Source organism: Rhineura floridana, chromosome 1 (assembly GCF_030035675.1).
Source record: "Rhineura floridana isolate rRhiFlo1 chromosome 1, rRhiFlo1.hap2, whole genome shotgun sequence".
NCBI lineage: Eukaryota > Metazoa > Chordata > Lepidosauria > Squamata > Rhineuridae > Rhineura > Rhineura floridana.
Genome location: NC_084480.1, coordinates 171,419,255 through 171,707,612, shown reverse-complemented (window position 1 = coordinate 171,707,612; position 288,358 = coordinate 171,419,255). Strand labels below are relative to the sequence as shown.

Below are 288,358 nucleotides of genomic sequence, written 5' to 3'. Positions count from 1 at the left end.
AGCTTGGAAGAATTTGGTAACATGTGCCTCTGAGCATATGGTGAGTAGTGGCAACACCTGCCATCTCCAAAGATGGAGAATTATATTTTTGTATGTTTGTTGGTGTTCTTACTTTGCTTCTTTACTATGTTAGTAACGTTTCTACAGAGAATCTAATCTAGAAAATTTTATTACCCTCATTATTCATCCTAGAAATCTGTGTCAAATTTATTTTTATTAATTTCAAAGCCTTTTTATTGGTCAATGTCATATGATGGTGAAGACAGCTTTTTATATTTTGAATTGTTTGTTATGTTCTATTTCTATTTTGAGTGCATTAACTGTTGAATCTGAAACTGCAGTTTGATGTAAAATCAGACTGATTACAATACGTTGCTACTTCAGCAATGACTCTAGCTGTTGGAAAAAAGAGAATGCATGTTTTCAGCCTGCTGTGTTTAAACCACTTCATTTAAGGCAAGGTGGGCACGGTCAATTAAAAACATAAGGCACAACTAGAATTTTGCTAGAATATATTTCATTTCCCACTGTTTTATCTTGTGCAAATTGAGACACTCCTGATGTCCACTGGAGACTATTCTGCAGAACAGTCAGTGCCATTATTCCACAATTATTTTTGGAGATTTTAGTGTGAATTTTGCAAAGTGTTGCTGTACTTCACATATTCACAGAAACAGAAACAAAAGAAAATGATTTCCTATAGGAAACTTCACTAAAATTGCAAAGGAAATCAGACGTATTCAAAGTGACCATCTGAACTATATCCACTGTCTTAATAATGTTGCTTCCTCCCTGCTAAAACAAGATCAGCACAGCACATGTCTTCTTTCTATTATTTGGGCTGATTGCAGGTGTTGCCACCACTCACCGGGAGGTAAGAAATGGGATCTTGTGCAAGTTTGCTGAGAATGAATTGATCATTTGCATGCTTTTTGATTCAGTGGGATTTACTCCCCTGCAATCATGCTTAGGACAAGTGAAACTGACCACTGGGGATGGGGAGGAGGAGGAGGGAGGAGAGGGGGAGCAGAGGGCAGGAGGGGGAGGGGAGGAGAAAGACAGGTTTTATCATTTGCATGTTTTTTGAGTTCAGTGGGACTTACTCCCATGCAATCATGCTTAAGATAGGTAAAACTGACTGGGGAGAAGGAGGAAGGGCTGGAGTGGGCAGGGGAGGAGGAAGAAGGAAGAGGGGTGGGGAGGAGGAAGGGAGAGAAGAGGGGAAGGAGGGGAAAGGCAGGTCTGACCATTTGCATGAGTTCAATGGGATTTACTTCTATGCAATCATGGTTAGGATAGGTAAAACTGACCTTGGGGAAGGAGAGGGAGGGGGAAAGCGAAGGAGTGTATTGGTGGGGGGCAAAGGAAGGGGCGGGGAGGGCAGGTTTGATCATTTGCATGCTTATAGAGTTTAATGGTATTTACTCCCATGCAATCATGCTTAAGACCATGGGGAGGAGGAAGGGGAGGGGAGGAAGGGGAGGGGGCAGGAGGGGGTGGATGGGGATGGAGAGGGAGCGGCAAAGGAAGGGGGAGGGAAGGGGCAAAAGGGAGGGGATAGGAGGGAGGAGAAGGGAGGGTGGGTTTGATCATTTGCATACTTTTTAAGTTCAATGGGATTTATTTCTGTGTAATCATGTTTGGAAATGGACTGCCTTCAAATTGATCATGACTTATGGCGACTCTATGAATACTGTTTTCATGGTAAATGGTATTCAGAAGTGATTTTACCATTGCCTTCCTCTGAGGCTGAGAGGCAATAACTGGCCCAAAGTCACCCAGTGAGCTTCATGGCTGTGTGGGGATTCAAACCCTGGTCTCCCAGGTTGTAGTCCAACACTGACCTGGGGGAGGGGCAGAGAGGGTAGGAGGAGACCGAGGGGAGGAGATTGGGTGGGTGGGCACTGGGCAAAGGGGAAGCCCCTTTCATTTCCAAAAGGAAAACATGTTGAACAGTATCATTGCTTTTCAGCCTTTCCCCCACCTTTATATTCTACAGCAGGCACAAATTTAAACCAAACCTGTCCCTGCCCACATCCACAACAGGCCTTTATTTCACTTTGGACAGTCATGGCTTCTCTCAAAGAAAGCTGGGAAGTGTAGTTAGTGAAGGGTGCTGAGAGTTGCTAGGAGATGCCCTGTTCCCCTCACAGACCTTCAATCAGAGTGGCTGACTGTTAAACCATTCTGGCCACTGGAGCTCTGTCAGGGGAATAGGAGTCTCCTCCCTGCACCCTTCACAAACTACACTTCCCAGGATTCTCTGGGGGGAGTCATGACTGTCTCAAGTGAAATCAAAGTCTGGTTTGGGTGTGGTCCCCTGATTAGCCAAGCCAAGCAGCTGTGATTCTGGCTTTTAGAACACTGACAGTTGGTTCTTATTGAGCATGCCCAAAACTATCATTAAGTTCAATGCAAAATTTCTTAAATTAATTAAAAATCAGCCATGCATTTTTTTAACTTTCAAACTACAGAAGATGGTCAGAGTATGGGGCAAGGTCAGCAACAGAATTACAGGTACTCTGTGAATATGGCTGATTTTTAATTAATTTCAACAGATTATGAGAACCCTGACAGAAAAAAATCCAAAAGGGATCTGGGTTTTTTTCTCTCTTTTTAGACTTTGAACTCTATTCTCTCTGACTGTTTTGTGTATTGCCATAAAAATTTAGAGGGTTGTTAAGCAAGCATTTCTGAGTTCAGGACTATAGGTTTTGTAAGGTTTTGTTTTGAAATGAGTTTATGGGAAGCATCAGAATGGCATGGGGGTATTTTCAGTTTAACATTGCGGAATGTGAAAAATCCACGCTGGCTATAGTATACAGCCACTCTCATTGCTGTATAATAATTGACAGAGAGAAAACACACATGGTTTGATCTATCTTCACAGGCAGTAGATTGGGAACAACAGCAATTGAAGCCACACTTCCCCGGATGTGGATTCTCTTTACCACTATTGGGCAAGAAACAAACCATCATGCTGTTATTTACACCTTGTTACATACACCTTGTTATTTAACAAGGTGTATCATCAGTGGGTTGAAGGGAGTTGAGCTGACCACATGGAACCACTGTTGTTGCTTCTATGGATATAAGGGAGCAAGGTCAGAGGTGAAATGCAAATAGAAAAAGAAAAAGAAAATACAGTGATTATTTCCTCAATGCAATACCTACTCAATGCAATACTCAATGCAATGTCATACCAACCACAACAAGATTCCTATGAGTAAGACAGAAAACTGAGCATCCCACAACCAGTCAGGGTTCCTAACCAAAACTAAAAAATCCTGGCATCCAGTCAACCAATGTCACAGAGATCCCTTTGCAGCACAACTTGAACCAGGGGCTGCAGTTAGTCCAGAATGCTGTGGCACAATTGCTGACATGAGTGAGACCCTCTCAGCACATGACATCTCTGCTCTGAAATCTGCACTAGTTGCTGATTTGCTACCAGGCCAGGTGTGCTTTCCATGTTATGGGTGCCACATTGTACTTGTTCTGCTCTTGTAAGAAATCGATCCTTTAGTGTGGCAGTACCTACGCTTTGGAACTCCCTGCCTATTGACATTAGGCAGGCGCCTTCATTGTACTCATTTTGGCACCTGCTAAACACGTTTGCTTAGGCAAGCCTACCCAGAAGCTATTACGTTTTTTTCTGTTTTTAACTCATGGTTAATTATTTTTAATGTTTTTAAATACCTGTCTTTAACTGTTTTTTGCCACTAATTTTGTTTTAACTCCTTCTATAAACCACTTTGAAGTTTTTTTTACAATAAAGCTGTATATAAATGTTGTAAATAACATATATAAATAAATTTCTGAGTCGCTGTGGCCCTTGGGTCTCTTTCCTCTTTTATACCGAGTCAGACCATTCGGTACCATCTAGCTCAGTACTGCTGATATGGATTAGCATTAGCTCTCCAGGATTCTAGGCAATAGTCTCTTCCAGAGATTGAATTTTGGACCTTTTCATTCAAAGCATGTGCCCTGCCACTAAGCTACAGCCCTGTTTAAAAACATATATTTTAAAATTGTTATTTTCATTTCACTAATGAATGCACAGCATGCTAGGACAGATCCACATAATACATTTAAAGCACATGAATCCCACCACAGAATCCTGGGAATTGTAGTTTGTTAAGGGTGGTGGGAACTATAACTGTAAGGAGGAAAATACACTTCCCAGGATTCTTTGGGGGAAGTCATGCATTTTATATGTGGATTGGATGTGCTTTAAATGTATTTTGTGGATCTGCATTACTTCGTAAACTTTGTGTGCATATAGATCATTTCTATCATAGCCATGGGCTCCTATGGGGAGGGAGGGAGGGAGGGAGGGTAAAATAGAAATAAGATAGAAAGTTTACTTGGTGACCACACCATCTCTCACCCTAATCTGCCCCTCAGGGTGAAAACAACAGAGGGGGACCATGACCACCCCAAGGTGCAATTCTATGCATGTTTACTCAGAAGCAAGTCCTAATGTATTCAATGGGGCTTACTCAAACAGGGAAGCATGCACAGGATTGCAATTCAATGATAAGGAACTTTACTCACCCAATCCAAAATTCAGAATCATGCCACATTCAGCTGTTTTGCAACTGTTTTATATTTGTTTTATGGTCATTGGATTTTAAATGGCTTTATTTCTTGTTGTGAGTTGCCTTGGTTTCCAACCCTACCTCACAGGGTTGTTGGAAAGACTACATATACACACACACACACATACACTGGAGATGTAAAAATACTATATAATAGTTTATTGTCAAAACCAGTTGGCCATTGCAGAACATTTTTTTAAAAGAAAATAAGTATTCGTTTCCTGCCAAATAAAAGCAGTGGCACCTAAGTAAGCCCTGCCTAACTGCCTAAAAAAAAAGGATCGGAGGGAGAAAGGTTTACAACACAATCCTTTTCTATGTTCCCATTGATTTTCAGCACAATCCTAACCATGTCTACTCAAAAGTAAGTCCTACTGAATTCAGTGGGGTTACATCCCAGGTATGTGGAATTAGCATTGCAGCTTTACCCCCAGAAAAGCTTCATATTGGGAAAGTTTTCAAAACAAGTTATGAATAAGACAAATAAACTGCCCTCTTCAACAGTCCAGTAAAATTTAAACTTGTTTCACTCCTTAATTAGAAAAGTATAACACTACAGCATGTACACTTTTTAAAACTTCTGTTCCAAAATTATTTGAAAGATGATATATATAATATGCTATTTTTGCCAGTAATTAAAAAACCCCTGCATGTACACTTTTATGCCTATCAAGATCCTGCTTTGATCTTCTGTTGTAGTGCAATCCTATGCATGTTTGATAAGGAGCAAGTCCCAATCCTGTACAGAGAAAGTACTCTTTATGCTGCTGAAAGCTATATAATTCCTGAATTCCTGATGTGAGACAAGCAGGAAAAGGAAACTGTGAGTTTAGTTGTTGCCTGGGGCAACAAATCTTATCAATCACAACTCTGACTTCACTTATTGGCTAAAAATCTGAAAGGGCAGGGATTAGAGCAGCCAGTAGTAACAGAAGTTGGGGGCGGTGGCTGGCATTTTGGTTTATATCTTTTGAACCAGATCACCTAGAAACTTAATTTTTAAAAAAATGAAAGGTAAGAGTCTGGAGATTAAGGTGAGTCACCTGGAGACCCGGAGAGGTCCCCCCAAAACCAGAATTTCCAGGTGAAAACCAGACACCTGGCAACCCTAAGTGGCAGTGTGGGGCTGCTAGGGGCTTAAATAGGCCTGGCCATGTCAGCATGTTAGCACACTGTATGCACATGCCCACCATCACCCAAGATTGCAACAGGGCCGTGTTAATGACCACATCACCCTCTTGGATAATGGCAAATATGCATGCTGACATGGCCAGGTCTATTTAAACCCCATGTGGTGGCAGTGCAACATGGAAAGTGGTGCAGCCAGCTTGCAGTGAGGGGGGGTTGCCTGAGAGCTACACCCACCCAGCCCCAGCTGCAGGGACCCCTCTCAACTGCTGGGAAGAAAAGGTGCCAAATTCAAAAAGCACCACATTCAAGGTGAGGCTACAAAGGAAGAAATGGGAGTGATAGACAGGTGGGTGTGGCTTACCCAAATGACTTCATGGGCCAAATGAGGAGGCCATGAACTGGAGGTTCCTCACCACTGACCTAGGTGAATAGGTGCATCTTGAATTGGTGACAAAGATTCAACAATGAGGCTGATTGGCATATGTTCAAAAGGAGGAGATAGGACCCTATTTCAACTCACTGCACAATGAGCCATGGGCGTCTGCCAAATCACCAGCATCAACCCATTGAATTGGGCCCCATAGTGTATAGGCAGCCTAGAGAAATGGTGTTATAACTCCAGCTTGCAGCACTCTAGTGGCCACATTCTTCACTAACTTAGCTTCTAGACCATTATCAAAGGTAGCCCACTGTTAGCAGTACCCTTAACAAAACTGTAGAAGTTGTCTGTGAATCTTTATCATTTTGAATACAAACGTTGCAACTGATTGGTTATGTAAGAAAGTGTATGTATGACCAGGAAAGCTGTATACCTCTCTAAACACCTTCCTGGGAAGAGAGCGATCCAGGGACAAATACATCTGGTTCTCTCATGTTTATGAAAATTATACAATAGTAACGTTTAGTACAGTCACAGACACACACAGTTCACATGTGGAAATATCATTGAATTTTCCTTCCAAAATAAGCAGCGGGAAGAATATTGAAGTGAATTAGTGTAAATACTTTGGGACAAAAAAACCTCAAGTAATTAGCACTGTCTCTTTGTCAACTTCACATATACAGTGATGTGATCTGAATTGGCAGTCACAGGTTGCATTGGATAGCTCAATAATAACATCAACCCAATCACAACTACGGATGGGTGAGAATATCCAACAAAATCGAACCTGGTACTGGATCCTGACAGAGTTTGCTAGTTCGCTATCCCTTCAGAGCAGCACCAATCTCTTGTGGCAGGCTGTGGCTGTAATCAGCACGGATTTTGCAGCCGCGAATGCAATGGGCAAGATTTTTTTAAAAAAAATCCTCCCCCTATTTTATGTAATTTTTTTCATAATTATTTTTTGCAATATTTTTCCCTCTGCCAAAAAACCATGTGGAACACTGTGATCATTCACATAAGCAACCTAAAAATTGTGCAATTTTTCTCAGGCGCCAAAAAACTATGTGAAATGCTGTCATTTACGTAAATATCTATGAAAACAATTACTTAATTTTTGCAACCTGAAAAAAAAAACCTGCAGATCGAATCACCCCAAAACGTGTGCAGCAGATTAATCGGCAAGCGACAGAGAAAGCAGAAACAAAAAAAAGACAGACCGGTAAAGAAATGATGGACTATCAAAATACACGCAGATCAGCACCATGCAGCGAACCCCATCCCTAATTACAACCCAAGTTGTGAAAAATTGCATTGTTCTGGACTTCTGGGAAGGGTGACTTCGCTTGTGCCTGCTTTTGAGACGGGCTCCCGCCTCAAAAGAAGCTTATTCAGATATAAATCAGTCAGAACATTTTTTTTTTGACTGATGAAATTTCTCCCGGGCAGGGAGAAACGTAGAGATCAACCTCAAAAGCCTGTTTTTGTTGGGAGGACTGGATTTCATTAATTTATGAGAAAAGGTCCAGCCAGCAATGCCGGACGGACTTCCGAACAAGCTCTATCTGATTAATGCGATACGTTTATCTTTTCTTCAAAGAGAAAACGGACTAACAGGCAAGCACCCTTCTTTCTATTATTTTTTTTACTTGGTTTAAATTGTTGCAGCAAAAAGAGATTTGTCAAATGAATCAGCTTTAAAGAACTTCTGGGTGAGCTATAACTCTTCTCTGTTATCCACGAAATTAACAGCTTAACTCTGTTTCTATTGCAAAAAGCTGTCCTGGAAGTGCATTCTAAAGATATAAACAGAAGAGGGATTTCTATTCCGAGGAACATTATATTGTCTGGGACTATTCTCTTTTTGGTCTATTTTATTTTGACGAATCTGCTTCTTCACGACGCCACTAACTGTTTTGATGCTGGGAACTAAATTTGTTTTGTATTCTTGAACATAGAGAGATAAGGCAGGCTGCTCTGTTTATACTGTGATGTCATCAAGCCTGGAATATTAACTCAATTGTTGCTGAAATAAGAAGTGGTTCTTCTTTATTTTTGTTTTGTTTTGTTTTCGTGGTTTTAAAAATGGCAATCAAGAAAGTGGCTGAGAATCTGGAAGTAATTATGTTTCAGAAAATAATGGATGAGATTGAGATAACGAAACAAACCCTGCGACAGGGCAGTAAGGAGCTGAAAATTGAACTGAGCAAAATGACGCAGGAGCTTAAAGAAATAGGGGATCCTGTGAGAGAGGAGAATGAGATCAGAGATGAGAAAAGAAAAAATAAAGGGAAGATACAAGCCCTGGAGATTGGAACAAATGTGGAATTGGAAAAAGATCTGGAGTTTATGGATATTAGAAATAAAATCTACTGTTTGGAATTTAACGTTATCTCTGAAGAAATTAATGAAGATATTAGAGATAAAGTTATCAATGGCTTGGATAATCTTCTGGACTGGAATGACGTGATGGAGCTTGATATAGAGAAAATCTATGGAATTAACTGCAGCCATGTGACGATGGAAAAACTCTCAAGAGATGAGCCAGTGCATTTTGTAAAAAAGAAGAACACAGATATGACTTTACAACAATATTTCAGCAACTTATTCAGAATTGATGGCAAGAAAATATTTGGGATAGAGGAAATTCCCATCAGACTCTTATTATATGACTATGGCTATGACAGCAAGATTATTATGGAATACTGATAATGGAAGATTGGACACTGAAATTACTGGACTTAACAGGACTATTGAAGATGGAAGATGGAATTAATATGGATAATGGAATAATGGCTATTGAAATTATTGGACCTAACAGATTTTGATGAGATGGATTAATCGATATGTTTATTTGGACTATGGTTATGACAATAAGATTATTATTATTATTAACGAGATGGATTAATCGACATGTTTATTTGGAGAAAAATTGATAGATATATTTCTTAAAGAATTGAAACCTCTCTTTGACTTTTTGTGGAAAGAATAAAGTAATGTTTATGAGATTTGATGATTAATTAAGATAACTACTGGAGGAAAGTGATCTTATAATATAATTTAAGAGACAGGATTGTTATATATTGTAGACCTATAACTGATTTGATCTGCGACAAATGGGAAGTCAACATTTTATTTTTTTGTTTAATCATTTTTGTTTTGTTTTGTTTTTTGTCTTTGAATGTTTTATGATTTTGTTTTGTATGTTTTATGAAAATTTGAATAAAAATTATTGTAAAAAAAAAATTGCATTGTTCTGGTCACTACATCTCAAGGATATTGGAGAGCTGCAAAAGGTGTAGAAAAGGGGACCAAAACAATCAAGGGGCTGGGACACCTTTGCCACAAGGAAAAGTTACAATTTTGAGGCCCTTTGTTAAGGGGGAGAGGAAGAGGGGACATAAGAGGCATTTATAAAATTTTGCATGATATAGAGAGCTCAAGGACACCCAATGAAGCTGAATGAGATTTGGGATACACAAAAGTAAGTGCTTCTTCACAAAGTGCACAGTTAAAAACTATGCAATTTGTTACCACAAGATGTAGTAATGACCGCCAGTGTATGGTGTTAAAAATGGGGGTTAGGCAAAATCAAGGAGGATAAAACTATCAATGGATAATAGTCATAATGGCTGAAATAACCTACAGGTTCATTGATGATATGCCACTGAAACCAGCTGCTACATAGCAACAACTGTACAGGATGGTTGCCTTCATGCCCTGCTTGTGGACGCCCAAGAGGCATGTGGTTGGCCAATGTGAGTAACAGGATGCTGGACTAGATAAAGGCTTTGGTGTAATCTAGCAGGATTCTTCTTACATTCTTTGTTGTTGTTATGTGCCTTCAAGTCAATTACGATTTATGGCGACCCTATGAATCAGCGACCTCCAAGAGCATCTGTCATGAACCACCCTGTTCAGATCTTGTAAGTTCAGGTCTGTGGCTTCCTTTAAGGAATCAATCCATCTCTTGTTTGGCCTTCCTCTTTTTCTACTCCCTTCTGTTTTTCCCAGCTATATATTTCCCAGCTTATATTCTTAAAATGCTATTAATCTGCATTTTGTTTTAGGGATTGGATGGGCTTCACATCTAAATATCAAATGAATTCAAGATGTTCCATGTTGGAAAGAGATACCTTGGAGCAGCCCCCTAAACTGTTCCGGAAGCATCTAAAAAGGCTCAAGGTGCTCTGGCTAGGAAACTGGTGTTTCTAAAATGAGGGAAACATATGAAAGAAAGCACAAAAATTCCTTAAAGTCATGACTAGGGGTGTGTCCAGACTGTCACTATCTTATGAGTGGAATTTAATGGCATACTGGTAAATTCAGGATGCATAATTAAAGTAGATTTGGTACTCCTGTACAACAAAACTGCTTTAAAAATACACACACACACACTTTCTGCAGTAAGGAAAGTGGCAGGAAAATGCACTGGTGAGTGTGCGATAAATTGCTTGACGTGACATACAACCTCCCTGCAAACAAATCACGATGAATACTGAATAAACAGGTCTGGAAGCAACCCAAGATTCCCTTAGCCAGAACATTTCGGTGAATTTACAAACTGTGAGTTTTCCAGATTAGCAAAATAAAAGGGAAAAGTGAGGAGGGGGGAGAAAGATCTGTTGACCAAGCAAGATCATTTGAACAATTCATACAGCTGGTTGCCAGAGGCAAGAAGCCCTCCAGGTAGGCCTGGATGCTGGCTTAACATAAGGACATAAGAAGAGCCCTGCTGGGTCAGGCCAAAGGCTCATCTAGTCCAACATCCTGTTCTCACAGTGGCCAACCAGATGCCGATGGGAAGCCCACAAGCAGGACATGAGTGCGACAGCACTCTCCCCTCTTGTGATGCCCAGCAACTGGTAATCAGAAGCATGACAGCGGAGGTAGAACAAAGCCATCTTGGCTAGTAGCCATTGATAGCTTTATGCTTCGTGAATTTGTCTAGTCTTCTTTGAAAGCTATCCAAGTTGGTGAGCATGACTACATCTTGTGGGAGCAAATTCCATAGTTTAAATATATATTATTGATGTGTGAAGGACTTTCTTTTATCAGTCCGAAACCTTCCAACATTCAGCTTCATTGGATGTCTCCGAGTTCTAGTATTATGAGAGAGGAGAAAAACTTTCGCTATTCACTTTCTCCACACTAAGCATAACCTTAGTCATCTCTATCATGGCCCCCTCACTCTCTAAACTAAAAGTCCCAAATGCGTGGAATCTTTCTCACAGCTCCCACACACTGGATCAGCAAATTCATGAAACTTTCCATTATGGCCCTAAAGTCTTCTTCCTGGTCAACTACTGTCAGTTCAGACTCCATGACAGCATATACAAAATTGTGGGAGGGAAATTGCCCCAATGTGCATCATGTTACACTGACTTATATTTAAGTGCATTTGTCATTTTCCTGCCCATTCACCCACTTCAGAGAGATCCTTTTGGAGCACCTCACAATCACTTTTTGTTTTAACCATCCTGAACAATTTTGTATCATCAGCAAACGTGGCTAGCTCACTGCTCATCCCTAACTCTAGATTGTTTATGAACAAGTTAAAAAGCACAGGTCCCAATATCGATCCTTGGGGGACTCCAGTTTCTACATTGGGGAGCTGTCCATTTATTCCTACTCTCTGCTTTCTGTTTCTTAACCAGCTACTGGTACATAAGAGGACTTCTCTTAATCCATGACTGATAAGCTTACTTGGAAGTCTTTTGTAAGGTACTTAATCAAAAGCTTTTTGAAAGTCTCGGTACACAATGTCAGCTGGGTCACCCCTACCCATATGCTCATTGACACTCTCACAGAACTCTAAAAGCTTAATGAGACAGGACACCCGTGCAAAAGCCATGCTGATTCTGCTTCAGCAACACCTTTTCTTCTATACGCTTGGTAATTTCTTGGTAATTTCTTTAACCATGCTTTCCACCAGTTTTCCCAGAACAAATATTAAGCTAACCAGCCTGTAATTTCCAGGATCCCCCCAGATCCCTTTTTAAAAATTTTCAGTCCTCAGGTATAGGGACCGATTTTAGGGAGAAGTTATATTTTTGTTAGAAAATCAGCAATTTCACATTGTTCTTTAAGAACACTCAGGTTTATGCCATCTTTTTCTGTCAATAAGACCTAAAACTTTAGCTCTTTAATATCCTTTTGCAGTGCTCTGAAATAAACTGTTTCCTCCTTCCTTAAAGCCAGACAAAATAAGTTATATTAATTCTCCTGATAAGAGACAAGAAGGGGAGGAGTGCCCTGTTTGGTCAAGCATTAGCAAAAGTCAGCACTCATTCATTGAGTTACATGTTTCCTTGTCTTGTATTTACCTTTAATGTAAAACAAAGCATAATTGTCTGCTAGTATATATGTGGAAAAGGCTGTTCAATTATATATTCAGTGGTTCCCTGAGGACAAAGTGTGCTGTTAAATTCAGTCAGCACAGTCTTGACACCATCGCTCATAAATTTATACCGTGTTTGCTAATTCTGATAAGTTCTTACGTGAAGATAATAGATAATCATAAAGCCTTCCTTTATAGTTATATTTTGTCCTGTTTTTATTCCTAGTCACTGGGTTGCCATCTCGCTCTCCCTCTCATTCGCTCTCCCTCCCTCTTGGATTAAAATCCGTTTTAAAAAATCCCTCTCAGTTCAGGCTCCAGCAAACCTTTAACCTACTTCTTGGATTGATTCTCCATGAATTTTTCTAGCCTTTAAAAAAGTAATCTGAGCCAGATTAGATGATACTATTTGCCATTAAGATCAGCATTCCCAAGGTGAAATTTTCACTCCACAGCCATATTGTTTCGTAAAACTCATGTAACTTGAGGCCATCGTGTTGTGTCTTTATCCACACTTGCTTGTGAATGCTATTGATGTGGATTATACATGAGGAACCTTTCAGCATGATGGCCATGATTCATGCCATGATTTGTTCTAAACACAATACAACAGGGACGGCCATGCAAGGGAGTTGCAAACCCAGCTGGGATAGAACAGGGCAAGAGGTGCTGGCTGGATCTGCCCTATGACCAGGGCTTCCTCGCATCCTTGACCAAAAGGAGTGCTACACTCAGTAGTGGCCAATAGTCAGGGCAAACAGAGCCCAGTGGCCAGTGTGGTTTAACAGTCAGCCCCTCTTCTGCTGATTGTAGCTCTATGTGGGGAATAGGGTGTCTCCTAACAACTCTCAACACCATTCACAAACTACACTTCCCAGGATTCTTTGTGGGAAGCCATGACTGTTTAAAGTGGTATAAATGTCTGGTGTGGATGTGGCCAGGAACAGCTTTGGTTTAAATTTGGGTGGGAGGCTACATTTGCCTGCTGTAGAATAAAAAGGTGAGGGAAACCCTGAAAAATAATTATACTGTTAATGTTTCCCATTTGGAATGGAAAGGGGCTTTCCCTCTGCCCAGTGCCCACCCACCCAATCTCCTTCCTTCCCTCCCTGCCCCTCTTCCCTTTACCTTCCTCCCTACCCCTACCCCTTCATCCCCTCCCCTTCCCTCCCCCTCCTCCATGCCCCTCCCCTAGTTTCACCTATCCTAAGCATAATTGCACACAAGTAAATCCCACTGAACTCAGTAAGCATGCAAATGATCAAACATCCCCTCCCTCATGCCTCTCCCCTTCCTTCCCCCTCCCGCTCCCTCACCCCTCCTTTTTCATATGCTCATCATATGCTCAGAGGCACATGTTACCAAATTCTTCCAAGCTACACAAGAAATGGATTGGACTGTGAAAGACCAACCCAAATTGTGTTTGCATTTTAACAAATTTGTAGGGCAGTCCAATATCTCAGAGAGGAGGTCAGGTCTCCTGCTCCCCTGGTGCATTCACTATAGCTGCCCAATTTCCCTGCTTCTTAAAGTTTGATAGAAATAGCTGATGGCTATAGGTACGTTCTTAAACTGCAAGATGTTTTTTCCTATTTGTGAACATAAATAAAAGATATTGATGAGCCTGCATTTCCTGAACATGTGAAACTTTCCATGGGACATAGGGATGGGAACAAATCATGTCTCTAGTCCTAAGCCAACAGGTGTTTGATTGCTTTCCTGGGGCAATGCTCCATTACTGTCAGGAATTTATCATCTTCCCCATGACAGTATGCTTAGGAGGATCATAATTCCATGTTATACTTGATTTCCATAAGGCCTGTGGTACTTTGGATGGGATTTTTGTCCCTATTCTCACCCCCCCCTGCACCTTCGCCCACCTGTACCACATCAGCAGCATTCACTCAGCATCCTTGCTCTCCTATGACACTGACAGGGCCTCTTCATGAAGGCTGGTAACATTAATGGGCTCTGGGAAGAGACAGTAGGTCCTTCTTTCTTTCTGTGGTTATATAGACTAGTGCTTCCCCACATTTATGAGTATGAGCCCCCCCTTGTAAGTCCCCCCCACTAATTGTAATTTTAGCCTCTGTTAATTGAAAAAAATGGTGTGTGGCAAAATTACATCTCCAAATATCCCTTTCCATTAAAAGCTCCCTGCAGACAGGAAGGTGTTGCTTTCTTAATGCAAAGGTCTAATCAAATTGGTATACCCCTCCCCCCACAACAGTCTGAAGATGTACAGTCCTGTCTCCCAACACTAGTGGGTGACAGTGTTGGACTAAGATCCAGGTTCAAATCCCCACCCAGCCATGAAGCCCAATGGGTGACCTTGGGCCAGACACAGTCTCTCAGCCTGACCTATCTCACAGGGTTGGTGTAAGGATAAAATGGAAAGGGGGGTAACCATGTGCACCACCTTGAGCAGCTTGGAGGAAAGGTGGGATAAATGCAATAATAATTAAATAAATACATACATTTCAGCTACAATATGTGGACCCCAGGTGCTACGTTGTGAAGACAAAAGGGTGGACAGATTGAGGAAGGGGGTTAGTGCTTTTAGGCCTTGGGATGATCATCAGAACTGATTACTTGGCTGCTTTCACACTGCACTTTATTCTGTTATTCTGACGATTTCTTACCTGATAGTTTGTACATTATATTTGATCTTTCACACTATGTACAAGCTAGGTCCAGAATTCAAGTGGAATGTAGTGCAAGTTTAGCGCAAATTTCCATAATAAATGATACCAGAAATAATCCTTTAGCAAAGCTGGGAACCTGGAAAATCGCAGTTTTCACTAGCTGCAGCTGCTCACATGACAGACATCAAAGCATGCAGTGTGTTCCCACCCTTTAGTTGCACAGGGGTTTTTTTGCCTGATGAAAATTGTACCGGTATTCCTGCATCAGCGCAGATAGCAGCAGCATTTCCAGCATACGCACCTGTGTCGATACAACGAAAACAATTTAAAAAATCAGATCCTAAATGGAGAGGGGTTGCATGGTGACGGGACGAGATCTTAGACCTCCTACACAGTGGGCAACAGCGCGCATGTGTATAATGGGTGAGGGACAAAAACAAGCTGACAGTAGTGTGAAATGCTAGTATATCAAATGAAAAAGCTGCTGTTCCTTAACTCAAAAGGTATTGCAGTGTGAAAGGGATTTTAGAAATCGGGACAGAAACACTACCTTTTTAATCCGTTAATCTAACGCAATCAGCCCCATATTGGAAAGCAGCTCCTGTTTAGCATGCTCTTGGGGAGTGAGAGCAGAGCAGAAGACAGATCAGTGCACACACACACACAAACACAACTGCCTCAAGCATCTGCAGGTGTGCATGCATTCAGGCACACAGGGGGGGAAGCCCTCAACTGCTGCAGCGTCTTGGAGAGAGAGATTGGGGAAGTGGAATGTTTGTGGAAGAAAGGGGGGTCACTGGCACACACACTTAGCCTCAGAGATGGGGGTGAGCAAGTCCTGAGGATCCTCACTGCTCTTTGACTCCATCTGGGCCAAACATGAGATCTGGGTGGCCTCGCAAATAAGAATAAATTTTGAAAGGAGGTGGCAGTGAATCAGGAGCCAAGAAAGGCAGGCTGGCTGGCTGCCAGGAAGGGGGAAAGTGGCCTTTCCTTTCAGCATTGCTTCTTGTGCTTCATGAAAAGCCCTCTCCTCTCGTTCTGAGCAAGGGTGTCATCAGCAGCGAGGAGACGGGAGTACGAGGAGATGGGAGTCAGCAAGAGTAATCCCCTCTTCTTCCTGGGAGCTCTACCCTCAGTCTCCTTTGGCATCTGCCACATATTTTATAGGCAGACGCCTGCCCTCAGCATGCCTGAAATAAGGTTTGCCACTTCAGCAAAAGTCCTTCCCTCTTATTGGAGCAAAGGAGAGGTGTAGTCTGCAGCGGCAGTGGGGAGCAGGCAGCATCCAGGGAATGAAGACTTTTTAATAAATAAATAAATAAATTCTTTACTGTTTGCAGCTCCCCGGATTACTTTGTGCGCTCCCCTGGGGGTCATGGCTCCCAGGTTGGGAATCACTGATCTAGACTATTGGCCAATATCTGTGGGAATCTCTACCCAGTGTAAAATACTGCTAATTAAAAGAACAGCAGACAATAGTTTATCAAGCATTTGATGCTACTGAAGTTAACACAATTGGCAGAACAGCCTTTTTTATGTTGCTCGATATTAAGAGCAGTTAGCACACTTACGGTGTAATCATATGACCTTGGGTGGGTGTCCCAGAGGCCATAGGACAGATCAGACCCCTCTGATATCAGCGTGGTTACAGTGATGGGCTACAACTTGGGAGGCCACAGTACAAATCCCCACTCAGCCATGGAGCTCACTGGGTGATCTTGGGCCAGTTACTGTCTCTCAGTTTAACCTACTTCAGGAGCACCATGCATGCCACTTTGAGCTCCTTGAAGGAAAGGTGGGATATTAATGTAATAGTAACTAAATAAAACATCAGAGAGAGATATACAATGTTGGATCCATACTGGCTCCTCCAATGCCCTGACCCAACTGATATTGTTGCTCTAAAAGATCCAAAGCTGTTCTAAACCCCCAACAAGACACAAAATTGAAGAGGGAGAATATAGACATACTTCTGAGAGTTACTACATCTCTCCCATTATTTCCATTAGGAATTGGGTTTAAAGTAAAAACTAATTTAGACAGAAAACAGACACAGGAATACAAAAGCATTTCTCTACCTTCATTTCTGCCCTGCTGACTCAGGCCCAAAGGAGTATAGGATATGGCAGTTCAACTACCTTTGTTTCATGTGTGCACCTCTCCCTTTAGTATTGCAGCCTTAAAGGCATTTCACAAGTGACACAATGCTTTTTTGTCTCAGTGCCTTAGTGTCATTTGAGAATGGTATCCAACAGGTCATAAGGAAATTGAAAAAAGAACAATAATGTGCATTCTGTTTAATATGGTGCTTATATTCAATTTACAAAAACAGGCTATTCAAAAATTGTTCCTGAACTATGTTCATGTTTATTTCAGTTCCTATTTATTTTAGTAGGGCTTGCATAAGAGAACTTACTGGCAAATGCTGCCTGCAGTAAATTGGGTTGTGAACACATAGATTTACCTGATTAGAGAAATCCCATGTTACTAGATCTCAACAAGAATATTCCTTTTTTCCCCATGCTATCCCCTCAAACAAAAAAAATGTACTGTGATGCTTATGATTCCCACTACAAGGAATCCTATGGGAACCCTTTGGTAGAGCACCCTTAATCCTGTAACCATCTTTTTTTTTGCTAGATATGTGTCTCAGTGGCCACTAGGCTACCCTTTGTTTTTCCTCTCCCCATCTAGCTGTGTCAGAGATTGTATTCCTGGAATTGAGCTTAACACAATTATAAAGAAACAACAAATAAAATTGTTTTTCTTCTTCCTCATCCCCTTTTAAAGCTTAGCTTCAACCTCTGTATTCAGGTTAGCAGTGGCCAGAAACTACACAAGTTAGATTTTTCTTTTTAAAATGCAGGGTTTTTAAAACTTTGTTTATGGTTATAACAAAAGCCAGAAAGATTTCTGAGTGGAAGTGTTGTAACATATATTGGAGCAAAGACAGAAATAAAGATATTTAATTGCATCCCCTCTACCTAATATTTGCTCTCTAAGTGTTATATGTAGAGCAAGCACCATTACCTTGAATTACAATTCCAATGGCAATTCTATTCAGAGGCAGAAAAATAACCATAAATCAGTTCTGAAAAAACATGGGCGGACAACACAGAAAACTGCAATGGATTGGAACACTTTACAAGTGACATCATCTGGGTTCTCTGCATAAAAATTGAGAGATCTAATTGTGTCCATTCTGGAGAAAAACAGCTAGTATGGAAGTAACCTTTTTAGGTTGAGAAGAAATAAATAAATAAGATTATATCATGAATTATAATATGTGCCTGATGAAGCAGATGCAACTTGTTATGATTCAGATTCTTGTTTTTGTGCACCACAGAGATATTTGGCTTATTGTTAAAGCCACAAAGACTACATCAGTCTCAGCCTTATAGGACTAAAGGCAGTGGGGTCAGTATGCCATGATATCTGTGTTCAAGTCAGGAAGACAGGGAGAAAATACCTCTGCCGGAGAAGAACCCAAATGTGGAGGACCATAAAAGGACTTCAGCTGGAGCTAAAGGTGGAGGTCTCAAGACATACCAACAAAGGAGTGGATTCAGGAAGCAGAGCAAAGGGAAGAATGAAGGAAACACAGAGCGAGAGAGAGCCAAGAAGTGAGAGGAGAGTGAAAGGTGAAGTCCGAGAGAAGGCAGAGAAAGCATGGGAGTGTGAGCAACAAGAAAGAATGTGAGAGAAAGAAATGAAAGAGAAGGAAGATGGCCATGTGAAGGGAGAGCTGAGAGAGAGTAGAATCATAGAATCATAGAGTTGGAAGGGGCCTTGTAGGCCATCGAGTCCAAACCCCTGCTCACAGCAGGAAATCCACAGCTAGAGCATCTCCCGCAGATAGCTGTCCAGCCTCTGCTTGAAGACATCCAGCAAAGGGGATCCCACCACCTCCCTAGGCAGTCGGTTCCATTGCCGAACTGCCCTTACTGTCAAGAAGTTTCTTCTAATGTCCAATCTGAATCTACGCTCCTGCAACTTAAAACCATTAGACCTAGTCCTACCCTCTGGGGCAGCAGAGAACAAATCTGTACCCTCCTCTGTGTGACAGCCCTTCAGGTACTTAAAGAGTGCAATCATGTCACCCCTCAGCCTTCTCTTCACCAGACTGAACATGCCAAGTTCCTTCAACCTTTCCTCATAAGACTTGTTCTCCATACCGGCTATCATCCTCATCGCCCTCTTCTGAACCTGCTCCAACTTGTCTATATCTTTCTTAAAATGAGGCACCCAGAACTGAATGCAGTATTCCAGATGAGGCCTGACTAATGCAGAATATAGTGGGACTATTACTTCCCTCGACCTGGAAACTATAGCTCTGTTTATGCAGCCCAAAACCACGTATGCCTTTTTTGCCACAACATCACACTGCTGGGTCATGTTCAACTTGCGATCCACTACAATTCCAAGGTCCTTCTCACACGCACTACTGCTAAGCCGGATATTTCCCATCCTGTACCCGTGCATTTTGTTTTTGTGGCCTAAATGCAGAATCTTGCATTTGTCTTTATTGAATGTCATTTTATTAATTTCAGCCCAATTTTCTAGTCTATCCAGGTCCCTTTGGATTTTATTCCTGTCTTCCTTTGTGTTAGCTATCCCTCTCAGTTTCGTAGGCAGTTGTGACTGCGAAACCAAAAAGACGCAGGCTAGCAGGACACTGGGAAGGTGTAGAAGCGAAGGTCTGAGTGACGCTGGCAGTAAGAACCTCAATGGGAGGGAAGCAGAGCAAACTGAGGATAGACACAAGACTGAAGGGGGGCAGGGGGAGATTAAAAAATCAAAAAGGAATTAAAGGGACAAAAAAGCAAATCCTGATAGGAGGGGAATAGTGAAAGAACTGCCTGAGGAGATCCTAATCTGGAAAAAGATTCACTGGATGTTCTCTCACAGTGTAAGAAAAGGTGTGGATGCAGGAAAGTTTTGAGGGTTTCTGGGGATAAAGATCTCAGTGGCAGGCCAGAGTGTGAGGAAGGGTGAGAGTATTTCGGCAGAGTGTGGCCTGGGATGGTAAGAGATACCAGTGCAGAATATAGTGGGACTATTACTTCCCTCGACCTGGAAACTATAGCTCTGTTTATGCAGCCCAAAGCCACGTTTGCCTTTTTTGCCGCAGCATCTCACTGCTGGGTCATGTTCAACTTGCGATCCACTACAATTCCAAGGTCCTTCTCACACGCACTACTGCTAAGCTGGGTATTTCCCATCCTGTACCCGTGCATTTTGTTTTTGTGGCCTAAGTGCAGAATCTTGCATTTGTCTTCATTGAATTTCATTTTATTAATTTCAGCCCAATTTTCTAGTCTATCCAGGTCCCTTTGGATTTTATTCCTGTCTTCCATTGTGTTAGCTATCCCTCCCAGTTTGTATCATCATCCGCAAACTTCATAAGGCTTCCCTCCACCCCATCATCTAAGTCATTGATAAAAATGTTGAAGAGTATCGGCCCCAGGACAGAACCCTGTGGCACTCCACTCGAAACCTCCTTCCAGTCCGAAGCAGAGCCACCGACGACCACTCTTTGAGTACGGTTTTCCAACCAGTTGTGAATCCACCTGACATTATTTCCATCTAGTCCGCATTTGACCAGTTTGCTAATCAAAAGGTCGTGGGGGACTTTGTCAAATGCTTTGCTGAAATCTAGATAGATGACATCTACAGCATTTCCACCATCTACTAAGCTAGTGACCCGATCAAAAAAAGAGATGAGATTAGTTTGACAGGATTTTTTCTTGACAAACCCATGCTGGCTCCTACTAATCACAGCATTGTCATCTAGATAGTTGCCAATGGACTCTTTTATTATCTGTTCTAATATCTTTCCCGGTATTGAAGTCAGACTGACCGGCCTGTAATTCCCCGGATCTTCTTTTTTACCCTTTTTAAATAACGGGACGACGTTTGCCCGTCTCCAATCCTCCGGCACCTCTCCCGTTCTCCAGGATTTCTCAAAGATGATGGCAAGAGGTTCCAAGAGTACATCCGCAAGTTCCTTCAATACTCTGGGATGCAGTTCATCAGGCCCTGGAGATTTGAACTCATTTAGGTTAACTAGGTATTTCCTGACTATCTCCTTATCAATCTTGAACTGCAATCCCGACCCCTTCCTGAGATTGCTACCGATGCAAGGTTGCACACTGTTCCCTTTTTGGGAGAAAACGGAGGCAAAATAGGTGTTGAGCAGTGTGACGCCCTTCCCTGGTTCTCCCTGTCAGGTTCCCACCTGCTTGTGGCTACTGCCTTTCACTAGGCACCACCAGGGATACCACCAGTCCGGACCGTCCTTTATATGGTTTCTCACTCCGCTCTAGCACAGATCTCACTAGATCCCCCTGCTAGGCAGCACCACCAGTCACGTCCTATAACCAATACTCCCAGAGACTTTGCCTGAGTCTCTCTCTAGCTGGTTACTTTTGTGACTGCGTGCTTATGCTGTTCCCAAACCCCTTGTATCTTTATAGATAACGCATACAACTCTGGGTTGCTCTGGATACTTGAATTGTTATTATTCCTCCCTTCACCGCTGCCACCATTAGATACTGTTTCTGTTCAGCCTTGGTAATTACCTTGCCCTCCCTTCTGGTATGTATATCCCCCAGCCAAGGATCAGGCCTTTGGTAAACCAAATAAGTATTTATTAAATATCAGAAATAACAAGATTAGTTTTAGAATGTTTCACAAGCGTATGGTTTCATCTGTTCCTGTTTTGTACTTGACTTATTATTAATCAGAACTCCAACTCCCTCTTTCTCCACACTCCTGACCTCCACCCTCAAACACCTCTTTCTCCACACTCCCAACATCCACCACCCAGATTCAACTGTCATCCTTCCATTTATACTCCCAGCCATTCAAACGCTCAGCCAATCATCCAGCATTCTACTGCTCATGTACTCCCCCCTCCTGTTTCACTCCACTTACCATATGTCTTCTATATAAACAGCACTTACCATATTTACACTATAAGCAGGAACATCACAAGCAGTTCTGCCTTTTCCTTGTTATCTGTCAACATTTTGCCATCCTCATTGAGCAACCCTCCCTCAGAACTCTGCCAACCAACTCCAATCCACACTCCACAACCAACCAACCACAACTCCCCCACCAAAACAGAACCCTGAATCAACTGTCATCCTCTCATTTATACCTTCAGCCATTCAGACGCTCAGCCAATCATCATACAGCATTCTCCAGCATTCTAACCCATGTACTCCCTCCTCTAACTCAATCCACTTACCATATATACCTTACTAAACCTGCACTTACCATATTTACAGTCATAAAAATACAGGGGCATCACAGCCACAGCCACACCAGACCTTTATTTCATTTTAGACAGTCATGTCTAAAGAATCCTGGGAAATGTAGTTTGTGAATGATGCTGAGAGTTTATAGGAGACGTGCTATTCCCCACAGAGCTCCAATCTCCAGAACAGAGGCTAACTATTATATCACTCCAGTCACTGGAGCTCTGTCAGGGGAATAGGAATCTCCTCTCAGCACCCTTCACGAACTATACTTCCCAGGATTCTTTGGGGAAGCTATGACTGTCTAAAGTGGAATCAATGTCTGGGGTGGGTGTGGCCCCCTGATTAGCCAAGCCAAACAGCTGTGAGTCTGGCTTTTAGAACACTGACAGTTGGTTGTTACTGAGCATATCCGTGCTTATCATTGACTTCAATGTTAAATTTCTTAAATTAATTAAAACTCAACCAGGCATTTTTTTAAAAAACTGCAGAAGATGAAGGTGAGAGTATGGGGCAAGATCAGTAATATGATTACAGATACTCTGTGAACATGGCTGATTTTTAATGAATTTCAACAGATTATGAGACCACTAACAGAAGAAAGTCCAACAGCAGTCTGGATTTTTTTGTTTGTTTTACACTTTGAACTCTTGATTCTCTCTAAGTGTTTTGTGTATTACCATGAAAATTTAGAGGGTTGTTAAGCAAGTGTTTCTGAGTTCAGGACTATATGTTTTGAAATGAGCTTATGGGCAGCATCAGAATGGTGTGGGGGTATTTTCAATTTAACATTGTGGAATGCAAAAAATCCATGCTTGACTATAGTATATAGCCACTCTTGTGGCTGTATAATCCTCTTTGATCATTTGCTAATGCAGTTTCTTTTCTTATTAATGAATATTGTTGTTATTATAATGTAAATGGACTGCCTTCAAGTCAATTCCGACTTATGGCGACCCTACGAATAGGGTTTTCATGGTAAGCAGTATTCAGAGGGGGTTTACCATTGCCTCCCTCTGAGACTGAGAGGCAGTGACTGTCGGAAGGCAGAGCTGGGGTCCCAATCCCGGGGAGCTGGATCCCGGAGAGTTGGGAGAAGAGTATTCGGATGGATGGCAGAGGGAAGGGGGAGGAACTTCCCCCCTTTGGAGCGAAGACGAAACAGATGAACTGCCAGTGATAAGGTCGCTTAGCAACGGGGAGCCTGAGCCCTCCCTGGACATTCTCACGCCTCCCCCTCTTTCAGGCTCAGAGCAAGAGGGGGAAGAGGGAGGGCTGCTCACAGCCGAAAAGTGGGGAGGCAGTTTACCATCAGCCCCTCCCCTATCCCCCATCCTGGAATTGGAAACTTCAGAAGAGGAGGGGGTGATGCTTCCCCCCTCACCGCGCACACGCAGACAGCTGAAAAGACAGGAGAGAAGGGGGGGAAGGCGGGCAGTACCTGAGGGGCAGTTAAGGAGGAGCGAAAGATTGCGCGCCCGTTTGGCCCCTTCTTAAAGAACAGGCGGGAAGAAGTCCCTTGCTCTGTCAACTTTCTCCCAATGCCGCAGGACCTGTATTCCTGTATTGATTCATGAGAAAACGCAGTCTTTGTTTGGACATTACCCTAATAAAACACAAATTAACTACAATCGTTGGTCTGGTTCCTGAGTCACATCCTGGGCCTGACAGTGACTGGCCCAAGGACACCCAGTGAGCTTCATGGCTGTGTGGGGATTCGAACCCTGGTCTCCCAGGTTGTAGTCCAACACCTCTACCACTACACCACACTGGCCCTCTGATGTTTAATAATAATAATAATAATCCACCTTTCCTCCCAGTAGGAACCCAGAGCAGCAAACAAAAACACTAAAAACACTCTAAAACATCTTTAAAAATATTAGTCTTTAAAATATGTTAAAGGAAAAGATCTCTTAAAAAAGCTTTAAAAACATCTTTAAAAGCAACTCCAACACAGACATAGACTGGGATAAGGTCTCTTCTTAAAAGAGGATGGTGTTCAGTAGGCGCTGAAAAGATGGTGCCTATCTAATATTTAAGGGGAGGGAATTCCAAAGGGTAGGTGCCACAGCACTAATGGTCCGCTTCCTATATTATGTGGAACAGACCTCCTGATAAGGCTCACACTTGCAGTACACAGTGTTCGACTGGGTATATAAGGGGTAAGATGATCTTTCAGGTACAAAATGAAGGTTGAAATTTTATGCATAGCATGACCAAATAGTGACAAGCAGAGCTACCTTCAAAGAGGAAACACAATGCTATGTGTCCCCTTAAGCTCCTGACTAAAGCAAAGAAAATAACAAATGCAGAGAAGAGGCAAGTGTACAAGGAAGAGGAGGGGCAGGGAAGGAAAACTGATTAGATAGAGCAATCCTGGAGAGGGGATTCTCATGAAGATGGGACCCAAAAAGACGGAAAGACTTGGGGAAAGAACTCTAAGTTCTCTGTTTCCAAAATGAAGGATTACTTAGAACACAAGAAGAGTGTTCTAAAGAAAAAGGAGAATGAGCCTGAATTATTCTAGTTTTCCCATCAGAGAGCATTTGGGAAGCAGGCTGGGTGCATGCCTCTTGGCTATTAGAACTGAGAGACTAGTTTGGAGGTAGGTATTGCATGGACAACTGAATTGCGAATCCAGGGCAATAGTAGGAACATAAGAAATTGCTTTATACCGAGTCAGACCACTGGTCCATCTAACTCAGTATTGTCTCAGTATTGCAGGCAGAAGTCTCTTCTAGTCCTACCTGGAGATGCCAGGGATTGAACCTGGGACCTTCTGCATGCAAGGCAGATGCTCTACCACTGATAGATATGGCCCTTGCATAGTGTCCATCCAAGGATTATTACCAGAGTTTGATGTGCAAACCCTGGGCATGGTGTTCCTTACCAAGTTACTATGCAGCCCACCTGCTGTTCATGAGGATAACCAGTGTCTGCTGCTGTTTACTTCCTCTACTATGCTGGCACAAGCAAGAACGGTTGCCTTGAGGTGCTAGCTCTCAATAATGTGACAGGCATAGACAGGCAAAATGGAAGCACGCAGGCAACATGTACATTACATTGATCTACTCTTCTGCAGGGGTGACTTCAGAAAAATGCTTGTTTGGGGGAGCAAAGGAGTGGCAAACACCATTATTATTGCAGCAATGATCAATCCACGTTAAATATAACCTTATATTCTGTCACTCATAGCTGGGAGAGTGAGCAGCAGGAAATATTTGGGGGGAATGTCCACTATCCTTTATTGCATCTTGCAGACGTAAAAACCAAGGTAATGTTTATTCTTTGGGTTAAAAATAAACTTGTGTTAGCTTTCATATGTGCCCAGACTTTGTATTTTTCTCTTTTAAGGAGAACAATATGTGGACCCTAGGAGTTATTGAACAGGGCTTTCTTCCCTGTTTTTTTTTTTAAACCTTATATTATTTAGGATTAACACAAGTACTATAAGTAAGTATAACAGAAATGGTAAGGACTATAAATCAAACACCTCTGTCAGTTTCTTCAATGGCACAGGGAGAAGAAAAAATAAATCATTCTGGCTGCCTGTCTGGCAGTTCACACAGCAGGTCCTTCCACTAGAGCAGTGGTGCCTGGTGGCTCCCATGTCAATGGGGCAGTGGAATCCACTCCGGGTTTTAGTTTGAACTTTCAAGGAACTGTCCTTGAAAGTTTGGACTAAAACCCGGAGTGGATTCCACTGCCCCACTGATGTGGTAGCCACCAGTCACCACTGCACCAAAGAGAGGAAGATCTGCTTAGAGGAAGGTAGGAGTGACACTGCTGCTTAAGAACATAAGAACATAAGAAGAGCCTGCTGGATCAGGCCAGTGGCCCATCTAGTCCAGCATCCTGTTCTCACAGTGGCCAACCAGGTGCCTGGGGGAAGCCCGCAAGCAGGACCCGAGTGCAAGAACACTCTCCCCTCCTGAGGCTTCCGGCAACTGGTTTTCAGAAGCATGCTGCCTCTGACTAGGGTGGCAGAACACAGCCATCAAGGCTAGTAGCCATTGATAGCCCTGTCCTCCATGAATTTGTCTAATCTTCTTTTAAAGCTGTCCAAGCTGGTGGCCATTACTGCATCTTGTGGGAGCAAATTCCATAGTTTAACTATGCGCTGAGTAAAGAAGTACTTCCTTTTGTCTGTCCTGAATCTTCCAACATTCAGCTTCTTTGAATGTCCACGAGTTCTAGTATTATGAGAGAGGGAGAAGAACTTTTCTCTATCCACTTTCTCAATGCCATGCATAATTTTATACACTTCTATCATGTCTCCTCTGACCCGCCTTTTCTCTAAACTAAAAAGCCCCAAATGCTGCAACCTTTCCTCGTAAGGGAGTCGCTCCATCCCCTTGATCATTCTGGTTGCCCTCTTCTGAACCTTTTCCAACTCTAGAATATCCTTTTTGAGATGAGGCGACCAGAACTGTACACAGTATTCCAAATGCGGCCGCACCATAGATTTATACAATGGCATTATGACATTGACTGTTTTATTTTCAATACCTTTCCTAATTATCGCTAGCATGGAATTTGCCTTTTCCACAGCTGCCGCACACTGGGTCGACATTTTCATCATGCTGTCCACTACAACCCCGAGGTCTCTCTCCTGGTCGGTCACCGCCAGTTCAGACCCCATGAGCGTATATGTGAAATTAAGATTTTTTGCTCCAATATGCATAATTTTACACTTGTTTATATTGAATTGCATTTGCCATTTTTCCGCCCATTCACTCAGTTTGGAGAGGTCTTTTTGGAGCTCTTCGCAATCCCTTTTTGTTTTAACAACCCTGAACAATTTAGTGTCGTCAGCAAACTTGGCCAGTTCACTGCTCACTCCTAATTCTAGGTCATTAATGAACAAGTTGAAAAGTACAGGTCCCAATACCGATCCTTGAGGGACTCCACTTTCTACAGCCCTCCATTGGGAGAACTGTCCGTTTATTCCTACTCTCTGCTTTCTGCTTCTTAACCAGTTCCTTACCCACAAGAGGACCTCTCCTCTTATTCCATGACTGCTAAGCTTCCTCAGAAGTCTTTGGTGAGGTACCTTGTCAAACGCTTTTTGAAAGTCTAAGTACACTATGTCCACTGGATCACCTCTATCTATATGCTTGTTGTAACTCACCCTGGGACCTCTGGGTGAAGAGTGGGTAATAAATATTAATATTACGAAGACCTTCCTCTTTCAACAAGCCTTTTCAACAAGCCTTTTAAGCAGAGACCTTATCCCAGTCTGCATCTGTGTTGGAATTGCTTTAAAATATGTTATTAAACCTTTTACAAAAAGATGTTTTAAAAGCTTTTTCAAAAAGGCTTTTAAAGGTGTTTTCTTTTAATATATTTTTAATGGTTGTTTTGTTTTAATATATTTTAAAGTCTGTTTTTATGATGTTTTAAAATGTTTTAATGCTTTTGTCTGCTGTCCTGGGCTCCTACTGGGAGAAAAGGTGGGATATAAATCTAATAATTAATTATTATAAAAATTATTATCATAATTGTTACTATTATTAAGGAAGAGCAATGTTGGGCCAGGCCCAAATGGTCCACCCAGCCCAGCTGGCCACAGGAAACTCAAAGGCAGGACACACCCCACTCTGCTTATTTACCGTCAGCACTCAAAGGTAGACTGCCCCTGAACCTGGGGACTCCACTTAACTGTCGCGTCTCACGACTAGAGTCAGGAGGGCGAAGGGTCCTTTCCAGTTAAACCTCTGGCTCACCTGTAGATCCTCCAACGCCTAAATTTTTATACCGCCCCACTAGCATAGCTCTCTGGGCGGTGTACAACAACAAATACAGATATATACAATAAGATCCCATAATGTAATACAACAAGAACATATATAACAGAATGAAAAATCTAAAATCAGTTACAGCAAATTTTAAAACTAAATTAAAATTAGATTAAAATGCCTTAGAAAAGAGGAAGGTTTTAACTTGGCACCGAAAAGATGACAATGTCGGTGCCAAGTGCACCTCATCGGGGAGACTATTCCACAGTTCGGGGGCCACCACTGAGAAGGCCCTAGTTCTTGTTACCGCCCTCCGAGCTTCTGTATAAGTCAGAACTCGGAGGAGGGCCTTCGATGTAGATGCCTCTAAGGAGGCATATAAGAGATGCCTTAATTGGGGAGGGCCTCTTTAACCCTACCCCCTCTCTAACCCTACCCCTAACTCCTATCGTTGTTTGGGGCATTCCCAGCTGCCTCCCTATTTGCTTCATTATGGTGGGACCAGTTCCTTCATCAATGCAGTCAGTTTTAAGTGGCTCCCCAATCCTCACCCTGACTCATGGTTAAGTCCGGGAGTGGTGCTGTTACAACTTGAAATACCCCATTGCCCTAAAACACATTATCAGCAGTTCAAGAATATACCTCAGCTGATGAAAAGAGTGAATAGATATGAACCTTAGTGTCCATGTGCAGACAGCCGTGTGCCCTAGACACAGGAATGCAGATAACCCATTGATTGCAAGGGATTCCCCATCTGCCATTTTACTTTCCCCATCCCATCCCAAACTTAATAACCCACATCACTAGTCCTGATTATCTAGTTGCTCCCTGAAATGTGGTGCTGGAGGAGAGTTCTGCGCATACCATGGACTGTGAAAAAGACAAATAATTGGGTGTTAGAACAAGTTAAACCAGAACCACCATTAGAAGCTAAAATGATGAAACTGAGGTTATCCTACTTTGAATACGTAATGAGAAGACATGATTCACTAGAAAAGACAATAATGCTGGGAAAAACAGAAGGGAGTAGAAAAAGAGGAAGGCCAAACAAGAGATGGATTGATTCCATAAAGGAAGCCACAGACCTGAACTTACAAGATCTGAACAGGGTGGTTCATGACAGATGCTCTTGGAGGTCACTGATTCATAGGGTCGCCATAAGTCGTAATCGACTTGAAGGCAAATAACTACAACAACAAACCCTGGAAGGGAAATTTTACACCCCCCAAAAAAATGTGATATGTTTTTATTTGAAACAATAAATGTTGCTTTTAATGTGTAAAAAGTGGGAAAATAAATAACAAGCTGCACCTATAGATAGGGTCATAGGGTCATAGGGTCGCCATAAGTCGTAATCGACTTGAAGGCAAATAACTACAACAACAAACCCTGGAAGGGAAATTTTACACACCCCCCCAAAAAATGTGATATGTTTTTATTTGAAACAATAAATGTTGCTTTTAATGTGTAAAAAGTGGGAAAATAAATAACAAGCTGCACCTATAGATAGTGTAAAAATGCACTGTTATTATTTACTCATATTTATAAAAGTATGTTATTAGGGCTGTGCATGTCTCCCTTTCCAATCTGATTTGGGGGTCTGATTTGGCATCCACATCAGACTCAGTCCCCAAATCCAGATCACAATTCGGAAAAAACAGATACTCAGAAATCCCATTAACTTGCATTGGCAAACCAAAAGAGCCATAACTTTGGGGGTTTTTTTGTTTCTTCACATAGATGCATGAAATCTGAGATGTGGTAGCCCTTACAGAGGGGATTGACCCTGCCAGTTTTCAGATAGGTAGCTCCAGGGGTTTTTATGTTAGCCACCTTTAAAGTTTTAAATGTTTTAATAGTAAAACAGCCATAACGTTTTGGTTTGTTTACACAGGTGTGTTAAATTTGGAGACATTTGGCTCCAGTCTTTCAACTCCAGGCTCTGTAAGACAGAGGACAGTAATGTTGCCAGTAGTATATTCAGTGGAATCTTTTGACAGGAGGCCCTGTAAAAAAAAAGGGAATAGATAGACTTGGCACGCAGGCTATGCACCAAGGAGGGAATTATATAACAGCCTAGATAGTATTAGTGCAGCAGAGGTGGTGGGCAGGAGCAGCAGACACTTGTGCCAGGTAACTATTGAACTGATCATGAAAAGGGTCAGATTAGTAGCAGTGGAAAGAGAGTTTACTGGTCAAGCATAAACCTTTGACTGGAGCACCAATGAGAAACTGGTAAATAAATTGCACCATGCATGATCACAGTGATGTTGTGGTCAAGTCCATCATTCAGGAAGGCAGTTGATGTTTCCAGTGACAGACCAGATCACCGAATGGCTGCATTAGGGGGAGCCTGGCTAGGACCAGCATCCTTCAGAACCTCCATGCTACAGAGATGCTGATACCAGTGGCAAGTGTGATGAACTCAGTGAGCTCCTCCAACTTCATGGACTGAAACTTGCCAAAGCCCTGAAGATCCTACTTGCCCCAAAGGCTGTTCCCATCCCAGTGGAGGGGATTGATGTTTTCAATGTCCTCATTGTCAGGCTTCACGATGTCTGTTACCCAGATGTCTGTTACTGAGAATGCCCTAGGAACTGCCACAACTCCTCTTGAATCTACGCATACAGTAGCACTTCCTGAGAAATATCGAGACCTCTGATGTATTCAAGAAAAGGAGTGTGGGAGGAATGCCTCCCCATCAATCCTATGACTGCCCTATTGATCTTGAGCCTGGAGCAGACAACCCTCTTGGGCACATTTATTCCCTTTCTCCCCTGAGCTTAATGTTCTGCAGAAGTACCTCCAGGATAATCTAAAAGGGTGCGTGTCCAACCATCTATATCCCCAGCTAGGGCTCTGTTAAAATGTTTGATGGAACATTTAATCTTAGAACAGATCTAATTATAAAATGGCTTCCAACTTTACTACCTCAATAATAGTATAGTTTGGGGATGCATTTTGAAAATTCATTCCCAAAAGGCAAAATAGAGACTGTGTTTTATCAGGGACGGGCAAGAGAAAATAGGGACTGCCCTGGTAAATAGGAACAGGGAACATATAAAAGAAATGTGTTAGTTGTGTATAATTCAAACATATACATGCCATTCTGCCACATCTGCCTGTAATCAGGCAGCCAGACACACAAGGAGTTGAAAATAAAGGAAACTAAAAAACACTAAAGGACACAAATCAATCTTTCCAATTTAAAAAATAACACAGGTCCTTTCTTGTCAAATTGTTCATAACAGATCGGGAATCGGGGCAGGAGGACTATGTTACAAGGTGGGATGGAAATATCTTTCAGTGTTGGTTCTCTTAGTTTCTCATGTTTCCAGTGTTAAATTCAGTTCTCGACACTTCTGCAGTGATTCGCAATTATAGAAAAAAATCCTCATAAACATTCTTCAGCATTGTTATATGAATTTCTCCTAATAAACACTTTTTGTATGCAGTTTTGACTAAACCAAAGGATTGGTTCAAGGTTCTTGTACAAAGCCCTGAATAAGCCAAGTTGTGTTTTCAGTGTTGTGAGCTCAACTCTATAGAACTCCTTCCCCCTAGAAGTCCGACAGGCACTGTCCCCGCTGAGTTTCAGGTGCCTGATTAAAACCATTTTTTTAAGGAGGCCTTTGCACCATGCATGTTTCTCTGATGTGTATGTGTGTGTTTAATTTTTTTACATTCTTTGTTTTAAATTTTTTGCAGTTTAATTAATGTTTTAAATTTTGTACATTGAATATTTTTATTGTTGTATGCCACTTTGAGACCTACATGGTGAAATGCAGGATAGATAGATAGATATTTGAAAAATAAAAATAATGTACACATTTTTGCAAGCAATTTCTCATAATGCATTTTTGTATGTTATTTTTACTAATTTATTCATTGTATGCACATTTCCCCCAATACATGCATTTTTATAAATATTATTTGGTTGGAGAACTGCACTGCAAAATTCAGATAAGTGCAAATTGTGAAGGGTGACTCAGGTTTGGTTCTCATATTGTTTTGGAAGTGTGGATTTGATAAATTCAGCTTTAAAATGGGACCTGAATTGAATTTCTCCCTCATCGCTAGTTACAAGCTTATATATGAAATGATGCTTGCCCCATCTGCACTATACATGTAAAGCAGCATTATACCACTTTAAACCAATCCTGAGAACTGTAGTTTAAGGGTACCGAGAATTGTTAGGAGATCCCTGTTAAACCACTCTGGTACTGAAGCTCTGTAAGGGGAATAGGAGTTTCTCAACACCCTTAAGACACTACAGTTCTCAGGATTCTTTGGGGAAAGCCATGACTGTTTAAAGTGGTATGACGCTGCTTTAAAGGTATAAGGGCTTCTATATATGAGAGACTAGCACAATGGGCAGAGGCGTCAGACTTTACTGTGCTTCCCTCACACATGCCTTGAACAGAGGGAGAGATAGACCGGTGTAGTGTAATGTCTGGAGTGGTGGGCTTACAGCATAACTTGATATGACAGAAAATTCATATCACAGTGTTTTCTGCTGCAAAACAAACACAACTTTTATTGGGAAAGTAGCACAGGGAGAAAGGATTACCCCTATCAGTGTCATCACCCCAATCCAACTGCCCACCTCCCATGGTTGCTATTCAGTTTTCTTTTTAAAAAGAAATCTGCAGGAGATCCTGTTCATGAAAATCTGCATCATTATTTGCACCCTTACATAATGGAGAACGAGGCTGAAGTCCCTACTCAGCCAGTAATTCTATTGGGCCACTACAGCCAGTGTGGTATAGTGGTTAGAGTGTTGGACTAGGACAGCCCTTCCCAACTAGTGGGTCACCAGATGTTGTTGGACCACAATTCCCATCTTTCCTGACCATTGGCAATGCTGGCTGAGGCTGATGGGAGTTGTGGTCCAACAACATCTGGTGGCCCACTAGTTGGGAAAGGCTGGACTAGGACCTGAGAGACTAGGGTTCAAATCCCCAGTCAGCCATGAAGCTCACTGGATGACCTAGGGCCAGCCACAGTCTCTCACCCTAATCTACCTCACAGGATTGTTGTGAGGATGAAATCGGGTGGGAGAGAACCATGATTGTATGCCACCTTGTGGTCCTTGGAGGAAAAGTGTGATATAAATGTAACCATAAATAAATAAATCCTAACTTGTGTCACAAACATGGTGAGGATAAAAAGATGAGAGGAAACACGTATACCATTCTAAGTCCTCTGGGGAAAAATGGAATAAAATATAATAATAAATATATTTCTGTTTTAGTCTATAGCACTTGTTATTCTTCAACTAGGGATGGGGGAGAAACTTGATTTAGTTGCATTTAAAGATGAATCTATCAAATTTGCACTTTCCAAAACAATGTGTGAACCGAAACACAGCCATCCTTCGAAATTTGCACTCATTCGAATGTTGGGATGCAGTTCTCAACCAAACAAAAAATGGAAACGGACTGCCTTCCAGTCAGTCCTGACTTATGGCGACCCTACGAATAGGGTTTTCATGGTAAGTGGTATTCAGATGGGGTTTACCATTGCCTCCCTCTGAGGCTGAGAGGCAGTGACTAGCCTAAGGTCACCCAGTGATACGGTTGCCAGGCTCAGGGCTTGAGAATGATTCTGTATCTTTAAGAGAAGAGAAAATTCAGCCAAGTGCAGGTTTTCTTGCAACACTGTAATGGGGAAAACCACAAGGTGACATTCTCCCTTCCCCCTGCACAACTTTTACAGATACAGAAGACCTCTTGGTTGCCAGGCCCAGCCTCCAAGAGGTCTTCTGTATCTTTAAAAGTTATGCAGGGGGAAGGGAGAATGTCACCTTGTGGTTTTCCCTATTACACTGTTGCAAGAAAACCTGCACTTGGCTGAATTTTCTCTTCTCTTAAAGATACAGAATCATTCTCAGTCCCTGAGCCTGGCAACCCTACCCAGTGAGCTTCATGGCTGTGTGGGGATTCGAATCCTGAATCCAGGTCATAGTCCAGCACCTTAACCACTACACCAGCCTTTCCCAACCAGTGTGCCTCCAGATGTTGTTGGACCACAACTCCCATCAGCCTCAGCCAGCATTGCCAATGGTCAGGAAAGATGGGAATTGTGGTCCAACAACATTTGGAGGCACACTGGTTGGGAAAGGCTGCACTACACCATACAAACAAGGTTTACAAAAATGCATATATTCAAGGAAAGTGCACATAAAATGAATATATTAGTGAAGATAACATATAAAAATGCATTATGCTAGGAGAAATTGCTTGCAAAACTATGCACATTAGTCAAAACTGCACACAACAATGAGTTTATTAGGAGAAATTTGCACTAAAATGCTGAAGGGTTTTCATGAGGATAAAAAATAAATAAATTGCAAATTGCTGCAGAAATGTGGAGAACTGAATTTATTATTGGAAAAATGAGAAACTAAGAGAATTGAAATTGAGAGAGCTTCCCATTCCTAGCCCCTTACCATAATGTGCTAATTTATTACATGGAAACAAACTTAATCTAAGGAAAATTCAAAAATACAAATCCACCCACAGCTGAGTCTGATCCACTAGGTTTACTGGGGCTTAGCCCTGGTAAGCAGAACTGAAAGGGAAAAATTTAAAGCTTTCCTCAAAATCATCATCATTTCAAAGCCACACTCTTTCCTGTACTCCAAGACTCCTTCTATTTGAACTTAAAAAGACTCCTGGAAATATTTCTGTCACTCTTCCTTTTCTTTGGCCATTCAGCTTTCTGCACCACTCAGCCAAATCCCAATTTTTGTAAAACCTGGGCTGGAGCTCCTCTAGACTCTGGAGAACTGAATTACTTAAAACATGGACTGGATCACCTTAATATTACAGTGATTGTTATTTGTTGCTGCTAGATCTACTTGTCATTTTTCCTGCCCTAGTAAATAACAGCAGTGATTCCCTGCATCATGTGGCTGACTGACAAAGAAGGGTTTATTTTTCAGGCTGAAGTTACTGTTGTGAATCATGTTATTAAATACAAACAGAGATACCTTATTGGTGAGGCAGGTGCATTCTGTGCATCTTCATGCCATCTTTTTCTGACGCTCATAATTCTTAATCATGCCTCCCATACTCATATAAAACCCTTTAGGCTGCAACATTGGGTAAAATATGGATTGCACATTTTCCTTCTCAGTAAGCCAATAGAGAACATCCTTGTGTCTTTACACTTAAAAAAGAACAGCCCAGCAGAAGAGCTGGAGACCTAATTTAAAACTTGTGCTAGAGGCTCACTGTAAGGTATTGGATACATTACTTCGGTGCCTTTTCATTCAAAGGTTTAGCCAACTAGCTATGTCTCACAGCAGAAATGAAACAATCATCCAATAACACTTCAAAGTAGGATTGCCAGGCTCAGGGCCTGAGAACGATTCTGTATCTTTATGAGAAGAGAAAATTCAGCCAAGTGCAGGTTTTCTTGCAACACTGTAAGGGGAAAACCACAAGGTGGAACTATCCCTTCCCCCTGCACAACTTTTAAAGATACAGAAGGCCTCTTGGTTGCCAGGCCCAGCCTTGTGGTTTTTCTCATTACAGTGCTGCAAGAAAACCTGCACTTGGCTGGATTTTCTCTTCTCAAAGATACAGAATCATTCTCAGGCCCAGAGCCTGGCAACCGTACTTCAAAGGCTAGCAAACATATTGTTCCATAAGCTTTCATGGATGATCAAGAATTATGCATGTACTGAAGCCGACTGTAGCCCAAGAAAATGTATGCCATAATAAATGTGTTAGCCATGAAGTTGCTAGTACTTTTATGGATTATGTTCTACTTTACAGGGTTGTTGTGAGGATATACAACACTTTAGCAAATTTAAAATGCTGTTACAAAAATTAGGATGATGCAGGGGATTAATATGCTGAACCTATATTTAGTACAGAAGCATGGATTGCACCCTGCCTGCATACTCCAGCCAGGCAAACTTGTCCCAGTAGACAGCCCCACATTGCGTTTGCTAAGGATGTACATGAAAAGTCCAGTGTTTGTAGGCCTAAATATCCTGTCTGAGTCCATTTTCTGTTCCAAATGGATCCCTCCCAAAGCTAATCTGCCTGGAAGAAGCAACCATAATTTCCATGTGCTATGCAGTTTGAACCATCCATAGGTGCAGTCCTTATCCAGAAGACTTACTAAGTTGTGTTCAGGCATTTGCCTGAACACAGGAATGTTGTATCTGTAAAGGGGGGCAGGCCTGGGCAGACATACAAGTCCTGCCCTCAATATCTCTGTGCACATTGCCCTGCCTGCTGTGCCCCTGACCTTCCCCACGCTGAGAAGGGCAAGAAAAGAAGCACAGTTTAAAGCGACAAGCTGTTTCAAGCAGAGGAAGTGGTATAGGGAAGACCCAGAGACAGGAGGGAAAGAAGGAGGGAAAGGAGAAACAGCCTTATCACAAAGGTGTGATTTGGGGTGCTCAACACAGCCTATTAGCCAAGTGCATGAGGCAGGCTTCAAAAGCAGGAGGGCCGGGCATCCACAGGCGGGGAGGGGCAAGAGGGCCCTGTCCCGTCTCCTTCTCAGATGAGCCATCATTCCCAAATTCCCAGCTTTCATTTTTTTTAAAAAAAGTTTATAACATTTGTAGACCTCAGAATACACGAGGCAAAACATGCAGCCGCTGTTTCCATTTGTTTTGTGAGAAACTAGCCTGCTCCCACTTGTCTGTGTTTTTAGCTAATGAATGAAGTCAAAGCAAGGATTGACACTTAGGAAAGCACATCTAGCCAATTAGACAAAGAGAAGACTAGAAAGAAACATCCATTGTCTAGAGAAGAAACCTCTTGGTTTGTTTTTAAGCTTTTTCTTCTGGTCTTCTCTGGTGAAGAAGTGATTGCTGCCGCGCAGCTCAGGTATCCAGAATTTTAGTGTAACTACACTCAAAAACAAAAGGTAGCAGCCAGCACCAGTGTTCATTATCTTTCTAGCTCAGGTCCTATTTCATACCGATTTTTTTTTGTGATTTTCTTCTGAGTTTGTAAGCATTTTAAAAAAAATTCTGCTAATGCCAATGCCGATAAAATCCATCATTTTAAGCCATCCTGCAATACCCATATTGCAGGAGCTGTGGCTGTGGTTCAGGGAGTGTGGATCACACCAACCCTGCAAAGTAACCCAGCAATGCTGGGGGGGAGGGAGTATTTATTTATTTGCAAAAAAAAATCTGCACTGCCAACATTAAGAAAAAACTTACACAGTGGTGAACAGCATTAAAATCAACAAATTTCAAAGAGAATCTACTTGGCCTCATCACCGCTTAGTCACCATATCAAACCCAAATGGTATACCTGTTCTCTGATAGTAGCTAGCGCTATGAGTTGTCACAGAAACTAAATAGCCAGAGTTCCTTCTGGAAAGAGGTCTCTCTCTCTCTCTTTCTCTTTTCCCTCCCCTCGCTGGAGGTGATTATCCTAAAGGTATCCATGAGTGTGAAAGTGAACAAAGGAAATAGTAGTCTTTGGACTGGGGCTAGAAAAAAGACACATACTTGTCTGACTTACTCTCTGGGCAGAATTCAAAGTGATGTCTTGGGTGGCCTCCCTAGAAACCTAATGGCAGGATCTTTTGGAGTGTTAATGTTGTGAACCTTTCATCTTATGCTCAGCCTAGTTATTATGTGTATAAATACACTTTATATCACAGAAATACCATTAGCCTCCACCAGTGACCTTCATTCCAAGGAAACAAATCCAAGGGACATGGTGGGACCCTGGGAAACCACTGATCACTCAGGGAATGGGGTGTGGATAACATTATATTTGTTTATTTGTAGTATTTCCTCCTCCCCCCCCCCGAAAAATTGCTGTATATGCCCACGTTCATGACAGCCTGTAGTGGACAGAGTTTGCCTTGTGGTTCTCGAGTTGTACAGGTCTGCTTTAAGATCAGCAGCAAGGAAACAAAACAGATTGGACAATTCACTGGGAAGTTCTCCTGTACAAGCCTCCATTGGAATGAATGGGAACTATGTAATATCTTCTGTAGGAAAGGGGACCAAATGGAAAATAGTAATACTTTGTAGAAGTTATAGCTCAGTGGTAGAGCAGACGCTTTGCATACAGAATGCCCTAGTTCTCATACTTTCTCAAACAGGGGCTCACAAACTTTCTACCCCTCCAGGGCCCATTTGAGACACCTGAAAATTGGTGAGGCCCACCAATCACAAAATGGTGCTGCAGGGGCAGAGCCAATCACAAAATGGTGCTGCAGGGGCAGAGCCAATCACAAAATGGTGGCAGATGGAGGCAGAGTTTGGCATAATCAGATGACAATTACTGACATAATTTTCTACTGATATCTAATCCATCTTTTGCTAAATTCTTTGCCACATCATTTCCCTTGTGACAAGGGTGCTTTCCTCAAACTAAGCACAAACATTTGCTCTGCAGGTATTGTGGTTCAAGGCCTTTTCTTTTATATTTTTCCCTTCCCACCCCCACATGCCTCCCAAACTATTTTTACCCCTCTCCTGTAATTTCTTCTCCCATTCTCCGTTCACACTCAACTTGTACTTTATTCACCCTCCCCAAACTGCCTTTCATCCCTCCCAGGTCCTTTTACATTCACTTATTTCTCCTATAACAGTGGTCCTCTGTTATTCCCTTCCTTTCTATTCATCATAATCTTTCATCTTATTCTCTAATCTCCTTCAACACCTCCTCTGGCCCTTTCCCCTCAGCAGAGGGAGACCTACCTTCTCACCTCCCCACCTGAACTCCTGTCTCCCAGCCACCTTTACTCAGCATGCAAGGAGTTGCTGGTGCTGACACTGGTCCAGCCAAAAGGCTATGAGTGGGCTGATAAGTGAGGGAGGACACGGCAGGCTGTGGCACGGAGGCATACCTGAAAGTGGCCCAAGGCCCACTGGTGGGTTCCAGCTAGGGTTGCCAGGTTCTTGGCCTGAGACTGATCCTGTATCTTTAGGAGAAGAGAAAGTCAGCCAAGTGCAGGTGTTCTTGCAACCCTGTAATGGGAATAACCACAAGGTGGAATTCTTCCTTCCCCCTGCACAACTTTTAAAGATACAGAAGACCTTTTGGAGGCTGGGCCTGGCAACCCAGAGGTCTTCTGTATCTTTAAAAGTTGTGCAGGGGGGAGGGAGAATTCCACCTTGTGGTTTTTCCCTTTATAGAGTTGCAAGAACACCTGCACTTGGCTGACTTTCTCTTCTCCTAAAGATACAGGATCAGTCTCAGGCCAAGAACCTGGCAACCCTAGTTCCAGCCCACAGTCAGAGAAACTAGGTTCTATGTTCAACCCTTGTTATCTTTAATTTAAAAAAATGGATCGTAGATACAGGCGGGCCCCGCTTATACGGCAGGTTCTGTTCTGGACCCCCGCCATAAAGTGAAACCCCATTGAGTATAATGGGGCGCGTCGCATGAAAATGACACGAAAATGCTGCAAAATGCTGCAAAATCAGCTTTAAAACGGGGAATGAAAGCCGCCGCATTAGTGGAATGCCGGCAAGCAACGCGCTGGTAAGGGGGGCCCTCCTGTAGTAGACTGGGAAAGAGCCTCTGCTCTGGAGAGCCACTGCTAGTCTGAGCAGACAATAGTAGGCTAGATGGACCAATACTCGGACTCTGTGTAAGGAAGGTTCATGTTAAGAAGATACAATTGTGAGCAGAGATGTGATAGTGTCCCATTGTAAACTTGTGACAACAAAGCATCCTTGGAAGGTTTGACAAGGTGGCAGAGGTGGTATTGCGGAGGAGGAGGCAGTCAACAGACTTTTATTTTCCTTTTTAAAGAAATATTCAGTAACTAAAAATGCAAGGATTTGCATTTGGTGAGATTTATTAGAAGCTTCATTACAGAGGCACTCCCATTGTGCTGCCACAGCAGCCATTCCAATGCTCTTTGAGGTGGCTACACATTTACACATCAAAAGGAGGAAGCTGAAAACATTTTGCAGGGGAAATCTACTGAAGATCTGTCTCTGTACTGAGCTCACTTCCCAAGTGATCATCCTTGCTGTTAGGGATATGGTCGGATGACATCTGCTTACACCATTGCCATGCTTAGGTAGCAAACTAGGAGAATGCAAAAATAAGGTACAGAAGCCTTATTTTATTGGTATAGAGTAGATGCCACTCAAAAAGCCCCACTTCATTGTGGGGGAGACCCATGCTACAGTGATAATATCTGTATATAGGGACTACATTGTTTGGGTGAATCACATGAGATATCTCCAGGCTGATACCAGCACTGCTGCCATCATTGTTCCCAAGAGGTGCAACACTGGCATGAGGGGCATCCCACATGATTGCCCCCAAAGAATGTGAATCCTGGATACAGCTGTTGCCATGGCAGCATGGTTTTCTGTCAAGCTATTTTTTTTTCATTGGCATCAGTGCTCCACTGGCGAGAATGTGGTCTTTGTCCTTCGATACTGCCAGAATCTGGCTATCCAGCAGGCAGTTCTTTTACTCGTACTTGGAGGTGTTCTGCTTAGTGACCAGAAAGGCCATGGCATCAAAGATGTTAAGCCCAGTGCACTTCATACATCACAGTACTGCTATACTATTTGACACAGTACTGACATAACGTGCTTTCTGCCATGTACCTATAAAAGAGAGACATTGTTCAAGCAAGCGTGTGCCGAAGTCCCTTACATGGCAAATGTGTCTTGGTTTTCATAGCTGGTGCAGTCCTGATCAATGCAGCCTTGTGGGTGAATGGTGTACTGCATAATTATAATCCTTCAAGCTTTCTGTGGGGAGTGTAATTTGGCCCCCTGCCACCCTAGCCTAACATTCAGCTGTAAGCTCTTTGCAGCACAGCTTCTATGCCTTACTGTCTGTATAAAATACCTAGCACACACTTCAGGGTGTTGCAAAATGATAAACCATAATAATAAAAGCAAGAGGGGAGCTCTCCAGGCATGTGGTTTGCTAGATACATGTTAATGTGCCACAGGATCCCACAGGAGGGCCATTACATACTTTTCTTTGGTTTTAAATACAGTCCCTACTTAGAACAAGATTTCTTTCCAGGGCCAGGCTTTACTAGGGAATTCTGGTTTAGGCAAAATGAAAAAAAAATCCTGGCAGATATGTTATGCTGACATAAATTAATTGTGGAAGTCACTGTAGGAGGACTCCAATTGTTTGGGCGTTCTGTCATGTTTTAATTTCCAGAGGGGGTAACCAGTAACAAATGAAACAAACAAAGAATAACTTTAGTTTGTCAAAGAGCTACAATTCCCAGCACCCTTAACAAATGACAGTTCCCAGGATTCTTTGGGAAAAGCCATGACTGTTAAAGTGGTATGAAAGTACTTTAAATGTATAGTGTGGATGTGACCAAAGAATCTTGTGGCATCTTAAAGATGATTAGATCTATTATGGCATAAGCCAAGGTTGGCTAACCTTTTATTAATTGATTTTATTACATTCATATCCTGCCTTTTCTCATGGAACCCAAGGCAGCACACATGTGGTTCCCACACATCACCTATTCAGCCACTGACCAGACCAGACCTTCTTAGCTTCTTCAAGGTAGTAACCTCAAGTGTCTTTAGATGAGACCCTGAGACTTGAGAGCCACATTAGCTGTTGGCCAACCCTCTGAGGGCTGCATGCCATTGGTGGGCATAACCAAAGGAAAAGTAGGCATGGCCACCTCACAGTCACACATAGATCACACATACAGCATATACATTCACTACACATACAGCTCACCTCACCCCACGCATACAGTATACACGTGCGCACGCACATGACGTTAGGGATGAACTGCCCATTTTGGTTCTCTCAATTTCTCATCTTTCCAATCTTAAATTCAGTTCTCCACATTTCTGCAGCAATTTGCTAACTTTTTTTAAAAAACTCATGAAAATTCTTCAGTATTTAATATGGATTTATCCTGATAAATACATTTTTGTATACAGATTTGACTAATGAACAATTCTTGTAAGCGGTTTCTCCCAATATAATGCATTTTTAAAATATTTTCAGTAATATGTTCATTTTTATGCACCCTTCCCCCAATATATGCATTTCTGTAAACATTGTTTGATTGGAGAACTGCATCACAAAGTCAGATACGTAAACATTTCAAAAGATAGCTGTGTTTAGATTCTCATATTGTTTCGGAAAGTGTGACTTCGATAGAGTCACCTTTAAATGAGAACTGAGTCAAATTTCTCACCCATCCCTACATACAGTACACATATGTACTACACATACAGCTCAATCCATGCATACAGCACACACATATACACATACAGTACAGATACTCACCCATACAGCTCACACCACCTTCACCCCACATACATGCATCACACATACCTATTGTCCTCTCCCTGCTTCATCCCTATCACCTCTCACTGCTGGAGCAGAGAGGAATGGGGAGGAAACCTGCTGCATTCTCGGCCTGGAAAGAAGAAGAGAAAAGGACAGGAGCAGGTGGAGTCCTCTGAAAACAGGAAGGAATTTTTCAATCTGCTCTGATGTTTTCCAATTGCTTCCTGTTTCTGGAGTGCTCCAACCTGCTAGCAATGGTAGCGTGCAAAGGCACCTTGTTCAGCATCATTGCGTTGCCACAGGCAGTAACTTGGGTCTGGGGGCTAACAAGTCATGGGAAATGGTTTGGTGGCCAGATCCAGCCCACAGTCCATTGATTTGCCACCCGGGCAAAAGCTTTCATGGATCAGAGTCCATAATAAACATGCTAGTCTGTAAGGTGCCATAAGACTTTCGTGTTGTTTTTTCTTGTAGTTATCCATCTCATTAAGAACATAAGAACATAAGAACATAAGAAGAGCCTGCTGGATCAGGCCAGTGGCCCATCTAGTCCAGCATCCTGTTCTCACAGTGGCCAACCAGGTGCCTGGGGGAAGCCCGCAAGCAGGACCTGAGTGCAAGAACACTCTCCCCTCCTGAGGCTTCCGGCAACAGGTTTTCAGAAGCATGCTGCCTCTGACTAGGGTGGCAGAGCACAGCCATCATGGCTAGTAGCCATTGATAGCCCTGTCCTCCATGAATTTGTCTAATCTTCTTTTAAAGCCGTCCAAGCTGGTGGCCATTACTGCATCTTGTGGGAGCAAATTCCATAGTTTCACTATGCGCTGAGTAAAGAAGTACTTCCTTTTGTCTGTCCTGAATCTTCCAACATTCAGCTTCTTTGAATGTCCACGAGTTCTAGTATTATGAGAGAGGGAGAAGAACTTTTCTCTGTCCACTTTCTCAATGCCATGCATTAATTTTATACACTTCTATCATGTCTCCTCTGACCCGCCTTTTCTCTAAACTAAAAAGCCCCAAATGCTGCAACCTTTCCTCGTAAGGGAGTCGCTCCATCCCCTTGATCATTCTGGTTGCCCTCTTCTGAACCTTTTCCAACTCTAGAATATCCTTTTTGAGATGAGGTGACCAGAACTGTACACAGTATTCCAAATGCGGCCGCACCATAGATTTATACAATGGCATTATGATATCGGCTGTTTTATTTTCAATACCTTTCCTAATTATCACTAGCATGGAATTTGCCTTTTTCACAGCTGCTGCACACTGGGTCGACATTTTCATCGTGCTGTCCACTACAACCCTGAGGTCTCTCTCCTGGTCGGTCACCGCCAGTTCAGACCCCATGAGCGTATATGTGAAATTAAGATTTTTTGCTCCAATATGCATAATTTTACACTTGTTTATATTGAATTGCATTTGCCATTTTTCTGCCCATTCACTCAGTTTGGAGAGGTCTTTTTGGAGCTCTTCGCAATCCCTTTTTGTTTTAACAACCCTGAACAATTTAGTGTCATCAGCAAACTTGGCCAGTTCACTGCTCACTCCTAATTCTAGGTCATTAATGAACAAGTTGAAAAGTACAGGTCCCAATACCGATCCTTGAGGGACTCCACTTTCTACAGCCCTCCATTGGGAGAACTGTCCGTTTATTCCTAATCTCTGCTTTCTGCTTCTTAACCAATTTCTTATCCACAAGAGGACCTCTCCTCTTCTTCCATGACTGCTAAGCTTCCTCAGAAGCCTTTGGTGAGGTACCTTGTCAAACGCTTTTTGAAAGTCTAAGTACACTATGTCCACTGGATCACCTCTATCTATATGCTTGTTGACACTCTCAAAGAATTCTAATAGGTTACTGAGACAGGACTTTCCCTTGCAGAAGCCATGCTGGCTCTGCTTCAGCAAGGCTTGTTCTTCTATGTGCTTAGTTAATCTAGCTTTAATAATACTTTCTACCAGTTTTCCAGGGACAGAAGTTAAGCTAACTAGCCTGTAATTTCCGGGATCCCCTCTGGATCCCTTTTTGAAGATTGGCGTTACATTTGCCACTTTCCAGTCCTCAGGCACGGAGGAGGACCCAAGGGACAAGTTACATATTTTAGTTAGCAGATCAGCAATTTCACATTTGAGTTCTTTGAGAACTCTTGGGTGGATGCCATCCGGGCCCAGTGATTTGTCAGTTTTTATATTGTCCATTAAGCTTAGAACTTCCTCTCTCATTACCACTATTTGTCTCAGTTCCTCAGAATCCCTTCCTGCAAATGTTAGTTCAGGTTCAGGGATCTGCCCTATATCTTCCACTGTGAAGACAGATGCAAAGAATTCATTTAGCTTCTCTGCAATCTCCTTATCGTTCTTTAGTACACCTTTGACTCCCTTATCATCCAAGGGTCCAATTGTCTCCCTAGATGGTCTCCTGCTTTGAATGTATTTATAGAATTTTTTGTTGTTGGTTTTTATGTTCTTAGCAATGTGCTCCTCAAATTCTTTTTTAGCATCCCTTATTGTCTTCTTGTATTTCTTTTGCCAGAGTTTGTGTTCTTTTTTATTTTCTTCATTTGGACAAGACTTCCATTTTTTGAAGGAAGACTTTTTGCCTCTAAGAGCTTCCTTGACTTTGCTCGTTAACCATGCTGGCATCTTCTTAGCCCTGGCGGTACCTTTTCTGGTCTGCGGTATGCACTCCAGTTGAGCTTCTAATATAGTGTTTTTAAACAACTTCCAAGCATTTTCGAGTGATGTGACCCTCTGGACTTTGTTTTTCAGCTTTCTTTTTACCAATCCCCTCATTTTTGTGAAGTTTCCTCTTTTGAAGTCAAATGTGACCGTGTTGGATTTTCTTGGCAATTGGCCAGTTACATGTATGTTTAATTTAATAGCACTGTGGTCACTGCTCCCAATCGGTTCAACAACACTTACATCTCGCACCAGGTCCCGGTCCCCACTGAGGATTAAGTCCAGGGTTGCCGTCCCTCTGGTCGGTTCCATGACCAACTGGTCTAGGGAATAGTCATTTAGAATATCTAGAAACTTTGCTTCTTTGTCATGACTGGAACACATATGCAGCCAGTCTATGTCCGGGTAGTTGAAGTCACCCATTACTACCACATTTCCTAGTTTGGATGCTTCCTCAATTTCATATCTCATCTCCAGGTCTCCCTGAGCATTTTGATCAGGGGGACGATAGATCGTTCCCAGTATTAAGTCCCTCCTGGGGCATGGTATCACCACCCACAACGATTCTGTGGAGGAGTCTGCCTCTTTTGGGGTTTCGAGCTTGCTGGATTCAATGCCTTCTTTCACGTATAGAGCGACTCCGCCACCAATACGTCCTTCCCTGTCCTTCCGATATAGTTTATATCCAGGGATAACCGTATCCCACTGGTTTTCTCCATTCCACCAGGTCTCCATTATGCTCACTATATCAATGCTCTCCTCTAAGACCAAGCACTCCAGTTCTCCCATCTTGGTTCGCAGGCTCCTAGCATTAGCGTACAGGCACTTGTAAGCAGTGTCTCTCTTCAAGTGTCTTTGGCACTTGTGGTTAGGCCTGTGGTAATTTTGCTCTTCTGAATTTATATGCTGTGCCCCTGCTCTCACAATGCCTACTTCTAGGCCTACCCCTTTTAAAATTTCATCATTTCTTTGGTTTTTATCCCAGGGGGGAGGTTTATTCCGAACCGGACCTTTCTCAGCTCCTGTCGGGTTTCCCCCCTCAGTCAGTTTAAAAGCTGCTCTGCCACCTTTTTAATTTTAAGTGCCAGCAGTCTGGTTCCATTCTGGTTCAAGTGGAGCCCGTCCCTTTTGTACAGGCCCGGCTTGTCCCAAAAAGTTCCCCAGTGCCTAACAAATCCAAACCCTTCCACCCGACACCATCGTCTCATCCACGCATTGAGACTACGAAGCTGGGCCTGTCTGGCTGGTCCTGCGTGTGGAACCGGTAGCATTTCAGAGAAAGCCACCTTGGAGGTCCTGGCTTTCAGCATCCTACCTAGCAACCTAAATTTTGCTTCCAGGACCTCACGGCTGCATTTCCCCATGTCGTTGGTGCCAACGTGCACCACGACCACTGACTCCTTCCCAGCACTGTCTACCAAACTATCTAAACAACGGGCGATATCCGCAACCTTCGCACCAGGCAGGCAAAACACCTTGCGGTCTACACGCCCATCACACACCCCACTGTCTATGTTCCTAATGATCGAATCACCCACTACAAGGATCCCTCCAGCCCCTGGAGATATATCCTCGGCACGAGAGGATAGCTGCTCATCCCCCAAGGAATGGGTCCCTTCTAAGGGATCGTTTCCCTCTTCCTCAGCTGGATGCTCTCCTTCCCTGAGACCATCATTGTCCATGATAGCAGGAGAGCTATCATCGTTGGAGTGGGACACAGCTATAACGTCCCTGAAGGCCTCCTCCACACACCTCTCTGCCTCTCTCAGCTTTTCCAGGTCCGCCACCTTGGCCTCAAGGAAATGAAGTCGTTCCCAGAGAGCCAGGAGCTCATTGCACCGAGAGCACACCCACGACTTCTGTCCAACAGGCAGATAGTCGTACATGCTGCAGGTGGTGCAAAACACTGGAAAGCCCCCACACCCCTGCTGGCTTCTTACCTGCATAGTTTTGTTTAAGGTTTATTACGTCAATGGGTTGGAGACTGCGGTTTAGTTGAGGTCAGACGGGCAGAGTGGGGGGCCCTGGCCTCCTCGCCCTGCTGCCGAACTCGCTCTGCTGCTTAACTCGCCTTGATGCTTTGTTATCTGGGGCTCCCTCTAGCTCGTGGAGCAGGCTCCCTCGCTAGGGTGCTCTGACTTTATATGTGTGGCTGGTTCCTCCCAGCTACTGCTGCCAGCCAATGATGTGTTACTTGAGGCTGATGGCTCAACTATCAGCTGGGGCTTAACTCTTTAGGATTATCTCAGGCTTCCTTCATTAATTAACCAGTCATTTCCCTTTGTATCCAAGCCTGCTGTGAAGGCTCAGATTGCATAACCAAACCATAGCACACTGCCAGAATTGGGGGCCACATACACCCCACCACACATTCTACAGGATTCATTTAATCATTATTAAAATGTCTGCTCACAGTATATTCACAGCTATGTTGGACTTCAGTAATTTGTTGGATGTTGTCATAGCAACAACAGCACTTTCCTGTTGCATGTTGGATTTCTGCATTTTTTTCTACAAGGCATGCTGTGGAATCTGTTTCCTATAAAATCTTGCTTTTTCCCAGCCCTTGTTAGATACAGTTTGTCATACATTGATGATCTATGGGCATATGGAGTATAAATGGATATATGATATATGTGTAGGTTAGATGTGCTGTATGGGTATCAGCTGACATGTGAAAGATCTAATTTTATGTCAGGGCATTAGATTTTTCCTTCTAGCAATTAGATGTTGGCTTCATGTCCTGCTTGTGAACTTCCCATGTGGCCGCTGTTGGAAACAGAATGCAGGACTAGTTGGATCCACCTTGGTTTAATCCAGCAGCGCTCTTCAGCAGTGTCTGAGTTGAGGATGCAGGATCCTGATACATCCACACCATAACCCATTCTAAGCCCACTTGTCTCTTTAAGAATCCCTCTACCTGGTCCCAGTGACAATGATCTCCACTCCATGAGTCCCTCTAAGCATACCTCTATCTACATACATCCTGTCTAACAGGAAGGGATAAGAAAGATACCCTTGGTGATTCCCTGCTAATTGTAAATGAGCTAATTGCAGATCTGCTGTTTAAATCCTGGGTGACCATGCAGTCAGAAATAATCCAAAGGTCACTCTGGTCCATCATGATTCCTAGATTTGTTTTCCCCGGCCAATCCCATCTCCTAAATCTCCAGAGATTAAATAATCAGATTTCGCCTGTGTTCCTTGTCACACCTTTGAACATGCCATCTTGCAATCCCTTCCTGATCTGTAGGGTCACGCATGAGATGGAAACCTCTCAGAGAACATTTAGAGAGTATGTTACCTACTTTTCCCAACCTCTCTTGTCTTTCCTCTTAATATGTTTTATTGGAACCTCAAGAGTTGACTGGATGTTTTATCTGGTCCAAAGGATCTGTCCCATCTATATGCCAAATTGCCCATGGCAGAGCTGAGGGCCTGCTAAGAGTTTTTTTCTCTCCCCTGAGGTAAATACCTGGGGTTCCCCTTGACCCAGCTCTAGGGTATACAGAAGAGTGACCAAGGCAATCCTTGAAAAAGTCAAGGTGGCATGTTCCATCCAGGTCTGGTACTGCAAGGACTTTCTGGAAATCTTTTTCACAGGGACATTTCTGATAAAAGGGCAAAAATTGCCATTATCACCTAGAGGAAAAATTGCTTCCACTGAAAATGGTTGGGTTAATTAGCAATGAAAAGAATGTTTCCTTTGGTCGTTTCTATAGTGAAGATAGCAAGATTGCTGAAGGGATATTGAAAGCAGTTCCACTTGACCTTACTACACCAGAAGCTCCCACCCCACTGCATTCCTGTTGAAATGAGAGAAGGTGCAGTTGGCAAAGTGAGTTAAAAGGAAACTCTTGTACAGGAAAACAACTGAGCCATGGCATGTCAGTCATAGGGTACTGAAGCTCCCTGTACATGAAAAGGGACCATAAAAGGAATGCTATCAGTGATGGACCAGGGTTATAACTTCTTTGCAGAGCAGATGCCAACAATCATAGTCTGAGATTCACATAGGGTTAGGGTAGCAGAAGTCCTCTATTCCCAGACCTGGTTCAAGGGTATCTGAATGGCACAGTTGTTGTCACCATCTTCTACTTGCTCTGATGAACTATAACACTTGTGCCTCATTCGGTTAGAACTGAGATGTGGTTATATGTTCCATGTTCACAGTGCTCACTTGGTCTGGTGAGGTATAATTAAAGAAGTGTGGGACTAACTTGACAGCGCCAGAGCGAAAATTGTGCTGCTCAGGTAATATATAAACAACCAGGTCTCAGGTCAGCAAAGGGAACAAATACTGAATGTGAAGCACACTCCTAGCCCATATAATCCAGTAATGGTGGGTTATGACGTGTCTCAGATCTCCAGCGGTTTTGCCGCTGGTAAGAAAAAAAATATATTGGAGGCAGTTTTCCCAGCCACCTATCATCTTGTTTCCAACAGGTGTCCCTGTGACCTGGAAGCTGTAGAGAATGACATGATGGATGTGCATCTACTTTGAAAGAAGGAAGTCCAAATACTGAACTAAGGCCGCTTCAGAGATATTCACATGTTGTCCAAAGTAAAGTGGGTTTTCTCTGAAGCAATCCAAAGCAAAGCAGGTTACTAGAATCATAGAATAGTAGAGTTGAAAGGGGCCTATAAGGCCATTGAGTCCAACCCCTGCTCAGTGCAGATGTCTGAATTAAAGCAGGTTGCTGTCCAGCTGCCTCTTGAATGTCTCCAGTGTTGGAGAGCCCACCACCTCCTTAAATAATTGGTTCCATTGTCATACCACTCTAACAGTTAAGACGTTTTTCCTGATGTTCACCTGAAATCTGGCTTCCCATAACTTGAGCCCATTATTCCATGTTCTGCACTCGGGGATGATGGAGAAGAGATCCCGGCTCTCCTCTGTGTGACTACCTTTCAAGTACTTGAAGAGTGCTATCATATCTCCCCTCAGTCTTCTCTTCTCAAGGCTTAACATGCCCAGTTCTTTCAGTCTCTCCTCATAGGGCTTTGTTTCCAGTCACCTGATCACCCTCGTTGCCCTCCTCTGAACCTGTCCCTGTTTGTCTGCATCCTTCTAAAAGTGTGGTGTCCAGAACTGGTTGCAGTGCCAAACAGCACTGCCGAATAGAGGGGAACTAGTATTTCACAGAAACCATACTTCTGTTAATGCAGCCTAAAATAGGATTTGCCTTTCTTGCAGCCACACCACGCTGTTGGCTCATACTCAGCATGTGATCAACAACAATTCCAATATTCTCCTTGCATATAGTATTTCTGAGCCAAGTATCCCTATCTTATAACTGTGCACTTGGTTTCTTTTTTCTAGAGGTAGAACTTTGCACTTATCCCAGTTAAATTTCATTCTGTTCTTTTCAGCCCAATGCTCCAGGCTCCAGCCTGTCAGGATCACTTTGAATTTTGTTTCTGTCTTCCAAGGTATTAGCAATCCCTCCCAATTTTGTATCATCTGCACATTTGATAAGCATTCCCTGCACCTCCATATCCAAGTCATTAATAAAAATGTTGAACAGCACCGAGCCCAGGACTGAGCCCTGCAATATCCCACTTGTTACCCCCCCACCCAAATTTTGAGAAGGACCCATTGATAAGCACACTTCATGATTCTGTAGCCAACTATAGATCCACCTTATAGTGGATAATATTCCACCTTATAGTGGAACACCTTAAATGTGTTCCATCCAGCCCACATTTAGCTATCTTGCTAGCTAATGAGCATATCATGGTGCACTTTGTCAAAAGCTTTGCTGAAGTCAAGATATATTATGTCCACAGCATTCCCACAGTCTACCAGGGAGATTACCCAATCAAAAATGAGATAAGATTAGTCTGACACGATTTGTTCTTGACCAATCCATGTTGGCTTCTAGGAATCACTGCATTGTTTTCAAGGTGCTTACAGATTGACTGCTTTATAATCTGCTCCAGAATTTTCCCAGGGATTGATGTCAGGCTGAGTGGTCTGTAGTTCCCAGGTTCCTCCTTGTTACCCTTTCTGAAGATAGGGATGTTAACTTTCCTCCAGTCATCCAGCACTTCATCCATCCTCCATGATTTTGCAAAGATGATAGACAGTGGTTCCGAGAGTTCTTTAGCCAGTTCCTTCATTACTCTAGGATGCAGTTAATCAGGCTCTGGAAATTTGTACTTGTTCAAAGTGATTAAGTATTTCTAGACCATTTGTCAATCAATCTCAAGCTGCAATCCTGCCCCTTCAACTTCACATTTGCCAGGAGGGACCTTTTGGGAGAAGACTAAGCCAAAGTAGGAATTGAGGACTTCTGCCTTTTCTTTGTCATATGTTATCATTTTGTCATCCTCATTGAGTAGCTGAACCACTATATGTTTTCTCTGTCTTTTAGTATGGATGTACCTGAAGAAAGCTTCTTCAGGCGCTATTAACATGAAAGTATATTTGAGGCATGTGACCATGCACACTGCTCTTCCACTGCTGATTTGCTGTTTTCATAGGAAAGGTCTGAAGGAGAACTGAATACCCTTAAAATTCTCCCCATGACTAGGAACTCTGTGATCAGGGTTTATAAACATGGGGAGGCCTGTAAGCATGTTCACAAGCCTTCTTGAACATGGCAGGGTTGAGAATAGAGGGGCCTGGACTAACATGCATGGCTCCATACCTCAAACATGCTTTTGTGATGGAGGAGTAGTTGATGGGTCCTTTGCTTGTGTGACCTCAGCCTTTCTTTATACCAGTCTATACCAGACCAGACCTTTCCTAAAAAAATCTAACTCTTGTATCCTAGTTCTAAGAATGTATTCTTGCTGTTGTTTGTGCCTATTCCATCCTCCCTCCCCCATTTTAGTCCTATGTGTAGTTGTATGTTCAACATTTTCTGAAGGTTTCTGAGAGTAGTACTGTAATCGGACTCTCCAGGTGTGTCCAGGCATTTACCTAACCATGCAAATGCTCAACGTGTGGCTGGGAGTATGGCTGCACGCACAAGCCTGTCCCAATGTTCTCATCTCCATCCAATGGAGGTTGGCCCATTAAGGCAAACCAGGGCATTGCACTACTAAGTGAAATGTTAGACACTTTTTAAAAACAATCTCCCCCAAATCTCAAAGTTACACACGTTCATGTTCCAAACACACTCATATCCTTCCATTGGAACTTAGAGGGACTCCTGGAGATATTTCTGTCAATCTCCCTTTCTATGGCCAATCAATGCTCTGCACCACTCAGTCAATCCCAATGCAAAAGTGTTACTATGGCCATGAGGTCCCTCCCATCTGTCTCCAGGCAGGAAAAAAAATGAGATAAATTTGTATTTTACTAGGACTACAGGGTAATTAGTCCCAGTTGTACAGGTCCTGTTGTCATGATGGCAATCCAGCCATATTATATAGCACTGGAAGGGCTACTGCCATGGTAGACCTACTAGCCCTTCTGAGAATGCTCAGAACTGTTTTCTTGAAGGCCATACCTTCACACAGTGGATCAGCTTTTTCTTTTAAAGTTAAAACCTTTGTTTAAGGTTTTTTTTAAAAAAAAATGCTATGTTGCTCTGCTTAAATAACCAACCAACCAAAACTGAGATCACTTCAGAACTTCACAGGCAGTGTTCTAGGCAGCATCATGTTATAGCCGTTCCCCCATGTAGTCAAAGGGGAGACACACAAACCTAGGTTTTTCCAAAGCAAGGCTCTGCTTCAGATCTGAAGTGAGACAACAGTCAGAACTGCTAAACTGAAGTGAGACATTATCCAAAGTTCTGAAGCAGGTTCCAAAGCAAAAGCTTTTTTTCTAATATTGATATCTGCAATGAATAGGTTCTTTTGACCATTCCTAAAGGAAAAAGAACCCAGCCTGCAAGTTGTAGATGGGGGTCTCCTGCTGCTGTAAGAGATTTGTTTATAAGAGATCTTGAATAGCAGGATTGCTATTTTTGCCACTGCTTTAGGATCTCCTCATTTTCATGGCCCATAACAAGTTCTCTAGTTCCTTGCTCTGTGGCTCTATTTTCTATTCTTCCATGGAGACGTTTCAGCAAATCATACCAGAAATCAAGCAGAAAATACCCTTTCAGAGCACAGCTTTGATTTTTATTTGATGATAGATATAAACTGGGAAAGTTTGGTCCATTGGAAAGGGGTTAGCACTCTCACTCTGAAAGAAATCACATTGTTGCAACATCATTCTATGAAGAAAAGCTGGCAGGCAGGTAATTTTAAAGAAGCATATTTTGTAACATGTTATGATCACTCTAAACTCCTGCTCTGAGGTTCCTGATACAGAAGGTTCCAGAGGCCAGACCAGACCACCGAACGGCCAATCTTACAATTCTCTCTAACATGTTAAAAATAGATGTTTCCCACCCTCTTGCAGAATAGATGACTCCAGTTATTTTGTAATTACAACAGGTAGGGCAATGCTGTTACAGATGGATCTTTAGTGCCCATCTGCGTGTCTGTGTTTAGACTGGCCTAACTTGTTCATGGCTTTGATCCTTAGGCAAATGCAGCTATCCCAAGCACAAACCATCCAGCCTCTGAGGCCTCATTATCATGAGCTCCTTTTGCAGCCAGTGAAAGTGCAGGAATGTGCATACTGCACGGTCAACTGAGGCTACCCATACAATGATTATGTAAAATTACTGCCAATCAAGTTCTTAAGTCAGTCCAAGTGCAGGTGGGAAAGTATGCAATTGGGAAATGAATATGCCATTATGGAGCCACAACTCCCCTCCCTGCATCCTGTAATTCCGTTTAACTAACAGGCTGTGGCTTTGTAAAGACATTTGATTATGGTGCTTAACCCTGCAGCCAGCAAAGTGAAACACCTACATATTTAAATAACCTGAATAAACACACAGGCAGTGGGGATTACTCACTCCAGTAAAGTTGTTGCCACATTTGATCTGTACAGTGCAAAGATGTACAAAAAAAATCCTCTCCTGCTTCCAGCTTCCCCTTTGATACCCACCCTGGAAGGGACTGAACCTCCAGTGCCCAGTAATCAGAGTGTCTGTTCCGCTTCCCCCCAGAGGCAAATTAGAGGACTCTCTATGCAACACAGGGCATCCTCCCCTACTGATAGCACATTTCTGAGCAGCCATTCTGTGTTTATCACCAGGGGAAAGCTTTTGCCTTTTGAAAATGGCCCTTTCTTTTGCGGTTTAATCATCACCGCTGTTATTTCTTTTGTTTACTCAGCTAAGAATGAAAATACAGTCGCCTCCTATGGTGCCATTAAAATGTAGATGGGAAGAAGAACTTGGTATTTCTTTTAGTGACAAACAATGGGCAAAAGCATATCTGAGAAATTACAACCATTCTTGAAGCAGCAGCATTTGGATGGATGTGACCAAAATAGCACAACTGGAGAGCTTCACTTTTATAGGAATTAGATAATGCAATAAATAAATAAATAAATAAAAATCTTATACTAACTGGAACCCTTGCTTTACCTTCTCTAGAGAGAATACTGAAAAGCCTAATGTGTTGGACAACTAATAGGGGGGGAAAACTTGTTTGCTTGTTTTATACAGCCACGAGAGTAGCTGTATACTATAGCCAGCGTGGATATTTCACATTCCGCAATGTTAAATTGAAAATATCCCCATGCCATTCTGATGCTTCCCATAAGCTCATTTTAAAACAAAACCTTACAAAACGTATAGTCCTGAACTCAGAAATGCTTGCTTAACAACCCTGTAAATCTTCATGGCAATACACAAAACAGTCAGAGAGAATCAAGAGTGCAAAGTGTAAAAAGAGAGAGAGAAAACCAGACTTTTGGACTTTTTTCTGTCAGAGTTCTCATAATTTGTTGAAATTAATTAAAGATCAGCCACGTTCACAGAGTACCTGTAATCCTATTACTGACCTTGCCCCATACTCTGACCTTCATCGTCTGCAGTTTAAAAGTTTAAAAAATGCCTGGCTGAGTTTTAATTAATTTAAAAATCTTTAGCTTGAACTCAATGATAACATTGGCCATGCTCAGTAAGAAGCGTCAGTGTTCTAAAAGCCAGGCTCACAGATGCTTCGCTTGGCTAATCAGGGGGCCACACCCACACCAGACCTTTATTTCACTTGAGACAGTCATGGCTTCCCCCAAAGAATCCTGGGAAGTGTAGTTTGTGAAGGGTGCTGAGAGGAGACTCCTATTCCCCTGACAGAGTTCTAGTGGCCAGAGGGGTTTAACAGTCAACCACTCTGACTTGAGCTCTGTGAGGGGAACAGGGCATCTCCTAGCAACTCTCAGCACCCTTCACTAACTACAATTCCCAGGATTCTTTGGGGGAAGCCGTGACTGTCTAAAGTGGAATAAAAGTCTGGTGTGAATGTGCCCAGTGACAGCTTTGGTTTAAATTTGGGTAGGAGACTACATGTGCCTGCTGTAGAATAAAAACGTGGGGGAAACGCTGAAAAAGAATGATACTGTTCACAGTGTTTTTCTTCTGGAAAGGAAAGGGGGTTCCCCTCTGCCCAGTGCCCACCCAATCTCCCCCCTCTTCCTCCCCTATCCTCCCTCCCCTTCCTGCCCTCCCCCCTCCTTGCCCCTCCCCCCGGTCAGTTTCAACTGTGCTACGCACAGGAATAAGTCCCATCGAACTGAAAAAGCATGCAAGTGATCAAGCCTGCCCTCTCCTCCTCCTCCCCCTTCCTCTTGCCCCTCCCCTACCTCTTCCTTTGCCCCTCCTTCCCCCTCCCCTTCCCTCTCCCCTTCCAATCCCCTTTCCCCTCCTCCTCCTCCCCCTCTTCCCTCCCCCTCCTCCTCCCCCATGGTCAGTTTGACCTATCCTAAGCATGATTGCACAAGAGTAAATCCCACTGATCTCAATAAACATGCAAATGATCAAACCTGCCCTCCTCCTCCTGCTTGCTCCCATCCCCCTCCTCCCCTCTGCCCTTCGTCTTCCTCCCCTTCCCATCACCTGTGGTCAGTTTTACCAAGCCTAAGCATGATTGCACGGGAGTAAATCCCACTGAACTCAATAATAAGCATGAAAATGATCAGTCCATTCTCACCAAACTTGCACGGATCCCATTTCTTACCTCCCGGATTAAAAAGCAGAGAAATTCACTAATAGGCAAAAAAACCTTGCAGTTTAAGAATGTACCTATACCAACAAATATTTATATCAAACTTTAATAAGCAGGGAAAGTTGGGCAGCTATAGTGAATGCCCCAGGGGAGCAGGAGACCTGACCTCCTCTCTGACATGTTGTACTGCCCTACAAATTTATAAAAATGCAAACACAATTTGGGTTGGTCTTTCACAGCCCAACCCACCTCCTGTGTAGCTTGGAAGAATTTGGTAACATGTACCTCTGAGCATATGGTGAGTGGTGGCAATACCTGCTATCAGCCCAAACAACAGAAACAAGACATGTGCTGTGCTGATCTTGTTTTAGCAGGGAGGAAGCAACAATATTAAAACAGTTGATATAGTTCAGATATTAACTTTAAATATATTTGATTTACTTTGCAATTTTAGTGAAGTTTCCTATAGTAAATCATTTTCTTTTTCTTCTGTTTCTTTGAATATGTGAAGTATACCAACACTTTGCAACACTAAAAAAACTCCAAAAACAATTGTGGAATAATGGCACTAACTATTCTGTAGAATAGTTTCCAATGGACATGAGGAGTGTCTCAGTTTGCACAAGATAAAACACTGGGAGATGAAATATATTCTTGCAAAACTTTAGGTGTGCTCCATGTTTTTAATTGACCATGCCTACCTTTCCTTAAGTGAAGTGGTTTAAGCATAGCAGGCTGAAAACATGCATCTTAGGCAGGCCAAGTTTGTTTTTTCCAACAGCTAGAGTCATTGCTTAAGTAGCAGCATATAGTAATCAGTCTGATTTTATCTCAAACTGCAGTTTCAGATTCAACTGTTAATGCGCCCTAAACATAGCAGGCTGAAAACATGCATCCTCTTTTTCCCCACAGCTAAGAGTCATTGCTGAAGTAGCAACATATTGTAATCAGTCTGATTTTATATCAAACTGCGGTTTCAGATTCAACTGTTAATGCACCCAAAATAGAAATAGAACATAACCTCCAATTTGAAACACAAAAGGCTGTCTTCACCATCATATGACACTGACCAATAAAAAGGCTTTGAAATTAATAAAAATAAATTTGACACAGATTTCTGGGATGAACAGTGAGGGAAATAAAATTTTCTAGTTCACATTCTCTGTAGAAACATTAGTAACACAGGAAAGAAGCAATGTAAGAAGAACACCAACAAACATACAAAAATATAATTCTCTATCTTTGGAGATGGCAGGTGTTGCCACCACTCACCATATGCTCAGAGGCACATGTTACCAAATTATTCCAAGCTACACAGCAAGTGGATTGGACTGTGAAAGACCAACCCAAATGGTGTTTGCATTTTGACCAATTTGTAGGGCAGTCCAATATCTCAGAGAGGAGGTCAGGTTTCCTGCTCCCCTGGTGCATTCACTATAGCTGCCCAATTTCCCTGCTTTTTAAAGTTTGATAGAATAGCTGCGGGCTATAGGTATGTTCTTAAACCGCAAGGTTTTTTGCCTATTCGTGAATATAAGATTTATTATCCTTCTCATGAGGTTCCAGGGCAGATTACAGCTAGGGATAGTCAAATCTGTCAGTTTTGGTTCTCTCAGTTTCTCATTTTTCTAATCTTAAATTCAGGTCTCCACATTTCTGTAGCAATTTGCAATTTTTTTAAAAAAAAAACCTCATGAAAATCTGCCAGTATTTTCGTGCAAATTTTCCTGATAAACCCATTTTTGTAAGTAGCTTTGACAAATATGCACATTTTTATAAGCAATATTCTCTAATACAATACTTTTTGTTTGTTATTTTCCTTAATATGTGCATCTATATGCACACCTAACCCTTATATATTCTTCTCTGTTTTTACACATTGCTTGGTGGAGACCTATCCTTCAAAATTCAGAGAAATGTGAATTTCAAAGGAAGGCTGTGCTTTGGTTTGCATATTGTTTCAGAAAGTGTGAATTAGATATGAAAATGGAAATGGACCACCTTCAAGTTGATTCTGACTTATGACGACCCTATCAATAGGAATTACATGGTAAGCGGTGTTCAGAGGAGGTTTACCATTGCCTCCCTCTGAGGCTAGTCCTCCCCAGCTGGCTAGGGCCTGCCACAGCTGCAGACGCCAGCCCCTTACTTGTCCACAACTGCCAGCTGGGGGGCAACTGGGCTCTTTGGGACTCCGCAGCTTGCCCACGGCTGCACAGGTGGCAGGGTACGTAATCCCCGAGCCACTCCCTGTGGGGGTCATCTTTATATTTGCCTTTTAATGTGACATAAACTGAATTTTTCCCCCATCCATAGTTACAACAAATAGAAAATACAATTTTAAAACAGATAAAAATTACAACAATTTTTAAACGCATAGTTATGTGCCTTCAAGTCAATTATGACTTATGACAACCCTATGAATCACTGACCTCCAATAGCATCATAAACCACCCTGTTCAGATCTTGTAAGTTCAGGTCTCTGGCTTCCATTTTGGAATCAATCCATCTCTGGTTTGGCCTTCTTCTTTTTCTACTCCCTTCTGTTTTTCCCAACATTATTGTCTTTTCTAATGAATCATGTCTTCTCATTATGTGTCCGAAGTATGATAACCTCAGTTTCATCATTTTATCTTCTAGTGATAGTTCTGGTTTAATTTGTTCTAACACCCAATTATTTGTCTTTTTCGCAGTCCATGGTATGCACAAAGCTCTCCTCCAATATCACGTTTCAGATGTGTTGATTTTTCTCTTATCCGCTTTTTTCACTGCCCAACTTTCACATCCGTACACAGAGATCGGGAATACCATTGTCTGAATGATCCTGACTTTAGTGTTCAGTGATACATCTTTGCATATGAGGACCTTTTCTAGTTCTCTCATAGCTGCCCTTCCCAGTCCTAGCCTTCTTCTGATTTTTTGACTGTTGTCTCCATTGTGGTTAATGATTGTGTCAAGGTATTGATAATCCTTGACAAATTCAATGTCCTTGTTGTCAACTTTAAAGTTACATAAATCTTCTGTTGTCATTACTTTAGTCTTTTTGACGTTCAGCTGTAGTCCTGCTTTTGTGCTTTCCTCTTTAACTTTCATCAGCATTTGTTTCAAATCATTACTGGTTTCTGCTAGTAGTATGGTATCATCTGCATATTTTAAATTATTGATATTTCTCCCTCCAATTTTCACAGCTCCTTCATCTTGGTCCAATCCTGCTTTCCGTATGATATGCTCTGCATAAAGATTAAACAAATAGGGTGATAAAATACACCCCTGTCTCACACCCTTTCCGATGGGGAACCAGTTGGTTTCTCCATATTCTGTCCTTACAGTAGCCTCTTGTCCAGAGTATAGGTTGCACATCAGGACAATCAGATGCAGTGGCACCCCCATTTCTTTTAACACACTTTTCTCTGAAACACATAAAACCATTCTAAAATGGAACACATCAATATAAATTCAGCAAAGGAGGCAAAAAACAAACATATCTTAACTGTCAAAGGCCAAGGTAAAGAAGTGTGTCATCAGCATATGGCAAAAACTGTATAGTGCAGATGCTAGATGTACTTCTGTGGGGAGGGAGTTGCAATTTAGGGACTGCCACAGAGAAAGCCCTCTCCAGGGGCCACCATTCCTTGCACTTCCGAGGGTGGTGTGAATACCAAGAGGGCCCCTTCTGCAGATCTTAACATCCAAGAAGGTTGGTATAGATGGACGTAGTCTTTCGGTTATTTGGGGTCTAAACCATTTAGAGAGTTAAACACGAATGTGACACCTTGAACTGGGCCCGGAAACGAACTGGCTGGGGCAGTGTCTCTGTAACAAGTGTGCAAGTTTACAGAATCTCCTAGGGGTTTTTAGATCATACCACTAAGCTGCAGGTGTGTGGGGGTGTAGGTCTGAATACTTTTTCATCTACAGTCTAGAGTCCTGCTAGATCAGACAAACAGTCTATCTATTTCAGCATCATATTTCTAACACTGGCAAGCCAAATGTCTCTAGAAATTCACAAGTGGGGCACTGAAGGCAATGTTCCTCCCCTGCCTATATTCCACAGTTTGCATTCAGAGTTACACTGCCTTTGAACTTGTAGGTTCCATTTAGCTATCATGGTTTATAGCTACAAATTGACTAATCTCCATGAATTTGTGTAATACCTTTTTAAAGTCATTTTAGCCTGAGGGCATCACATTTTGTGGCAGTGATTTCACCATACAAAAAAATCCTTCCTGTGGACAAGTAGCTTTTCAGAGAGAAGGTTTAAGCCTCACCTTCTCTCTGATGTGCTAATTTTGTTCACATGTGGATTGTTTTTCAGCCTTGCAGGGATAGCATTATCAAATAAACAGCCCCACATCTGCAGTCAAAGTAATAAAACTCAAGAAAAGCTTTACTACTTGATTCGCTGATTGTACAAAGTAGCTCTAGGGTCAAACTATGCATCACACTAGGAGCCAGTCCATACGACTGTATAATCTGCAATCCTGTTGCTTTGCATCCTCATTAATTCACCATCGTCCATATGACATTGCAAGCTAGTATGGATTTTCGTATCCACAGATCCGCATTGGAAATACCACTGAAAAACCAACATGCTTTCCTACAATCACATTAACGTCCATGCGCTCGTATGCAATGCAATAGGTGGTCCATGGGCATTCCTCCATCATAGGCCAAGTTTCCTGTCTCCTTCTCCCCTAATAGCCAGTTGCATTTCTGGTACTGAAGTTTGATCTACCCTCCGTCCACGCCTCCTCCTTCTTTCTTACAGTTCATTCCTGCTTCTGGTACTGAACTGGGGTACTTCCTCCTTCTGGCTTCTGTAACTGTATCACACTGTGTGTGTGTGTGTGTGTGTTTTTTAACTACTATTTTGTGATCAAACATAAAATCAAATGTTTAAGGAACAACATTTCCACTTCAAAGCTATTTTGCGATATTACACAAACAATTCATTAAAAACACAGAGTTTAAAGGAGGAGGAGGTGCCTTGGGCTGACAGGGCGAAATGGGGACAGAGAGAAAGGAGAAAGCTCTAGTACTTTAATGGAGAATTGATCTTGCAGCCGCTCCAGCAGCAGACAAAGGCTCTATTTTCCTGCCCCACAGTTGATAGGGATGGGAGGGTGTCCTGCCCAGAGCGAGACTCACAAGACGGAGACGAGGATGGAATCAATTCCTGTTTTATTAAAGTAACATCGAAGGCAATACATTTCATAGGCACACTATGATAGCTCACTGCGACCCCTAACTAGGCTACCTAAGTAAACTCTGCAGCGTGTGAAGGAAGTTGAGTCAGCACCCCAGTCAGGGGGGAGCAGGCTTAAGTAGGAAAGGTCTTCCCCATAATCTCTGACTCCTTCGAAGAACCTCCCTCTGACCAAAGCACTTCTCCTGGCGTCTGGCGCGGGGCGAAAGGCTTGCCTCCGCTGGCTCATCCGGCAATACAGCCTCGATAAGTGCCGCCTCGGCATCAGGAGGTAAGGAAGTGCTTGACATGCCAAGGGGGGAGCTCGGGGGGGTGGAGTTGGCGCATCTGGAAGCTGAGCACGGTCTTCAGCTGGAGAACTGTCCGTGGGAACTGGCACAGTGTCAAACACCCCCCCTCCCGCCTCATCCTTGGAAGTCTCAACACCCTCTGATCCTTCCCCTTGCTCTAGCAGCCAGCACTAACTCTCATCCAGCCCCCCTCCTTGATCCTCCTGAGAGAGCTGGGACTGGACAGAGGGTGAGCGAAATAGACCAAAGAGCCAGGCAAACAGATCTCTTTCTCTCTCTCTGTAAGCACATGCACTGTAAGTTGTGTTCTTTTCCTCTGAGCCTGAAACTGACTAATCTGAGTCCCCAGTGAAGTATTGGTTCCCCCCTATTCTGCACCCATTAGGCCTCATCTTGAGTACTGCATCCAGTTCTGGACACCACACTTTAAGAAGGATGCAGACAAACAGGGACAGGTTCAGAGGAGGGCAACAAGGATCATCAGGGGACTGGAAACTAAGCCATATGAGGAGAGACTGAAGGAACTGGACATGTATAGCCTTGAGAAGAGAAGACTGAGGGGAGATGTGATAGCACTCTTCAAGTACTTGAAAGGTTGCCACACAGAGGAGGGTCAGGATCACTTCTCCATCATTCCAGAGTGCAGGACACGGAATAATGGGCTCGAGTTACAGGAAGCCAGATTCCGACTGAACATCAGGAATAACTCCCTGACTGTTAGAGCGATACTACAATGGAATCAATTATGCAGGGAGGTGGTGGGCTCCCCAACACTGGCGGCATTCAAGAGGTAGCTGGCCAGCCACCTGTTGGGTATGCTTTAATCTGGATTCCTGCATTAAGCAGGGAGTTGGACACGATGGCCTTATAAGGCCCCTTTAAACGTGACAATTCTATGATTCTTGTTTTCTCCCATGGTGGGTGGTGGAGGATCTAATACAGTAGGGCCGCACTTATACAGCGGGTTAGGGACCAGGCCCCCGCCATAAAGCAGAAATTGCCATAAAGCAGAACCCATTGACTATAATGGGTCACATCGCACGAAAATACCGCAAAATGCCGCAAAAGCGCAAAATCGGCTTTAAAACGGGGAATTTCCCCTAATTGAAAGCCGCCGCATAAGTGGAACGCCGGAAAACGGAACGCCGTAAAGCAGGGCCCTTCTGTACAATTTGGGAGGAGGAATGAAGAGGAGATTTGGTGGGTGCACTGGGCAGAAGGAAAGCTCTTTCAAAACAGTGTCAGCAGGAGATAGTGGGAAACAATTGAACACAGAAAGGGATTTGCCTCCCAGTTCGACAAATTCAATCGAATCAGAAGTAACCAGCGGCACCCATCCTTAGTATGCACTACAGTAGGGTCCAGCATCTCGGTGCCCCACCTTTTGGCATTCCATTAATATGGCTCCAGCGGGGCAATCAGCTGGAGGGGGTTGGAGCTCCCCGCACTCCAGCTGATCGCGCCGGAGGAGGGGAAGATCTGATCTTCTCCTCCTCTGGTGCGATCAGTGGGATAGGTTCCAGACCCCCACACTACAGCTGATCCGCTTTTCTGCAGTTTTTGCTTTCCGGTGGGGGTCTGGAACCTAACCTGCCATATGAGTGGGGCCCTACTGTATGTTATATGTAACAGCCTAGACATTTATTTTGCTTGCACTTGGGTGGGGGGTCCATCAACACTGCCCTTTTGCACATTCCATGAATGGATCTCGAGGCCACCAACCAAATATGGAAAACTTGGATTTTGCACTTAGGTATAGATGGGCCCTTTATGCTAGGGCAGTGGTTCCCAACCTTTATGAGAACTGGACCCCCTTTATAAGCTCAAAACATTTTGTGACCCCCCCCCATGCTAACTGTAATTTTAGCCTCTGTTAAGTGAAAAATGGTGCGTGGCAAAATCACATCTCCATATATCCCTTTCCATAAAAAGCTCCCTGCAGACAGGGAGGTGCTGCTTTCTTTTCTTAATGCAAAGATTCATCAAATTGGTATCCCCCTCCCCCCCCCACACACATAATCTGAAGATGTACAGTCATGTCTCCCAACAGTAGTGAGTTAAAGCGTTGGACTTCTCAATCGTCCCAGAGTGCAGGACATGGAATAATGGGCTCAAGTTGCAGGAAGCCAGATTTCCACAGGACATCAGGAAAAACTTCCTAACTGTTAGAGCCATGTGACAATGGAACCAATTACTAGAGAGGTAGTGGGCTCTCCAACACTGGAGGCATTCAAGAGACAGCTGGACAGCCATCTGTCAGGAATGGTTTGATTTGGATTCCTGCATTGAGCAGGGGGTTGGACTTGATGGCCTTACAGGCCCCTTCCAACTCTACTAGTCTATGATTCTATGACTACAATTCAGGTTCAAATCCCCACTCAGCCATGAAGCTCACTGGGTAACCTTGAGCCAGACACAGTCTCTCAGCCTGACCTATCCCACAGGGTTGGTGTAAGGATAAAATGGAAAGGTGGGTAACCATGTGCACCACCTTGAGCAACTTGGAGGAAAGGTGGAATATAAATGCAATAATAATTAAATAATTACATACATTTCAGCTGCAGTATGTGGACCCCAGCCTCAGCCAGCCTGCTGAGCTTTTTTAAAACAACAACAACAAATAAAGAAGCAGCAAGGTGGTAGTGGTGCGGATGCTAAAGGTGAAGACAAAAGGGTGGATAGATTGAGGAGGGGTGTTAGTGCATTTAGACCTTGGGTGATCATCAGAACTGATGACTTGGTTAGTGTGCACTTGGGGAATGAGTGGAGCAGAAGACAGTTCAATGCATGCACACACACAAACACACCTGCCCCTCCTGCAAGCATCTGCAGGCATTTGGGCACATGGGAGGCGGGAAGCCCTCAATTGCCACAGCATCCTGAAGAGAGAGATTGGGGGGGTGGATTGTAGGTGGAAGAAAGGGGGGATGCTGGCACAGACACACTTAGCCTCAGAGATGAGGGGCGAGCAAGTCCTGAACTTCCTCGCTGCTCTTTGGCTCTGTCTGGGACAAAGGTGAGACATGGGCAGCCTTGCAAATCTGAATAATTTTTAAAAGGAGATGGCAGTGGATCAAGTGCCAGGAAGGAAGGAGGAAAGCAGCCTTTTCGTGCAGCCTTGCTTCTTTTTGCTTCACGAAAAACCCTCTCCTCTCGTTCTGAGTACGGGCGTCAGCAGCAGCAGCACTGCAAGGAGACGGGAGTTGGTGATAGTAATCCCCTCTTCTTCCTGGTAGCTCCACCCTCAGCCCCCTGTGGTATCTGCCACGTGTTTTACAGGCATATGTCTGCCCTCGGCGTACTTGAAGGACGCCCTGGAGTTTCAGCAAAAGTCATCTGCAGCAGCAGTGGGGAGCAGACAGTGTTCAGGGAGGGAAGACTTTAAAAAAATTAAGAATTCATTTCTTTACTGTTTGCTGCCCCCTCTGGATTACTTCGCAGTCCCCTTGGGGGTCATGGCCCCCAGGCTGGGAACTACTGTGCTAGGGCCTTGGATCATATAACTGGACTTTTCCTTCACTGTCTGTTGCTGAAAATAACAGTGGCTGTGGGGGTTGAGGCAATCTGGAACAGGACTGGGAGGGTGAATTTAACCTTTTTGCTTCACTCCATTTTTCTGCTGAAAATTCTCCCTGAAGATGTTTGGGAGGATTTCAGTGGGAAATCGGGTTGCCAGGTCAGAAGCATCCCAAACCCTGAGATTTCAGGGGCAGGCCCTAGTGATGTCATTAAGCATGATATATTAAGCATCAACCACAGTTGCTTGATGCATACAAACAAAAACATTTCTTTGATTGAAAATTAAGATAGCAATCTTAGCTAAAAGATGGAGCCTGAGTAGGGAACATTTTATCTAGCTCACCTGCATCTGGCAAGAAGGGTTAACTGCCCTCAGGCCAGGTCAGGCCCCAGAAGGCCATTGTAGGGGGGCAAAGGAGCCTAGTGTTGTGGTTAGATGAGAGCACTCAGAAGTAAAGATGGATGCCCTTCTGAATACTGCAATTCTAAACATGCTTACTAAGGGACTAAGCCCCATAGAACTCAGTAGGACTTACTTCTGAGTAGATTAGAGGTGTTAGTTGTCCAGGGTCTTGGGGGGTCTTAGGCCCCTTACTTTTTTGGGAGCAGGGTCCCTGCAGGATCCTTATGTCTCCAGCATTCTGTGAGGTAATCAGAATGAAAGGGGAGCATGTTAGCCACTAGCATGTCTTCTAACATGCTTCCTTGTCCTATCCTGGTGACTGGAGCCAATCATCATGAAAGACTCTTCTCAGTAGCGAACACTCTCTCCTTTCATGCTGATTGGCTCCTAGGGACGTCTGTTGTTCTGGGAGAAGGCATTAACAAGGATCTCATTCTCAACCCAGCAGCAAAAAGAGGGAGAGGGGATGTGGCTGTGACTAATATGAAGGGACCCTGTGCTTCTGAATTTGCCACTACACTACTGAAGTAGATATGGTTTGGATTGTGTTGTTGGTAAAGCTTGACTAGGGATCCTCTGCAAATATATCCATATCCAAGCACGGTTGGCAACCTCTGCCTGGAATGCCCTGCATTAACATGGCTGCTCCAAATTTCTTTACATATTTGACCCTTCCCAGCCACACTTCCCAGTATATGAATTCTCTTTTATCACTATTGGGCAAGAAACAAACCATCATGCAACCAACAAGGTGCATCATCAGTGGGTTTAAGAGGGTTGAGCTGAGTGCATGGAACCACTGTTGTTGCTTCTGTGGATGTAAGGGAGTGAGGTTAAAGGTAAATTAATCCAAATAGAAAACGAAAAGATAGTCATGGTTTCCTAAATGCAATACCATACCAACCACAACAAAATTCCTATGATTAAGGCGGAAAACTCAGCATCCCACAACCAGTCAGGATTCCTAACCAAAACCCCAAACTAAAACAATCCTGGCAGCCAGTCAGCTAAGGTCACAGAAATCCCCCTGCAGCACAACCTCACCCGGAGGCTACAGTTACTGCAGAATGCTATAGCATGATTGCTGACATGAGTGAGACCCTATCAGCACACAATACCTCTGCACTGGTTGTTGATTTGCTAAAAGGCCAAGTTCAAGGTGTGCTTTCCATGTTATGGGTCCCACATAGCACTTGTTCTACTCTTGTGCAAAATCAGTCCTTTAGTGTGGCAGCACCTACACTTTGGAACTCCCTGGCTATTGACATTATGCAGACACCTTCATTGTACTCTTTTCAGCACATGCTTGTTTAGGCAAGCCTACCCAGTCATGTTGAAGGTATTGTGTTTTTTATCTGTTTTTAACTCATTTTTGGTTTTATTATTTTGAATGTTTTTAAATACCTGTCTTTAACTGTTTTTGCCAATAATTTTATCATTTTAATTCCTTCTGTAAACCGCTTTGAGATATTTTTACAATAAAGCGGTATATAAATGTAAAACCAGCTGGTCACTGCAGAACCTTTTTTTAAAAAAATTCAACACATTCACCATACATTCGAAGCACGTGAATCCCACCACAGAATCATGGGATGTAAGGGTGGTGGGAGCTATAACTGTGAGGGGGAAACTACACTTCCCAGGATTCTTTAGGTGAAGTCATGCGCTTCAAAGGAGGCTCCACCCATGTGTCTCTAGACGGGAAAACCATGTGATAGTATTTTGTTTTTCATCTTAGCAGGCTGCTTGCTTATTTGTCCCAGTTGTGCAGTTTTTCCCTCCCTATCTAAATTTAACTGGGATACTTATTGAGTACATCTGGGAGCAGTTCTGTGCATGCTCAGAGCTGTTTCTTTCAAGGCCACAGGAAGCAGGCTCTTTGCAGGCAGGCAGGAGAAAGGAGTGGTTGTTAGTTTGGGCAACTTGGTTTTTTAAAATTATTATTAGCATTTGTTAACAGAGAGAGAGAGCAACAGTGGACAGTGTGAGTCTCTTGATAATAATAAACATTTGTCTTTCTTCTTTTTTTACTTTTAGAACTATTTGCATTTATTTTAGTGAATGGCCTAGGGGATATTATTGGAGGATTGGGAGGAGAAATGGTAGACTGTAGGCTGTGCCCCTACACTTGTTAGATGGGGAGGGTGTAGCTGATAAAGGTGAGTTATTTTCAAATTTCTCTGTGTGCCCACCCTCCATGTGCTTGGTAGTTGTCCTCCTGTTCTGCAAGTGTGTTTGCTGCCAAAGGTTTTTGGAAAGTTGGGAGCAGGAGGTTGTAGGAAGTCTCCCCTCTCCTAATGTCCCACCCTTCCACCCACCTTTCTATTCTAAAAGTCCACAAAATGCTTTTCCTTGCTATTTTACCTGTAAAGTAAAAAAATTTTTTTTAAATTAAATCAAAGCAAATTACTCTGCTTGCCACAGTCCCCCACCCCCTGTGGCTGTAGGCCTAAAATAACTCTTTTTAGGAATTAATCCCCTGTGCACACTAATTTGGGAGTAAGATCAGTTTGAACACAAGTGGGATTTATGCATTTCAAACATGCAGTATTCGAGCCAGATTAAGATTGGCTGAAGCCTTGCAGCAGCATTTTGCCAATTTGCAGAGAGGTGGGCAGAAAAACATGGCCCTTTATTATACAAAGATGTTTCATTCTGGTAAAAGGAACAAAAATCTGATGCCTATTATACAAGCACTAAGTCCCCTTTGGCACTTTATTCCTCCTATATCTCCACATCAGTCATGTGAGGTGGGTTAGGCTGAGAGTTGGTAACTGGCCCAAAGGCCAGTTTGAGAGGCAGTGTGGAAAACTGGTTAGAATGTCAGACTATGACCTGGGAGACCAGGGTTCAAATCCTCACTCAGAAATGCTGGTTTTAGGCCAGTCACAGGCTCTCAGCCTAACCTACCTCACAGGGTTATTGTAAGGATAAAATGGGGAAGGACAGAATCATGTACACCACCTTGAACTCTTTGGGGGAAAGGTAGAATATAAATGTAATAAATAACTAAATAATGCAAGAAGTGAGCAAAACCAATGAGTTAAGTTAGTTTAAAATGTGAAACTCTACATGCTCAGAGTATTTTCTTTCTGTTTATCAAGTTTGACAGCTTTTTGTCTGTGTTTTGCTGAAAGTTATAAAACTGCACATGCAATTTTTCATAGTCCACAAAATCTTATGACATAAAAAATGTGTTAGTCTTGAAGATGGCACAAGATTTATTTTATGGTACTTTATTTCATATTTCTTTCTAGGAGAAGGGAGCCCTATTTTGGAAACTGCACCAGAGGTGCCACCCACATTTAGTTTGTCTTTATTGTTCCATAAACTGCATGGATTAGCAAGAATGGTGCATCTAATGAAGTGGACTCTAGCCCAAGAATGTTTATGCCTTAATAAAGTTTTTAGTCTTTAAAGTGGTAGTACTGTTCTGTTGTTTTGCTAAAATTGTACTGTGACCTACTTTACAGGGCTGTTGTGATGATAGAAGACTATAAAACTCTTTGACAAATTTAAAATGTTTTTACAAAAAAGTAGGAAGGTATAGGGGATGTTTCAGTTCAGAATGCAGTGTTTAGAGCCTGTCTGTGTTATGGGAGCATGAATTACACCCTGCCTGCGCACACACACACCACAAGCCTATCCCAGCCACACATTAGATTTGTTGAAGAGCTACATGTAAAGTCCAATATTTGTAGGTCTGAATATCCTGGTTGTGTTCCAGATTTTTTTTTCTTTGCTTTTTTCAGTTTCGTTTTTTCATTATTCAAAACCTGGACCCCCACTCCTCCCCCAATTCAAAATCAGGGACAGGCAGGCTAGTGATGGATTTTCTAAATTTATTTTGAGTATTCCTTATTTACCTTTCCTCCAAAGAACTAAAGGTGGCATTTGTGGGTCTCTTCCTCCTCATATTATCCTCACAACAACTCTGTGAGGTAGGTTAGGCTGAGAGACAGGGACTGGCTCAGAATCATACAGTGAGTTTCCTGACTGAGTTATAATTTTAACAGTAGTCTCCCAGGTCCTAGTCTACTTAATTTCCTTGCATTTTATTCCACATTCTGGAAAAAAGATGTGGAAATGAATAAACTGGGGGAGGGAGAAAATAATATATTCCTGTAGGTCTTGAAATGTGTGGGGTCCCGTTAACAGTCCTGTGTGGTACCTTTAAGATTAACCAATTCAGGCTGCAATCCTGTACATATTACCGGGAAGCAATCCCCATGGAATTTAGTGGTGGCTTACCTTGACTAATGTTGTTCTGGCATACATCCACACAAGAAATTGTGACAGCAGGGACCCCTCCTGAACCCAAACACAGGTGCTAAATATTAATAAAACTGCAGTGTTTCAAGTGTCCACTGTGTCTTTGCAAAGGAGTAGGATAGGGAGAGAACCAGAATAGGTGGAGGCCATGCATGCACGAGAGTGGCTGTATACTATAGCCAGCGTGGATTTTTCACATTCTGCAATGTTAAATTGAGAATACCCCCATGCCATTCTGATGCTTCCCATAAGCTCATTTCAAAACAAAACCTTACAAAACGTATAGTACTAAACTCAGAAACACTTGCTTAACAACCCTGTAAATTTTCATGGCGATACACAAAACAGTCAGAGAAAATTGAGAGTTCAAAGTCTAAAAAGAGGGGGGGGAGAGCCCTTTTGGGCTTTTTTCTCTGAGTGTTCTCATAATCTGTTGAAATTCATTAAAAATCAGCCATGGTCACAGAGTACTTGTAATCCTGTTACTGATCTTGCCCCATACTCTCACCTTCATCTTCTGCAGTTTAATTTTTTTTTTAATGCCTGGTTGAGTTTAATTAATTTAAGAAATTTAACATTGAAGTCAATGATAAGCATATGGTGAGTGGTGGCAACACTTGCAATCAGCCCAAATAATAGAAAGAAGACAAGTGCTGTGCTGATCTTGTTTTAGCAGAGAGGAAGCAACATTATTAAGACAGTTGATATAGTTCAGATGGTCGCTTTAAATATGTCTGATTTACTTTGCAATTTTAGTGAAGTTTCCTATAGGAAATCACTTTCTTTTGTTTCTATTTCTGTGAATATGTGAAGTAGAGCAAAAATTGCACTAAAAAAACTCCAAACATAATTGTGGAATAATGGCACTGACTTCTGCAGAATAGTCTCCAGTGGACCTCAGGAGTCTCTCAATTTGCACAAGATAAAACAGTGGGAGGTGAAATATATTCTAGCAAAATGCTAGGTGTGCTCTATGTTTTTAATTGACCGTGCCCACCTTGCCTTAAATGAACTGGTTTAAACATAGCAGGCTGAAAACATGCATCCTCTTTTCCCCCACAGCTAAGAGTCATTGCTGAAGTAGCAACATATTGTAATCAGTCTGATTTTATATCAAACTGCGGTTTCAGATTCAACTGTTAATGCACCCAAAATAGAAATAGAACATAACCTCCAATTTGAAACACAAAAGGCTGTCTTCACCATCATATGACATTGACCAATAAAAAGGCTTTGAAATTAATAAAATAAATTTGACACAGATTTCTGGATGAATAATGAGGGAAATAAAATTTTCTAGTTTAGATTCTCTGTAGAAACATTAGTAACACAGTAAAGAAGCAAAGTAAGAAGAATACCAACAAACATACAAAAATATAATTCTCTATCTTTGGAGATGGCAAGTGTTGCCACCACTCACCATATCCTCAGAGGCACATGTTACCAAATTCTTCCAAGCTACACAGGAAGTGGATTGGACTGTGAAAGACCAACCCAAATGGTGTTTGCATTTTGACCAATTTGTAGGGCAGTCCAATATCTCAGAGAGGAGTTCAGGTCTCCTGCTCCCCTGGTGCATTCACTATAGCTGCCCACTTTCCCTGCTTTTTAAAGTTTGGTAGAAATATCTGTGGGCTATAGGTACATTCTGAAACCGCAAGGTTTTTTGCCTATTAGTGAATATAGATGAAAATAGGAGGGGAATCACGCTTTACCAACTCTCACTGTCTTGTGGTGGTAGTTAAAAGTAAGGGTGTTAAGGAGTGGCTAACTGTAATATATGATCTTGAAAATGCACCCTTAGCCTCTTTCATTTCTTATGTCCCCTTCAGTCATGGTTTGTTTCAAACGTTCATGCGTGGGCACTTTGAACAGCAAATAATCAGCTGAAATTGAGCACCTTTGGTCTGCTAGCTGGCATAAACCTAAAGCCACAGCTTGTTATCTTAGCCTTATTTTGTTACCAAGGAACTGCTGATTACTGAATAGAGCATTGGCACAAATGCATATCAGGTAAGGATTAAGGGGTCCAGAGGTGTTCTTCAATCTTTCTCAATTCCCACTAGTTCTGTAAAGGTCATCAAAATGTCGTCTGCTGTTGTGGTTTTTCAAGATCTGATCCAATCTGTTAGTTAGGTGAAACCCATTCCTGCCCCACCCACAGCTAAGAGTAGCCAGGCCTCTTGTGAGGGATGATGACATAGGGTGGAAACACAACCACTGTTCTGCCAGATCCAGTGTGTTTCCTCCTGAAAATGGGGGCACGTGATGCTAGTCAAACCCTGTCCCTTGCCTCCTCCAGGTGTGGCCAATGGAAATGCTTTGCAGTAGGCGACTAGTGTGCTCGCAGCCATAGTCTTCAGAAACAGGAGAAGAAATGGCATTCCAGTTTCATTCTCTCTAACTTCCCCATTTAGGAGTACCCATGAAGACAACTCTGAGAAGACTATATGCCAATTTTCACAGGTAAGGTTCACCAGATCATAACACCGAGACTCTCCTTGTCTCTGATCGCACATTTTTTATCTTCAACAAAATACAAGTTCTTCTCCACCCCTTTGCCCTTGCTGCTGTCCTCTTCCTCCTGATGTGGGGCAAAATAAGAGACCTGCTTGCTGTAGTAGGCATGAAGGGGTGGTTGGACAATGGGATTAACAGAATGATGGGATGCTATTTTTCTGTTGCACAATTTTTATGGATAGAGTCTCCAGTTTGCAAGCTATTCACCAAGGCAAACATTATGCAGCTTATTTGTGATGTCAGTATAGTTTGACAGGTTTAGTACCTTGCTTTTCCTACCCACAGATCCAGGGAGAAAGGCATCATTGGATCCTGCTCATGTGACTATGCCATCTAGATCAGCCTTTCCCAACCAGTGTGCCTCCAGATGTTGTTGGACCACAACTCCCATCTTTCCTGACCATTGGCAACGCTGGCTGAGGCTGATGGGAGTTGTGGTCCAACAACATCTGGAGGCACACTGGTTGGGAAAGGCTGATCTAGATCATAAGAACACAATGTGACTGACAGCCCAGTCGACACGTTCTATATAGGAACATAAGATGAGCTCTGCTGGATCATACCAAAATCCCATCTAATCCAGTATATTCTCACAGTGATCAACCAAAAGCCTAAGGGAAGTCTGCAAGAATGATCTGAGTGCAACAGCACTTGTGACTGTAAGCCACTGGTGTTCAGGGGCATACAGCCATCATAACGAGTAGCCATTGATAGTCCTATTCTTCATGAATTTGTCTAAACTCATTTTAAAGCCATCCAAGTTGCTGGCCAACACTGCTTGTTGTGGTAAAATAGGGAGAGCTTGGAAGGTGATGCTCCTATACTGGTGTACGCTCTAGATGCTGCTTCTCACAGTGTTGCTTCTCAGTTGTAAAAGCTGCCTGCCTGCTGTTCCCTGAGTCACTGAGCCATGCCATTGTCTTTTGCTAACTCTCTACTTCTTAGAGGGAACATGTCTTGCTCTCACTTTCCATGCAGTCTTGCTTGACACATCTCCCTTTGAGGACAGGGAGAAGTAGTCAGACTGCTACTGTCCCGCTGTAGTATCCCACACTATCCCACTGCGGCACTTCCAGTCTAGCCATGTTTACACTGGGCTGGCCAGACTGTGGAGTTACCATTAGGCCCCATGAGGAACAGGCGCCTGCAGTTCATGTTAGCATTTTGGCTCACTGTTGTTTGCAAGGCAACCTTCTTTCTGGGGCGATTTTAAGGGTGACTGAGATAATGTACATGAAATTATTTAAATGCTCAGGAAAAGTACAGTATAAATTATTGCACTGCATCTTTGGCCCAGGAAGAAGTGGTTGAAAGGGGATATTTTAAAGGCCTTTGAGATAGGGAACTAATAGTTGCATGTATGGCTCTGCTCGGGTAACGGAGACAAGTGCAGTGCAGTGGGCAGAGTAATCTACACCACTGATTTTATTGGGAAAGAAAGGATGGGAATTTTTATTGAAAGAATGGATGGGAATGTGGCTTTTTTTTCTTACTAAGGGCTAAGTCACATAACTGTCAGCTGAAAATTCTCTCTGTGTGATGGAACACTGGGAGCATGAGAGAGAAAAAGAGCAAGTGCACACACGCGCGCACACACCCTTGCCAAAGACATTTTACTAGCTGAATGTAACAAAGCCAGCCTGAGACAGAAAATTCCACAACTGCCTCTCCTCTTCCATAGAAGTAAAATACAACAATATACATTAATCAACATTTTGCTGCCCAATCAGCTGCCTGAGGTGGTTGTCTAACTGCCTAATGGTAGAGCCAACCCTCCTTCCTGCGTACTATCCGAGGTGTGGCCTGGGCTACAGGAGAAGGATCGGATGAATTGGATGTTAGTAGGCATGCACGTATAGCCTGGATCAGTGTGCTCTGATAATCTGTTGGGCATATAGAAGACCTCTCGTGACACTTTTTTTAAAAATTCAGCATGGTTTCAGTTTGTGACTCTATTCTTTCAGTGTTCAGCTTTCAGTCTGTTATTCCAGTATAAATCTGCTGCTGCGTTATATGTTCTGTGTGATGATCCTGTATTAGTGTATATATGGTAAGTGCTGTTTGTATAGGAGATACATGGTAAGTGGATGTGAGGTGGACGTGTGGGGGTTTTCTGAGAGTTGTTTGAGAAGTGTTTGGTGGTGTTTGTCAGGAGAGGGAAAGAGAAGGAGGGAGGTGGAGTTCGGAATAGTAATAGATGAAACCATAAGCTTATGTGCCTTATGAAGAAATCTTGTTATTCTTGTTCTCTGTGTTATTTAATAAATACTTAATTTGCTTTACCAGAGGCCTGATCCTTGGCTGGGGTTTCACAGACCAGAAGGGATAACCAAGGCTGAAGAGTGGCAAATGGTGGCAGTGGGTGAAGGGAAGAATAACACCACAAGTATTCAGAGCAAACCAGAATTATAAGCAGTCTGAGTAAATCAAAGGGATTGGGACAGCTTTAGCACTCAGTCACAGAGGTAACCAGATAGAGAGACTCAGGCAGAGTCTCTGGGACTACTGGTTATAGGACGTGACTGGTGGTGCTGCCTAGCAGGGGGATCTGTTGAGATCTGTGCTAGAGCAGGGAGAGAAACCATAAAAAAGGACAGTCCGGACTGGTGGAGTCCCTGGTGGTGCCTAGAGACAGGCAGTAACCACGAGCAGGTAGGAACCTGACAGGGAGAGCCAGGGAAGGGCGTCACATTCTGCTTTATATGTTTTTTGATTATTGTGTACTATGCTTTATTGTTTTTGTAGCTTTTAAATTGTGTAACCTGCTTTGTGTGCAAAATAATAGCCACAGTTCAAATAAATACCCAAATGGGGTTACTTAAAACTGAGCAAGTAGCATCAGTTGCTATATCCAAAGCTGCTTCTCTGCCAAAACTAAATGCTCCTCAGGCACACATGCTGCACTGGGCCCATCTCAGAACCATACCCCATTCCGCCTTCTATAGGCTGCCTCAAATGTCGTCTTCATCTTCTTCTCCCTCTGCAAGATCCTATCAGCTGTTGTCTCTTTACTGCTTAGGTTAGGATCCTTAATGCTGGGCCCCTTTGGGAGGAAGGGCAGGATAGAAATTCAATCATCATCACACTCACATTGGTTTTACTTTTACTCTCTCCACATTCATCTGCTCTGGAATGTTCTCCTACATAACCTGTCCCTGCTTTTTTCAGTCTCCCCTCCTTATCTTTAGCTCTCCTCTGAATACAAAACATCCTTGGCAAACATCAAGGTGTGCTACATATGGACTGCAATATACTACAGACATCCCTTTCCTTGTTTAGTTTCTGCTGTGTGTGTAGATACGCACATGGAAAATGATAAGATTTTCTAACTTGAGAGCTCGCCATCATCTCTTTGGACTAGGTTGCCTATTACTTATTAGGCAACTTATCATTGCCTTATTAGGAACAATGACTAGATGAGCTGCTAGCCCAGGGATCTCATAGTGTTTCTTTGCCTACTAACTGGGAGGTATAGGGGATTTGAGGATGAGGCTTCCCTGACCACCCAAACCCCTGGGGGCAATCCTGCAAATGGGCCAGCCAGTGGACCTCTGGACCTATCCCTTCCTAAGCCCCATAGCTCTGAGAAAGGACCTACTGCAGAGCCCGCAGGACTCAGGAATGAAGGAGGCTCTAGCCCCAACCTGCCCAGGACACCAGAAATGGGTGGAACTTGGGGCTTCTGCAGTTGCTGTCTCAGGAGAGGACCCCAGTAAAGTGTCCCATTCAATCCTGATCTCTGGCTCACTGGACAGCTCCTGGTAAAGCAGGATTTTGAGCCACATGGCGGAGGGGTCAGGAACAAGACTGACATGTTGAAAGAGAAACGCTTGCACCCAATGTCGGGACTGGTCCAATATTGGTGCCTCTCCAATCTCAAGAACCAGAGGATTCCAGAGCTGGGGAGCCACTACTGAGAAGATCCTGATTCTAGGTTCCGGTCAATCAGATCTCTGTTAATGATGGTGCTACTAACAGGGCCTCCCTTGCACATCTCAACTGACAGGTAGGATGACACCGGAAAAGGCACACTTTTGGGCCATTGGTTCCCAAGATGTTCAGGTTTTTGTATGTCAAAGTTAACACCTTGAATTGGGCTCGATGGAATCCCCCACACACACTGCATGCTTGATCCTTTACAGCAGGGTAGCCAACATGGTGTCATCCAGATGTTCTTGGGCTACGATGTCATAAGCCCTGAGGTGCCCATCAGGCTCAGGCTTGGGTTGGCAGGGTAAAGTTACAATGTACTGCTGCAGGGGTGAGACTGTGCTGGGACCATCAAGGGGAAGCTTTTCCACCTGCCTTGCCCCCTCACCCCTGCAGTTAGTGACTTTTTGGGGGGACTGTCCTTTACCAGGAAGACGAGTGCTTTTGGTTTTTAGCTGCTGTTGCTTTTTAGAAATGCTAGGATTTTGTTGGCTTGAATTTTCGTAAATTGTATTGTTTTTATTTATATTTTATATTTGTGTTTTTCTATTTGTATGTAAGCCGCCTTGGGGTCCTTTTTGGCCAAAAGGCGGCCTAGAAATAAACCATAACATAACATAACTTACTTAAAGCTGAAATACATGATCAACAGATTTGTGTGATGTATTTGTTGCCGCCCTGCAGACCACTTTGGGCTGCACGTGGGGTGTAAAATGTGGAAACGCTTCCTTGCCTTAACGATGGGAAAACTCCCCCATGTCTGATTCTTAATGGGCCTGATTAAAATTAATTCACATGACAAAGGTCCAGTGGGTTCTTGGATTTTAAATGGTTTTAAACTGAGACCATTAAGAACCATGGCCATGTCATGCTCCAAGTTTTGTCATCAAGAACTTGATAGGTCTTAGAGGGCTTCTTCCACCATGGCCATGAGAATGTACAGAAGCATCCAGGGCCCCGGAAATCATGGGAACTGTGGATGCTATCATCAGAAATAAGAAACTAATTGAGGATGCACTGCAAACCTTCTTTACTACTGGTGGGTAAGTCTGGGACAGGGGCAGGGAAGGGGCAGCAGTTGTGTCAGGGGCTCAAGCATGAGGGTTATTTTCAGTCTAGAGAAGTCTCGGCTCAGCTTGGAATAGGTTCATGGTGTTAAAACCAGGGCTGTGGAGTCGAAGTCAGAGTCGTGGAGTCGGAGTCAGAAGTTGGTACCTGGAGGTTGGTACCTGGAGGAGGGCCTTAGATGCTGAGCGAAGTGACCGGGTAGGTTCATAGCGGGAGAGGCGTTCCACAAGATATTGCGGTCCCACGCCGTGTAAGGCTTTATAGGTCAAAACCAGCACCTTGAATCTGGCTCGGAAACAAATAGGTAGCCAGTGCAAACGGGCCAGAACAGGTGTTATATGTGCTGACCGGCTGGTCCTCGTCAGCAGTCTGGCTGCTGCGTTTTGCACTAGCTGAAGCTTCCGAACTGTCTTCAAGGGCAGCCCTCCGTAGAGCGCATTACAGTAATCCAGCCTAGAAGTTACCAGAGCATGAACAACTGAGGCGAGGTCATCCCTGTCCAGATAGGGGCGTAGCTGGGCTACCAACCGAAGGTGGTAGAACGCATTCCTTGCCACCGAGGCCACTTGCGCCTCAAGAGACAAGGAAGGATCGAAAAGAACTCCCAGTCTACGAACCTGTTCCTTCAAGGGGAGTGTGACCCCATCTAGAACAGGGTGAACATCCACCATCTGGGCAGGGGAGGCACTCACCAACAGTGTCTCAGTCTTGTCTGGATTGAGTCTCAGTTTATTAGCTCTCATCCAGTCCATTATCGTGGTCAGGCAATGATTCAGCACATCCACAGACTCACCTGTAGAAGTTGAAAAGGAGAAATAGAGCTGCGTGTCATCAGCATAAAGGCAAAGGTGTCCCCGCACTTATAGTGCGAGTCGTTTCCGACTCTTAGGGTGACGTCTTGCGACGTTTACTAGGCAGACCGTATATATGGGGTGGTTTTGCCAGTTCCTTCCCCGGCCTTTCTTTACCCTCCAGCGTATGCCGGGTACTCATTTTACCGACCATGGATGGATGGAAGGCTGAGTGGACCTCGACTCCTTTTACCGGAGATTCGACTTCCTCCTTCCATTGGAATCGAACTCCGGCCATGAGCAGAGCTTTGGCTGCATTACCGCCGCTTACCACTCTGCGCCACAGAGGGCGCAGACATTTGAAGAATAAGTGACAGTTGATAGCCATTCTTTTAGTCAGCCTGAGCTCAGGGGCAATAGAGTTCAGGTGATGAAGGAGTGGATATGGAGAGTGCATTCTGGGATTGGAGCTAGTGTCAACATCCACACTTTGGATGAGATGGGAAAGCATATGCCTGTGAGGAGCTCATGACTGTTCCATCAAAGCAGGATAACCTACCAGCAGAAGTGAATATCATGTGTAGATCTATTTGAGTTATACATTAAGTAGGAAAGACTGGCCGTGGTGCTCTGGGCATGGGTATCATTTTCAGATTTCAACAAAGGCAAAACTGCAAGTTCATGGATTCCTTTCAAGTTAAAGTATGAAAAGCTGTCTGTCTGAGGAGGCTTTGTGAGCAATTAAATGTAAAAGTCACTACAGAAAATTTGTGAACAACCATAATTCATTTAGCAAGCAGTTTTTCTGCTGATCGTACTTTTCTGGTCATCTCTTATTTGCCATCAAGGTTTTTGATATTAGCTTAATATAACATATGCTAACCCAGTTAATACTGCCCTGAAGTCCACAGTAGAAGGACAGGATGCCAAGGACAATTTGGTTTCTTCTTCTTTTCAGCTAGTAAAGTATTGCTTCACATACCCCAGTCTACAAGCAGCAACGGGTTCCGAGATCCCAGCATGGCCCTTAGGCTTAGCTTCCTTGGAATGAAGGTCACTCAAGACAGCTGGCATTTTGGTGATATAAGGTTTATTTACACATATATACAGTCTGTACATAAGGCGAACGGCTCTCAGCATTAACAATCCCACAGATAGGAAGCTGCCATATTGAGTCAGAGCACTTGTCTATCTAGCTTAGAGTTGTCTACATTGACTGGCAGTGGTTCTCTGGGATTTCAGACTGGGGTCTCTCCCATTCCCAGCCCTATATGGAGATGCTGGGGATTGAACCTGGGACCTTCTGCATGCAAAGCATGTGCTCTACTACTGAGCCGTTCCCCATCAAAGATCCAGCTCCCTGCCAGATTTCTAGGGGAATTCCCAATGGCATAGCACTGGGTTCTTAAAGAGCAAAACCTCTGCCTCTTTCAGTTTCAAGACTGCCTTTTTGTTTGTTTGCTCTCTCTCTCTCTCTCTCTCTCTCTCACACACACACACACACACACACACGCATGCATGCACACACACACGCACGCATGCACACATGCACACACGTGCACACACACACACACGTATGACATCACCTCCAGCCAGGGGAGTGAGAAGAAAAACATGTCCCCTTCCAGAAGGATTCTCACAGTTAGCTCCTATGATGACAAATCAAATCACCTGTACTCAACCAACTCTTTAGTTATACAGTTCCCATTCTCCCAGTAAAAGGATAGTTGGCAGGCTAAGCTTCTCCACCCTATTTGAGTCTCTTTTTCTGCAGAATCAAATCTTACAGCTGTAAAATCACACTATTGGAAGGGACCTCTAAACTCCATTTAGTCTAACCCAAATCTCATTACAGTATTATTCTTTTAAACTAATCTCAAGATCCTGTTAATTTTCTATTTTAATGTTTAAGATTAGGATTATGGTGTCCTAGTTTGAAAAGCTGTTGTAATGAAAGCTGGAAATCTTCCAGAAAAGAGAAGGTGGTTCAGGAATAGTTGAGGCTTTAGGATTTAAATAACAACAACAAAAAACGGTGATATGGTTCACAAACGCATTGCAGAACAGAACACTGACAATGGCTGAAGGTGTCATGAGCCCTGTGGAGCGGTCCTGGAGTGATGAAGAAGAGGACGACGAAGATACAAAATGGACCCGGGAGGTTCTAGTCAGTTGCAGCCAGGAAGTGTTGAGAGAGTAGGCTTCAGTACTTTGGACAGTGACAGCTCCTTCCCCTTAGCTCCAGTTACACAGTCCCTCCCCCCCCAAAAAAAATTTTAGTTGCCAAGGATGTTTGAATGACTTCAGGGTATTTTGGGGGTGCTAAATCCAAAAATGACATTAGTTTTGCCAAATTGGCGCTAGTTTTTGAGATAATGGATACCCCTCAAATGACGATTGTACCCCAATACGACCTGTAGCTGCTGACATATGCAGCAGGGTTTGGTCTGTCTTTTTACTCTTGAACATTGTTTTGCAAGTTTATCCATTGTATATAATATCATACTGATACTTTTTTTTTGAAGAGGAATATGAGTTCGTTACGAAGAGGCTGCTTAAACAATCCTAATGCATTCTGCTACATTTGTGGCGAACAGGGCTGGTTCCAAAGGGCGGCCAGGTTGGACACAGGCCCAAGGGCCCCGCAGCTCTAGGAGCCCCTGGGGGGCCCTCCGCTCCCCTTCTGCGATCCCGTGGATAGCAAGATGAGCTTCCGAACCGCCCGCCATCCCCAGCACTTCACCTACCTTTCTCTGCTGTTCGTGCAGGGTTGCCATCAATAAAGATGGCAGCCGAGGTTTCCGTAAGAGCCTGAAGCATCTGCCGCCATCTTGGTTGATGGCAGCAATGCGCGAACAGCAGAGAAGCACTGGGGATGGCGGGGGATGGCGGGCGGTTCTGAAGTTCGTCTTGCGATCTGCGGGATCGCAGAAAGGAAGCAGAGGGACCTGGGGCAGGCTAATGCCCAAGGGCCCCTGCATTCCTGGAGCCAGCCCTGGTGGCGAATACACTCTGCAAAAACAAAGAAAAAACATCACTGACTTTGTAAAACAAGCATATCTTGCTTATTTTGGAGTGAAGCTTGGAGATCAAGATAAGTCTTGGGCTCCCCATAAGGTTTGCAAAACCTGTGTAGAGTGCCTACGACAGTGGAAAAATGGAGAAAGGAAACGTTTAAACTTTGGTGTGCTTATGGTGTGGAAAGAGCCGGAAAACCATCACAATGATTGTTATTTTAGTGTTGTGAATGTGAAAGGCTTCAATCGCTACAAGAAACATAAGTGAGAGTATCCTGATTTGGACTCAGCAAGGCGACCTGTGCCACACAGCGAAGACGTTCCCATACCAGTGTTTACCTCACTGCCTGACCTTCCATTGTCAGATGTTGAAGAAATGCTGGATGTGGAGTGTAGCACAGGTGGTAGCCCTGGAAGTGGATATGAAGAAAGCTTTTCAACACCTGAGCAGTTCTCCCAAAAAGAACTCAATGATCTGATACGAGACCTCAGTCTGTCAAAGCAAGCATCTGAACTTTTAGCATCCAGGCTAATGGAAAAGAACTGTCTACAGCCGGAAGCTAACATAACAGCTTATCGGACAAAAGAGGAGGGACTTCTTCCATACTTCAGCCAAGATGAAGAACTTGTATACTGCAATAACATTCCTGGACTTCTTCTCCAAATGGGACTACCGGAATATCGACCAGAAGATTGGCGGCTTTTTATAGACAGCTCCACCAGAAGCTTGAAATGTGTTTTATTGCACAATGGTAACCGCTATGCATCTCTTCCAATTGCTGACTCAACAAAACTTAAAGAATATGAAAATATCAAAATGGTCTTGCAGAAGTTCTGCTATCATGAGCACCAGTGGTCTATTTGTGTTGATCTAAAGATGGTGAACTTCTTGCTTGGGCAGCAAAGTGGATACACGAAGTACCCTTGTTTCATCTGCTTGTGGGATAGTAGGGCAAAGCGAGATCATTGGAAAAAAGTGACATGGCCTTCAAGGGAACACATGACTGTAGGTGCAGTGAACATCATTAACAAGCCATTGGTTGACAGAGAAAAAATCATTCTCCCACCACTCCATATCAAGCTTGGACTGATGAAGCAATTTGTTAAGGCCTTGTACAAAGATGATGATTTGTAGATCGTTCCTTGGACTGACTATGGAAAAACTAAAAGCAGGAATCTTTGATGGTCCTAAAATTCATAAACTCATCAATGATTTGAATTTCACTAAATTTATGAATGATGTTGAAGCTTCTGCCTGGTACAGTTATGTCTCAGTTGTCAAGAACTTCTTGGGTAACCACAAAGCAGACAATTATGAAGACTTGGTGCAAAACATGCTCGCTAACTTCAAACATTTGGGTACTAATATAAGCATAAAGGTACACTATCTCCACAGCCACTTACACAGATTTCCGGATAATCTTGGTGATTTTAGTGAGGAACAAGGGGAGAGGTTCCATCAGGATGTAAAGGTGATGGAGGAAAGGTATCAAGGCAGATGGGACAGACACATGATGGCAGACTACTGCTGGAGCCTCCAACGTGATTGTCCTGATGCCCCACATAAAAGAAAATCGTACACACAGCGTTTTTCTATGCATTAATTGTGATTATCTGAATCAGCTTACTTTGTTTTAATGTTATTGTACTGAATACAACGCCATTAGGTATTTCATGTGTTTACTTTTGTATGATTTGAGACAGTTTCCATGTCATTTGTGGGTAGGCTATGCCTGACCATTAAATTTTTTGAATTTGTTATGTTTTTCAATGGGGGCATCCATTATCTCAAAAATTAGAGCCAATCTAGCAAAACCGATGTCATATTCGGAATCAGCGACACAAAGTTACCCTAAAATTGATCAAACATCATTGGCAATAAAATTAGTGTTGACCAGTGTTATAATAGAAGGAAAGTGAGCTGGTCAGGTGCCTGTCTCTACTCCTCCCCTCGAACCCCCTTCTTCTCCCAATTTGCTGCTGCTGTGCACATCTCCTCTAGAGGAGGAGGATCTCAATGAGGTGCCACCGCCTACTCGCCCCAGGCATGCAGGCAACTGTGACAGCAGGCTCAGCTGGCCCCCACTGTTCCACCTTGGAGGAGTGCTCACTTATGTGTGCATTCCTGTTCTGTGACACCTTCCTCAAACAAGTAGAAAGAGCCCACCCAAACCTACTTAAGAGTTGTTAGGGGCTGTGTCTAATTGTTATGACAACAGCTTTGAGTAGTAATTCCTGATTATGCTATATAGAGATGCAGAATCTTGTGTAACCTGTAAATTATTCCATGAAATGGTCTAGACTGAAGCATCTATTAAATATACTGGACAAAAATACCACAGTGAGTGAGACTGATTCCAACTGCCTTGGCCAGGACAGAAGGGTCCCTATGTCAGTAATTGTTAGTAGTACTGGGGGTTCCCCTGAGTTAGACAGAATGTTACTTTCCCTTTTCCCCTTCTGGCTAGAAGGACACATATTGGCTTTACCTGATATAGAATGTGATATTGTGTGCAGAGTTCTGCTTCTTAAAAGTCTCTGCTTCCTTTCATTTTTTAAAAGTTGGACGTCTAGCCCTTAGGGATGCAAGGATATACTTGAAAGAATGTGATCAAAAATATTATACTTTGAAATCAAGTGAAGCACAAGAGTAAGCTCTTGCCCGCCTTAAAAAGCTCATCTGGCTCATTTGGACACCATTTAGTGCTGTGGTGTTTTTGTTGGAGGTAGTCTCTTAGACTTTCATGTGTGCAAAGAAAATGGTGTGCTCATTTGGATGCAGACAGGGCACTTCTATGTGGTCTCTTCTGGAATGATTTGTAATGTAATGCTCTTGTGCTGCTGTGAGTTAACGCATGGCTTGGCTTAGTGTGCCATCTGAGCCTCAGCTCAAGAGCACAGCAGTCAGGCCAGAGGAGGGCCAAAGTGGCCATGAGCTCCTCTTTGGGAACTCACATACTCATGCTAAGCTGTGGTTAAACTTAGTATTAAATGAAAACCAAATAAATGTAAGTTGCATGGAGACTTTTGGGTAACAAGCGACTAAAAACCAAAATAATAATATGGCTTCAGATGTTGTGTGAGGTACAGTAACTAATAATAATAATAATAAAATAAAATTTTATTTATTAGTCGCCCATCTGTCCGACTTAACGGACACTCTGGGCGACGTACACAATATAAAATACAATATCAACATATTCATAACAATCACAGTATTCATATCATATCATCTAAAAAACCATCCTACACTGATACAGTATAAAACCTAACCCACCCCAGAGATCCCATAGGCCTGCCTGAAAAGCCAAAAACTAGAGTCAATAAATGAATTATCATGTAATGGTTGCTTTTATTTGCCCTTCTCTCATACCAAATCCTATAAGGCCACCACCAGTGTCTCTGCTCTAGGAATCAACCTGTCTACTGCACATAACCGCTCAACCCCCTGCCAATGCAACATCCAAAGGTTAAGACCAGGCAAAGCAGGATGGTTATGTTGCCTTGACAAAGTATGCTTTGATAGCCTTTGCTTTTTACCATCTGATCCATACTGCCGATCATAAAGAAAACTGAAATAACATGGGTAAACTAACACATGCTTGATGTATATCTAGATAGCCATTCATACCACCAGCATTTCAAAAGAGAAAAGTGCCCACCTGAAGGCTGAAGGGTAGGGCAAGAATAGAAAGATACAACTCTCAAATTCATCTGCTGATTAATTAGTAGATTCACTAATAGGCAATTACTAATACCTATAGCTATACTATACCTATCTAACGTAGAAAATAATATTTCTCATTATTCATCCTAGAAATCTGACAAATTTATTTTTATTAATTTCAAAGCCTTTTTATTGGTCAATGTCATATGATGGTGAAGACAGCTTGTGTTTCAAACTGGAGGTTATGCTCTGTTTCTATTTTGGGTACATTAACAGTTGAATCTGAAACTGCAGTTTGATGTAAAATCAGACTGATTACAATATGTTGCTACTTAAGCAATGACTCTAGCTGTTGGAAAAAACAAACTTGGCTTGCCCAAGATGCATGTTTTCAGCGTGCTATGCTTAAACTACTCCACTTAAGGAAAGGTGAGCATGGTCAATTAAAAACATAAAGCACACCTAGAATTTTGTTAGAATATATTTCACCTCCCAGTGTTTTATCTTGTGCAAACTGAGACACTCCTGATGTCCATTGGAAACTATTCTGCAGAACAGTCAGAGCCATTATTCCACAATTGTTTTTGGAGCTTTTCTTTTAGTGTTGCAAAGTGTTGGTGTACTTCACATATTCACAGAAACAAAAGAAAAAGAGAATAATTTGCTACAGGAGACTTCACTGATATTGCAAAGTAAATCAAACATATTTTAAGTGACTATCTGAACTATATCAACTGTTTTAATATTGTTGCTTCCTCCCTGCTAAAACAAGATGAGCACAGCACATGTCTTGTTTCTGTTCTTTGGGCTGATTGCAGGTGTTGCCACCACTCACCATATGCTCAGAGGCACATTACCAAATTCTTCCAAGCTACATAGGAAGTTGATTGGACTGTGGAAGACCAACCCAAATTGTGTTTGCATTTTTACATAATTGTAGGGGAGTACAATATCTCAGACAGAAGGTCAGGTCTCCTGCTCCCCTGGTGCATTAACTATAGCTGCCCAATTTCCCTGCTTATTAAAGTTTGACAGAAATATCTGTTGGCTATAAGTATGTTCTTAAACCACAAGTGGTTTTTTTTTTTTTTGCCTATTAGTGAATTTCTTTGCTTTTTAATCGGGAGGCAAGAAATGGGATCCTGTGCAAGTTTGCTGAGAATGGATTGATCATTTGCATGCTTATTGAGTTCAGTGGGATTTACTCCCCTGCAAACATGCTTAAGATAGGTAAAACGGACCGTGGGTGAGGGAAAGGTGAAGGGAAGGAGGAGGGGGAAGGAGGGGCTTGGAAGCATATGGGGAGGGGAAGGGAGGTGGTAAAGAAGTGGGAGGGAAGGGGGCAAGAGGAAGGGGATAGGAGGGAGGAGAAGGGGAGGACAGGTTTGATCATTTGCATGCTTTTTTAGTCCAGTGGGATTTACTCCTGTGCAATCATGCTCAGGATAGGTGAAACTGATCTGGGGGAGGGGGAGGAGGAAGGAGGAAGGGAGAGGGGAGGTGATTGGATGGGTGGGCCCTGGATAGAGGGGAAGCCCCTTTCCTTTCCAAAAGGAAAACATTGTGAACAATATCATTCTTTTTCAGGGTTTTCCCCACCTTTTTATTCTACAGCAGGCACATGTCATCTCCCACCCAAATTTAAACCAAAGCTGTCCCTAGCCACATCCACACCAGGCCTTTATTTCACTTTGGACAGTCATGGCTTCTCCCAAAGAATCCTGGGAAGTGTAGTTAGTGAAGGGTGCTGAGAGTTGCTGGGAGATGCCCTGTTCCCCTCACAGAACTTCAGTCAGAGCGGCTGACTGTTAAACCCCTCTGGCCACTGGAGCTCTGTAGGGGAATAGGAGTCTCCTCTCAGCCCCCTTCACAAACTACACTTCCCAGGATTCTTTCGGGGAAGCCATGGCTGTCTAAAGTGAAATCAAGGTCTGGTGTGGGTGTGGCCCCGATTAGCCAAGCCAAGCAGCTGTGAGCCTGGCTTTTAGAACACTGACAGTTGGTTCTTACTGAGCTTATCCGGCCTTATCATTGAGTTCAATGTTAAATTTCTTAAATTAATTAAAAATCAGCCATTTTTAAAAAAATTTAAACTGCAGAAGATGAAGGTCAGAGTATGGGGCAAGGTCAGTAATAGGATTACAGGTACTCTGTGAACATGGGTGATTTTTAATTAATTTCAACAAATTTTGAGAACTGACAAAAAAGTCCAAAAGGGTCTGTTCCCCCCCCTTTTACACTTTGAACTCTTGATTCTCTCTGACTGTTTTCTGTATCACCATGAAAATTTAAAGGGTTGTTAAGCCAGCATTTCTGAGTTCAGGACTATACGTTTTGTAAGGTTTTGTTTTGAAATGAGCTTATGGGAAGCATCAGAATGGCATGGGGGTATTTTCAATTTAACATTGCAGAATGCAAAAAATCCATGCTGACTATAGTATATGGCCACTCTCGTGGCTGTATAATGCTAACATTAAAAACATGCTTCCAAACATGTAAGACACATCTTAAAGTATTTGGAAATGTGTTTGAAAGCATGTTTTTAGAAGGATAAAGGATGAGCATTCAACCTGCTGGTGGTAGCAGAATTTGATGGAATGTACATCCATGAAATGGTAGTGTTGGAAGGGACCTCAGAGGTCATCTACTTCAACCGTTTGCCAATGTAGGAAATCCATTGCTACAGCATCCGTGATAGGTGGCCATCTCATAAAAACCTCCAACAAAGGGAGTGCCCACCACCTTCCAACATAATCTGTTCTACTGTTAAACAGCTAGTACCATCAGGCTTTCAGGGCGACCGGTACCTGTTTAAAACAAGCAGCAAAACTGGGGTTGTGCAAGGGAAGGGAAAACTGCACCCTTGTTCTATAAGAATGTACATCTGTATGTGGCCTTAGAAGTCAAAGGGGTGGCTGAGTAAGTTATTTTAATGATAGGGGTGGGTTTTCAATTCCCTGCGTGGGTCATTGCCTCTTCTGATTACTAGCAGGAGCAGAATAAATTATGAAAAATAGTGAAAACTTAGAAAAATGATAAATGTCAAATTTGCATAATGAAGTACAGAATTCAGCTTTTCATGGTACAAAATGTGGAATGCCAGCACACAGAATTGTAGTACAGAGTACACACAACCCTGGTCTTAGGACCTATCCGCATAGACAACAAGGTAAGAGTGTTTATCAGTATAACACAGGCATGAAAATGACAGAGGGTGGTTCAGAGAACTGGAGTATGTGTAGTGAGCTCAAAGGAAGGAGGACCACAGTGACAGACTCTGCCTCTCCTGTACAGCCCCTATGCATTTATAAATTATGTGGTAGGCTTTATACTTGTAATCTAGAATCCTGCTTGTCCCCAACCACCCAAAGGAACACATAAGGCAGCTGTTGCCAACCTGCAGGCTGCTAGAGGAGGAGGCTGACAGTATATCCATGGCAGTGGGTTACATGGAGTGTTGGAGTGATAAGTAGCATCATCTGTCCTCCGTGCTGCCCAGTAAGCGCCTTGCCTTGCTTTGTGTTTTGTTATCTGTTGGGCTGCTTGAATTTCAGCTGCAGATTGCTGAGTGTCTGAGCTGGTACACCTGTGGCCAAGGCTTCCACTTGGCTGGGAGAAGCCCTTACAAACTTTAAAGCAGGCCCTGCTACGGTGCAGGCTGCCCCTAGTGTTGTTAAGAATATTTCCAGTTAAAGCTAAACATTTAGAAAGTATTCATTCATTAAGACTAAAGGCTTAGTGCATTAGCAAGGTGAGTGACTTAAACAAACAAAGCCCAGAAACCCACCCCAGAGAAGAAGAACAAAAGAAATGCTAATCAGAAGTGTGCAGTTCCAGATGGCTAACCCAAGGAGAATGTGAGTCATCGCTTGACAAAGGTACCAACAAGCAAAAGACAGCAGGACATGTTTCAAGCCTGAACAAAATTTATTTATTTAAAACATTTCTAACCCGCTCTATTTTCCAGGAAACTCAGAGTGGCGAACAATCTAACAATAAAAAACATAGGAAAATAAAACACAATGCAATTTACAATCTCTATAAATAATTAGTATATAAAAAAAAGTTACAGTCAATAAACTTATACTTACTATCAAAAACAATCAAGTTAAAAAATCTTATTCCGTAGGTGAGGGAAACTATCCTTAGGATATAGACACTGTTCCTGAGACCCCAGGACGGTACTGGGACAGAATTCTGGAACAGAAGAGACACAATCTTAAAAAGTGGTCTTTGAGAAGCCTCCATCTGCAAGCATTGCGACTGTTTATGCACGAAGCTGCTTCTCCATCTCAATCCAGTACCTTTGCAAGGAAGTGGCCATGCCTCGTCTGAGTGGATGTGAATGAGGATGCAAAGGTCTGTTTAGTATATGTGCAGATAGATATGCGCATAATGTTTGAATAAATGTTACATGAACAGTGCCTAACTGCAAATTGGGCGTCAAGCCTCTCATTCTCTCCAATAAGATCCCTGTGAGAGCATATCACCAGTGGATTACCTTGGAGGGGCAACCCTAAAAGTGATGGTCCCTTTGTGTTGTTGCTTTAGGTTTTCATGAGGGCAAGGGTGCCACCCCTTTGATTATGGTACTCGTTGCTTAGGACTGTTGAAAGCTTTTTGCCAGGTTTTGTGACTGTTAGCCATTGTTGTTATTCTTACTGTGGTGGGTATATGTTGTCTGTCATATCAGAGGATATACATATCTGTTTACTAATGACAGTGGAGTAAGGAAGTGGTATATTAACAGGGTGAGAGCCTGCTACCATTAAACCATTCCCCTCTAGGGTAAGAGCCAGGGGGCATTGGAATATTATCTGTGTGGCAACCTGAGTTGCCATTACATCCCCAGTGAGAGATGGAGTGTGGGCCCAAGTAATATTGGAAGGGGTCCAGATAAAACAGATGTCCTGTGCTAGTGATATTGGTTGCCTGGGACCATTATATCTGTGGCTGGTAAGTGTGAATAATAATGGATTGGGTGAGGAGTTTGAGTGGGCTTGAATAGCATGGAGGGGTGTGTCTGTGTGTGTGTGTGTGGTGGTGGTGTTTGTAGCAGGATGTGCCGTAGAAGTATTTCGCCTGCCAGTGAGGTTAATGCTGTGCCTATTGCCATGATTATGGTCAGAGGGAGGTATGGTCAAATGGGGGGGGTGGCTTCATAGGACACATGGGCACCAGTGAGTCAAGAAAGAGGTGCTTCTGTGGTCCAGCAACTGGTACTGTCCATCACCAGGAAACCATGTCAGTTGAGAGGTGGACTAGAAAATCTGGAGATGTTGCTGATGTACTCCGCATCCTGCCGGCCTGATCAAGCTGCCTGAGGTAGTTTTGTATGTGCAGCTAAGGACTATTGTCCTTGTTAGCTTCAACATTCACTGTGAAGCTGCTCTGGATTTGTGGCTTCCATGGCAACCATACGGCTGTCCTCAAGTTGTCATTGGCCCAACACAGAGAGCAGGAGATACTCTCAAATTAGTCTTTGCTGCTGATGGAACAATGTGTGGTCTGATGGTAAATGGCTAGTCACAAAGGGCATACAGGTGCATCATGGCCATGGGTCAGGATTGTGCCGATTGGCCCCAGCCCCTCCAGCTTCCAACTTCCATGCATTGGAGGTCCCATAATTATAGGGGTCTATTCATATCAATCCTAACATTTGTCTGCTTGAAACTGGGATCTGTGCCACGCATGTTACATACCTAGTCCATGTTTGTACAGAGCTACAGTGGTTGCAATATAGAAACCCCCACAGCACGATCAGCATGTGATGTGAAATATGCACTTGGCCTAGACATCCTGATGGTTTGGGAGGTGCCTCCCAGCCAGGCACTGACCCATTTTGCTCTCACTGGCTGAAAGATTGGTATCCCATACTTTGGAATGGTAAGAAGAGGAGAAAAGACTTGGGCTAGCACTGATGTGGCTTACAAGCGGGCTGATTGGACTTGCCAGGGCCTCTCAATACAGCCATATAAATGAATTGCCAAGGAATCTATGTATTAGCTGCGAAATAATGTCCTGCAGAGACTGGAACCTGGATCATGTAGGGATTAAAGAGGCATTACCCTTTTGTTAAAGCTGATGCTTCAGGGATAATCTGGAAGCTTTAGCTAATACATTATTCCAGAAACCTCTTCAGTCATAGTGGCAGACAGTAAGCAGATTTGGTATTACTGCATAACCATGTGTAGGGACTGCTTCTGGCTGTGCTTCACATGCTGAGTTGGCATCGTGATGACAGGCACAAAACCCGACATGTGGATGTGTGCATTTCACTCAGGAATCAGGCTTCTATGAGATCAAAGGATAACAGGGCAATCTCCTAGTCGAAGTGTGGCCATTAGAATAACTGGGGGAGGCCAGTAGGATGTGGCCAAGAATTCAGTCATCCACCAGAACAGAAAATGGTCATCTTGGAAAAGAAAACAGCTTATTTATCTATCATTGATGACAGCAGCTGTATGCAAGCATGTAGGAACCAGGGTCTGCCTTCAGGTGATGAAGCATCAGAATCCAAGGAAGCCAGCCAGAGCCAAGGCTCCCACCAGTCATCCTGAAATGATAATACGAATGCCACTTTTATACCAAGTTAGATGGTCCAGCCCAGTATTGCTTCTTTCGACTAGCAGCGGCTCTCCAAGTCTTCTCCGGGTCAGACCTACTACCAGAACATTAATTTTAAAAATGAAATAAAACTGGAGTTGTATGTTTTATAACAGATTGTAAATACTGAACAAAGCATCTACAATATACAGTATATGTATTTTAAGGCTGCTTTATAAGGATTGTTGTTTTGTATTGTAATATTGTAATGGAGACCTTTGGGACAGGGTAGGGATGCAATCATTCAAATAACGTGTTTTCTGTGTCTTGCATTTTGATTTAAATCTTCTGCTTCTTATTTATTAATTTCTTGATTACTCTACCCTTCTGTCAAGAATCTCAGGGCAATGAAATTGCTTCTGTGTCTCACACAACCACCCTATGAGGCAGATTAGGCTGAACAGTTCAGCAGATTGGTCTAATATCATACTGAAATAGATCTGTGGAGATTTGAAGTTAGGCCTCCATGGTTTAAGACCAGCACTCTAACTACCATGCCACATTGGGTCTCCTAGATTACGTTTTATGTCCATAGCTGCTGTTTGTTAGTTGTACAAACTCCACTAATCCAATGGTGTCATTGTGGTGTTTCATGCGATTGGCTGGGAGTTCCCATTTATGCTTCAGGTTCTTGCTGCTTAGACTCTTGTGCACATCCCGTCTTGCCTTAGATCATCTCTTGTTCCTTCCCTGCTACTGCCGTGCATCAGCAGTTCTTGATTTCTCTCTTTCTTTCCCTCCCTGTGTCTGTGGGCCTGATTTTCTGCCTTTGGCTTTTCTGTCCTAAACACCATTTGCTGTCTCACTCCCCTGCTGTTTTGATCCCCTGGGACTGTGTTGAACTAATCCTTCTGGGCTGATCCTTGTTAATGCTGAACCTGCTCATGCTCAGACTTATAGTAAACCATGATTCTGCAATGACTTGTCCAGTAGCTTCAGACTAGTCTCTGAGATTGTGAGCACAGTTGGGGGTCGCAGCAGCAACAGCACCACTGTGAATGACTTCCTCTCATTTTCCCAGTGTTCATCCTTCCAAGGATGACAATGGGGGTTAGGGAAACCTACTTTCTCCTGTTATTGCTGCCATTACCCTTCTTACAAAAATATCTGAATTCAGTAAAAATGAGTTTTGTGCATCTTAAAGACTAAGAACTGTTTTATGACATAAGATTTTGTGGACTACAGTTTATTTCATCAGATGCATAAAGTGTTTTCCAAGTTACAGGATATATACACATGGTTGGGGGGCAGGATTGTAAACAGTGAGGTCAGAGGGAAATGAAATGTGTAACTTCATGTTCCTATGACCCCACTGATGATAATTTATTTATTTAATTTATTTATTATATTTATATCCCGCCCTTCCTCCCACTAGGAGCCCAGGGCGGCAATAATCTTGTGTATATATGTCTGTAACTCAGGATAACATTTCCCTCAGCATTTTTCATAAACTGCAACTTCTGGCCCAACTGCACAGGCAGTGCCATATTGGTGGGAGGGTGTGCCATTTAGATTTTCTGCCTCAGGCAGAGAACAGGTCAGGCCCTGGTTTCAACAAGAATAAACAACCTCTGTTGCTTAATTTGCACTAGTGCAATAGGAAGCGTTTTGTGGGACTAGTACAGAAGGCACTTCATGGTGCCCTCTTATTCTTGGAAGAGGGCTCCTATTAGGTGAGTGATTGTTTCATGGATCATCATATAGCAGCCATCAGAATTATGAACTGAACAGACCTGACCTTTTTGAGAAGTTCCTGTATCCTCCTGAGGATTGTCTCCAGTTTAAATGGAAGTAAGAATAATCTTCACTGTTGTTATAAAACAGCATACACACTGGAGAAGCATTTGAGCCATACGTTCCTGATTCACCAAGTAAAGGAACGCAGTAAGATGTTCCTTTTTAGATGTCTAGGTTAAGAAATTCTATGCTTTGTTTCATTAAATCCTGCTCACAGTAATTAATTCCATTGGCACAAATTCATTGCTGTCAGTTGGACAGAAAACTGGCTGAAGCACCTTGAGTAACAGGTAATGAGAAGAGTCAGCATTTGAAAGCGTGGAAGGGTATCTGTTTGTGAACTGCTGTGATCTTATTTAACCATCTTTCCCTCATGATCTTACAGATAGAGTAAATATCTAGACTAATAGGATTCAAAGATGTTACACTAAACTGAATAAGATATTTTTCATGATCTATATGAGATTAGATTTACAGCTCCAATCCTCCCCTGCAGGGGTAGTGGACAGATTAAGATGGTTCACCCCCTGGAGATGAATGGAATCCACTGGATTCTTGAATGCCCTGGGGGAGTTTCCAGTAGATAGAGCGGCTGACCCTGCTGAAGCCCTTGTCATGCTATGGAATGATGAGAAGCATTGGACTCTTAACATGGTTGACCTTGAGTGCCCTCTCCGGCATTGTGAAGCCCGGTTTACAGCTTAGTACTCCAGTGGCCAATGAAAAATGCTGGACAATGGCTAGAGTGCAGTGATGAAAGACTTGCTGTGAGGCTGATTGTGCGCGAGTAAAACATAACCGCACCTACTGTGTGGCGGTGAGGACTGCCTCCATCGCATCCTCAGATAGCCGTGTGGAGCATATTCATATTGTTAGGGGTCTGTTGACATCAGCTCCAAGAAATGGAATTTTAGAATCTTCAGAAGCCCACTGTGATTTATTTGCAAGGCACTTCGCGGATAAAGTTGTTTTTCTCCGTAGCAATCTTGATGTCCCATCCACATATACTGTAGTCCCCAGTGAGATGTCCAGTGCAACGTCTGCTTCAACTTCTTGGGATCAGTTTCAATTGATGTGGCTTGATGATGTGGACAAGGTGCTTGCAACAATGCGGCCAGCAATGTGTCCTCTCGACCCTTGCTCTTCTTAACTCATTAAAGCTTGTCGAGGGGGTATGACCAAGTGGATCCAGGGTGTAGTCAATGTGTCATTGTGGGAGGGAGTGGTCCCAGCTGCCCTGAAAGAGGCAGTGATCTGGCTGCTCCTGAGAAAGCCCACCCTGGACCCATTGGTTTGTGACAATTACTGCCCAGTCACAAATACCTCCTTTTTAGGGAAGGTGATTGAGAGGGTTGTGGTGCAGCAATTGCAAGTACTCTTGGATGAAACAGATTATCTTGACCCATTGCAATCTGGGTTAACGCTTGGTTATGGTACTGAATCAGCCTTGGTCACCCTGATGGATGACCTTTATTGGGTGAAGGATGGGGGGAGGAATAATAGGGTCTATTATTCTTACTTGATATCTCAGCAGCTTTTGATACCATTGACCATGGTATCCTTTTGGGCTGACTTGGTGAGATGGGTAATGGAGGCACTGTTTTACAGTGGTTCCAATCCTCTCTCCAGGGTTGTTTTCAAAGAATAGCATTGGGCGATTGTCTTTTGGCCCACTGGCAGTTGTGCTATGGGATGCTGCAGAGTATCATCTTGTCCTCTATTCTGTTTAACATCTGTTTGAATCCCTTGGGAGCGATCATCAGATGATTTGGGGTGCGGTGTCAGCAGTACACTGATAATACTCAGCTCTATTTTTCTGTAACATCTGAATTGGGAGAAACTGTACAAGGATCAGTGCCTGGACTTGGTGGTGGGCTGGATGAGGAACAATAAACTAAACCCTAGCAAGATAGAGGCGCTGTGGGTTGGTAATTCCCAAGTTTGTGCAACTGGTCAACTGCTTGCTTTGGATGGGTTGTACTTTCTCTGAAAGAGCAGGCAAGCATCAGGCTATTTATTCCTTTCAGCCACACAACCCTGTAGCCCTGGCCAGCTGAAGGCAGCATCTGTGTATTGCTTTCTACTGAAGGGGATTTCCCATGGCTGCAGTGGGCAGACTCGATGACTTTTGGCTGATGTATCTAGGTGAGAAAAACTAGAGATTAAGCATGGTGACATTTGTTAACTTTTTTGGTGGGGCAGGTTACTATTGGTGACCAGCAGTCAGTTGTTTTCATTAAAAAACACACACAACTTTTTTTGCTACCGCTGCATAAAAAAAGGGTTTCGGCCACCTTTAGCAGCTGTGTGTGTAGAATCATAGAATCATAGAGTTGGAAGGGGCCTTGTAGGCCATCGAGTCCAAACCCCTGCTCACAGCAGGAAATCCACAGCTAAAGCATCTCCTGCAGATAGCTGTCCAGCCTCTGCTTGAAGACATCAAGCGAAGGGGATCCCACCACCTCCCTAGGCAGTCGGTTCCATTGCCAAACTGCCCTTACTGTCAAGAAGTTCCTTCTAATGTCCAATCTGAATCTACGCTCCTGCAATTTAAAACCATTAGACCTAGTCCTACCCTCTGGGGCAGCAGAGAACAAATCTGTACCCTCCTCTATGTGACAGCCCTTCAGGTACTTAAAGAGTGCAATCATGTCACCCCTCAGCCTTCTCTTCACCAGACTGAACATGCCAAGTTCCTTCAACCTGTCCTCATAAGACTTGTTCTCCGTACCAGCTATCATCCTCATCGCCCTCTTCTGAACCCGCTCTAACTTGTCTATATCTTTCTTAAAATGAGGCGCCCAGAACTGAATGCAGTATTCCAGATGAGGCCTGGAATACTGCGTTCAGTTCTGGGCGCCTCATTTTAAGGCGTATGTTTGTAGTGTATTTAAGTGTATGTTTATGTTTGTAGTGGCAGGGGTGTAGTCATCCAGGTTCTCGGGGAAATCTTAGACCCCTTACTTTTTTGGCAGTAGGGTTCCAGAAATGGGGGTGCCACAGCATCTGATTGTCCTGATGCACAACCTATACTCTGGACAAGAGGCTGCTATAAAGACAGAATATGGAGAAATTGATTGGTTCCCAACTGGAAAGGATGTGAGAGGGGTGTATTTTATCACCCTGTTTGTTTAATATACTGTATATGTGGAACATATCATACGGAAAGCAGGACTGGAGGAGGTGTGAAAATTGGAGGGAGAAATATCAATAACTTAAGATATGCAGACAATACCATATTACTAGCAGAAACTAGTAATGATTTGAAATGAACGCTGATGAAAGTTAAAGAGGAAAGCACAAAAGCAGAACTACAGCTGAACATCAAGAAGTCTAAAGTAATGGCAACGGAAGATTTACTTAACTTTAAAGTTGACAATGAGGAGATTGAATTTATGAAGGATTATCAATACCTTGGCACAGTCATTAACCAAAAAGGAGACAATAGGACTGGGCAGGGCAGCTATGAGAGAACTGGAAAAGGTCCTCAAATGCAAAGATGTATCACTGAACACTAAAGTCAGGATCATTCAGACCATGGTATTCCCGATCTCTATGTATGGATGTGAAAGTTATACCAATAATAATCCCATTGTTCAAATAGCCAATTGAGGCTGATAGAGACTTGCCCATGGCTACCCATGGAATCTATGACTGAAGCACATTGCCTTTCAAGATCATCTAAGTACAAAACTTGTTACAGGAGCTGACATTGTGATTCATGGGTGTGACACATGGAATTTGACAGCTGGGAAGATGGTGTCAAGAATGCCTTTACTTGCCAGAGAAAAGTCATGTATGCACATATTGTAAATTAGAACCAAGACCATAATTCATATCATGCCTTGATTTTTCCACAAGCAGAAGACTACCAACAATTCTGCTGTAACAGACCTCTGACCTTACTCAGCATCTTTTCCATAAAAAATTATTTGCATAACAACATTTATATACTGCTTGATTTTAACAAACCTCTAAGTAGCTTACAAGAAATATTAAAATTATCAATAAAAAAGTTAAAAACATTTAAAAGACAATTAAAATTGGCCATAAGCTAAAAAGAGATTAAAATAAAACACATTAACATCTATGTGTCTGGATAGGCTTCTCTAAACAGAAATATTTTAAGCAAACACCAGAAAGATGACAGCGAAGATACCTGCCTGATGTCAGGAGGTGGGGAGTTCCAAAGTGTGGGTGCTGCCCCACTAAAGGAATAATTCCTTACAAGTGCAGCATGAGCATTAGGTGGTACCTGTAGCAGTGCCAGGTCTGCAGATTGAAGCGGTTGAGTGGGCACATATGGGGTAAGGTGATCCCACAAATAAACTGGTTCCAAGCTGTTTACTAACACCTTGAACTTGGTCCAGTAACAAATCAACAGCCAGTGCAGATCTCTGAGCAGAGGTGTTACGTAGGGTCTCATTCCTGTCAGCAATCTGACTGCAGCATTCTGCACTAATTGCTGTGTCTGGGTCAAGAGCAAGGGAAGCTGCACATAACATAAGTTTGGGGCATTTTACACAATCACTAATATACAATCAAAAGCCAGCTGGAGCTGCTGAATGTACCAGGATGACACACATATTTATACATACATGTTTGTCACATTCTCATTTTACATCTTAAGTGTACATTTAGATTATATCTGGCCTGAGACCTTATGCCACCCATGACAACATGCTCAGTGATGGAAGGGAGGGTGTTGGAGATGGAGAAGGATTGGAGTGGGACTGGTTAATGGGGCTGGGAATACTCCACCTCTTCCATTTCCAGCTTTCCATTCCTTCCCATCATGATGGGCTTTTGTTAGCTCCTCTCTTTATATATAAAACTCACTTTCCAAGGTTCCATTATTCTGTAGTGTGACTATTGTTCCCTTGACTTTGGATAGAAACACACTCACTGTTCTGCCAGTTCCAGTGCATCTCCACCTCTCTCTTCTGAAAACGGGGGCACACAACACTAGTCAAACCCCGCCCCTTTTTACTGTAAAATCCAGTGGGAGCAGCTTGAGTGCAGGGGTTTTTTTTAGAGATTTTGCAACTGATCAGCAGATGAACCCATTCCCCCTCCAGGTGTGGCTAATGGAAACACTTCATTCTGGCGACTAGTATGTTTACATCCTTTCTTAGAAATAAACAAATGGACGCTATATATTCCCATGGGGGGGAAATGGAAGTATTGCAATTGTGGACTGTCCTGGGAACATGCTGAAGGGTACTAACTTAATAAAGTAAATAAGTTGTCCTCTTGACACTGGGTGGCCAGATCCTCACTGGCAGGGATGCTGCAGAGTGGGTGCAATAACAATATAAGAAAAGCCTGTTGGATCAGGCCAATGACCCATCTAGTCAAGAAATCTGTTCTTGGTGTGGTCAACCAGATGCCCATGGGAAGCCCACAAGCAGGACCTGGGCACAAAAGCACTCTCCCCCATTGCAGTTTCCAGTAACTGGTATTTGGAAGCATACTGCCTCCAACTACAGAGGCAGAGCATAGCCATCATGGCTAATAGCCTTTGATACCTTTATCCTCCATGAATTTGTCTAATCCTCCTTTAAAGCCATCCAAACTGGTGGCCATTACTCCCTGCTCTGGGAGCGAGTTCCATAATTTAACTATGCACTGTATGTAGAAGTACTTTCTTTTGTCTGTCCTAAATCTTCCAGCATTCAACTTCATTGGATGTCCACGAGTTCCAGTGTTATGAAAGAGGGAGAAAATATTTTCTCTATCCACATTTTCCATGCCTTGCATAATGGTATACATTTCTATCATGTCACTTCTGACTCACATTTTCTCTAAATGAAAAAGCCTCAAATACTGCAACCTTTCCACATAGGTGTGTCGCTCCATCCCCTTGATCATCTTGGTTGCCTTTTTAAACCTTTTACAATGCTACAATATCCTTTTTGAGGTGAGACGACCAGAACTGTACACAGTATTCCAAATGGGGCTGCACCATAGATTTGTACAATGGCATTATGATATTAGCAGTTTTATTTTCAATACCTTTCCTAATGACCCCTAGCATGGAGCTTGCCTTTTTCACAGCTGCCACACACTGGGTCGGCATCTTGATTGAGCTATCTGCTATGACCCCAAGGTCTCATTCCTGCTCAGCCAGCTCAGACCCCATGAGTGTATATGTGAAAAACAGATTTTTTTGCCCCAACATGTGTCACTTTACACTTGCTCACATTAAACTGCATTTGCCATTTTACCACCCTTTCACTCAGTTTGGAGAGGTCCTTTTGAAGCTTCACGATAACTTTTTGTTTTAACAACCCTGAACAATTTAGTATCATATGCAAGCTTGGCCACCCCACTGCTCACCCCTAACTCTAGATCATTTATGAACATGTTAAAAAGCAGAATTTCCCCCACTGGGAGAACTGGCCATTTCTTCCTGCTCTCTGCTTCTTGCTGCTTAACCAATTCCTGCCCCACAAGAGGACCTCTCCTTTTATTTCATGACTGCTCAGCTTACTTAGGAAGCTTTGGTGAGGTCCCTTGCCAAAAGCTTGTTGAAAGTCCACGTACACCATGACTACCAGATCACCTCTATCTCTATGTTTGTTGACACTTTCAAAGAACTCCAATAGGTTGGTGAGACAAGATTTGGCCTTGCAGAAGCTGTGCTGGCTCTGCTTCAGCAAGGCTTGTTCTTTGGTATGCCTGAATAATTTATCTTTAACAATACTTTTCACCAGTTTTCCCAGGACAAAGGTTAAGGTAACTGGCCTGTAATTTCTGGGATTCCCCTGGATTCCCTTTTAAAGATTGGCATTACATTGGCCACTTTCCAGTCCTCAGGCGTGGAGGCAGATCTGAGGGACAAGTTACATATTTTTGTTTGAAGAGACGCAATCTTACATTTGAGTTCTTTGAGAACTCTTGGGTGGATGTAATCCAGACCCGGTGATTTGTCCGTTTTTATTTTGTCTATTAAGCCTAGGGCCATCTCTTGTCACCACTGTCTGCCTCAGTTCTTCAGCCTCCCTCCCTGCAAAAGCCAGTTCAGGCACAGGGATCTGCCCTAGATCTTTCACTATGAAGACAGATGCAAAGAATTCATTTAGCTTCTTTGCAATATCTTTATCCTGCTTAAGCATACATTGACTCCCTTGCTTTCCAAGGGTCCAATTGCCTCCCTAGACGATCTCCTGCTTTTAATGTATTTAAAGAATTTTTACTGTTGGGTTTTTATGATTTTAGCAATGTGTTCCTCAAAATCCTTTTTAGCATCCCTTATTGTCTTCCTGCATTTTTTTTGCCAGAGTTTGTGTTCCTTTTTATTTTCCTCATTCAGACAAGACTTCCATTTTTTGAAGAAAGCCCTCTTGCCTCTACTAGCTTCGTTGACTCTGCCCGTTAACCACGCTGGCATTGTCTCGGCCCTGGTGGTACTTTTCCTGATCTGCAGTATGAATTCCCAAACATTCTGGAGTGATTTGACCCTCTTCACTTGGTCTTTCAACTTTCTCTTTACCAATGCCCTCATTTTTAGGAAGTTTCTTCTTTTGAAGTCAAATATGACATGTTGGATTTTCTTGGCAACTAGCCATTTACATGTATGTGTGATTTAATAGCACTATGGTCCCAATCATTTCTACAACATTTACATTTCACACCAAATCCTGGGTGCCACTTAAGATTAAGTCCTGGTCACTGCCCCTCTGACCAGTTCCATGACCAACTGTTCCAGGGTACAGTCATTTAGGACATCAATAAATTTTACTTTGTTGTGATTGGAATGCATATGTAGCCAGTCTATGTCAGGATAGTTGAAGTCACCCATTATTACAACATTTCCTAGTTTGGATGCTTCCTCTATTTCATTTTTCATCTCAAGATCTCCCTGAGCATTTTGATGAGGGGAACAATGGAATGTCCCCAGTACTAAATTACTCTTGGGGCCCAGTATCACCACCCACAAAGATTCTGCGGAGGAGTCTGCCTTTTGAGGGGTTTCTGGCTTGCTGGATTCAATGTCCGCTTTCACATATAGAGCGACACCACCTCCAAAACATTCTTCCTTGTTCTTCTGATAGTTTATATCCATAGATAACAGTGTCCCACTGGTTTTCACCATTCCACCAGGTTTCTGTTATTCTCATTGTATCTATGCTGTCCTCTAAGACTAAGCACTCCAGTTCTCCCATCGTGGCCTGAAGTCCTCTAGCATTAGCCTATAGACACCTGTATACAGTATCTCTCTTCAAGTGTCTTTGGCACTTTTGTTTTGGCCTGTGGTACTTTTGCCTCTCTGGATTGCTATCCTGTGCCTCTGCACTCACAGTGCCTAGTTTTAGGCCTACCATATTTAAGTTTTCATCATTTTTTCTCTTTATCCTGGGGAGAGATTTGTTCCAAACTGGACCCTCCTCAACTCTTGTTGGCTTTTCCCCCTCCATCAGTTTAAAAGCTGTTCTGACACCTTTTTGATTTTAAGTCCCAGCAGTCTGGTTCCATTCCAGTTCAAGTGGAGCCCATCGTGTTTGTACAGGCCTGGCTTATCCCAAAATGTGTCAAATCTAAACCCCTCTTCCCAACACCATTATCTCATCCACACATTGAGACTACAAAGCTACATCTGGCTGGCTGGCCCTGCACACAGAACCAGTAGCATTTAAGAAAAAGCTGCCTTGGAGTTCCTGGCTTTCAGTATCCTACCTAGCAACGTAAATTTTGCTTCCAAGACCTCATGACTGCATTTCTCAATTGTTGGTGCCAACGTGCATCACAACCACTGACTCCTCCCCAGCACTATCTAGCAAGTTATCTACATCACAGGCAACATCCGCAACCTTCGCACCATGCAGGCAAATCACCCTGCTGTCTGCACACCCATCACACACCGCACTTATCTATGTTCCTAATGATCAAATCACCTACTACCAAGATCCCTCCACCCCCTGGAGAAGTATTCTTGCCACGAGAGAATCTCTGCTCATCCCCCAAGGATCCTCTAAGGCAGCCTTTCCCAACCAGTGTGCCTCCAGATGTTGTTGGACCACAACTCCCATCAGCCTCAGCCAACATTGCCAATGGGCAGGAAAGATGGGAATTGTGGTCCAACAACATCTGGAGGCACACTGGTTGGGAAAAGCTGCTCTAAGGGATCATTTCCTTCTTCCTCAGAATGATGCTCTCCTTCCCCCAAGGCCCTCATTCTCCATGATAGCAGGAGAGCTATCATTCTGGGAGTAGGACACAGCTATAATGTCTCCAAAGGCCTCATCCACAAACCTGTCTGACTCTCTCAGCTTCTCCAGGTCAGCCCCCTTGGCCTCAAGGAAGCAAACATCTCTGTTTGCAGAACAACTCTCAGAGATATTCTTGCTGAACCCTTACAATGTCCAAACTCCTCCATTCAAGACACCTGTTCCACCTGTTGTGGAGATGAGCATTGTGCTAGTATAAAATTAAACAAGAAGTATGACATCAGAGTATGAGCACTTGGATCAATGGACACTGGTCCAATGGACTAATTTTAACTGTGAGAAACCCTGAGAACATTTATGGGCTGAAGATGAGGGATATTAAAGAATTAATTAACTCAAGTACATTATATTGAAAAGGAACACTTTGCAGAATTTGCTTCTCTTAATGAGCTTTTTAATTAGCATTATTTTAATATCCTGGCTTACTTACAGATTCAAAACAAATTAGTACCTCACAGGTTAAAGGAAACCAGATTGGCAGGAAAGTTGGATATTAGATCAGGGCAAATAACTGTAAATAGATTTTAAAGGAGCATGCTTTCTATGAATATATAAACATCTGTCCTTCTGGGGCTCCTGATCTTTCTACACTCCAATCTTATTAATCTATGTGACCTTGGTGGGTGAGAAGTATCTAACACATTTTGTTCACCAGAAGTATAGTAAACTGGATTCATCAATTTACATAGGATTACCTTAGCTCATGCAAATACAGATAACTAGAAAGTTGAGAACTGGATAATGGTGGTATTCTACTGCATTTGTAATTTTCTTTTTCAAATGCTGTAAATTCATCTTCAGATATGATCACACAAGCCTTTTCAGTTCAGCAGTCATCTCAGGAAGGGTTAGGGTTAGTCATGACCACTTTGGCAACTCTCCACATAACATACTGCCTTCTTGATTTGGGACTATCTAGGGCTGCATTCTCATGGCTTGCTGTCCAGGGCTGCCCATTCTCATGTGTGTAACTGAAGAAATCCTCCCATCCTAATTATATTTTGATATGGCTCTCAGCACTATACATAATAATATCATTTATATAGAAATTAAGTGTTCAGAGAGTTTCAAGAGTCACTCAAGAATCCTCCTGTAAGGTACATCAGGATTGTTATCATCCCCAGATCACAGTCCCATGGGTTACTGCATACCAGGACTGTGCTCTTACAGTACAAGATGCAATTGCCCAATAAAACATGGGGTAAGTCAGTGGAAGGATCTTATCTGTGCTCATTGTCAAAGCAGGAGCCCAGGGGTAGAGATGGCACTGGAAATCTAAATGCCTTCCTCCATGTATCATAGACCTCCAGATGTATTAGGCAACCCTGTGGTTTGGCTGTTCCAGCAGGCTATTTACGCTGCTGCAATGTGGGTATAATGTATTCCGTATGCTATGTATCATCAGCACAGAAGCTGGGGAGGAAAAAAACCCACTTCAAAAAACACATAATAGAGCATCCATACCCTCAGCATCCTTAATGGACAGAAAGTGGAGGAGCCACTGATAATGACCCCTAGAACTTCCAGGCTGGAAGCAGCAAGGTCCTTGGTTCCCCTTCCAGTTAAGTGTTCCATCCTGAGGTCCACTGAATTACAGTGGGGGGTGGGGAGGAAATGGACCCTTATCTGCTCACTCTCCATGACAAAGATGCAATAGCTGTGACAGAGGGAAAGCTTTTGTTTAACAGCACCAGGGATGGGATGGGTTCTGAGAGAAGACACATGTATGGGGTTGCCAAGTGGGTTGCTCCTTGGACAGTTACATGACCGGCAGCAGGGTAGCAGGGGTTGTGTTGTCCATGGCTCCAACTTCATGCTGGGTATTTCTTCACCTGTTACGTGTCCGTCATGGAGCTTGCAAAGGCACAGGACCTTATCCAGAACAAGTCAGTTGGCTACCCTACTGGGTATATGGATGGTCCTGTCCTTTGCACCTGTTTGAGAACTGCCTCTGGAGAGCTAAAGAATCATGGAAAGAATAACGCAGCATATATGATCTGGATGCACTATAGGTGTTTGTGAGGATGTGACATGGAAAGAGAGAGTGGTGCCACCTCTGTGCTTTTCTAGTGCCCTTCCTCAGTCCCTCTCCCCCCCGCCTCCGTTGGCAGAGTGACTGAGATTATCCTTACCCCTATGCCTGTGACAAGCTGCCATGGAATCCTCTGTGTACAGAGGCTTGTGCATTCTGTTTCATGCAGCCAAACAGTGGTCTTGCAAGGTAACAGAGAGGACTTTAGATATAAACATATTTAATAAATAAGAAAATATTCATGAGTGTTTGGTGCTGATGGAATCTGAGCTGGCAAAGAAAAGGGTCTTGGGGTCGTGGTGGATAGCTCAATTAAAATGTTGACCCAGTGTATGGCAGCTGTGAACAATGTGAATTCTGGGTTAGAAATCATTAGGAAATGGATCAAAACTGCCAGTATCATAATGCCTTTAAACAAATCTATGAAGCAATCGCAGCTGGAACACTGTATACAATTCTGGTCCCTTCACGTTAAAAAGAATAGCATAGACCTGGCAAAGGTGAAGAAAAGGGCAACCGAACTAATCAAGTTGCTCGAGCAACTCTCCTACGAGGAAAAGTTACAACATTTGGAACTTTTTTCATATAGGGAAAAAAAGCAAGTAAAGGGGAGCTTGATAAAAAATTTATAAAATGATGCATGGTATGAAGAAAGGGGTTATAGATTTCCCCCCCTCCCTCTCTCATAAAACTAGAATCCAAGGCCTTCTAGGGGAGCTGAATGGTACCAGATTCAGGACAGACAAAAGGAAGTACTCCTTTACACAGAACATTTTTATTTTATTTGAAAACATTCATGTTGCATTTCCAAATAAAAAATCCTCCGGCTTACCTGTTAAGCAATACATTCACTGTAACAGAATAAAATAGCCCCTGCTAAACTCCCAAAGAACAATTAAGTAAGAAATTCTATACAACGTAGTTTATAAAATCATCAGTAAAAGATTCCCACTCCTGAACAACATTGCCTATCTGAAAGCCACCTTAAACAGGTTTATTATTATTATTGTTATTATTATTATTAATATTAACAACAACAACAACAACAACAACAATAATAATAAAATTTATACCCCGCCTTATGGCCAAAAGGCCCTCATAGCTTTCATAGCTTTCCAAACAGATTGGAGTGTGGTGGTATCTTAACTGATGTCAACAGGTAAGGAGTTCCAGAAGTGAGGGGCCGTCACAGAAAAAAACCTCCTCTCTTGTGCCCACCAATCTCACTGACTTGGCAGGCAAGCAAGAAGGGCCTGTGTTGTAGACCTTAGAGTGGGTGTGGAGAACCTTTGACAGGCTGAGGGCCACATTCCCTTCTGGGGAACCTTCTGAGGACCATGTGCCAGTGGTGGATAGGGCCAGGTGCAAAAGTGGGCAGAGCAGTGAATTTGCACACCTTAATGTCATGAGGGGGTTTGAGAGTGTCGAAGTGTTCTTGCACTCAGGTCCTGCTTGCGGCCTTCTCCCAGGCACCTGGTTGGCCACTGTGAGAACAGGATGCTGGACTAGATGGGCCACTGGCCAGATCCAACAGGCTCTTCTTATGTTCTTATGTTCTTAAGCTGAGAGCAATGCTGTCAGGAGTCTAGACCAAAAGGCTAGACTCATAGCAGGGGCACCCAAGGCAGAACGAGACACCAGACTAAGATGCATACGAGCTCAGAAGAAGGCAATGGTAAACTACCTCTGAATACCTCTTACCATGAAAACCTATGAACAGAGTATCCAAAATGCAACACAAGATAGTACTGGAAGATGAGACCCCCAGGTCAGAAGGTACTCACCAAGCTACTGGGGAAGAACAAAGGACTACAAGTAGCGCTGTGACTAATGACGCAGCTGGGTCAAAGCCAACAGAAAGCCTAGAGGCTGATGTGCACAGATGTGAAAGGAGAGTCTGGAGCTGTATGACGCACACAATAGGAACATGGAATGTGAAAAGCATGAACAAGGAAAAATTAGAAATTGTCAAGCAAGAAATGGAATGTATCAACATTACAATACTTGGCGTGAGTGAATTAAAATGGACGGGAATGGGACATTTTCAATAAGGCAACTACAAAATATTTTATGCAGGAAATGAGAAATTAAGAAGAAATGGGGTTGCTTTAATAGTGAGAAGTGATGTAGCAGAAGCAATTAGGAGCTATAATGTAGCATTTGAGTGAGTTATATCAATGAGATTAAATGGGAAACCTATTAACATAACCATAATCCAAGTCTATGCTTCAACGGCAAACACAGAAGAGGAATTGGAAAGATTTTAAGCAGATGTACAGGAAGAAATTGATCATACACCAAACAAGATATGCTGATAATAATGGGGGACTGGAATGCAAAAGTAGGGAACAGAGAAGAACTAGGAATTGTGGGGAAATGGGGCTTAGGAGACAGAAATGAAGCAGGAAAAAGACTTGTGGAATTCTGTGAAGCCAATAATTTGTTACTTGCAAACACATTTTTTGAGCAACTGAAAATATGACTGTACACATGGACATCACCAAATGGTCAATATAGGAATCAATTGATTATATAATTGATAGCCGAAGATGGAGAAGTTCCATACTTTCTGCAAAAACAAGACCAGGAGCAGACTGCGATACAGATCATGAACTGGTTGTATCGAAAATCAGAGTAAAGCTAAAGAAGACCAACAAAGCAATCATAATGCCAAAATACAATTTAAATTACATCCCAGAAGCCTATAAAGATCAAATAAGGAACAGGTTTGAGGCTTTAAACTTAGTTGACAGACAACCAAAAGAACTATGGAATGAAGTCAGAAACATTATCAGGGAAGAATGCAAAAAGACAATACCGCTAGTTAAAAAGAGAAAAAGACCTCAATGGATGACTGAAGAAACTCTTAAAATGGTTAAAGAGAGAAGGAAAGCAAAAGCAAAAGGAGATAGAAACACAGTCAGAACCCTAAATGCAACAATACAGCGACTAGTACGTAGGGACAAAGAGAACTATTACAATGGTTATTGTATAGAAATAGAAGAGGACAACAAAAAGGGAAGAACAAGAGCCCTATTCCAAAAGATTAGAGAAATGAAAGAGAAATTTAAACCAAGAGTAGGGATGTTGAATAATCAACAGGGAACACACTAACTGACCGAGATGAAATAAAAGGAAGATGGAAGCAATACACTGAATAACTTTATAAAAAAGATGCCAGGATGACAGATTCATTCACAGAGGAACCATATGATGAAGAACCAGAAATTTTAGAATGTAAGGTGAAAGCTGCTCTTAAAATACTTGGAAGAAACAAATCACCAGGAATAGACGGCATACCAATAGAGTTGCTACAAGCTACTGAGACTGAATCAGTCCAAATTTTGACAAAAATCTGTCAAGAAATATGGAAAACTAAACAATGGCCCACAGACTGGAAATGTTCCATATGCATCCCAATTCCAAAGAAAGGGGATCCCAGGGAATGCAGTAATTATCGAACTATTGCCTTAATATCCCATGCAAGTAAAATAATGCTCAAGATTCTACAACAAAGGCTCTTACCATATATGGAGCGAGAAATGCCAGACGTCCAAGTTGGATTTAGTAAGGGAAGAGGCACCAGAGATCATATCGCAAACATACATTGGATAATGGAGCAAGGAATTTCAGAAGGAAATCACCCTGTGCTTTATAGATTACAGCAAAGCCTTTGACTGTGTAGATCATGAAAAACTATGGAATGCTTTAAAAGAAATGGGGGTGCCACAGCATCTGATTGTCCTGATGCGCAACCTATACTCTGCACAAGGACTGAATATGGAGAAACGGATTGGTTCCCCATCGGAAAGGGTGTGAGACAGGGGTGTAATTTATCACCCTATTCATTTAACCTATACGCAGAACATATCATACGGAAAGCAGGATTGGACCAAGATGAAGGAGATGTGAAAATTGGAGGAAGAAATATCAATAATTTAAGATATGCAGATGATACCATACTACTAGCAGAAACCAGGAATTATTTGAAACAAATGCTGATGAAAGTTCAAGAGGAAAGCACAAAAGCAGAACTACAGCTGAACGTCAAAAAGACTAAAGTAATGACAACAGAAGATTTATGTAACTTTAAAGTTGACAATGAGGACATTGAACTTGTCAAGGATTATCAATACCTCGGCACAGTCATTAACCAAAATGGAGACAATAGTCAAGAAATCAGAAGAAAGCTAGGACTGGGGAGGACAGCTATGACAGAACTAGAAAAAGTCCTCAAATGCAAAGATGTATCACTGAACACTAAAGTCAGGATCATTCAGACCATGGTATTCCCAATCTCTATGTATGGATGTGACAGTTGGACAGTGAAAAAAGTGGATAAGTGAAATATCAACTCATTTGAAATGTGGTGTTGGAGGCGAGCTTTGCGGATACCATGGACTGTGAAAAAGACAAATAATTGGGTGTTAGAACCAATTAAACCAGAACTATCATTAGAAGCTAAAATGACGAAACTGAGGTTATCATACTTTGGACACATAATGAGAAGACATGATTCATTAGAAAAGATAATGCTGGGAAAAATGGAAGGAAGTAGAAAAAGAGGAAGACCAAACAAGAGATGGATGGATTCCATAAAGGAAGCCACAGACCTGAACTTACAAGATCTGAACAGGGTGGTTCATGACAGGTGCTCTTGGAGGTTGCTGATTCATAGGGTCGCCATAAGTCGTAGTCGACTTGGAGGCACATAACAACAACAAAGGTGGATTAGACAATTGAATGGAGGATAAGGCTATCAGTAGGTAGTCATGATGGTTATATACAGTATTATCTCCAGTATCAGAGGCATGATACATTTGAATACCAATTGCTGGGGAACAATAGTTGGAGAATGATATTGCCTTCCTATCCTACTTGTAGGCTTCCTGTAGGCATCTGGTTAACCACTGTGGGAAACAGAATGCTAGACTAGATGTGCCTTTGCTCTGATCCAGCAGGCCTCTTATGGCAAGCGGTAGCAATGGTTGGAGCACAGTGCCTAGCATTCATCAACCCATAGCTTACCAGCATGCTTCTCCTTGTATCTCCTGCATGAGCAGACGCTTTTCACAGCTGTCTGGGGATGGAGGGTTGTTTTACCTCTTCAGTTTAGCCAAAATACAGTTTTGTGTCTTGTTGGAAGGGTGGTGGGGAAGAGAGTTATAGCTACTCTATTTTCTAGCACCATTTCTCCCCATCTGTCGGGAGGATGAGCTGGGCTCCTGGGGGGTTGTCAGAAGAGGATTCAAATGGCTGGCAGAGGGAGGAGGGAGGAACTTACCCTCTGTGGAGCGAAGCCAAAACAGAGGACATGCCAGAGATAGGGTCGCCTAGCAACCTGAGAGCCTTGAAGTTTTAGAATCCCCCCCAGACATTCCCAGGCCCTCCCTTCTCCGCAGCTCAGAGCAAGAGGGAGGGCTGATCACAGCAGAAAGGCGGAGAGATGGTTTACCCTCAGCCCCTCCTTTATCACCCATAGGGGAATCGGACATTTCAGAAGAGGAGGAGGTGATGCCTCCCCCCTCACCACGCACACGCAGACGGTTGAAAAGACAGGAGAGAAGGGGGGGAAGGCGGGCAGTACCTGAGGGGGAGTTAAGGAGGAGCGAAAGGTTGCGCGCCGTTTAGCCCCTTCTTAAAGAACAGGCGGGAAGCAGCCCCTTGCTCTGTCAACTTTCTCCCAGTGTCGCAGGACCTGTATCCCTGTATTGCTTCATGAGAAAGCGCAGTCTTTGTTGGACATTACTCTAATAAAACACGAATTAACTACAACCTCTGGTCTGGTTCCTGAGTCGCATCCTGGGCCTGACAGCTTGACAGAGCCACCTAAATCACCCTCAACGCTCTCTTCACTTGACTGGGACAAGATGTCAAAGGGAGCAGCGGGGGGGACGAACCCCACTTCTGAGACGGAAGAAGTGAAACTCTTGAGGACTAAGGTAGCTGAATTGCAGACGGATGTCCAAGCCCTGCTAGCAGCAGTCAAGGCGCTGAAGACAGATAATCAAACCTTGAAGGCCACGATAGACCAGATGCAAACAGCCCCTCCAGCTGCCGCAGTAAAGGTTCCCATTGGATTGCCCCCAAAATACGCAGGACAAAGTGATCAGTTGGCAACCTTCGTGGCTCAATGTGAGTTATATCTGGATGTCAGGCACATGGAGTTTCCAGACGATGGGGCTAAAGTGGCCTTCGTGATTAGCCTCCTGGAGGGAGAAGCTGCAAAATGGGTGACTCCGTATCTCGTGAGAAAAGATACTGTCTTAAGAAGGTACAGAGGATTTATACAGGAGATGACCGAGATGTTCCAAGACCCGCAAAGAGCTGAAACAGTAGCGCGGCAACTAGGCGCTCTGAAGCAAGCTAAAGGAACTGTTTCCGAGTACACTAACGCTTTTAAAATTCTGTCCCAGGAAACTGGTTACAATGACGCCGCCCTGATGTTTATGTACCGGAGTGGATTAAATGCTGAAATCCTGGATGAGTTGGCCAGGACCTCCCCCCCCGCTGACCTACCAGGGCTCATCCGGCTATGCCTACAGATAGATCACCGGATGGAAGGAAGGCACCTGGAAAGGAAGCAGGAGGTCCCGAAATACTCAGCCTCGGCATCTCGCAGCAAGACCCTTCCCTCTGCAGGAATGGCAGGTAATGCAGCTGAGGGACAGGGAGGGGCTAGGCCAAGACTGTCGGAAGAAGAAAAGGAAAGACGCCGCCGGGAACGTTTATGCTTTTATTGTTTAAAGCCGGGCCACGTGGCCAGAGACTGTGGACTAAAAGGGGGGAAAGCTGAGCTGTCGGGAAGCTAGAACACCCAGTCCACGTGCAGGCCGGTGGACTGGGGGCAGCGTTGTATAAAGGCCCCCCAACGATCCAACCTCCCTCAAAGGGGGTGTTGGTCTTGCCTATTCGGATTACAACTTCCAGAGGAGTGGTGTTTAATTCCACTGCCTTAATTGACAGTGGAGCCTCCACAAATTTTATTGATGTAAAGTTAGTCAAGCGTCATGGAATTTCCCGGTGGAAACTGAACGCTCCCCTAGCTGTGGAGACTATCGATGGGAGACCCCTGAAGTCAGGAGAGGTGACACAAGCCACGGAGGAAGTGAAAGTTCAAATCCCCGGGCACGAAGAGTTCATTTCGCTATACGTGTCAGATCTCTCGAACTTTGAGGTGATTCTGGGAATGCCCTGGCTAGCAAAGCATGAACCCACAATAAGTTGGAAGGAGGCGGTGGTGTGGTTCACCTCACAGTATTGCCAGGAGAACTGTCAACCTGAAGGAATCAAGAACACCTTAGCGGGGGCAGTGCAAGAGATCGAGCAAGTGACCCTGCCACCAAAGTATGAAGAATTCAAAGATGTGTTTGATGAAAAGGAGGCAGAGACTTTACCCCCCCACGCCCTTACGACTGTGCGATTGATCTAGTGCCAGGAGCCAGCATTCCATCAGGGAGAATCTACTCTCTCACAGAGATTGAGAGGGAGGCCCTGAAGGAATTCCTGGATAAAAACCTGAGACGAGGATTCATACGCCCCTCACAGTCCCCTGCTGGAGCGCCACTATTGTTTGTGAAAAAGAAGGGGGGGGAACTCAGACCCTGTAACGACTATCGCGCATTGAACCAGATCACCATCCCCAACAGCTACCCGCTGCCCCTGATCTCAGAGTTGTTGGACCGACTGCGCTCTGCAAAAATCTTCACGAAGTTGGATTTGAGAGGAGCGTACAATCTGATCAGGATGAAGCAGGGAGATGAATGGAAAACAGGGTTCTTGACCGCTTACGGACAGTATGAATACCTGGTCATGCCGTTCGGACTTTGTGAAAGTCCAGGAAGTTTTCAAAAATTCATGAACGACGTGTTTAGAGACTTGTTGGACACATATGTAATCTGTTACTTAGATGATATCCTGGTATTCTCAAAGAACCAGGAAGACCACGACCAGCATGTGAAGACGGTGTTGCAGAGATTGAGAGAAAATCACCTGTATGCTAAATTAGAGAAATGTGGATTTGACCTCAAGTCTCTAGACTTCCTTGGATATTGAATCTCAGCGGAAGGCGTGAAGATGGACCCAGGGAAAGTAAGCTGTATATTGGACTGGGGCCAACCTGTCACCAAAAAGGATGTACAACGGTTTTTGGGGTTTGCCAATTATTACAGAAAGTTCATTCCAGGGTTTTCCAAATTGACAGCTCCTCTGACTGACTGTTTAAGGGGAAAGAAGAAGTTTCAATGGACAGAGAATGCCACCCAGGCCTTTGAGGAGCTGAAGAGAAGGTTCGCTTCCGAGCCCATTCTGCGCTTTGCTGACCCGACCCGCCCTTTCATCGTGGAAGCAGATGCTTCAGATTTTGCTATCGGGGGGGGGGTCCTTCTGCAATTAGACCAAGAAGGAAAGGAGCTGCACCCCTGTGCGTAATTCTCTCGGAAGTTAAAGCCTGCAGAGAAGAATTACACAGTTTGGGAGAAGGAGCTGCTGGCCATCAAGGACTCTTTTGAAAACTGGAGACAATACCTAGAGGGGGCCCCTCATCAGATCGAAGTGCGCTCCGACCACAAGAACCTGGAAAGCCTCCAAACTGCCAGAAAGCTGAACCAGAGACAAATAAGATGGTCCCAGTTCTTCACCAGGTTTAACTTCAAGATCACTTACCAAGCCCAAGCCAAAAACCAGAGAGCTGATGCCTTATCCAGACAGCCACAGTACAAAGAAAGTGAATCCGAGGACCAGCCGCAGTACGTGATCCCGCCAGAGAAATTAATGTTGGGATCATGCCAGTCTTCGTGGGAAGAGGAACTCAAAAAGGCACAACAAGAAGATGCAGACGTACTAAAATATGGGCAGGAGACGGGACAAAGTCAAGACTCAGAAGTAACCTTTCACTGGAGGAATGGACTATTATGGTTCAAAACAGCCAGATATGTGCCAGAAGGAGAATTAAGGCTCAGAATCCTACGCCAGTGCCATGATTCCATCACAGCGGGACACTTTGGGATTTACAAGACCATTCAGAACGTGGCCAAGGACTTCTGGTGGCCTAAAATGCGTAGGGATATTGAAAGCTATGTAAAGTCCTGTTCTGTCTGTCTGCGGACAAAAACACAAACAGGAAAACCAGCAGGACTGTTACAACCGCTACCTGTCCCACATGAACCCTGGAAGGATCTCTCCATGGATTTTATAACTGATCTACCCAAATCCCAAGGAATGACAGCCGTTTTAGTCGTGGTAGATCTACTCACCAAAATGGCGCATTTCCTCCCTTGTGCAGGGGCCTTAGAGGCTAAGGAAACGGCCAAGTTATTCATCAAAGAAGTCTACCGACTGCATGGGTTGCCAAACAGTGTAGTCTCAGACCGAGGAACTCAGTTCACAGCCAAATTTTGGAGAGCAATGTGGAAACAGTTGCAGACGGAATTAAAACTCTCCTCCGCCCATCACCCCCAGACAGATGGGCAAACGGAACGCTTGAACGCCGTTTTGGAAAGATATTTAAGAAGTTATGTGTCCTATCAACAGACTGACTGGGTATCATATTTGCATTTTGCAGAGTTCGCCTACAACAATTCTCTACACTCCAGCACTCAACAAACCCCATTCTTCGCAAATTATGGATTCCATCCTAAAGTCTTTCCAAGCAGCTCAGAAGGAATGCTGGTACCGGCAGCTGAGGACTTCCTAAAAGAATTGCAAGCGGCACAACAAACACTGAAACAGCAGTTAAACGAAGCCAAAACAGAGTACAAGCGAGTTGCTGACCTGCACAGGAAGGAGCCCCCCCCCTTCAACCAGGAGACCAGGTATGGCTGTCCACCCGTTTCCTCCAGATGCCGGGCAAATGTAGAAAATTACAAGACAAAAGGGTGGGTCCTTTTGAAATAGAAACTCAAATTAATCCCGTGGCGTACCGGCTGAAGCCACCTGACACGTTTAAAATACATCCTGTGTTTCATCGATCCCTCTTGACGAAAGCTGCCCCTCCCAGTGAGCTGCGGCTGGAGGAGCCTCCTGGGTCCCCACTCCTGATAAATGAGCAGCTTGAGTTTGAAGTTGAGGAAATCTTGGATTCCAGGATCAGACGCCACAAGCTGCAGTATTTGATTCACTGGAAGGGCTATGGAGTGGCTGACAGATCATGGGAAAATGCAGATGATGTGCATGCTCCAGAGTTAGTAAAACTTTTCCATCAACGTTTTCCTCACCGCCCCAAGCCAGACAGGGGGAGGGGGGCACAGCTTGAGAAGGGGGATGGTGTCGGGAGGATGAGCTGGGCTCCTAGGGGGTTGTCAGAAGAGGATTCAAATGGCTGGCAGAGGGAGGAGGGAGGAACTTACCCTCTGTGGAGCGAAGCCGAAACAGAGGACATGCCAGAGATAGGGTCGCCTAGCAACGGGGAGCCTGAGAGCCTTGAAATTTTAGAATCCCCCCCAGACATTCCCAGGCCCTCCCTTCTCTGCAGCTCAGAGCAAGAGGGAGGGCTGATCACAGCAGAAAGGCGGAGAGATGGTTTACCCTCAGCTCCTCCTTTATCACCCATAGGGGAATCGGACACTTCAGAAGAGGAGGAGGTGATGCCTCCCCCCTCACCACGCACACGCAGACGGTTGAAAAGACAGGAGAGAAGGGGGGGAAGGCGGGCAGTACCTGAGGGGGAGTTAAGGAGGAGCGAAAGGTTGCGCACCCGTTTAGCCCCTTCTTAAAGAACAGGCGGGAAGCAGCCCCTTGCTCTGTCAACTTTCTCCCAATGTCGCAGGACCTGTATCCCTGTATTGCTTCATGAGAAAGCGCAGTCTTTGTTGGACATTACTCTAATAAAACACGAATTAACTACAACCTCTGGTCTGGTTCCTGAGTCGCATCCTGGGCCTGACACCATCCCTTGCTTTACCTGTATGGCCATGTATTCCCAGTTGAAGGAGTGGAGTGAGGGTTGCAGTTTGACTGGAGTCCTGAGGCAAGATACTTGCAAGAGTTCTGAAGACACAAGTGTTAGCAATGTACTCTTGCATATCCTGAAACCATGCTGTTTGTGCACACTTCCGTTTCTCCATAGTTCTCCCCACCAAAGTTCCTTGTGTGTTCTAGATAAGCATGACATGGGGCCAGATGATATCCAATTTATACCCTCCCTGCCATTGAGTTTCATCATAATGTGCTGTGATTGGATGCAGGGTTACTCCAAATCCAAAGAGTGGGGTGGGCAGAGCTCAGACCAGTGATGTTTTGTTTCTGCACTCCTCTGAGTTCAACATATATTTTATGACTTACGCTACCTCTGACATTTCTACCATTACACTGACATGTAATGGACATGGGATCAAGGTTTGTGGCAATATATGTTTTGGTACATGTCCATCCTCCCCAGTCCCACCATATCCCACCTATGTCCCCAGCCCTTTTTGGTTTCTCTGCTAGTGAAGTTGTGCTGATGGTGTACATATTGCCAGCTAGTGGTTCCACGGAACGAATGAATAAAATTTATTACGGTCAAAGACCAGCATATGGTTCCACAGATGTATCCACAGCTTTGCCCCGGCAGATCTCTACTGGCAGAGGCCTATCTGAAGATGCACCAGCACGGTAGAATTTCTGCATATCTACCCACCACCACCACTGGAATATAGAATTCCACCCTTAAACATATTTGGCAATAGATTTACCCGTTTCAATTCACCAGTGGATAGGATTTTTAAATGATGAATTCCCTTGCCAGAAAAAGTCTGCATCTGAAAATACCAACACCTGAAACAGAGGGTTACATCTTTGTGCCACTCTGGAGAAGTGGGGATCATGCCGAACCAGTATTGTGATGGGGTGACAGTACACATTTCCAAAGGATCAAACTCCAGAGGGTTTTTGAAGGAAGCCCCAAGGACTAGTAGTGGTGGCGACAAGGCTGTTTTAAGAATAAAAGGGTCAACTTGGAGCCAGCTTATTGTTCACACATGACCAAGGCTTCAGCAGGTAGGAGACTCCAGTATGGCTAGTGCCAGTGGGTGGACTGCTTGGTTCTGGCCTATAAACCCAAGAGTGCCTCATAGAGCAGTAAGTGAGAGGCAGAGAGTTTCTGATGTCAAACGTCCTCCCCTCCCCTCTCCCAAATTTGGCATTTGGCTCTTAGAAGGAGAGATCTGGAAAGCAAAGGAATGGGAAAGGAAAGGGTTATTCACCCTGTTGCCCTGCAATCACCTTTGCTCTACCCCTGCTTCTTGCATGGCAGAGAACAGGATCATAGTTACAGGCATAGGATTGTGATGGGGGGCTGTTGCCTAGAGGCCTACAAAAACCTGAACTCAGCCCTGGTCTTCAGCTTTCTGGAGTTGGCATGCTGGAGAGTGCTTGCCTTCAGGCAAGCTTAGATGTTTATGTTCCTTTATTTCATGTAAATGTCTCCAATAAATTTCTCCCTTGTTTTATTATACTTGGGTTTGAAGTGTTATGTGGTGAAGAAATAACTGAGCAGGGCAACTTGAGCTATTCCCTCACGATAGATCCAGTGATCCCTCCCTCCACCTCTTACTGTTATACATGCTGAAGAGCTCTGCATTCTGTGTGGGCACAAAAGGCCAAGGCGATGAAGACCTGAGGGGTGTTAGCTTGCAGGGTGGCTGGCTGGCAGTGGAAATGTGCTTGTGTCACCTTGAGAAGCAGCAGGACACACCAGAACTCAGTGTGCCAAAGGAGCATCCAATATTAAGAATATTTAAAAGGGACGGAAATCTTCCATCAGTGTTTGGGGTGCTAGGCTCAGAGTTGAAAAATATGAAAGAAATGAACAAGCCAATGATGTAGCAATCTCTTCTAGATTTCCTACTGGGAATTGCTTCTTGTGGAACTAGGGAATCAATAGTCAAGAAGGAGAACTGACCTGAAATGGAGAGGGAAAGGGTGACATCAGCTCAGAGGGTTCTCATCCAGTAGATGCAGCCATTTGCATCTGACCATCATCAGACAAGATCACACAACCAGAGGGGCCTCGGGGCTCATAATGGGAAGACTCCCCTAGCTCACAGCCTCTTCCTCTTCCTCTCATCACTGCAAAGTCTGCATTAAATTAGCATTTGCAGTGGCCGACACAAGCTGCCTGTGTTTTCTTATTTTTGTTATTTTTGAGAGGATATTTTAGTGCTGAACGCATTCCCTTCTGTTGCCATGGCAGCCGTGACAGGGGTTATATACCGTGAGAAAAATACCAAAATTAATGAGTGAGTGAAAGTGCAGCAGAGAGAAAAACAAGGTTAAAGAAAGAGTTAAAACAGTAATAAAAACAACCTCTTGATAATTTGGCAGCATGTATCCTGCAGGCAAGAGAGCAGACACAGCGCACAGAGAGAAACCTTTCCAAGGAAGAACGCACATCATGGCCTCCATCAAAAGCTCAGTGCCACAGGAATCACACCTACACAAAAATACCATCCTGATTCCACTCTAATATGTGAATGATGCTGCAAATCAAACCCCAAGCAGTGCAAAACCTTCTCTCCTGAGCACCCCAGCCTAAGGTTCCAAATGGTCTGATATCATTCTGACTACAACCTGGACTCAGGATGATGCCTTTGCAGCCACACCCTAAACTATCTGTGTGAACATGCCTAAGTATCAGTTCAGCACACACCTTTCATCTCAGGCCCCCAAACTGACACACTTCTTGCCTATACTTGCTGATAAGCACTATGACTTCCAGGCTTTAACCCTGAAATTGGCATCCAAGAATCAGCACTATGCCTTTGAACCATCAGCCTACAATTGTTATAATGTCTTTCTTGTCTGTTCCCCAACATTAGTGTGAGCTGGTATCCCCAAAAACAGTGCTCATCCAGTACTATTGTTTCTGTGAATTCTTAAAAGCAGTCCAGCCGGGCCTAAGACCAGCAGATCTTTCCAGTTGTGCCTTTAATATTACTAGAACCTGGCTAAAAACTTGGCATTAAGCTCAGACCTAGCATGGTGCCCAGACTCTGCCACACACCAAGTTTGTTTCCCCTTTCATTTGTGTTCAGGAGCAATATTATATGATGGAAAAGAAAATGCCTGTCTTTCTTGTTGCTCATTTCCTCATTTTTGTTTTTCAGTGCCTTTTGTTTTTAATTGTAGGAAGGAGAGAATTGTCAGAACATCTGCGTTATTAGCATCAGTTGCCCAGATCCTCTCCCCCCACCTTCCCATGGAGCCCAGAGCTGACGAGAGAACAGAAGAGCCTTTGAACTGCTCACAGAAAACAACAGCCAGGTTTATAGCATTTGGGGGAGGGGTTGGGAGAGTCTTTATTTTCATGTAAGGTTCATTTGCTCTTCCTATTTCCTTTTTTTCTTTCTGATGCTCTTCTGCCACAGACTTTGTTCTCCTGACAAGGCCCAATGACACCACACTGCAACTGTCTCTGTGTGAGCAAGGTAGGTCTGGTCTGGAGTATTCTGATCCATGCAAGGCCCCTGGTGTTATCCTGAAGGAGCAGCATTAAAACCTATGAATGTCTTCTTGAGGGAAACCAAACCCAAGAGTCAGTCTTCATCTGTGGATCTAAATCACCCACACTTTCATGTAGATTTGCTTCCCTTCCTTGAAGGCAGCAGAAAAAAAGCTGAAGGCCAGTGGCAGGCTTTTTCTATTCCAGTCATAAGCAGCTCTGCCCCCAAGGCACAGGAAGTCAGTGCCTCAGGTGGCAAATATAGGGAACCATACCATTCAAGGCCTGCAGTGGGAGACAGACAAATCTAGCAGAGCTTGGAAAAGTTACTTTTTTGAACTACAACTCTGATCAGCCCCAGCCAGCATGGCCACTGGATTGGGCTGATGGGAGTTGTAGTTCAAAAAAGTAACTTTTCCAAGCTCTGAAATCTAGCCCTTAGGACACCATCCATCAGAAAATTATCAGGAGTTGCATAAGAGTATGATAGTTAATTAAAGAGAGGTACATTGTTACTTGAATGTCCTTCCTCATAAATCTGCATGTCTCGGGTAGCCCTCATTCCAGGCTAAGGACTGGAACCATCTGGAGGTCAACCTGGAAGCCACACAAACAGATAGCTCTGCCTCTAAGAGGAACATGTAGCTGCATATACAGTGATCTCAGCCCATTAATCTCCTTGATGCTTCAGCAAGTTTTTCAAGCAAACAGCAAAACAACAACAACTGTATAACAGCAGCCACTTAAATTTCCTTGTCTGAACATCCAATATTATGTAACTGCTAGAAGAACTTTTCCTCAGTCTACAATGCAGGTGTGGTGTCATACCATCTACCTGCAAAGTAAACAGAGCAAAGTCAGTTAAGGCTCGGTAGGCCAGTAATAGGCGCATATCATATTATGTTAGCCAGATTTGTAGCTGCAGTAGGAACATGTAAATGCTCTCTAACTGAGGCCAGAGTTCACTACTGGGTAGAGGTCAAGTGGCCAATCCCATTGCAGTGTTGCTTTTCCAACATCAGCATCTTGTGATATACCAGGGAAAAGCAAACCTTCAGGCCTTGGGTATGACTTAATTTTAGATGAAATGAAACAAAAAATAACAATAATAAAAACAGCTCCAGAGCAGTGGGCAGTAGCAGAATAACCTAGAGCAAGCCGGCAGTAGAGAATTAGCCTGGAGTGATGCGTAGGAGCAAAGAGGAGCAGCAGGAATCCTTAAGAGACACCCTTTTGGGGAAAAAGGGTCTTTTGATAAGAAATTCACATTCCTCACAAGACCCCTCTCTTTCAGGAAGATGCAAAGATTCTCTCTCTCTCTCTCTCTCTCACACACACACACCCTGAAGGACTCAGATTCACATAAAGGCAGTCATTCCATTGAAAGACAAAGCAGCCTCTAGATGGTGCAGTGGGTTTTGGAAGGAGAATAGAGCATGTATGGAAGGGAGTAAAGAGGGGGCTGGGCTGTGCAACAGGTTCATAGAGCTGAGCAGGAAGTAAAAAATAAATAAATATTGAGCATAGGAACGAAGCAATATATCTTTTTATGAGTCTGGCTCTCCACTCAATCTATTCCTAACTATGTTAGAAAGTGTACTGGGCAGACTTTGGATCCCTTCTTCCCCACCCTTGCTCATCTGCAGGGCAGTCCAGAAGCCGCAGGAACAGGTAGCCCTGCCTCACCTGAGCTGGCTCTGCAAAGCACATATGCTTTGCCTGACCTGGCGGAATTGGAGGTGCACAACACCCAGGAACCAGTGGAGCCTGGCAGCTTGGAACTGAGGGCACCAGGCTGAATGTTAAAGAGTGTTCAGTCCTTGGCAGGGAACCAGAATCCAGCTTGAAAATCCAGGCAACTGGCAAAAGAACTGCCTTGCTCCTTAAAGGTGCAGAGCAGCCAGCCTTGTCCATCCACTTCCCCAAGTGTGAGTACATCTAATATTGTATCTGCTATAACAGATATTCGGTACCCAGGGGTGCTTAGGCAGGTGGCAATAATTCTGGAATCTCCAGCCCAGAGTTATCTTTAGAAGCCTCTCCATATGTCCTGGTTGAAAAGCCATCACCTGCTAGAAATCAGTTCTCCTGAAGATGATTCCTTATTTTCAGTTCCTGCTTCCTTATTCCCTAGCGATCAATCGGTGCCTGGTCCCACACAGCAAAAGCGTGTCTGTCTTGACTCCATGTAAACGGTTCTGATTTTCCTGAGGGGCAACCGAACGGTACTGTCGACAGACTTCAAGAGGTTGGTGCAGTCGTCGCAAGGGGGAAGTGCAGGGAAATTTGCAGGTGCGCAGCCCCAACCCCCTCCCCGGCAGGTGCAGCAATAGACGCGTGTGTGACTCACCGGAACCAGCAGCGGGTATAGAGGGGGAGGGAATGGGAACGGTTATGCCTTGGCCCGCGGGCAGGGTTGGCCAAGGTCAGTTTGAGTCACATGGCGAGAGGGGCCCTCACTTATGGCAATATCGAGAAAGGCGAGACGGCGCGTCGTTTAGATCCAAGAGGCTCTGGGAAGAAGGGAAGCAGGCCTCGCTCGCTCTCCCCCCCCTTCCCTAAACCGCATCAGCGGTTTGGGGAGCAGGCCTAGCGTGCCCCTAGCGGCAGTGCCGAACGCCTCGGGTGCCCGCCGCGCTACTGCGTGCAAGAGCTGATAGGGCTCCTGCCGCCGCCGCGAGCTCCGTGCCGGCGGGTGCAAGCGCGCGACCTCGTGCCTTGGGCAGCGACAGCAACTGCCTGGGAATCGACTTCTCGGCTGGCAGGCAGCTCGCAGCGGGCGCTGCAGGTTCCGCGGCTGCTGTTTGCTGAGCGGGAGAGGAGGCAGTAACCGCGGGGCTGCCGATTCCAGGGTAAGTAAATGGCCGCGAACTCGGGGGGGGGGGATACCGAGGGAGAGCGCCTCGGGATGGCGATCAGGGACTGAGGCCAGTGCTGGGCTAGGATGCCGGGGAAGCCGGAGCGCCCTCCCGAGAGCGAAGCCGGACCGCGTGGCTGGGCCGCTTTCCCCTCCGAGCTCCTCCGCCTTTCGAAGAGCTCCCGATGTTCGCGCCGCAGCGGCGGCAGTTGCATCCCAGCCGACGATGCCTCCAAAGGGGCTCGGCAAGGGTTTGCCTATTGATGCTGCTCCTCAAACTAGGGGAGAGGAGAGAAGGGGTCGGCGGCTGGAGGAGGCCACTGCTGGGCCGACTCGTTTGGCGTAACAGGCTGGCAGCTGCTCGGGCAAGGCTGGCTGGGTCGTTGCTACCGCTCCCGCAACCTCAGCGAGCGGAGTCGGTTGGGCGCAGGATCTGATAAGGAGCCGGAGCTCCACCTCTCCTCTGGCAGCGTCAAGGAGGCAGCAGCGCAGGCAGCGAGAGGAGGAGGCAGACCGGCAGGGAGGGAGAAGAGGGGGAGGCGGCGCGCGCGCGCGGTGGGGGTGGGGGTGTGCAATCCCTGGGCTGCGCTTCTCCTGCACATCCTTCTGCTCACACACACCGAGAGACAAGCTCCGGCTCGGACACAGCCAGTTTTAGCGCGCGCCCAGAGCAGGAGCAGCCGCTTAGCTGGGCTCCTGTAGCTGGGGTAAGCTGGGCTCCCTTAGGTTTCAGTTCGTTCGTTCGTTCGTTCTGTGGTGGATCACGAAAGTCCCGTGGCAGTACCAGCGGCTCGGAGAGCGTAGCTGATCCCGGATCTGCTGGGGAGAGAAACGGGCAGACAGCGGAAGAAGATGCCCGGGGAAGAGCGGCGAGCTCGGAGGAAGCCCCGGGCTACTCTGTGCTGGTCGCCACTAAGTAAGGGGGATCCTCGCTGCGTGCCAGCAGGAACCGGGCGAGCGCAAGGGGGGATGCAGGGACTCGGGGACTGAGGACCGCTCGCCGCCGGCGGGCGTGTGTCGGAATGCGAGCTGAAGGGAAGGAAGCGGCGTCGGGTTGGTGATGCTGGGGATGGGGAAAGAGAGCAAGAAGCCCCGGCGGCAGCTGGCGCTGACCGTGAAGAAGCTTCGGGCTGGCGGTCGCAGCAGCTCCCCGATGGTGGAGGGAGGGATGAGGGGGATAGTTGGCAAAAGGCTTGCTGGGGTACAAGTTTCTCTTTCAGGGTGGATGCGACCCGCATCAGGTCCTGTCGGGGTTTTTCTAGCTCTAACCGCATTTAGCTGCTACTCCCCTCCGCCCCGTCACGATCTGCAGCTACCCAGCTGCTGCCCACCCCGGAGCAAATTTGAGTCATTGTCTCTCTGCCCCTTTTGGGAACATCATATTTTCGTGGTGGGAAAAAAACCCAGGGTGCAAGGATTCCCCCTCCCGCGCCGCCGCCGCCAGATATGATCTGTGTGGGCTAAACAGAGCTGGGAGTGCCCGTGAAACCAGGGGAAGGAGGAGAGGGGTGAGGGCTCCGCGCGCATCGCGACCCCCTCCTCCCCCCGTCATAGACGAGAAGCTCGATTCACGCGTAGGAAGAAAAGCGGGGGGGGGGAGAGAAAGGGAGGAGGCTCTGGTCAACGCCTGCCTTCCAGCCCCCCCCCTTCGCCTGCCACTAAAGGGAACGTTACACACATGCACGGCGTGTGCGGCACCTCCCTTTGTAAAAATGACCCCTACTTGGGCTATTGCCACATAAGAAGCATTATCGTCTCCTGCCACTTGTTGGGTGCTCGGGCGGGAAGGATCTCCGCTGCGCTCATGCGCCCCCACCCCGCTGAAGTGAGCTGACAGCTGGCCCGGGATGCCCTGCGCGGTCTCCCTAGGCGTGGGCTTGGGGACGCGGCATTACCGCAATGCTTTTTCGGAATGCGCGTGTTTTGATTGCGCGGCTTAAGCGGGGGAGGGGGAGGCTCGAACGAGCTTGGCGGTTGCACTCGCTTGTGTGTGCTCTTATCGTGAGCTGCTGCGCGCATGGCTTAGGAGTGCAAGAGCGCCTTCTCTTCTTAGGGTGAAAAGTGCATTGCATTGCATTCTCGCCCTTGCCACATCTCCCAAGTCAGGCCTATAGTCTTCAGAGTATTGCTGTTCTTGGGACTGGTCACACTGAGAGAATATGTATAGGAAAGAGTGCTCCTGTGCAGCATGTTTGGATGTATATATGCCTCCTTTGGAGATATACTCAGAATCAGTGCTTTGGAAAGAGTGGAGGGAAGCCAAGGGGAAGGTTTTTGAAATACTGGAATATGCGTGAAAGAGGATGAAGGGAATTGTGCTTCATGTAGATGTAAGGAAAGGTAGGTTTGATGCAAATTTCATGTTGGACATGTAGAGGAAATATGCTTGCATGGGTGGAGATCTAGGTTTAAGTGCCTGCATACATATTTGGCCAGAACTCTAGGTTGTTGCATGTTGTGTGAAGCGGGTGAATTTAAGATGTATGGGTGTATGTGCACCTCTGATATGTGGAAGAGGGGAAGATGGACAAGATGTAGAGAAGATGTGCCTTGTGGATATCCCTAGGAAAGAGGCATGCTGGTAATATGTGGTGGTGCATGTATGGTGCATGAATCTACCTGTGGAGGAGGGGTACATGACTCATATATATCCTATGAGAATAGACCTACGAGTGAAGGATGTGTTAGGTGTGCACTATGAGAGGAAGCATATTGATTTGATTGATGTGCAAAAATCCCATGCTGAACTACTTGTTGCAGTTTTCTCCTTCTGGTTCCTAGGATGATCTGGATAGCTGTAGGGTGATGTGAAGTTGCTTTTACAGCTGGTTATTTTCTTTGTCTGTTCTATTTTCCTCTGCTCATTTGTGGTCACTGTAAGTTTCTAGTTTTGTATCTGGCGACTTCTCATTTCCCAGGACTAGTATTGAGTGTCTCTTATGTATTATCTCACCAATAATAATTAAAAACAACAACAGAAACTCATTCCAACATAGTATTTGAGAATAGAGAATACCTTTATGCCTTTTTTCTGTCATCACTACATGAACTAGGCAGCTGCTCTTTTAAGAATGGACTTTTAAGACTGGACTGTTGTGCACAGAACAATCAGATAATTTTTTCAGTTCTCATGTGTGTTTCCTGATGTTTCTAAGCATGTGTGTTGCAGGCCAGAGAGCTTTTTAGTCTGAGATGTTTCCTGGGGCTGTGCACCATGTTGTCAGTGTATGGCTTTCATCTTCTATCATCTAATAAGATAGAGGTTTGATACTTGGTAGGGAAGTTCGCCATGGCGAGCTGTTGGTGATCCCAAGGGGTTCTAGAACAGGTCTTCCAAAGAAATCTGTATTGCTGTCTACCATGCCTTAAGGCAGATCTGTAATCATATGTGTAATCCAAAATTAACTGCTCCATATGACCACCACCATACCATCCCTTTAGGCAGAATGGCTTGTGGCTATAAACCCAAACTGAAGCCAAGAGGCCTAAGCACCATTGAATAGTTTTATATATGTTAATATGTTTAGACCTAAATGAGTTGGGAAATAGTCATGCTAAGCCAGTTGTAAGAGGAGGGGGAAAGTGTTTTGAAATTGAGAAAACCAGGCATAGATAACAGCTGCATTCATTAGTGATTTTAAAGGGTCTCAGCTAGCACACGCCTTAAAAGGCAGGCCTCTGGAGAAAAATTAGTTTTCCTACAGGGCAAAAGACTAGGCCGGGGTAATTAACTTGGAATTCAGGTGGTACAATGTTCAGCCCCAGCCAGCATGGCCAATGATTAGGGATGATGGGAGTTGTACTCCAAAACATTTGAAGTGCACCATGTTGTTGACCACTGGACTCAGGGGTGGATTAAGATGTGCTGATGCTCTAAGCTATGTCATGTTTAAGTTGATAGCATTACCAAAAGATGTGTATTATCCTAACAGAAAGGGCAATGAAAATAGAAATAATAAAGTTTTATATTTGCGTATATGCCAGTACGTAGGCAAGGATGCAGCTAAAAATTAACGATCTAACTTATCTTGCAATAACCCTATTTGCATATGAAATATCTTTAAATGAAAATGTCTTATGTTTTCTTACTTAGCATATAAGTAATGGGCCAGGGAAGTGATAAATGCCTCCTTGTGAGAGGGAGTGGTCCCTGGCTGTCTGAAGGAGGCAGCAGTGAGACCACTCCTGAAAAAGCCTTCCCTGGACCCAGAGGATTTCAGCAGCTACAGACCAGTGGCAAATGTTCCATATCTCGGCAAGATCTTGGAACGAGTGGTTGCTGACCAGCTCCAGGCGCTATTGGATGAAACCGATTATCTAGATCCATTTCAATCGGGTTTCAGGCCCGGTTTCGGCACTGAGACGGCCTTGGTTGCCCTGTTTGATGATCTATGTCGGGAGAGAGACAGAGGGAGTGTAACTCTGTTGATTCTCCTTGATCTCTCAGCGGCTTTTGATACCATCAACCATGGTATCCTTCTGGAGAGGCTTGCGGAGTTGGGAGTTGGAGGCACTGCGTGGCAGTGGTTCCGCTCCTACTTGGCAGGCCGTCTCCAGAAGATAGTGCTTGGGGAACATTGCTCGACACCGTGGGTACTCCAATGTGGGGTCCCGCAGGGTTTGGTTTTGTCTCCCATGCTTTTTAACATCTATATGAAGCCGTTGGGTGCAGTCATCAGGGGTTTTGGAGTGCGTTGTCACCAGTACGCTGATGACACGCAGCTCTACTTCTCCTTTTCATCTTCCTCAGGTGAGGCGGTCAATGTGCTGAACCGTTGCCTGGACGCGACAATGGACTGGATGAGAACTAACAAACTGAGACTCAATCCTGATAAGACTGAGATGCTGTTGGTGGATGGTTTTTCCAATCAGTTGGTGGATACATATCCTGTCCTGGATGGGGTTACACTCCCCGTAAAGGAACAGGTTCGTAGTCTGGGAGTCGTTCTAGACTCTTCCCTGTCACTTGAGGCTCATGTAGCCTCGGTGGCACGGAATGCGTTCTACCAACTTCGATTGGTAGCCCAGCTACGTCCCTACCTGAGTAAGGAGGATCTTACATCAGTAGTACATGCTGTGGTAACCTCACGTTTGGATTACTGTAATGCACTCTACGTAGGGCTACCTCTGAAGACGGTTCAGAAGCTACAGCTGGTGCAAAATGCGGCGGCCAGACTGCTAACAAGAACGAAGCGGTCTGACCATATAACACCTGTTTTGGCCCGCTTGCACTGGCTTCCAATACGCTTCCGGGCCAAATTCAAAGTGTTGGTATTAACCTATAAAGCCTTATACGGCGCGGGACCTCGATATCTGTCAGAACGCCTCTCCCGCTATGAACTGGCTCGTACACTATGGTCTGCTACGAAGGCCCTCCTCCGGGTCCCGACTCATAGGGAGGCCCGGAGGGCAGTGACAAGATCAAGGGCCTTCTCAGTGGTGGCCCCCGAACTATGGAATAGTCTCCCCGAGGAGGTTCGCCTGGTGCCGACACTATCATCCTTTCGGTGCCAGGTTAAAACCTTTCTCTACTCCGAGGCATTTTAATTTTTTGTTAATGATTGTAATGTTTGTAATTTGATTTTAGCCTTTGCTGTTTTTAGATTGTGAAATTTGATTTTAGACTGATGTTTTTGTATTATATTGTATTTTATTGTATCTATGTTCACCGCCCTGAGAGCTATTGCTAGTCGGGCGGTATATAAGTTTTTAAAATAAATAAATAAATATATATGACAACTATATTGTAGTTATTTCTGCATAGATTTATAAACACAATATGACAAATAATTGTGTACCTATTCAGTATCATTTTTGTCATATCAGAATAATATCTGTTTTAGAGTCTATTTTCCCTATTTCCTTTTGTTTTTTAGCCCATTACATAAAACATGAAATTTAGAGGGGAAATGTATTTAGAGGCCTCTCATAATCTGAGGCGCTAAACTGTAGGTTACTTAGCACATGCATAAATCCTGTACTGACTGGACTAGGCAAGCAGCTCGACAAGGTTACCGCTCCAACAGTGACTCTGATTTGCAAGCATTACAGAAAATGCCCAAACAAGTTGTGAAGCTAGATTGTCAGGCTGCAGTACCTGAATTTTGTCCTATTGTGGGTCTTTTCTTCTCCTGGATGAAATGTGACTTCTTAAGATCAGACAAAAAGAATAAGAAATGTACTATAGTGTGGGAATTGACAGTCAGCCTGAAGGATGATATCAAACTGGTGTATGCTGAGCATCATTCTGCTGGAATGTTGTAGAGGTTTGAGCTCATAAGGGACATGTATGCACATTTTATACAGGGATGTGCATGGGGGAGTGTTTGGACATACATGTTTCCAGTCTGTGTGCACATGTATAAAGCAATCTCAAGGGCAAATGCAGTGCAGAAGCCATGGAACTCTTCATTGTGACAACTCACATTATAGCCATAGCCTGACCATTTATTAGCCAGACATGGCTCAATACATGATGGTGCTTCAGGTGGAAATGCAAAATTGTGGATTTGGTTTAGTAATTAAGAGTAGCTACAATCCATTGGGAAGTTCTCCTGGGCAGGCCTCAGTGGCCAGAATCTGCAGCCAGATTCAGCCATATCTTTGTGGTCAGGTGGCACAGTTAAAAATCATAGGTTTTAAGTTATGAAATGCAATTATTTTATTTTTATCCCATGAAATCTTAAGGTGATGGATCTTAAGGAAGGTATAGCTGTTCTATTTTCAGATTTCAGCTGTTGCTAGGCTCTGAACTGGTCGTTATATCGGTTCCTTTTACTACTTCCTACTACAGGTCTACCATGCTGGCTAATGGCTAGTGGATGAATGAGATACAGTGCAGGAATTGCTGATCTGTCTGTTTTCTTGCTTTTTGTTGTTAAATGTTTGTAAGTGGAACTCTTCATATAACAAGGTTCTTTCCAAAGAATTGGTGCATTTCTGGCCAGATACTAATTACAAAGTATCTCTGGGTGATACATGTTGCTAAATGATATCCTCTGTTGGAGCATGCCTTTGGCTGTGATTCTTTCAGCTTCATCCTCTTGCAAATCCCTTCCACGTTTTCTCCTGTTTCCTCCGCCTGCTGCACACTCCCTTTTCACCATCCACCAGGATATTATCTCAATAGCTTACAGAAAGCTATCTCTATCCCAGCTGAGGGCCATAGTCCATACCACTCACATGCAAGGAAGATTGAAATCAAACATTTATAGCAACAAAGATCTACCAGTGGGGCCTGCTTCAGAATCCATCTTGTGTGGGGGTTAGGGTGGCTTCCATGAGAAGGTGGTCATGTTTGTGGGAGCCTCAACTCCCACAAAAAAGTATGTAGAATTACCTCTGTGCTTGTTTCTGTGTTTTTGTTTCTAAGGGCTTTTGCTTTGTTCTATTTTGGTTTTGTGTTCTGATTTTTAACTGATTTTGTGTATTTTAGCTTACTTATAATCACTTTTATTTTTTAAAAAATACTATTTTGAACTCATTTATTTCCTGAATATGTGTATACTAATTAGTTGCCATAATAGTTTTTTCCCCAAAAAATATTTTGCCTAGTGCCTACTGTGCCTTACTTATGGAACATTCTGGATGCTTCTGAGTAAAGATGTATAGGATCAGACTGTAAGCCCTACTTTGTTCAGTGGGACTTCCTTCCAAATAAATGTGCATAAGACTACAGCCTTAATCTTCAGATAAGTGATCTTGCTTAAGATCTTCACATATGTAAGATCTTAATGAAATTATAAATATCTATATCCACTTAGAGCCAAACAGAAATATCTTATAATTCTGCAATGCAAAAGGCATGTGGGCTGATGGCTAAAGGTTTCAGACTATGTTCCTAGATTGTACAACGGCCCTGTTCAGTTGCAAACCAATACTGACCTGGTTCACATGTAATGCTAAGCCAAGCTATGGTTTAGCACTAATGTGTGAGTGTACGGGTTCCTAGAGAGGAGATCATGGCTACTTTGCTCCTCCTCCTCCAGTCCTGCTTCCGTGAACTAAGCCATGGATAGGCTTAGTTTGTTATCTGAACCTGGGCTTGTGTTTTGTCTCACACTACAGAAACCAGGAGCTGTAGTGAAAATTTGTATTTTGATTTATTGCTCATGATTATTTTGGAGGAGAGGAGACAAATCATAAGCCTGGGCTTGGATGGCATGCTAAGCCAAACCATGGCTTGGCTTACAGTGGCACAGCAGCAGGACCAGAGGAGGAGCAAAGCAGCTGCAATCTCCTCTTTGGGAGCCTGTATGCTCATGCATTTGTGCTAAGTCATGGTTTGCCTTAGCATTATGCGTGAAGTGGGCCATTGTCTCATTGAGGTAAAGTAAAAGTTTTATTTAATTTGATTAGGAGGCATAAATATTTTTAGATCTGTACACTTTTAATCCACTAAATTTTACATCTGTTGTGTACTTTAAGTGATGCTGCCCATCTTATTTGTTTTATTTGCTGCTGCTAAAATGTTTATGCTACTTTTTCTGCTTTATTGATTGCTTATTTGTTGCTGTATTTTAATGTGTTATTGTTGTGAGTGGCACATAAGTGCTGTAAAATAAATAAATATTCATAATTTTAAAACTCAGCACATTTCAGAAGTCAGGTAATTAGTTAGAAGGAATTAAACAGAGATATAAGTTTACGAATATGAGTTTAGTGCAGTAATGGAGCCTCCAGATGTTATTAGATTACAAGTCCCATTTCAATGACTACTGGTTATGCTGGCTCGGGCTGATGGGAGTTGGAATCTAACAACATTTGAAGGGCCACAGCTTCCCTATTCCTGGTTTAGTGAATAATCCTGGTGAGGATCCTAGTGATCCTGGTGGCATTTCCTGGGTTTCTTTGTGTTTTGTCTCACTCTACAGAAACCATGAGCTTTTCAGGGCAAAGTAGGAAGCTGAGGAGAAGGGACTGAAATGTCAAGAGTATTTTATGGAGCAGAGCAACTTGCTATGGTGTGAATTTGTGTGCATGCTTGGTTCTTGGTCAACTTCCTGGTATAGGACAGGAAAGGACTGGTTTGAGAAAGTGCTGGGTCATGCAACTGTAGCTATGAAAGCAATCTGGTGAATGGAAATGGGTAGAAATGGGGAGCCAGGTAATTCAGAGAAATAGAACAAGAGCAGGGTTTGCTTATTGCCAGGCGAAGGGGACTACGATGATAGATATGTTCCAGTCAATGTGGCTCTTCCTACTCTGTTGTTAAAATTATTTGTGTGTGTATGTAAGTGGTTAATGAGTATTATGATTATAATAACAAATACAACAGTCAATTGCAACCCCTTTGCTCCGTCCACTTTTGTATCTAACTCTGCCTGCTACTAGTGTGCAGTCCCCCAAATGTTGCCCATGAGAGAATGAGGCCCTTGGGCTGAAAAAGGTTCTTTACATCTTTAATCCAGGGACAGCAATCCCAAGGAACCAGGATTATTCAGGCAGCATTTCCTGCCCTCGTTGTTGGTATTCTCTGGTATTGTACCATGCAGAAGCCCCGGTCAAAATCCTGTGAGGCAAGGACGTGGGGCTGAGCAGCCGGATCTCACTCAGTCCTTGATGGGAACAATCTTTCCTTCCTGGCAGTTGCTAGGCAACAACTCCCATTGAGGTCCTCTCAAATGTAAAAAAATTACAAGTAGCTCTCAGTTTGCCGGTATTTGAAAAAAGTCTTTCATTTGAGTCCACAGATCGAGCCTCTTATTAACTGCCTCCCATTTGGGTATCTTGGGTAGTTCTAAGATAGTAATAACTGTGAACTCCCATGATTATTCAGAGCAGTTATGTCTGCTAGGAGGAACAGAAATGCAGGAGAGGTTCCATTAGCAGTGGTGCCTCATCCAAGCCGTATTGGTGAAGGTGGAAAATACAAATGGCATTTAAATTATTTATTAAATTTATATCCCACCCATTGCCCAGGGCAGCATCCTATTCTCCCCAAAATTAATAGGGGGCACAATTCACCAGGAAGTTCTCTTGTATAAGTCCTGTTCAAACGCACTTTGTGATGAATTGTGCACCGTAGGTCATATCTGTTTCCCATCCCATTGCCTGAGGTAGCAGTCCTACTCATGAACACCTGCAGAAATTTTTTCAGGGTTATGTAAACCTGGACTCTGACAAACTTGTACACCAGGTCTACCCTTCCATTGTTTCTCAATGGATACCTGGTGTCCAGACAATATATTTCAAGCCATAGCAGAAACTCTTTTAAGTTTTTTCCCGTCTGGCTCCCTTTGCCCCTCTGGCCCTTAATTCAGTGCACTGCTGCTACAATCAACTTCAGCGCCCCCCACCTGGAATTATAGCAATGATTGATATTTAGGAAATAAGGCTAGAGAAGAAAATTCTTGGTTTGTTTACTGGTGGAGAAGTGATTACTGCCTCAAAGGAAAAACAAACCAACCAACAAACCAGAAATTCAGGATTTGAATGTAGATGTAATTGGGCAGCAGTGTGTGTGCCCCCAAAGAAAAGATCACAGCAGAGTTAATGATTTTTCTAAGTCAGGTCTTATTTCATACCCTCCAAAATGTGATCTCCCCACCCCACCCCGAGTTCATAAATGCTGACGAAATTACCCTCCCAATCGCAGTGGAGATAAAGCTCCTTATTATTATTACGCAGAGGGGTGGGGCTGTGGTTTAGAGAGCATGAGTTATGCCAGCCCAGCAAAGTAGTTCAGTGTAATACCCTTATTGTTGGGTAATGTATGTCAGCCCTGCAGTATAGTCCTGTGTTGTTACCCAGTCAGTTGCTGTGGGTTTGTGTTTGTTTTTTAGGGAAATACAGGGGAGGGGGCTAGTCTCCTTTCCCAGCAGATTCTCATGTATGTTAAGGCTGGCTCTGTTTATTAGGTTTATTTTGATACAAGGTGGAGGTATGCTATAACAATTATAATTGTCTGTTTTAACAGATAGCTGTTGGGAAGTTGGTGTTGTACCGTGCATGTGATAGTGGAAGCCTTAGAGCAGGAAAAGGAATGGTGAGTGGGAGGGAATCTGGGTGGGTGAAGCTGGTAAACAGGATGGTAGGCAGATGGTATGTTATGACTTAAATATACTAAACAATGTTTGCAGGAAGTGGACTGGGGTTGCTTTGGGGAGGTTACGGGGTAAACCATGAGTTGTGTTGGGTAGTGACTTGTTTCATTATAAACAGGATGGTGCTTGAAGATCCTTTTGAGAAAGGAATGTACTTTGTTTTGAGCCCATGGAAGAGGGCGTGGAGGACAGTAAGTCTATTAAGAGGATGTCAGCGATTGGAGTAAAATGCAGCCGTGGCCTTGCTCTTTGGAAAACAGAGATTATCAGAATCTGGTCTGTTTCTGAAGTATATATAGTGCAGAGATATCTGTGAGGACAGGTGTATGTCTGTTGTGTCTTGAGAGTGGAGTAAGTATTTGTATTTAAAAATGCAACCATGTGTAATATGGGTTTTTTAATTGATGAAAAGGGTTTTAGGTAATTAATTTAACTAGTTAAGACACCTTTTGGGGAGTAAATCTCAATGAACATGACAAGAATTACTTCTGAGCAAACGTGACTATGATTTTGTAAATGGCAATAGAAAATTTTAATCTTAGTTGTAAGTTATGGGTCACATAGAGGTGTCAGAGGCTGTTTTGGTTGTGGCGAATTAGTATAACAGGAAATTGGAAGGAAACAGATAGGTTTCTTGCTTTTATCTTACAATTCCCTATTTTCTCAAAAAGTCCCTTACATTAAATAGATGATGAAAAACTATGGAATGCATTAAAAGAAATGGGGGTGCCACAGCATCTGATTGTCCTGATGTGCAACCTATACTCTGCACAAGAGGCTACTGTAAGGACAGAATATGGAGAAACCAATTGGTTCCCAATCGGAAAGGGTGTGAGACAGGGGTGTATTTTATTACCCTATTTGTTTAATCTATACACAGAACATATCATACGGAAAGCAGGATTGGACCAAGATGAAGGAGGTGTAGAAACTGGAGGGAGAAATATCAATAATATAAGATATGCAGATGATACCATACTGCTAAGCAGAAACCAATAATTATTTGAAACAAATGCTGGTGATAGTTAAAGAGGAAAGCACAAAAGCAGGACAACAGCTGAATGTCAAGAAGACTGAAGTAATGACAACAGAAGATTTATGTAATTTTAAAGTTGACAATGAGGACATTGAACATGTCAAGGATTATCAATACTTTGTCACAATTATTAACCAAAATGAAGACAATAGTCAAGAAATCAGAAGAAGGCTAGGACTGGGGAGGGCAGCTATGAGAGAGCTAGAAAAGGTCCTTGAATGCAAAGATGTATCACTGAACACTAAAGTCAGGATCATACCAGACCATAGTATTCCTGATCTCTATGTATGGATGTGAAAGTGGAAAGTAGAAAAAGTGGATAAGAGAAAAATCAACTAATTTGAAATGTGGTGCTGGAGGAGAGCTTTGCGGATACCATGGACTGCAAAAACGACAAATAATTGGGGGTTAGATCAAATTAAACCAGAACTGTCACTAGAAGCTAAAATGATGAAACTGAGATTATCATACTTTGGACACATAATGAGAAGACATGATTCACTAGAAAAGACGATAATGCTGGGAAAAACAGAAGGGAGTAGAAAAAGAGGAAGGCCAAACAAGAGATGGATTGATTCCATAAAGGAAGCCACAGACCTGAACTTACAAGATCTGAACAAGGTGGTTCATGACAGATGCTCTTGGAGGGCACTGATTCATAGGGTCGCCATAAGTCGTAATCGACTTGAAGGCACATAACAACAACAAAGTGTGCAAGATTTGTTTTTAGTATTCTTCATTACAATGAGGTCTGTAGCAAAACAACATATTGGAGAAGCATGCATATAAACACATGTTTGCATAAATATATATACATCCAAACAGATAACATCCAGCGTTGACTACTGCTAAGGGTAGGATACTGGAGTAGGCAGACCAGTGGTCTGAACTGGTATGCGAAGTCTTAGCATTAAGATAACAGCTGGCATACCAGGTCAGACCAGTGGTCTGCCTAGTCCAGTATCCTGCCTTTTGCAAAAGCCAGTGTTGGATGCTATGTGCTCATTTATACACAGCTGGTGTTGGAAGTTGCTGCGCCTGGGGCTTCCATTAGTGAGCAATTGCTAGAAGGATTCTGGTAGCGTCTGTAGTTTTAATTTTCAAAATGTTCAACCGCCAACTATTTTAATAGGAAGATTTATCTTTGGGTGAAACGTGTTGTGCAAGAAGGTTATTTATGATGGAGTTGGTACCAGTTGGTTGTTCATACTTCCCTCAATATTGTATCAAAAATACTTGGTCCATGATGAGCTGTTTAAAGAGCATTCCTTGCAGATGAATTAGTCATATCGCACATCTCACTTTGCTCCCACAATTTCCTCTGCAAAATGGAGCAAGGGCTGTGCCACACAGGTTTTGTCTCTGTATTCCCACACCCTATTAGGGTAAACACATCAGGATTGTTGCAAGAACTCAATTTCTTTTGAACGTTTTCCAAGCAGTGCCTACCTCAATTCCTCTTGCCTTTCACTACTTGCTACCTCATTCTCCAAGGATCAGAGTACACACTGGGAGCCAGGACCATGTAGAATAGCGTTGCCAGGCTCGGGGCCTGAGACTGATCCTGTGTCTTTAGGAGAAGAGAAAGTCAGCCAAGTGCAGGTGTTCTTGCAACACTGTAATGGGAAAAACCACAAGGTGGAATTCTTCCTTCCCCCTGCACAACTTTTAAAGATACAGAATGTCTTGGTTGCCAGGCCAGGCCTCCAAGAGGTCTTCCTTGGAAATGGGAAAAATCTTGCCAGGACTCTCCTCTTTCCCCCAACTGTTTGCAAAGTGAAGATGCTGGAAGTGTAATTTCCTGCCAGGGAACATGGAGGTTGTATTTTAGCCCCCACGATCCCTTGCAGAAAAAGATACTTGCAACAACTTTGCAAAGCTTGATGGGCTTCTCCTGTTTTTGAGGGAGTGGTGTCTATGCTAGCCCATCAACCCTCATGCAGAAAGCCATTGTTCAAAACAACATGGTATTGTCTTAATATATCCAATGTACAGTATTTGAGAAAACGTTATATTTAACAAGAGACAGAGAGTTAAAAAGGCCTCAGTTCAGTCTATGAGTGGGCTATGTGCACACTGGTACTTTGTCACAATAATACCATTTATTAGTCTTAAGCATTGGGGTCTCATGGGAGCTATGTATTCTGGATATAATGGAAATGTTTAGAATCTGATACATTTTAGTTTGGCGAATTTAAGCTTGTCTGATAAGATCACTCTGCTTAGCAAATGGATGTGGGGGCAGCAGAAGTATCGAGAAATTTGTTCAGTCAAAGGTGGGAGGGAGGAAATGAAGTCTGCCTCCAATCATGTTTCTGATATGTGCTTTTTCCTCAGAAGCATTTGTGAATCTAGTTGTAATACTCTAAAAGTCACTGCTTCTTCCTTCTTTCCTTCCTTGGCTATGTAAGTTTTAATATACCTAGGACTAGGCCACAGAGTCTTACTGTAAATCCTCACATCCTAAAATATCTCTTTGCATCCTCCTACCACAGTCTTCCCAGCCTGATGTCCCCTACATGTTTTGGGCTATAACCCCCATCAGCCCCAACTATCATGACCATGCTGGCGGAGCCTGGTAGGAACTGTAGTTTAAAAAAAAATCTGGAGGGCACTAGGTTGACAAGTGCTATATTATCAAAATTGATTGATTGATTGATTGTGGGTGGTCTGCAACTAAATGGCTGTGCTTGTGCACTAGCACAACAGGATTTTCCCCTGTGTGTGTGTCCTCTGTCTTCCTCAAAATCTGCTCCCGAGAGTTGGGTGAACCCCCAAAAGAAATTAGGGGTGAGGGGAGGAGGCGGGGAGCATGTTCTACCGTACAAGGAGAAACCCTTGGGCTAATGGAACATTCACCTTATGGCTATGTTGCATACAAGCCCCTATTTCTATCCTGCCCTTTCTTACAAAGGAGTCCAGGGTGGCAAACATCAAAGTGTTAAAACAATACAATTTAAAATAAAATAAAACCATATTTCACAGAATCATAAAATAGTCGAGTCAGAAGAGATATAAAGCCATTGAGTTCAGTGCAGGAATCCAACTTAAAACATCCAAATGTTTAAAACATCTAAAACATTTAAAAATATTTAGAGCATCTAAAATATTTCGAAGCAATCATGTACTCTCACAGTTGCTAATGTCAAGATTCTCATGGCCAGTATATTTCAAATGCTTGGATAAACAAGAATATTTTTTTAATTTCTCCTGAAAGTCAATGAGGCAGACCATTACACCTCACCAGGAAGGGCATTCCATAGATGGAGAACCACCACTGAGAAGGCCTTGTCATGAGTCAACACTAACTGCGCAGCAGCCCCTCCCCTGCTAATCCTAGGGGCTCAAGATGGTTGATACTGCAGGAATTGCTCCTTTAAATACTTGGGTCCCAAGCCATTTAGGGCTTGATTTACTAGTATTAACACACTGAATTGGGCTCGGTAGCTCACTAGCAGCCAGTGCAGAGCTTTCAGGACCTGTGACATATTGTCCCATCAGGCAGGAACACTTACCAACCCAACAACCTTATTCTGTAGTAACTGCAGCCTCCTGGGCCATCTTTGAGGGCAGCCCCATGTACAGTGCAGTGCTGTAATCTAATCAGGAGCTCACTAGAGCATGGGCAACTGAGGCCAGGCTATCCTGGTCCAGGAATGGCCATAGCTAGCAAACCAGCTGAAGCTGAGCATAGCATTCCTGGTCACTGAAGCCACTTAAGACTCCAGTGACAAGTTAGAATCCAGAAATACTCCCAGACTATGAACTTGTTCCTTCAGGGGGAGTGTGATGCCTGCAAGAACAGGTTGTACACCTAACTCCTGAGCATGGGAAACTCCTTCCTGAACATGGGAACCTCCCACCCACAGCAGCTTTGTCTTCTTCAGCCTCAGTTTATTGGCTCCCATCGAGCCCATCACTGCTCCCAGACACTGGACCAGCACTTGTACAGCTCCCCTGTGTCACATAGATTGGAAAGACAGAGTTGTGTGTCATCAGCATACTGATGTCACCACCATCCAAGTCCCCAGATGAAAGCTTCCAATAGTTTCATATAGATGTTGAAAAGCATAGGATAGAAGGGACTCTAGCAGATTCCACAACTCAAAAGCCATGGGGTTTAACAGCAGTCCTCTAGTACTACTTTTTGGTGATGACCCTGCGGGTAGGAGCTGAATCGTTGTAATACAGTGTCTCCAGCTCCTATCCTTCTGAGTTGTTTCAGCACACCATAATCAAGGGTGTCAAAAGCCGCTGAGGGATCAAGGAGAAAATCTGAAATGGCGCTCTGGTCAAAGCTTCTAGCTAACTAAATGCAGCTTGTTGGTGACTATCCTGTCTACATGATGTATAGCACTGACCAAGATTCTCAACCAGGGTACTACAAATATTCTCTAAAACTAAGGCCGTGCTTGTCTTAATTCCACCAGATATTGGACCATGGATTCATGCAACATTTGCCTCTTTAGCATATATGGGTGGGGACATTTTTTCAGACCAAGGACTATATTCCCTTAAGGGTAACCTTCTGGAGGCTACAAGACAGTGGGACAGAGGCAAAAAGAGAGTAGAGCAGAGACAAACTGTGGACAGGGAAACTGATGTGACTCTTACCTTTGTATAGTAGGCTACATACCAGCCACACAAAAGCCAGAGGTTTCTACACACACTCGCATCTCTTCATCTTCCATCCAGACAAGCAAGAGGCATCAACATAGTTCAGGGACACATTCCCTGAAAAGGCAAAAGTGCTCAATTCCTACTTTGGCTCAGTCTTCTCCCAAAAGAGGGTCTATGACCCTCCTGGCATATGTGAAGTACAAGTTGTGGGAGCAGGATTGCAGCTTGAGATTGACAGACAAATGGTCAAGGAATACCTAATTTCAACGAGTTCAGATCTCCAGGACCAGAGGACCTGCATCCTAGAGTTTTGAAGGAACTGACTGAAGAACTCCTAGAACACTATTATCTTTGCAAAATCATGGAGGATGACTGGAGAAGGGCTAATGTTGTCCCTATCTTCCAAAACGGCAAAAAGGAAGACCCTGGGAACTACAGATCACTCAGCCTGACATCAATCCCTGGATAAATTCTGGAGCAGATTATAAAGCAGTCAGTCTGTAAGCACCTTGAAAACAATGCAGTGATTACTAGAAGCCAATATGGATTGGTCAAGAACAAATCCTGCCAGACCAATCTTATCTCATTTTTTGATTGGATAACTGTGGTAGACTGTGGGAATGCTGTGGACATAATATATCTCAACTTCAGCAAAGCCTTTGACAAAGTGCTCCATGATATTCTGATTAACAAGATATCTGAATGTGGGCTGGATGGAACAACTATTAGATGGATCCACAGTTGGCTACAGAATCATACTCAAAAAGTGCTTATCAATGGTTCCTTCTCAAAGTAGGAGGAGGTAATGAGCAGGGTAGCTCCAGGGCTTGGTCCTAGGCCCAGTGCTCTTCAATGTTTTTATTAATAGCTTGGATGAGGAGGTACAGGGAATTCTTATCAGATGATTCAAAATTGAGAAGGATAGCTAATACCCCAGAGAACAGAACCAAAATTCAAAGTGATTTTGATAGGCTGGAGCTTTGGGCTGAAAACAACAGAATGAATTTTAACAGGGACAAGTCAAAGTTCTACATTTGGGCCAAGAAACCGAATGTGCAGTTATAAGATGGGGGATACCTGGCTCAGCAATACTATGTACAAGAAAAATCTTGGAATTGTTGCTGATAACAAGCTGAATATGAGCCAAAAATGTGATGTGGCTGCAAAAAAGGCAAATGCTGTTTTAGGCTGCATTAACAGAATATAGTTTCCAAATTGCATGAAGTATCAGTTCTCTATTCAGCACTGGTTAGGCCTCATCTGGAATACTGCATCCAATTCTGGACGCCACATTTTAAGAAGGATGCAGACATATTGGAAAGGTTCAGAGGAGGGCAAATGATGATGATCAGGGGGACTGAAAACAAAGCCCAATGAGGAGAGACTGAAAGAAATGGACATGTGGTGTAGTGGTTAAGGTGGAAGACCAGGGTTCAAATCCCCACATAGTCATGAAGCTCACTGGGTGACCTTGGGCCAGTCACTGCCTCTCAGTCTCATGAAAACCCTATTCATAGAGTCACCATAAGTCGGAATCGACTTGAAGGCAGTACACTAAGCCTTGGGAAGAGAAAACTGAGAGGTGATATGATGATGCTGTTCAAGTACTTCCAAGGTTGTCACACAGAGGAGGGCCATGATCTCTTCTTGATCATCCCAGAGTGCAGGACACGAAATAATGGGCTAAAGTTACAGGAAGCCAGTTTTCCACTGAACATCAAAACAAACTTCCTAACTGTTAGGGCAGTACAACAATGGACTCTATTATCTAGGGAGGTGGTGGGCTTTCCAGCACTGGAGGCATTCAAGAGGCAGCTGGACAGCCACCTGTCAGGTATGCTTTAAGTTGGATTCCTGCATCAAGCAGGGAGTTGAACTCGATGGCCTTATAGGCCCCTTCCAACTCTACTATTCTATGATTCCGGCCATGTGAAAGCTCTCAAGGAGGGTGCAGAGGAGGACCATATGAGGTGTGACCTGGGGAGGGGGGCACAGCCTGGAGAGGACCCCAAGGGCCAAGACAGACCTTGAGAGCCACATTTGGCCCTCTGACCCCCACCCCTGGTCTATATATATCAACAGAAGAACCAAGACATTTTGCTCCTGAGGTGAATGACATATAGAGCTGATTGAACGGATGGTTGAATCTTAATTCAACACTAGTGATAGGACAGTGCTCCTCCACCATTTTTTGAGGAAGCAGGCTAGTTGAGCGGGGCTGTGGCATGCTGTGTTTCACACACAGCTCTTAACAGAAGGGAATAGCTGGGGAGCAGTTTAGGATGAAACTGCAGGCTGCTGCAGCCTAAAGCAGTTGCTTCACTTTGCCTAATGTAGGGTTAGCCCTGAAGAGGAGGGCTTGTCTCATTGTCCCCCTTTCCTTCACCAGGACCACATTCTCAGTCTTCAAGTGGATGGTCACCAGCGAGAAGGGACACCTGGGAGGATAATAGGTTTTGTGCTAATCATACCCATTTCTCCATTCCAGTGTATACATGTGTTGTCACCTGTCCAAAATTATTTGAAATTGCAGTTGCAGGAGTGAGCTTAGAACTTGCAGCCCCTTCTGTATTTTTTTCCAGTAGGTATGAAGTACCCCCTTTTCTCCAGCTCCTCCTTAGGGTAGAGCTAGTGCTGCAACATTTGCATGCTAGACAATAAAGCACTGTGAAGAAATTGAGGGTAATAATGGTTCAGTTTACAATAACCAACCACAAAGAAGCGGGCACACAGCAATGCCAGCTGCTCTGCACAACGGCCTCTGCTCATGAAATACAGAACTGCAGGTATTATGCAGCTAGAAATCCTTCCAGCCAGTTTAACAGGGAATACTTGTTCTTCCAGTTTTACCTGGCTTTGGTGGTCAACCAAAACTATGTGGTCATAAAGGCTATGCCTCTCCCACAATGGGTGGGGTGGGGTGGTCAGCCCCCTGCCATTATGCTGCACCTCCAAAAATGAGTTCGAGGTAAGGTATAATCCCCTGTTCCCCACTCCATCTCCAAGCTTGGAGCTGGGGAGTGTGTGTGTGTGAAAATTCCATGTATGCCATAAAGAAGTCCTTGCCCCTCATCCTCCAACCTGGAGCTGGAAAAGGGATGGTGCTTTTGCTCTTGCTCTGTGCTTGCTGGTCACTCTGAGCACCCAGACAAATGGACTTATCTCCACTCATACACCTTCTTCAGAACTGAGCCAGAGGACGTGTATATGGAGGCTTGCTTTCACTTTGTGTTCAGCAAGCTCAAAGCCAAAACAAATCCCAGGACTCAACTGAACCTTGGGACTGCCCTGCAGACAATGTATATAAGTTAAGCACTTTTAATTGGCTGTGCAACCAATCTGGCCAAATCCCAAAACAAATCAAGGTGATTTGCGTCAGTTCATGCCATGCAGAGTGACTTGGGTTAACTTTGGCTTGCTCTGAGGCAGAGCGGCCTATCCTGAGATGCCTCAGAGATCTCGGTAAAAACAAACAAACCGAAAAATGTTTCCAAATTGAAAGAAAAAGTCAAACAGATAACATATAAGGAAAACTCGGGGGTGGTAGGAAGATTGCTGGACATTGCTTATTACTGGCAGATAGTACCTGCAAATCCAGGACTAAAACACCAGGGTGGGGGGAGGGAAGGGAGGAGGGCTTGCTTATTGAGACAGCTCTCTTGTTTCCTGTTCAAGGCTAGGAACTCTCAACCAACATCTCACCAAACACAGTGCTTGGGGAAGGGGAGAGGGATGGTGATCTTAAAAGCATGAGCTTCCCCCCCCCACTGACTACACTCGTTAGTTCTTTGAGAGAATGCTTGAAAGCCACACAGACATTGGTACCCCTCTTTCCCACTGCCCCAGTCAGAGTTTGTTTGGTGGTGTAGTTACATTTTCCTCCAGTCTTTCTTAGCTTTACACCTGTGTTTGTTTTCTTCCATCCTTTCCCTTCCCAATCAGTCCCACCCTCCTTATTTTAAAAAAATAATAACGGTTGTCTGTGTCTTGTCTTAGTTACTTTGGTGGTGCCACCTCCACCTCCCAATTTTGGCCCTGTTTGTGTAGGCATTGCTGTCTTGTCTTTTTTTAATTCAGTCTTCCTTACCCTACCAGTCCAGTACTCACCTATCTGCTACCCAGCCTTATCTCTTTTCGAGTCCTTCCCTACCGTCAGTTCCCATCCTTCCTTATAATTAAAAAAGTTTGTTGTCTGTATGCTTTATATCTCTCTCTCAATAGTTATCTTAGTCATTGCTACCACCCCCTGCCCTAGTTGTCATAGCTATGTTCTGTTTTCTGTATCTAATTTACGTTGTGTGTATATGGTGTAAGTCTTGTATGAGTACATTTAGCATTGTATGCACACAGTCAGTGCAGCAGCATGCATTAACACGGCACATAAAACTAGACATTTGCATAGCAGCAGCAGCCATAGTGCCAGCCGAGGCACAGGTGGCAGAAGTGTTGGCAGTAGCAGAAGCACCGGTGGCCAGACTGGTTCACACCCAGTCAGGCTAGTCCATCCTACTGCTTGCAGTGGTAGTGGTGGTAGCTATGTCTTAGCTATTATCTGCCTAAGATACCTCAATAGTGGTCCAAATCCAAAGGGATGGAAAGGGAGTTCTACTTGCAAGGAGCTGCCACTGTAAAGGTGGTTCCTGGGACCTACATCTGCTGATCTTAAAGCATGGTCAGATCAGTGTGGAAGAAGGCGTTCTGCTTCTTGCAGATATTTGGGTCCCGGGCCATTTAGGCTTTACATGTCAAAGAAAATCTTGGAACAACCACCATCTGTGCCTCTCTCGGGAATAATTGATTGGGTGCTGCAGAGTAGCTAATGTATTAGGGTTTGAATCCCCACACAGCCATCACTGGGTGACCTTGGGCCAGTCACTGCCTCTCAGCCTCATGAAAACCCTATTCATAGGGTCGCCATAAGTCGGAATCTACTTGAAGGCAGTACATACATACATACATAGCGTGATGGAGCCTCCATATTCAGAGGCAGTATACTTGTGAATGCCAGTTTCAGAGGGCGGAATAACATGGGAAGTTTATCATTTTATGCCTGCCTCGGAGATCTCCATGTCTGGGGAAATTGCTTGGCTGTCAGAGCCATCTGTGCTGATCCCCGCCCTAGTCAAACAGCTCCACACCCTCAAACACTACTTCTTCCAACTCCTTCACTACTGCATGCCTAACCTTCCCCCTCCTTACGTGTCTGCATTGCTGCCTTTATAACCTCCAGGGTTGTGACTTGAGAGTTACAGTTTAAAACAAAAACAAAAAAATAGAAAACTCATTCACTGCTGTCTGCACTCTCCCTATTGGTCACCCGTTCCTCTCTGCCAGCAAGCCAGTGGCCAGCTGCCTGCCTCTGTGACAAGCTGCACGAGCTCCCACTTGCCTGTATGACCTATCTTCCCATTTTCCTGGGTCAGGATGTGAGTGGATAATTTGCTACAGCTGTGCACTGCTCGCCTGCTCCACTTTCGGGGGGGGAGGAGGTGGGCTAATTGCACACCTGGCGCCTGCCTACTTCAGGTGTCTGCCTCAGCTGTCTGATGCATTTGGTGTTCTGGTCCGGCATCGGAAACCTCAGCTGCCTGCCTAAGCTGCCTGCATGACTGACACTGCCCTGCTCCCCAACAGCTTCCCTTCAGCCATAAGTTGACCCTTGGACTCCTCCACTGCTGCTTGGCTAAGCTGGCTAATATTCCCCTTTCTTGAGTGTCTACGGTCATTCAAATTACAGGGACAGAGTGTTCCAGTTCCAGGCACATCCTATGGGCATATTTTATATGCTGTAGTTGTTCACGGGTGTTCCTGTGCAACCGTTACACGGAATGCTAACCACTAGACTAGTGGCAACATTTTGCCCCGTGTCTTAACGGGGCCTCCAGTCAAAAGGCTCCTGTATTGGTTTGTGTTTTTTTGTCACTTCTCCCATGCCCGGTCTCTTTTCCTGTTGTCTGTCACTCTACTGACAGCTGTCTCGTTATTTATTTCATTTTTAAATGTTTTTATACTGGTTTTCAACAGGCACCAAAAGATTTAAAAGTTCTCACCTCAAAAAAGTTTTGTCACTATTTATGAAGTTAAAATATCACAAAAGTAAAAGTGCATATTTTAACACCTTCCCTTCTTGCTATGCAGCCTTCATTTCTTCCTTGTGAAATAACCTTTGAGGGCTGTCGGCAAGCAGCGGCATGCCAGGTTGGTGGGGGATGCATTCAGCTGGGCTGCCCATCACTTCCTCTTCATTCTCAGGCCTCGCTAGCAAGTCCCCTTTGTCTACTGCGCTTAGCCCCTGCCTGGAAGCAGCAGTGACAGCAGAAGTATGGCCTCGGTGGTGGAGGCAAGGACACCGCCCTTGGGTAGCTGGACCACTGGTGGTGACAATGGGCCCTTTGTCATTTCAGCAAGGGAAGGACTGGAGCTTACCAAGGGAATCCCAGTGCGGGACATGGTGCTAAGCCTGGTGAGAGCCAGTGTAGCTTCTCTGACAGCTTTCACAGCCTGCCTTGTGTAGAGGGACTGCTCTCTCTCTCTCTCTCTCTCTCCCGCCCTTTGCCTTCCCCCCGTGTTGGGGGAGTTGTGCAGAGACCAGTACACAGGCTGGTTGCAACGTATTCCTTGCCCCCTCTAATGGTCACCCCTCATTAAAGGATGTATGGAGTGCTCATTCGATAGTATGCTGCTGGGACTATAATATGCTGTACCTTACAGGGTGAGTCCTTGCTGCCTAACCTGCATGCCCAGCCGATATTATTTCCTCCTTGTTGCCTGGTCTGGCTATACTCCCTATGTCACTGTGCCTCATGTCAAAGTCTCCAGTGAGCGTTCCTTTCCCCCCCTGTACTGCTGGCAACATTACTGCCCACTATATTGTAGGGCCCTTGGAATCAAAAGACTCCTGTATTACTGCTTTTTCTTTCTCGTTCATTACTGCTACTGGCAACAATCTCTCCTTTACCATACAGGGCCTCGACTTAAAGGACTCCTGTATTGTTATTTTTCGTCACTACCCCACGCCAGACTTCCTTCCCTGGTCTCTGTCTCTGTCTGGCCAGCTGCCTGGTGGTATCTTGCGTTCTCCCTGCCAGCGCTCTCTGGTTTCCCTGGGGTTGGCGAAGTTGGTACGTAGACAGGGATGGCTAGGTAGCCTAGATGCAGCAGCATCCTTGTCTCCTTTAATCCTCGTTAAAGGTTTTAGAGTCTGCACATTCCAGAATTGCTGCTGCTGGTTGATGGTATTACTGCCCTACTTATTTTAGGGCCTGGAGTCAAACACTCCCACATTATTTTGTCTCTCTCATTTTACTGCTGCATTGTGCCCCCTATGTGACAGGGTCTCTCTCTTGAGTCTTAAGGGTTATTGCAGTGAATATTTTATTCCCCCGTCACTACTGCTGCTGGCAATATTTGCCCCCCTCCCATATGACAGGCTTTCTCTCAAGTCAAAAGAGTGACTCAAGTTTGTTGGTTTACTTACTTATTTATGTATTCCCATAACTTACGCTGCTAGCAACAGTCTGCCCCCTGTATGACATGGCCTCAAGTAAAAAGACTCCTGTATTAATTTTTTCCTGTACATATCTGCCTCCTGCTTCCATCCACCAGTGCCTATCTGCCCACCTCACTGCCTCTCAATCAGAGTTTGGAAAAGTTACTTTTTTTGAACTACAACTCCCATCAGCTCCAGCCAGCGTGGCCACTGGATTGGGCTGATGGGAGTTGTAGTTCAAAAAAAAGTAACTTTTCCAAGCTCTGCTCTCAATTCAACTCTGTACTTAGGAGAAACCTCTTTGTGCCCACCTGGCAATGGGGTCATCTGTCTTTCTTTGACTCAGCTGCCTGGGAGATGGAATTGCACCCTCTGAGCAATTTGTTTATAAAAATCTTCATGGAACAAGCCAAACACAGGAGCATAAGAATTGGCAAGATTGACCACTCATCTGATTGTACAGCATTTTTTAAAAATACATTTTTTTTTAAAAAAAGCAAATTTTAAAGCTGGCTAGCACGAAAACTTCTGGAGCTGTCTGAAATTTGGCAGGGGTAATCCTCTCTTGAGGAGCTGCTATTTCTCCAAATCTTATGCTCCTGTGTGAACAAACATGAAGGTTATGACTGTTTTGGTTTCCAAATGCAAGTGAATGGGATTTCCAAAAAATTGTTTTCTCTGAATCGCAATCTGGATCCAGGGGTTGGGTTGGTTCAGGCTGGGTGCAAATCATCCCAGCTTGGATTGATCCCAATTCAACTGGCTGAATCAGATCCCAAATTGGGTTGGGGTATGCACAGCCCTATTGAAAATCACTAAGTTTCACTCTTGCGCTGTAAATTTTAAAAGTTTACAATCTATGATCCAGATTACATTTACAGTCTATGATCCAGATTCGGGGGGCAAGTTGGGTTGGGATCGTCCTGGCTTGGGGCCAATCTATATCACTGAAACGGGCCACAAATTGCATGAGGGGGCCATGCACAGCCTACTTTCACTGCTCTAAAATGCTGTTTAAATGCTAAAGCTGCAATCCTAATATACACACCTGGAGTAAGCCCCATTGAACTCAGTGGTACTTACTTCTGAGTACACATGGATGGGATTGTACTGTAAGTTTAATTATTAACCTTTTATATGAGAGATTGCAGGCCAGTTTATTTACATGTAGTCTATTTACATTGGTCTCCAGATGCTCTTTCCCTTACTGTAGCCTGAATGTTGGGCACTGGGACTGTAAATATTAGGCTTTGTGGAAATCCACTAGAAAAGCTTGGGAGATGGGGAGAGCCTTTGTGGACACAACTGCAAAGTGGTTTTGTTGCAGATGTAAAAAATCTAAATCTCTCCCCTTGGGTTTTTTTTTAATGATTAAATTATGTTTTTGCCCCCTGGTGGTTGGTAATTTCACAGAAGGGCTGGTCAAGGGTAGATGGTGTCTCCTAGAAAGAAAACCTGGAGTAGAGGGTCTCTTCTTGGTATGTAGTAAAAATTCAATTATGTGAGGATCCTTACCAAATTATTGTGTGCAGAACTGAGGCAGGAACTGTCAACTTCCAACAAGCCCCTGTCTGAATTCTGTTTATTTTGTTCTCTGGGTGCCTCCAGACATTGGCTTTATATCACAAGCACAAGCAGATACAATTTTTGTTTGTACATGATTGGCACATTATCTTCCACACCTTCCCATTTTCTCACTCATGGATATTAATTGCAATCCCATCATTTGGATTCCACACTATTGGGTAGAGTTTGACGGAATGTATCCAGGCTGTGTGGTGTTTTGTTTTTTTTGCTCCTCTCAATCAATCCACCCCTGCTGGCCACTATCATTTTCCATTCTGGGCATGTGTAAGGTATAGTGTTGATGTTGTTATGATGTGCCTTCAAGTCGATTATGACTTCTGGTGACTCTATGAATCAATGACCTCCAAGAGCATCTGTCATGAACCACCCTGTTCAGATCTTGTAAGTTCAGATCTGTGGCTTCCTTTATGGAATCAATCCATCTCTTGTTTGACCTTCCTCTTTTTCTACTCCCTTCTGTTTTTCCCAGCATTATTGTCTTTTCTAGTGAATTAGGTCTTCTCATTATGTGTCCAAAGTATGATAACCTCAGTTTCATCATTTTAGCTTCTAGTGACAGTTCTCGTTTAATTTGTTCTAACACCCAGTTATTTGTCTTTTTTGCAGTCCATGGTATACACAAAGCTTTCCTTCAACATCACATTTCAAATGAGTTTTCTCTTATCCGTTTTTTACACTGTCCAACTTTCACATCCATACATAGAGATCGGGAATACCATTGTCTGAATGATCCTGACTTTAGTGTTCAGTGATACATCTTTGCATATGAGGACCTTTTCTAGTTCTCTCATAGCTGCCCTTCCCAGTCCTAGCCTTCTTCTGATTTCTTGACTATTGTCTCCATTTTGGTTAATGACTGTGCCAAGGTATTGATAATCCTTGACAAGTTCAAGGTCCTCATTGTCAACTTGAAAGTTACATAAACATGTTGTCATTACTTTAGTCTTTTTGACGTTCAGCTGTTGTCCTACTTTTGTGCTTTCCTCTTTAACTTTCATCAGCATTCGTTTCAAATAATTCCTGGTTTCTGCTAGTAGTATGGTATCGTCTGCATATCCTAAATTATTGATATTTCTCCCTCCAATTTCCACACCTCCTTCATCTTGGTCCAATCCCACTTTCCGTATGATACATTCAGCATATGCATGTGGCAAACGGTGAAAATAGGTGTCTTATGTTTCGTATTGGGGGTTGCTGCAAACAAAATGGCTCAGTTATATTCAGATAAGGAGCAAATGGAACTAGGGGTGTGGTGATAGAGACCACCCACTGAAATTTCACCAGATACATGATAAATTAATCCACCCAAAATATGCACTAATGAACTTCCATACCAGCAGTGAGTACAGATGTATAACAGGTTTTACTTAGTTTTTTCATAGTAAGAGGAAATCCAGAGTAAATAGCTTTAAAAATGCAGGCTGGCATTTTGATGATATCAGCTTATTGTGGATGTGACAAAAAACTTGACACCTGAGCAGCATCAGTTTCGCAATGAACTCCTGTCAGGAAGCAGCCCTCTGCCAGCTGCTGCCTTATCTTTCTCCATCAAGGCCAGGTGTGGGAACCTTTGGCCCTTCTGAACCACAGTTAGCTCTCATCATCCCTGGCCATTGGCCATGCTTGCTGGGGTTGATGGGAGTTTAATTCAGCAACATCTGGAGGGCCAAAATTTCCCCACACCTTGGCCAAAAACCTTGGGGAAAGGAAAAGAGGTAGCAGCCAGCAGAGGGATCTACCAAAGTCTGAATGGTGCTGGTGAGCTGCCCATCTTGTGGCAAATGATGCAGAGTGTGCCTTTTTCCACCAGGGGATCATGGCTACTGGCCCCATAATTCCTAGGCAGCAAGATGCCCTTCACATTATTTATTATTATTTATTACATTTATATCCCCCCCTTCTCCCAAAGGCTGTCAGGATCTCCAGTGTTCAACAAACATTGGAGCCATCCATCAGCTGCTACCCCATCCTTCTTCCCCAACATGAGACTTTTTTACCTTAAGGGAGGGGACAGAGTAGCACTTGGAGGATGACTGGCATTTGTGCCCTTGGAGTATTGAGGAGAATGCTCAGAGAGCCTTCTCACAGCTTTCTGCATTCACCTTCAGCACTCAAGGAATACAGATGCTTTCTGGGGCAATTACAAGGCTGCTCACCCATTTCTAGTCTCTTCCTATGGAAGGTAATACTAGGATTATTATGAAGGAGCTGCATACGTATGTTGGAGGGTCACAGTTTGTCACTAGTGTCTGACCTTGTGTCTAGCCCTTGCTTTTGTCTATTATGTGGTGATTTTTCTCCTTCCCCTTACTGAAGCCTCCATCTTCCTGTCTGGTTCCCATAATAAAATTATGCATGGCATTGAGAAAGTGGATAGAGAAAAGTTCTTCTCCCTCTCTCATAATACTAGAACTCATGGACATTCAAAGAAGCTGAATGTTGGAAGATTCAGGACAGACAAAAGGAAGTACTTCTTTACTCAGCGCATAGTTAAACTATGGAATTTGCTCCCACAAGACGCAGTAATGGCCACCAGCTTGGATGGCTTTAAAAGAAGTTTAGACGAATTCATGGAGGACAGGGCTATCAATGGCTACTAGCCGTGATGGCTGCCACCCTAGTCAGAGGCAGCATGCTTCTGAAAACCAGTTCCCGGAAGCCTCAGGAGGGGAGAGTGTTCTTGCACTTGGGTCCTGCTTGCGGGCTTCCCCCAGGCACCTGGTTGGCCACTGTGAGAACAGGATGCTGGACTAGATGGGCCACTGGCCTGATCCAGCAGGCTCTTCTTATGTTCTTATGTTCTTATGAATATGCCTGCAAATTCTTGGCCAAATCAACAGACTGCCTCTGAAGTAACCCTAGTACTACTAGGGGATTAATGAAATCTGATTGTTGGCCGTCAGAAGAAAGATGATTGGACAGAATGGAAAATTAGAGGAGAGTCATTCTAGTGTTTTGGCATGACATGGTTTAGCTTGAGGGGTCGGAAACCTGTGGCCCTCTAGATGTTTTTGGGATTCAACTCCATTAATCCCTGACAATGCTGTCTGGGGCTGCTGGGAGTTGGAGTCCAACAACATCTAGTGGGCTACAAGCCCACCCCTGGCCTAGCAGCTGCTGTACCGTAACCCTTCTAATAAATCTGCCTGCCTATCTGTATTGATGATGCTATATTCCAATGTTTGCTCATTAGTGGCCTTTAAAACAAATCACCCCATGGCAGTGAATACTAGCAAGACCTGCGTGATAGCATGCACAGTACAACTAGCATGAGACCATTGCTGTTGTGTAAGATATATAGTTGTGTGCGTCTGTGTGCGTTTGTGAGTTGGCAGCATGTAATACTAGGATATGTGTGTGCGTCATGTTCTTAAAGAATGGGTATTCTTTTCCGACTCTTGTGTTAGGTGTTTACAGGGGCACATGAACATTTCTGTGAAGGAAAGCTCACATCATGTATTTGTACCTGGTGTGGTCTGTATTCATGGCTGTGTGTCTCCCTGGGCTGGAGCTGCCTGCTCATCTAAAGTACATTAGGGACAGACACCTCCCTTTTCGCATCTCTGACGGTGATTACAAGTCTTCCTGTGGTGACTAAGGAGTGGAGCAATGGTAGGTGCGGCTTCCTAAAGGCAGGCGTAGCCAGTCTGGTATCGAGGTTGGAATGATTTATTTCACCACCTTCAAGATTGGGTACTCTTTACCTGTTCCCAGGAGGCGGCTAGAAGCGTACAAGTGTTTGCCTGCTTCACAGAGGACGACGTGTATAGCCCTCAGCAGCTGACATGCTGCCTCATGCAGAGATTAGATGAAGACTTCTTAGGCAAGGCAGCGAGCCATACTAACGCCTGCTCTCTCTCCTTTCTTTCAGCTTCACCACGATTCAGAATGCAGCAACTGGTTTCCTGCCTAGGTTTGTGGGTCTTCTTCCAGCTTCCCTGCCTGGGCTCTGGGACACGTGTAGTCTACAAAGTACAGGAGGAGCAGCCACCCAACACACTCATTGGTAGCCTGGCAGCAGACTATGGCTTCCCAGATGTGGGGCACCTGTATAAGCTGGAGGTGGGTGCCCCCTACCTACGTGTGGATGGTAAGACTGGTGATATCTACACCACAGAAACCTCCATTGACCGAGAGAGCCTGCGAGAGTGCCAGCAGCTATTTCCAGGGGACCCTTGCTTTCTGGAGTTTGAAGTTTCTATCACGGACCTGATGAACAATAGCCCACGCCTGCTGGAAGGGCAAATTGAGGTGTTGGACATCAACGACAATACACCCAACTTTGCCTCTCCTGTTATCACATTAGCCATTCCTGAAAACACCAATATTGGGGCACTCTTCCCCATTCCATTGGCCATGGACCGTGATGCTGGTGCCAATGGGGTAGCTTCCTATGAACTCATGCCTGGTTCAGATGCCCAGAAGCTTTTTGGCTTGCAGGTAGCAGAAGACCAAGATGAGAAACAGCCGCAGCTGATTGTCATGGGAAACCTGGACCGGGAGCAATCGGAGTCCTACGATCTGACCATCAAAGTACAGGATGGAGGTAGCCCACCACGTGCTAGCAGTGCCTTGCTGCGCATCACTATCTTGGACATGAATGACAATGCACCTAAGTTTGAGAAGCCCCTATATGAGGCCGAACTGTCCGAGAACAGCCCAATTGGTCACTCTGTGCTGCAGGTGAGCCCCTTGTTCAGTGGGGAACCTAGAGACAAAATGACTCTCAACTGGGACTGATGAATGTCTTTCTTGCTTTAAAAACAGAATGGGGGACTGCTTTTCCTGGGTATGACTTGAGATTTAGACTGACCAGTAGTTCCAGAGGCTTTACACACTCTCAGATATGCTACTGATTTCCCCAAATAAATTTCACTGCCTTTTGACAAGATGAAGAATAGGAAGAATGTGTGGAGAACGTAGAACAGGTTTAGTAAGGATTTTTATGGGGGAATGAAAGTCATCTGGAGTTTAAAAGAGGAGAGGAAAAGCATGTACATCTGGGGAACTCTGTATTTAGAAAAAATAATGGTCCAGGCCTGCTGGAATTGTGCTACTTTAGAATGGAGATGCTAGATCTGATGTTTGATTCCCCCCCTCCTTCTAAACCCCTCTATCAAAACATGGCACATCCAGGAGATGGCATAGGTTAGACTTAGAGCCTTTCTTCCTAACATAGGTTAAAGTGGGAGTGTTCATTAAAAATCATTAAAAGGCATCACTAGGATTTGGGATTGGGTGTCTCCAGGTTATCGGGCTGGGTGGATTTGATTCTTGGACATACAGATTGAGTTATGCTAGGAGGCTTGTTCAATGACTAATTACAATCATCAAGAAATTCACCTTTCTATTTTAGAGCTTTTTAGGAGTCACTCATTATATCTGCTCTGGTAACCCCTCCCCCAAAACTGGTATAGTATGCTGCCTCCTGGCTAGAGCATCCAGTGCTGTGCCAAGCCTTTCTTTCCCCATACCATGGAGGCACGGGTTAGCCCAGTACATGGGGCATGGCTTGAAGATATCTACTTTGTCTGGAGTGGCTTGTTTTGATAACTGGAATGTGTGTACACCCTTGACTACTGGCTAATTTTACCTGTGGATTTGAAATGTTAATTGTTCTCTCTTCTGAGGGAATAGAACTGTGGTTCGTAAGGCATCAGCCGAAGCCTAGGGGGTTCGGCCCTGGTGCCAACATTTGATTACTGCTTTTTAGAAGGGAGATAAAAATCATGTTCTATCTTGTGTGGGAGTGGTGTGAAGGTGAAATCTGGAATTGACATTTAACAGCAGAGTCCTCCATCCATCCTGTCCAGCAAAATGTTAGGCAAGAGGAGCAAACAATAAGAGAAAAGCAAATGTTAGTCAACCTTTTGCCCTTTTAAAAGGCAAACAATGAATATGGGGATGATTTCTTTGAATAGGCCAAGTCTATGAGAAATTATCCATCAGTGGCCAGTGTGGCTTGCAACCAGTCTTTTGTTTGCTTTTTCTCAGTCCCTGGTCACACAGTGCTCCAAAACCTACAACTAATACTATGACTACTGCTGCTGCTTAATTAATGAATTAATTAAAGGTGATTCTACTTGCCTATATCAAAGGGGGGGAGTCTGTGAGGCCCCCTCCATTGGCTTAGCTGGAACCAACTACTACCTAGTTGGTTTCTCCCCCCCCCCCATTTCTCCTGGAACAACCTCATTCAATGGTCATGTATCTGAATTTGCTTGTTCCTCTTCCCTCCCTCTTCCCTTTTGTACTGTTATTACATTTTAAACTATTATATTAAACTGTGAGCTGTCTTGAGTGCAGGGCTGGTTCTAAAGGGCAGCCAGGTTGGGCACTGGCCCGAGGGCCCCAGAGCTACAGGAGCCCCTGAGGGGCCCTCCGCTTCCCTTCTGCAATCCATGCCCCCCCACACACCCCACTTACCTGTCAGCCAGCTTTTTAGCATTGCCCTTAATGAAGATGGCGGCCGCAGCTTCCCTAAGGTACTGAAGCCGCTGCCGCCATCTTAGTTGATGGCAGAGATGTGCACGCGTAGCAAGCACGTGTGCCATCAACAAAGATGGCGGCAGAGGCTTCATTCCCCTTAGGGAAACTGTGGCCTCCATCTTCATTAAGGGCAATGGTAAAGACTAGACAGGTAGGGGGGCCGGGGGGGTGCGTGCGCGTGCATACGCATGCATGCACACACACACACGCACCCACCGGGGGGCTAGGGCAAGCTGATGCCCAAGGGCCCCCGCATGCCTGGAGCCGGCCCTGCTTGAGTGCATTGATAGAAAAATGATAAACAAATACCCAGCATTAAAAGTGCATTTCATATGCTCACAACACTTCATGTGCATTTTCCCTCTTCTCTGCCAAGATTTGACTCCCAAAATGGCTTGGGTTACTAACTGCAGGTGACATTATATAATGTTAAAGCATATACGGGGCTGTGTGTGGCAAGAAGAGGAGGGGGGGAGTTTGCATTTCATCTTTTTTCTTTCCTGCATTGTTGTTGCTCTTGCTATAGCCTTCTTGGCTAGTTTATTCCTTCTGCATATTTTCAATTAAAGCCAATTCCTGAATATCAGTTTTCTGATGACAGCAGTATAATAGAAGGCACTATAAAAGAGTGAGCTGCGACAGTCTTGTCAGCAGGTCTATGTTGTCGTTAAGCTACTTCACAATCCCTTTTGCTATCTTTTGTGCAGTGCAATCTTATACATGTCTACTCAGAAAACGTTTGATAGTGACAGGTCAGATTAGTGATGGGGTTGGGTTGTAGTTTCACCAGTAACTGATCCTTCAAAGGTGTGTATCCTTGGGACAACCCCACTGTAGGAGCAGATCATCACACTGAGGCATTGCTGATGCTCAGTGTGGAACTTCCAGCGTACCAGTCTGACACCCCGAGTCCTGATGACCAAATGGATGCAGAAGGAATATGTGCCCCCCCCAATGAAGTCAGCTTTAGGCTGTGACTAACTTTAGGCTATGGCATCTCAAAAGGAGAGAAAGATGGCTGTTATTTACTACTTCTCACCTCAGTATCTCCATCTCATGAGCCATTCAGTGGTTTATGCAGTAATGCAGCAAGGAATTTCTCTGCACATAGCCCTCACCACAGTCCCACTTCTTTCTATTGCTCAGAGTCAGGAACTGCTGGCTGGGTTTTTGGATTGGTTTTCTTGGCAAATTCCTTGCATACCAAAGTGGGAGAGGTGGCCTCTCAGCTAGACCAGCGAAACCAGTTCCACCAGAAAATCATGGAAAGAGAAATATTTCCTGTCAGCCTCAGGCATCACCTGGGCGTTCTGCCAAGAGCCAAAACAACGAGGAGCCTAGGAGGGTTCTGCAGTAGTCATGTGATATAAATTATAGAGTTTGCTATAGGGCATTGTTGTGTGTTCAGTTGGTGCAGTTATAAGGCAGCGTATGGGGTATCAGGAATGGGTTGTGTGTGTCATCTTGGACTAAGAGAATTTGAATGATGAGATGCAGTCATGTTTGTTATTTTATTGGGAAATTTTGCATGTAGTGATAAACCATAGTTAATGGCTTATCAGGGTTGCCTGATTGCTCTAGCTTTGCTCCTCCCTGGTGCAAGTGGGAGTAACAAGCCATGAAGCCTTTGCTTGTTATTACTGAGATTGTGGTTCATTTCTCCCTAACAGACCACGATCAGCAAGCCTACAATAAACCATGGCTTCATATTGACTAATGGTTGTCAGGGAGGATCATAATCCCAGGTTTGTAATGATGCAGTGGCCAAGGCTTTATGGCTTATTGTTGTGCTTGCAGCAACGAAGGAACAAACTGAGAGAGATCAGGCAGCAGGCATTAGTATACTGTTGGAGTCCAATAAGGTGCATTAGAACACTGCTTAATAGCCATAGCTTTTTGCTGTGCGTTAATGAGACCATTTATTGCATTTTATCACACCGTTTCTCAAACATGAGGCATCATCTCATTCTATTCTCACAACCATCCTTTGCAGTAAGTTAGGCTGCCCTGGCCCAAGGTCACCTAGTGGGGGGCCATGTACGGTTTTGGTCACCCCATCTCAAAAATGTTATCATAGAGGTGGAAAATGTGAACAGAAGGCCAACCAAGGGGTTGGAGCATCTTCCCTACAGGAAGAGGCTACAGTGTTTAGCGCATTTTGTTTTAGAGAAAAGAGAACTAAAAGGGGATGTAATAGGGGTTTATAACATTATGTATGGTGTAGAGAAAATGTGCGGAAATTCATTTTTGCCTGATTCCTGTAATACTAGAAGCCAGGACTACCCAATAAAATTGATAGGCAGTATATTCCAGATAGACAAAAGAAAGTACACACAGGGCACACTTACTTAAATTATGGAATCCATCATCTTAAAATCGAGATGGTCACATGGTTTTAAAAGGGGATTACACAATCTTTATCCCGGCTTTTGACACCTGAGATATGTGTTTTCAGGACCCTCCCTATTCCTGTGACTGTAATTTGTTTTAACTGTTTTCAATTTTAAATTTTAAATTGTTGTAACCTGCCCCAGGACCTGATAGTGAAGGGCAGGTAATATTATCATTATTATTATTATTATTAATGGAAGACAGGTCTATCAGTTACAACAGCTAATTGGAACCTCCATGTTCAGAAGCAGTATGTCTCTGAATGCTAGTTTCAGATGGATAAACTGAGTTTGCATCAGGCTGGATGCTGAAGTAAATGGTGCTTTGGTCTGATCTAGCAAATCCCTGCAGCTGCAGTGGACTGGTGCTTCTGGAGTTAGTGCAATTTATATTGTCACACTACATGATATAATCGTTTTGTGATAGCTGAAGCGTTCTCTCATCTTAGTGGTACAAGGGACAATTGGTGGCATGTTCTTAAGGTCAGCAAGATCAATCTTCTCAGACATAATATATCTACCTGCTCACCATCTCTTTTTCTCATTGCAGGTCAAAGCCAATGATTCTGACCAGGGTGCCAATGCTGAGATTGACTATTCCTTCCACCAGGCATCAGATGTGGTTCGTCGATTGCTGCGCCTGGACAGAGCCACTGGACTCATCACTGTTCAGGGTCCTGTTGACCGTGAAGACATCAATGTACTCAAGTTCTCAGTGTTGGCCAAAGACAAGGGGGCCAACCCCAAAACTGCCCGTGCCCAGGTGGTGATTAGCGTCAGGGATATGAATGACAATGCTCCATCCATTGAAATCCGTGGTATTGGCTTGGTCACCCATCAGGATGGCATGGCTAATATCTCAGAAGATGTGCCAGTTGAGACACCTGTGGCTCTGGTACAGGTGTCTGATCGGGATGAAGGTGAGAATGCTGTTGTAACCTGTGTGGTGGCTGGTGATGTACCTTTCCAGTTGCGACAAGCGAGTGATACTGGAAGTGATAGCAAAAAGAAGTATTTTCTGCAGACCACAACACCACTAGACTATGAGGCAGTGAAAGAATACACCATTGAGATTGTGGCTGTAGATTCTGGCAATCCACCCCTGTCCAGCACCAACTCCCTCAAGGTGCAGGTGGTAGATGTTAATGACAATGACCCAGTTTTCAGTCAGAGCTCAACAGAGGTAGCTTTCCCTGAAAACAATTCCCCAGATGACTTGGTGGTAGAAGTGAGTGCTACTGATGCGGACAGTGGATCCAATGCTAAGCTGGTATACTCTTTAGTGACAGAGCCTTCATCCAAAGGCATATTCTCCATTGATCCAGAGTCTGGTGAAATCCGGGTTAAGACTGTTCTGGACCGGGAGCAGCGAGAACGCTATGAATTCTTGGTAGTTGCAGCTGATAAGGGCAGCCCTAGCCGGAAGGGAACTGCCTCAGTTGCTATCAATGTCATGGACCGCAACGACAATGACCCAAAGTTCATGCTAAGTGGCTACAACTTCTCTGTCATGGAAAACATGCCACCCTTGAGTCCAGTGGGCATGGTGACAGTAATTGATGCAGACAAAGGGGAGAATGCCTTCATTCAACTCTCAGTAGAGCAGGACAATGGTGACTTTGTCATCCAGAATGGTACTGGTACCATCCTCTCCAGCATCTCCTTTGATCGTGAGCGACAGAGTACTTACACCTTCCGACTTAAAGCTGTGGATGCAGGCGACCCACCAAGATCTGCCTATGTCGGGGTGACCATCAATGTGCTTGATGAGAATGACAATGCTCCTGTCATCATTTCTCCATCCAATGCCTCCTACAAGCATATTCAACCACACACTAGTCCTGGGCAGCAGGTCATGAGTGTTGGAGCCGAAGACATTGACTCTGGGATCAATGCTGATCTGCAGTACAGCATCACTGGTGGAAACCCCTTTGAGCTCTTCAAGATTTCACCTCAGAGCGGAAACATCACCTTGGAAAAAGAGATCCTCCGCAAGCACCATGGGCTTCACCGCCTGGTTGTGCGTGTCAATGACAAGGGCAAGCCATCTCGCCATGGCACAGCTTTGGTCCATTTCTATGTCAATGAGACACTGACTAACCGCACACTGTTGGAGACCCTGGTGGGCCACAGTTTGGACACACCCATTGACATTGACATTGCTGGTGACCCCGAGTATGAGCGCAGCAAGCAACGTAGCAACATCCTGTTTGGTGTCATTGCAGGCATAGTAGCAGTCACTCTGGTTATTGTGCTTGTAGTGCTAGTGCGCTACTGCCGTCAGAAGGAGGCCAAGAGTGGCTACCAAGCTGGCAAGAAGGAAACCAAGGATCTGTATGCTCCCAAGCAAGGTAGCAAAAGCAACAAAGCCAAGAGCAAGGTGAAAAAGAGCAAATCCCCCAAGCCACCCAAACCAGCTGAGGATGAGGAAGAAACAGGACTGCAGAAATCCCTCAAATTCAACCTTATGAATGATTCAGTCAGTGACAGCCCCCGCATTCACCTGCCCCTGAATTATCCACCTGGCAGCCCTGACTTGGGCCGCCACTACCGTTCCAACTCTCCCCTACCTTCAATCCAGCTCCAGCCCCAATCACCATCTGCCTCCAAGAAGCACCAGGTAGTACAGGACCTGCCAGCCACCAATACATTTGTGGGTACAGGGGACAGCAATTCCACGGGCTCGGAGCAGTATTCAGACTACAGCTACCGCACCAACCCTCAGAAATACACCAATAAGCAGGTAGGAGAGCTTGTCCTGCACCCTCCCACCACCCCCTCATGCCGCACCAGGGCCATATGGACAGAGGTGTGGGAGTGACGTGGACTCAGCCCACTCTGAATGAATGGACCTTGACCCCTTGGCATAATGCAGGCTGGAGCCTGCAGATGTCCAGGTGCAATTTGCACACCCGGGACTGCTCAGGAACGAGGCAGCCTGCCAGAGCAGCTGGTTGGGAAAATAACTGTGTGGGAGTGGGGAGGAGACTACTTGACTGCAAGGTACCCAAGCAGGCAGGCAGCATCTGGGAAAACGAACCATGGGAGTGGCAGTTTCCACTGCAGGGTGGGGTCTCTGTCAACATCCAGTGTGTTGTGCTGGAGGATGCATTTTGTGGAGCCCCTTGTATTTGGGGCTCACTGCAATCAAAAGGGCTGGAAGGCATGCCTCTGGGTCTTTCTGTATGTATCCCAGGTTCCAGCCACTCCCCCATTCAAATATCTGATAACTCAGGCAAGAGGCAAAAAGGGTCATCCCAGTTCTGTTGCAGAGCCTAATGCCGCTAGAGCCTCAGTGCCTTTGAGGAGGAGAAAGGCAAATATCTTTAGCAATGGGACATGGGGTGTGGCTATAAGGTTTCTGCATGTGGAAATAGCATCTGCCTCTGCACCTGGGGATTCTTTGCTGTCTTGAGTGTGCCTTGGCTCTGAGGGTTATCTGTGCATGCAGTGGGATACATCTGTGGCGTACAAAAGAGGTGAGCTTTTGAGCGCATGTAGGGCAGAGGTTGCTGCTTCTCTCTCTCTCTCACTCTGTTCTTTTTGCTGTGTTTGAAGCAAGGGGAGGCATCTGCTGAAAGAGAGATTCAGAGCTGCATGACAGGGTACTTGGCAGCTTTGGGACCACAAAAGAGTGATATCTCCAGCTTGCAAACTGGATAACACACTGGGAAAGTTCATAGGCTGTTTGGCTTCTGGAGGCTTTGTACATTTTTATGTGTGTGCTTCAAGCTGGTGCGCTGTGAAGGGTTTTCAGTATAGGGTTCTGCAACAGTTCTAAAGTACTGAGGGGAGGGGACTTGCCTCCCTTATATTGTATCATGTTCTCCTTCAGTTCAGACTTGTCTGCCCTGAGTGCTCCCCAGGTAAAGGTGTTTGCCTATGGATTGACTACAATAAAATGTCCATTGCTAGTTAGTGTGTTGTGAAGTGTGAATGGCTGGCTCTTGTGCCACATCCTTCGGGGGCACGGAAGAAGCAAACTGAGGAGCAGAGGAGGGGGGGAGAGCTTTACTTCCAGAAGTTATTTTACAACTGATATTCTCTCACTCATTTTTTCTTGAAATTTAGTGGGGTGCGGGAGAAAAAAATCACTTTAAAACAAATACATAATTTAGTTTTTAAAACAATGCCGTAACAACAATATTTCACAAAGTGTTAAGGAGTCATTATGCCAATTTGCTCTTTGACCTTCTCCCAACTGAACTTACTATTTTAAAAATAAACAATCCTCAGCTGTTTACACATACTTAGATTGCTCTTCAACTACCCAAATGAGTTTAAATTGTAGTAATGACTTTACATGTACTCATAACCAAATGTATTTTCTGCAAAAATCCCTTATAATAACTTTTTTAGAGTTCCAATTTTTGGCAAGAAACATTCTTGCTGCAATCAGTTTATCAAGGTAACATTATTTTAACCCAAAGAATTGTTTGTATTGTTTCACAAACCTATTTGGGATTCAGAACAAGAGGTATTTTTAAAATCTATATCTTGCCTTTTTTCCCAAGAAACTGAAAGCAGCTGATATGGCTCTCCCCTTTCCAATTTTATCCTCTCAACAACCTCTGAGCTAGGTTAGGCCAAGGAATATAAACTAGCCTAAGGTCACCCAGTGAGCTTCACAACTAATTTGAATCTGGGTGTTTGAATCTGGGACACCTCCTGGTCAATACACCACACTGGATGATTTTTTTCTATGGAAGAGCCCAAATATTTAATCCTCTTCTATAACCACTCAATCTGCATAAAACCTGTAGAGTTAGTCTGTAGTGCCCACACATCATAGTTGCTATACAATGTACATCATTTGATTTGTTCAGGGGTATAAGTGCCCCTGCTGAGAATGTAAACAACTTTAATCATACATTGTTGTGAGCCATCTTGTACTAAGCAAAGTACTTTTAAGAATGTTTGTTGAAGTGCAGCATACTAATATTTTAATTCTCCTTGCCACATTTAAGCATAAATGTAAATGTACTGCCTTCAAGTCGATTCCGACTTATGACGACCCTGTGGATAGGGTTTTCATGAGGCTGAGAGGCAGTGACTGGCCCAAGGTCACCCAGTGAGCTTCACGGTTATGTGGGGATTCGAACCCTGGTCTCCCAGGTCATAGCCCAACACCTTAACCACTACACCACACTGGCTTTCACATTTAAGCATACAGACCCTAATTTATAGTTACTATCAATCTTTATGTGATACACACATTCGCAGGTCTGATTCCCATTTTACCTTATACTTAAATGATGGTTCTGCCTTTGATAACAATCTTTTTTCAGATCTTCAAAGTCAGGTTGTGCCCCTACACACGTCTGTGGGAATAAGTCCTATGGAGTTAAACAGAACCTGTTTCAGAGTAGACGTGCACAGGGCAGCAGCGTTCATTTCCTTTTCATGCTATATCTTGTTTCGACTTTAAGAGCCCAATTCTTAAATTGGAAATATTGAAGGAGGGGGGAGGACATTGAAACGACTCTAATTACTTCTTACAACATCAAAAGGTAAAATAATGTTGATCATCACAGTATCTGCTTATTTTTTTTCTACCACCACAAAAAACACTAATTATCCTAGTTATCAAGAAATATTGTCTGAATTTTTATTTATTTATTTATTTATTACATTTCTATACCGCCCCATAGCCGAAGCTCTCTGGGCGGCTTACAGCAATTAAATTTCAGTCTCTAGGGAAACTTCTAAAGCCAAAATCCTTTTATATTTTACCCAAATGTTTACATTGCAGACCGAACTACATTATTCTTGAATTTTATAGATCCCCTCTGCTCTGCTCCCCCCTCCCCCAATAAGATTCATATTTGTTGTATAAACCACCCCCTGAGTTCACTATCTGGCTCCCACCAAAAGGATAGAGCCATTAAAATGACAGCATAGTAATATTGCTGTGATGTTTCCAAACTAATTCTTGTGCACCTCCCCTGTCCGTGGATTGATACAAGCAAGTTTGAATCTTCAGTGTTTTTCAGTGGCTTTAGGTAGGTAGGAAAGCCGGTGTGGTGTAGTGGTTAACTTGGGAGACCAGGGTTCAAATCCCCACACAGCCATGAAGCTGACTGGGTGACCTTGGGCCAGTCACTGCCTCTCAGCCTCAGAGGAAGGCAATGGTAAACCCCCTCTGAATACCCCTTACCATGAAAACCCTATTCATAGGGTCGCTGTAAGAGTCGGGATCGACTTGAAGGCAGTCCGTTTCCAATTTTAGGTAGATAGAGACAGATTTTTTAAAAACTTTTATTTTTAGAAAGAACTTCGGTAAAGATTTCACTATAATAACGGAAAACCTTCCCATCCAAGAAAAATAAGACTTTCTCCACTTCATTAAATTATTTCTTGCATTATTAAGTAAGGGGTCTCTCTTGCCTTTGACTAGCCATCAACAAAAGCACTCAGCTGGTTGCTAGTGAAGAGTGGTGTGGGGTTTTTTTGCCCTGTATGTGTTTTGTGTCTTTCTATGAGGCATGCCTAATAATTTTTGGTTTTTTTAAAAAACATTTTTATATATGGAATTGTTTTAATTGTTTTATATTATGTGACTCTTTTATATATGTTTTTATTATATTGTAAATCACTTTGGAATACCTCATGGGAAGAGATTCATAAATGCAATAAATAAAATAACAAGTAGTATACAAAAACCTGTTTGCGCAGTGGGAGGGGAGGCAAGAAGTCTTTGCAGCGGACGGAGAGAAAGAATGAATGGGATTGTGGTGTATGCTTAATGCAGCAGTAACAGCAGACAGAGTGACTTCACAAATACACATTTTGGGTTGTGTCTAGAGGGAGCTTTTGCAGGAGAAGGAGGAGCACAGAGGTGAGGGGGGAGAGGCGTTTAAACCCTGGAGTGTTTTGCAGCATGCTGCAGGCATCACAATCTGGCTTGGGAAGGAGGTTGTGTTGCTTATCTCAGGCACCAGCAGGAACAGGACTTATCCTATTAGGGCTGGCTGTCAGGGGCTGGCACTGTTGAAAGGCCCCACCAGCTCTACCAGCAGCTGTTGAGGAGTAGCAGCCCCCTGCTCTGTGCCAGGCACAGCAACAGCAGCACCTTTTCTCCCCCCCAGCCACCTGGTCTAAGGGGGCAAGTGGCATAAGGCAGCAGCTGTTGCTTGCTCACTCCACCATGAAAGCAGTTGTGTGTAGCGATTCTAGGGAACAGCAGCTGGTATGGCAGTAAGGCTTGGGCCTCCATGATGCCCAGAAGGAGAGTGTAGGTGAATGAACAAAGGGTTAATTCCACTTCCTACTTTATTTGAGAAGCCCAGCAGGGTGAACGTGGACCAGTGGGGCTACCCAAGAAGAGTGTGCCAGTAGCGGCCAATGAGGCAAGGTGGGCACCGTTGCTCTCCCAGCTTCCAAACATGGTGGGTTGCTGCTGCTGCTGCTGCTCAGGAGGGGCGAGGCACAAGGAGCTCGCCATGCAGCTGCAGAGCCAATCTGTCGCTGCTGCCACACTGCACCGAGCTCCCCGTGCCTTGCCCCTCTTCCTCTCAGTCAGTGGCAGCAACCCACCATGGTCAGAAGCTGGGAGAACAATGGTGCCATGCCCCCCCGAGCTTCAAAAAGTTACTTTTTTTGAACTACAACTCCCATCAGCCCAATCCAGTGCCATGTTGGCTGGGCCTGATGGGAGTTGTAGTTCAAAAAAAGTAACTTTTCCAAGCTCTGTCCCCCCCTGCACCACTTCACTGGCCACTACTTGTTCCTCTTCTCTCTTTCTCACCCTTTTTGGGTATCATGGTGGAGAAAATTGGGGCCTGTGGTCTAAAGAGAACACACTGCTTATCTGCCCTCTCTCGGGGGGGGGGGAGGAAATGGATGCGTAATCATGGGGAGGAGGTGCTGCTGCTGTCTCTTCCTCAAAAAGTCTCTCTAGGAGGCACAGCAAGGAGAACTTGGCTTGCTGGGCCCAATCTCTGATGCTGCATTGCATACATTGAAAACACAGCTGAACAAGTGAAAGCATGAGGTGGCTGTTCTGTGCCTGTTGCATGCCGGCAGTCCTCCTTTCCACATAGAGTGGTCAAACAAGCAGGTAAGAAGTTGTGGCTCATTCCTTTCACCACCATCCAGAGGGCGAGCAACATGTGATCTGTTACCTCAGTCCTTTCTCTCTTTTGGTGGGGAGGATTGGACCCAAACATAGGTGTTATGCCGTTTCAGTGCTGTTGTGTTGAAAAATGACATCTGAAAATAGATTAGCCTATGAAAACTCACACCAGAAAAAGTGCTTAGGAGTTAAGGTGCCAAAGAGGGGAAAAAATCCAGATATGTAGCCATGTTAGCCTTTCACATCAAAACAGCAAAGTGCTTGTGTCTAACAAGTTTATTATGGCATAAACTTTCATCCACTTCATCAGTTGCATGAAATGACTTCGTGAGTTACCGGTGTATAGATATACATGTCTTTGAATGGGTATTTCAAAACATCAGTGAATGAGCAGTAAAATGGCAAATGCAATTCAACATAAACAAATGTAAGGTGATGCATCTCGGGGCAAAAAAATTAATATCACATATATACTCATGGGGTCTGAACTGGTGGTGACTGACCAGGAATGAGACCTTGGGTGGCAGTGGATAGCTCAATGAAGATGTCGACCCAGTGTGCAGCATCTGTGAAAAAGGCAAATTCCACGCTAGGGATCGTTAGGAAGGGAACTGAAAATAAAACTACTGATATAATGCCGCTTTTATAAAAATCTATAGTGTGACCATATTTGGAATACTGTGTATGGTTCTGGTCACGTCACCTCAAAAAAGATACCGTAGAATTGGAAAAGGTTCAGAAAAGAACAATCTATGAAAAAAGGTTGCAGGATTGGGGGCTTTTTTAGTTTAGAGGAAAGGGAAGTAAGAGGTGGCATGATAGAAGTGTATGAATTATGCACAGCAAGGAGAAAGCGAATAGAGAAAAGTTTTTCTCCCTCTTTCATAACACTAGAACTCCTGGACATCCAATGAAGCTGAATGTTGCAAGATTCAGGATAGTCAAAAGAAAGTACTTCTTCATTCAGCGTATTGTTAAACCATGGAATTCATTCCCATGGTTGGCAGTGATGGCCTCCAACTTGGGTGGTTTAAAACAGGATTAGATATGTTCATGGAGGATAAGGCTATCAGTGGCTACTAGCCATGATGGCTATGCTCTGCCTCCATGGTCAGAGGTAGTATGCTTCTGAATACCAGTTGCTGGAAACTGCAGGAGTGGAGCATGCTCTTGCACTCAGGTTCTGGTGCAGTCTTCCCATGGGCATCTGGTTGGCCACTGTGAGAACAGGATGCTGGACTAGATGGGCCATTGGCCTGATCCAGCAGGCTTTTCTTATGTTATTTTTTTGGAGGGGGGGAGGGATTCTACACAGTAAGGTCAGAGTGGAAATAAAATACAGAAAGTAGAGAGGGAGGGGTTATTCACAAAACTTGTTGATAAGACAGACATTGTGGCATTTGTAAGCCAATTAGTGTGATTTAAAAACAACAGCACCTGCTTAAATCCACAAGTGATACCATTGAATCTTGAAGAACTGCAATTTAGCAGTTTCATATTACAGTCTCCATTTGAAGTCCCTTTGTTCAAGGAAAGCCACTTTAGGATAAATTACATTGATTGTCCTGGGAGAATAAAACGTTTCCAAACTGGCTTTTGAATATTGCTAATTCTGATGATAGATTTGTGTCCATTTATTCCTTTGTGTAGAGGAAGAGTGGTGAACCTTTTTCAGCCAGAGAGCCATATTTGCCCTTGGCTAACTCTCTGTGGTCTACATGCCAGTGCAGGGTGGGGCCAATAAATAAGAGGACATGGCCAGAGTGAGGGCAGCCACTCTGCTCATGAACATGCAAGGTCCCACAGAGAGAGAGAGATCAAACATCACATCTCACCCCTGCTCATCAGATGATTGATCTGATCAGTGAAGTGAGGGCAATCTGCATCTGGTGAGGGCTTGCCCTAAAAGGCAGGCTAGATATATATTTTAAAAACAAATGAAAAAATATTACATATGTCTATATGGGCTGTATTCAACTAAGATGTACAGGAATACCCCAAATAACAGACACTCGTTTAACAGACACTCGCTATAACAGACATTCTCCAATTCCACCATACCCCACTTAACATATGCACGCTTCACAATAACGGACACTGACAGAACGCCCGAACTTGCATTCCACATGCCACGTGTGTTGCAAAGCATCATCTCCCACAGCATTTAGAGCGACTCTGAGCGACTGCCCTTTCTCGTCTGGTCTGCTTCATCCTCGTTTTCAGTAAATATTCTTTAAATTGTTTAAATTCTTAACTACAGTACTGTACTGCGATCAGAGCTCTGCCTGCCCCGTCCTAGGTCGGCGGCGGCAGTGTGTGTGTGTGTGGGGGGGGGGGGACACCTCATGCTCTTTACAGTACTGTAGATCCCCCTGATTTCATTTATACCTCTCCATTGTCCCATCTTCCTTTCCTGCTTTAATTGAATACTTTTCTCTCTCTGCCTATCATTAGTTCTGGCTTTTGCCACTGCTGGCTTGTGTGTGGGGTGTGTGTGTGCATTGGTGTGTAGGGTGTGCATTTCCCTTGCCTTCAATACAGTACTGGTACTGTAGTACAGTACTGTACAGTATTACGTACAGTACATAATGGCAGATACGAAGAAAAGTCGTAAATCTATCACCTTAGATATGAAGCTTATTTTATTTTATGTTTATTTTAGTTATAAATGCGTTATTTACATCAGTTATGCCCGTATATGACGATTGCAGTGCAGTACATGCATCCATAAGAGGAAAAAACGTGGTGCTTCACTTTAAGTACATTTTCACTTTATATACACGCTCCGGTCCCATTGCGTATGTTAATGCGGGGTATTCCTGTACTCAGCGTACACCCACTGAAATTAATGAACCTAAGTTGGTCGTGTATATTAACTCAAGAGAGTCTACTCTGAGTAGGACTAGCATTGAATACTACCCTATATAAATGATTTCTGAAGTTCCATTGAATTTTGTAGGAGTTTATATTAGGTCAGACTACCAATATTGTTTCTACTGGCAGCAGCTGTTCAGGACCTTTAAAAAAAGGAAGCTTCAGCATGCAAATTACGTGCTCTACCATTGAGCTATAACCTTTCCACATATTTATTTCAGGTCATGGGATTGCAATGTGAAAGTACAAAAGAAACAAAAAAATTCATGCATTCACTAACCTAGATAGAGCCGCTGTTACCAGTATGTAATTTTAATTAGCCTTATGAAACTATATGTGAAAATACATGTTAGATTGTTTTGGAGTACAACTACTATTAGACCTAATCAAACAAAAACAGTAAACATTTGTCTCTTTGATGATTTGATCAATCACATTAAGAACTTTTTAAATCTAAGATGCTCATTGACATATTATATATATATATATATATATATATATATTTAAAAGATTTGTGTTGCTGTTCAAGTTGGGTCTTTTTAAAAATTTTGCAATAAGCTCTACCTTTCTTGTTTATATGAGCCAAAGTTGAAAAATAAGTCTGTTATAAACATTTGAACTGTATTTCAAACTTTCAACCAGCCAATTGGTTTCAAAAAGTGTTGCTCTATTTTTTTCACATTGTCAACAACCTCCATACTAAGCAACAAATTAGGGTGAGGTTTCTAGTTGTTTTTAACCTGAGTTTTAGTTTTCCAATTCACAACAACTTCTGACAAGGTACGATCAGTAAAAGAAATATTACTCAACTTTTCAGTAGAGGTTGATAAAAAGATTGCTCTTGAAAGAAATATGTAGTGATACGTCAATAGGAATTATGTGCACCAGAGGAGAAGGTATAATCCCTTTCATCTGGGTCCAGTGTCCTTCATACCTCCACAGTTAAAGAGTTCTCTAACCCTAAATGATTTTTGTGGAAGACTGGCGTAATGAGATTTTCCATCTATACTCCCCTGAAATTTCATGGGAAGGCAGCATAAATACTTTATAATTAAAATAAATACTACTAGATATGCAAGCAGATTCACTAAAGGAGGAGGGGAAAGTGCCACAGGACGGAAGAGTGCTCTTGTGCTCAGGTCCTGCTTGCGGGCTTCCCATAGGCATCTTGTTAGCCGCTGTGAGAACAAGATGCTGGACTAGATGGGCCATTGGCCTGATCCAGAAGGCTCTTACAGCATTCTTATGTTCCAGCTTCTGAATTTCCTCTCCCACTCGTATCAAATCCCAGCACTCAGAAAGTTAGCCCCAGTTTCTCTGCCATTCTCCTGCATTCCTCAAAGCTAGCGCCATCATCCACAACTCCCAAGCATGCTCTCCTCCTTCCCTTGTCATTGGCAGCAGTGCAAGAGCTGTAGGGGTGGCCATGGAGGAACCAAAGGAAGCCTTTTCTATCTCCCTCCTCAATTGGTCTGTTAAAACGACTGAAAGAATGATGGGATATGGTGTGTTATGGTCACTATTTGTCTTTTTGAGACCTTCTGCACTGCACTGTATTGCAGAAGCACTTCATAAGAATTATGGCATCACGTCCCATCACTCTTGTAGCCTGTGCAATGGAGAGTAATTACTGGACAGAGGAAGCAAAGACTCCCTCCCACTTTTAGTGTTGCTGCTCCCATTCTGCTGAGAATGATAAGGAGGGGAGAAATCATGCTTGGGATAGCAAGGATAGAATCATAGAATCATAGAGTTGGAAGGGGCCTTGTAGGCCATTGAGTCCAACCCCCTGCTCACAGCAGGAAATCCACAGCTAGAGCATCTCCCGCAGATAGCTGTCCAGCCTCTGCTTGAAGACATCCAGCGAAGGGGATCCCACCACCTCCCTAGGCAGTCGGTTCCATTGCCGTACTGCCCTTACTGTCAAGAAGTTCCTTCTAATGTCCAATCTGAATCTACGCTCCTGCAACTTAAAACCATTAGACCTAGTCCTACCCTCTGGGGCAGCAGAGAACAAATCTGTACCCTCCTCTATGTGACAGCCCTTCAGGTACTTAAAGAGTGCAATCATGTCACCCCTCAGCCTTCTCTTCACCAGACTGAACATGCCAAGTTCCTTCAACCTTTCCTCATAAGACTTGTTCTCCATACCGGCTATCATCCTCGTCGCCCTCTTCTGAACCCGCTCTAACTTGTCTATATCTTTCTTAAAATGAGGCGCCCAGAACTGAACGCAGTATTCCAGATGAGGCCTGACTAATGCAGAATATAGTGGGACTATTACTTCCCTCGACCTGGAAACTATAGCTCTGTTTATGCATCCCAAAACCGCGTTTGCCTTTTTTGCCGCAGCATCTCACTGCTGGGTCATGTTCAATTTGCGATCCACTACAATTCCAAGGTCCTTCTCACACACACTACTGCTAAGCCGGATATTTCCCATCCTGTACCCGTGCATTTTGTTTTTGTGGCCTAAGTGCAGAATCTTGCATTTGTCTTTATTGAATTTCATTTTATTAATTTCAGCCCAATTTTCTAGTCTATCCAGGTCCCTTTGGATTTTATTCCTGTCTTCCATTGTGTTAGCTATCCCTCCCAGTTTCGTATCATCCGCAAACTTCATAAGGGTTCCCTCCACCCCATCATCTAAGTCATTGATAAAAATGTTGAAGAGTATCGGCCCCAGGACAGAACCCTGTGGCACTCCACTCGAAACCTCCTTCCAGTTCGAAGCAGAGCCACCAACGACCACTCTTTGAGTACGGTTTTCCAACCAGTTGTGAATCCACCTGACAGTATTTCCATCTAGTCCACATTTGACCAGTTTGCTAATCAAAAGGTCGTGGGGGACTTTGTCAAACGCTTTGCTGAAATCTAGATAGATGACATCTACAGCATTTCCACCATCTACTAAGCTAGTGACCCGATCAAAAAAAGAGATGAGATTAGTTTGACAGGATTTTTTCTTGACAAACCCATGCTGGCTCCTACTAATCACAGCATTGTCATCTAGATAGTTGCCAATGGACTCTTTTACTATCCGTTCTAATATCTTTCCCGGTATTGAAGTCAGACTGACCGGCCTGTAATTCCCCGGATCTTCTTTTTTACCCTTTTTAAAGAGCGGGACGACGTTTGCCCGTCTCCAGTCCTCCGGCACCTCTCCCGTTCTCCAGGATTTCTCAAAGATGATGGCAAGAGGTTCCAAGAGTACATCCGCAAGTTCCTTCAATACTCTGGGATGCAGTTCATCAGGCCCTGGAGATTTGAACTCATTTAGGTTAACTAGGTATTTCCTGACTATCTCCTTATCAATCTCGAACTGCAATCCCGACCCCTTCCTAAGATTGCTACCGATGCAAGGTTGCACACTGTTCCCTTTTTGGGAGAAAACGGAGGCAAAATAGGCGTTGAGCAGTTCTGCCCTTTCCTTGTTAGCAGTCCCACTGTTTCCTTGGTCTTTCTCTTGCTTCAGACATATCTGAAAAACCCCTTTTTGTTGTTCCTCGCTTCCCTTGCCAGCCTCAGCTCATTCTGGGTTTTAGCTTTCCTTACGCTATTCCTGCAAGCCCGAGCCGCTTGTTGGTACTCTTCCTTGCTGATGTGTCCTTCCTTCCATTCTTTATACATGCTCTTTTTTATTTTTACCTCCTCCACCAGTCTTTGGGTGGCTTTGGGTGATTCAGGAGAGTGGTGGGTAGTGGGAGTAGCCCTTTCTAAACCCTTGGGATTGAATTGGGAATTTCCTGGGTTTTTAAATGTTTTTCTTGAAAGCCTGAAAAAATCCCAGAGTGCGACAGAGGCTTTGCCCACCTTTATAACTGCTCTAAAATCCGTAACCATAATTATTTAATGTTTATACCATTCACCTCTCATGTTCATTAAATTTAAAAGCAAAACTAAAATATTTCTGATAACTAGGGAGATGGCAACGAAAATGGGAAAGTGGTGGGGGAACAACAGTCATTGGTGCTGTAGGGAGGGAGCACTGCTGACTCTGCTGTTCTGCTCTCTTCCCTTCCCTTCTGTGTCTTATGAAGAAGCATGTGGGATGGGAACAAATGTAAAGTGCCTGGAGTCAGGAGGTTTGGCAGCAGGGTCTAGTGCCTTACTCTCTGCACCACCAAGGAAGCTCTTAGGCAAAGGAAGCTTCCAGCTGTATCTTTATTGTGCTGTAGCACTGGCCTTGTAAGAATCCAGCCAGATAATGTGACCCAAGGAACTCCTCTGTTGCTATTGCTCCAGGTTTGGTTCCTCACTCTGAGCATCTTATCCATGACAGAAGATGCTAAACAGGCTTCTCCAGCTTTGCTTTGCTTTGCTTCGTCTCATCATCTTACCTGCCCATTTTCCCTGGATGCCGTTCCATCACATGGGTTAACCTGCCATCTGGTGTCCATGGACAGGAAATGCACTGTAGCTTTGAGGAAGTAGTCAGCCCTTGCTGGCTTGTAGAGACCAGTTCATTTCCTGGCCTGGTCCAAGGAGTAGCTCCCACATCTTTTACTGTGTGAGTCCTAAACTGCTTCTCCCTGTATCTTCCTTGACATTTATCTAAGTATTTTAAATAAATAAGGGTCCCCCTTTCCTACCACCTTTGTACCTTGTGGGGTCTTTTTATTTTATTTATTTATTCAGTTTTATTTATTAAATTTCTATCCTGCCCTTCCTCCCAGAAGGAGCCCAGCGCACCAAACAAAACACTAAAAACACTCTAAAACATCTTAAAAACAGATTTTAAAATATATTTTCTCTGGGGGGGGGTCCTTGCCTCCACTTACAAAAAAAGGGGTGGACTCTGGGGGAGGGCTCAAATCCTTTTTGTCTCTCTTAATCCCCAGAGATGACTGTTGCTTGTGGGCTCCCAGTCCCTTTGTTCTTGGGGACCAGCACAGCAAGATTGCTTGAGGCTCCCGCCTTTTTTGGAAGGGGACCAAGACGCAGTTGAGCCGGCAACCAGAGTCTATTCAGATCCTACTTTTCTTTCCCCTTTGTCTCCCTACGACTGCCCCTTCCAGACCTCCCCTGCTTGCTAAGATAGGGCAGCAGCTCCAGCAGTGGGTTTAATCTGAAAAGAGTCAAGCTTTTATGAACAGCTGGTTCAAGCATTTGCAGAATGATTTAGAGTGCTTGTGAAGTGCCTGCCCCCTCCATTCCTTCTTCTGACTCCAAAGACCAGCAACTTAGCAGTGGAAGTGGTAACAGGGGCTCCAGATCTCTGGTGCATCCATTTCTGCCAGGAATGGAGCTGGGATTATTTTATTTATTTATTTTTATTTATTTATTTTCATTTCTAGACCGCCCATAGCTAATAGCTCTCTGGGCGGTGTACAAAACGAGATTAAAATACAATATAGAATAAAATCAGTAACAAAGGAACACATTAAACTAAAAACATTAAACATAAAGCATTAAACATTAAAATGCCTGGGAGTATAGCCAGGTCTTAACCTGGCGCCTAAAAGAAAGAACCGTAGGCGCCAGGCGTATTTCCTCCGGTAAGCTGTTCCATAATTCGGGGGCCACCACAGAAAAGGCCCTAGATCTAGTAACAGTCCTCCGGGCATCCTGGTGAGTTGGTACCCGGAGGAGGGCCTTAGATACTGAACGAAGTGAACGGGTAGGTTCATAGCGGGAGAGGCGTACCACAAGGTATTGTGGTCCCACACCGTGTAAGGCTTTATAGGTCAACACCAGCACCTTGAATCTAGCTCGGAAACAAATAGGTAGCCAGTGCAAGCGAGCCAGGACAGGTGTTATATGCGCAGACCGATTGGTCCTCGTCAACAGCCTGGCTGCCGCATTTTGCACTAGCTGAAGTTTCCGAACAGTCTTCAAGGGCAGCCCTACGTACAGCGCGTTACAGTAATCCAGTCTAGAAGTTACCAGGGCGTGAACAACCGAGGTGAGATCATCACTGTCCAGATAGGGGCGTAGTTGGGCTACTAAGCGCAGGTGGTAAAACGCATTCCGTGCCACCGAGGCCACTTGAGCCTCGAGCGACAAGGAAGGGTCAAAAAGGACCCCCAAACTACGAACCTGTTCCTTCAAGGGGAGTGTAACCCCATCTAGAACAGGATAAGCATCCACCATCTGAGCAGGGAAAGAGCTCACCAACAGTGTCTCAGTCTTGTCTGGATTGAGTTTCAGTTTATTAGCTCTCATCCAGTCCATTATCGCGGTCAGGCAACGGTTCAGCACATCAACAGTCTCACCTGTGGAAGGTGAAAAGGAGAAGTAGAGCTGCGTGTCATCAGCGTACTGATGGCAACGCACTCCAAAACTCCTGATGACCGCACCCAGAGGCTGCATGTAGATGTTAAAAAGCATGGGGGACAAAACCGACCCCTGAGGAACTCCACAATGGAGAGTCCAGGGTGTCGAGCAATGTTCCCCAAGCACTACCTTCTGGCGACGATCCGCTAAGTAGGAGCAGAGCCACTGCCAAGCAGTGCCCCCAACTCCCAACTCCGCGAGCCTCCCCAGAAGGATACCATGGTCGATGGTATCAAACGCCGCTGAGAGATCAAGGAGAATCAACAGAGTCACACTCCCCCTGTCCCTCTCCTGACAAAGGTCATCATACAGGGTGACCAAGGCTGTTTCAGTGCCAAAACCGGACCTAAAACCGGATTGAAACGGATCCAGATAATCGGTTTCATCCAAGAGCGCCTGGAGCTGGCCGGCAACCACCCGCTCCAGAACCTTGCCCAAAAAAGGGACATTCGCCACCGGTCTGTAGTTGTTCAAAACATCTGGGTCCAGAGAAGGTTTCTTTAAAAGAGGTCTTATTATTGCCTCCTTGAGACTACCAGGGACTACTCCCTCTCTCAAGGAGGCATTTATTACCTCCCTGGCCCAGCCGGCGGTTACAGCCCTGCTAGTCTTCACTAGCCAAGATGGGCAAGGGTCAAGGGCAGACGTGGTCGCCCGCACCATTCCAAGCACCTTGTCCACTTCCTCGAGCTGCACCAACTGAAATTCATCCAATAATAAAGGACAAGACCGCGCTCTGGACACTTCAATGGATTCATCTGTCATAACATCAGAGTCTAAGTCCCGACGGATGCATGCAATCTTATCCTGGAAGTGCTCCGCAAGTTTGTTGCAGCGGGCTTCCGATGTTTCCTTAGTATCATGAGAGCCAGAATGTAGAAGCCCTCGTACCACCCTAAAAAGCTCTGCTGGGCGGCAAAGGGATGATCTAATGGTGGTAGCAAAATAAGACTTTTTTGCCGCCCTAACCGCTTTTACATACAACTTAGTGGAAGCACTTACCAAGGAATGATTAGAACTCCTAGCAGGAAAATCATGACATTCAGCTCAATTTTTATTTTTTATTTATTTATATATTTAAGGTATTTATATAGCACTTAATAATTTGCATGTCTAAGCAGTGTACATAAAAATGAGCCATCAAACAAAATAATAAAATCATCATAGCAGCAAACACTACCTTAAAATGCCTGTTAGGAGAAGGCCCTTCAAATATCTAGAACCTGATTAGCACCCCATCAGAGACCATACCATCTGCCTCTGACCCTTTGGATCACTACCTTCCTGCTCTGGAAGCGGCTGACTACTAGTCTGTTTGCCTCTGACTCTAGTGGATCTTGACAGTTTATTCAGACTCTTATCAATCTATGGAGTTGTTAATGTTATCACCAAGTAGCATAAGAGATGGAGCCCCAACTAGGCCCCTGGCTCCACAGGAAAATCACCACCCTGCAGGCAGAAAATACGCTAAATAACACAAGGCTACATGCCTAACCGCCAGCAGAAAACCATTCCCCCACAAACAAGGGCCCCACAGCCCCAAATGTCTTTGCCTCAAGTATTTTGATGGCACCCAAATAAACTTACAGAGATTTTATCACCCAGTGCAAGTTGTAATTTATGCTATGGCCTGGGACCTACTACACGGACAAGATTAAATTGGCACTAGTACTATGGGGAGAAGATCTCTATTGGGGTACCTCAGTTCTTGAACTGGAAAGCCCATGGGTTCATCATGGGAAACGTTCTTAGCTGCCTTTATGAACATCTTTAGTGAACCACATGAGGTCTACACAGCTAAAGCAGCACTTTGCTGACTTATGTTACACCCTGGAGTTCCATCAGGACTCCACAAGAGATGAAAGATGAATTGGCCCTTGTGAAACCCATTACTGACCAGAAGGCATTTATGAACATGCCTCTATATTGAATGGAAGCTGGAACAATGTCCACAGTCTCTTCAGCCCACAAACCTGGTGCCACCTCAACCCAACTTTGCAGTTAGTGGATGTAGACTACTAGAAAGGTCTGCCATGTTTTGTGCCCATGGAACAAGGATGGAGGCAATGGAAACAGCAGTGTGTGGGGTTAAGGGGCAATCTGTATCCATGTTATTATTTATTATTATTATTTATTATTATTTTGTTCAATTTTTATACCGCCCGAAGCCAGAGGCTCTCTGGGCGGTGCACAATAAATACAATACAATAAAAATACATTAAAATGACAATAGTAACACTGAGCATATATTTTAAACAATTAACAGCCTGGTCTGTATAACAACAATAAAATGTAAAGTTTTTAAAAAGCCTGGGAAAATGAAAAGGTTTTAACCTGGTGCCGAAAAGATAAAAGTGTAGGCGCCAGGCGAACCTCGTCGGGGAGACTATTCCATAGTTCGGGGGCCACCACTGAAAAGGCCCTAGATCTCGTTACAACGCTCCAAGCCTCTCTGTGAGTCGGAACTCGGAGGAGGGCCTTTGATGTTGAACGTAGTGAACGGGTAGGTTCATATCGGGAGACGCGTTCCGCTAGGTATTGTGGTCCCGCACCGTGTAAGGCTTTATAAGTCAAAACTAGCACTTTGAGTTTGGCCCAGAAACCGATAGGTAACCAGTGCAAACGCGCCAGAACAGGTGTTATATGTGCGGACCGTCTGGTCCTCGTCAACAGTCTGGCTGCTGCGTTTTGCACTAGCTGTAGTTTCTGAACTGTTTTCAAAGGCAGCCCCACGTAGAGTGCATTGCAGTAGTCCAATCTAAAGGTTACCAGAGCATGCACAACTGAGGCGAGGTCGTCGCTGTCCAGATAGGGACGTAGCTGGGCTACCAACCGAAGGTGGTAGAACACATTCCGTGCCACCGAGGCTACCTGAGCCTCAAGAGACAGGAATGGATCAAACAAAACCCCCAAGCTACGAACCTGTTCCTTCAAGGGGAGTGTAACCCCATCCAGAACAGGTTGAACATCCACCATCTGGGCCGAGAAGGCACTCACCAACAGCGTCTCAGTCTTGTCAGGATTGAGCCTCAGTTTGTTAGCTCTCATCCAGTCCATTATCGCAGCCAGGCAACGGTTCAGCACATCAACAGCCTCACCTGAGGAAGATGAAAAGGAGAAATAGAGTTGCGTGTCATCAGCATACTGATGACAACGCACTCCAAAACTCCAGCGGCTTCATGTAGATGTTAAAAAGTATGGGGGACAGAACCGATCCCTGTGGGACTCCACAATGGAGAGTCCAGGGTATTGGGCAATGCTCCCCAAGCCCTACCTTCTGGAGGCGGCCCACCAAGTAGGAGCGGAGCCACTGCCAAGCAGTACCTCCAACTCCCAACTCCGTGCGTCTCCCCAGAAGGATACCATGGTCGATGGTATCAAAAGCCGCTGAGAGATCAAGGAGAATCAACAGGGTTACACTCCCCTTGTCTCTCTCCCGACATAGGTCATCATACAGGGCAACCAAGGCCATTTCAGTGCTGAAACCGGGCCTAAAACCGGATTGAAATGGATCTAGATAATCGGTTTCATCCAAGAGCACCTGGAGCTGGCTGGCAACCACCCGTTCCAAGACCTTGCCCAAAAATGGAATGTTCGCTACCGGTCTGAAGTTGTTCAAATTATCTGGGTCCAAGGAAGGTTTCTTCAGGAGTGGTCTCACCACCGCTTCTTTCAAACGGCTAGGGACCACTCCCTCTCTCAAGGAGGCATTTATCACTTCCCTGGCCCAGCCGGCTGTTTCAACCCTGGCAGCTTTCACTAACCAAGAGGGGCAAGGATCTAGTACAGAGGTGGTTGCACGCACCAGTCCAAGTACCTTGTCAACTTCCTCAAGCTGTACCAACTGAAATTTATCCAACAAATGAGGACAAGACCGTGCTCCGGATACCTCACTAGGTTCAACTGCCATAATATTGGAGTCTAAGTCCTGGCGGATGCATAAGATTTTATCTTGGAAGTGCCCAGCGAACTCATTACAGCGGGTTACCGATGATTCTCTGATATCCTGAGGGCTGTGATGTAAAAGCCCTCGGACAGTTCTAAAGAGCTCCGCAGGACGGTTGAGGGATGATTTAATAGTGGCAGCGAAATATCGCTTTTTCGCTGCCCTCACCGCTTCTGTATATAGTTTCGTAGAGGCATTTACCAAGGCATGATTGCATCCGTCAGGAGTACGCCTCCATCTGCACTCAAGCCTCCTCCTCTCTTGTTTCATCACTCTCATGAGCTCGACATGGGAGAGGGCGCGCAGGAGCAATCGTGTCGACAGCCCGGGTCATTTCCGTGTTCCACAGTTCGACCAGGGCTTCAACAGGAGCGCCAGTCTTATCAGCCAGAAAATCCCCCAGAGCCCTTTGAAAACCCAGAGGATCCATTAGTCTCCGAGGTCGGACCAACTTAATAGGTCCCCCACCCTTGCGGAGGGAAAGGGTCACTGTAAGCCTAAACAGCAAGCGGTGATCTGTCCATGACAATGGAGTCGATGAAAAACTCCCCACCTCCAGATCACCATCTCCATGTCCAGTGGCGAAGATCAAGTCAAGAGTATGCCCCGACACATGCGTTGGGCCAGTAACAAATTGAGACAGCCCCATGGTTGCCATGGAGGCCATGAAGTCCTGACCCGCCCCAGATAAAGCAGCCTCGGCATGGATGTTGAAGTCTCCCAGTATCAATAGTCTGGGGGACTTCAGCAATACCTCTGAGACTACCTCTGTCAGCTCAGTTAGGGAAGCTGTTGGGCAGCAGGGTGGGCGGTAAACCAACAGAATTCCCAGTCTGTCTCCTTGACCCAGCACAAGGTGGAGGCACTCCAAGCCAGTTGTCACCTGGACAGGGTGCTTGATGAGCGGGAGAGAACCACAGCTACCCCGCCTCCCCGGCCCTCGGATCTACCACAGTGTTGAACCTCATACCCAGGTGGGCAAAGCTGGGAGAGAGTAACTCCTCCCTGATCACCCACCCAGGTCTCGGTTATACATGCCAGGTCGGCGCCCTCATCAACAATTAAGTCGTGGACGAGGGAGATTTTATTATGTACCGACCTGGCATTTAGGAGCAACACTTGGAGATCCGAGAGCTGGCTGATAGGACAACCAACAGTCCTGCGGATGTGAGGAGAACCAGAACAAGGCACAGGCACAACTTGTCTGGGACGAGTTCCCCTTATCTGGCACGTTCTCCTCACAACACCATACCTCCCATTACCCGTCACTACATTAATTGGGGCCCCCAGAAGTCCCCCCGCTCGGCACAAGGTCCTCTCTCCCAGGCACATAATAAAATACACATAAATTCACACTCATATACTCATACACTCCTTCAAGTTCATTCGCACACAAGACAATCCACTAATTAACAACACATAGATTCAAACTCACACATTCAAATGGTCATTCAAAAACATTCACACTAATCACAATCCACAATTAAACAATAGCAACAGGCGTTAAAACATACAACACTCAGACAGATGGGGACAGCAGCGGTCCGATTAGGCCAGAATAGTGGAAGGCCAAAATAATGGCAGCAACCAGAGCTGTAGCAGTAGTAGCAGCAACGACCGCGTTCACGACGTCGACGACAGCAGATGATGTCACACAGCCAACCCGCCAATCCTCACTCAGCAACAACGATGACAATAGCGATGACAGCAACGCCCGCATCCAGGTAAACGGCAGATGATGATAAATGATAACAGTCGCGATGATGTTAACAGCGACAGCACTTGCAACCAGGTGAACAACAGCGTCCGCCCAAACAGCAACGGCAGCGGCAGCAGCCCAGACAAACAGCAACGGCACAGGGCAGAACACCCCGGCGAACAACAATGCCCGCCCAAGCAGCAACGGCAGCAGCAGCAGCCCAGGCAAACGGCGGCGGCACAAGAGCAGGACGTCCTGGCGGCGGCAACGGCAGCGCCCACACCCCGGCCACGCAGCACCGGCCCGACCCGACCCGCCACGCCACAGCGGCCAGCCACGGCAGCAGCTGCGCCCAGCCCGACAGCAACGGCAGCAGCAGCAGCAGTCCAGGCACACGGCGGCGGCACAAGAACAGGACGCTCTGGCAGCGGCAATGGCAGCGCCCACACCCCGGCCACGCAGCAACGGCCCGGCCCGCCATGCCATGGCGGCCGGCCGCTGCAGCAGCCACACCCAGCCCGACAGCAACAGCGGCAACCGGAACCCGAGACCGTGGCCCCCCCAAAAGTCCCTACTAACTTCCAGAGCAAGAACAAACTAAATTTTGGCCTGAACTGGATATCATACATGGACAATACTCTGGAGGCAGCCTCTTGCTTCTCCTTGGGGGTCACACTGTCACCCTGTTTACTGATACCGAGGCAACTGTGAAGCCACAAAACACAGTCATATTTGCTTTGGGGCCTTTATAGATTCAGGGAGAGAGGATAATTCCATGGGCTGTGCTGAAACCTGGTTCCTGGGACTCCCGGTAATGAGCAAAGAACAGTCCTGACTTTGTAGAAACCATGAAGAGGTTACCTTTGTTATCTGGCCTGGTGTAACATGAAACCCTCTGCCCTTGGAAGTTTGTATGGGAGACTTCAGGGGGCACCTCCAGATTGGACAAATTAACTGCCCATACTTTGCTCTGATTCTGGCCTGTATTTTTTGCTCTGTATCTTTTGTCATGATCCCAGTATTGTGTGGTCAGAACAGACCTTCAAGTTCCCATCCAAATATATATGCCACCCACTGTCTCCAGTAGGGAGCCCCCAGCTATAGTGAAGCCTGGCCCCATGACTGTTTCTCTGCTGGTGTCTGAACAGCAAGAGTTTCTCATTGTGATATTTCTATAATACAAATATGAAACTTATCCAGCTCCACTGCAATCTCTGTAGGATCCAAGCTCCAGCTTGTTTATTTATTTTGTGTTGTATTTGAAAAAGTTCAATAAAACGTTTTTTATAAAAATGGACAGCAAGAGGCAGCCAAATACCAAGACTTCCAAGATGTCTTTGAAAGGAAAAATGATGAGATGCTCCAACGACATCAACAATGTGACTGATTGCTTGGATTGACTTACCATCTGGAGCCAAGATCCCCTTTGGCCTGAAAGAGTATACTCAAGAAAGCCAGTCCAACAGATTCATTCAGCCCTCCATCTCACCAGCATGAACACTCATGCTGTCTGTTAAAAAGAAGGATGGTCCCTTCACTTGTGTATGGATTTTCAGGCCATCCAAAACCCCTTGGCACTGATTTCTGACCTCCTGGATAAGATCTTCTTTGCCCGTGTGTTTATGAAGCTAAATCTCTGAGGAGCATACAACCTGATCAGAATCAGACTATGGGGGATGAATGGAAAACAACATTTCCTGCCCACTACAGACCCTTTGAATATCTTGTTTTGGATTGGCAAATGCCCTGAGAGATATCCTGGTTATCTTTGTGGTGGCCTGCCTTGATGACAACCTGACCTAGTCCATGACCAAGATTCCCATAATATGATGGCAACGACTCAAAATACTGGACAGGGTCTATGTGAAACTAGAGGAATGTAAATTCACCAAGGAGTTTCTGGGCTTTGTCCTGTCAGGAAAATGATACAAACAGACCCAGAGATTTTGTCAGTAACCAAGGGCCATCAAAGATATTCAGAGGTTCCTGGAGTTTGCAAACTTCTATCGTGGCTTCATCCCCAGTTCTCCCAATTGTCCTCTCCTCTAACACTATTCTGTGGAAAATATGCAAAGTTCCAGTAGGGCCCTAAGGTCTAGCAGGCTTCATCAAGCGAAAACAAGCATTCCGTGTGTGCCCCAGTCCTGACCATCCAGTTTCCAAGCATCCCTCCATGATGGAAATGCATGCCTTGGATAGGAGGAAACCAAAAGTTGCACGTAGAAATGGAGGGAAGGGCAATCAGGAAAAGAATATGTGGTTACTTCAGTTACATGTTTTTACGCTTAGTTGCAGTAGATTATGGGGCTAGGAGGTATTGCCGAGGGCTTCATAGAAAAGACGGCTTTTGAGAAAGTAAGAAAGTTATAATCTTAGAAGTGTTCTGGAGGCAGTCTCATGGATAAGGGACAGAAAGGGAGAAAGGGCATAATTGTTAGAGGAAGTGGGAGAATGTGGTAAAACTAGATGAACAAAGGTCATAAATAATGATGTGTCAGGATATGACAGTGGAGCAATAATGGATGCAAGGTCACAAAGGGTTTTGAATATATGGACAAGTCGTTTATGCAGGCCAGAATCTGGGAGTGTTTGCACTTTTTTTCTATAGCTTTATGCTCTAAAAGTTTCTTTATTAAACACACAAATAAAAAGTGAAGTTCTTAAGAGGGCACATTCCATGATGGATAAAGAGTCAGCCCTTGTGCAACAATCTCTGAGGTGTTCTGAATACATCATAATCCTGACTATAAGCAATACCATCCTATTGCAGCAGAGTCCCCAACATGTAATTGTCTACTTTCTCCAGCAAGAGAATCTGAGCATGTGGGACGTGTAGGAAAGCAGCCAGGAGCTGCAGGTGGACAGGGAAGTGGTGATGGATAATTGGCAGAGCTTTTGCTCTGCAACATGTTATACCATAATGACCACTGCATCACTACATGGCGGTACCCTCATTTTCCATAATGTGTATGGAGCGTCCATCAACTCCAATGATTGTGCAATAGCTAACAATAAGTATATTGCATCCAGTTTGTCTGTGACCCTTCACGAATGATTTTTCTGGGGAAGTAATCTTTATTAGCATTTCAGATTTTAAAGGAATTAGTGCTAGTTATGAGAGAGATGCTGTCTGAATGTTTGGGGATTCTTTTGGATCAAAATGCAGGGTAGACAGTGGGCAAATAAACATCAACCCTAAGATGATTAATTAAGATATAAAAATAATGGATGTTGCCAAATTTAGTGTTCTACATACCAATTCTTATTCCTTTATTATCTTGAGTGGCATATTATTCCTTTCCAGATACTGAAGTTATAAATATTGTGAAATTCAGTACTTAGAATGATAACTATTTTCTCAAAGGAAAGCATAAACATTGATGAATGATCTTTGCATTCAAAAGCCCATATACCAAATACAAAAATTTTAATTTTGAGCATGTTTGGCTGAAAATTCTAAACCCTCAAAATAAAAATATCAGTTTGCAATGAATCCTTCAAATGGCAGCTGTTGTTTAAAAAATTGAATAAATTTTATATTTAACAAAATAAATTATTAACAACCAAACTATTTTCTATTGGAAAATTGTTCTGTGAAGAATTCAGAGCCATGTTTTAACTCAAGAGAGAGAGAGGGAGAGGAAACAGGTGCTTGTTTAAGCAACAAGAGTGCAATGAAACAGAAGTTGTTCCCTGACTCCCAGTCTTCAGTTGATGGTTTGGGATCTTCAAGTGGGTTGTGCCCTGACCCAGGGTAGGTCATGCCTGTAGCACTATTTTCTTTGGGGACTTGGGAGGGGATTTAATTTAAAAAAAAACAAGGAGAAAGGCAGAGAGAAAAAGGGAGAAAGTGCTAATCCGATGCAAATCTAGTTTTGCTAGTCTTGGGAAAGGGGCAAGGATCTAAGAAGTGTCATGCTCAGAGCTTGGAAGTAACTAGTTACAAGTAACGAATTACTTGTAATTCATTACTTTTTTGAGTAACGAGTGGGTAATTCCTTTACATTTTGATTGTAATAGAACAAGGAGTAATTTAACTACTTTTGTGGAGTAATTGTAACGTTTCCAGAATTACTTTTTGGCATTACTCGGGGGGGGGAGCAGGGGAAGTCTTCTGCTCCTCTGATTTGTGAATGAAAATCATGTGTCTCAAACTGTGCTTCTGTACAGCGTCGCTCTTCTCTCATGCTCTGTGGATGGGTAGGAGGCAACGAGGGAGGAGGCGGACAGTGAGATGAGGTGGAGTGGAGAAAACAATTATTTAAAAAAACGGATAGTGGTAGTGAAGAATGGAGTGGAGGGGGAAAGGATCCGGAGGTCAAGAACATGGATGAAGGAGGAGAAGGAGGCAGCAGCAGAATGGAGATAAAGAACTGTGGAGGTGAAAGATGACAACATGTTTTGGCACACAAAGTGGCCTCCACCACCCTCTCTGGCTACTGTGCTGCATTTGTAGTATTTTAACTTTTTTGCATCTCAGGGGAAAATGTTTGCTTGAGTGAGTGTCCCTTAGTTGGTGGCAGGGCAGGGTCTGAGAGGTGGTTAAGTGAGAGAGATTGTGCTGGCTGGCTGTGGGGGGGGGTTGCACTTGGTTTGATGTGCAAAGATCTGAGGCCTCTGCCTCCTCCCCTCTTCCCTTACCAGCGGAGAGACCACCATTGCTATCTTATGAATAAAAATAATTATTCTACTACTTCTGTATGTGTTTGTTTATTTTTAATGTTGTTTTAGGCTACTTAGATGTGCAGCAGCCAAGGCAAGCACCTTGTAGGCAGTTTTTTTTAAAGTAACTGAAATGTAATTGTAGTGATTACTTTTGAGGAAAAGTAAAGTAATCAGTTACTTTCAAAATAATTGTAATTGTAACGGTAATTACTACTTTTTTGGGCCATGTAACTGTAACTGTAATTTATTACTTTTTAAAAGTAATCTTCCAAGCTCTGGTCATGCTTCAGTGGGTGCCCTGAGGGTCTAGGGTCCCAATCTCAGGAGTTATAAGCATGTTAACAAAATGAGGGCAGAGTAGCAGATGCAGCACCATCCAAACAAACCAAAGTCAAATGCAGAGAATCACTTGGTCCAGAACATGATGCAGAGGCAAGGGCAGACAGCAGTCCAAGGCCAATATCACAGGGAGTTCAGGCAAGGTACAACACAGCAAGAATTAAGAACAAGGAACAAGAGACCTGTGTCATTTTCAGCAACTGGAAGGCTCAAGAGGGAGAACTTACATACTCTGGCTCTGTGAACCACATGCCAACCACAGCTGCTGGTAATGAAGGCATTTCAGGGATTAGTTACTCATGAGGAGACCCTCTTACTCATGAACCATGCAACAACTCTGGGGTTCTAGACGCATGCAATGTCATTGCTTTTTGACCTGGACCTTTTGGCATTAGCATTCGTGAGGCCTGGGAGATGACTCCACCTCCTCCTGTGAAAGCTCCAAGGGTTCTTCAGCAGGTCTCTCCTCCACCCCCAGAGTGCCCTTCAAGCAGATTCTCAGCATTGGTTCCAGGGGACCCTACCTTCTCATGGTCCTCAATCAATGGAGTATCTGGTTCAGCCTCTGAGGACTCAGAGTCTGGTAACTGGTCAGGTCTAGACATGACATCAAGTCATGGCTCAGGACTTCATGGCTTCCATGACCACCAGGGGCCTGTCTCAAGTTGTCACCGGCTTGACACATAGGGCGGGGCACACCCTCAACTTGGTTTTTGCTCCATATGGAGGAAGGGGTGGTCTGGAGATAGGGGAGAGTGGATGTCACCCCATTGTCATGGTCAAACAACTCCCTGGCGAAGTTTAGATTTACAGCTTCGATCCTCCCCTGCAGGGGTGGTGGAGAGATGAAGATGGTCCATCTCCAGAGACTAATGGAGTCCACATGATTCCTGAATCCCCTAGGGGAGTTCCCAGTAGATAGAGCAGGTGACCCTGTTGAAGCCAATGTGACACTGGAACAGTGAGGCACATCGGGCTGTTGACACGGTTGCCCCTGAGCACCCTCTCCAGCATTGTGGAGCCCAGTTTGCACCTTGATACACCAGTGAGCTAAGGGCAATGAAACAGCCTGGACGACGGCTAGAGCACAAGTGGCAAAAGACATGCTGTGAGGCTGATCGGGCACAAGTAAAACATCACCGTGCCTACTGTGTGGCAGTGAGGGCAACAAAGAAGGCCCACTTCTCTGCCTCTATCGCATCCTCAAGTAGCTGTCCAGTGGAGCTTTTCCATATTGTCAGGGGTCTGTTGATATCAGCTCCAGGAAATGGAGTTTTAGACCCTTCGGAGGCCCACTGTGAATTGTTTCCAAGGCACTTTGAGGATAAAGTTGCTCGCCTCCATAGCAATCTTGATTCCCCGTCCACATCTACTGTAGTCCCCAGTGAGGTGTCCAGTACAAAGTCTGCTGCAACGTCTTGGGATTGGTTTCAGTTGATGTGGCCTGATGACGTGTCCTCTTGACCCTTGCCCTTCTTGGCTTATTAAAGCTTGCTGAGAGGGGTTGACCAAGTGGATCCAGGATGTGGTCAACACATCGTTGCAGAAGGGAGTGGTTCCAGCTGCCCTGAAAGAAGCAGTGATCTGACCACTCTGAAAAAGCCCACCCTGGGCCCATTGGTTTGTGACAATTACCACCGAGTCGCAAATACCCCCTTTTTAGGAAAGGCGATTGAGAGGGTTGTGGCACAGCAATTGTAAGTCTTGGATGAAACAGATTATCTTGACCTATTCCAATCTGGGTTCAGGCCTGGTTATGGGACTGAATCGCCTTGGTCACCCTGATGGATGACCTCTATCAGGAGAAGGACAGGGGGAGTGTGACCTTGTTATCCTTACTTGATCTCTCAGCAGCTTTTGACACCATTGACCATAGTATCCTTCTGGGCCAACTTGGTGAGATGGGTAAAACAGGCACTGTTTTACAATGGTTCCAATCTTATCTCCAGAGTCGTTTTCAGAGAATAGTATTGGGTGATTGTCTTTCAGCCCCCTGGCAGTTGTACTGTGGGGTGCTTCAGGGTACCATCCTGTCCCCCATGCTGTTTAACATCTATATGTAGCCCTTGGGAGCACTCATCAGAAGATTTGGGGCAAGGTGTCAGCAGTACGCTGATGATACCCAGCTCTATTTCTCTGTAACGTCTGAATCGGGAGAGGCCATGCGAGCCCTGGACTGCTGCCTGGACTCAGTGGTGAGCTGGATGAGGGCCAATAAACTGAGTCTGAATCCTAGCAAGATGAGACGCTGTGGGTTGGTGGTTCCCAAGTTTGGATAATTGGTCAGTTGCCTGCTTTAGATGGGTTCGTACTGCCTCTGAAAGAGTAGGTCCATCATCTGGGGGTGCTCCTGGATCCATCTATGTCTCTAGAAGCCCAGGTGACCTCAGTGGCTTAGTTTTACCAGCTTCGACTGGTAAGACAGCTGTGGCTGTTTCTGGACCAGGATAGCCTGACCAGTGTTGACCATGCACTGGTAACCTCCAGGCTGGATTACTGTGATGTGCTCTATGTGGGGCTGCCCTTGAGGTTGGTCCAAAAGCTGCAGCTGGTGCAAAATGTAACAACGAGACTGCTCACTGGCGCAGGGTATTGCCAGCATGTCACTCCACTGCTGAATGAATTGCACTGACTATCTATTAGCTACTGGGCTAAGTTCAACGTGCTGGTTTTAGTGTACAAAACTCTATATAGCTTGGAACCAGGATATGTGAAAGACTGTCTTGCCCCTTATGTACCCAGTCGATCACTGCGCTCTGCAGGTGAGGGCTTCCTGCAGATACCATCTTATCAGGAGGTCCGTTCTGCACAACATACCAAGCAGGCCTTTAGTGTTGTGGCACCTGCCCTTTGGAATTCCCTCCCCTTAAATATTAGACAGGCACCATCTCTGTTATTTTTTTGGCACCTGCTGAAGACCTTCCTCTTTCAACAAGCCTTTTAAGTACAGACCTTATCTCAGTCTGCATCTGTGTTGGAATTGCTTTTTAATATGTTTTAAACTTTCTTTTTTTAAAAAAAGATATTTTTAAGCTTTTTTAAAAGAATGTTTTTAAAGATGTTTTGTTTTAATATGTTTTTAAGGATTTTTAAAATATATTTTAAAGTCTGTTTTTATTATATTTTAGAGTGTTTTTAATGCTTTTGTTTGCCGCCCTGGGCTCCTCTTGGGAGGAAGGGTGGGATATAAATCAAATAAATACATAAAAAATAAGTCACTGAAGCCCTTCCCATAAACCACTGGAAATTTTTATTAGCCATCCACTAGGTTCTGATATTGTAGCAGAAGTTGTCTTTACAATTGAAAGTGTAAACACAAGAAACTTCCTCCTTCCCTTTCTTAATTGCTATTATGCTCTCTATAAAGCTGTCAGTGGCCCGATCTCAACATACTTATGAGACACTTTCCACTCCATAGGGTCTCCCACAATTTCCCAAGATTCAGAACGCTCTCAAGTATGTCATATGTACACTGTGAGGTCCACAAGATTTGTGGGGACCTATTCTCAGCTGCCCCTTAACTTTTGAATTCTCTTTCCCTGGATTACTACAAAAGCTTGATCCTATGCATCGCTTGGATGTGGTGTAAGATATTCTTTATTCATGTTGGTCAGGTGATCAGGTATTCAGTGGAATTACAAAAAGGTCTATCAGTCTGCACAAGGGGGAAAAAACACATCCCAATTTGGATCTTTGTCTAGGTAGTTGATTCAGCTTGAACAGATTCAAGCAACACCCAAACCAGCTTGAGAACTCAGGCAGAGCCTCAGTTTGGTTTTCTACAGCTTTGAGGTAGCTGTCAAAGGTGGAAAAGATGGTGCCCCCTAAAATGGCTGCAAAGACCAGGGCAGAGCAACTAAAAGGTGATGGAGCTAGAGGTAGCCAGAAGTCATATTAGACCATTAACTTGGCCCACCATGCCTCCCCATTTGGCCCACCAGGCCATTTCCTGAGACCATGCCCACTTGCCATATCATATGTGACATCAGGTCTGGGGCAGGTAGAGACGCGGCTGCAGAAAGCAGGATGGATGCATGGGTGGGAGAGATATTGCGGAAAGCAGGATTGATCAGATGATATTTGGGGAGTTCAGTTCTACTTGCTGCAGGATCTCCCCCACCCCAGCAGGCCAACAACCACCTGTCAATCACCTGATGTCAATATGATGTCAGATGATTGATAGGTGGCCTGGGAGATAAAGATCTGGGCCACTAGGCCAAAAAGGCAGAGCACAGAGAGTCATGACACATGAAGAGTTTAAGGGGCAGGGGGCTGGGAGGGAGCAGAAATGGCTGCTATTTGCCTCTTTGCCAGCTTTCACTGCCTCAAAAGGCTCCCACTTTTGACCCAGTATGCCCACCTTGCCTTGGTATTTGGGATTCAGACAAAGCAGTTGTACATAATATCTGCAAAGTAGCCTGCTTCAGTTTGGTATTTGCCTTCATCCTTAGGTGCACAGCCCTAATTATTACTCACTCTAAGCCCTTAGGATGGCACAAGGTGTGATCCCAAATGCATAAACAGAGTGTACACAGTGATGGACTGTGTGAACTGTTCCAGTGGTGTATGCCCCTTTTGTCAGGTCCTTTTTCATTACATTGTACGCACTATCTATATATTTTAAAATAATGCAGAAGCAGAGGCTAATGTGACTTCCAGAGCAATCCTATTCAGATCTATGCAGAAGTAAGTTTAATTATAAGTTTAGTTTTGCTTACTGTCAGAGTCTAATCAGACACACACAAACACTTTAGTTGGGAAGGTAGGATCTTCTTTCTTACCTGCTATCTCCATCTTGTGGTAGGTTGCTGTCAATAATATGGAAATTTGTTCCTGCTTGTCACCTACAGTTTGTACTGACTTGATTGATAGCCTAGTGAATCCTTCCAGTAAAATGAGGTGTTCTCCTTCAGGTCTGTCCATCTACTTTTGCTAAATTGTATTTTCAAGACAGAGGCTGCCTGAATTTTGATTTATTTCTTGGTGACGTTTACCTGCCACCCAATAAGAAAAATTATCTGGGTGATTTACAGTAGAAATAAACAATTGCCTATGAAATTAAAACCATAAAGCCTAAACACAGCATAAAAGCAGAAGCAATATAACAAAACTCACAGCAGCACCAGAAATGTCACAATTCTTAAAAATCCAGAAATATCAAATCTAGAAATCACAAAAAAGTTTCAAAATGAAAAACCCTGGGAAAATATGTCTCCACCTAGTGGTAAAAAAACCTAGCATGTAGGTGCCAGGCAAGACTCTTGAGTTCCACAACCAGGCCGCCACCGCCGCCACCGCTGGAAAGGCCCTCTCTGTAGTAGCCACCCGCTGCATCTCATTAGGCAGGAGCATCTGGAAAAGGTCCTCCAAAGATCTTAAGGTCTGGATATGTGGGAGGAGGCATTCCTTTAGGTAACTTAATCCTCAGCTGTTTAAGGCCTTAAAGACTCAGATCAGCATTTGGAACTGGCTCCAAGAATGGACTGAATGGGCATAATATGATCATATCCTGTCCCAGTGAACAATGCCCTCCACTTACACTTTAGTAACTACCATATTCTTGAGTAGCTCCTCTTATTTCATTGAGAATATAGGATAAAATCTTGGTGGATTATGCCCCATGGGAGAGATCTGTCTGTCGCCCTTAAAGGCAACAAAATCCACCTCCCCTGTTGGAGGCAGTATGCCTCTGAATATTGCTAGGAATTGCAAGTGGGGAGAGTGCTGCTGTACTCAGGCCCAACTTGCAGGCTTCCCATCAGCAGCTGGTTGGCCACTCTGAGAACAAAATACTGGTCCAAATGGGCCTTGGACCTGATCCAGCAGGGCTCTTCTTATATGCCTGGGAAGGTTCCTTGATCTTTTCTCTCTGAAGTGCTATCTCTGGGTATGTGGATAACACAAGGGTCAGCATCCTTGAGCAACTCCAGAGGCCCCAGAAGCCTGGGAGGCCCATTGATGACCCCTGACCTGTTACTACTGCTGCTCATGCAACAGCCACCACTGCCCCTGCCCAGCTTTGCGAGTTGGTGAGGACTGGGTCCCCTCCAATGTGGCCCCCACCCCCATATCTGTGCTCATGGCAGCAGCTCTTTCTCCTCTCATCTGCCATACAGAGGGCAGGCAGCTGCTGATACTCCTTTCCACCATTAATGGATCATCTATCCTGAATACCACTTACCATGAAAACCCTATTCAAAGGGTTGCCATAAGTCGAAATTGACTTGAAGGCAGTCCATTTCCATTTCATTCCTGGTAGGTGAGAAAATGAGGAGCAATAGCAACTAGGACAGCCTTTCCCAACTAGTGGGCCACCAGATGTTGTTGGACCACAATTCCCATCTTTCCTGACCATTGGCAATGCTGGCTGAGGCTGATGGGAGTTGTGGTCCAACAACATCTGGTGGTCCACTAGTTGGGAAAGGCTGAACTAGGAGCAGTAGCCATCACCTCTCTTCTTTGCAGTGACTGCTCATAGTTAACGTGGCATCTTGCCAAGGATTCTCCAGAACCAAGGGCCAATTCTGCTCAACATGCTTCGTTTGTTTAGAATCTTCATAGAGGAAGGACAGGGATGCGGGAAGAAAAGAACTAGTCACCGCCTACTGCATTTCTTCCCTCAGGCAGCAGTGAGGCATGTCAGCTACAATTCATGGTTAATGAGTGACCTTTAGCCATAGTTAAGCTCTGGTGTGGGTTAACAAATAATGTTAATCTATGGTTTAGTGTTATGTGTGAACCTGGCCATTGTTTTGTGCAGGACTGACTACTGTATTTAGCCAATTCAATCAGGATCTGGAAATCTTTTCACAGTAGTCCCCACTCCTTTTAGTTGCTCAGACATGAACTTGGACAACCTCCTCTTTTTCATTTACTGTTGCAATTTGTCAGGGACAGGAATTGTTCTCCAAAGCCAGCAAAATGGTGGCAGGGGTTTCCTCCCATTTATTGGATATTGTCTGAAGTCAGTTTTAAGGGGAAAAAATCAGTTAGAATAAGAAAAGAAGGCTGGAAGACTTTCAGGGGGAAAAACCTTTAGAATGATGAAGTTTACATTTACTATGTATTCTGCCAGGAGCTTTTGACATATTAATATGCACATAAGATTCTTGGTTCATGAGCTACATGTTGCTTCCAGGTAGCACAAGATGCTGCAGAGGTACAGAATTAAATGAATACCCTCACAGGCCAATCTAAGCTAGAGGAGAGCAGGGAAGAAGTAGGGGTCTGAGTTGGGGCTATACGAGGCAGTCAGAAGTGCTTAAATTCTAAAGTGAGCCTTTCTGGAAGTTTCAGCCTTTGACATGTGATCCATTTCCCATAAGCCTTAATCTGTGGGAAATTTTCATGGTTAGTCACTACTCTGGACATGTTAAAAGATGCTCTTTGCATAGCAGAGTTCTGTTATTCAAATCATTCTAGGTGTTATGTTCGTAGGTTAAAGAGCTGAACACTGGTGAAAGGGATGAGCACCAGTGAACTTAGACTCTGTTCAGCCCTGTTTGGGAAGGTTAGAGAGAGAGGGTGGCAGCAGTAGCAGCAACAGTGGCCCTGTGAAGAAGGTTGTTTCAACTGCAGAAGTGATGGCAGGTAGAGAGGCTTGGAAAGGGCAACCCGGTACAGGTATTATATTCATTTCTCTTCTCTCTCTGTCATATAAATTCCTATTGTTAACTTTAGCTATGGCTTTGTGTTGCGTTTGCATCACTGCTAACTAAACAAGCTCCCCATTTTAATCAGGGCTTGCAAACCATAGTAAAGAGGGAACTTGATTAGCATTTACCATGGTTAGCTTGTGCAGATGTATGGGGAAGGGCTGCAGCTCAATGACAGAAGGACCCAAGTTAAATCCCTGGCCTCTTCAGTAGGGCTGGCAATGTTCCCTGTCTGAAACCCTGGAGAGCCACTGCTGGTCAGCATGGACAGTACTGAGCTAGATGGACCAATAGTCTGGCTCAGTGTAAGGTAGCTTCCTTGTTCCTGGATGCATAAAGCGTTCTTAAGGTTGATAAGGGAATGAGTGCCAGCCAGGGACAAAGGGTGATAAGAGTGCATTCCTGATGCTTGTTTCCGATTTGCAATCCATGATTTGGGAGAAGTCGGCATTATTGCTGCATTAGCCCAGATAAGCATGGAAACAACACCTATTGTCAGACATACACAAGTATTAGTGTGTGGCTTAGGAACTTTGGTCGTTCCTGCTATATAGCACGAGTTTAGACAAACTCTTACCACTGAAATGGTAAAAATACTTCTGACCTTTATTCTGGTGACTGAATGGCTTATAAAGCTTAACTGCAACAACTGCGTGATAGAGATCTGTGTTGGTCTGACTGCATAATTAAAGCATGCAGTCAAGACAGTTTTAAATGTTAAAACATAAGAAAATTCAAAATTGGGTGATTCCTATCCTTCAATTTGCCTTCCAGTATGAAGTCATCCAGTTGCAAAAACTGGACACATTTAGAATAAATAGCGAGTGCTATGAGTTCTCTGTGCTATAGAAAATATTAAAATTCTCTACCAGGAAAAGCTGGATTCTGTGACCAGTATAAACTGAGCAAATCCTCTTATTTTGCATACTTTATTGTGTAATGTTTTACTTTTATTTACTTACTACTAGTTGGCCATGAGATTTGCTTGGCACTGAAGCCCCACCACCAAACATTGTAAATCTTGTTTAGCAACTCCACTGATTTTTGAAATTACAGCAGGCACATTGGACTTATTCTCATGTTTCATTAAAAACAATTAGGCTGCAATCCTCTGCCCCCTGAGAGGACATCCCGGGGGGCCATAAGATACATTGGAGCCCCCTCTCTGACATTGGAGACAGATGGAAGAGCCAATGTCAGTGGGGCCAAAAAGGGGACAAGACTGCAGTGGTTTGGGCGTGGACAGGCTGGAGGAAGACAAAGGATCCAATGCCTTTCCAGTCCCCCAGAAGTTAAAATCACTCCCTCTCTTCCCCCCCCTTCCCATCATTTAAACAACCCAGAAATGGTTGCTCCTCTGCCATGCCCTCTTGTTGAGAACTCAGCAGGACATAGGATAAGGTACTTCAACATTTAGTCTGTCCCCCGTCCCCCCAAAAATAGGATTTTGCAACCTTAGACTTACATTCCTCTGTCTATTTCCAGACATCATCATCATCATTCATTTTCTGTCCCATGGGAAACAATGGAAGGAAAAGCAGAGATCTGGACCTGCTGCTTTTGATCCAAGCCTTCTCCTTGGTCCTCTCCATTCCCAAACTGCCCTTGACATGCCCCCTTTTTGTCCCTACTGATGTTGGAGCTCTGACATTGGTAGGGCCAGGGGGATCCAACATTGGATTTCCCTGTCTGACACTGGAGCTCTGCCTCTGATGTAGGAGGAGTTTATATGTATCTTATGTTCTCTGGGGTGCCCTCACAGCAGCCACAGGATTGCCGCTATGTCTGCTATTTAGAGACTTCCTGTCCTAAATTTTATTACAGTCTTTTTACCTTCCCAGAAAGGTAATTTGTTGCTATGTATTTTTCTATAGTTCTTACAGGTATATGTCCCCCCCCCCTCAGAAAAAATCATATTACATTGATTTGTATGGCAGCTATTCAGCTCAAGGAGGACAACCTGAAAATTTTTCATCTTTACATTTCTTGATGTCAGCTTCCATGGTGTCAAATTTTAATTATTGTAACTTATTGTTTTTTAAAAATACAGACCCTAAATATTTTTCAGGTTTATTTTTATCAGAAATATTGTCATATCTTCTAATATATTTATCCTGTTTTGAAAGGCAAAAATAATTTTATTTTATCTACATAGATAACATATATGTCCTACAGTTCTTCCAAATTCTGTAGCCATCCTCCAGAATTCAGTTAGTCACCTTTCCACTTCTCTGGTGATCAGTGCCATGACAGCTGCATGTCCATCTAATTTAACTTCATGATTTCCCGTCTTTAAGTGGTTTATCTTAGCATTGCCCCTTATTGCAGTGAGAAATGAATTTAAATATAGTAAATAAATATGGGGATATAGGACGTACCTGTTGATAATATGAGAGCGAGTGTGGTGTAGTGGTTAAGGTGTTGGACTACGAATCCCCACACAGCCAAGAAGCTCACTGGGTGACCTTGGGCAGTCACTGCCTCTCAGCCTCAGAGGAGGGCAATGGTAAACCACCTCTGAATACTGCTTACCATTAAAACTTTATTCATAGGGTCGCCATAAGTCAGGATCGACTTGAAGGCAGTCCATTTCATTTTTCATTGATAATATAAACTGTGGAGTTTATATTCCATTAATTAATCTTACATAGGAAGATCTATAAATATAAACTACTTTTCAAAAATTGGATCAAAAACCATAAATTCAAATACTTTAAAAAGGCTATTCTACTCTGTCAAAGGTTTCTGCTTCAATAAATCTAACTAATACTTTGATTTTACTCCAATTTATATATTTATCATATTAATCACCTTCTGAATAACATAGCTCATTTTCTTAATGAACCTTCTTGGTCTTCATGGGTTATTTTCTGTATTATCAGATTTAAAGAACTACTACAGCTGCAAAAGTGTTGCAATCACACTTAAAATGGGCCAATATAATGCTAATCTTTTTTGGGTGGTGGTGGTAGGAAATAACTATTTTTGCTTCTTTTCAGACATCAGGAATTCTGCTTTCTTCTTGTGAAAGTCTTTTTTTTAAAAATTCTTAATAAAAGGAATCACTTTAAATAACAGACTAAGTTTATTCTCTTTTAAAAAATCTCTGCTTGCTATACCAGAGATTCTTTTGAGACTTTCCTTTGTTCCGTTCATTTTTGGTATATTTTCTTGCAGTCTGCTTGTTCATTTTTTTGTTCTAAATTTAATATATCTTATTTAATTAATTTTTTCTTTCCTTCTTTTTTTCTTCAAGCAGAATGCTTTATTAATTAAAAGTCCTCACATAAAAATGTTTAATGTTTCCTATTCTTACTTCTCCTGTACCATTATTTTGCAGAAATTCAATTTTACTAAACAATTCTGTCAAAAATCATCCTGTAGAAATAAAGTATTTACCTTTCAGTAATACTGAACCCTTCTTTCTTCACTTATTTTAAATAATGATAGGATTATAACGTGGATATGTGGCAGTGTTTATGGAAATTATGTCTGCCCTGCTCAATAATTCCAGGGAGGTCAGAAAGTAATTAGGTCCTGAGTAAGGAGAATGTATGTTAGAATAAAAAATAATCTAATTCCTTTGGAAATCTATATCAGCATATATGTCATGGAAAGGGGTTTTATTACCTTTCAAAAATTTTATGGCACTACTCCTTGAGTTATTTTTATAATGGAAAACATCCATTTTGGAATCATGGAGCCCGCTTGGATCATTTAGTTATGTAAGACACTTAGATACTGCTTAATAATTTAAAATCTCAAAGCAATGTACAGAGTTACAAAACATATAAAAATAATTAAAATCACATAAATATACTGCAAAATACAGTTCCACAAATTACATAGTAACCAGGAGTATATACAGCCAATATCAATACCAGTGCCCATGTAGATCCTTGTGGAATCCCACTTCTTAGATCACTCCATTGTGAGAATTCCTTTTCTTTCACCTGTTATGAGTCCCTAAGTACTGGTTGCCTATATGTTACTGAGCCCAATTCAAGGTGGTAATGGTAACTTATAAAACTCTGAATGACTTATTACCTAAATACTTGAAGGAGCACCTCTCCCTCTATCAGCCTTCCTGTGTATTAAGATCAGCTGAGGGCAGAGGGCTCCTCAGCGTTCTGCCTGTATGGTAGTGACACAAGATAGAGCCTTCTCTGTAGTGGCGCCCTGTCCATGAGACCCACTTCCCTCAGAGGTAGACTGGTAGCATCATTACTGGGTTTTGGGCAATAGTAAAAGACCTGCCTCTTCACTCAAGCCTTTGGAGAACATTGATCTGATAAAGGCTAGCAATAAATGGATGGGCATTTTCTGCTGTTCTGCTCATATGGTTTTGTTTTAAGATTATTTTAAACTGTTGGACTGAATTTTTGTATTTTTGATATTTTGATAGCTGCATTGTAAATCACAGCTGATTAAGGGCAGTTTAGAAATTGATTAAATAAATAAATAAAGGGACCCATCCTCTTACCTCATGACTGCTAACTTTACACAGGAACCCCTGGTGAGAGACCTTGTCAAACGTTTATTGAAAGTTCAAGTAAACAACATCTACCAGATCACCCCAATCCATATGCTTGTTGACACTCTCAAAGAACTCTTTCAAGGTTAGTGAGGCAGGACTTTCCAGAAACCATGCTGATTCTTCTTTAAGAAGTCTTTTTCGTCTATAGGCTTGGCATTTTAGCTTTAACAATGTTTTGCATCAATTTACCCAGGACAATTTATCTGTAATTTATCTGGATCCTCTCTTGATGTCCATTGATGGGGTATGTGTTTGAGACATAGGAAGCTGGGGTAAATGTGATTATGAGGGGATGGGGATGGGTTGACATGATGCTGAAGAAGTCATCCTCTTCTTTCGCCACAATTCTGTCATGAATCAGCTACCAGATTAATTATTATTTATATAGCAACTTTGATGATTTAGAGAGTTATATAGAAAAGGAGGGAGGGGAAGAAAGGCAGGGAAAATGTAAGAAGGAGTGAATGTAAGCAACATTTGACATCTAAGGTTCATTTCAGCTGGTGATAAAGTTGAAGGAGTGAAGCCAAAAGCTTCACAGGAACCTTGGGTTTTGAGGAAAGATTTGAAGGAAGATGGCTCTGTATAGATGTGCTGTATGGAATTCCAGGCATAGGGGGCCACAGCAGAAAATGGGCAGAGCCATTTAGAAGAACAAAGGACTTTTAAAGTAGGCAGTAGAGCTAAACAAGCAAAAGTCCCTGGGAGAAGCATAATGGGAAATAAACGTCCATGCTATAGACAGCTTTGCTGGCATCTAGAGTGTTGGCAAGGATGGAGCAAGCCAGCTCTTATTTTGGATTATGGCTCTTTCTGGATATGAGCTAGATGATAAAATCTAGACTATAAAACAGATTTTGACTATATAAGACCCCTCCTTAAGTCTCTACACAGGCTTCAAGTCCACTCCTGAATCCTGCCCAAGTGCCTTGGCCTTACTTTCAAAATCCTCCATGGCCATACCCCCATATCTCTACCCTCTTACATCCCTACACATTCCTCCCTCTGACCTTTGCCCATCCAGGTCCAACACCTTCAGCTATTTGAAGGTCTCCTCCTTCCTGAAGCAATTCTGTCTTTTTTCCCTTCCTGCTCCATTTGCTTCACAGAATGCCTCCATCCAACCACCTCCCTTACATCCTACAAATAATCCTCAAAACTAGCCTTTTCTAGAAAGCCTTTGGAAGAATTAATACTGTCTTGTAACTAAGCCAAAATACATATAATTAAAATGATCACATACTCTTCCGCTGTGTAACCCTGCCCCCATCCCCTCCTTCCTCGGTTGTTTCGTTTTTAGAATATGTAAGGCCATGTGGCAGGAACCTGCCAAACCTTTTCTTTGTAGAGCACCATGTATGTAAATAGCACTATATAAATTACAGTTATTATTATTATTAGCAAGGACACTTCAATCTGAAGGCCTATTGCTTGAAACTCTTGAAACTGATGTCAGTGGCACCTGCTCCCCTCTTTGCTCTGCTTTCTAGTCTGTGCCAGAGAACTGCCGATTATATAAAAAAAGTCCTGACTGCTTGCAGTCCCTCCTCTCTCTCTCTCTCTTTTGTGTGTGTATGCTGTGTGGGGATGCCAGTAGCTCTGATTTATATTCCCGGCACTGTATCTCATGCCTCGCACATTCAGCTGCATTGCTGTTTGCTTATTAGAACTTGTGAGCCCTTTTGGAGCAAGTCATTATCTACTTCCTCCTGGTATCAAGCCAAGGACCTTTTGCGACCCCATCTAGTAGCATTTGGAAACTTCAGTATATTGGGCAGAACCGACATTGGAAAGGAGGAGGTTGGGTTATGGGGTACAATATAAGGAGAGTTTATGAGGCTCTCTCTGTACTTCACTGCCTCTAGTGATCAGAGCTGTTGGGCTATTTTCCTAATTTCAATTGCTACCAGTTAGTGGATTACTGATAGTGCTCTGTGCATGCCATTTATTTATTATTTGTACTTATTATCATAATCCCATGGGAGTGCCAGAAAAAACACTGGTGAATAATTCATAATTCAAGTCCATAGCTTTCTGAACATCTCAGCTTTCTTTTTTTTAGTTTCTAGTCATTATGGCTTCAAAGATATGATTGATAGTGCCCAATGAAATTTCAGAAAGGGGCATATAAGATTTTCAGTGGATGACTTTAGGACACTGTGTAGCTCAGGGGTCCACAACATTTTGGGCACATTTGGAATGTTGAGAAAGTGTTATGGGCACAGACAAAAAATGCTTGTCTTGTGGAGATGTGCCTCCTCACAAAATGGCTGCTGTGTTGAGTGTGACCAATTACAAAACATGTCAAAGAAGGCAAACTGACAGTTTTTCTCAGGAAGATTAGACAAATTCATGGAGGATAAAGCTATTAATGGTCACTAGCCACAATGGCTAGGTTCTGTCTCCATTGTTGGAGGCTGTATATCTCTGCATACCAGTTGCTGGGAATCCAAGGCCGGAAGCGTGCTGTTGTGCTCAGGTCCTGCTTTCAGGCTTCCCATAGGTATCTGGTTGGCCACTTTTAGAACAGTGGCCTGATCCAGCAGGCTATTCATATGTTCTTAATCTGTGCACAAGGCTAGAACACAAAACCACTTCTTTTGAACCCACAGCTTCTGCTCCAACACAACACCCATTTCAAACTGGGCAAACTGGTGCGGTTTGAAGACAATTCAACCCTTGTCAGATCCACTTTCCTCACACAAACCAATTCCTGCCTCACATTCCTTGCTTGTGATTGCTTAGCAACAGTGATTAAACAACTGAATACACTTAGGATCAGCAGCTCCTCCTTATCTACCAAATAAACCTTAGACTGTTACCTTCACATTTTGCTTTCTAGCTTTTTTATAGATGTCTGACTGATCAAAAAAGATAAATCAAAGATCATCAAAAAATGAATGCTAAAGGAATGATCATGAAGATGAACTAGAAATCATTCAGTTCTACCCTAAGATGAACTTAATTCAATTTTAATGATTATGGGAATTACTTTCAGATGTAGTTCAGACATTTTTTTTTTTTCAATAATTTTTATTCAGATTTTCATAAAACATACAAGACGAAATCATAAAACATTCAAAGACAAAAAACAAAATCAAAAATAGTTAAACAAAAAGAAAAAAAGAAAAAAAAAAACAAAAATAAAAAATAAAGAGTAAAATATTGACTTCCCATTTGTCAAAGATCAAATCAGTTATAAGTCTATAATATATAACAATCCTGTCTCTTAAGTCATATTATAAAATCACTTTCCTCCAGTAGTTATCTTACTTAATCATCAAATCTCATAAACATTACTTTATTCTTTCCACAAAAAGTCAAAGAGAGGTTTCAATTCTTTAAGAAATATATCTATCAATTTTTTTTTCCAGATAAGCATATCGATTAATCCATCTCATTACTAATTATGATAATCTTATTGTCATAACCATAGTCAAAATAAACATTTCAATTAATCCATCACATCAGAATCTGTTAGGTTCAGTAATTTCAGTAGCCATTGTTCTATTATCCCTATTAGTTCCATTTTCCATCTTCCATCTTCAGTAGTCTTGTTAAGTCCAGTAATTTCAGTATCCAATCTTCCATTATCAGTATTCCATAATAATCTTGCTGTCAAAGCCATAGTCATATAGTAAGAGTCTGATGGGAATTACCTCTATCCCAAATATTTTCTTGCCATCCATTCTGAATAGGTTGCTGAAATACTGCTGTAAAATCATATCTCTGTTCTTTTTTTCAAAATACACTGGGTCATCTCTTGAAAGTTTTTCCATTGTCACATGGCTGCAATTAATTCCATAGATTTTCTCTATATTGGGCTCCATCACATCATTCCAGTCCAGAAGATTATCCATGCCATTGATAACTTTATCTCTAGAATCTTCATTAATTTCTTCAGAGATAACATTGAGTTCCAAACAATAGATTTTATTTCTAAAGTCCATAGACTCCAAATCTTGTTCCTGTTCCACGTTTGTTCCAATCTCCGGGATCTCCTCTCTCACAGGGACCCCTGTTCCAGTCTCCAGGGTCTCCTCTCTCACAGGGACCCCTGTTCCAGTCTCCAGGGTCTCCTCTCTCACAAGGACCCCTATGTCTTTAATCTCCTGTGTCTCCAAACAATAGATTTTGTTTCTAAAGTCCATAGACTCCAAATCTTTTTCCTGTTCCACGTTTGTTCCAATCTCCGGGGTCTCCTCTCTCACAGGGACCCCTTCCAGGGTCACCTCTCTCACAGGGACCCCTATATCTTTAATCTCCTGCTTCATTTTACTCAATTCAATTTTCAGCTCCTTACAACCCTGTCGCAGGTTTTGTTTCGTTATCTCAATCTCATCCATTATTTTCTGAAACATAGTTATTTCCAGATTCTCAGCCACTTTCTTAATTGCCATTTTAAAAGAAAAATATAGGAAAACCACTTCTTATTTCAGCAACAATTGGGTTAATACTCCAAACTTGGTGACATCACAGTATAAACAGAGCAGACAGCCTTATCTCTCCATGCTTAAGTAAACAAAATGCAGTTCCCAGGATCGAAACAATTAATGGCGGTCGTCAGGAAACAGATTCGTCAAAATAAAATAGACCAAAAAGAGAGTAGTCTCAGACAATATAATATTCTTCAAAATAAAAATCTGGAATAGAAATCCCTCTTCTGTGTATATCTTTAGAATGCAAATCCAGGACAGCTTTTTGCAACAAAAACAGAGATAAGCTATTAATTAGTGAGTAGCAGAGAGAAGTTATGGCTCCCCAGTGAGATGTCAAAAACCGATCAATCTGGCAAATCTCTTTTAAACAGCAACAATTTAAGTCAAGTAAAAGAAAAATATAGAAAGAAGGGTGCTTGCCTGTTAGTGCGTTCTCTCTTAGAAGATAAGATGAACGTTCGCTTTATCAGATAGAGCTTGTTGTTGAAAATCCGTCCCACCTTCGTCGGCTGGACCTCGTCCCATAAATTAATGAGATCTGGTCGTCCCAACAAAAATAGGCTTTGAGGTTAATCTCTTCGTTTCTCCCTACCCGGGAGAAGTTTAATCAGTCAAAAAAAAAAAAAAACTGACTGATATATCTGAATAAGCTTCTTTTGAGGCAGGAGCCCGTCTCAAAAGCAGGCACAGGCTAAGTCACCCTTCCCGGAAGTCGTAGTTCAGACATTTTTGAACTAGTTCAGTGTACATTTCTCTCTCTCTCCCCAAATATACTTGCACACAAATCTTGAGATAGCATCATACATCTGATTAAGTGAACTGTATAGTCTGTGAAAGCTTCTTTCATAATACATTTGTTTATCTTCAATCTGAGTGTGCCAATCCTACTTTGGGATCTTAATTTTAGGACTGCACAGTGGTGCTTATGTGGAAAGAAAGTATTTGCTCTTTTTTCACACCACAGGTGTCTCAACTCCCAAACTTACCCCTCTTTCTTATTTCAATCTATGTTTTTGTATCTCCCCCCCTCCCGCTGCAAGCAAACACAGTTAGGTACAGAAAAAATTACAGTAAATTAGTTCAATGAGGCATACTACTGAATAAGCGGGTAAAGGATTGCAGTCGTAGGGTGAGGCTGAGGGAGTTGGATATGGCTTGTCTCCGGCTGATTTCACCAGCATAAGTCCCTCATCCTGGCTCAGCCAGAGATCTTTCAGTGAAGCCCAATCTGGTATAAGGGGAGACATGGGAAAGCCTGAAAAAGGGGTGTTCCAGGAGGGTGTTGGAGAAGGGGCCGAGAGAGGACTTCTGCTATATCCAGATTCTGTTTGGCTTCCTCCTGCAGTCCTCCTTTCATCGCATGCAGGTCACTAGAGTGCCAAGGCAGCCTACATGCTCCACAACAACAGCAAGGGCATTCAAGAATGATTATGTCAATGGCTCTACTGCCCCACCCTTCTGACCTGGACTGGTGCTGCATTGAGTACCTAGATGGACACAACTGGGTTATCAACCTTTTTGGACTAGGGGGTACATTTTGAATTTTAAGAGTGCTGAAGGTGTCAGTCACAAAATGGCTGCCATGGGGGCATGGCATAACACAGAGTTAAAGATTCTACCCTCATCCCCAACAACCTCATGTTTATCATAGGAATTCAGCCCTTTCCTGCTGGTCCTGATTATAAAGATACAGCTGTTAAAGGCACAAGAACCCTGTTTTCCCCAATGCAAATCCTAAACCAAAGCCTAGGCTGCCAGCCTATATCCACTTACCTGTTAGTAAGCACTATTTAAAGAGACTTACTTCAGAAGTAGGCATGTATGCCATTGTAGAGTAATTTAACTATACAATGAATTCACATTTTGCATTAGGGGTGGATGCTAAAACATCTATGCAGACTTATTGTGTGGTAGCATTTGCAGAAATAACTTATAGGGAGTACCTGATCTCAGATGAGCCCACCATAGGAAAGATGCATCTTGTTTGCTAGGTAAAAAGGAAGAACTACAGAGATTCTAAGTACTACTAGAAAATAAGACAGAAGCAGGAAAAGCGCACTAAAGGGGAGAGGAAAACACAAGCTCTATAACATCCCAGAGATTTCAATTGCTTATTAATCAAATGTCTGACTTCACTCATTGGCTAAAAACAGTGACAAGAGGGAGTAGCTCATTTCACAGAAGTTGCTTAGAAGGGTACCTGCTTCTTGGGAGGACTAGAGACTTACTTTTTTTAAAAAAAGAAATCAATAAAGGGTTTCACAGGTTCTGTATATCAATCTGTCTCTCAAACAGGGAGGTCCCACGAAACACCCCACTGTTCCATGGCTTTCACTAAGATAGACAAATCTATAGTAATACAATAGAGAGAGTACCCCCCCACCCAAGGAACAACCTCCTTAGGTGACCCCCTTGGAGATCACCCAAACACCAGCCAGAGTCTTCCCAAGGCAGTGGCCAGAGCTGGCTAAGATGTTGTTGGTCAAGAAATCAGGATTAAGTGTCACCTCCCTTCACCTGTGCTCTTGAGTGGCCACAAGTGCCACTAGTCTTCAGCAAAGCGGATCTTCCATGAACCAGGGCGAAAATATACCCCACCTCAGATGTTACAGTCTCTGCTGGTCGCTGTCGAAGTTGCCATTAACTGCTGCTAAGAAAGGGTTAACAGTGGCATCTCCTTTTATCCCTAACCCAAACCACCCAGAGCCCTACCTCCCAGGGAAGCACCCAGAGCTGGCGTAGGTGTTGCTGGTCATGAAATCAAAGATCAGTGTGTATAAGTGTGTATTCACCTGTTATTTAATGAAGGGCTATAGCTCAGAGGTAGAGCAACTGCTTTGCACGCAGAAGGTCCCAGGTTCAATCTCTGGCATCTCCAGGTAGGACAAAGATTGATTCCAGGCTGCAACCCTGGAAACTGCTGCCAGCCATCGTCAACAATACTGAGTTAGAGAGGCGTGGTCTGACATCTTCCTGTGTTCTCAGACTAAATACCAAGAACTGTGGGTACTGTTCACAACAAATCTTCTGCATTGTATTGTAGGAAACTGAATGCCTCATTAAAGAGGGAATTATTTCCCCAAGATGTTCCATATCATTCTGAACAGTAATCAAAGGAATATGAAATGTGCTGGCCAGGAAGAGTTCTCTGCCAGCCCGCCTATGCATGAGACGATCAGCTGGTTGAAATAGGCTCCATTTCAAGCAACAGGATGGAACCGTCCTCACCCTCCAATATATTCATGAGTAAAATACCATCCTGCTCTTTGGCAACCAGGAATCTTTCTCAGACTGCAGTTCTTTAAGATAATCTATTTGGAAGACACTCACTCCAGTCTGTTGTTATCCATTCAACCCTTTCTAAGTCTACTCATTCAGTATCCCAGCCTGGCAGGCCCTCCCTTAGCATGTGCGGGGCCAAGGGCAAAAGCATAGTTGAGGGCCCCCCACATTTGCTCCGGGTCACCATCTTGGTCTTGGCCGAGTCACCGTAGGTGCGCAGGCACCAGTCCCGGAACGGCTGGCCCAGCTCACTGTCCCCGGGGCGGCTACTGCTCGCTGACCGCAGCAGGAGCAGCGGTGGTGGTGGCTGCTTCGGCATGGCGGGCGGGTGGGCGGGCGAGTGAGCCCCTGTCCTGGGTGGAGAGAAAGAGAGCGAGTGAGCGCTGTGACCTGCCTGGCATGGCGAAGGCGAGCAGGCATGGAGGGTGGAGCCAGCTGGTGAGCAGATCGCCAAGCGCGGGGGGACCCCAAAGCGTGGGGCCCGGGGCAACTGCCCTGCTTCCCAGTGCCTAGGGGCGGCTCTGCAGCCTGGATTGCTTACTGCTAGTTAGACCTGCACATCGAAAGGGTTCCAGCCTGCCACATACATTGTAGCCTTTTGCCACCTGTATGTTCTGCAACTCTGGAAGGGCTCAGTTTAGAGAAGTACAATTTCTGGAAATCTTGAAGCCATGGGAGGAAAATGTGGGGGTTTGGGTTTTTTTGGAAATTTGGAGAAAATTGAAAAATATGCAATATTTACATTTTAGCAGCCTTTGTATTATGTATAACTTGGTTTGCCCATAAAATTATACTTTTGGTATATTAAAAGTACAGTTTATTCAGACAATAATTAACAAATTGAATTTCCTTTTTTCATAATTTTTTTGTTACAAATTCAGCTACAGGATGCTAAAATGTACAGAACCTCAATCTCTTTGGTTTTGCCAGGAGCAGGCAAAAAAAACATAGAAGAAGCTATCAACGTATTTACTTATTTATTTATTAATTTTATATCCGGCCCTTCCTCCAAAAGGAGCCCAAAGTGGCAAACAAGCAATAAAACATTGTTAAAAAAGTAAAACAACGAAATTATGTATTCTGAAACTTATCATGTCTCATCCAGTCCTTGAGTCTATAGCGTCAAGCAGACGGAGCTGAGAAAAGAGGGGGCAAAGGAATGAAGGCTCGATTTAATCAGTCTTGTTTTCTCTATCACTGTCAGCTTCTGCTTTTTTGTCTTGCTCTGTACTTTCTCTCTCTCCTAGTCCTTTGAGGACAGAAACAGATTCATCAACTATGCTAACAAGAGGAAGCCCACAAGCACAGAAGGCACTGAATCCTTCTTTCACTTGTGATGATGGTGGTGCCCCCTAGAGGCAGAAATGCAACTTGCATTTTTAAAATTATATAAAATACAGTAGGGTCCCGCTTTCCGGCATTCCACTTTCCGGCGTTCTGCTGATGCAGCGGCTTTCAATTAGGGGAAATTCCCCATTTTAAAGCCGATTTTGTGTTTTTTTGGCATTTTTCGGCATTTTCGCGTGATGCGACCCATTATAGTCAATGGGTTCCACTTTACGGCGATTTCCGCTTTACAGCGAGCGCCTGGTCCCTAACCCACCGTATAAGCGGGGCCCTACTGTATACTGAATGAACACATATGGCATTACTCCATCATATCTCCATCTCAGATTATCTTGACCCATTCCAGTCTGGGTTCAGGCCTGGTTATGGGATTGAATTGGCCTTGGTCGCCCTGATGGATGACATCAGGAGAAGGACAGGAGGAATGTGACCCTGTTACTCCTACTTGATCTCTCAGAGGCTTTTGATACCATTCACCATGGTATCCTTCTGGGCTGACTTGGTGAGATGGGTATTGGAGGTACTGTTTTACAGTGGTTCCTATCCTATCTCCAGAGTCATTTTCAGAGAATAGCACTGAGTGATTGTCTTTCGGCCCCCTGGCAGTTGTGTTATGGGGTGCTGCAGGGTACAATCTTGTCCCCCATGCTGTTTAACATCTATATGAAGCCCTTGGAAGCAGTCATCAGGAGATTTGGGGCGAGGTGTCAGCAGTAAACTGACGATACCCAGCTCTATTTCTTTGTAACATCCGAATCGGAAGAGGCCATGCAAGCCCTGCACCGCTGCATGGACTCGGTGGTGAGCTGGATGAGGGCCAACAAACTGAGTCTGAATCCTAGCAAGACAGAGGCGCTGTGGGTTGGTGGTTCCCAAGTTCAGATAATTGGTCAGTTGCCTGTTTGGGGTGGGGTCGTACTCCCTCTGAAAGAGTAGGTCTGTAGTCTGGGGGTGCTCCTAGATCCATCTTTGTTGCTAGAGGCCCGGGTGACCTCAGTGGCTAGGAGAAACAGCCGTGGCTGTTTCTGGACCGGAATGGCCTGACCACTGTTGTCCATGCACAGGTAACCTCCAGGCTGGATTACTGTAATGTGCTCTATGTGGGGCTGCCCTTGATGTTGGTCCGGAAGCTGCAGCTGATGCAAAATGCAGCGGCAAGACTGCTCACTGGCGCAGGGTATTACCAACATGTCACCCCGCTGCTGAAAGAACGGCACTGGCTGCCCATTATCTACTGGGCCAAGTTCAAGGTTCTAGTTTTGGTATACAAAGCCCTATACAGCTTGGGACCAGGATACCTGAAAGACCGTCTTCTCCCTTATATACCCAGTCAATCGATGTGCTCTGCAAGTGAGGGCCTCCTGCAGATACCATCTTATCAGGAGGTCCATTCTGCACAATATTGGAAACAGAACTTTAGTGTGGCAGCACCTACCCTGTGGAACTCCCTACCCTTAAATATTAGACAGGCACCATCTCTGTTATCTTTTCCGCGCCTATTGAAGACCTTCCTCTTTCAACAAGCCTTTTAAGTTGAGACCTTATCCCAGTCTGCTTCTGTGTTGGAATTGCTTTTTAATATGTTTTTAAACGTTTTTTTAAACAATATGTCTTTAACCTTTTTTTTAAGATCTCTTCAAAGCCTTTTAAAAATATTTTTAAAGTTGTTTTGTTTTACTGTATTTTAAAGTCTGTTTTTATGATGTTTTAAAGTGTTTTTAGTGCTTTTGTTTGCCGCCCTGGGCTCCTGCTGGGAGGAAGGGCAGGATATAAATCAAATAATAAATAAATAAATAAATAAATCTCCACACTGAGATTAAGTATTCAGAGCTATGTTGCCTTTTTTGATGGAAGACTCTATAGCTAATAAAAATCATACCAATGGCCCAGCTGGTATAGGGTTCTGTTTCTAGCAGTGGTCAGCCAAGTAAAATTACCCTCTCCCCTGCATGTTCCCCAACAATTTGTATTCACCTGCTGTGACATGTCAGGAGCAGTGGCTTCTGAGAAGCCTAAAATGTAGACCTTTCCTAATCACAGCTCCCACCTTTGCATGAGGATTCAGAGTATGCTTTTTTTCTCAACCAGGCACAGTTTCCACCGCTGCACATTGGAGCAAAAGCAAACAAATTCCTCGTATAGAGGTGGTGATTGACCAGAAGAGAGATCTTGGGGTCATGGTAGATAGCACAATAAAAATGATAGCCCAATGTGTGGCAGCTGTGAAAAAAGTGAATTCCTTTTTGGGGATCATGAGGAAACAAATTGAACATAAAACTGCCAATATCATTATGCCATCATACCAATCTGTGCAACTGCACTTGGAATATTGTATATTGCATTATGCAAATAATAAATGCATAGGGATAATAAAGTATAATACATTCTCATAATCTTATACTGAATGAATATGAATAAAACTATCAAATTACTAAATGTAGCAAAACAAAGTTAAAAACAAAATATGTAAAAATGAGGTACACCTAGATTCAGAGAACAAAAACTCAATTAATAAAGTTCAAGATGTAGCCTGAAAAAAATTCTTAATATACTGTAAATATCTTCCAGACAACTTACCTGCATAACAAACAAGAAAACGAGTGAAAATCAGTTCCATCTAAAGGACCTCTTGAAAATGGACTGATTTATGTTTGTTCTTATTATGTTTTATTAGTCTTCTTTCTTTTCACTATATAGCTTATGTATATTATTTTTTCTTGATTTTGTTATTTACTTTGAGCAACAAAATTAAAAAATTAAAAACAAATAAAAATATAAAACAATGTCTATATAGCAATCATACACAAACACTATATACAAACATGATTAAAAAAATCTGTTTTTAACAGCAATTCTTATCAACTGCTTAAGACACCACAGTAAATCCTGTTGCAAGCAGCATCCAAAATGAAACTTTTTATATGAACTAGAACCCGTTGCCTATTCCATCAATGAAACAAAATCTTGGAGAAGGGAACTCTTGACAGGTGCTATTTATAAGTATTTTGTTTTTCATTTGGTTTGCTAAATACATTTTTTGTTCTTGATATATATATTTTTTTACCAATTTTAAGTTTTTGTAAACATTCCTTTATAATAAATAGTTGGATATTTTTTCATATTCAGTATGAGACTATGCAAATATATTATACTTTTCTATCAACATTTCCTGTGTATATATTATTTGTATGTTTATAGTCCCCCTGAAGAAGGATTATTCTAAAATGTGGGCCTGAAATAAATAATCTTTCAAGCAGCTGGTGTTTCTTCCTTTCTTTATCTGCCAGTGGGGCTTTCCCAGTTTTGTGATCAGTTTTTTCTGGCACCGTAGCACACCTCTCATGCTCTCAAGTTGGCACTTTCAAGACTAAAAGGAGTGTGAAAACATGATGTTCTGCTGCTCCCATTAGACAACGAGTGATTGCCCCATCCAGAGACCCTTGCAATGATGCTGGGGCGTCTAGAGTATTATCTCATTTTCTGATGGGAGGGGTATCAGGAAGCAGCATCACACAGCTGCTTCATGTTCCTTTTAACCCTACCACCTTTTTGGAGCACAAGCAGTGCCGGATTTAGACTTGGTGAGGCCCTAATTTTTTAACAAAGGGCCTCCAAGCTTTATATAATTACACCAGAGAGATATATTCAGTACACATAAAATTTTAAAAGCCCTCCAAAAAAATTCTGAAATTTTTTGAGGCCCCTGTGGATTGTGAGGCCCTAAGCTGTAGCTTGTTTAGTTTATGCCTAAATCCGGCACTGAGCACAAGTGAGTTGTACTCCACTCCCTTTTGTTTTCCTTCTATCAAGAAATGGGAGATTTGTCCCAGGGACCCCCACAGTAATACATTTCATCTTAAAAGAAGAACCCAGCTAAGATGAGGAGAGCTGAGAGGGCTTGAATTTAAAGTTTTGGATGACATAGGAGATAACCCAGGGACTGGGGCATGTGCCTGAGTAATCAGACTCCATAATTTCATTGACCCCAACCCATTCAGTTGATAAATTTATTTGATGGATTAATGTGACCATCCTAAAAGTGTCTTAACTATAGTCAAACTCAGTGCTGATGTATCCTTTAACCATAGTGAAAGTCACAGTGGAGAATTCACCACAGGCTTCTTTCCAGTCTCTTAACTATTGTTGTGGCTTAGCAGTGTTCTGTCTGCACTGACCCCATATTCCTGGACTACTACTGTGTTATTTTACCTGTCATGTAAGATTGCAAATGTGTGTGGTAATTCAAAAAAACAAACCTCAAGTTGATAGTATTATTAAAGTCACTAGTTCTCCTCTTTCCCCAAGGCCGGCGCCAGGCATGATTGGGCCCCTGGGCACCAGCCTGCCCTGGGCCCACGGTGCCGTAGCCCAACACCTCCCTATACAGGCGGCCTGGAGCTAATAAGCTCATCTGCGCATGACACCTACCCCTCATGAATGATGTGCACTCATAGCGCTCATGCCTGCCATTATGGTGGCAGAGGTGTCAGCTCCTTAGAGAAGGCCCCGCCGCCATCTTGGGTGATAGCAGGCATGCACACACAGCATTCAAACTGAGGGGAAATGTAGGTGGGGCATGTGTTCAAGCTTATCAAAGCCTATGCTGTCTGTATTGGGGGTGGTGCCTGGGAGCTCCCTCTCTGGCCCTGCCGCAGATCACAGAATGGGAGCGCCACCCTCCCTTCTAAGGAAGGGGTCTTCAGGGTCCCTGTGAACTCCAATCCACACTCCACAACCAACCGCCAACAACTTCCCCACAAAACAGAACCCTGAACCAACTTTCATACTCTCATTTATACCTTCAGGTACTCAAACGCTCAGCCAATCATCATACAGCATTCTCCAGCATTCCAGCCCATGTACTCCCCCCTCTCACTCAGTCACTTACCATATATCACTTAATAAACCTGCACTTACCATATTTACAGATATTAAAATACAGGGACATCACATTTCCCCCCCTTTAAATAAAAGCAAAGTATTACTCCTGTACCCAGGAATAATATGACGCGTTATATACAAGTGTCTGTCACTCAGGGGTAGAGTGTCCTTTTAGTCTCACATCTTGATCACTTGATTGTAGTATCAGCAATCGGCCTTGAAAGTCCGTCCGCCAGCACATTGTCCTTTCCCTTAATGAAAACAAAGTCTATTTGATATTCCTGCAGTGCCCAGGACCACCTTTGCAGCATGGTGTTGCTGTTTTTCATAGTGTCCAGCCACAGCAACACGCGATGATCCGTCATGACCGTGCACTTCCTTCCCCACACGTAGGGACGCAGCTTTCCCAGGCCCCACACGACTGCCAAACACTCTTTCTGAACCGATGAGTAGTTCCGTTCTCTCGCTGACAGTTTTCAACTCAGATGTGCAATGGGATGCTTGATGCCTTCCCTCTCTTGCATCAGCACAACTCCAAGAGCTAGATCAGATGCATCTGTTGCCACGATGAATGGCTGCTCAAAGTCCGGAGCTATCAACACTGGACTCTGGCACAGTGCTTGCTTCAGCTGGTCAAACGCTTTTTGACACCTTTCATCCCATCTCACGCACTCAGCACACTTTTTCTGCGTTAACTCATGCAGTGGGGTTGCTATTTCTCCAAACCCCTTTATAAACTTTCTGTAAAATCCAGCCACACCTAAAAATGCTCTCACTTGTTTTCTGATTTCCTCAGGCACTCTTCCATTCTGACTCACTCGTTTGGGTAATGAGAAAGAAATAATTGGGCTTGGCTCCTTGAAACTGCTGGGATGCTTGGGTAAGGTACATGTTATGTCTGCACCAGGAGGCTTTTTAACCTCATGATCTGGAGTCATTAGGATTTCTACTTCTGTAGACAGACTAGTGAAAAAATCCTTCAAGAAAAACAGGGCATCCTGATCAATATTGAGATGAAGCGGCATTAATGACACTCGTAAACAACACTCTTGTGATCTGCCCGACTCAGGATGCACATGCAACACTTTGACTGTCAACATATTAGAATATGCCTTTCTAAGCATTTCCTTACTACAGTAAAGGTAGAGAAATTTATTCATCTGAGATGTAGCCAAGTGATCTCTGATCTCAAGATCTTGAACCACCAACACTTGACGAGAAACTGGTTGCTCTAACAAGTTGACCTCACATTCTGATTCGCCAGATGGATATATCTCAGGTTGGAATTTCACCATGCTTAATTGTATTTCCATCAAGAAATTTGGGTTCCTTCCTCTTTCCCCACAGGCTGTATTACGCGCATGCCTCGTGGGTGTGTGAGAAGGAGAACTCTGAGGACTAATGTACTTTTTAGCTGAAGCTGTAGGTGGTTCAAGATCTTGAGATCAGAGATTGCTTGGCTACATCTCAGATGAATAAGAAGGCTGGGCTAACTATTAAAGCCAAGAAATGCTAGTTCGGGTTGAATGAGGTGATTTATTTAGGACATAAGGTGGGAAGTGGCAAGATAACCCCCTTATGGAGCAAAGTCGAGGCAATACAACCTTGGCCCATTCCCTTAACTAAAAAACAAGTAAGGGCATTTTTAGATGTGGCTGGCTTTTATCGGAAATTCATAAAAGGATTTGGGGAAATAGCAACCCCATTACATGATTTGACAAAGAAAAAGTGTGCTGAGCGTGTGTTATGGACTGGAATGTGTCAAAAGGCTTTTGACCAATTAAAACAAGCATTGTGCCAAAGCCCTGTGTTAGTAGCGCCAGATTTTGAGCAGCCTTTTATTGTGACCACGGATGCATCAGACTTAGCTCTTGGAGTCGTTTTAATGCAGGAGAGAGAAGGCACCAGGCATCCCATAGCATATTTAAGTCGCAAGCTGACATCAAGAGAGAAAAACTATTCATTGGTGCAAAAGGAATGTCTAGCAGTCGTGTGGGGCCTGAGCAAGCTGCATCCATACGTGTGGGGACGAAGATGCATGGTTGTGACTGATCATCGCACATTGCTGTGGCTGGATACCATGCGGAACAATAACTCCATGCTGCAGAGGTGGTCCTGGGCATTGCAGGAATACCAGGTGGACTTTGTTTTCATAAAAGGAAAGGACAATGTGTTGGCGGATGGACTTTCGAGGCAGGTGGCTGTCCTTAGCTGGAGTGTACAGACCAAGGGGGGAAGGCAGGGTAACCAAGGCTGAAGAAGAAATTGTATCTAACGGTGGCCGCGGTAAAGGAGGAGATATTGTATCAGCATTCAGTACCACAGAGCAACCCAGAGCTGTGAGCTTCATAGGCAAGAGCCTTCAGGGGGGTTGGGCATTACCTAAACACACAGACACAAGGTATCAAAATAGCCAGGAAGAGACTAAGGCACAGTCTAGAGGCTATATTGGATACACAGAGTGTTGGATAGTGTGGCCTAGCAGGGGGATCTTTTGAGATCTGTGCTAGAGCGGAGAGAGGTAAAAATAAACACGACGATCCTGACTGCTGGTAGCCATGAGTGAGAGCGTCACAGGTGGTGGCAGGGGAAGGATGTCACAGTCCCCCCCTGTGCATTAGGGCCGTCGACCAGGGCCCAACCTGGCCGCCCTCTGGCGCCAGTCCTGCCCTCCCCCCGCTGGTAGAGGCTCTATGCCATTAGCAGTTGCATTTCAGTGCACCAATTCAATGTGACTTTCCCCACTTGTCTACTAACTTGTATTCTTTTTGCTTCAGCCAGTCAGAAAATACCAGGCAAAAGATGCATTTTGGCCAAAAGCTTTTCTTAACATAGTTCAGCTTGGATGAACTCTCCAAGATTATCTTTAAAAGGATTGTCCTTGCATTGCAAGCCTTGAGATTCAATAAAAATAACTAATTTCAATATTTTTAAAGTCATTTTTAAATAGCATTCTAAGTATTTCAAACATCCAAAGACCCAAATTTGATGTAATGCTAAGCCAAACTATGGCTTAGTGCAGCCTTTCCCAACTAGTGGGCCACCAGATGTTGTTGGACCACAACTCCCATCAGCCTCAGCCAGCATTGCTAATGGTCAGGAAAGATGGGAATTGTGGTCCAACAACATCTGGGTGGCCCACTAGTTGGGAAAGGCTGGCTTAGTGCAAATGAGCAGATATTTAGGTTCATGGAGAGATCATGGCTGCTTTGATCCTCCTCTGAACATGTTGCTATCATGTTGCTTTTAGCTAAGTTGTGGTTTGGCTTAGCATTATGTCCGAACTTGGACTTGTGGTTTGTCTTTCCAAGATAAGCCATGATCAGTAAGCCATAGAACAAGCTTTGGCTACAGTTCATGGTTTGTCTGAAATGATATAAACCCTGAGTTGCTTATGCCAGCTCCTACCTAAGTGTGACATAAGTGAACACACATACACAAGTTCCTTGCAGGTGATCCTAGGGTATGTCCAAAGGCACATGGGGCCATCACCTTGCTGAAGTTAACTAGGTCTGGGTCTGATCAGTGCCTTGAAGGGGCACAACCTATGAATCACAAGTACATTGTCCTGAGTTCGATGATAGAAGAAAAGTGGGATATAAATGTAAGAAAAATAAGGCAGAACTCACAGTAGGAGATGTGTCTATTGCTGGGCACACTGTCCTGTCAAAAGGCCAAGGCCAGTTTTTTCCCATTTAAGGCAAATATCCCATTCAGATATGATATGAGGAAAGAGGGAGCAGGATCACACTCCTGAGAATTCCATGCATTGTCGTATAAAGTCTAAATCAGCAGGGATCCCAATTGCACAGAAAAGCCATACAACTGTACATTCAGAGCTCGTTTTGGACCTTATTATGCACACGGAAGCCACACACATGTGAGTCCACTCCCCTGTATATAGGGGCTATAATGTTACATGCTTGTAGTTGTACTTATTTGAAGGAGTGTAGCTCTCCCCATTTCAATTAGCCCCACAATAAAATTGTTTGTGATTAGAAAAGCTATAAATTAGTAGGGTTGTGCAACTGCTTTGCCCGAATACCGAGGCGAGTCAGGTGTATTCAAGTCAAGAGGGGCACCTCTGAAGTGAGCCTCCCATCCCCAAGGCAATGCAAGCAGAAGTGGGTCTCCTCAAGCTCTTCGGAGATATTCAGAGATATTTGGATTAAAAAAAAAACTTTTTAAAAAATCTAAGCAAGGCAGCCTGTTTCAAAAATTGATAGGAAAAATGGTAACACCATATAAGGGAAACACCATGGTGGGACAAGGGGGAGGAGGTGAACTGGAGTTTGCTAATTGACAGCTCCAGCTTCCAGTCTAGGGCTAAAATCTTATTTAGTGCTCTCCAATTGCAGTGCTTGGGGGGAGGGATGTTGATTCTATAAAACCTCTCCCAGTGCTTTTTTTCCCCTCACTCTTTTGCTAGTTCTCTGAACATTACAAAAGAGTTTACTGGTGGCATTTTGATTCAGCTTGTCTCTTATTTATCCTTAACCTAGCCTTTGTACCTGTTCGTTTTCTATAAATTCTTTTCCATCCTTCCCAATCCATCCCAGTCTCTTCTTCATTATATATACACAAAAGTTGTTTCTTGTCTCTTTTCTGTGTCTTATTAATCTTCGGTTAGAATAGTTACTTAGACATTGTCACTTCCTTTTCCCCCAGCCCACTTGCCCATAATGTTAGGTTTTCCATTTTATTGACAGCTGTATCCTCTCTCAATCAATCTTACTCATTTATCTTTCAGTTCATAACCTGCTTATTTGTTTGTTTTTCTATCCTTTTCCGTCGTCCCCAATCCAACTCAGTCCCTTCTTTGCTATTTGAAAAAACTCATATGCTGTTTCTTGTCTGTGTCTTTATACTATAGTTACTTAATCTTCAACTCTTAGTTACTTAGATAGTGTCACGTTATTCTCTACCCCACCCCCAAGTTTGGCCATAGTGTTTTACTATGTTTTGAATTTTATTTATAGCAGTGTCTGTTCTATGTGTCTGTCTTTATTATATCAGTACTTTGTTGTGTGTCTGTGTGTACATTTTGTGAGGTGTGGTACATGGTACACATGGTCTAGTACAGTGGGCAAAGTCAATACACACAAGCCATACACATATTGTGTGTGCAGTGTGGCAGTTAGCACTAGCGGCCTGATGAGGCCTCTGTGAAGCAGCCATGGTGCCACCACAGCAGAGTAGGCAGAGGTGCTGCCAGTAGCACCAACAGCAGCACCAGTGGCTAAACTGCTTCTTCCCCAGGAAGGCTAGTGCTCATGGTGGTGGGAAGGAGCCTGGTCCAACTGCCAGGAGATTATTTGAGGAGGTGATAGGAGGCACTGACTGCAGCAGTAAACTGGCAGAACTAGGAGAGGGAGCCCAACCCACTGGTGGACGACAACAACATCTCTGATGTCCTCTGCTTGGTTGGGAAGGATCTCTTACAATACTCTCCCCAAGGTAGCAGCATTTCTATCTAGAGCGCTGGGAAGCAGCAAGAGCAGCAGGCACAGTCTCCAGCAATGTCAGCAGGAGACATTTCCTCCAGTGACCATGGCTCCTGTGGTGATTATGAGGCCCCGGGACTCAAAGCAGCCGTCTGATGATTCTCCACTGAGGCAGCAGAACCTTGCGGGGGACCATGATGAGGTGGGAGTGGATCCAAGCACTGTTATCTGCCTTCCCTGCAAGCAAACTATGAGGCGGGGAGGGGATGGCAGGGCATTATACCAGCAGCAGCTTGCTCCAGCACTTAGAGGCGGCACCAGTCTGCCTTCCTCAGGGCAGAGACAGTCACGCCCCAGCAGTCAGGCGGAAAGGGCAATGTTTGGCTTGTTTTTATGTGCACTAGTTAGAAATGCACTTTTTAAAAATAAATAAATAAATAAAAGGCAGTACATAACAGTGCAGGAGCAAGTCGTATCCCTCTAGTTCTCAGTTTCCCCCTGCCCAAAGAGGCTTAGGGGAAGTATGGAGCCACAAGGTGGAGATTTCCGGCACCAGACCTGATCCCCCAGTGCATCAGTGAGATGGCATTATTGGATGACCAGCCATTCAGCCTCATGGAGAATGCAGATTTCAAGAGGCTGATGGCTCTCACGGTTCCATACTGTGTTGCATCACCTTAAGCAAGTTACCAGACATGCAGGAAGAAAGTGCTAGACCATCTGCACAAGGCAGAGGTGCAAATGGTGCGTTTCACCTCAGATATTTAGAACAGCCAGGGCCCATGCTTACTTGTCCCTGATGGCTCACTGGTGGGTGGCTACAGGGGTAAGAGTGCAAGCACTTCAGGGATCAGGAAGTAATTGGCTGGTCCTGCATGGCAGTGGAGATGTTGGCAGTCATGAACTGCATGGTGGAGGACTGGCTGACTGGGCACCAGCTCACCTGTGGTTACATGGAAATGGATGGTGGAGTGCATATATGTTCAAGATGGTGCAGGAGGGTGGATTTTTGGGGCATCCACTAGTCTACCTGATCATGAAAGTAGACGCTTAGTTCGGGCACCAACCTTGCTCCACCCTCCCCTATCATCTATACGTTCCTCAAGAGCTGCAGAAGGGTTGCTGGGCTTTTTCATCACAGTGTCAAGAGCAGTAGGCTGCTGTGAGAGCAGCAGGCAAAGTTGGAGCTCCCACAATGCCATCTGGTGCAGGATGTGGGCACACGCTAGAAATCCTCCTGCCTCCTGCTAAGGTGGAGCAATAGCATATTGTCCATGACATCTTTGAGGTTGGGAAAATTAGCTTGCAGAGCCCACTGAACAGACAGTAATGGGATGCCATTCCCTGGCTTGTGGTGGTTTTCAAGCTGTTCCTGGAGGCCACTAAGGCCCTGAGCTGCCAGCACTGCCCTCCTCAGTCAGAGGGTCCCTATGATCAGGCACCTCAGGAGACAGATAGGCAGGTTTTTGGATGCTGGGGATCCCAAGAAAGGCAAACACTTCCTGCAAGAAATGCAGGAAGTTATTAGCAGATGGAGAGACGGCCTAACACGGGGTGGAGATACTATGCTAGGACAGGGTGTACGTGCTGGCCACCATGTGTGACCCACAGATGAAGGATGGGCTTTGCAGGGAGAACACCAGTAGGAAATGAGGGGGACACAGGCCAAGAGGCAGGGGCTGATGGAGGCCAAGGTAGAGGAGCCCACCTTTCCCACCAGGAGCACTCACAGTAGCAGGACAAAGGGGCTGGGCATCTGGGCCAAGGCTTTGGAGGGACTAGTAGGGTCAAGAGACAGGAATCCCCTTCACCAGGATAACACTACAATGGTGGTTTCATGCTACCTGTTGGATCCCCTAAAGGACATTGGCACTGGTCCTTCTGGTCATCCCACTGCCAGGTTTGGCAGAACCTGGCCTGGATGGTCAATAAATGACTTTCTTGCCCATCACCAGCATCCTGGGTGAGAGAGTGTTTTCTATGTTGGGGCAACATAGTAACATCCCACTGCAGCTGCTTGGACACTTGAGCTGGTAAAACAGTTAGTCTTCCTTAAGAATAACCTCCTGTTGCTGCCTGCCTGTGCTGCCTTCCTCCCAGCTATCTATTTCATCCACATGCTTCTGTTGCTGCTGGCCTACACTGGCAAATGCAGCTGCCTGCCAGATCTTCAAGGTCAGGGAAATGAACCTACAGAGCCAACTGGGCAACTGACCTCCTCCCCACCGACTTCAATAATCATTCACTCAAACAGCTCCTCGCCTTCAGTCATCATTTCTTTCATCCAAAGCTTGGAAAAGTTACTTTTTTTTAACTACAACTCCCATCAGCCCAATCCAGTGGCCATGCTGGCTGGGGCTGATGGGAGTTGTAGTTCATAAAAGTAACGTTTCCAAGCTCTACTTCCATCTCCTCCACTACTGCTTGCCTAAGCTAGCTAATTTCCCCCTTCCTTGTGTACCTAGGCTATTATAATTCTTTCTTTGGTGCCTAGTATCTACCTACCTAAGTGATTATAATTCCCTCACTGCTGCCTTCCTGCCTAGGCAGTTATTTTCTGTTTCTTTCTGTGTCTCCATAGTCAGAAGTGGTATGCTTCCAAATACCAGTTGCTGTAAACCACAGGAGGAGAGAGTGCTCTTGTGCTCAGGTCCTCCTTGTGGGTTTCCTATGGGCATCTGGTTGGCCACTGTGAGAACAGGACGCTGGACTGGATGGGCCACTGGCCTGATCCAGAAGGCTGTTCATATGTTTGTATATTACTACTCTGTCTTTGTATGTGTATGTATACATAAGAACATAAGAAGAGCCTGCTGGATCAGGCCAGTGGCATAAGACAGTAAGGCCATAAGACAGTAAGTCTTATGATGGCTCCTACTGTGTCCATATGTGAATGATGGACTAGACAATGGCATCAGACTCCTGGTGCATAAATGCGAGAGGCATGCTTTGGTTGGTGATGGTTAAGGTGAATTGGTTTTTGTGCACAAGGCAGATTCTATTTCAGAGGCATAAATGTCATTTAAAAACACTAGCTGTCCCAGGTCCCTTCAGTCAGCTGAAGTTACTTGAACAGTGTAGAACCAACCTGTGGGATTTTAGTTTGTACAGGGAAAGGAGGGAGGATGCATACAAAAAGATTAAGGATTGCATATGTTAACAGTAAACTTGATTCTGCTCTTTCTAAAATACAGGATAGCAACCAACTTCTATGGTTGTATATTTGTGGGGCTTTTTTTTTTAGGTTAGGTTTGGTTGGTTTGCCATTGTGTAAAAGTGATATGGCCATTTTGAATTATACAGCCACAAGAGTGGCTGTATACTATAGTCAGTAGGGATTTTTCACTTTCTACCATGTTAAATGAAAATACCCCCCTCACCCCTTTGTATAGTCCCAATTCAAAACAAAAACTTACAAGTCTTATACTGTTGGATTCAGAATCGCTTGCTCTACAACTCTGGAAGTTTTCTTGGTGATACACAACCCCCCCCCCCGGAGAATCCACAGGTTAAAGTGAAAAACGGGAGGGGAAAAAACTAGAAGCTGTTTGGACTTTTCTTTTAGAAATCTGTTGAAATTCATTACAAATCAGAGATGACTGTAAGGTATCCCTAATCAAATCCCTGAGCTTGCCCCATACACAGTACTTCATCTGTAGTAGGTTTAAATTTAAAAAAATGGCATGGTTTATTTTTAATTAATTTATTAAAAATGCATTAAAGTGGATGATAATGTACCGCATGCGCAGAAGAAGAGTTCTTTCGTTTCACTCTTCCTCCTCCTCCCCTTCCAGTTACTTGGAGGAAGCAGGGGAAGTCTGCTCCTGTGATTGGTGGGCAACAGACATGTGACTCACACTGGCCTTCTGCTGAGCTTGATCTGTGTGAGGAAGCACATGGGAGAGAGAGAAAATGGCCGATGGAGGGAGAAAGCAGCAGCAGAATGGAGGTGAGTGGGAAAGAGTCAAAAATGGGGGGGGGGGAGCTTTGAAGGACTCTGCATTTTTTTAAAAGTCTACTTGGAAGTAAGTCTCATTGAGTGCAGTGGGGCTTACTCCCAGGTAAATGGAGTGGTGCTTCTATGTGCTGGCAGTGACCTTGAGGGAAGGCAGTTGGTAAAATGTCTACTCAGAAGTAAATCCCATTGAGTTCAGTGGGGCTTACTCCCAGGTAAGTGGAGCAAAGCTTCTGAGTAGACTTTTAAAAAATTGCAGAGTCCTTCAAAGCTCCCCCCCCCCATTTTTTTACTCTTTCCTTCCCTCAAGCTAGATTCAGCGAGTGGGGAAGGCAGGCAGTGGGAGAGAGCGCGGGTGGGGGCAGGGTGATTGAGCCAATGGAAAGGGCAGGCTGTGGGAGACAGCGGGGGTGGGAACACACACACATCACCAGAAGTAAGTTCCACTGAGTTTATTGCAGCTTACTCCTGAAGTGAAAGTGAACATAGAATTACAGCCTTTAACTTCTAAATTCAGTCCTTTCCTTTAAATACTAGGTGATTTATCAATAAATATTATAAAATTTATGTCTGTTAAATGTTCAGTGTGTCATCATGTGACTCTTACTGTTGCTTGTTAAACACCTGCTCTTCAGGATAGTGCCACAAATAGATTCCAAAAAGTCTGCTTTAAACTTGCTCCAAACCCCCTGTGGCATGTAATGAATGTTCCAGTTTGTCTGCATCCTTCTTGAAGTGCAGAGACCAGAACTGGATGCAGTATTCAAGATGAGGCGTAACCAGTGCTGAATAGAGGGAAACTAATACTTTACGCGATTTGGAAACTATATTTCTGTTAATGCAGCCTAAAATTGCATTTGCGTTTTTTGCAGCCACATCACACTATTGGCTCATATTCTGCATGTGATCAATGACAATTCCAAGATCCTTCTTGCAAGTATCCCCCATCTTATAACTGTGCATTTGATTTTTTTCCCCAAGTGTAGAACTTTGCATTTATCCTGGTTGAATTTCATTCTGTTGTTTTCAGCCCAATGCTCCAGCCTATCAAGGTCCCTTTGTTTGTCTTCCATGGTATTCGTTTTTCTTCCTGGTTCCCACTCATTAAAACCAACTATGAGTGGGCCCCTTACTTAGACATACTAACAAAGCCCTCTCTTCGTAGAGCTTATACGGAACTGAGATTCCAGGTCATGCCCTCAGCGAACTTACAGGGTAGATACCTTGGAATCCCGTACCCCGCACGTCTATGCGTTGCAGGATGTAAGGTACCGGAGGATTTAAAGCATTATATGCTAAGCTGCCCTTTATTTAGTGCCCCAAGAGAAATTTTTTTATCCCCGTTGATATATAGAACCATAGTCATGACAGAATCCCAGATAGTGGTGAGAGTTCTCACTGGGACAAAGAAATTTGACCATATAACACCTGTCCTGGCGCAGCTGCACTGGCTACCGATATGTTTCCGGGCCAGATTCAAAGTGTTGGTTCTTACCTATAAAGCCCTAAACGGCATCGGACCGCAATACCTGGTGGAACGCCTCTCTCGCTATGTACCTACCCGTTCACTATGCTCGACGTCGAAGGCCCTTCTCCGGGTCCCAACTCATAAAGAGGCCCGGAGATCAACAACTAGACCTAGGGCCTTCTCGGTGGTGGCCCCCGAACTATGGAATGCCCTCCCAGACGAGATATGCCTGGCGCCTTCTTTGTTATCTTTTCGGCGCCAGGTAAAAACCTACCTTTTCGCCCAGGCTTTTTAAACATTTTAAATTTAATTTTAAACCTAATATGGATTTTAATTTATAAACTCAATGGCAATTCTATTTCGGATTTTTATCATGTTATATTTGCTCATATTTTAATTGTGATTTTATTTGTTGTACACCGCCCTGAGAGCTTTCTGCTATAGGGCGGTCTAGAAATGTAATTAAATAAATAAAAATAAATAAATAAAATAAATATTCACAAGGTTTTCCCAAGGTTTTCAGTTTGGAAAGGAAAGGGGCTTCCCCTCTGCCAAGTGCCCACCCACCCAATATCCTCCCCTCCCCCTCCTCTTCCCCTCCCTGCCCCTCCCCTGGGTCAGTGTTGGACTATGACCTGGGAGACCGGGGTTCGAATCCCCACACAGCCATGAAGCTGACTGGGTGACCTTGGGCCAGTCACTGCCTCTCAGCATCAGAGGAAGGCAATGGTAAAACCACCTCTGAATACCATTTACCATGAAAACCCTATTCAAAGGGTCACCATAAGTCTGGTCGACTTGAAGGCAGTCCATTTCCATTTTCAAATATGATTGCATAGAAATAAATCCCACTGAACTCAAGAAATGATGCAAATGATCAAACCCAACCTCCCTTCTCCTCCCTCCTATCCTCTCCCTCTTGCCCCTTTGCTCCTCCCTCCCCATTCCCATCCCCTTCCAATCCCTTCCTCCCCCTCCCCTTCCTCCTCTCCATGGTCAGTTTTACCTATCTTAAGCATGATTGCATGGAAGTAAATACCATTGAACTCTATAAGCATGCAAATGATCAAACCTGCCCTCCTCTCCCCCTTCCTTTGCCCCCCTCCAATATACTCCTTCCCCCCCCTTTTTTCCCCATGGTCAGTTTTTCCTATCCTAACCATAATTGCATAGGAGTAAATCCCATTGAACTCAATAAGCATGCAAATGATCAGACCTGCTTTTCCTCTCCTTCCCCTCTCCTCTCCCTTCCTCCTCCTCTCCCCTCCTCCTTCTTCCTCCTCCCCTGCCCACTCCAGCCCTCCCTCCCTCCCCACCTGGTCAGTTTTACCTATCCTAAACATGATTGCACAGGAGTAAATCGCACTGAATTCAATAAACATGCAAATGATCAAACCTGTGCTCCACCCCTCCCCCTCCTTCCTGCTCCCATCCCCCTCCTTCACTTTGTGTTTCCTCCCCTCCCTCCTCCTTCCCTCCCCATCCTGTGTGGTCCGTTTCACCTATCCTAAGCATGATTGCAGGGGAGCAAATCCCATTGAACTCAATAAACATGCAAATGATCAATCCATTCTCAGCAAACTTGCACAGGACAGGATCCCATTTCTTACCTCCCAGATTAAAAAGCAGGGAAATTCACTAATAGGCAAAAAACCTTGCGGTTTAAGAACATACCTATAGCCCACAGCTATTCTATCAAACTTTAAAAAGCAGGGAAATTGGGCAGCTATAGTGAATGCACCAGGGGAGCAGGAGACCTGAACTCCTCTCTGAGATATTGGACTGCCCTACAGATTGGTCAAAATGCAAACACTATTTGGGTTGGTCTTTCACAGTCCGATCTACTTCCTGTGTAGCTTGGAAGAATTTGGTAACATGTGCCTCTGAGCATATGGTGAGTGGTGGCAACACCTGCAATCAGCCCAAATAAGAGAAAGAAGACATGTGCTGTGCTGATCTTGTTTTAGCAGGGAGGAAGCAACATTACTAAGACAGTTGATATAGTTCAGATGGTCACTTTGAATATGTCTGATTTCCTTTGCAATTTTAGTGACGTTTCCTATAGGAAATCATTTTCTTTTGGTTCTATTTTTGTGAATATGTGAAGTACAGCAACATTTTGCAAAATTTACACTAAAAAAACTCCAAACGTAATTGTGGAATAATGGCACTGACTTCTGCAGAATAGTCTCCAGTGGACCTCAGGAGTGTCTCAGTTTGCACAAGATAAAATAGTGGGAGGTGAAATATATTCTAGCAGAATTCTAGGTGTGCTCTATGTTTTTGATTGACTGTGCCCACCTTGCCTTAAATGAAATGGTTTAAACATAGCAGGCTGAAAACATGCATCCTCTTTTTTCCAACAGCTAGAGTCATTGCTGAAGTAGCAACATATTGGAATCAGTCTGATTTTACATCAAACTGCAGTTTCAGATTCAACTGTTAATGCACCCAAAATAGAAATAGGACATAACCTCCAATTTGAAACACAAAAGGGGCTGTCTTCACCATCATATGACATTGACCAATAAAAAGTCTTTGAAATTAATAAAAATAAATTTGACACAGATTTCTGGGATGAACAGTGAGGGAAATAAAATTTTCTAGTTCACATTCTCTGTAGAAACATTACTAACACAGGAAAGAAGCAAAGTAAGAACACCAACAAACATACAAAAATATAATTCTCCATCTTTGGAGATGGCACGTGTTGCCACCACTCACCATATCCTCAGAGGCACATGTTACCAAATTCTTCCAAGCTACACAGGAAGTGGATTGGACTGTGAAAGACCAACCCAAATGGTGTTTGCATTTTGACCAATTTGTAGGGCAGTCCAATATCTCAGAGAGGAGTTCGGGTGTCCTGCTCCCCTGGTGCATTCACTATAGCTGCCCAGTTTCCCTGCTTTTAAATATATAAACATAATTGTGTTTTGTTTGTTTATTGAAAATTGTATATAGCCATTGGCTGTTACAAGAGAATCACAAGAGTAATACATAAAACAATGTGTAATATAACACATAAAACTTAATAAAAGAAAACAGATCAGACATTTTAAAAAACATATGTTAATTATGAGTTTTAACATGACTAGCTCTAAGCTTTTTTGCCGCCAGAGCAAAATTTGCGGTGGCCACCATTATGTGAGGTTGATCCGAGGATAAAAGGAAAACCACTATCTGGGATTCTGTCATGACTATGGTTCTATATATCAACGGGGATAAAAAAATTTCTCTTGGGGCACTAAATAAAGGGCAGCTTAGCATATAATGCTTTAAATCCTCCGGTACCTTACATCCTGCAACGCATAGACGTGCGGGGTACGGGATTCCAAGGTATCTACCCTGTAAGTTCGCTGAGGGCATGACCTGGAATCTCAGTTCCGTATAAGCTCTACGAAGAGAGGGCTTTGTTAGTGTGTCTAAGTAAGGGGCCCACTCATAGTTGGTTTTAATGAGTGGGAACCAGGAAGAAAAACGTGCTATGGAGATAGCTGCTCTGTCTTGTTGAGCCTCGTGGTTAAAAATCTGGTTACGGAGAGCCTTAGTATTGAGAGTGCTAAGGAGATTGTCTGTTAAATCGTAATGAGTGGCTAAAACGGAAATTTGTGTCGCCCAACCCCCCTTTTGCAACTGTTCTTCCCAGCAGAGCCTAACCAAGGAACGTGAATTAAGTAATGATAATTTCCGCCAATACCGTAGGAACATCAAGTCTATTCTGGCCTTTAGAGAGGGTAGATTAAGTTCAGCTCTAACATGTGTTGCAGGGGTACCTTTCAGTAATCCCAGAATTTGTTTAAATAAAATATTTTGAATTTGCTCCAGAGCAGAACGTAAAACGGGGCTCCAAATTTCAGCTCCATATAAAATCATTGGAAGAAATTTTGCCACATACAAATTAAGGAGTGGTCTTACCAGTTGCCCACCCCTGGAGTAGAAATTTTTTTTCAGTTGTCCTAGGGTCTTGGCTTCTAGGATCTTAATATATGCTAACTGGTGGGACCATGACAGCTTGTTATTTATATGAATACCCAGGTATTTAAAGGTATTGTTCCAGACAGTGGTGATTAAGATGCCAAGTATATTTAGATCTGGAGTTCTTGCCACACACCATAATTTTGGATTTGGAATAATTTATTTGTAAAAGGTGTGCGTTACTAAATTCTAGAAGGGAAGAAAGCATGCGTTTAAGGCCTATCCTGTTTTGGGACAGAAGAACTAAATCATCAGCATACAAAAGAACAGGGGTTTTCCTCTCTTTAATCGATGGTGGGAAAAAAGCTGGGGAGGTCATTTTGGTTACAATGTCATTGATGAAAAAATTAAATAGAAAAGGGGCCAAGATGCATCCCTGCTTAACTCCTTTCGATAAGGGAATCCTTTGGGAAAGGGAGCCATTTAAACCCAGGCGAATTCTTATGGAGGTGTCGTGATGGAGTATTTGAATGAGCCATAGCAATTGTCTATCGATGCCAGCTTTTTCTAGTTTCGCCCACAATAGGGAATGGTCTATCGAGTCGAAAGCGGCCGCGAAGTCAATGAAAACTAGATATAATGATGTAAGCGGTCCCTTTTTAACTTTCCTAATAAGATGTTGTATGACGAAGACTTGATCGATTGTGCTAGACCCTTCCCTAAAACCCGCCTGGACGTCGGCTATAATCGCTTGTTCCTTTTCCCAATCAGACAATTTATTTAAAAGATAACGTCCGTATAACTTTGCTGCAACACCCAAAAGAGAGACGGGTCTATAATTTTTAGGCAACGCAGGATCGCCTTTTTTAAAAATGGGGACCACTATGCTTGTTTTCCAACCAGTCGGGATACATCCCGATTCATTTATTTTAGTAAAAAGAGCTGCAAGAATTGGACGCCACCAAGATGAGAAAGCCTGGTAGAGATCTGGAGGGATCATATCTTGTCCCGGCGCTTTCCCCGGGTGCAATGAAGTTATTAAGTTATCTATTTCCGCTCCAGATACAGGGGGCCACGATGGACAGTCAGTAGGGGAGGTAGGTATAGTGTATGGTAAGGGAGATAAATTCCCAAAAAATAGACTGAAAATGGGATACCCACGCTTCTGGTAATATTGGGGGGATTGAAAGCGGTGGTCTATTGAATAGATTGGTATGAATTAAATTCCAAAATTCCCCATGGTTCCCTTGTAAAGCCACCCTACCAAGGTGTTGCCAAATCGAGGTAATATATAGTGATTTTTTAAACTTTAAAAGATTGTTATATTCTCTTTTTAGTTTTTGTAGTTTAGAGATGGCTACTTCCGAAAAGTGGAGTCTAGTGAATTGTGTTTGGAAACAGATTTGTTTCTTTTTGGCTAGGCAGCTTTTGTCGAACCAGGGCTTAGAGCCTGGACGAGCACTAGTAGTATGGGATTTCGATCTAGTGACTGCCGATTGGAGCCGTGTAATAATCTGCTCAAATAGATCTCCACTATCGTTTAACGAGAGAGAGGCTTTATGGCACAACTCAATCAACCTTGGTGACATTAGGATTTGTTTGACCTCTTCTAGCACACGCGGCGTCCATCTTAAGCGACTCGGGTGCTGAAAAGAGTCTAGGTCCAGTATTCTGTTATTTTGAATTTGCTGTATATTAGGGTTATATAATTTCAAAATCAATGGTAGGTGGTCGCTGTCAGGTCTGTCACCGATGGAAAGCTCATTCACCAGGTCTAGCATTTGCGAAGAGACCAGGATGTAATCTACCACACTGGCCCCTCGTTTGGTAATACAGGTAAAGAAACCTTTTGACCTGTCAAATTTCGAGCCATTTAGGCAGAGGAGGTGGTTAATTGTGATTAACCAAACAGAGGTTTTTATTATATTAACAAAACGTTTTAGCTTCCGCCTTCATCAGCTGCTAACATACAAATGCTGTTACCAAGGTGGCAGTTATAGAGCTTTGAGGATGGAATGCTCAGAGGGGCTTCATTTGCAGAAGCTAAGTAGTGGTGGTACTGTCCTCCAGGTTCAGGCCATGTGGTGCCAATGTGTCCAGAGAGTAAATCCAAAAGTTCTCCCTTTTGGTCAATGCTGCTGGATCTGCTGGCATCTCTATCGCTGTAATGGAAAAGTCCAACAGACTGTGACCCTCGATGTTAAAATGCGTTGCAACCGGTTGCTCCACTTTTTTTTTTTTTTTTTTTTCAATAATTTTTATTCAGATTTTCACAAAACATACAAGACAAAATCATAAAACATTCAAAGACAAAAAACAAAATCAAAAACAGTCAAACAAAAAGAAAAAAAGAAAAAAAAAACAAAAATAAAAAATAAAGAGTAAAATATTGACTTCCCATTTGTCAAAGATCAAATCAGTTATAAGTCTATAATATATAACAATCCTGTCTCTTAAGTCATATTATAAAATCACTTTCCTCCAGTAATTATCTTACTTAATCATCAAATCTCATATACATTACTTTATTCTTTCCACAAAAAGTCAAAGAGAGGTTTCAATTCTTTAAGAAATATATCTATCAATTTTTTTTTCCAGATAAGCATATCGATTAATCCATCTCATTACTAATTATGATAATCTTATTGTCATAACCATAGTCAAAATAAACATTTCAATTAATCCATCACATCAGAATCTGTTAGGTTCAGTAATTTCAGTAGCCATTGTTCTATTATCTCTATTAATTCCATTTTCCGTCTTCCATCTTCAGTAGTCTTGTTAAGTCCAGTAATTTCAATATCCAATCTTCCATTATCAGTATTCCATAATAATCTTGCTGTCAAAGCCATAGTCATATAGTAAGAGTCTGATGGGAATTACCTCTATCCCAAATATTTTCTTGCCATCCATTCTGAATAGGTTGCTGAAATACTGCTGTAAAATCATATCTCTGTTCTTTTTTTCAAAATACACTGGGTCATCTCTTAAAAGTTTTTCCATTGTCACATGGCTGCAGTTAATTCCATAGATTTTCTCTATATTGGGCTCCATCACATCATTCCAGTCCAGAAGATTATCCATGCCATTAATAACTTTATCTCTAGAATCTTCATTAATTTCTTCAGAGATAACACTAAAGTCCATAGACTCCAAATCTTGTTCCTGTTCCACGTTTGTTCCAATCTCCGGGATCTCCTCTCTCACAGGGACCCCTGTTCCAGTCTCCAGGGTCACCTCTCTCACAGGGACCCCTGTTCCAATCTCCGGGGTCACCTCTCTCACAGGGACCCCTTCCAGGGTCACCTCTCTCACAGGGACCCTTATATCTTTAATCTCCTGCTTCATTTTACTCAATTCAATTTTCGTTATCTCAATCTCATCCATTATTTTCTGAAACATAGTTATTTCCAGATTCTCAGCCACTTTCTTAATTGCCATTTTAAAAGAAAAATATAGGAAAACCACTTCTTATTTCAGCAACAATTGGGTTAATACTCCAAACTTGGTGACATCACAGTATAAACAGAGCAGACAGCCTTATCTCTCCATAGTTAAGTAAACAAAATGCAATTTCCCAGGATCGAAACAATTAATGGCAATCGTCAAGAAACAGATTCGTCAAAATAAAATAGACCAAAAAGAGAGTAGTCTCAAAACAGTATAATATTTTTCAAAATAAAAATCTGGAATAGAAATCCCTCTTCTGTGTATATCTTTAGAATGCAAATCCAGGACAGCTTTTTGCAACAAAAACAGAGATAAGCTATTAATTAGTGCGTAGCAGAGAGAAGTTATGGCTCCCCAGTGAGATGTCAAAAACCGATCAATCTGGCAAATCTCTTTTAAACAGCAACAATTTAAGTCAAGTAAAAGAAAAATATAGAAAGAAGGGTGCTTGCCTGTTAGTGCGTTCTCTCTTAGAAGATAAGATGAACGTTCGCTTTAACAGATAGAGCTTGCTGTTGAAAATCCGTCCCACCTTCGTCGGCTGGACCTCGTCCCATAAATTAATGAGATCTGGTCGTCCCAACAAAAATAGGCTTTGAGGTTAATCTCTTCGTTTCTCCCTACCCGGGAGAAGTTTAATCAGTCAAAAAAAAAAGAAAAAACTGACTGATATATCTGAATAAGCTTCTTTTGAGGCAGGAGCCCGTCTCAAAAGCAGGCACAGGCTAAGTCACCCTTCCCGGAAGTCCGGTTGCTCCACTTTTTTTGTCAAAATTGCCGACTTGTGGTTCCTGAAGCGCGTGCGTAGATCAGTTGTGGTCTTTCCTACATATTGGATATGACATCCTGGTCTTTTGCACTCGATGATGTAAACTATATTGCAGGACCTGCAGGTGATGTTCTGTTTGATGTAATATGTCTTGCCTGTCCTAGTGCTTGTAAAAGTGGCTGTCTCCCTGAGGTACACACAGGTGATACAGCGTTTGGAGTGACAAGGAGGAGACCCTGGATTGGTGATAGGTGGCTTAAGCACAGCTCTCACCAACAGTCTGCGCAAATTAGGAGGTTGGCAAAATGCTATAACAGGAGGCCTGCTGATGGCTCTAGCAAGATGTTCAGAGTTTGCCAGCAATGGGTAGCTCTCCTTGATTGCTCGGTAATAGTTAGGAGATTCTATATATATAGAAAAACAGGGGGGGAAACCTGGATCTACCTGTCTAAAATTTGGCAAGGTTTAATCCCCTCTTTGAATGCTGCTATGTCTGTCAGTTACATGCACCTGTGTGGGGGAAAAGTTATGGCGGTTTTGGTTTCCCAGTGCAAGCCAAAGGAGGATCAAAGCTTCATTTTTCAAATATTGCTTCAGATTCAGAGTCCAGGGTGAGTAAAGGCCATCCTCAAAGCAATCCAAACCAAAAAGGGGCTTGATACAAAGCCTGAATTGGTCCTCGAAGCAAAGTTCACACAACCCTATAAACGAGTAATAGTCTACTGTGATCCTTCTCTTCTTCCTTGCCTCCCTCAAGGGTGAGATTTTCACACACACCTATTTATTCTTAATTACATTTTATATTTTTTTCTAGACAAACCTGACTAGTCTCCATGAGACTTTATATGTTTCTTATTTAATCACTAGGCTTGCCCACAGCCAAAAGAATTGTAATTGATTAATCATCTGTCTTTTAACTAATTAACTGAATAGATATATTTGCATATTATCAAGTCTCATTTTGTAATCCTTGGGATCTCTGTACTTAAGATTTCCTATTTCCTCTCATCTTCCTTTGCCCCTCCTTTTTTCCTAGCAATCAAGATGCATATTTCCTGTGGTGGGTTCATCTGAGATCAGGTAATCCTTAAAATTTTTCTGCAAATAAACTGCACAATAAGTGTGGGTGGGTGTTAAAGGATCTCCCATCATGACAAATGCAAAATGTGAAAACTTTGCAAAGAGGACTTCCAAGTAAACATGAATAGGATTGTTAACATACTGTTAGCTGCCTAAGGAAGTTGAGATATAAGTCTTTAAAATAATCTGATTAATTGTATTTTTATCCCACCTTGGTAGCATGCATGATTCCTCCATCCCACACACACAACGTATTTTTATCTTACAAAACCCTGTGACATAGGTTAGGATTGCTGTCTTGGCTTTCTTTTAAGGAAGGGGCAGAAGGGTTTGTTGTATCTGTGCATGCCAACCCGGGAGTAAGGTCAGATGAACATAAGTGAGACTTATACAGCTAAGTAAACATACATAATCAGATCAGATTAAGATTGGTAAAAGCATTGTAGCTATACTAATCTGCGAGGGGGGCAGAAAAAGTTGGCCCTTTATAATATAAAGAAACATCACTCTGGTTAAAAGAACCAACATTTGATACCTATGATATAAGCACTAAGTTCCATTTCAGCCATTTTTATTATCATTATTATTATCATTATTATTATTATTATTATTATTATTAGATTTATATCCCACCCTTCCTCCCAGCAGGAGCTCAGGGCGGCAAACAAAAGCACTAAAAACATTAAAACATCATAAAAACAAACTTTAAAACACATTAAAACAAAACATCTTCAAAAACGTTACTTAAAAAAAGCTTTCAAAACATCTAAGATTAAAAACATTTAAAAAAAGGTTTAAGAACATATTAAAAAGCAATTAAATTTTATACTTCCTGTTTCTTACAACAGCCTTATGAGGTAAGTTAGGTTAGAGTTTGTGACTAGCCCAAGGGAGGACGTGAGTCTCACATGTGGAACTGTACATTTTGGAATATTTTTGTTGTTCTTTATCAAAGTTGGTCTCCCCCAAATAAACCACAAGTGGTAAGCCAAGAACAAACATTGGCTACAGCTCAGGGTTTGTTTGGAGTGAGATACAACATGACACCAGATTTCAGTTCCAACACTTGTATACATGGTATATTTACAAAGGGGCTCACATATTTCTTTGTTATTTGCATTTGATACTATACTTTTATATCACCAGAGTGACCCTCATGTCCCACAATTTCATTGGTACAAGCTATATTAATTGTCCTGGGCTATTTTCTTATATTCTTTCTCAGGGATCCAGTATACTTGTGCTCCACTATCAAGTTTAAATGAATTGGTGTTTCTTTCTTTGGGTCCTATGTGAATAGTAACAAAATGCTCCCTGAGTTCCAAAATCCTTGTAATATAGGTGCATGGTACATTTGTTCATCTTGAGGGGAGGAGGGATGGGTCTCTGTTCTAGGGCCAGGAGGCAGGCTCTTGTAGTAGTCTCCAGAGGAGGTAGGGCCTCCCTTTTTAAGGTCCAGATGACTTCCTGCTTCCTTGGGAAGGCTGTATAAAGACTCTATAAAGGCTCCCACTTTGGGTGAAGGACTACCACTCGGTGTCCCCAAACCACTGTATTTTGCCATTTAATATAAAGCAAACACTACATTAAAAAAAATAGGGGCTTCACTCACCACCCTGCAACATAATCTTCGGAACACCAAACCCCCTTGCCAAGCCCTCCACTGCTCCCAGGCCTTACCAAACTCCCCCACCCCTTAGACCTGGCCAAACCTCCTTTCCCCCTTACCGGTTGCCAAGCCTCCTCTTCTCACCCCCCTCAATCGCCACAGGTCACTAAGCCTCCTACTCTCCTTTAGCCCTTCTCCTGCAAGCAGGAGGGAAGCAGAGGACAGAGGTGGCCAACTAAGGTGAGCCACACAGAAAAAGCTGCGCCAGCCTGTCCTGACGGTTTCTCATGCCTTGCCTGAGCTGCCTGGCTGCTGCCACCTCCCTCCCTCACTTGCCATGTCTGCCACCCGCCATGGCCCTACAGCTGCAGCGTGATTCACTTGCCCACCTGCTTCGTGCCTGCCCCACTTGCCCCCTCGCTTGCCCCCACTCACTTGCCCCCACTCACTTGCTCACACCTGCCCCCTCACTTTCCCCCCTTGCCCCCATCCCCTCACTCACCACTGCTCACCCCTACTTCACACCCGCCTGCCTCACTCGCTCACACATCATGCTGTGTGACACCAGCCTAAGAAAAATATTGATACAGGAAGAAAAGCAAAACCAAGCTAAGTAGGAAAACACTCTGAGCTCGAGTGGGGAAAGGGTGGAGAGGTGAGGGGATGTTTTGTTTTGACAGACAGGTCTAGGTTTCATTGCAGTGAATTATTTTCCCAGGCCTCTCCAATTACAATGATTTTGGGGAGGTATGTTGCAATAACTAAAAAGCATTTGTTTTTCACAATGCTGTTGTTCTCCTGCGAGTTCTGTCTGAGAAAGCTGGGTGTTTAGAAGAGCCGTGGACTATTGGCAGCCTTCCCTATTCCTTTCTGTTTCCTAATGAACAACTAAAAATCAATACTTCAATCAATTTGATTTCATTCTGCTGTTTTTCTTTTTTCCAGTTTGCATTAGTTTGGTTGTTATTTTGCAAACCTGTAGAGCAGTATAGGGTCATTCCACTTTGTCTCAATTCAGTTAGAGGATTTTTCATGTGATTTGTTCCATTTTATTCTAATCCCTTTCTGTTTTCCATCAAACAACACCTACTTTGGCTTGTTCTCTCTTATTTTTCCTTAGGCTTGTGCAAAGTTCTCTTAGAGACCCCTCACTCCACACTGCAGCATGTGTGCTTTTGTTGCTTTTTATTTATTTCCATTTGTTTTTTTCTCCCAGTTTTACTTTTTCAAAGTTTCATCCTCCTCTCTTCAGTTTTAGGGTCCCTGCAATTTCATTACATTGAATACTTGTTGTCCAGTACTGTTAGTTGTCTTGCTCATTGCCAGCCTGTTTTACCCTTTAACCCAGGGCCACTTTTCTCACGTCACCAGCTTTCAGACTGATTGCACTAGGGAAGGTTAAGTGATTTCTGTTTTACCCACCCCCAAATGATAAAATCTGTCCTTGTGGGAGAGCTACTATTCTGAAGGTTAGCAAGCTTCATCCCCTCAGAACAAGTAGCCATGCCTTCAGATTGAATCCAATTCTGGCAAAAAAAATAGAGACTTTTTTCTTTAAAAAAAACTTTATAAGTTTCATAGACTTGTAAAAAAAAAGTCCATACAAAACTTATCTATGAATTTATATGTGAAAGGAACATTTCAATAAACACAGGGTAAATTCAATATTACAAAGAAATAATCTAGAACAAAATCAAACTTAACAGACAACTAACTAAATAAAGCTAACTCGTACTGTAAATACTAATTTGCTGCTCTCAAAGGGGCCACAGCAGCCTGGCTTAAGTACAGGTCAAAGGGGGCAGAATCTTCTCCCCAGGCTAGATGGTTCGCTGGCTCTCCCATCTACCCTCCAGAGCAGGCTGACAGCAGCAAAAGGGAAGTGCCAGAGGGCACAATGATGGTACGTCTCCATTTCCATCCTACCAGATGTCCTGGCTGCAAGTGCTGGTCTTACTTCTCTAACTCCATCATGGAGAATTTGGAAGAAATCTGCCTAGGAAGAAGCTGTTCTTTCTCTTAGATGAGAAGGATGGTTGCTATAGAAATAATCTGCAGGACTAATCTAAAACTGGGTCAAATGTTCCCCACACTTTTATGGAACCATTTGTCCCCTTTCAGTGGAGGGACAAAATTCTAAGACCTCTTATAGCTGCATATTTTAAATATGAAATGCCAAAGGGTTTTTATATTGTAAGACCCAATAATCAGGTGATAGTTGGATCTTGCTAAGACCCTTTTCAAAGCTCTGTACATACAAGGTATCACTTTTAAAAGGGCAAAGCACTCTGCAAGACACGTGCAGGGCAAAAAATTAACTTGTGTTATTGTGCTCTGGCCACCTGACAAACATGTCCCATGAGAGCTGGGTGTGATAATGATCTGGCCCACTAGCCAGATCCAGTTCTCCATCCCTGCTCTAAGTTCATGGAGTGTCCTTGTGAGGAGAGAACAATAGAGATGATAGCAGTCCATAAAGACAGCAAAAATACATGCAAACTTTAAAAATTCTTGCAAAAGAATTTAGTTTTTGAGAGAACAATCAGACTAGCATTTTAAAAAAAAACATGCTAAAAGTCGCTGTGGCCATCCTTGATGCACATTTTTTCCATCCCCAGTTGTCATTCTGGCTTATTACAGAGCAAATAGGGGCAACTGCAAGCCAGCTCATATGGAGTCCTCAGAGATTCCATTTTGGTTGCTGAGGCCTCTTTCCAGGCTCTGAGAAAGGGAGGGACCAAACCTGAATCAAACCTAAAGGGATCAGCTGACAGCGCAAGATGTTGTCAGGCAGTGTCCACATGCCAGTAATGGCTAATTTATATAAAGAAATCAATAAGAAACTGCATAATAAGCTTTGAGCCAGGCCAAATCATACATCCACACCTCCAGGAGAATGTCTTCTACAAACCTGCTTTGAACTGTGTGTAGCCCAGTGCTTGTTTTGGATGCACGATACTGTAAAATATGCTAGCGTGATGGTTGTTTCTCTACAAAAAAATTTTTTTTTGCAGGAATTTTTAAAACAAAACCTTTTTTTACTGGAGTAAGAGCTTTTCACGAAAATTAGTTTTACTGATAAAGTAAACAAAAGGCAATTAACAGGTTAATCATCAAAGGCTGTCCCAAAGGAGGACAGCACTGAATGAGAAGTGAAACAGTAGGAAGCCAAAGGAGTTCAGCATTCAGGGGGAAAGAAAAACGTGTGGAAGCTGGAAAACTAGCAAGAGAGAGGGGGAGGGGAAACTGAGAGGTAGTTACATCTTTTTTTTATGAACTGTCTGAAAACACAGGTAGCAAGAGCAAGGGACCTTTGCAACAGGGTGAATTCAGAAGGGAGGCAGAAAGAGCAGGCTTTCCTCAGCCACAACAAGGCTTAACCAGGTAAGGATCACTGGATGAAGGGGTGCGAAGTTCAGCAATGAAAAGCTAGGAGCTCCAGGAGTCTGTAAGGCTGAGTTTATCTGAACAAGACCTCTCCAAAAATCAAGGGCTCTCATGGAGTGCAAGGGGTCAGCCAAGCTGAGTTTAGGGGTGCAGTTAGGTAACTGTAAACAATGGACCCAATAGTCTTGCAGCTATTCCCCTAAAATCCCACTTCCAGGAATCTAAGATAGTTACAGTGTTAGAAAATAATGCAAAAGACTGGGTGATACTAGAGGGACAATTTCCAGTTGAACCAAAGGACTGAATATCCTTCTCAACTGCTATACACTAGAGTGGGCATGTTACAGTACTAATCGAGAGGTTACACAATAACTCAGGACTCTATAATACAGTAGGGCCCCACTCATACGGCAGGTTACATTCCAGACCCCCGCCTAAAAGCGAAACCCGCTGAAAAGCGGAACTCCGTCAGTAAAAGTGCCGTAAAAGTGGAACAAGCGCCGTATGAGTGGGGCCTTACTCTAATTGAAAGCCGCCATATTAGCTGAATGCCAAAAAGCAGGGCCCTACTGTATTGCCTTTGAATTTGAAAGTGGAGGAAGGTGAAGCGCTAGAAAGTCCAAACGTTCCCAGTCCAGTGCATAGACAGGCTGGTCGATTTTCTATTTCAATTTAGGGTGTCAACAGAAATTGCAAATTCAAGGTCCTAACGTGTTAGACCTTCCCAGCCAATCTTTCCAGAAACAAATGGAGATTTTTGAGCCAAGGTGATTGTGTGAGAAATCAAAATGGAGGTGAGCTGGTACTCTCAGCATCAACAGTCTGACAGACAATGTTCAGACATCTCCAAGAACGCACATGGGTAAATCCAGAACTGCCAAGTCCCAAAGCCTGCTACCTTGGGGGATGTCTCCAAAGACAAAAGCAAAGCAAAGCTCAGTGATATTGACCCTTTTGATATCCAGTCAGAAAAGAAAATGATGTGCTGATGGTTAGCTCCAAGTGGTAGGACCTTGAGGGACACAGTGGCTTGCAGTTATTGCTGCACATCACAGTATTAAAAGATCTAGGGCACATTCTTGAGCAATAATATATTGGCCAAATATGAATACTTGGATTAAACAGTGAGTCAGTGGTTGAATTCCCAAGGGGCATCATATATGGACAACCTATGACTTCACATTTCTTGATTAACTAATGGGAAAGATTCGGAGTACAGAAAGGTTGTGTGATATATGTGAAGGCATTTTCAAGAAGTCCACTCTACCCCTTATGAAACTCTCTGGATGTCTGTCTCTTATTTTTTTACTGTTTCACTCAACCATGTTCTAGGTCAGGGGTTGCTAACCTTTTTGGACCAGGGGTCACATTTCAAATTTTGAGAGAGTGCTGGGGGCAGCAGTGGCAAAATGGCTGCCATGGGGGTGTGGCATAGCACAATATGGCTGCCATGGTAGGCAGGGCATAATACAAAATTAAACAGTATTCATGGTGAAGCTTTTCCCATTATTGTATTTCTATACTAGAAAAGACCTGTTGAATTTCTGCCTGCTATAAAACTGTTAAAAGTGCAAGAAACCTGTTTTTCCCCAATGTTGACCTTAAACCAAAGCCTAGGCTGCCATTCTGTACCCACCTACCTGGAAATAAGTCCCATTAAACACAAAGAGACTTACTTCTGAGTAGACATACAGTATATAACACTGTACTATAAGTTAGCTATGTAGTGAATTCTTATGAGTCCCTGATCTTTAGCTCCTGCAAAGCAGAACACATGCCTATACTTCTTTGCAAAGTTTTCACATTTGCCTTTTGTGGGAGGGGGATTCTTTAACATCAATCCACACTTGTGTTGTAGTATTTGTAGAACATAATTTCTAGGCACTACCTGATTTCAGGCAAACCAAACACATGAAAGATCCTGATTGCTAGGGGAAAGGGCAAACTATGGAGATTCCAAGGACTAGGGGAAAAAGACAGAAGCAGGAAAAATGCACTGAAAGGGAAGGCAAAACAGCAGTTCTTTAGGACCCCAGTGATTGCTATTGGCTGGTGTCCAAACAACTCACTTATAAATCACAGCTGTGACTCCACTCATAATAATAATGACATAATATTTGCTAATAACATTGACAAGCAGGAGCAGCCAGGCTGCCTCATTTCACATAAATTGCTTAGAGGGTTACCTGTATGTTTTGCTCCATACCGTTCTTTCTAGGAGGGCTAGAGGCTTACTTTTTTTTTTACATGAAAGCTCAGAGACTGGGCAACCTGCTGGGAGTGCAACTGAAGGCCTCCACAGGTACCATGGCACCTGTGGGCGATGGGTAGCAACCCATGTTTGCTTTTCTGTTAAGACTTTGATACATCTGCCTGGGCCCCAACTTTGAGGACTGACTTTCTAGTAGCTGATCTATGTGTGCATGGGCCCATTTATACATAAGAATATTATACAGGCCCAACTGTTTTTCAGGTGGCACTCTCAACCTTGTTTGATGAGATGATACAGCCTCATGTCTGGACTGTGCTGCCTCCCTTTTTTGTTCACATCCACGTGTCATGGCTGAGCTGTAGGCAGAGGTCTGCAATGAGCTGGGGACTAAGATCAAGGAGTTGAGCCAGGGATCAAAGCCCAGGAATAAGAAGGAATCAGAAATGAGGAAAAAGATAAAGATGGAGGCAAGGAACGGGCAAGAGTCAGAAACAAGGAGCAAGTCAAAAGTCAGAGGAACAGGGCAAAATTAGAAGTCATGATTAAGGAGCGAGCCCAGGATTGTAGAGTTGGATTGAACAATACATAGGAACACACCAGAGCCACAAATCCTTGTGGCTCAGGCAAAAAACATAAGAACATAAGAGCCTGCTAGATCAGGCCAGTGGCCCATGTAGTCCAGCATCCTGTTCACATAGTGGCCAACCAGTTGCCCATGGAAGCCCACAAGCAGGACTTGAGAGCAAAGAGCACCTCTCTTGAAGTTGCCAGCAGCTAGTATTTGGGAGCATACTGCCTCCAACTATGGAAACAGAGCATAGCCATCATGACTAGTAGCCTTATCCCCAGTACATTAAAGTACTGAGCAATCTCTCCATTATTTGACATATTATTAGTCAGTTTCACACCTTTCCCTGATTGGAGTCTACCCTGCGACATGTCTGTTTCGCTGACACTTGATAGTTCCAGCTCTACAAAACACAATATTTCAGGCAGATCTAATTTAGCGCTTTTCGGATGTCTCCTAGCAGGTGCTGGTTGCATTTCATCTGTAAGATCATCCATTTTAGTGGGTTAGCACATCCACATTCTGTCAGTATAAGTCAAAAAGGCTCTTGAGGGGATGGGAGAGATTAAATTATGCAGCCATTGTGCATGATGGCAAGCCATGCCCTCCGTGACATTCATTTTGGGGGAGTTATGTCCCTTTCATCAGATGCATCTATGACTGTGACACTTATGTATAAGTAAATCACTTTGAAAAAGGGTATGTACCCTGAAAGGTGGGGTAAAAATCCGTAAAAAATAATAATTAAAAAATACAGCAAATCTTGGCATGCACCTCCTGCTTTTCAAAAGGCAGATGTGCACTCCAGCATCACAAAGTCTGTGAAGGCAGAGATCATGAATCTCTGCCTTATGTTTATTAAAGAGATGCCTGCCCATGATCAAATAGGAGTTGACTACATTAATAGTTAGACCAACAAGACGTTAGCAACTATTAGCTAATTGCTTTTATTACTGTTGGTACCTACTGAATAAGGTCTAGCTCACTATGTGATCAAGGTAGGCTCTCTTAATGGAGAAGTGTTTTTCAGATTTCATTGATAAGTTATTTCTCCTTGCCATTCATTATAGCTACAATATTTTACAATATCCCTAAGGAATATATTTTTGTGATTTATTTATTTTTTTGCTTTTTGCACAGTTACCTCATCGCCGAGTGACATTCTCTGCAGCCAATCAAGCGCAAGATCTGCAGGACCCCTCCCAACACAGTTACTATGACAGTGGTCTTGAGGAGTCAGAAACACCAAGCAGCAAATCTTCATCAGGGCCCCGCATTGGACCACTGGCTTTGCCGGAGGATCACTATGAGCGCACCACACCTGATGGCAGCATTGGGGAAATTGAGCACCCTGAGAATGGTAAGGAACCTTCTCCAATTTGATAAGGCTCTTCAGAAAGCCCATTAGTATGAGCAGGTCTATGTCTCACTTGCCAAAGAGTACGTATTGATTCTACCAAAGCAAGGAACAGGATTGGGGGATCAACTGCTGAAAAATACTTTTAACAGTAACTGCTACAAATATTTGGGACAAATATTTACACACCTCCAAATAATGGATAAGTAATGAATGAGGAGAAGAAATGAAAGGAACAGAGCACACACAAAGAGAGGTTCAAGATTTAAGTTTGTAGCAGAATATTCAGCATATGAGTGAATTTACCCCATACGATTCCATGGGTTTGCTATTTTCTGCTCCATCGGCCTCCCCATTTAACTTGGTGGATTTCTTAAATTAATGCATTGTTTTCAACAGTTTTCAGTTTGCATCTTTTTTATGTGTACTAATGCACACCAGAACATATGCACAGTGATTCAAGCATAGTGCAAAAAGGAACCCTGATGTGATGACAAAGTTACATTCAGGCTCCCTTTTGCGCTGTAAATTCATCAGTCCCTATATGAATTGGTGCACCTCAGTAACCTGCAAGGAAAAAAAAGATGCACCGTGAAAACTTCAGCAAACTCTGCATGTGCAATGGTCTGAACAAAGTTCAGAAAACAAATGGAAGAACAGCAGATCACTAATGCATTAACACTGCTATGAAAACAAGATCAGGTAAGTTGGAACCCGAGAAACTTGAATGGGGCATTTTGAAAGCATCTCTCATATGCAGGTGAAAGTTTGATTGCAGAAGCTCCTTGAGACAGAATTCCCAATGTAGGGCACTTGACCCATAGATACACATAGTCCTGGGGGACCTGCACTTGCCAAGTCTTCTTGACATATCACAGATCTCGATGACAACATTCAGAGACAGAAACAGCACAGAAATGGAAGCTAGGACTTTGTGGAATTTTCAGTAAGAAGAAAAAGAAACTGTCTAACAGGTTAGAAAAACCAAAGGCATCCCAGAAGTCCTGGGCCTCTGAAGTAGTGTTGGCTAAAAAAAAAGATGTGGGAATCCTTTGTTTTAGCCAATGTACCTTTTGTATCCTGGATTGAATTCCTTCCACAGCTCGGTCTGGGTTTGTGAAATAGATGAGTGCTGAAGCAAAGAGCTTTCACAGAGCTGCAACTGGAGCACGATTGGAGTAGGAAGCAATTATGATATCAAACTCGTGACTAGGGAGTAGAATACTACCATGGGGGAGGTGAATGAGAAACCAATAGGTCTTCCCAGTCTGGGGCATGATCTGTGACTAGTAGTTAGAAGAACGTTCCTATGACCTGTGCAACTCCCAGCCAAGGAGTTTGCAGGTATTCGCCTCGTCCGTTTCTCCTTCCCATAAGTCCTGTGTTGTTGTGGGGGGTTTGTTTGTTTGTTCATTTTAACCCCCTTTCTGACTGGTCTCTACTTTCCTTAACTTCCTCACTCTTCAGCTAGAGCCTGTCAGGGGGCGGGAGGATTTCAGTGCAAATCTCCAGAAGGCTGCTTCTTGGCCCCAGCAAGAGCTCCAAGGTCTGTTCACAAGGTAGAAAAAGTTTTGTTCCAACATGACTGCTGGGCTCACTTACAGCTGTGGGACCAGAGTCGCCAACTGTAGTGCCCCAAGTGCAGCCAACCGGGATGCTGTGATCAGAAAAACCAGCTCTCGCACTGCTGCTACCAAGACCAGTGGTCCATCTACTCCTAGAGGAATGGAAACAATCGCTCTCTTCCTCCCAAGGGCCTTTGAGGTGCTTTCAATTTGTTCAGCAGGGAGCAGCTGGCAGTAGCAGCTCAGGATTAAGGAAGCAGAGAGGGAAGAAAAGAAGGAGGTCAAAAATAACCCACCTCATTTTATCAGCTAAGACTTTCAGTACCACTTGAATGGAATCATGCACCCTATTGAATTTTAACATAATTGTTTCGGGGAGGGTGTAACAGAGGTGTAAGTAATAGGGAAAGAAAGTGTGTGTGTAAAACCTTTGGGTGTGAATGTGCTTTTGGAGTATGTGTGAGAAAGAGAAAGTTTGGGGGTGATCCTGAAAGAGAGAAAACAACAGGTTAAGGAGTGGTTTTTTGTGTTATGGCATCAGACTCCACCTCTGCCTTTGTAGTTGGGTTCTGGGGCAAGTTAGTTGTCTCTTTCGCATCACCAGTTTATCTTCTGAGAAATGAGTTCCAGTTGGAGCAGAAAAATGGGTTAAATGGAGCATATGCTTTTTGCTCAGGTTTTGGGATCACCAGTTTGCCTTCTGTGAAATGGATTTCTATTCCAAGTGGAAAACTGTAGGTACAACTGTGTGGTTAGGTGCTTTGCAGCAGCTCACTTGTCTCCCAGTCCAGCACTCTGGCCAGCCAAATATCTTTGGGAAAGTTAACGTAGCAGGGCATGAGGAGAACAGGGCAACGTTCTAAAGTTTATAAGGCAGATAAGAAGGTTCTGCTGTTGCTAAGGTCACTTAGTCACTTAGGGCGTAATCCTAACTGAGAAGCCAGCGTAATTTAAGTTAGCCCAGCATAAAGTACGGCAGGTCAAAACCAAGTTCAGGAGTGAGGCTACAGCTATCTGAGACAGCCCAAGCCTAGCAGAGGGAAAACAAGCCTTTAAAGTAGAGCTAGATACATACACTACTCTTTTTGACAGTGTAAGTTCTGCTGGGTTGTCAGGTCATCTGACTGAGCTGAATGGAGCTAGGATACAGTATAAGACACCCCCCTGCCCTGGCCTGCCCCCACCATGCCCCGGGAACACCCATTTTGGGGGACTTATGTCAGCGTTGGCTGAGCTGGGATGAGGGACTTAGGCTGGCTTATCTTTGGCTGAGCTGGGGTTGACTTAACACCAGTGTGGTCCCGGCTGAGAGGGGGTTCAGCCGGCTGAGCCAGAGATCTGCCAAATCCTAACTTGCTCATCCCCATAGACCTTGGGTTTGGATTTTCCTCTTTATCACAGTTGCTAAGCAATCAGAAAGAGGCGTTTTCTGTATTTTCTCCACTGAAGAGATTTGCTCTCTTCCAACAGGAGCAGCTTTCAGTGAGAAGTACAGGAATAGGAACAAAGCAAATGATGCCTTGTGCCTTTAACAGCTGTGTGGCAGGCACAAATTAAACAGGTCAAGCCTTTTCTAGTATGGAAATAGTTATGCAAAAAGCTTCCTCTGTTGAAATTCTGTCTGTCAGACATCTTATTGTGTGTAACCCGATTTACTTTTGGACCCTATACGTCAGCACAGCAGCATATAACATCTGAATGCTGAGAATTTTTTGCAGAGCATGAATTTTTCATGAATTAAAAAGGTTCATTTGGATGAACTTGAACTGAATTAGTTTGTCTTGTAAAAGGAAAACTTAAACTGGAACTAGCTCTTTTTTTGACAGGATAAACTAGAACCAGTTCCTTTTTAAAATGATCTTTCTAAGCACTGCGGATCCTATCATATGTTTTGTTGCCCTAGGCTCCTTCAGGAGGAAGGGCAGGATATAAATTTCATAAATAAATAATATAAATAACTTTCTGCAAGACCATTTTGCTGTTGACTAGGCTGCTGTAATATCATGGAACACCTATGACATTCTAAGGCAGCCTTTCCCAACCAGTGCGTCTCCAGATGTTGTTGGACTACAATTCCCATCTTTCCTGACCATTGGCAATGCTGGCTGATGGGAGTTGTGGTCCAACAAAATCTGGTTGGGAAAGGCTGTTCTGAGGACTGAAGGGAACTTAGTTCACCTTTAGTTCACGTGGCAATTATGGGAACTATCTTCGGGTATAGTCCAGAGATTTTTGAACTAGTTCAGTGAACTTCATTAAAGTGAACTAGTTCATTCCAAGCACTGAGGTTCCCTCCACTTTGTTCTGCAATACTAATGTGATTGCACTTCAAGCCAGCCTAGGTGCTCTCCACATAACATAAGGGGAAAGGATGATCCTTCCTTTGATGATTTTATTCACTAAGAAAGTCCAGGCATTTTGTGTCTACCATAAATTCATAGCTGACAGCTGATTAATATACCTCAAACCTTTGGAAAATCTTGAAGAGCGACATTTTAGAGCCCTTTTAGAGGCATTTAGAGCCAGTTTGTTTTGATAGACTGAGATAGAATTCTACGCTATCATTTCAGATTGCAGATGGGAGAAGAACTCATACTTTTGGATACTCCCCCATGCAAACATTCCCTGCATATAAGCTCAGGGTAAATGTTAGTGTAGCTCTTTATCTGAAATTGTCTGTGTGCGCTACTTTAGGCATGCCAAATGGACTTTTTGCCTCGCAGACCTGCCCCCTCCTCCAATGCCATATATCAAAACAGCTTCTGAAACTCCTCACTGTTTCAAAAGAGTGGCATGGCCTTGTGGCATGGAGAGGAGAGGCTGCTGTTTGAGAAAAACAAATCTGATGCTGTTAGGCACATGGGGCTAGTCATGTGGTTTGTGGGATCTAGGCCTATGCATCCAAATGGGTCAGTTTTCTGTACAGTACTGTATTGTATCTAGGGATTTAAGAAACTTGCATTCTGTGAACCAGACCGTGAATATTCTTTTGCAGCTCCACTTTCTGTACTACCACTTATCTGAATCTACAAAGTAATTAGGTTTACCCTGTGAATTTCAATAACTTGTAGTTTCAGATAAGAATGTGGCAATGTGGAATTGAATCTCATTCCTGTGTATTCATTTAGGTCTGTAGACAAGTCTTTTGCAAGGTGTGACACACAAATGGGAGAGAGCCTTGTCCCTTAAGAGCTTACAGCCTAAGAAACGTAGGGCATGGGAGAAAATAGGAGTTAATGCTTATGTTCCCTATCAGTCCCCTTTGTTGAAACTTTCTTTGATTAAGGAAGGACACAGGGAAAAACACTGCCAGCTTTAGAGCCAAAAATTCCCAGGCCACACAAGAAACAAGTAGCAATCTAGCAAGGGCATTTATATTGTCTGATGTTGATTATACCAGTTGTTCTTTTCCAGTGTGAGCCTATATATGTCTGCTCAGAAATATGTTCCAATGAGTTCAGCCATGGAATAGGACATAGGGTTGCAGCCTTGCTTATTAATTCACTAATACCTAAAAAACCTTGCGGTTTAAGAATGTACCTATAGCCCACAGATATTTCTACCAAACTTCAAAAAGCAGGGAAATTGGGCAGCTATAGTGAATGCACCAGGGGAGCAGGAGACCTGAACTCCTCTCTGAGATATTGGACTGCCCTGTTTTCAGCCTGCTATGTTTAAACCACTTCATTTAAGGCAAGGTGGGCACAGTCAATTAAAAACATAGAGCACACCTAGCATTTTGCTAGAATGTATTTCACCTCCCACTGTTTTATCTTGTGCAAATTGAGACACTCCTGAGATCCACTGGAGACTATTCTGCAGAAGTCAGTGCCATTATTCCACAATTATGTTTGGAGTTTTTTTAGTATAAATTTTGCAAAGAGTTGCTGTACTTCAAATATTCACAGAAATAAAAACAAAAGAAAATGATTTCCTATAGGAAACTTCACTAAAATTGCAAAGGAAATCAGACATATTCAAAGTGACCATCTGAACTATATCAACTGTTGTAATAATGTTGCTTCTTCCCTCCTAAAACAAGATCAGCACAGCACATGTCTTCTTTCTCTTATTTGGGCTGATTGCAGGTGTTGCCACCACTCACCATATGCTCAGAGGCACATGTTACCAAATTCTTCCAAGCTACACAGGAAGTAGATCAGACTGTGAAAGACCAACCCAAATAGTGTTTGCATTTTGACCAATTTGTAAAGCAGTCCAATATCTCAGAGAGGAGTTCAGGTCTCCTGCTCTCCTGGTGCATTCACTATAGCTGCCCACTTTCCCTGCTTTTTAAAGTTTGGTAGAAATATCTGTGGGTTATAGGTACATTCTTAAACCGCAAGGTTTTTTGCCTGTTAGTGAATTTCCCTGCTTTTTAATCCGGGAGGTAAGAAATGGGATCCTGTGCAAATTTGCTGAGAATGGATTGATCATTTGCATGCTTATTGAGTTAAGTGGGATTTACACACACACACACGGCAATCATGCTTAGGATAGGTGAAACTGACCACAGGGGATGGGGAAGGTAGGAGGGAGGGGTGGAAAGGCAGGGGGGAGGACTGGGATGGGAGCAGGCAGAAGGGGGTTGGGAGAAGGACAGATGTGGTTGTTTGCATGTTTATTGAGTTCAGTGGGATTTACTCCCGTGCAATCATGCTTAGGATAGGTAAAACTGACTGGGGGGGGAGGGACGGAGGGCTGGAGTGGGCAGGGAAGGCGGAAGAAGGAAGAGGGGAGGAGAAAGGGAGAGGAAAGGGGAAGGAGGGAAAAGGCAGGTCTGATCATTTGTATGATTGTTGAGTTGAATTGGATTTACTCCTATGCAATCATGATTACGATAGGTAAAACTGACCAGGCTGGGCCTGGCAACCAAGATGTCTTCTGTATCTTTCAAAGTTGGGCCGGGGGATGGCAGAATTCTACCTTGTGGTTTTTCCCAATACATTCTTGCAAGAACACCTGCACTTGGCTGACTTTCTCTTCTAAAGATACAGGATCAGTCTCAGGATCTGAACCTGGCAACCCTACCTCCCACCCAAATTTAAAACAAAGTTGTCCCTGGCCACATCCACACCAGGCCTCTATTACACTTTGGACAATCATTATTTATTTATCTATTTATTTAGTGTATTTATATACCGCCCCATAGCCGAAGCTCTCTGGGCGGTTTACAATAACTAAAAACATTAAAAACAAATACACAAATTTAAAAACACATCTTTTAAAAACAATTTAAAAGAATTTATCATGGCTTCTCTCAAAGCCATGGCTCAAAGCTAATCATGGCTTCTCTCAAAGAATCCTGGGAAGTTTAGTTAGTGAAGGGTGCTGAGAGTTGCTAGGAGACGCCCTGTTCCTCTCACAGACCTTCAATCTGAGTGGCTGACTGTTAACCATTCTCTCAGGGGAATAGGAGTCTCCTCTCAGCACCCTTCACAAACTACACTTCCCAGGATTCTTTGAGGGAAGCCATGACTATCTCAAGTGAAATCAAGTCTGGTGTGGGTGTGGCCCTCTGATTAGGCAAGCCCAGCAGCTGTGAGGCTTTTAGAACACTGACAGTTGGTCCTTACTGAGCATGCCCCGCGCTATCATAGACTTCCAGCCAAAATTTCTTAAATTAATTAAAAATCAGCCAGGCATTTTTTTAACTTTTAAACTGCAGTAGATGAAGGTCAGAGTATGGGGCAAGGTCAGTATTAGGATTACAGGTACTCTGTGAAAATGGCTGATTTTTAATGAATTTCAACAGATTATGAGAACTCTGGCAGAAAAACGTCCAAAAGGGCTCTGAGTTTTTCTCTCTCTTTTTAGACTTTGAACTCTCGATTCTCTCTGACTGTTTTGTGTATCGCCATGAAAATTGACAGGGTTGTTAAGCCAGCGTTTCTGAGTTCAGGACTATAAGTTTTGTACGGTTTTGTTTTGAAATGAGCTTATGGGAAGCCTCAGAATGGCATGCAGGGGTATTTTCCATTTAACATTGCGGAATGTGAAAAATCCATGCTGGCTATAGTATACAGCCACTCTCGTGGCTGTATAATTCATATAGTTAATGTGACAGACGCTCCTAGCTCAGACACAGATCTTCTCCTCTCCCCTCCATGTTTGCATGTGGTCACATATATAGGCACTGCTCTTATTTATTATTATTTATTTATTTATTACATTTATACCCTGTCTTTCTTTTCATCATGGAAACCCAAGGCGGCTTACATATGGTTCCCAGGTGGTCTCCCATCCAGACACTGGCCAGACCTGACCCTGCTTAGCTTCAGCAGGGAGTTGGCCTTATGTGCCTTCAGACCATAACTTGAGCATTACACCAATGGGAGGTCTGTATGGACCTACATTTTCCCATCCAGCCCTCCTACCCTTCACAAATCACTTGAGTCCCGCATGGTCCATCTCAAATATATTCTGCATTTAAAATAAAATAGGACAAAATACCAGCTGGAATGCAGTATACGTGGAAGTTGTTATTCCAGCCATTTATTATTGCAGTTATTTATGTCAGGAACAAATCCTTCCAATGTGGTTTGCAATTAACATATAGATACATTAATAAAATCACAATAATAATATTAAAATTCACCGGGATCCTATTCATAGGGCAGATGGTGGCTGAAGGCCAGGTGGTGGGGAAGGGTTCAGTCCAGCTGGACAAGGTTCTGTGGTGATCTTCGCCTGCCTGCCCGCCCCTTTCCCCCACTCCACCCCCAGAATCCTTACCATAGGGCAGATGATAGCCCCATCCTGAAACTAGCTGAAGTCAAATCACACCAGGGTAAAGGATATGGATCCCAATCTGTCCCCCCTTGCAACAAAGAAATAATACATGTAGCAAAGTCAGTGCCTTTATTGAACAGCGTCTGGGATGGAAGAGATACCAAAAGGAAAAGACTCATGGTACTGTCCTGCCCGAAGTTGAGAGATCCAGTCTCAGACATGGCTGTGATTTTTTTCCCTCTTTTTATTTAAGTTACAGTTACATCAAAAGCAGTGTGCCTCATTAACCTAACTAAGCTTTCTAGGAACTTTTGCCCTTGCTAACTCAGACTAAGCATGACTTCGCAGTGCTCCTACATTGACTCAGCAACGAACCCCTCCCCTGAGTCAACATAAGTAGGCTTGGCTTTCACAAGTAAACGTTGGCTCCTCCTCAACACCTGTTGAATCTCCCGCTTCAGCCACCGCCGAGCACGGGGTGAAGGAGGCTGGCTCTCAGCTTCCCCCTCCAAGAGTTGTGGGTGGTCGGCTTGCTCGACCGTGGGAAGCTGCGAGGCTGCGGGATGTTTGGGAAATGTCAGGTGGAGGAGGCAGCGCCCCTGACACAAGCACAGGCACTGGGGGTGTATCTATCAGAGCAGTCTCCAACGGGGCAGTCTCTTGACAGCTCTGGTTGCACTTCAGTGGAGGGGGCAGAATCGGGAGGAGTTGAGCTGTCAGTGACAGGGATCTGCATGCTCTCTGGTCTCTCTCTGCTGCTAGTCCCTTCCCCCAGCTCATCGTCCCAGTCCTCAGTGTCAGAGCCTGGCGTCTCGAAGCCTCCCTTCCCAACCTGGGTCACAACAGGTGCCAACTCCATGGTAGGGGCATGTTTACCTGTTGCATAGCTATTTGTCCTGGAGCTTGCAAGAGAACAGGAGCCTGCCTGGTACTCAACAGCCCCACGGAGGAACACCTAGTCACTGCTGTTGGTCATGTGGTGGGATGAAAGCAGGGGGGAAAACACACATCAGCAATAGGCAGCAGATGTGGAGCACATCATTCCTGAACCTGGATGCGTTTGTGAGAGAATGAGAGAGAAGAAGGAATGGTGCCACCTGAGTGCTCTGCCAGTGCTCATGTTTCAGTCTCTACCCATTGCCATTAGGAGAAAGGACAAACTGCAGTGACTGTGAGTCAGGGTACCCCTTTTCCCTTGGGGAGATGCAGCGGGATATTATGTGTGCATGCTTGTTCTAGTTTGCACATCCAGGTTGTGATCCATAAAGACAGAATGGATTATGAGTGTTCTTCCCTATATTTGGAGGATGCTGCTTTCTGCTGTTGCAAGGATGAGTATTCAAGCAATAAAGTGCTTTTTAAGATGTTTTTACAGTTGTTTTTAAAGATGTTTTAATATGTTTTCAGGATGTTTGTTTTAATATGTTTTTGAAGATGTCTTGTTTTAACATGTTTTAATGTCTTTTCTTTTTACGATGTTTTAAACATGCTTTTAGTGTTTTTGTTTGCTGCCCTGGGCTCCTTCTGGGAGGAAGGGCAGGATAGAAATGTAATAAATAAATAAATAAAATAAAAAGTTCAGACAAGACATGATATCTACATAGCGTTCATGATTATATTTTTATTACTTATTGATTTATTTAGATTTATAAACTGCTTAATCAAAAAGTTCAAGTGGTATGCAAATAAAATTGTAGACAAAACGCAGCTAATATCTACAAAACAGTTGAAATATATATAAAACCATAATAATTAAAACATGGATAAAATCAGTAAAACTTTTTTTATATGAATGCAGCCAGAGTTTTGTAGCAGTCTCTCAATCAATGCAATTCTGTAATGGTTTCCCTGAAGCTATTAGGTACCATTTGGTACTTGTAGTTGAAAAGGATTCTGTTTAAGTTATGGCTGAATACCTGCAAATAACTATACAATGGGATTTATGAAGGAAGAGTCAGAAGGGTTGGGTACACTTGGAAATTTAGGAAACATTTTTTCCCCTACCCACCAACTTTACATCCCTAAAACTTTCAGAATGGACAAGGAAACCAGCAGATATGAAAAGGCTGCTATAGCCTAGTTATCAGATTATTGCTGAGTTCAGGCATTTAAATTTTCCAGCTTCCTCAGAGCTCTGCATGGCCGTCCTTGGGGACTGAACAGGTTTGCTTGTCACTGTTTCTTTCAAGCAGCTTCAAATTCCCATCCACATCTCCTACCCAGAAAGCTTTCAGAGGGGCAAATGTGATGGATATCACAGGCATTGTACTTAGGTTATTCAGGGACTTGTGGCTTAGGTCCCCTGGGACACCACCTAACAACATCCATTGTTTTAACTGACATTTTTGAGCTGCATTGGGGGCCTGTGAGGAGCCAAAAGGTAGGATATAAACATGTAGCTGTACTGACTGGTGATGCTGTCCTCAGTTTCTGTGATGCCTGCAATACAGTTTCAGTTTAGTCCATGGCCACATCTAGCCTCTTGTTTTTGCTTGGTGTTATGGTTCAAAAGGGGACTTTTCCTTACTAACAACCCCACCTTTTGTGTCAGGGTTCTCTTCTCCTCCCCAAAGGATAGTGATAGGCTATAACCACAAGACTGTCCAGCTATTTTGGATGATTTATAAAACAAAGCCCAGCTCTAAAAATATTAAAGAGTAAGGAATCTAAGATTATTTCCCCAAAGCTCAGAGGATACAGTCTTACAGAACCTTGTAAATTATCTTTTGAATACAAAGGGTAGCTTAATACCAATGTAGTCTAGTTTAGCATGTAGGGAGGATTTTAGTGAGATATCCCTTTTTAAACCGATGAAGGTCAATGTCTAAGTATAAAAATCAGTTCATTTGAGAAGGAGGGAGAAGAGAAGGCAATCACACATGGAGACTTGCAATTTGAATCGAAAAGTCAATCTAACTTAGCTAGGTACATATTACCACCTTGAACAGATTCTTGGGTTTCAGAGCATGTGCAATCCCCTGCCCGCTTTCTCCTTCCAAAGCTCCCTGTACTGGTGTTCAGATTAATTTCCCTTCTTCCAAGTAGATCCACCAGATAGTAACAGGGGTGCTGGCCAAGATCAACCACAGCAAAGCAGCCTAGGGAAGAAGGCATTCATGGAGAAAGCACAGCTTGGGTGACATGCCCAGTGTCTCTCCCTTCTTCCTGCTGTTCGCCTTCCTGCTGTCTCCTGTGATCATTGTCCACTGCTCCGCAAAGCAGCAGGCAACACCTTCCAGGTGCTGTGTTTGTAAGCTGGAAGGAAGGGTCTGATAGATCAAAGCACTTCTGTCTCTGCCCTGCAAAAGATCTGCTTCTGCCCACAGATAGCTACCATTCTCCAGCTGGAAGTCTCTTGTCCTGTTTCTTTCTCCTGATGCTTTAAGGAAAATAAATTCATATCCTTTTGCAGAATATTGCATAGCCTGCTGGCAGGTCTTTTTTTCAGGGCCTTCCCTTCAGGATGGCCCAGTCTCCCTGAGAAGAAAATGTGCCTTCTTAAGCAGCTCAGCTAAGGCATATGTTTGATCTGCGGGAGCATGTTAGCAGGCACCCCCAGAACTTCCTGTGGCCCTTACCCTTGGAAGAACTGGCCCTTCTTTCCTCCAGCTCTCTAATGCAGGGTGGCAACCCTGAACAGCCTTGCTGAGGAATAAACCCTTGTACTTTCAATGTGCATAAAATTTTAGCCTACACTGCAATAGGGATGAAAATATCCCCCACGCTCCTCAGCTGACCTGCATGGTGGAAGGGAACAATGCATGTGAGTGTGTGCGTCCAGTCCCTTTCCTCTAAGGTGATGGAGGTTTCCCCAGCCCTTCATATAGAGTTTGCCCCTTCCCCTCTCTCCCGGCCCCCTCTCTGCTTGTTCCAATGTTTAAAGGAGAATAAGGACCAGCTTCTTCAAAGAGCACTTTTGCAAAGGGCTTTAAGACAGCCCTGTGCTCCCATTTGAGTCTCAGGAAGCTCAAACAGGATCAGAGAGGCTGTCTTAAAGTCCTTTGCAAAAGCACTTTTTGAAGCAGCTCCACACTTCTCCTTTGGGCAGCAGGCAGTGAGGGAGAGGAGAAAGAAGCCTGCATTATAGAGTGCAGGCTCCTTTCTCCCCAACCCACTGCTACCCAGCACCATTCATTTCAAGGAGAAGTGTGGAGCTGCTTCAAAGAGCAGTTTTGCAAAGGACTTTAACCCTCACTCATCAGCTGATGAGCGAGGATTAAATCCTGCTGCCTTGGCTGTGCAATTCTATTTCCTGCTGGGAACACCGCATGCAGCCAATGCAGGATTAAACTCTGTCCTCCCAGTAACGTCAGCTGATGGGCAGATGGGCATGGTTTGGGGAAAATTAGCCTCGTGGGCCAAATTGGACCACCTGACAGCTATCCATGCCTGCAAAACATGCCAGGAACAAGGTGGGTGATTTTAAAACGTTATTAAAGTTAGTTTGTGAGAGCTTGAAAGGAAGCTGAGGGACAACCCAGACCATATAATCAGGAAAGCAGCCTGAGCTGGGGCCAGCAGTACATTAGAGCTAAATGGCAACCCAGGTTCTGGACTGAGAACCATGATGCTTTGAAACAGTAATTCAATGCAGTATGGGGAAAATAAAACCTTAAGGTGAACCAATGAGGCAGAGTGAGGACAAGGAAGATCCACTGAGATCAGGTTATCCATTACATATACCAAGGGAAGTCTTCCTTCTGTGCATCCTGCATCTCCACTTAGCACTCACTAAGAAAATGACTCTTGTTTGCCATTACTAGAGGCGGAAATGAGTTTTCAGCACCAATTGCAATATTGATGAGGCAAGGCTATCAACTTCTTCCTGGCAACAATACAGTCAGGGAGGTTGTTACTGTCGAACTCCCATCAGCCCCAGCCAGCATATCCAATGGTCAGGTACTGGTGGGAATTGTAGCCTGGAGGGCTACAGGTTCCCATTCCTGATTAGACTCACCACCCATTTGATCCTAGATCCACAAATTATTCCCATTCCAAGTGTGGTTGCACTTCATGTAATGGCATTATGATATCAGAAGTTTTATTTCCAATCCCCCTTCTAATAATCCCTAGCATGGAATTCTCCTTTTTCACAGCTGCCACAGACTGGATTGACATCTTCATTGGGTATCCACTATGAACGCAAAGTCTCATTTCTGGTCAACAAGGCCAGAGTAAGGTTGGGGCACTAGTACAATGCCCAAAATAGGGGGCTCTTTTCCCAAAAGGAACATGTGAAAAAGGTACACAAAATAAGGTGGTATCTTAAAGAATAACCAACTTATTATGGCATAAGCTTTTGTGGACCACAAAAAATACTCCGAGCCTATGGAGTTTCACAACTCAGCAAAACACAATTTTGCCAACCTTGATAAACAAAAAGAAAATACTGTGAGTATGTGCAGTTTCACATATTAAACTCACTTAACTCGTTGTTTTGGTCATTTCCTGCCTTGGGCCAGTCACCACCTCTCAGTTTAACTCACCTCACATGGCTGTTTTATTCATTTATTTGAAAAAAAATTATATCCCACTTTGCACCACCTAGGTCCCAAAGTGACTTACAAAAATAAAAATATAAAATGTACAAAATGTAAAGCATAAACTAAACCACAAAAAAATTAAAATATCAGAAATTCAAAACAAGAAACATAAAAAAACCCCTAAGATATCTGTTGTAAAGATATAGAAGCAAGTATAAAGTGGTTGCAAAAGGGAACTTAGTGCTTGTATCATAGACATCAAATGTTGGTTTCTTTAACCAAAGTGGTGCCACTTTGTGATATAAAGGGCTATGTTTTTCTGCCCCTCTCCCACCCAAATTAGTACAGCTCCAAGGTTTCAACTAATCTTAATCTGTCTTGAATATTGCATGTTTTAGATGCATAAATCCCACTTGTGTTCAACTGAGCTTACTCCCTAGTTAGTCTGCACAGCGGATTGATTCCTAAGGAATTATTTTAGGCCTGTAGGCAGTGGATGTATGGAGGAGCTGATGTCCAGGCACTCACTAAGATTTCACTATATGGTTAACAGTCCAGTTGTATACCCATCTATTTCAGATGTATGCCTTTTGTGTTTTATGGGGTTTATTCCCAGGAAAGTGGGTACAGGATGACAACCTAGGCTTTAGTTTAGGGTTGGCATTGGGGAAAACAGGACCTTGTGCCTTTAACAGCTGAATCTCCACAATCAGTACCAGCAGGATGCGGCTGACTCCCCATGGTAAACATGAAGGGGGGGGCAGAAACAGCAATTACTGTACTCTCTCTAAATTTGTGTGGTATGTCATGTCCCCCATGGCAGCCATTTTGTGACTAGTGCCCATAGCACTCTCTCAAAATTAAAAATGTGCCCATTGGTGTAGATCCTGAACCAAAGTGTAGATCAAAGTGTTAACTTGTATTGCTCCATTGATTATGTTTATATCCTTCAAAATAGATCACTGAACATTCTAAGCACAATTACTATGGAGCAAGCCCCCACACTGGTTATAGTGGGATTTAATTCTGAGTAAACATACAAAGATCTTTGGTGAAGCGTACAGTTTGCATGCAAGCCTGCAAATCTCACATGCAATCCTGATACTCAATTCTAGGGATCTTTTGATGTTGAAACTTGGACACGCTCCAAAATTTGGCACCCTGAGGGTCAACACAAACACAGAGATAAAGGCAAAGTAAATGTATTATATCGAAAAGGAAATTAGCTTGCTTATTAAAGATGATGAACAGAATCAATAAAAGAGTTTAAACAGAACAAAGTGTTAGAAACCAATTATTCTAAAACAGGAAAACTGGTCTGTGTTCTGGGAAAGAGAGTAGGGAGAGGATGTGGGCTGAATGAGGAGAAGAAGGCTATTTAGCCAGAGGGGTGAAGGTGTTACTTGCTTTAGGATGAAAAGGGAGGGGAGGAAGGGAGTTTGGGTAGAGATTTTGTGGGGCTTTGAGAAATCAGGTAAAAATCAGCGGAAAGCAGGGGAGAGACTTTGGGACAATGGCTGAGAATCAGGGGTCCATTTTTGCAGTATGTAACTATGGACTGTGAGGAAAGGGGATCTGAGATTTCGAGATGAGATAGCTAAGGAGAAAAAAAAGAGGATTGGGCCTCCACTCATTAGCTGCTGAGTGGAGAGTTCAATCCTGCTGGGTGCTGCTTTGCCACTGCATTCGCTGTGGACTTCAAGACTATATTGACATAGAAATGCTAAGTTTCCCTGTTCATAAATACCAAGAGTTCATCATCTGGAGACAAGAGACTTAAGTTCAGTTCAAACAGTGCACTGCAGCAAAAGCAAGGCAATGTCACAGTTACGGTCTTCAGTGGTATCAGAATAAAGTTCTGGTATCTTGGTGTACAGTACGTTGGCAGGCTGGCAGTTTGTAACAAAACTGCCCAAATATCCAGTGTGGGTGATGATGCAATGTTTTCAAAAGAACAAGACAGATGAAAAGTAAAATGTCAAGCTGCTTGCAAATGTTTGGGCATGGCATCACAAGCTATGCATGTGGCATCCCACTGTAGCTGTCACAGCTCCTCCTTGAGGAAAGCACATCTACAGATTCAAGTACAGATTCGGCCCCAGGCTATGGTCTGAAGGCACGTGAGGCCAGCTCCCTGCTGAAGCTAAGCAGGGTCAGGTCTGTTCAGTGCCTGGATGGGAGACTGCCTGGGAACCATATGTAAGCCGCCTTGGGTTTCCATGATGAAAAGAAAGGCAGGGTATAAATGTAATAATAATAAATAAGTAGGCAGTGGCTTTGACATCTGCCATCATTACCATGCATAACATACTCTTACTCATAAATAGTAATACAGTTACTGCATCATCTCTAACTAAAAGGAGGGGGTACCTGTTAGGCCCACCTGCCCCCATAATATGCAAAATAAGCCACAACAATATATATCAGAGGTGGAGAACCACTGGCCTGCAGGCCAAACTTGGCCCACCAGGCCACCCTATTTGGCCCATGAGGCTGTTTTGGAGAAGCCATTCCTACCTGCTCTACACTTGACATCACTCATGACATCAGATGTGGGGTGGGTAAGGGTGGGCCTTCGAAGAAACAATCCAGAGCTTAAAATAGGCTCCCGATTGTTCCTTTACGGGAGCAAGGCACACTCCCAACTGATGGGTGGTAGGAGGGTGCCTTGCTCAAGAAGGGGGAAGAGGCTTCCATTTAATGAAAACCACTTCTACCTCCCAGTGCTGTTCTTTGAAGCTGCCCCATATGGCTCTTTCCACCTCAAATCTCAGGGTGGAAAGGAGACGCACAGGGAGGCTTCCAAAGCACAGGGCTGGCAAAGCTCCTTGCACTGTGGTTCCCAAGCTCATGCAAAGGATTTTAACATGTGGGTGGGGCAACCACTGTCATTCATGTGATGTCATAATGATGCCATGTGATTGACATGTGGGTTGCCCAACCCAACTGTCAAAGTGTGCCCATGGGGTGGGGCCAGATAATGATATGGCGCTCTAAGCGAAAAAGGTTCCTCAGCCCTGATATATATCTATAAACATCCCTTAATACCAGAAAGGACTGACTATCCTTGAAAGATACCACCTCAGGAAGTGAAGCCCAAAGTTTGAAATGCATAGAAGCTATTAAGTCTTGAGGGAGAGAGAGAATCAGATGGTTACTCCTTCCGCTCTTTAGGTAAAGTTATATGTATCTCCATTAGGGCATAAGTGAAGCATTTAGTATAGCAGGCATCTCAGTCTGCTTTCTTGCTGAAATATCAACTAGTATCTCTTATTCTGTTTAAGGTGTTTATCTTAGCCTTTTACCTTTGTTTTGTACCACCTGAATGCACTTTCCTTGTGCCTTACCATTGATTATCCAATCAGTAACCTTTGGTTACTTCTACATGTGTGATTTCTGCATGGAGTAGACCCACTGAAATTAATGCACATGACTAACATAGGTCTGTACATTTCAATGGGCTCTAACCTACTGGGCTCTACTGTCTTACAGACATTTTCAAATCTTTAACCTGAGATCTGCTTACAGGATCCTTGTCTGCTGCTTTTACTTCTGAATCTTTTCCAGTAATGTTTCTGAATCTTGAGGTAGAGACTTCTTGTCTTAGTTCTGAGCTTAGGAAAAGAGAAGAAATTATTAATTCCAACAACTGTGGTGTTTTTCATTTATGGGGTCCTTCTGCTGCAAATACAAGACAAAGAAGCATGAGTAGTACCAGTAGATTAAGTTCCAATAGCAATCTTGCTGCCTGTTCTACAGCAGCAAACAGTTCTATTGATGAGCATCCTGTTTGCAAGAGCAGTTGCTCAGAGTTCCTTATTGTTTATCCTGTCAAGGAATAAATGCAAAAAAATAATTACACATCGCAAACTAAAAGAAAAAGCTCACTAGTAGAAAATGCTTTGAGACAAACACCAGATTTATGTAAGGAAACAGGTGCTTTCAAGAAATCCATCCCCCAAACTCTTTCAGCCAGTGCAGACAGTAACATATACCAACAATGGCCCCCACTCTAAGGTCTTACCAGGACAGAATGTTCCTGACCCTCAGATAAACAATTGCCACCCCCCTCCCCCAGCAGAAAGATTTCTAGGAAAACAATGGAAATAACAGGATAGAAAATTGTTAGCCTCCATAACTTCAATTTATTCAGAAGCAGATTGCCTCTGAACGTGGAAGTTCCATATAGCAATCTTGGCCGACCATGGATGGAAATCTTTCTTTTGTCCAGGTTTAGAGGCAGTCTGAATATGCCGAAGGAGGAGAGACAAATAACAGAAAAGGGTCATTGGCCTCAAACCCTGCTGACGGGGTACCTGCTGCATCTGGCTGCCATTGTGGGAAGCAGGATGGGCGTGTAGTTTCATCCAGTCCAGGACTCCCCTCTCCCACCTTTTTAAGGAAAGATTGTTTACTTCTGGATCATTGAGTCCAATTTTGTACTATTTATTTTATTTATTAATTAATTATATTTCTATACCGCCCAATAGCCGTAGCTCTCTGGGCGGTGCACAACATAAAAACATCCAATATACAAGTAAAAACATATATCAACAACTTAAAAACAATATACCAAAAATAGTAGAACATAATTAAACATATAAACAGCTACAACACAAGCCTAAAAATATTAAAAACGTATTAAATCAGTTAAAAGTATCAAGATGTTAAGATGTTAAGTAATTAAGATTACTAAAATATTAAGAGTGTAAGTGCAAATGTAGGTGTTAAATAGATGTTAAAAATGTTGTTAAAATGTTGTTAAAATGCCTGGGAGAACAAAAAGGTTTTTTACCTGGCGCCGAAAGGACAGTAATGTCGGCACCAGGCGTACCTCATCAGGGAGAGAGTTCCATAGTTCGGGGGCCACCACAGAGAAAGCCCGTTTTCTTGTTGTCACCTTCCGGGCTTCTCTCTGGGTGGGCCCCCGAAGGAGGCCCTTCGATGTTGAATGCAGAGTATGGGTAGGTTCATATCGGGAGAGGCGTTCCACCAGGTATTGTGGTGCCAAGCCGTGTAAGGCTTTATAAGTCAAAACCAGCACTTTGAATTGAGCCCGGAAGCATATAGGCAGCCAGTGCAAGCGAGCCAGAATCGGAGTTATATGTGCACATCTCCGAGTCCCTGTTAACAATCTGGCCGCTGCATTTTGCACGAGCTGCAGCTTCCGAACTGCCTTCAAAGGCAGCCCCACGTAGAGTGCATTGCAGTAGTCCAATTTTGAGGTTACCAGTGCATGGACAACTGAAGCAAGGTTTTCCCTATCCAGATAGGGGCGTAGTTGGGCCACCAACCGAAGTTGATAGAAAGCATTCCGTGCCACCGAGGCTACTTGTGCCTCTAGTGACAGGGATGGTTCTAAAAGAACTCCCAAACTACGGACCTGCCACATGCATTGGGCCAATGGTGTATTGGGACAGCCCCATGGTTGTCATGGAGGCCATGAATTCTGAGCCGCCCCAGATAAGGTGGCCTCGGCATGGATGTTGACATCCCCCAGCACTAAAAGTCTAGGGGATCTCAATAGCACATCCGAGACCACCTTTGTCAGCTCAGTTAGGGAGTCAGTTGGGCAGCGGGGTGGGTGGTACACCAACAGAATCCCCAATCTGTCCCGTTGACCCAACACAAGGTGCAAACACTCCAGGCCAGTAGCTAAATGGACAGGGTGCTTGGAGAGAAGGATGGAACTCCTATAGACCACAGCAACCCCCCCTCCCCGGCCCTCAGACCTACCCTGATGCTGAACCAAGTATCCAGGTGGGCACAGTTGGGAGAGACTAGCTCCACCCTGTTTACCCACCCAGGTCTCGGTTATACATGCCAGATCAGCCCCCTCATCCACGATTAAATCGTGGATGAGAGAGGTCTTATTATGGACCGATCTGGCATTTAAAAGCAGCATCCGGAGATCTGAGAGCTGGCTGATAGGGCAACCAGCAATCCTGTGGGTGCGTGGGGGACCGGAACATGGCACAGCTATTAATTGTCTGGGCCGTGTTCCCCTCACCTGGCAAGTTCTCCACACAACACCATATCTCCCTTTACCCGTCACTACGTTAATTGGGGCCTCCAGAGATCCTCCCAATCGATTTTGGCTCCTCTCTCCCAGGCACATATTATAAACTCACACATACACACACACGCACAACCATACACTCCCTCACAAACCCACACGAAGCAATAGCCACTACAGGGTCACTCCTTCTCCAGTATAGCTTTGTTGTTAAAGTATCAAGCCGCCTTCTGCAGGACGAGCAACGCCACCATCAACTTCCTCCTGCTCCATGGAATAGTCCAGCCGCTGTCCTCAACCACCAAACGGGCGGGGAATCACAGATAATAAAAGCAACCCCCCTCCTAAATCCACCAAAGTTCCTACCCACGGGTCACTAACACAAAGCCATTCGTCAACGCCGTTTAGTAGCACCATCGAGATGCTAACCTATGAACACATCTCATTGCTTCAAGTACACAGGCAAATTCCACCGACCTGGAGCAGCAAGATTTTTATTTTATATATTATACAACGGACGGAAAAATAAAGCATTTTACCCCACTCCAGCCAAAAAAAGGCTTCCAGAGTGGCTTACAAAGATCAGTAATGACAAATCATAATCAATCATAAAAACTTAACCACTTAAAAATCAACAATCTCATTGTGGACTACTTTAGACATGCTTACATTGAATAACATTTGCCATTTTACCCACCTTGGAGAGATCCTTTTAGAACTCTTAACAATCCCTTTTTGTTTTAACCACCCTCAACAATTTGGTATCATCAGCAAACTTGGCTACCTTACTGCTCACTGCTAGCTCTAGATGAAGATTATTTATTAACAAGTTAAAAAACACAGGTCCCAATACTGATCCTTAGAGGATTCCACTTTCTACATCCCTCCATTGGGAGAGCTTCTACTCTGCTTCCTGTTTCTTAGCCACAGGGGTGGGCAACTTCCAGCTTGTGGGCCTAATTAGGCCTGCCAGGCCTTCCCATTTAGCCTGTGTGGCCATTTTGGTGAAGCCATGATCTCCTTCCCTATACTTATATATACAGTGCCTTGCAAAAGTAATCAGACCCTTGACCAATGCTCTCTCATATTACTGAATTACAAATGGTACATTGTAATTTCATTTTGGATGATATTTTATTTTGAACAGAGCTGGGAAAAGTTACTTTTTTGAACTACAACTCCCATCAGCCCTAGGCAACATGGCCACTGGATTAGGCTGATGGGAGCTGTAGTTCAAAAAAGTAACTTTTCCAAGCTCTGATTTTGAAACACTGAAACTCAAAATCAATTTATTTATTTATTTATTTATTTTATTTCATTTATATACCGCCCTAAGCCTGACGGCTCTCTGGGCGGTGTACATAAGAGATAAAAACAACACAATATATAACTACAATAAATATAAAAAAGTCAAAAACCAAAAACAAACAAATAACAACAAAAACAGACAGCATCATAATACAACACTAAAAGTACAGTTAAAATACACTTTAAAAACAGATTAAAATACACTTTAAAATGCCTGGGAGAATAAAAAGGTTTTCACCTGACGCCGAAAGGATAGCAGCGTCGGCGCCAGGCGCACCTCATCAGAAATACTATTCCACGATTCGGGGGCCACCACCGAAAAGGCCCTAGATCTAGTCACCACCCTCCGAGCTTCTCGATGAGATGGCACTCGGAGGAGGGCCTTAGATGTTGAGCGCAGTGAATGGGTAGGTTCATATTGGGAGAGGCGTTCCACCAGGTATTGCGGTCCCATGCCGTGTAAGGCTTTATAGGTCAAAACCAGCTCTTTGAATCTAGCCCGGAAACAAATAGGGAGCCAGTGCAGACTAGCCAGAACAGGTGTTATATGAGCGGACCTTCTGGTCCGCGTCAACAGTCTGGCCGCTGCATTCTGGACTAGCTGTAGTTTCCGAATTATCTTCAAGGGCAGCCCAACGTAGAGCGCATTGCAGTAGTCCAATCTAGAAGTTACCAGAGCATGAACAACAGAGGTGAGGTCATCACCGTCCAGATAGGGACGTAGCTGGGCTACCAAACGAAGATGGTAGAAAGCATTCCGTGCCACCGAGGCCACCTGGGCCTCCAGTGACAAGGAAGGATCGAAAAGAACTCCCAAGCTACGAACCTGTTCCTTCAAGGGGAGTGTAACCCCATCGAGAACAGGATGAACATCCACCATCTGGGCAGGGGAAGCACTCACCAACATCGTCTCAGTCTTGTCTGGATTGAGCTTCAGTTTGTTCGCTCTCATCCAGTCCATTATCGCGGCCAGGCAACGGTTTAGTATGTTAACAGCCTCACCTGAGGAGGATGAAAAGGAGAAATAGAGTTGCGTGTCATCAGCATACTGATGACAACGCACCCCAAAACTCCTGATGACCGCACCCAGCGGCTTCATGTAGATGTTAAAAAGCATGGGGGACAGTACCGATCCCTGTGGGACTCCACAATGGAGAGTCCAGGGTGTCGAGTAATGTTCCCCAAGCACTACCCTCTGGTGACGACCCACCAAGTAGGAGCGGAGCCACTGCCAGGCAGTACCCCCAACTCCCAACTCCGTGAGTCTTCCCAGAAGGATACCATGGTCGATGGTGTCAAAAGCAGCTGAGAGATCAAGGAGAATCAACAGGGTCACACTCCCCCTGTCCCTCTCCCGACAAAGGTCATCATACAGGGTGACCAAGGCTGTTTCAGTACCAAAACCGGGCCTAAAACCGGATTGAAATGGATCAAGATAATCAGTGTCATCCAAGAGCCCCTGGAGCTGGCCGGCAACCACCCGCTCCAGCACCTTGCCCAGGAACGGAACATTCGCCACAGGTCTATAGTTGTTCAAATTATCTGGGTCCAAGGAGGCTTTCTTCAGGAGTGGTCTCACCACTGCCTCTTTTAGGCAGTCAGGGACCACTCCCTCTCTTAAAGAGGCATTTATCACCTCCTTGGCCCAGACGGCGGTTCCGGTCCTGCCAGCTTTCACCAGCCAAGAGGGGCAAGGGTCCAGCACAGACGTGGTCGCCCGCACCATTCCAAGGATCTTGTCAACATCCTCAAGCTTTACAGACTGAAATTCATCCAAGAAATAAGGACAAGACCGTGCTCTGGACGCTTCATTAGGTCCAACTGCTATAATAGTGGAGTCTAAGTCCCGGCGAATGCATGCGATCTTATCTTGGAAGTGCCCAGTGAACTCGTCACAGCGGGCTACAGAGGAATCTATAATGTCCCGAGGGCCAGAGTGTAAAAGCCCTCGTACAATTCTAAAAAGCTCCGTTGGGCGGGAAAGTGATGACTTGATGGTGGCAGCAAAATAGCTCTTTTTTGCTGCCCTCACCGCTACTATGTATAGCTTAGAACAGGCACTTACCAAGGCATAATTGCATTCATCGGGAGTTATTGTAGGTGGCACTGGTTTTATGTTGGGAAATGTTTGTAAGAAACATAAAAAACTGAAACATGTTCTATGCATAAGTATTCAACTCCCACACATTAATATTTGGTAGAGCCACCTTTCTCTGCAATAATAGCTTTAAGTCTTTTGGGGTAGGTACAGTGTTGGAAGGATTTTGGCCCATTCTTCTTGGCAGATTACGTCGTTCAGGTTGGTTGGACGTTGCTTGTGGACTGCAATTTTCAAAGAGCACCACAGATTGTCAATGGGACTGAGATCAGGACTTTGACTGGGCCACTGTAGGACATTCACCTTTTTGTTCTTGAGCCACTTCAATGTTGCTTTGGCCTTGTGCTTGGGATCACTGTCCTGCTGAAAAGGGAATTTCCTCCCAAGCTTCAGTTTTTTAATGGACTAAAGCAGGTTCTCTTGCAGTATTTCCCTGTATTTTGCTCCATCCATTCTTCCTTTGATTTTAACAAGATGCCCAGTCCCTGCCAATGAGAAGCATCCCCACAGCATGATGCTGCTACCACCATACTTCACTGTAGGAATGGTGTGTCTTGAGGCATGGGCAGTGTTAGGTTTGCACCACACACAGCACTTTGCTTTGGCCAAAAAGCTCTATCTTGGTCTCATCTGACCACAAAACCTTTTCCCACATCGTAGCTGGGGCACTCTCATGCCTTTCTGGCAAACTCCAGACATGATTTCAGATGGTACTTTTTGAGTAATGGCTTCTTACTTGCCACCCTCCCATACAGGCCAGTGTTATGCAGAGCTCTTCATGTGGTTGACTGGTGCACCATTACTCCACTCCCAGCCACTGAACTCTGTAGCTCCTTCAAAAGGGATTGTTCTCTCACAAGTCTCCTTCTTGTTCGAGTGCTGAGTTTTGAGGGACAGCCTTTTCTTGGCAGTGCCTGGGTGGTGTGATGCAGCTTCCACTTCCTGATTATTGATCCAACTGTGCTCACTGGGATATCCAAACACTTGGATATTATTTTGTACCCTGTTCCTAATCTGTGAATTTGTATTACATTATTACCTTCCTCTTTCAACAAGCCTTTTAAGTTGAGACCTTATCCCAGTCTGCATCTGTGCTGGAATTGCTTTTTAATATGTTTTTAAAACTTAAAAAAAAAACACCAATGTTTTTAACTTTTTTTTTAAAAAAAGTATTGAATGCTTTTCTAAAAAATGTTTTAAAGATGTTTTGTTTTAATGTATTTTCAAGTATGTGTTTATGATGTTTAAAGGGTTTTTTTTGAACTTGTCAAGAATTATCAATACCTCGGCACAGTCATTAACCAAAATGGAGACAATAGACAAGAAATCAGAAGAAGGCTAGGAATGGGAAGGGCCGCTATGAGAGAACTAGAAAAGGTCCTCAAATGCAAAGATGTATCACTGAACACTAAAGTCAGGATCATTCAGACCATGGTATTTCTGATCTCTATGTATGGATGTGAAAGTTGGACAGTGAAAAAAGCAGATAAGAGAAAAATCAACTTCTTTGAAATTTGGTGTTGGAGGAGAGCTTTGTGCATACCATGGACTGCAAAAAAGACAAATAATTGAGTGTTGGAACAAATTAAACCAGAACTGTCACTAGAAGCTAAAATGATGGAACTGAGGTTATCATACTTTGGACACATCATGAGAAGACATGATTCATTAGAGAAGACAATAATGCTGGGAAAAACAGAAGGGAGTGGAAAAAGAGGAAGGCCAAACAAGAGATGGATTGATTCCATAAAGGAAGCCACAGACCTGAACTTACAAGATCTGGTTCATGACAGATGCTTTTGGAGGTCACTGATTCATAGGGTTGCCATAAGTCGTAATCGACTTGAAGGCACATAACAACAACAAAGTGCTTTTGTTTGCTGCCCTGGGGTCCTGCTGGGAGGAAGGACGGGATATAAATCAAATAATAAATAAACAAACAAACAAATACATTATCACTTCTGTGGAAAGCTCTTTGGTTTTTATTGTCCTTCATATCCACAGCCTGACCAATGAACCTTCAACAGTCAGGTTTTTATCCTGACAATGTGACAGCAGCTTTAATGGTTCACAGGTGGAGGCCAATGGTAAGCTAACTGTGTCCTCGATAGGACAATGTCTTTCATCTGTGTAAACTGGGAGCTTCCACAGCACAGGAGTTGAATACTTATGTAAGCAACATGTTTCATTTTTTTATGTTTCTTACAGACATTTCCCAACATAAAACCAATGTCACCTTACAGTAATTGATTTTGAGTTTCAGTGTTTCAAAATAAAATAGCATACAGAACAACATTAAAATATACCATTTGTAATTCAGTTATATGAGAGCATTGGTCAGGGGTCTGACTACTTTTGCAAGGCACTGTATATGACATCAGGTGTAGCTCAGCCACAAGCAGGGTTGCAGATACCCTCTGCAAAGCCCTGAGCAAAGTACTATTAGCTGATTGTCAGGTCTTGCAGTGTGCTATGCAAGGGGCTTTGCAAGATCTAAGAATGAGCTGAATAAGCTTAACTGTCATGGAATGAAAGAAGAGGTCCTCTTATGGATCACCAAAGGTGGGGAACTGGATCTGAATGATACATGTAACATTCTGTACAATACACTAGGAAGCCCCCATGCGCCTGATGCCTTTCTACCTGCACATCTATTTTTGTAGTTTATTGGATTAGTTTCCTTGGGGGCTTGGAATTTGTTAGGTCAAAGGGCTAGTTTGGGTTTCCCCAGGCCTAATCCATCCCTCTAATCAGTAAACAACTGTGCGCTCCCTGCAGTTTGGGATTGTCTGTGTGAACATGCAGACTGGGAGGGCAAACCTTGCCATTTTGGGGGGGGGGGAATGAAGATTGGAACAGGTGTTGACATGGACAAGAATATTTACAGAAAGAAAGAGCAAGGGACTTCAGTGCTGACATTTCCTGGGAAAGGCCAAGGAAAAGTCTGGGAGGGATGATAAAAATTCACACTCAAAAGCATTGCCCTGCTGTAAGGAAGGAAAGCCCATGGATGGGTGGGTGCCGTGCGTGGGTAGGATTACTTGGTGGGATGCTGTGGGTGGACTGAACCGTGAGGGAGTTGAGGGTAGGGCTGCATATGGAGTGACCCTCTGCTTTTTCTGCTCCTCATTAGTGTCCTCTGAATGGAGCAGACTGTGAATGGGGCTCTGCACCCAGGTAGGTGTGCATGGCTTCCCATGTGTCGAGAGGCAGAGCTGGGGGCCCAGGGGGCCCGGGGAGTTGGCAGAAGAGGATTCAGATGGATGGCAGAGGGAAGGGGGAGGAACTTCCCCCCTTTGGAGTGAAGACGAAACAGAGGAAATGCCAGTGATAGGGTCGCCTAGCAACAGGGAGCCTGAGAGCTCTGGAGTTTCAGAATCCTCCCTGGACATTCCCACGCCCCCCCTTTTCAGCAGCTCAGAGCAAGAGGGAGGGCTGATCACAGCAGAAAAGCGGAGAGACAGTTTACCATCAGTCCCTTCCCTATCCCCCATAGTGGAATCGGAAACTTCAGAAGAGGAGGGGGTGATGCTTCCCCCCTCACCGTGCACACGCAGACAGCTGAAAAGACAGAAGAGAAGGGGGGGAAGGCGGGCAGTACCTGAGGGGCAGTTAAGGAGGAGCGAAAGGTTGCGCGCCCGTTTGGCCCCTTCTTAAAGAACAGGCGGGAAGCAGCCCCTTGCTCTGTCAACTTTCTCCCAATGCCGCAGGACCTGTTTCCCTGTATTGATTCATGAGAAGACGCAGTCTTTGTTTGGACATTACCCTAATAAAACACGAATTACTTACAACCTCTGGTCTGGTTCCTGAGTCTCATCCTGGGCCTGACAGCTTGACAGAGCCACCTAAATCACCCTCAACGCTCTCTTCACTTGACTGGGACAAGATGTCAAAGGGAGCAGCGGGGGGAACGAACCCCACTTCTGAGACGGAAGAAGTGAAACTCTTGAGGACTAAGGTAGCTGATTTGCAGACGGATGTTCAAGCCCTGCTAGCAGCAGTCCAGGCGCTGAAGACGGATAATCAAACCTTGAAGGCCACGATAGACCAGATACGAACAGCCCCTCCAGCTGCCGCAGTAAAGGTCCCCATTGGACTGCCTTCAAAATACGCGGGACAAAGTGATCAGTTGGCAACTTTCGTGGCTCAATGTGAGTTATATCTGGAGGTCAGGCACACGGAATTTCCAGACAATGGGGCTAAAGTAGCCTTCGTGATTAGCCTCCTGGAGGGGGAAGCTGCAAAATGGGTGACTCCGTATCTCGTGAGAAAGGATACTGTCTTGAGAAGGTACAGAGGATTTATACAGGAGATGACCGAGATGTTCCAAGACCCGCAAAGAGCTGAAACAGTAGCGCGGCAGCTAGGCGCTCTGAAGCAAGCTAAAGGGACTGTTTCCGAGTACACTAACGCTTTTAAAATCCTGTCCCAGGAAACTGGTTACAATGAAGCCGCCCTGATGTTTATGTACCAGAGTGGATTAAATGCTGAAATCCTGGATGACCTGGCCAGGACCTCCCTCCCCCGCTGACCTACCAGGGCTCATCCGGCTATGCCTACAGATAGATCACCGGATGGAAGGAAGGCGCCTGGAAAGGAAGCAGGAGGTCCCGAGATACTCAGCCTCGGCATCCCGCAGCAAGACCCTTCCCACTGCAGGGATGGCAGGTAGTGCAACTGAGGGACAGGGAGGGGCTAGGCCAAGACTGTCGGAAGAGGAAAAGGAAAGACGCCGCCGGGAACGTTTATGCTTTTATTGTTCAAAGCCGGGCCATGTGGCCAGAGACTGTGGACTAAAAGGGGGGAAAGTCGAGCTGTCGGGAAACTAGAACACCCAGTCCACGTGCAGGCCGGTGGACTGGGGGCAGCGTTGTATAAAGGCCCCCCAACGATCCAACCTCCCTCAAAAGGGGTGTTGGTCTTGCCTATTTGGATTACAACTTCCAGAGGAGTTGTGTTCAATTCCACGGCCTTAATTGACAGTGGAGCCTCCACAAATTTTATTGATGCAAAACTAGTCAAGCGTCATGGAATTTCCCGGTGGAAACTGAACGCTCCCCTAGCCGTGGAGACCATCGATGGGAGACCCCTGAAGTCAGGAGGGGTGACACAAGCCACGGAGGAAGTGAAACTTCAAATCTCTGGGCATGATGAGTTCATTTCGCTATATGTGTCAGATCTCTCGAACTTTGAGGTGATTCTGGGAATGCCCTGGCTAGCAAAGCATGAACCCAAAATAAGTTGGAAGGAGGCGGTGGTGTGGTTCACCTCACAGTATTGCCAGGAGAACTGTCAACCTGAAGGAATCAAGAACACCTTAGCGGGGGCAGTGCAAGAGATCGAGCAAGTGACCCTGCCGCCGAAGTATGAAGAATTCAAAGATGTATTTGATGAAAAAGAGGCAGAGACTTTACCCCCCCACCACCCTTACGACTGTGCGATTGATCTCGTGCTAGGAGCCAGCATTCCATCGGGGAGAATCTACTCTCTCACAGAGATTGAGAGGGAGGCCCTGAAGGAATTCCTGGATAAAAACCTGAGGCGAGGATTCATACGCCCCTCACAGTCCCCTGCTGGAGCACCACTATTGTTTGTGAAGAAGAAGGGGGGAACTCAGACCTTGTAACGACTATCGTGCATTGAACCAAATCACCATCCCTAACAGCTACCTGCTGCCCCTGATCTCAGAGTTGCTGGATCGACTGCGCTCTGCAAAAATCTTCACAAAGCTGGATTTGAGGGGAGCGTACAATCTGATCAGAATGAAGGAGGGAGACGAATGGAAAACGGGATTCTTGACCGCTTATGGGCAGTTTGAGTACCTGGTCATGCCGTTCGGACTTTGTGGAAGCTCAGGAGTTTTTCAAAAGTTCATGAACGACGTGTTTAGAGACCTGTTGGACACGTATGTAATCTGTTACTTAGATGATATCCTGGTGTTCTCAAACAACCAGGAAGACCATGATCAGCATGTGAAAACAGTGCTGAAGAGACTGAGAGAGAATCACTTGTATGCCAAGTTAGAGAAATGTGGATTTGACCTCCAGTCTTTGGACTTCCTTGGGTATCGAATCTCAGCGGAAGGAGTGGAGATGGACCCAGGGAAAGTAAGCTGTATATTGGACTGGGGCCTGCCTAATACCAAGAAGGATGTACAACGGTTTCTAGGGTTTGCCAACTATTACAGAAAGTTCATTCCAGGATTTTCCAAATTAACAGCTCCTCTGACTGACTGCTTAAGGGGAAAGAAGAAGTTCCAATGGACAGAGAATGCCACCAAGGCCTTTGAGGAGCTGAAGAGAAGGTTCACTTCCGAGCCCATTCTGTGCTTTGCTGACCCGACCCGCCCTTTCGTCGTGGAAGCAGATGCTTCTGATTTTGCCATCGGGGGGGTCCTTCTGCAATTAGACCAAGAAGGGAAGGAGCTGCACCCCTGTGCGTACTTCTCTCGGAAGTTAAAGCCTGCAGAGAAGAACTACACAATATGGGAGAAGGAACTGCTGGCCATCAAGGACTCTTTTGAAAACTGGAGACAATACCTAGAGGGGGCCTCTCATCAGATCGAAGTGCGCTCCGACCACAAGAATCTTGAAAGCCTCCAAACAGCCAGAAAACTGAACCAGAGACAGATAAGATGGTCCCAGTTCTTCACTAGGTTTAACTTCAAGATTACTTACCATGCCCAAGCCAAAAACCAGAGAGCGGATGCCTTATCCAGACAGCCACAATACAAAGAAAGTGAATTCGAGGACCAGCCTCAGTACGTGATCCCGCCAGAGAAATTAATGTTGGGATCATGCCAGCCTTCATGGGAAGAGGAACTCAAAAAGGCACAACAAGAAGATGCAGACATGCTAAAATATCGACAGGAGACGGGACAAGGTCAAGACTCAGAAGTAACCTTTCACTGGAGAAATGGACTATTATGGTTCAAAACAGCCAGATATGTGCCAGAAGGGGAATTAAGGCTCAGAATCCTACGCCAGTGCCATGATTCCATCACAGCGGGACACTTTGGGATTTACAAGACCATTCAGAACGTGGCCAAGGACTTCTGGTGGCCTAACATGCGTCGGGATATTGAAAGCCATGTAAAATCCTGCTCTGTCTGTCTGCGGACAAAAACACAAACAGGAAAACCAGCAGGACTGTTACAACCGTTACCTGTCCCACACGAACCCTGGAAGGACCTCTCCATGGATTTTATAACTGATCTACCCAAATCCCAAGGAATGACAGCCATCTTAGTAGTGGTAGATCTACTTACCAAAATGGTGCATTTTCTTCCTTGTGCAGGGGCCTTAGAGGCTAAGGAAACGGCCAAGTTATTCATCAAAGAAGTCTACCGGCTGCATGGATTGCCAAACAGCGTAGTCTCAGACCGAGGAACTCAGTTCACAGCCAAATTTTGGAGAGCAATGTGGAAACAGTTGCAGACGGAATTAAAACTCTCCTCCGCCCATCACCCCCAGACAGATGGGCAGACGGAACGCTTGAACGCCGTTTTGGAAAGATATTTATGAAGTTATGTGTCCTATCAACAGACTGACTGGGTATCATATTTGCATTTTGCAGAGTTCGCCTACAACAATTCTTTACACTCCAGCACTCAACAAACCCCATTCTTCGCTAATTATGGATTCCATCCTAAAGTCTTTCCAAGCAGCTCAGAAGGAATGCTGGTACCGGCAGCTGAGGACTTCCTTAAAGAATTGCAAGCGGCGCAACAGACACTGAAACAGCAGTTAAACGAAGCCAAAACGGAGTACAAGCGAGTTGCTGACCTGCACAGGAAGGAGCCCCCCCCCTTCAACCGGGAGACCAGGTATGGCTGTCCACCCGCTTCCTCCAGATGCCGGGCAAATGTAGAAAATTACAAGACAAGAGGGTGGGTCCTTTCGAAATAGAAACTCAAATTAATCCCGTGGCGTACCGACTGAAGCTACCCGACACATTTAAAATACATCCTGTGTTTCATCGATCCCTCTTAACGAAAGCTGCCCCTCCCAGTGAGTTGCGGCCGGAGGAGCCTCCCGGAGCTCCACTCCTGGTAAATGAGCAGCTTGAGTTTGAAGTGGGGGAAATCTTAGATTCCAGGATCAGACGCCACAAGCTGCAGTACTTAATTCACTGGAAAGGCTATGGAGTGGCTGACAGATCATGGGAAGATGCAGCTGATGTGCATGCTCCAGATTTGGTAAAACTTTTCCACCAACGTTTTCCCCACTGTCCCAAGCCAGACAGGGGGAGGGAGGCACAGCTTGGGAGGGGGGATGGTGTCGAGAGGCAGAGCTGGGGTCCCGGGGGTCCCGGGGAGTTGGCAGAAGAGGATTCAGATGGATGGCAGAGGGAAGGGGGAGGAACTTCCCCCCTTTGGAGTGAAGACGAAACAGAGGAAATGCCAGTGATAGGGTCGCCTAGCAACGGGGAGCCTGAGAGCTCTGGAGTTTCAGAATCCTCCCTGGACATTCCCACGCCCCCCCTTTTCAGCAGCTCAGAGCAAGAGGGAGGGCTGATCACAGCAGAAAAGCGGAGAGACAGTTTACCATCAGCTCCTCCCCTATCCCCCATAGTGGAATCGGAAACTTCAGAAGAGGAGGGGGTGATGCTTCCCCCCTCACCGTGCACACGCAGACAGCTGAAAAGACAGGAGAGAAGGGGGGGAAGGCGGGAAGTACCTGAGGGGCAGTTAAGGAGGAGCGAAAGGTTGCGCGCCCGTTTGGCCCCTTCTTAAAGAACAGGCAGGAAGCAGCCCCTTGCTCTGTCAACTTTCTCCCAATGCCGCAGGACCTGTATCCCTGTATTGATTCATGAGAAGACGCAGTCTTTGTTTGGACATTACCCTAATAAAACACGAATTACTTACAACCTCTGGTCTGGTTCCTGAGTCTCATCCTGGCCCTGACACCATGGGAACACAAAGAGTGTGTGTTCAGGGACCTATGAATCCCACACACACATTGAGAGGGTCGAGGGGAGCAGTGGGTGAGGAACCCTAGGACAGCGGTTCCCAACCTGGGGGCCGGGACCCCCAGGGGGGCCGCAAAGTAATCCAGAGGGGGCCGTGAACAGTAAAGAAATGAATTATTTATTAATTTTTTAAAAAAAGTCTTCACTCCTTCTACACTGTCTGCTTTCCACTGCTGCTGCAGATGACACCTTCCCCTTGCTCCAAACGAGAGGGGAGGCCTTTTGCTGAAGCGCCAGAGCGTCTTTCAGGCGCACTAAGGGCAAGCATCTGCCTATAAAATACATGGCAGATGCCAAAGGAGGCTGCGGGTGGAGCTAACAGGAAGAAGAGGGGATTACTATCACTGATTCTCATCTCCTTGCACTGCCGCTACTGGCAACACCCTTACTTAGAATGAGAGGAGAGGGCTTTTTGTGAAGCAAAAAGAAGCAAGCCTGCAAAGAAAGGCTGCTTTCCCCCTGCCTCCCTGGGGGGAGGGGGTCACAAAAAAATTTCAGCTTATAAAGGGGGTCCCGTGCTCATGAAGGTTGGGAACCACTGCCTTAGAGAATATAAATTAACTGCATATCATGCTGATGAATTTCCTGCCCCTTGAAGTGCTCAGGATGGATGGTAGAAGGGGATTTGTCTTTTAAGCAAATAGAGGCAATGTCTGTAACAAACCACCTTGCAGTTTGTTACTTGTAGAAGTAAAGCTGCCATTGTTGTCTCTTTTTTAGCTCTTAGCAGAGTCTATAGCGCTTCAGGGTGTCTTGGTTCTTGGATATTAAATGTGATGAAAACTTGTGTGATATTAACAGCCCACTTGATTTTGCCAAAAGGCATCTGAGAAAGCAGCAGTCAGATTGCTCATGCACCCAGGGGTTTGTATTATTACACATCCTTATGCTAGAGGGGAATAGCATATGTGTGTGAGAGCCTTGTTACATACATAGTGAATCAGAGGAACATAGAGTTGGAAGGGGCCTATAAGGCCATGGAGTCCAACCCCCTGCTCAATGCATACTCGACAGGAGCTGTCCAGCTGCCTCGTGAATGCCTCCAGTGTTGGAGAGCCCACCACCTCCCTATGTAATTGGTTCAATTGTCCTACCACTCTAACAGTCAGAACATTTTCCTAATGTTCAGCTGAAATCTTCCTGTAACTTCAGCCCATTATTCAGTGTCCTGCACACTGGAATGATCAAGAAGAGATCCTGACCCTCTTCTGTGTGGCAATCGTTCAAATACTTGAAGAGTGGTATCATATCTCCCCTCAGTCTTCTCTTCTCCAGGCTAAACATGCCCAGTTCTTTCAGTCTCTCCTCAGAGGGCTTTGTTTCTAGTCCCCTGATCATCCTCGTTGCCCTCCTCTAAACCTGTTCCAGTTTCTCTGCATTCTTCTTAAAGTGTGGTGTCCAGAACTGGATGCAGTACTGAAGATGAGACCTAACCAATGCCAAATAGAGGGGAACCAATACCTCATATATTTTGGAAACTATACTTCTGTGAATGCAGCCTAATATAGCATTTGCCTTTTTTGCAGCCACATCCCACTGTTGGCTCATATTCAGCTTGTGATCAACAACAATCCCAAGATCCTTCTTGCATGTAGTATTGCTAAGCCAAGTATGCCCCATCTGACAACTGTACATTTGTTTTCTTTTTCCTACGTGTAGAAGTTTGCACTTACCCTTGTTAAATTTCATTCTGTTTTCAGTCCAGTGCTCCAGCCTGTCAAGATCCCTTTGAATTTTGTGTCTGTCTTCCAAGGTATTAGCTACTCCTCCCAATTTTGTATCATCTGCAAATTTGATAAGCATTCCCTGTACCTCCCCATCCAAATCATTAATAAAAATGTTGAAGAGCACTGGGCCCAGGACCAAGCCCTGTGGTACCCCGCTTGTTACCTTTCCTTAGTTTGAGAAGGAACCATTGATAAGCACTCTTTGATATGATTCTGGAGCCAACTGTGGATCCACCTGATAGTTGTTCCATCCAGCCAACATTTAGCTATCTTGCTAGTCAGAATATCATGGGGCACTTTGTCAAAAGCTTTGCTGAAGTCGAGCTATATTATGTCCACTGCATTCCCACAGTCTACCAGGGAGGTTACCTGATTAAAAAAATGAGGTAAGATTAGTCTGGCAGGATTTGTTCTTGATAAACCCATGTTGGCTTCCAGTAAGCATTGTTTTCAACGTGCTTACAGACTGACCACTTCATAATCTGCTCCAGAATTTTTCCAGGGATCGATATTTATTTATTTAATTTATTTAATTTAATTTATATACCGCCCTAAGCCCGGAGGCTCTCTGGGCGGTGTACAAAAAGATATCAGGCTGACTGGTCTGTAGTTCCCAGGTTCCTCCTTTCTGCCCTTTTTTGAAGACAGGGAAAACATTAGCCCTCCTCCAGTCATCCAGCCCTTCGTCCACAATCTCGCAACGATAATAGACAGCGGTTCTGAGAGTTCTTCCACCAGTGCCTTCAGTACTCTAGAATACAGTTTATCAGGCCCTGCAGATTTGAACTCGTTCAAAGTGAAAAGTATCAATCTCAGGCTGCAATCCTGCCCTTTCGATTTCACATTTCCCCAGAGGGTCATAGACCCTTTTTGGGGAGAAGACTGAGCCAAAGTAGGAATTGAGCACTTCTGCCTTTTCTTTGTCATCTGCTATCATTTTGCCATCCTCATTGTGTAGCTGCACCACTATTTCCTTTCTCTGTCTTTTACAATGGATGTACCTGAAGAAAGCTTTTGTGTTGCTTTTTTGGCATCTCTCACTAGCCTCAGCTCATTCCCAGGTTTAGCCTTCCTGACACCATCCCTTCCATTCCCTGCTACCTGTCTGTACTCTTTCTTTGTGGCCTGGCCTTCCTTCCACTTCCTGTATGTGTCCTTTTTTGTTTTCAGGTCATCCCTAAGCTTTTTGTGAAGCCACATTGGCTTCTTCTGCTGTCTTCCCCCTTTTTTCCTTGTCGGAATTGTTTGCCATTGTGCCTTCAGAATTTCCTCTTTTTGAAACTCCCCCCCCAATCTTCCCATTAGGGTCACTTGCCACAGAACCTTATCATTGTTCTGAGTTTATTAAAATCAGCTTTCCTGAAGTCCAGGGTACATGTCAGCTTTTGCTTCCTTTAATATCAAGAACTGTAGTATAGCGTGGTCACTTTTCCCCAGAGTTCTCATAACTGCCGCTTCATCCACCAAGTCATCTCTGTTGGTTAGAATCAAGTCAAGGGAGAGAGCACTTTTGAAGTCAAAGTATTATTGTATTTATATATTCTCTGATTGTTTTATTATTATGTACACCATCCAGAGAGCCCTTGGGCTTAGGGCGGTATATAAATTAAATTAAATAAATAAATAAATAAAATAAGAGGAGGAGTGAGTTAGCAAACTTTCTTCTACTTCTTCTACTTGGATTCTTATTTATTGCATTCTTTGAATCCTTTGCCAAGCCCTCCTTTTTTCTTAATATACTGATTATGGAATGGTCCAGTGTGTATGTAACTCCCCACCCCAGTGCAAGTTGGTCTTGCCCGAGCTCCCTTAATAAATAGGCAGCACTAGAGGCAAATAGGGAAGGATTTACTGGAATTCAAGAGTGGTATATAATAATGAAAATAAGCAGCTGCATGCCCACTCTTCCTGTATATGAGAGGCAGGAAGGAATGGATTTATGTCTGAGATCAGATCTGAGTCTCAAGAGATTAAGTCTGTAGCCAAACAGCCTAGGAGACTCAAGTGAGGTGTGCACACAGTGTCAAGCGCTAAAAGAAATGCAAAAAGGAAGCATGTAGAAATGCAACAAAGTGCTGCAAAATGGCATAAATTAAGTAGTATTTTTACCAAGCACTCCTCAGCTGTTGCCTCAGCTTCCATTATTCAAAGGAATACATTTTGGAATTAAAGCGGAGATAGGGTTGCCAGGTCTCCTTTTTTTGCCTGGAGACTCCAGATTTTTGGGGTCCTCCCTGGGTCTCCAGGTGAGCCACCCCAATCTCTGGACTCAGCTTTCATTTTAAAAAAATTAAGTTTCTAGATGATCTGGTTCAAGAGATATACACCAAAATGTCAGCCATCCCCCCAGCAACTTCTGTTAAATGAGTTCATAGCTGGCTGCTCTAACCCTGCCCTTTCAGTTTTGTAGCCAATAAGTGAAGTCAGGGTTGTGATTGACAAGGGGTTTGGCGACCTCCAGACAATAGCTAGAACCCATTGCACAGCCAGAAAACTGTTCTCTTTTCCCAGTTTATAGTTTTCAGCAGTAACAAAGTCCTTTTCTGTCTGTGTGCAGGTCAGGAGATGTAGAACCAAAAATATCACAGCAGGATCTTGGTAGGCAATTGTTTCCTGTAAAGTTTCAGTTATGATTATAATAAAAGTGTACATGCAGACTTTTTAAATTACTTGCAAAAATAGCATATTATACATTTTATCTTTCAAATAATTTTTGAACAGAAATTTAAAAGAAATGTACATGCAACTTGTTTAAATTTTCCTGGGCTGTTGAAGAGGGCAGTTTATTTGTCTAATTTATAGCCTGTTTTGAAAACCTTCCCAATATGAAGCTTTAATCCTATACTTGCTTTTCTGGGAGAGAAGTTGCAATGTAATCCCACATACCTGGAGTAAATCCCATTGAATTCAGTAGGACTTACTTTTGAGTAGACATGGTTAGGATTGTGCTGTAAATGAATGGGACTTTTGCGTGAACATAGCAAAGAATTGTGTTTGTGTTGCAAATCTTTCTTTCCCCATCCAATCCTGTTTTTAAAGCAGTTAGGAAGGGTTATCTAGGTGTCACTGCTTTTATTTTGTAGGAAACTAATACTGATTTATTTATTTTTTTAAAGTTCTGCAATGACCAACTGGTTTTGACAATAAACTATTATATGGGGTGTATGTATTTTTACATCTCCTGTGGGTGTGCATATGGAATCTTTCCAACAACCTTGTGAGGTAGGGTTGGAAACCAAGGCAGCACACAACAAGAAATAAAGCCATTTAAAACCCAATAACTATAAAACAAGTATGAAACAGTTGCAAAACAGCTTAAAGTGGCATAATTCTGAATTTTGGGTTGGGTGCATGAAGTTCCTTATCACTTGAGGTTGTAGTCCTGTGCATGCTTCCCTGTTTGAGTAAGTCCCATTGAATCCATTGGGACTTGCTTCTGAGTAAACATGCATAAGATTGCACTATAAATATATTTACAGGTTGTGTAAATAATAAATATCTTTGACAATCATGCTTATATACTGTAAATATTTCTTCATACTGTGCCCCGATAAATATCTGATTTCACACTATGGATGTATATTATTATTTCCTCTACATTTAAGTGTGCCCTTCTTGCTTGAGGTGGTCATGATCTCCTCTGTTGTTTTCACTCTGAGGGGCAGATTAGGTTGAGAGATGGTGCATAGCCCATCGTTATCCAGTAAACTTTGTAGCTGATTTCCATTTTTAAAAAAATAATTAAAATTATTTACATGCAGGTAAAGTTTATTAAGTAGATCCACACAATACATTGAAAGCACATCCAACTTGCATTTAAAGCACATGACTTCCCCCAAAGAATCCTGGGAAGTGTAGTTTCCCCTTCATAGTTCCCACCACCCTTAACAAATTACAGTTCCCATGATTCTGTAGTAGGATTCATGTGCTTCAAATGTGTGTTGAATGTGCTTTAAATGAGTGGTGTGGATCTGCCCTACATGTGCTCTGCATTCATTAGTGAATTGAAAAGAACATTTTTAAAAGATACCTTTTTAAACAGGGGAAGGGCTATAGCTTTGTGGCAGGGCACATTATTTGCATGCAAGGATCTAAAATAAAATCTCTGGAAAAGCCTATTGCCTGCAATGCTGGAGAGCCAGTGCTAGTCAGTGTCACCAGTACTGAGCTAGATTAGCTAAATTGTACCAAATGGCCTGACACGGTATAAGGTGGATTCCTTTGTTCCTAAAAGTAGAAAGAGATCCTAGGGTTAGGGTTACAACATTTATATACCTCTTTGTTGTAAAAAACAACAACCTCAAAGCGGTTTACAGAAAATTAAAACAATGCAATTATTTGCAAAAACAGTTAAAGACAGGTATTTAAAAACATTCAAAATAATAAATAATAAAACCAATGAGTTAAAAACAAATAAAAAACATAATAGCTTTGACATGCCTAGGTAGTCTTACCTAAACAAAAATGTTTTTAGCAGGTGCCAAAAAGAATACAATGAAGGCATCTGCCTAATGTCAATAGGCAGGGAGTTCCAAAGGGTAGGTGATGCCCCACTAAAGGATCAATTTCTTACAAGAGCAGAACAGGTACTGTATGGAACCTGTAACATGGAAAGCACACATTGAACTTGGCCTGGTAGCAAATTGGCAACCAGTACAGATTTCAGAGCAGAGGTATTATGTGCTGATAGGGTCTCACTCATGTCAGTAATCATGCTACAGCATTCTGCACTGACTGTAGCCTCCTGGTCAGGTTGTGCTGCATGGGGATTTCTGTGACATTGGCTGACTGGCTGCCAGGATGTTTGGGGGGGTTGGTTAGGAAACCTGACTGGTTGTGGGATGCTGAGTTTTCTGCCTTACTTACAGAAATCTTGTGGTTGGTCTGGTATTGTATTTAGTAAATGGTGACTGGCCTAGCCTGGCCTGAGGGCACTTAAACCCTTCTTGCCAGAAGCAAGTAGGCTAGATTAAATGTTCCTTATGCAAGCTCCCCAAGCAGGTGAGAAGAAATGATCCCGCCACTTCAGGTGGACCTGGGAACGCCCTCATTTAGTTAGGATTTCTATCTTAATTTCCAGTCAGACAATTCTTTTTGTTTGAATGGTATGCTCCGAGCAACTGTGGTTGATGCTTAATGTATCATGCTTAATGACATCACTAGGGACCGCCTCATGACATCACTAGGGCCTGCCCCTGAAATCTCAGAGTTGGGGATGCTTCTGATCTGGCAACCCTAAGCAGAGAGGTAATAAACCTCAGATAATAGTTCATCAAAATGAGGACAAACTACTCTCTTCCCCCAAGAATTACAGCGTCAGAAGAAAGATATAACAAAAAGTGACCAGCAATGTTGTGAAAAAGAGGCAACCAACGAAAGAGCAGTCCGTTATTATCAAGGCATAAGGTTTGATGTGAGATCTTTTAACAAAACCCAGAATTGGAATTATTGGAGGCTTTTAAGAATGGGAAGTATATAACGAGAGACAAAGCAAAGAAGCATTTGAAGAATGGGACTCTTCCAATTGCTGGTGGAGAAATCATTCTTAAAACACAGTAGATCACCTTAAATCTAAAATTCATAAAGCTGTGAGGTTTCAGTGGAGAACAGAGTTGCTGTGGTAGTATGGCAGTGATAAGCATCCATTGCTGAAAATACTGACGGCGCAGAATGTGAAAATATCAAATTCCTGGTAACTTTGGCATATGATGTATACAATGATTCTTTGGGAAATCTAGATATTTTTAGTTAAATGTAAATGCTATATTTCTTTAAATTACACATAATGTAAAAATATATTTATCATGGTATTGCTTTATTACATAATTTGTAGTTTTATGAAATCCTCTTTGGATGGTTAACAATGCCCTTTTGAATTCACTCCCCTCCCCAGTGAAAATGCCTTTTTAAAAAGCATGGAGAGAATATGTGTGCACATTTGGACTGAACTATTAGTTTGGAAGAAGCAACAAACAATTAAAAACAGAAATATGTAGTTTGTTTTAGCAGTCTGAGCTATATTTCTTTTCTATATAGGCATGGCTAACTCTGTTCACCTACCCTGTGAAGTAGGCTAGCATGTGAGATAGTGACTGGTCCAAGTCACCTAGCAACCTTCAAGACTGAGCAGGGCTTTGAATCCAAATCTCCGTAGTTAAAGTGCAACTCTATCCCCTACACCATACTAGCAGTGGTACTTAAACACCTAGAGTTCAGTTCTATGCATGAGAACATTCTTATCTCAGCATAATTCAATGTCCACAGTAGACTGTACCACTGTATGTGGAAGGAATTCCACATTTATTTTTCTAAAACAAAAAACCAGGCACATCTGGGAGAAAGCTCCTACCCCAGCCTTCTCTCTCCTGTGCTAGCTTTCTATGTGTGAGGATTTGTTTTTTAATGTAGCAGTAGCACATCTGATTCCTCAGCAACCGTCTGAAGTTGTATAGTGCATTTTACCTCATTAGGACTTTATTGTATCAATCTACCCTTCATTCTGTTGTATGTATAAACAAGGTCTATGTCTTTTCACTTGACTGATGGTGATACAGATTGCCTCACTCATGAGGACTAGTGCTCTTTAGCATGCATGACTCTTTAGTTCCCTCTTCTGGCACTTCTTCTCTGAGGAGAGCAGCGCTGCAATAATAGAAAGGATGGATGAAGACACTTTGCTCCTGAGGGTGTGTACTCCCAGCATGATTTGCTTTGAGCTTACCTAAAGGTTAGCCATAGCACCTGCTCACACTGTGCGCTACATCTGTGTGTGTGTGTGTGTGTGTCTTAATCCTCCTCCTCTTTCCTTTTTTGTTGTGTGCAGATCTCCGGCCTCTGCCTGATGTAGCCATGACAGGGACCTGTACCCGGGAATGCACAGAGTTTGGTCATTCTGACACCTGCTGGATGCCAGGTCAGTCATCTCCAAGTCGGAGGCCCAAGAACGCCCTCAAACTCTCCACATTTGTGCCTTATCAAGACAGAGGGAGCCAAGAGCAAGTTGGGAATGGCAGCCCCAGACTCTCAGAAGAGCGCAACACCAAAATGGCTAACCTCCACCTGCTCCCCACGTACAGTGCCTTCTCCAACAGTAGCCATGAGCCCTGCAAGGACTCCCCCATGGAGGAAATCCCTCTCACCCAGACCTCAGACTTCCAGGCAGCCACCACACCATCATCCCAAACTGCCAAGCGGGAGATCTACCTGTGAGATGAACAGGACCATGAAAGGTGCCTGAAAAACACCTCTGAGACCAGTGTCTGGAATTCAAAGAAGAATAAAAAGAAGGGACTTTTCAAACTGTGACGCTTTATCACTCGCATTGGTGGTTCTGTGCCTGCCAGGTGAGAATGCCTTGCCCAGGCCCTGGGCACAGGAACACTTTTTTATAGACTCATTGCTCCCAGGGCAAGAGAACTGATGCCAACATGAATTACCAAGCTCTCAGTAGAGTGGTCCCTAGATGTCTGGAAAGAGGGAGAAAGGAACTTAGTGAAGAGGGCTTGGCCTCATGGCTTCAGGGCTGGGGGTGGGGGGAAGGGCTTAGTTACCAAAGGTCCACGTAGACTTGGTGGAGTCCATTGGGCACAGGGCCAAGGGCACCTGGCACAGGTACAGGGGGAAAAGCTGCCTCTCTTGTTACTGTAGACTCCTGTAAATATGAATCTTAGGAATGACATTTGCGTCCTGCCTGATCAAAAGTTTTATTGTCCTTGAAACAAAAAGACTTTGAAACAAAACAAAACCACAGGGAGCAATTTCCAGCTTGAACCGTTCACCACACAGAAGAGCACATGGGAGCAAGCGCTTCCTAATAGCCCACCCTTGCCTTCCACAGTGTAAATAAGGATGGGGCACTGGCTGGAGAGGCGAGAGCTCTGGCCGGTCACCAGAACGGAGCAGAAGGGCATTACAGAGCTTTTCACCCCTACGCTCTTTTCAGACTTCAGCAACTTTTCAACATCACAACTCTTCAACATCAGCCTTAAAGCTGGTAGCTGTGGCTTCCATCTGGTCCTCCTTTGCCGGTGGACAGTGGAGCTGGGCCCGTTGGAAAGGTGGAAGAGATGTCTAACCCACTAAGTCCCCAATATCTCTTCTGCCTCACTCGAGGCAGGGAATTCCCATGGGGTCATTAGGCCCCAGCGCCATGATCCCAGCCTTTGAAAAGTCTGCCTGTAAGCCACCATTGCCTTTGTGAAATGGAGCTTTGACTCAGGGTCACATTGGGGGCCATGGGGCCTCCATATGCTGGAGTCATCCCCCCTCACTCTGCCTTGAGACCAGAGGGCCAGCCTCAAGGGCTCCAATATTCTCTTCCAGTGCCACAGGTTTAGCCACATAGCATCAAACTGTAGAAACCATATTGTGGTATTGCAGTTCTACCAGGATCCCATAAGGAATAGTGGGACTACCCTTGGCATGGTTAACCCCAAGTGGGTGCCCTTGGATAGGTCAAATGTCCAGGCCTAATTGGGTGAAGGGGCACTCTTCCACCTCCAGCCACCTGTTGACTGCCCTAGTGACTTGGTTCTTAAGTTGCTTAGCTGTCCTGACTCAACTGGACCTCCTGACTTCACATAGCCGAGTGCTCATGGCAATCCCTTCACATCACCCTGTCCACCTGCCAGCTGTGGGGCTTCATTCCAATCCATGTGGCAGTGGAGGATGCGTTTTGTCCCACACAGTGTTCATTGGTATAAACTCCGGTGTGAGACCTCCATTCACCTGACCAGCTGGCACTTGTTGGGCCCAGCCCAGTTCTCTTGGCTCCTGCATCTGACCTGGTTCTTCTTGTGCCCATAGTCCCTGTCCCCTTCCCCACATGTTGCCATGGGCCATGGATGTGTTCTTAGCTGTATTGCAGGAGGCAGAATGGCCATCGCCCTTCTTTGCCATGTCTCTGTTCAACTTCCTCTGTTGCATGAATCCGGGGAGAAGGGGAGGGAAGCACCTAGTGGTGTAATGCAGGGATACCTTTCCTTTTCTTTTGTGGTAGAATTGTATATGTGTGTGTCAGGGTTGGCAGTCTGGAAGCAGGGGGAAGCCAGAAAGCAGAGGGCAGGAGGGGGGAAGGGGCAGCCTGCAAGTTCCTCAGACTGAGGAGCCAGGCCACAGCCAGAAGCTTTATAGGATCCGATTGTCCCCTCATGTCATCTGACCCCTGCTGATCAGATTGCTACAATATCATCTTCTGACCATCTGTACCGATGACACTGAAGCATAGGACAGAGCAAACTAGCAACTTTCTTCTGTGGCTGCCATATACAAGAGAATTAGGTGTCTGGATCTCAGTAACCAGAGTCCTCCGTCTGACATTCCTGGTGACTTTCAGTCTGCATGAGAGCAAAGAACTTTCCTCTTCTGCTCCTTACACTCTCTGAGACTCAGGGCTGGTTCAGCGCAACCCACTTACTGGGGAGGGGGCATTACACTACCTATTTATTCTGGTACCAACAGCCTGAGCGACCAATGATGAGCTGTGACCTAGAAGGAGATTGGAAATGGCTGTTCTCTCCACACCCATTCAGGTTGGTGGCAGGCACTGACACTTGTAGATAACAGGCTTGAATCAGCTCTGCCCAGGGACGAAAGGGATTTCAGCCACCCATCCTTAACCACACATTGTCCTATCAAGACACTTTAAAGTGCCACTGTCAAGTGGCGAGGGGGCAGGACCCTCCTCTCACTCTTCCGTATTACTTCCTTGCTGTGGAAGGCATAGATGGGAGCCAGGCTCACTGACAAGAGAATACCTGTGGTTCCCAGGTAAGATTGTCATATTTCATTTTTAATAAAATTGCCTATAGAATAGGACATTAAAATAAGCCTGTCCATAGGTCAGGCCTGCTAAGTCAAAAATGAGGTGGAAGAAATGTCCAGGCCTGTTCCTCGATGATGGGCATTGCAAGGCTGGCCTCATCCCAAAGCTACTCCCATCTTCAGATACACTTGCCACAGGGCCAAATGGATAAAAATTGTGTGCTTGCCCAAGCAGGTTAAGATTGCTTATTCCCCTGTTAGCTAGGCCAAGGCCAATGCTAGAGTGTGGATGGTGGGCTAGATTAATCCACAGTGGTGTATCTGATAATATCTGATGGGGTGGGGGGTTAAAGTCTTCCACCTCTTTCCTCTTGGTTTGTCCCTGGAAGATCTGATAAAGGGGGAGGGAGGAAAGGAAAAGAAAGGAGCTGGTCCCCTAAAGAAAAACCAATAGGAGATGTGATTCACGACCTTGCTGCCTCCTGTGTGGAGGAGAAGAGGTGAAGATATTATGGGGAACAACAGTAGTGCCATTGAGATTGGTACTTGGTGATAAAAGCTAAAGGCCACAGAATGGGGAGGTGCCACAGGACAGTGTGGGCAATCTCCAAGGGCCAAGGTATCACCAGGCGAAGCTCATTTTGCACAAGTTAAAGCCAGAAGGAGAAATCCTATGTGCACAGAGATTGGGGTGGGGGACGGGGAGAAAGAAGGCGCTGCAAGGGTCCTGGGCTAGACAAGCACATTGAAGGGGAAGGGGCAGGGGGATGACGGTTTTGAGCACTGCACTAGGACAAGCCAGGGGTAAAACCAAAGGTGGGAGGCCAGGCCAGGCACAGGCCAGCTATGTAAGATGGGAGCCAAGTGACCCCTTTGTAGCTCTTCGTGTTGGTTCTATTTATACGAGATTTCAGTTCCTTGCTTGTGATGCCTTGTTTTTTGTACAGTTTTATGTACATGCAGGTGTAGCTTTTTCTAAAAGGAGAAATCCTACGGCAGAGTAAAGAGTACCCAACTATTTTTCAGATGGTGACCTATGTTTAGGCACTGCCTCTCTTGCTAAGGTTGTATTGCTCTCAATGTGATGCATTTCCCTTGCACTGGGAAGGCTTTGGGCCTGGGGCTTAGTTCTCCCCAGGCACCATGAGCACAATTGATTCCCTTGTAATACTTTTTGTTTGGAACAGTGAGCATGACACCTTGTGAGCCCTTTTCTGTTCTCTTCCATTCTGTTTGTTTGCTGAGCTGTCAGATGACAAACTCCACTGTAATTAGCCCTCCCAAAGCTTTACAATAAAAATGTGAAAACCTTCCGGCTTGATCTAATTTATTATCTCTGCAGATCAGTTAGGTTGGGGGTTGGGTATATCATTTCTGAGGACCAAAATATGTAACAACATATACTTTTTTAAATAGCCATCAGGCCGTAAATGAGGGGTACATTGACTTGGGACAATAGCACTGGAAAGTGGGAAAATAATTAAACACCCCCTCTTCCAGCGCTACTGTCCTAGTTGCTATTTAATAAATAATAATAATACTTTAATTTATAGGCCGCCTATCTGCACATACACACACTCAATTACTCTTTGTTCCACAGAGAAAGAAAGACACCTGTTTTATGCCCACTTTCATCACAGAAAAAAATGGAGTTTTGTGGCCTGCTATTATTAACTTAATTTAAATATATCTGTCCTGCCTTTTAGGACAAAATCCTCACAAGGCATTTTACAAAGAGAAGTTTAAAAACATTAAAAGACTATCCGTTTTACTCTGGCATAAGCTTCTGTGGACTGGAGTCTACTTCATCATGGATTTGATGAAGAGTAACACTCCATGCATATGATGACATGGACTCTAGTACATGAAATAACCATAATAGTTATTTTATATTGTGTCCATCTGTTTTGTAACATTCTGTATCGTGTCCATTCCCCCAACCCACTCCTCAGAAAGACCATTAGCGGCTTCAGTAGGGTGGGTTTTGTAAGGAAATGGCACAGTGATAACGGGTTAAATATGTACTTCTTAGCCCTGCTACTCCAAGCTAATTCCCCCATCCCTGTTGCTGCTTTTCAGTAGGCTGCTGAACAGGTGTCTGGGACCACTAAGAGACTGGATGAGAATGAATAAACTGGAACTCAGGCTAGAGAAGACAGAAGTGCTATTGGCAGATGGTCCATCTGACTTAGGAAGTGGGGTTCAACCTGTCCTCAAGGATATTGTTTATAGTTTGGGAATGTGGTTAGGTCTGGCCTACACTTGGAATGCCCACATAGTGTCTGTAGCTCAAAGTAGTTTTCCTGGATGGATTATCCATACCCTGATAACATCCAGATTAGACATCTAATCACAGATCAACATCACATGAAGTTTCACCCTGAAGAGCAAAGAAGACCATTATTTGCATAAGCATAGATCAAGCACATTATTAATATTATTTCAAGACAATGCATTATGGGCAACTACAAAATGAAGTTTGGCAAAATATTGTAATAGTACATAGTAGAGGTGTGCATCAGCTCTGTGTGTAGCCTGGATTATCAGGCGAACTGGGATGATTCAGAGAAGATTCTCACATTTCTCAGAGGGATTGTGCCGTTAACAAGATGTCTTGAGGTGGATTGGGGACTCCCTAAACTTCTGAGTGGTTCTGTGGCTTCTGCTTCTCAAAAAATGCATAGCCACCCACCCATCCAATCTGACTGTGTAAATGCTCAGAGCTCGAGACGGGAGGGGAAGGGGTGTAAAGGTGGGAAAATCTTTAGTTTTGGTGAACAGGACACTCCAATCACAGTGATTTGGGGAAGGGATTATAAACTATTTGTTTTTCACATGTATCTATGCATTTCCCTGTGAAAGTCAATGAAGTGATCTCCATTGCACCCCCCCAAAATCTGTGTGGGGAAGCAGAAATGCATGCTCGAGGTAACAAGGTCCATGATGGAGAGAAAATGTTCCCACCCCAGGCTTTCCTGGGGATTTTTCCACTATCCCTCTTCCCGCATGCAAGTAAATGAGAGAGACATCTCTCCCAGGGAGAAGAGGATGTATCCCCCAAAACTTGGGGGGGGTAGAAGACCATTCTCACAAATAACCCTTAGGGTCACAGAGTCCTTACTTGGGGGTGACATTTCCTCACTCTAGTCATTCCTGGGGATCCATGCTCTTTTTTCCCACCTACATATTATTCCTTTTGTACTCACCCTAAATCGATAAATTCTGCCCTTGCATGAGAACCATTGCCTCTATCATTCTGAGATTTGGCAGACTTCATCCCCTCAGAAGGAGTGACCAAATTTCAAATTTCATCCAATTCTGGCAGAAAATATAAATGTTATAACTTGTCTCTTTTAAAAAAACACAAACTTTAAAGGTGTCCTGCCCCCAAACTCCTAGATTTATCTGCCTGTAATTTGGCAGGTATATTTCATTTTGGAGGAACTCCTAGCCTTGTAAATTCCATCCACTTTAGATAACGGAGGGGAAAGTTGTAGCCATTTTTAGATTCCCTTTTATAATGACTGGGAAACAGAGAGTTTCATTTTATACAGAGTGGCTCGAAATCTGAAACAGACTGAAGCGGAGAGAATACTCAGAAACAGTTCAGAATTTTTAAAAATGCGAAGATCAGATACACAGTGAAACTTGGGGCCTGTGCACAACTGTAAATGGCATTTATTCAACACTTTTTGGTATTTGAAATACTCCACAGAATCCTTACGACAAGACTGATAGTAGTTTGCTTTTAATATCAGAGGTTCACAAATGCATTCAGTACTACTGAGCTCATTTTAAGCTAGTGAGAGATCCCACCATTCTCTGCAGAATAATGAGCATTCTGCCAAACCATACACCGAGCCTTGAAGCAATGTGGAGAGCAGCAAGATGTCCCACTGCTCTTCAAGTGTCTCCAGGGTTCAGCCATGATTACAAACACATCCCAGCTCAGAGCTGGGGAGGGAGGCAGGGGGTTGTCCTTGTAGTCGTGTCACTTTGCTCCTCCCACACAGGGAAGAAGCAGGGTTCACGCAGAGACTACAGATTTGGCCTAGCTAGCGAAACCAGCTAAAATGGTTTAATACATGGGGTTCAACTATTTTAGTTAGTCGGTAGCCTACCCTGCAAACGACCTGACAGACAGTGGCTTGTTTAGAACCACCTAATAGGGCTGTGCATGGGGTAGGGGGATGCTTTGGGAAACTACCTTATTAGCTCCGACAGAGGTCCATTTCAACCTTGCCTCAGATCTGAAGCTGAGGGTTGCCAGCAGACCAATCCAAATCATGGACACTGGACTATGTTACCCCCATTCCTAACCCCATTCAGGAGCCCCCAGGAGGGGCCTACGCTGGCCAGTGGAAGGAGAAGAAACACTAGAAACACAGAGAGCCAGCACAGCTGGCAGCTGCTCAGGAAAAGCAGGGAAGGGGAGTCACAAAGAGAACTGTCCCCAAGGATACAGCATCTGGGCCCACACCCCAAGAGGAGGAGGGGAGGGGGAAAGAAATACAAACACACAGGGAAAATGGCACATGCGGCATCCTTAGCAACCACAGCACTGGCAACCAGCCATCAAGACGCCACCCACCAGGCATGCCTACAACACGCTCAACCACACAGTTGCATGCAGCTCCACAGCACAGAGTGGCCAGGGAAACAAACGCAGGTGCAGCCCCCCAGCATACACACCTGCCCCAATCACAAGTGCTGCAAGCTACACACACACACAGGTGGCTGCTATCACCCATGCATCGCAACAAACAGAGCACATGAATGTTTGTTGTAAAGCACTTCGGGCACAGCTTGCTGTGGAAAGGTGGCATCTAAATAAATTCAATTAATCAAAATCAATCAGTCAAAAGGAAAGTTTATTGCAAGCACACAAGGAGATACACATCACAGAAGGCATAGCAGACACAGAGGGGTGTGCGCAGAAGGTGCACACACACACCCTCACAAACACCCTTCACAAACATTCAGGGGTGGAGCACAGACCTGGCCAGACATGACAGACATCTCCTCTTCTGCTGCCTCTGTCACCAGGACTACAGCCACCTCAGAAGCCACACTGTGACAGTGAGTACCAGAAGTCCCTCCCTCCGGGTACAGATGCCTTGCTCACCTTGGCCACCATGAGTGTCTCCCAGAGGAGCCACCACCTAGACCAGGTTGTGGAGGGTTGTGGAGG

The 288,358-nt window shown here is 43.9% G+C and overlaps 1 protein-coding gene across 6 annotated transcripts; it reads left to right on the top strand.

The window, feature by feature from the left end:
• The first annotated feature begins 120,530 nt into the window (after positions 1–120,530).
• On the top strand, positions 120,531–284,471 carry PCDH1 (protocadherin 1). Of its 6 annotated transcripts, XM_061585730.1 has the most exons (6): positions 122,348–122,535; positions 151,268–152,079; positions 156,826–159,018; positions 239,290–239,509; positions 265,842–265,885; positions 280,229–280,312. In XM_061585730.1, the coding sequence occupies exons 1-5, from the start codon at positions 122,472–122,474 to the stop codon at positions 265,865–265,867; spliced, it is 3,315 nt and encodes a 1,104-aa protein (XP_061441714.1). In that variant the 5' UTR covers positions 122,348–122,471; the 3' UTR covers positions 265,868–265,885; positions 280,229–280,312. The 6 variants fall into 6 exon arrangements, with proteins under 6 accessions (XP_061441723.1, XP_061441696.1, XP_061441688.1 ...); XM_061585739.1 differs by lacking the exons at positions 122,348–122,535; positions 265,842–265,885 and adding an exon at positions 120,531–120,690 and having other exon boundaries at positions 280,229–284,471; XM_061585712.1 differs by lacking the exons at positions 122,348–122,535; positions 265,842–265,885 and adding an exon at positions 121,193–121,614 and having other exon boundaries at positions 280,229–284,471.
• The last annotated feature ends 3,887 nt before the right edge of the window (positions 284,472–288,358 follow it).

What these genes read in the sequence shown, in the direction of transcription:
- PCDH1 (XM_061585697.1), top strand. Translation starts at nt 122,472, where the DNA reads ATGCCCGGGGAAGAGCGGCGAGCTCGGAGGAAGCCCCGGGCTACTCTG. An exon ending in TTGGTCACTCTGTGCTGCAG is followed by an intron (nt 152,080 to 156,825) that starts GTGAGCCCCTTG and finishes TTCTCATTGCAG; the next exon opens with GTCAAAGCCAATGATTCTGA. An exon ending in AGAAATACACCAATAAGCAG is followed by an intron (nt 159,019 to 239,289) that starts GTAGGAGAGCTT and finishes CTTTTTGCACAG; the next exon opens with TTACCTCATCGCCGAGTGAC.